This window comes from Tetrao urogallus (assembly GCF_951394365.1).
Source record: "Tetrao urogallus genome assembly, chromosome: 7".
Classification (NCBI taxonomy): domain Eukaryota; kingdom Metazoa; phylum Chordata; class Aves; order Galliformes; family Phasianidae; genus Tetrao; species Tetrao urogallus.
Window position 1 is genome coordinate 16,526,395 of NC_136820.1, and position 288,358 is coordinate 16,814,752.

General features: G+C 35.2%; 1 protein-coding gene across 1 annotated transcript; it reads right to left on the minus strand.

Annotated features, from left to right (window-relative positions):
- Positions 1-50,775: 50,775 nt before the first annotated feature.
- On the minus strand, positions 50,776-204,968 carry KCNH8 (potassium voltage-gated channel subfamily H member 8; the record flags this gene model as incomplete). The annotated part of the gene is made up of 16 exons (XM_079538695.1): positions 50,776-51,486; positions 58,302-58,378; positions 59,439-59,545; positions 63,903-64,258; positions 65,977-66,015; positions 80,292-80,506; positions 85,406-85,655; positions 87,634-87,833; positions 91,894-92,091; positions 108,142-108,349; positions 111,355-111,512; positions 123,365-123,605; positions 126,473-126,600; positions 135,888-136,019; positions 150,495-150,728; positions 204,893-204,968. The coding sequence occupies 16 exons, from the start codon at positions 204,966-204,968 to the stop codon at positions 50,776-50,778; spliced, it is 3,330 nt and encodes a 1,109-aa protein (XP_079394821.1).
- Positions 204,969-288,358: the final 83,390 nt, after the last annotated feature.

Consider the following 288,358-nt stretch of genomic DNA (forward strand, 5'->3'; position numbering starts at 1 on the left):
CACTGGTGATGCAGAGAGCTGCTTTTAAATGGCTTGTCTTGACCAGTTTCATATCTGGACACTGGAGCTCATGGCTATCCAAATACACATGCTCAAATGAATCAGTTCTAATGTGATCGAGATCTGTCTCCCTCTTAAAATGCCTTTGTAATTAAGGAACAGAGTCAAAGACCACAACTCTTCACATTTCTCCAGAAGACTTGGGCCTGTACCTGCCCCTTTTTCGTGGTTATCTGAATCCTGCCACATCTTTTAAACTGCATTTTAATCTCTTTTCTGGCTTCTAAACATAGGCCTCAGCTGTCTCAGTAGAGAGCCAAGCTCTGAAAAGACCGTATGTCCTAAGATCAGTATCCTGGGGAGCCTATTTGCAGTCAAAGGCTTTTCTGCAACAAAGGCAGCTGATCTTTACAAATGTGTGGGATTTTTTCTCTCCTTTTGTAAATGACAGTTCCCTAGGATTAAAGGTGCTGCTTTTCTGTGTGTTTCATAGGGAACCAATTAATATTGATTTGTGTGATTTGTGTTTGTTCCCCCCTGCCCCAGCTCTTTTCTCACATTGGAGAATGGGGTGGTAGATGAGTCATCCTTTTAGCTTTCCAATCCTTATTTTACCTGCTACTTTTGAAGCTCCTGATAAATTGTAGGGATTTTTTGATATTTGTAATAGGGAGACAGGGCACTGCTATGAAAAAGCAAGTACTGTATAGTAAGTTTCATATAGTAAGTTTCAATAATTCTAATCCTGAAATTAAATTAATTCTAATCCTGAAAGCAGCATCAGTAATTTAATTGGTACTAGGCATCAATAACTTTTCTGATATAACTGCTTAACAAATACATCACTATGTGCTCATTATTTTCTATATCATGTCTTGATTTAAACTGCATTATTAGCTGAACAAATTTATGGACATTTCTTTTGGTCAAAATGCAAATTAGAGAGTTCTAGAAAATATCCAAGCAATTTTGTATTTTCATAAGAACAGCACAGCTATGTGAGGAGCAATGCTTTTATTAAAAAATGAACAAACAATCCCAACACCTATCCTATTCAACAATGCACTTTCTAACAGCATTCATTATAATTAATTGGAAATTTATTGAAATTAATGCTGTGTTAATTTGCTCTAAATATTAGAAGGGGATGTGACTCTTGCTTGTGATGATTTAAAAAACTCTATAGGTTCCATTTGAGTGTTTTATCTGAATATCAATGTAAATGAATTTATTATTTTCTGGGAACCATTGGTAGGCAGGGAGAGACCTTATAGAAGCAGTGAAGGAACTGTACGTTAACCTTGTAATGGACATTCTAGAGATAAATGAATAGAGAGTAGAGTAGATAAAATAGTCTCTAAGGCTGTGGATTCATAGCAAAGCCCCTTTAAACAAGTTATGGGACAGTTAGCAGCAAAAATACACTTGGCCAAAATTTGATTTACATACACAGCCTCTATTCTAATCTGGAAAGATGCAGGAGCTTTTTGATGGGTATAAGTAACTTAGTGAAAGTCTGGAACTATCTAAACAACAAAAGAGAACCTATTCTTGTCAAGCGGTGTGGTTTCAAGGCAGGGTACTTTGCTGAATGAAGGAAATTTTGCTTTCTTGAATTAGAGCAGCTCTGTGGTGTTAGGAAAATCACTTTCCTTGCACTTCATTTATCTTTTTGAAAAATTATAATTATATTATCATGAGCTTCATGGGTTAAAGTCAAGACAAAGACTCATATAATCTGTGGAGTACTCACTTTCAGAATGTCATGGAACAAGGGACATCTCGCATTGTCAGTCTGTTCCTTTGAGCACAGATAGACAGGTTCAGCAGCCTGTCTAATTTCTTGGCCTAGAAGAATCAAATGTTCTTATGGTTAAAAGTCAATATTGCTCATATTTGAGCAAAAAAGTTTGATTGATCTAGAACTTACAGATGATATGATATATCTGCAGTTTCTTTTGAATATTTATAGACAGCTTTTTTTTCCTTTTTTCTTCCCTCTATAATAGATCTGGGATTCAGCTTCCTTGACACATGTATCTCCGAAAACCCAGTTCCACTAAGGAATTAGCCTTTTATTTCCTCTCCAAAGCAGCAAATACAAGCAAGGTCCTCTTCCTTTGTGTCTATGCAACCCTCCAAAGGCTCTGCTATGTAAATGCCCTAACGTTGCTTGTTGATCTTCTGGGATCATTTTTTTTTTCCCTCCAGCCAAGCTTGCTGCAGTCACATTACTGCCTTGTCCTATCTTATTATCTAGATTCTTCCCAAGCAGATATGAAGCTAATGAAACTCTCAGACAGCACAACAAAAAAAGGCTACTTAAGTTTCTTAAAAAAAAAAAAATAATTGTACAAACTTCCCTTTTCAAAATTATTTGAAGGAAACTTTTACTGACAATTCTACTATTCTTGTACAAATATTCTGCAGAAAACACTTAACTTCAAATACCCTGTGTCTTTGCTAGGGGTTTCCAGCATGCTTTCTCCAACTGAAAGTTTTTCATTTGTTTGGATATACTAGATGGCCTTTGGAAGATCAGCTGTATCTTTTTCTTATACCATTTTTTTTTCTTCTCAGCCCCTGGACTATAGACAGAAGAGCATGCTATCTGGACTTACCACCTCCCCAAGATTAGGCAGGCTATCAGTCAGCCCTCTAATTGGTCACTTTACACTTTTAATTTCTGAATTCTACCTGCTCTTATGTTTAGGTGAAGTCAGCCTTTGCACTGTTCTTTTTCTGTTGCTTTTCTTGCTTTTCTCCCATCTGTAGTCACACTCAAAGTTTAGAAGTTGTCCTCTCTGACTTCTCTGCTTGTTACTTGAATTTTCTCCCTCATTATGTATTCTTATCTCCATTGGTACTTCTCATCCTTCCTCAACAGCTATACCAAGTCATTCTGCTGCCTCTAGTTCATTAGCACCTGTTCAATGAGCTGCTCACTTGGGAGCTTCAGAGCCATAGGACACAGGTCCATCTAAAAAGAAGTAATGACCTCCCTGAGCCCCTCTTCTTATCTTTGTGTCAGACTCTACACCTGAATCAGTGTATCTGACACAAATTCAGATTTTCTGTGTCAGAGGTGTTCAAAGCCATCATAATTCTTCTCTAATGATTAGATGTAACCAGCCCATATCAGTATTTACATGTTCACCTCTGATCTTTATATAGTTGGCCAAATTTTTGACAGTTTTCCTCTCATTAAATGGATTTTGCAAGGTAGAGGTTGTCAAAATAAGTAGGACAGCAGCTTCTGGCATCACTTGTTAGTGTGCTCTGACTTGAGTGCCATTCTTAGAAGCACTGGCACAGATATTTGTGTTATCTTTGGCTATTGCTCACTCTGAACTGTGCACAGCAAATATTCAGGGGAAAGGAAATGTAATCAGGGAAGAAAATCTGTTACAGCCATTTCTTAACAATTTGTGTGGTTTTTCTGGGGGGTCAATGTTTGCACTTATGTTGTTATTCTAGGTCTTCTATGATCCCTGGATCAAATAAACCTCAGTGTGGGCTGTTGAAGGAGAGTGCTTGATGGAGATCATGTGTTAAAGTGGGCCTGCTCTGAATCTAGAAAAAGGAAAAAAGGAAAGAACACTGATTGTCATAACTTGCTTTATTTCCTTAAAAAATAACAGCTCAGAAGGAGAAACTTTTGCACAGAGAAATACCATGTGTTTCATGGCAAGAATATGTGCCTTAGTTTTCTAGTTTAATTCAGTGAATTTCCATAACACTGAATGAAATTATGAAAGAAGGTATCTCCATAACACTACGTTTCCATTCAACAAACTTATTCTGGAATTTAACTTGATAATTGTTTTTACAGATAACTCTGAATCAATAATCTGTGTTCTTTGGTGAATATGTTGTTTGCCCAAACATTTGGAAATAAACATGTATAAGGATAGACAATCTGAACAGTACTGCTTTCAAGTTCTTCAGTTATGCATACTTTTTCATAGTGATGTTACTGCAAAATTGCTGCTGATCAACAAGGTGATACTATAAATTCCATATTGCTATAATCTTTTTAAGGTTGTGTGTATTTTATTTTTTTAATCTAGTTGACATCTGTTTTCTTTTTTTTTAACTGTCACAAAATATTTTGCAGCTAGAATCAAAGCTAGGTCCGTTTTATGCTATTAATTTTGTATTGCAGAAATCTATTACATTTCAAAAAAGATCTAATTCTAGTATTCACTGAAACATAATCCTACTGTACAATTACACAGATTCACATACTAGCCCTTCCCTATTACAGATTGCTTCAGAGAAATATTGTATAGCTATATAAAACAGCTTAAGATAACAGCACTTTAAATGGGTAGAGAATTACACCTCCCAAAGCACCAAAAGCAAGTTTAGTGTTATCTACTGTTTCCATGTTCTGTTGTCTCTCTTGGTTTACTCATGATTGAAAATAGTACATTAAAAAGCTCTTTGTCTTTCTTAGTGTGCACAAATTGATTCCTTTGAGGCAGAGCTCTCAAGAATTAAAATAAAAATAAGGATTAAAAAAAAAAATCATTTCAGAGAAAGTAAAGACCAAGTCAAGGCTCTGGGAAGTGCTGGTTCAGTAATGATGACAAGATAACTGTAAAGACTGACTATCAGAATCTATTTATAGACAGTATACAGCAAGAGCATAATGTACTGAAGGGAAAAAGAAATTCTTGTGCTGATAGTGTGCACAGTGGCAGCTATAGCATTTCTTCTATACAGAGGATTGTTTGTGAAAGCTGATATATTAAGATCTTTAGAAATAGGAGCCTTTTGTTTGCCTGCAAGCAGGAGAAAGTATGAAACAATATCACAGTCAAGCTTCTGTCAGTACTCTTGAATTGCTTTCTAAGGAAAATATATGGCAGATGAAGCCTTGTGAGAGTTTTGCACACTGACTTTACAGTTCCAGCTTTTTAAGGTTTCCATGGAGAACGGCTCTGTCCTGGAGACATCCCATTTTGTCTGTTAGACCTCATGGCTTTGGAGTAGGAATAATTTCGCAGCATGCATAATTGTGATTGAATAGATCTGTATGTTGAAATGTTGTAATGATGATAGTACCCTGAAGCAGTATATAAACTAACAGAAAAGTTCAGAAAGGGCTGAGTCTTTGTATTTTTAAGGCTATTTCTTGGTTATCTTTAGACTCAGAATCTTCTTTAACTTCATTAAATACCTCCAACCTTATTTTTAAGGTCCTTGTGCAAGCCCCGAGTTTCTTACTTAGCATGTTCCTTAATGCAGTAAATTACTAATCAGTCATCTGTAGAGATTACCTTTATTACCTGAAGAACTAGCAAATTACACAGAAGTTTTTTTCTGCCTAAATCTGTGCTGCGTATCCTGCTACTGCTGTGTACTGAGTAGAGATTTCACATCTTGTGCTCAGCAGTACAGTTGTTTGATTAGATGTCTTTGAAGGTCTTGGAAGATTTAGAGAAGGCTGTACCTAGTATTATGCAGCTTTCCTCTTCCCCCAGAGACCCTAAAAAAAGAAGGAGGCGAGAGGGAGAAGTCTTACTACCCTCTCTCTCTAAGACGACTTCAAGCTTTCATCACTGAAATACTACTTCAAAAGACCTGTTCTTAAAATATTTCATTCCCTTTCAAAACTGGGTGGATCAAACTGAGATTATTTGGAGTGTGGTCAGATATGTTCTGCGAGTCTTACCTATCAGTTCAATTTCTAACCGTGGTCATCTATTATGTACTGAATTATTTCTGAATTGTAGTGCCATGAAAAGCACAAGCAAATTATTAAATTTAGCTGTAACATAAAAATTTACTTTCAGATTCAAAGGATAAATATTCAGCATTATTTCTTCCACAATTTTCTCTTCTTAAATGGCCTACATCATTGTACACTGGTTTGGTTAGGAAATAGAATCAGTATTTTTCCCTCATTCTGCTCAGCCAGGTCATGTTTGTTTGTTTGTTTTTGCTTGTTTTCAGCATTTATTTTAATTACTATAGTGCATGAGATATTCTTAACAACATGATATCTTCCATTAAACCAATTGTAATAAATTAGAATAAAACACAGCAGGTTAGCATTCTACTCCACAATCAATCTTGCAGTCATTGGGTTGTTGACAGAGTAATATATCAGCAATTGAGAGGATGGAGGGAAGCCTATTTTACAACTGTATTGGCCATTGAAGCATGAAAATTACCTGTGAATGCATATGATACTACTTGGATCCAGATATTCGTTTTTCACTTCACACATGCTTACCTTCAAAGATACCAGTAACTATTCTAACTGATGGTCAGCCTTTACATTGTGTGTTTTCTGGAAAGCAGACATGCAAAATTATTGGAGATGCAAAAAGAAAATTTACTAATTATGTTTTCCAATTGGAAGTTTAGACTTAATGGAGGATTATCATCGTAGCATAGATGTTAAGTTTACAGGGTTTCTGAATCCCATAGGTAAATTGCCTGTCAGCATCAACTACCTCAGATTTCTTGTATGTGTTCCTTGTTTTCCATATTATTACCAGATTTCTTTTAAGCATCCTCACTGGGGTTACTGGGGAAGTGCTGTGATTACGATACACCTTACATAAAGCACAGCAAGAAGAGCAAGATGGCTGTATGTTGTGTTGATACAACTAAGCGTAGAGAAAAGGAGAAGACTCAGTACATCTAAACTTTTTCTTTTGTTTTGAAGACAGGCTCTCTAGGTGGTGAAGTAGTGTGGTAGGACAGTGTGAGGAAGCAGATATTGACCCTATGTGATAAGTAAAATAGGAGAACTCTGTTGTCCTGTAATCAGTTTAAAAGTATTATTTACCCAATAATAAATGTTTAATTTATAATTAAACATTAATTATAATTAATTTTATTAATTACATTAATTAATAAAAATTTACCCACTTAAATAAATGTGAACACAAAACACAATCATCATCATGTGAAAAATTTATATTGTTAAATGGCTGGCAATACTTTTTGATTTATCTGGTCTATTTTACTTCCATAAAATTCCTTGCCTACTTTAACTTTCACTGGCACTGAATTGTTTTCTCTCCATTGTTTTGAAGCAAATCTGACTGTTGATCTGTTACAGAGATGAAGATCAAAATTAGGTCAGACTTGTAGGTCTGATACTGCCCACTCATTCTCTTAGAAGGACTGAGATTTATATTTAAAAATTAAACCATTCCTAGGTGGAAGAACATCAAAATATAGTTACAGAGGTGTTTGTTTTTTTTTTTTTTTTTTTTTTTTTTTTTTTTTCTCTCGCATAAAGCAATGAAAAACACAGGTAGTTGCAATAGTGCAATATGTGCAATAGTTGCACATAACACTCACCTGTTCATCTTTGTCTAGATGAGCCATGTGGCTTGCACCAAAATATTCATCTTTGCCCAATAATGAATGATTTCTACAGTGTAGGACATAGCATGAACTATGCAGAGCTGTCTGCTCCTTTGGTCTTTAATGTCTTTTATTTTCTTTCTTGCACATTTTAACATTCCTTATAAGAAAAATACTTCAGATGTTGGATGACAAAATCTCAGGTGCCCTGCACTGATTCTCATTACTAAGAGTCAATTATACTGATGAGTTCACAGGTAAATTTTGAATGTGTATGTGGAAGCATCAAATTAAGTACCTAAACAACTTTTTAGGATGAGTATGTACAATAACGTCAATTTTGATTTTGCATAAAGGATTTCCTAAAATTACCTAAATGACATAAAGCTAGTTTGATGCATTAAATTTGGCCAAACCCTTTTATTTTTTTCCTTCACTCATGCTACTTTTCAATGAATAGTGCATATCTTCTAAGTAATTTTATTTTGGTTTTTAATGGCACAAATAGCATTGTGGAGAGGGAATTTCTTATCAGATATATCAAAGTGATTCTCTCACGCTCAAAATATCTTCAATCTAATTTCCACATAAATAAGCAAAAACTTTTCAGTAAAACTAAAGGCATAGGTAATTTGTCTTAGTTGGTGTGCTATCACTAACTGTGAACTAAATCTTCAGAAGATCCATCATATCACAGATTGTCATCTCACGTGATTTAGTTCTGCTTGTACATTTAAAAAATATAAGAAGTAGTAATATGTATGTAAATTTACTTATATTATGACAGCTTCCATTTCCCAAATGTCATGTTTTCAAGATAGAGTATCTCAGGAAATCAGCTATACAGTTGCGTTGATTTGAAATTTAGATTTTTAGATTTTGCAAGTTTATAGTGGAGGAATAGATAGATACTGTGACTGATCTTCACTTTCTGAAGCTTCACCAATTCTAGACAAGATGGTTTATCAAAGTTTCCATGGCTCTTAATAAAACCACATAATAAGAAAAATACCACACTGTAGCTATCTTTCTAATAAAAAGAGAGCTGTCACTTTTGAGAAAAAGGAACCCATGGGCAAACATTTGAAAAACTCCCATTTTACTTTGCTCATAGAGTTGTCTTTTTAAAATTGTAAAAGGCCTGCTAGCAACAGCTAGATTAGTATGACTCACATCTTTCTTTAATTTTACAATGGCTTTTTTTTTTTTTTTTCTATTACACAGGAAGAAACATTGTTTATTTGACAGGCAAAAGAAATTGTATATTTTTCTCTTGTTGTGAGCTTTAATAACTTTTCTGTTTGAAGGTATAGGAATTTTTTAAAATTAGTTAATCAGTTTTGGAACTAAATTTGGTTGAGAGAAGCAAAATCTGCTATAGTCATGTTTCACTTTCTTTATAACTCAGAAAATCCATCTGCCTTACATCAATGCTATGGGCTTTAAACTCCATTTAACATGAACAGTGGCAAAAGATATGGGTTGTTTTTTTTTTTTTTCCCCTTTGATTTTATTTATTTATTTATTTTAATGGTTAGTACCAGACAAAAGTACTGAATTCTAAGTAGAGACGAGATCACATTCCCCACGGTGGGTCTCACATATATTTTCTTTAGAAGCTAGTAACTAACTGGACAGAGGTCACAGAATCATGGAATTATAGGGGTTGGAAAAGACCTGTAGAGATTATCTAGTCCAACTCCCTGCTAAAGTAGGTTGCCCAGGAAACCATCCAGGCAGGTTTTGAATGTCTCCAGTGAACCAACTCTTTCTGTACATGATTTCCTATGTCTTTACAGTCAAAATACAAGGAAAATATTATTTTGATAGAGATTAAATGGCATTGAAGCAATGGGTTAACCATAACTATTTTGGGTTATGTATAACTGTTTCAGAGCCGCATATCTGTACTTTGGTATTTCATTCAGATTTCATTCAGATACAGTTTCAGAATCCTGGGGTGGATATGTACAATCTCCTCAGTGTACTCAGCTTTGTGATACCATAATATTCTGTGTAGCTTGTTCTATTCCGTTTGTGCTGGATAGAAGTGACATAGAATGGACTGGATAGAAATATATCGATTTTTATTTTGAGGGCTTATCCATCTGGGACACGTGCCTTTACTTTCTCAGCTTTCATAATTCTGCAAAGCTGTTGAACTCTTCTTGGAAAAGATTGCTGAATGCTTGATTTTTAACTTATGGCATGGCAGGCAGGAATAGGCTTTCAATAACCAGGGAGCAATGTGAAGAACCTCTAATGAAATTACATACTGTGGTTTCTTTCAGGGTAGAAGTTGTGTACTCATTATTGACATTTCAGCCACAGTCTAAAATGTCTGCATTTTTTTCTAATAAACAGTACCTGTTATTTTGATATTCTTCAGGCAAAATTTTTTTTTGCTTGTTAATATATTAAAAAAAAAAAACCAAACACCCTTCCAGTTTCAGGCATTTGTTTGTTTATGTTTATTTATTTTACTTTGGAGAACAGAGAACTTAGAATAGAAATTTTTATTGCAAGTACTGTGAAGCAATCCAGCATTTTCTTTAATCAGGTATTTAATACTGTAGGAATCGGGAAAGGATCGTGGTGATTTTTTCACAGCTTTGAAAATAGAAACAGTGGCTTTTGTAGTCTGTCACAATGGTCCTTAACTATCATTTTAATATAGCTAAAAACTTATTAAGAATGAAAAAAAAATATTAAGCATTCTTCCTTTTGAAATATTTCCATCATCCTTTATTACTTGATGATATATTGCACCACAATAATTCACCTGCTTTTACTACTGATGAATGTATCATCTTACTATGGCTCTGAAATCTTTCCTAATTCATAGAGCAAATCTAAAAATGTCCTGAACTCATAAAATCCTTTAATGACTTGGAAACTCATCCTCTGTCTCTTTTTTATAACTGAGTATTGAATGTCCTCTTAAATCTGGCTAGCTGTTTGAATTACAGGTTGCAGTCAGATCTGGAATTTCATTGAGCAAAATTCACTTAAAGTGATTTTAGCCTTCTCTGGTTTATGTAACCTCTTCCTCTATTTGTAATTTAGAAATAACAGAGTAACACAGATCTATTTTTATTTTTATTTTCTTTGCCTTCAGCAAGCATATTACAGAATATCTCCACTGTAGTCATAGACTTTTGTCTGAAGTTCTAGTCTACTATGGCTCTGTGAACAGCCACAGAAAAATAATGCCTGTGGCCATGGAGAACACAATAAGCTCTGTAAGTATGTAACAATTACATAAAAGAGAAAAAAATCAAAACATAATGTTGAGAGGGGTCACCTCAAAATATCTTAATCAAGACAGGAATTTATTCTGAGGACACAAAGTTGTTTTAACTTTTCATCATAAATGAACCAACCCAAATGAAAGTTTAAACTATTGGGAGCTAATATACAAAAAGGCTACAAATCATGAATTTTTCTTTCCAAATTTCCTCCAGCTTTTTTCTTAACTAATACTGTCAGTAAAACTAGTGTTAGTCTCCCAGTAATTTTACCAGAGTATTTCAATGTTTTTCATTTAAGTTAACAAAAATAATCAGCCAAAATTTGCGAAATCCCAACCATTCAAAACTCGCCAATTCTTTCTGGAACTGGAACTGAAAAGATGAATACATTACTCATAAGTAGAGAGCCCAAGAGGTCTTCCAGCAGTAAAACTCGCTAATAGAGCACCAGCAAAATCTGCAAATGATGTGGTGCTAATTTGTTAAAGGAAGAATATGTAACTAGTGGTGTTTAATTACACATAACAGTAAATACTTTTCTTGTAGATGCGAATGTATAGTTGGATATTATTAGTTACACGTGTGCTGTTGTTTTAGTTTCAGCTGGGACACAATTGTTTTCTTCAGAGTGGTATGGTGCCATGTTTTTGATTCTAAGAGAAAAACAATGTTGATAACACACCAATGTTTATAGTTGCTGCTAAGCAGTGTTGTACATGGCCAAGGCCATTCTCAATGAAGGGAACAAGGAGCTGGGAGGACAACTGATTTTAACTTCACTGGCTGTCATGGTTTTATGTTTTTTGGTTTTCAGTATTCCACATCATAACATCACGTAGTGCACTGGGAGTTAAAGTGTCACTGCTCCTATTCCAGGTACCTATTCCCCCATACATTTACGGAAGTCATGGGATCTGGCCATTCCAGGTGGGGTGGTCTCTTACTGCCTTGCAGTGTGTGCTGGAGGGTGCTTTCCTAGCCGTTCCAAGCTTTTCAGGTCTGACTTGGTCTCAGGAACTCTCTCTCTCTCTCCTATCTGATTTATTAGTCTCAATTTCAATTAGATTGTATTATATTGTGTTATCTTGCATTCCGATATCATAGTAAAATAAGTTTTCCTCCATAGATTTGTTGCCGCTGTTTTTTTTTTTTCCTTTCTTGAGCCCAGTTCCCATCTCCCTATCCTTTTTCCCTTTCCATTTTGTGGGACTGGGATGGGCAGGGGGCCCTGTCACAAGCATAGATTGATCTGGTTAACTCCATGACACTGGCCCTTGCTATTTTATTTATAACCACAAATTATACTTTTTTTCCCATTCTCTCCTCCATACTGCTGGGGAGACGGGAAGTAAGTGGATGATTACATGGTGCTCAGCCACCTGCTGAGTTAAACCACAACTGTACACCATACTTATTGATTCTAGAGAGACAGAGTGGACAGAATGACTGTGTACTGATCTTCCTCCATAAAGTAGTGTGGAACCATTGTGCTCAGAATTTACTGTCTGAATCTAAATCTCTGGATCTCTTTACTTTCTATATTTGCACGGGTTCCTGAAAAAGTTCATGCAATACTGCTAAAAGCATTGCTACCCTAAACATTTACATAATAATGACATTTAGTTATTTATGGAACATAAAGTAAAGATACAGTTACTTCAGGTTGGATAGGCTAAGGGAGGATCGCATTTTTTTTCTTTCCTGGGTCATTTTATATAAAATAAGATCTCCTTGAAAATCAAGCTGGCAAACACAGTGTAAGAATGCAGATGGCTGGAGCACAAACAAAAAAGATGTAGCCCCCAGCTTTTTGTGCTTAGGTGGATCTATTTCTATAAACTTTTTTTTTTTTTTTTTTTTTTTTTTTAATAGAGGGAAAAAAGTAGTTTTTCATTACTGGTGCGCATTAGTTCTGTCCTTTCTTTGTGATTTCATTTGATGAGCTGTAATTGTATTCTTGGCATTCACAATGAAGCACATTAATTTTGCTTTTAAGTCTTTTGAAATTCAATAGAGAAATATGCAAATAGTTCAGAAAGTATGTAATTCAGAGGAGGTGTTATATGGGATTCTTTTTCCTAATAGAAAGAATAGAAATTTCATTGTCTTTTCAGAACTACTTTATTCATCATGATAAATCAAGAATCTATTTCCTTCTCAAACTTTGAAATTCCATTTTTTCAGATCTAATGAGATTCTAGCATTCATAATGAGTGGGGGAAGGATTGAGAGAGTTCCTGTTGTTATTGTTATTTAACTGTACATGTAACTCCTTGATAAAATGGATTGTATCCTTATGGATTTACTTTAAAATGAAACCATTCCACTGATATTAACTGAATTAAGTTAGAAACATAGGGAGCAGACTAACTCTGTTCTTACAGCCTCTTTGTGAATAGATCTGCCAATAGACCCTGGCTATGTCAGGGGTCTAGAATATGATCAAGTATATCTGCAGAAAGGAGATTTTTGAACTGACACAGCTTTCCTTATAATACTGGGAGGCAAGTTTGCTTGTTGAGACCTGTAACTTGAACTTTTACCAGGCTGGGAAAAAAATTAGAATATAAAATTATTTTTAATTTACTGCTGATGAACATACAAAAGATTATGTATGCTATATATAAGCTATCTTTCTAAATGCCATCTATTTAAATTTGCAGAAGTGCCTTCATACTCCTTCCTATTGCATATATGAATAAGGAAAACCCATGTAGAATGTCCCACTGATTATTTGATGGGCAAGATCCATATGCATGGCATTTGAAGGCTTATAACTCACACTGGTTTAGATAATTTCTGTCTGTCTGATTTAATAAGGAACAATTGGGTGACAGGGTTTAGATGGAGTCACTTGAGTGAAGCTGACCTGGGGATTAGGGATGGACAAATAGGTTAAATTCTCTCAGTTTTTTGTTGCCCAACCCTCTAGTCAGTTCAAATTTTAATACGAAACCAAATCAGGACTTTTCTTTCACCCTCCCTTTTGAATGAGCTAGCATGTTGATGAGGTGAGGAAAGATGTCTTATCAAACAAACAACCCAGAAAATTTTGTCACTTGTGTGAGTCACCTTTGGAGGTTGGACATGTATTTTTCTCTCTTCAATTTATTTTAGCTTGATAACAATCCACATGTATATTAAAATCTCTTGCTTGCCTTGACCATGTGACTTCTGTGAACAGATGATCAGGCCATGATTAAAGGCATTATCTGTAATTATGAAGCTACTCATGTGAGCTTCTGGAAGTTTATGACAGTATTACACGATCACAAGTGCTGTCCTGACTGTTGCTTTGATTTTTCTATCACACATCTAAGAGGTGTCTTTCCAGCTGCCAGATTATTCTGGTAAAGAAAGAGCCCTCTTTGCACTCAACTGCTGGAGAACATCTCTCTGAAACTTGGGTGCTTCTCTCTTATCAATTCACCTTAGAAAAGAAAATAAAGAAGCAACAACAAGTTGAAGTGGTTATCACTAAGCATCTCTAGTATCTCACTAGTATCTCACAGCTAAAACACTTAGGAGCAAGCTATTACTACTCAGCCCTAATGCAGTAAGTATAAAATAGAAACAACTAAGGAAAGTAACTGTGGAGAAAACACTTTGTGTTACTGCCCTATGGAAGCTTCTGTTCTTAAAGCTTTGAAAAGAATGGAACAATTAAGGCCTGTGAGGTTGAAGCACAGCCATGTCCAACCTGTAACCCACAGGCCATATGCACCCCACTTGCAATGTGGCCCCTCCTATTGCCCCACACTATAAAGGCAGGGGTCCTGCCCCAGGTGTGCACTCATTGCTGAGAAGCAAGTAAATATGAATGTTAATACAGCTATTAATGCTGTCTGGGCTGAAACCCAGGCACAGGGAGGGTGCAGTGTGATGCTAACTCAAGTTATGGCAAATAATTTTATGTATTTTGATACACTGGCTAAACACAGTCCTGTGAACAATATGTGAAAAATATGCATCCACGTATACCACTTTGATAGAGGAATTTGAGAATAGATTTCAAGATTGAAAAAAAATCCAAAACAAAACCCCAAGAACAAAAAAAAATCAATTTATATTTGTGACTCCATTTTCAGTTGATATAAATACATTTCCTACAAATTTCCAAGTGGAACATGTAGAGTTACAATTAGATATTAATCTAAAAAGTTTGATCATTGTGCTTTGCCAGACTTTAAACTTTACCAGACTCTAAAAAACTTCTCCAGAGAGAAATACCCTTTACTTTACAATCGCACATACATGACATTCATATCATCACTTTTTGGTCATACATACATTTGTGAATAATCATTTTGAGGTGATTTTGAGGTATATTTGAGAATGAAGTACATGACAAGTAAAATTTCATCAAAAGTATCTGACAAACGCCTTGAGAACTCACAAAGAATGGCAACCACTGCCATCAAACCAGACCAACACATAGTTTCAAAACAAGGTCAAATATGCACTAATTTTATGTTGTTGTTGCTCCTTTCTAAAAAATGTTTTAATAAAAATATTTCAAATTAGATTTTTTCAACTTAGATATTAATTATATTGTATATTTCACTGCCCACTATGAAAGTTATACCTCATGTTTATTACATTGATACATGACGTCAGAGGTGCTTTCACTGGTATGATGGGTAGAAGCTCAACCTTCCCAAAAATATTCCGTTACAGTTTTACTGCAGTGTGACAGGTGGCAGCAGAGGTGCAATATGAGAAAATGACACCTGACATGGAAGTGTATGTGAAGTTGAAGTGTGGAACTGAATTTCTCCATGTAGAAAAAATGTAACTCATTAACATTCATCACACTTAGTGGATGTTCATGAAAATTAAATAGTGGATGTGAGCACAGTATGTGGTGCATTTCAGCAGCGGTGACAGTGGGTCACCTCTGCTGGCACAGGTTTTGATTAGCATGGTAGGATCTTGTTAATTGCTGGTGAAAATGATAGCCAGTGGTAGTGCCTATATTGAAAACTAGTATTTTGTAGCGGAGAATTTCCTCTATCAAGTAGTGTTATTGTACTGGTGTAGTTTCCATGAAAATAGACAGGATGCATTACAGAGCCACATATGTATAAGCAGCCCAAGATGATTCCTCTTCACTCAGTGCAGCCCAGGCAATTCAAAAATTTGGATACCTATGCTCAAGCAGCTATTTTTCATTAAGTTGCACTTAATATATTTTTCTCATATTTTATCTGTGCCTCACCTTTGCCTCAGTGGGCTAGCTGGAGGATAAAATATTGCTGTTTTAAGCATAGTACAGAGTAATAGCTACTTCAACAGCTACAGTGAGCTTGTAATGCATAGAGAAGGATGACATATAGCAGGGGAAAGGGATGATACCAAAGATGCATCTGCACTATGCTAGCCAAGGAGGGAAGAAGTGGGCCTTTCCACTTGGCAGGTGTGGTTTTTTGTCATATCTTCCAGGCTGTATGGCCTTGAGCCACTTATTTTATCCCTATGTTCTCATTTTGAGTAGCTTTTATTTATGGCAAAAGTAAGTCTGGTGCAGTTGTGCACTCGGGGATAGGTGTACATTTCCAATAAAGCCTGCAAATTAGGTGTGTATGGAAAATACTGAAAAATTACTAATGCTTCTGAAAGGTTTTTAGTCTTAATGTTCTTTTAATCTGTTTCTGCTTGCAGATGAGGTCCTGTAAAAGTTATTTTTGGCAGTAAGAGGGGCCAAAGAGGTTTCTGACCTCAGTTATTCTTTCCCATCCTTACAGTGAAGTTATACAAAAATAACTGATGTGGGGGCTGTATGGTAAACTGAACCAACTCAAATTTAGAAAATATTTAAAAGTATTATTTTCATGCTCTGCATGGAGGGAAAGTGGGCACATTATTCCAATGACTACCTAGTTTCTGTGGTATTTGAGAAGTACATAGTGAGAAATGTAATGCTGAGATTTCTCTTATTTAGCTTTCTAAACATAACATTAATGGAACCATTTGTTGTTTATTTGTGCAATTAATCTCTGCTGTTTGTCCTGGAATTGCTGATTAACAGTGCACCACTACCTTCAGCCTTTCATAAAAACTACAGGAGTACCTTAAGCTTATCGTTTTGCCTCCCCTTGTTTGAAAACGAAAAACAAACAAACAAAAAAAAACCCACCCCAAACTTAAAAGAAGTATATTTATTGGCTTATATTGTTTTGTTTCTTCTTGGTTCCTGTATGTCGTGGCTATTCACATACATACTTTCAGGTACATCAACCTGAAAACTTGCATCCTGTAGTTGTCCCATAGCAAAGACCTAAATTCATTTTGATACACTGAGACTTGATTTTGCAAGAGTGTTGTAATAGTTTGATAAAGGATCTGTGATGGAATTTTGGTGGGCTGGCCAGTCTTCAAAAGAAAATTGAATATTTATTTACTTATTTATTTTAGCAAATGCTAATGGAACACCAGCTGTATGCAACAGCTGCACTGTAGAAGGCTCTTCATAACATGCAGTTAATCTCAGTTTTGCAGATGACATTTTAAAAGTAAAAAGTTTCTGAGAAGACTTGTCTCCAAATGAGAAAGAGATGAACAATGACATCAGGTTTGTTTGTTTCATTTTAATACATGTAGCAATGCCAAATCAATTAAGCCAATCCTCTGTCATCTTCATAGTCATTATCACAAATTTTTGTATTAAAACTATGGATGGAAGTTACAAGATCATATTTGATATAAATTTGAGCAACCTGTTGTAGTGGAAGATGTCCCTGCCCATGGCATACGTGCTGTATCTAGACGATTCTTAAGATTCTTTTCAACCTAAGCCATTTTGGAGTTCTCTGATAAAAGGAGGTCAGTCAATTTTTGTTCTTGTTTGTTTTGTCGCTGTCTGTGAAAGAGAGATGTTTGTGTGCGCCATAACCTTTTAAGAAGCATGATTTTACTTGCCTTTCTGTGTAAGAAAGGCAAAAACTGTGGGCTGAGAACATACTGATTGTTTTAGTGAAGACACAGATACCTTGAGATGAGAATGACAGCTGGAAGTAGGGAAAATGGAAAGGACAGGAAAATATCCTAACTTGGCTCTTTCGTAGAAAAGCAAACAGAGGTTATCAAAACCTTTGGAAATGGAACCAAGGGAAAGGAGTTCATACCTGACCTCAGTGACAGAAAAGCATTTGGCTCTGTCCTTTCTTGCTGTCTTCCCTTTCTTTTTGCTCTCTGCTCAGTCTCACTCATTTCTATTTTCACTAGCCTGTCTCAAAAAGGTATTTCCCTCCGCTGTCCTTTAATCACAGAGAAATCTTTCTATGTTTACATAAATTTTCTGCCAGCTTGTAGGCTTGTGTTACTGCTCATGTAATTCTAAGTGAATTGCAGTATACTATTAGCAGTTTGAGAATTTTTTTTTTTTCCATTTTATTTCTCTCTAATAATCTCTTAGCAGTCTTACCTGGTAACTAAAGTTTGTCTATTCAGTGCGTAATTGTGGAAGGAAGGGAGGATTTATCCTTTCTCCTAACATAGGAGGAAGAAGTACAAAGAAAGTTGGGAGTGGAAAAATTACTTTAACCCCCTGTTTACCCTGAAATTTCATTTCACTGGTAATTGCCTTCAAAATCCTAGAAAAGGCACTGCTGCTGTAGCTAAGGCATTCTGCAATATTGAAGTACCAAAAGTAGATCCTCTTTCACATATACCCTTTCCAAATATATCTCTTGTGTTTAGTCTCTACTTTGTAGATAGTATGGCCGAACTGTGGGTGAGGTCTGCTGTCTACTGCAATTCCTGGAGTTATCAAAATTATCAGTGTGAAATAGTGCCTTTCTTGTCTGGGATTTGGACTAGAAACAACAGGAAATGTTAACTGGGAGAAAAAAAATCTAATGTTTATAGAAGGCAACTGGATAAGATGGCACAGCTATTTCTTCTGTATTTCAATCTGAAAGCAGATTACTTCCCCTCAACCTCCAAGTATTTTGTTAGACAAAATTAATGAATTTAGGTGACTAGGTCTTGATTTTTTGAGCAGGTAAATTTATAATATGATCTGCAGGGAAATATGTACTCTAGTTTAATGATACAAAGCCATGTAAATGGATTTCATGGCTTTTACACAATTCTGCTTTTAAAGGTCAGTAAGGCATTTGTTGGATGCATGACATAGGTGAAAAACTGTCTTCCCTGAAGCAATTTAAATCTGCTTATTGTTCTTACAACTCTAGGTGCTTTTTTTTTTGTCTCTGAGAAGAAAGGCTTATTTATACTGTGTGATTTGAAGCTTCCAACTAAGCCAGCCTTGGCTCTTAGTTTACACACGTACACAATCCCTGCAGGGAGGGAGGCAGGCAGACACTCCTAGTTGCTCTCTGGGGATACTCACCTCCCTCTGTTGACTGAGCTAGGAGAGGTAGAGGGAAGGGTACAGTTCTCTTGTATTTAGCTATAAAGACATTCATTTTTCCCCTTTTTGCCCAGACACCCATGTTGCTGACTGTTTTATTCAAGCAAACTCACCTCCAAACATGAAAGAACAAACAAACAGACAAAAGCCTAGAGAATGTATATGGTGATTTAAAAACAAAGGAAAAGCTGTTTCAGAGAGCAGATAAAATGCTGTGTGCATTTGTTGGAAACAAAAGCTCAAAGAGGAGCAGTAGGGAACTGAATATAACAGCCTTGAAAGCCATTCCATTACTAGTGCATAAGCTGAAAGCTAGAGGAAAGCCAATTTTCTTATCTCAGCAGCATGAGCTTGCAATCTAGGCTGTTCTTGGTTTTAATTGTCACCTGCATTCTCAGATGGCTTAGTGTTCTTGCACAGAAGAGTGTATTTGCTATCACAGCTGCGTTCATAGCTAAGGGTGATGATACACACCCTGCCCAGCCTAAAGGTAATGATGCACACCTGGCATGGTCTCTGCTCTCCCTCTGTGAACAGGTGCCCTTTCACTGCTCAGGATGTGCTTTTGGAGGAGACATCAGGAATGTTTTGTGTTGAGAAAGTGCTTCATTTTTATTCACATCTCTCACCTCACCTCTTTAAGCCTCTCTGATAGTCTGTCTGTGGTCTCTGAATCAAGAGAGACTTGTTAGAGGGATCTTTCCTGGTAAGACTGAAAGAAAGCTGTCTGATTCCAGAAATGGAAATCCAGACCCTGAAGATTTTCATGAAAATGTAAATGTTTGAGTTAACTTCAAGGGGAAGGAAAAAACCAAAAACAAAACACACAGCTTATCTGGGAATAAAATTCCAATGTTTCATTTAGTCTTTGTGAAAGGTGGGTAAAAAATTGACCATCTTAGAAAAACTACAGTTGTCTTTTCCCCCTTTCATATTATTATCCATATGTATATCTTCAATAACACTTTGTTACTGTTTTGCACAATATTCCCATGAACTAGGCTAACACATTTAAATGTAAGTAATATATATTTTTTTCTTTTGAATTCAAGTTTCAGTAGAGTAGAGAAATGATACAAAATAGGATGCTTCCAGATTTTTTCCTGGCAGAAGTACAGTCAGTATTTTCATCAATTACTAATTTGGTAAAATTGTGAGTACTCGTAAAATCTTCAAAGGTCATTGTAATGGGCTGGACTGTAAATGTGATGACTAAAATTAGAATTTGGAAGTGTTGTCAAATTGGAAAAAATACTCTGGAGTTATGCAAGTGAAAGGTGCACAGAAATCTGTTGTGCAAACGTATGTAGTAGTTCAGTAAAAATGTGAGAGGTAGTGTGGAACACAAATTGAATGTGAGTTAATAGGGTAACATGTTTATCAAAATGGCAGAGGTAAATGGAATTAAAGTATGAAAAATGTTAGATAACTTTAAATACTGTATCACTTTAGATGGGATATAGTGGCAATCTTTGGTTAAAAAGACTAGTGTTAAGAAGGAAAAGCAGAAAAACTTATCGCAACATAGGAAACACAATCAAAAAGGAAAGACAGGCATGAGATTGTTCTAAAAACTGAAAAAAGCCCTAGGAAGAGACTTAAGTCTTAAAAAGCGTTAAGAATACCTATAAGGAGAAAGAACAATTTATTTTAATGTTTAAAGGACAAGAAATAATAGGCTTAGGATACAGAAAAGATTATAAGCATAAGGAAAATCCTCATTTTAAGTATAGCAAAGTCTAAATGAATTGTTTGGAAAGTACTAGGTTATCTACACGAGGTTTTGAAGAATAGCCCTGACAAATATCCATCAGGTAGGTATTGGATCATGGAAGAACGAGATATCCTGTTAAGATCTTTTCCATTTCTGTCTTCTGTGTAATACACAATCCACAGTGGAGGAATGGGACTGACTGTGTAATGTGGGTGGCTTAGGGAAACCAGTATGAATTGCAAAAACACTTGCTTATTTTTCTTGTGCTGCTCTTTTTTCTTGGACAAATTCAACTAAAACAGAAAGTTTTCATTGCCCTTTAATTTTTACAAATTGTGGCAGAGAAATATTCTTTAGATGCATGATTTAATTAAATATAAAAAACAACATTAATTTTATATTATTTTCATATATGTTAAATAATTGAGCAATTTTCCTTGGGGAGTTTTTAAACAAAGTTTACGTAACTTGAAAATTTCCGTGTCAAGTGTTTTCTCTGACAAATATCAGGACCACAGTCTTAACACCTCCTGGTGCTTTTTTTTTGCTTTGTTTTGTTTAGTTTTTCTTTGATCCTTTTTTTAAACTGTCTCCCACAAACACAATACACTTGCAAATCTTGATTTTTCATATTTACTTTTTCTGCTGTTTTGAATCTCCATACTGTATTTTTTTGTTTTTGTTTTTTTATTTTATTTTTTATTTTCCTGAGCAGTTGGCTGCAGAAACTGTGAAAAAAGTAATAAATACTTGGGAAAAATTTTGGTAAGATTGGAATGCCCATTTCAGTACAGTGACATGGAAAACTTTTTGTGTTATTTGATCAGAATCAATCTGCTATTGGAGATATTGTATGTAAATATCTTTACTGCAGCTTTTGTTCCCAACTGTTGTTGCTTCTATCATTCCATTTAACATTTACATCTTTGACAGACATATCGTAATGATGATCACTTACCACATGTTAAATATCTCAAGGGCATGCTGTTCTCCAAGGCAGCAAGCTGTTAGACTGGCTCCACTGATTGTCAAACTATACTTTACAGCAAGTAATAATGTGAAATTCTTTTCTCTTTGATTAGTCCTACAAAGCATGAATAATTTTGAAACATCTTTTATCACCGCTCTGGATGCAAGTGCAAACCTTTAAACCTTGTTGGAAGTGAAATCAAAAAGTGTTTGGGAATGTCAAATATCTCACTGAAAGTATGGATTTAAAAAAATATATATATTTTTTGTTTCCGTTGATCTGTGTTTTATTGACTATTTCCTGTTTCTCTTGCTTGTGTTTAGAGTTCAGTTACCCAAAAAATGTCTCACACTATTCAGTATGGAGGCTTCGGGGAAACAGGGGAGTGTGGCAGGCCTTGCCCATGTTGTTCTTTACCTGATAGGTTGCAGAATAATATGGGAAAACTCCTCCAGCTCTCCTGGTAGATGCATGAAAAATAATGCCTTTGTGGAACACCTTGCTTTTAATAATAACATGCAGACAAAACCTCCTGTCAGTTAGAATTCTTTTAGTGTTAAAATTGCCATCTCAACAAGCCAGATGATGACATGACAAACTGGATAGAAATCCAAATGTAAAGCAATTTCCTCGTATCACGGTAGGTCAGATTTGTAGATACAGTGAGACACTAAGGTCCAAAGGTAATAAAGTGAAAACTTCCCTCTGTTGGAATTACTGCATTGCAGAATGTCACCAAACAAGGCACAGCCTGGTAGTAGGTCTTATGTCTTAGATCTGTGAACTGTTTATTTTATCAAGCTGTTGTTGTATTTGTTTCACCAAAACAGCAGCTAAACAAATTATTCAGATATTTACCTGAACACCAGGGCTCACTGAAATCTTTTTCTTCTAATGGTTTGGAAAACAAACCATGTTTCTTTTCTTGTTCAAAACTGCTTTGAATTGCTTGCTTGGTACGAGATAATCTTCACCCTTACTGAACTAACAAAGATTTATAAAAGCAGAGATACCCCAACAGTATAAGTCTTATAACAGCTGTTCTCTTTATTCATTTCACTAAATCTATATTGCTCCTCTGTAACTCGAATCTTTGTTAATTTGGTTTTCATCTTCACTGTTATTGCAAATGTTATTGCACCTGAACATGCCTCTCACAGCTCTGTGACAATCTATTTCATCAATTTTTTAATAATTTTCTTCTTCAAATATTACTGCAAGTCATGAAAATTCCCAAAGTTCTTGCCATTCTGCAGATTACACTATATAATCTGCTTTTTGATGGCTAAAAAATATACTTTCATCCTCAATTAATTTTCTGTTTCCCTATGTAGTGACTCGTTTGCTTAAAAGAAAAAAAATGCATTTATGTACAAAATGTGAGGCCATTTTTTGTTGGCTATTTTTCAATTTAAACTATGTCAGATTGACTCTGAATTGATTTATTGGTCAAAAATAGGAAAAGAATTAATACTCCACTGGTTTCATTTTTTCATTTTGACATGTTTGTTTAAAAAGTTATCAGAAAATATTAGCATAGCTCATGTATGGACTTTTGAAATTGTTTGAAGAAGCAATAGAAATACAGAATAGATGCTTCTGAGGTCAGATATAGATTCTCTAAAGCTTTAAGTATTATTAATTGTTTTGAAGGTGAATGAGTGTATTGGCATCAATAAAGCAGGCAGTTTAAAAATTTTTATTAGTGCCATAATTATTATTATTTTTTTTTTTTAAATAAGCACATACTGTATGTGCAGGAAAACAAAACAAAACAGCATGCCTATGACTCCTATCATAGAATCTTTTGAGTTGGAAGGGACCCTTGAAAGCCATCCAGTCCAACTCTCCAACTATGAAAAACTTTGGTTATAAATTCTGGTTACAATGACTCTGAGTCTTTACCTATTAGGTGAGGAGCATGATTCCCTAATCCAATCTGGTTGGTCCAGTTCAATACGAAGTCAAGGGCAGTTATCTTGTTTTTTCTTAAGACAGAAACATCCAAAAGCTATACACTTTTCGTGGTCTCCCTGGAGTAGACCTTTGAGGTGTTAATTTAAATGTCTGCCATTTCATAAGCTAGAATGTGTAAGCCTTCTGTTGGATTGATTCACAAAACATCAAAGAAACAGAAACCTTATGGAAATTAAAAAAACAAATAAACAAAAAAAAACAACAAGAACTACAGGAAAAACATGCACACAGAAAAATCAAAGCCTTTCTAACCAAAGTACAGTTACTATTACTTGAAAATTAAATCTGATTTATTTTAGAAATGGAAGCAGAAAAATATCCATAAATGATTTATGGTCCTGAGTAATCACTTCTGTTGATTAATTACACAAATATTTTCTGGCTGCTGGAGAAATTTGAAGGTCATAATTTTCCATAGGATGGGATTAATTTTTCTGTGTCAGTACAATTTAATAGTCAGAGTAACTTACAGGATGCTTAAATGTCTATGCAGTTCATAGATGATATTTCGGAAAAATCTTTACTAATAATTTCTCCTGTTCTTCATTTAACATTTTTCTTCATGGAAGTGAAAAATATCACATTACATTTTTCTTATGTTATTTGAATGTAAAACACCAGCATCATTTATTAATATTTTCATACAACTGAATGAACTTACAAAAGACCAACTCATCATGTAGGAGGAAAGCTGTTACTTCGTGGGCTGCATTCAGACTAAAATAAATCCTTTTCCTTGCAAACATAACAATGTTCTTGACTATATATGTGTGTCTGGGAACTCTTGGATACACACTGCATTGCTGTCAGCTGCACAATCCGCTTGAGCACGTATGTGTATGTCTGAATACATGGCTTATTAATGTAGTTTCTGAGGGCTTCTGGTTGCCAGACCTGTTTTTAGGGCGTGGATTTTCCATTTCCACGGTCTGTTCTCTCCTAAGGGTTGTGGCTGTCCTGGAGCAGATTTTTTTTGCCAGCTTCAGGTATAGTGGTGGAATTTCTTGGTGTTGTCTGTTCAAAAAATGATAAAGAAAATATAGATGGAAAAGTAGCTGGTTCATGATTAGTGTGTGTAAATGTTTTACAACATTTTATGGTATTTCTCAGGCCATGTTAATTTTGATAAAGAACTCTGTTCATGAATTTGTGCCTCGGACTGTTTGACTGAAAATCAGATTCTGTAGAAAAAAAAATAAAAATCAAAGCATGAATCACATCTTCTGGAACTCTGAGAAAGTGAGTTTAAAAGTGAAGCTACCGAAGTGGCTGCTTGTACAAGTAACTGCTCAGGAGGAAAGAATTGAACCTTGGAAATATTTTTAGTGGTCTTTCATAATAAGAGGCAAATTTTTTTCCTAAATTGACTTTTATGCTGTATATTCTTCTTCTAACTCTCACTGTGAGTCTCATCTCTCTCTTTCAGAGTATTATAGTCTGTGAATTCACATTAGATAAAAATAAGCTCCAAAAATGGAGCCTCTTGTATGTCAGAAAAAAGGTTTAATACCGCAAATGAATAAAGCTTTCCACTTACAAGGGCATATTGAGAGCTTAATGAATATAGTGTGCTAATGTATCTTTTTGGCTAAATCTCCAAATAATAACAGAAAATTAAGTTGCCATTCCCATACGATGCTAACAAGCTGCACTGTACAGAAAGCTCTAAAAAGAAGTAGTCATATAAAATATAATTTAATACCAAAAAATATTGTTTGTTCCTCATCACCAATTTATCCTGCAGTCTGTTTTAATTGTACTGTGACAATCTTTGAAATTATAGCTGCCGTGATAATGTCAAATGAGCAGAAGTACTTGATATACGAATGCATTGAGGACACTGAGGACATTGACCTTCTTTATATATACTCATGTTCCATTTCAATCAAATGCACTGTCACACCACCCACACATTTAATACAGCTTAATGGAAAATTAACACAAACGTAGAACAGACAGTTAAACCATCCTGCAGAGCCTACTCACACTGGCACAGGAGTAGATGAAAATCATCAAGTGATAATATGATTAATGTGTTCATAATATATTGACTGGGGAAAAGGGAAATTGCAGAAAGTCGGTGTCTGTATACTGTTGTCTCAGCTGGACAAATGCACTTCCGGTCTTATTATAATGACAAAAATAATCTGTTTTGATAGAAAACCATAGATGTTGTCTAAACGGGTACAGAATTTGGAAGAGCAATATCACTTTCCAGCAGCACCACTTTTCCTGCATAAAGGAATCTAAAAAATTACTAGCAGAAAGGCTTTCTGTCCTAGACAAGTGTTTCTGTAGATAAGTTTAACTAATAAAATAATGTAAAGAGCATTAGGAAGTCAGAAGAGAAAATAAAATAACACATAGAGGCAAAATAACATCTGCCAGAACAAGTATATTTCAGTGACATATAATCCTGTTATGTCAAAATTAATTAGCTCTGTTAGAAATATTTCAATTTGAAATTAGAAGACTTCCAATATACCCGAGGTAAACAGAGTTGTTCAAATTGCAAGTAACACTCTTAAAAATAGTATACAAGAACTTGAAGTGGCGAGAACAAAATATGTTATAACTGATGCAGGATGTTGATAAGACTTATATTTCTCAACTTCTAGTGAGCATGCTACAGATATTTTTTTGTGGTGAAATATAAACTGATAGCTTATTTTAAGGCTATTCGTTTTAGAGTGTGATTAGGAAGACTGGTTTTACTGTTAGCTTACATTTATGTTTTTGTGTCAGTGTCAAGAAGAATCTAATGCAAATACTTCTTCAGAATAAGGTGAACCCCATCATCCTTTAAATTTTTTCCTGCCTTTCGTTTTACTTGGATCTCTGTAAGAGGGAGGGCAAAAAACAACCAACCAAACACAGAAGGCTGTGCAACTGTAGTGACACTGTGTATTCTATTCGGGAAAAAAAAGTTAATTAAAAATTTCATCATTAAGAAAAAAGGATTTTACTCTACAAGACATTTTATTCGTGTAGGAAAATACGTAAGTTTTTTTGTTGTTGTTTTTTGTTTTTTAATGTATGTAGTAGGCAGTCATTTCTTATGTAAATGGTGCATGCCAGTCTCCAGTGATGTAGTGGATTGGTTATTGCTAACCAATGACCAACATACATAACAATTTTTTGTACTTTCTTGTCATAGAAATTGAGAGCTGAGATGGATTTCTAACGTGGCTACTGATATAAAGAAAAATTCTGGAAGAGAGAGAACCACAAATTCAAAATCAACAGTGGAATAAGTCTTTGAATCCCTTATGAGGTTCCCTCCAAAAGCACTGAAGTTGTGCATCTGAGACTTATTTTCACATGCTTAGATTTCAGTTTCTGGGAATCCTTGTTTTTGTTGCTTTGGTATCATATCTTAGTCTCTCATGAGTGTTAGTTCATACTACCAAGTCAGCACCTGGTTTGGCACAACTATCATCTACCTTTGAAGAAAAGCAGACTTATTGTTCTCCAAGAGAGTGGGCATAAGGATAGAAATGTATTGATGTGTATGTACTCTACAGACTAGATTGCTGTAACCAGTTCCATATTCACCTTCTTCTGCTCTATCCCTTCTCCCTTTCCAGCTACAATTCTGTGCTCTTCCTATTTCTCAGGACTGGCCAACACAGAAAGCCTGTTTTTCAGTTTGTGTAAATTACTTGGAATCAACTCAAGCAGATAAATAAATATTGGTAAAACAATACGGAGAAGAGAGAAAACTATTAAAAACAGTAAGAGACTGGAAAAAAATAAATACAAAATGAGAAAGGCATCCTCAGTGTTTTCCACTTGAGATTAAAAGCCCAAACGTAGACTTACACAGTTCCTGTGTTTGATGTAGATTACAGCTTTTGACAGTACAGGTGGTGTGAGACCTCTCATCAGCTTTGAATGCTTCTGGGAGTAGAGATAGTGGAAAGCCAGAGTGAGTCTGCCTTTAGGTCCCCATCACATCTCCAGAAGAGGAGAGCTTGTGTGACCTTATCTGCACCCTTGCTCATGCAGATCTGACATAATGTAATTCTCTGGATGCTCATTGGGATGCTTAATGTAGGATCATAACCTGTGCCCTTAGTTCACAAGGATCTGATAAGTTTATGCTTACCCAGCTGTCCACGTGCCAGGTAAATGCAAACCTGTGATAGTAGTACCATGTCAGTTAAAACCTTAACTCAGTTTTTTTAATGGGTCAGTGGTGACTACTGGAGGTGAACAGCCACCTACTCATGGTGTCTTCACAGTAACTGAAAATACATCAAGAGAGTGCCATAGCTAGTTCTTCCAGCTCTCATTCATGTTGATGCAATCTGCATTACCATTCTATTTTCATTATGGCCGGGCTTAAAGTCTGAATCAGAAGCTGAATTTTTTTCAGTCTGCCACGTATATTTGCATTCAAATATAGCCCTTTGTTCTAGTGTCTTAGGTAATTCCAGAATTAAATAAGTAATAATTTGACCTGTATTGGGTAAAATATTTTGGTTGTAGAAACTTTATGGTATGAATCTAAGTAGTTATGGGATTTGGGTACAATTTCATCTGTTGTTTTTTGTTTTTTGTTTTTTTTTTTCTGGGATGAGAAATTATTTAAAAAGCAACAAAAATTGAAGTCTTTGTTGATGTGAGTGTTTGTATATATAAAACTTAAAGCATTTGAGAGCCTATTTTTGCTAAATTGTATGTAGTGTTAACTTTAAAGGTATCACAATGTTACATGGACCAAATACTGCTTATTTTATCTATCTGTCAGGGGTTATTTGGTATTTATAATATTGTTTTCCTTTGCATTTGGTGATGATTAATGTTTTATGAAGAATTTTTTCCTTTCTGTGGTTTTATCATCCAACTTTACTTTCTCTGGCCTTTCTCACTTTACCTGACACGGTCAATATTCCTTCTCCTGCTGGTACAAGCTGTTGTCCCATTCTGCTCCAGACTTTTCATTTCTGAGTATTGCTTTTTAATCCAAGTTTTCTGTTATAATCTTGTGAGTGGCTGTGATTGTGATTGTCTTTTCTGCCCTGTGTATCTTTCATTTCTTTTTCCTTTTATTTCCATTTGCACCCTCCTTTTGTTGCAAAGTGGATTGCATTCCTGATGTTACTAATTCTTGTGAGGGCTTTTATGCTGTTCATTTTCTCAGCAAATCCCAACTTGCTTGCACTTTCCTGGTGGGTTGCCTGTGCTGACGTATCACTCAGCAGCAGTTTCTTTTTCTGCTTCCTGCATTGTTATTTTTGTCTCCTGCCATTCTAATCATTACTGTAATTTGGAAACACCTAGCAGCTCATTCATGTATTTTTCTCCACTTCATCCCTGTCCTACACACCTGCCACATTTGATTTGCTCTGCTGTATATTTGGCTACTCACATGGGAACAAGACTTTACCTACTTTATGTAGGGGCTTCTTTTCTCTTTTTCTCTAATACCTTTTTGTTTTCTATTAATCTAGTGAGGCCTATTTCAGCCACATCTGAGAGAATTATTTATCCAGGAGATTTACATTTCTCACCTTTCTGTGAAAACTAGCAGCAGTGAAAATGAGCACAACTGTAAAGCAGTTTTATGAATATCACTGGGCAATAGAGAATCTGTGTTGCAGAGAATACTTTACAAGTTCTCTAAAGAGAGGTGTTTTTAGTTGAAGCTTGCACTTAACACACATCCATGTGAATGAAGCCATATTAGTTCACACTTGTTTTATTTTCAAGTTATATATCTCTAACAGAAGACACATTTTAAGAAGTTTCACACTTCTGTATTTTTCTCTGTTGCCAGTATATATGAAATTTGCAATTTCAATGGAAGATTCATCAAGTTATAAGCTATTTTAGTTATAATGGAGACTCATTTATTTGACAACCTTGTATTTCTGTCTCTAATTGTACAAAGCGCTCTGGGAGTTGCTTTTGAGAACCTTTTTCTTTCTATATTTTGGGCTTTGCAAGCTACTGTTGGACAATTTCCTGCTATTGTATAAATAAATCATGCCTGTACTTAAGTGTTCTGTATGACTTATTTAGTTTTCGTATTTTGAAAAGCTGTTATTTGAACGGAGTCTCTCTTCTTTGATTCTGTCTTTCTTGCCAGGGGTTATTCTACTGTCAACAAAAATGCATAGCATGAAAAAAGCTACAGCAGCAAGCAAGAATTGCTGTAATCCTTTTAGTTTTGCCATTTCACAGGCAATTAAGGTTTTCAGGGGTAAAATAAGTTCACAGTTCAGTCTCTAATAGTAGCTATATCATGTTTCTTTCCTGGAATATACTAAGGACAGGCTGTCATTTAAATATAGATTTCCCGATGTGGAGGATGAATGTTACGTGGATAACAGAGTCTACTCAGGCTGCTGCGTTTCTGATTTCCAGAGCTGTTTAGAGCAGGCCTGTTACTCCAAGAGCTTCAAATTGGTAATTCTTATTTTTGCTTTGTTCCAGCCAGATGTAATTCCTCATCCATTATTTTCAATAATCATTTTCTACCCAGAAGCACTAATGTCTGAACTGGAGCCAGTTGGATTGAGTTCATCAAAAGTAAACAGCAGGCATCAGAGTAATGCTATGCTATGAATGATGTGTACAAGCCAATGCTCTTGCAAATGATGGAGACGATGGCTGAGGGGCCATAGTACTTATTTCTACAGACTGCTGTTACTGAACATTGATGTTTTTAGATGCTTTTGTTTGTCTATTTTCCTTTTCCTGTGCATTTAATATCAACTGAATAGAGCTTTCTCACTTGACATTTTAGGCAAGAGCTAACAGTTCAATACAGCACCTGTGGTAGCACATTGTTGTCACTCCCTGCCTCTAACGGTCCATACCTCTAGTCATGGCCTAGACACAGAACTTGCTTTGTTAATTGCTTTCCTTAGCATTGCACCAGCAGCAATTAGGCATTTTCTGTTTTGCGAGTTGTCAAAAGAAAAAAAAAAAAAAAGATTTCCTTGCCTCTGATGGTTTCTGAAACCAGAGTACCAATGGAATATATTCTTCAAAATGATCATGCTATGCGAGGGATAAAAATGTACTGCATGTGCCTTATATATACATATATTTCCTGTCACATCCCAGTGTAACCAAAAGAGCTAATTTGCCTTTGCTCCTTCCCCTTTCAGGCACAATCCTGAATAACTGAACATAACTATAGTGGGATTGTCTTTCTTTAGCAAGTGAATTTAAATGGAAATAAAAGAATGGAAATGGATTTCTATTCCCTTTCTAGCACAGTCTGAAGGATCATAGAGGAGGAGATCCAGGTCTGAATTATCTACAGAAAGAGGAGGAACAGTCAGTTAAATACCCAAGAAAAGGACTAAAGTAAGCATAGAATCTGCTGTGAGAAACTTTTAAAGATTTGCATTGAGCCTAGCTGCAATTTTATGAAACAATTCTATCCAGATGAGCTGAATCATCATTGTCATAATCCTGCAAAAAGAGAAAAATATGATAAAGATAGGACTTAGTAGCATAGTGAGAGTTCTTTTTATGGCAGGCTCTGAAAACTGTGTTTCTGTAGCCAGTCGAAATAAAGTTCCAAAGCTAAATTGCTTGAAATACATACACCCACAATAAAACTTTGAGTTGGAGTGGCATAAACATGCAATAGAAACTTTGCTACTGTAGGAGAGAAGCTCTTTTAATTTGTCACACAAATCTCAGAAGCCCTATAATGAACATAAAGGGGAGTATAAAATAATTATATAACTAAAAAAATTACTGTGGAGGAAGTTATTCTAAGAATTATACAAGCAGGAATAATGTAAAATTGCTGTATAGTGCAAAACATAATTGCAAAAGAGCCTTCATCCATAAGAATGAAAATGATAAAGTGTTTACTTCAGAGATTCTAGCAGGAGGCCGGAAAGAAATCTGTGCAGTGAATCTCTGGAGCAAGAATATGTGGCATTTAGCAACTCTCTGTACCCCCACTGAGGATTTGTAGGCTTGAAGACACTGTGATTATTTCAAGTATATCCTAAAACACTAAGTTCAGTTTCAGATTTCCAACAGTAAATGAACAGCTTTCCACTAGATTCACCCTATGACAATTGCTGTTGTCAGTTTTGTAGCATATACTTTGCAGGAAACTTGTGAAAACTTTTCCTAAGAAAGGGAAAAATGTTTATTTGTTTTGTTTTGTTTGTTTTTTCTTGTTTTGGACAGTGACTTACTCTAACCAGCTTTGTTTTTCTATGGTGAATAAAATTAGCATATTCCTATTCTATTCAGTATTTCACATTGTCTCACCAAATGGTGTGCTAAGAGACCTAGTAGATACAATTAGCTCCGTTTGCCTTTTTTTTTCTTTTTTTTTTTTTTCCCTTCCAATCGTTGGTTAGCTGCAACAAAGTTCTCACTTAAGCCCTGAAGCACTATCAGCCCCCATGCGTTGTCAAACCCCAGCAATCTACTTAGCCGCACAGCTCACAAAGCTGCCTCACCAGCAGAACTGCTGAGAAAGGAAGTCATGCTGGGCCAGTCCATCAGATTGAAGGCTGCTTCCATGCAAATTGCCACACATATGTGGTATATCAAGATCTAAGAACACCTGCCCAACTAAATCACAAGCATGAGTTGGTTTGTACTGGGGGTCACAGAGAGAAGAAGTGATTTGGAGTGCTGAGCAGCAATACAGATATGAAGATTCAGTGCAGGAGTTCAGTATCACAGGCACCCTGAACAAATTTGAGGAAATCATTTTTACCCTAAGCTGTGATAAATAATTTCCTTGTTTAGACCCTGATGTGATTTATGCTAATAGTGCTGCAGTAACATTGCCCTAGCTGCAAATAGAAGGAAATCCAAAGCACTGAGGAGCTCAAAGGTAAGGCAATATCTTCCATGCTCTCCCATCAGCTGTACTAGATAGTGAAGTACTCGTGCATTGTCTCTAGGTATTAATCTCCGTGCAGTTTGTATAAGAAAAGTGTAGATAAAATTTAACTGAATCCTAAGCTCTGTAGCACCTGAACAAAATGGATATTAGTGGTTCCACAGCAGAAATGCATGTATGGGATTATTGCTTTGGTAAATGCAATGTCACATGAAGCTATCTATTCTTGCATTAAAGCATAGAACGTAGGTGAGTATACCTATTAGTGTAGTTCAAATATTTGACTTATAACTTAAAACAATTTTAACACATGCTTTAAATTAAGGGGTTGATATGAGTAGTTCATAATGTCTTTCCTTAACACATTTATGATCGGTGTGCATAGCACATTAGTATAGCTGAACCCCTAGTATGAAGTTTGACTTTGCAAAGTTCCTTCTGTTGACCTTTTTGGTCTGAACTTCCATTTAAATACTCAGATATTGTTAGAATAGTATTTGAGCACTGTGAGAAAAAAATGTAGTAGTTTGACAGAATTAAGGATCGCTAGTTCAAACAATGCAGTGCACAAAGACGTACAAATTTCTGAGTATGAAATTGTTTTGGGAATAAAGAAACTTCTCAGTTTGTTCAGAAGCTTTATTTTGACTGTGAAAAGTATTTTCAAGACCATTAAAATCAGCACTGACAGCATTTTTTGTTACAGTCAAGTAATATTTTCTAGCATTTTTCCCCACCTGCCCTCAATATAACAAGAAACCACACCCAATGTATCTTGTCAAAAAAAACTGTGACCAGATCAATCTAACATCATTTAGGTTCAGGAACTGATGAATATAAACAAGTGTTTATACTTGTGTCACTGATCTGTTTGAAAGCTGACTGAACATCTGTTGCTCTTTGGCAGAGGGACAGAGAATGTACAGATTTTTAAAACCTTGTAAAATGTTTTCTTATTTATGTAATGGCTGATATTTCATTGCAGTTACTAACCTGATTAAAATTAGTTGCCAGACGTGGAAGGATCAGAGAAGTTAAGAGACAGGAACATCTGGTAGTTTTTTGGAGATCCAGCAACCTTTTAAACAAGACTTAGACTTTGATTCCTTTCAAGTTTATTTTTGGCCCCAAAACCAGAGAGAATAATAATGGGCTGAAAGGAACACTGTATTGCAGTGAAGCATATCCCAGAGGAGGCTTTGTGATGAGTCTCTAGCCAGTTTCACTGAATCAAGTATTTTCCTCGGAGATACAAAGGAGAGAGAATAAGAAGGTGCTTCTTTTCTTAGTAATAAGCACTATTATGTCCGTAGCACTTCTAAGCTTCTATTATATATAAAATATAATAGAACATAATATGTAACATATAATTATATAATATATATATAATTAAAGAACTCAAAGAAATACTCTTTTTCACAAACAATAATAATTGTGCAGTTGTAACTAGAATGGAGTAAGACTTCTGAGAACACACTAAGTACTGGAGGAGGGACACTCTCCACTCAGAAAAGTATAGTTCACTGTCGGGCAGAAAAGTTTTGGGATGATGGGCAGTAATAGATATTTTTAAATGTTAGAATGTTATCTATCATCTAATTAGATGTTAACAACATCAAAATCTCTATGGGAACATCTACACTGTACAGCATGGTACAAAGTAGACATCCCCAAGCTGATGTCAAAAGAACCATGAACAGAACAGTACAGTCACCTCATTTTCCTCAGCCAATTTGTTGCTTGCCTGGAAGCAAGTGTTGGAGCTTGGGAGTGGAACTTGAATCATTAGCAGTATTTTGCAGTGTTTCATGGATGACAGTGCAGTTTGCTTGAAGGCAAGATATCCTGCAAGATGATCTTCAGTGCCCAGAGCTTCCCTGTGGAGCCCGCAGTAGAGCTTCTTTGCCTTCTCTGGTTAACCATCTCTCTCAACTTTTGCAACACAGCAACACTGGAGCATTTGTTAATGGTGCTATGTTGTTAGACAACTGAAATCTAGGTTGAAACAAACACTAGGGATTGACATTTTCACTGTTACTGGCCCAAATTTTAATAGCTAAATGACTGAAAAGAGGTGTTGGATCTTTTTATTCCAAGCATTTGACTGAAAATATATGCGATTCTATCATCACTTTTGCATCCCTTGAGTATTAGTAAAAATTCAATTAAGCCTGTAATTTTCTTCGACCACCAAGTTATTTATTGGAACAAAAAATGAATGTTTGCTAGATACTGCCAGTCTGTAATGGAAAAAAATAAAATAAGTTTTTTTCTGTGTGTGATTTTTAAATCCTCAAGTTGCTTATGATACAACTAAAAATCATATTTCCCAAACATGTCATGCATCAATTTAAGTTTAATTAACAGTAATGGCATTGAGAACATCTTGATGCTCTTCACAGTATTGAACAGTTGTTGGCAGATGTCTGACAGCACAGCAGTAATTATGAATATTTCCCTGTTGTATCATTTCCATTTAATTCACTTTTTTTTTTTTTTTAATGAAATCACATAGTTTTATAGACTCTCTGGGTATGTTCAAGTCTGAAATCTACAGTGTCACACAGCACAACCAACCTGCTTTCTTAGATAAAATCTCTACTAGTCTAAAAATAACTCTGAGCATATGTGCTAAAGCACTTTATGGTAACCTTTCTTTTCTCTCAACATAATAAATCAAAACTGCAGAGCCAAGCACATGGTATTGCAGCTTCTATTGCACAGTCATACATCACTTCTTGGTGCAAGAAGGAAATTGCTGATGTGCCTATAACATATAATCTGTTGATAAGATTTTAAGAAGAAATATAGTATCTGTGAGAAAGGTATTTTAAAAAAGAGAGATGTTAGGCTATGTAACTTTCTGTAGAAATTTTAATTGCCGTAAGTGTTCTGTGTTTGTAGGTAATCTCCTGCATGATTGATTACTAATGGTTTATTATCCAGTGATTTGCAATAGTTGAAATCAAGGCTTGTTCACCAAAGACTATCTTAGGTCACCTTGAAGGGACCTCCTTTACATTTCTCTGGGCTTTCTCAGGGTCCAACAACTAGTGTCCAGAGCAGTTTTGATCATCTCAAGTATAAAATGTGTCTTCAGCTTAACAGGTATACATTGCTCTGATTTGGCATGCTAGGTGTCCTCTGTTCAATAGGAAAATGTTTGAGAGATTATCTCTTGTATCTATGAAATGGGCTCAAGTATTTAAAATTTGAAACCAAATTTCTCATGAAAAGAAACTAAATTTGTGAATCTTAACAGTTACTCTGCTTAATAGTGAAGAGCAGTAGATGCCAAGAAAAAGTTGCTAATCAACCTGCAAAAAAGAACTGCAGGGAAAGAAGAAGAGAGGGGGAAGTTTGCGATTGTATCAGCAGTATACAGATGCGTCAAAAGGAGAGGTTGTGCATGGAAAGTTAATAAGTACTCAGAGGTCACAAAGGCAGTACCCAGGACTTCAGAAGTCTGCAGCTCCCCGACTAATGAGCATTAACAGACCTCAGAAGAATAACAATGAAGAGTACTGGTGTGATATTTTGTTTCCTTATTGTTGTTGTGTTTTTTTTTTTTTTTTTTTTTTCCCCACATCTAATTTCTTGACAAGATAGAACTGAGTAACAAAGTGGCATCCAGATTCTCAGTTATTTCAGTGAGTTTTTGTCTGTTCGAAATGGCTTTGGGATAATGCAGTGTCTTTTCTGAAAATGCCATGTCTTTATTATTTTATTTTTAAAATCAAAATCTGCAATCTAACATTTTGTGAGAGAGTAAAGGAGCAGACAATTAAACAGGTTAGCTGGTTAGCCAACCAAAGGAGATACTGTTAGAAACAGCAACATGCATTTTTCTCTTTCCTTCCTTCCTTCCTTCTTTTCAGCTTTAAATAAAGTATTTCTGTATTAAATATGTGAAAAATCTGTAACCACACCAGTTATGGGAAGCAAAACTTATGTTAATAAAAAGCAGGTAATGGAAAATCTTTCAATTTATTTTTATTTTATATATACATTACAACATATAGTAAAATTACATAAAGTCAGGATTTTTGTTCTTTTTATAATGCTCTGCTTGTAGATTAAAAGCTTTTGATCATCATGCATGAATTAGAGCACTGATACGAAGATATCTGATAGTGGACTGATTCAATTCCTCATTGTGCATGATGATCTTCAACAAATATTTTGTGGGTTTTATGGCTTGCATTCTGGTAAGCCTCTGATCTTCAAATATTTTTTTTTTTTTTTTTTTTTTTTTTTTTTTTTTAGTAGCCTTAAACATTTGTCTATTGAGACCTTTTCCTTTTTAATAAGCTTGTTTTTTTTTTTTTTTTTTTTCAATTGTAGAGTACAGCATTTCTTTTTCCTATGGTCCTCATAATGTTACGTGAAATTAGAGCTGAACAAGCTGTTTATATCCCTTAGGTTCTTGCACTGTGTCTAGGAATTTAGGAAATCTCTTTTAAGTGAACTACAAGAAATTGTGTTAATGACTGACAATCAACTGCCCACTATTTGGGAACTGTTCTTGCTCATGATCAGGCCCAAACAGTCTTTTCAGTCTGATTTTCTCTCCCTTTGGCTGAATTCTGAGCTAAATGCACTCTCAGCAAGTATAGTTTGTTGTGAGTCTGAACATGGTCAGTGCCATGAGGACAAGACTGAACAGTACCTGCTTATTTGCTTGTAGTGTGGTGCACAAAAAAAGAAGAAATACTGTGGAATGAGACAGACTTTTTACTTTACTTCACCAAAGTAAAACACTCCTTAAGTCTTGGGACTGATTTTTAGTAAGCTCAGGTCGGCAAGCAAATAACTGAGATCATTATAAAGAAGGGGAAGGATTCTTAGCTTTATTGCTCACCTGTTGGAAAAGGAGAGTTACTTGAAGGAAGATGAGAGGGATGGAGCCCTGAAGCATCCTTATTTGACAGCACTAGTGAAGATCAGAGATGAAGAGGAGCCATCTCTATAGGAAGTGTTTAAGCTGGCACATTCTTTCTCCCCTATCAGAAGGTCATAGGAATATATTACATACAACTGCCATATGGCACCACTTGACAATACTGCTGTAATTAAAAATAACCCCTGAACACCATAAGAGTGCTGTGAATTTCAAGAGTATGTGTTTTTCACTCTTTTTTGCAAATTTGCCAATAGACTTCATCTGTTAATTTCTTCCACAGAAAGGAGAACAGCTATGCTTTTTACAACATGTGTTTTATAACAAATCACTGAAACATTCAAATGCCAAATACAGAAGTTAAGTGAACACATTTCTTTAAACTTAGCCAATAATCCCTTTACCCTTAACACTGTCAAGAATAGCAAGAGACAAGGTATTTTACTCAGAGTACTTAATCTCTTTCGAAATAAATTTCTCAGTTTAGATTTCATGCATCAAGTAAGCTGTTAATGCAAGTAAAACGCTCCTTTGGTTGTCAGTTATTCAGATCTGAGTATCTGTGCTGTGTGGTCACTGGCAAATTTTCAACTGAACTTTCTCTAGCTCCTTTGATGGTCAGTCACTAGAAGCTTAAGAAAGTATAATGTGTTCAAGTACTGTAACTCAGCTGCTTATGATAACAAAACACAAAGAGATATATTCGTACTTGTAAGAGATTACATCATTGTCTCAAAGCTTGCTGGGGACACAGATGAACAAGTCCAAGCATGTCCTGGGCAAAGGTAAATTGGTAAATGATGAAGAAGGATGAAAAAACTGACAAAGTCAAGTGTGCACTACAGTGTTACTACAAAAGACTACTACAAATCACTTGCTAGGGGTACATGAGTGAGCTAAAAGTAGTTTTGGACCTGAATTACTTTTCTTGGTAGTATTTATAATTTAAAAAAAAAAAAAAAAAAAGGAGAGTATTTGGAAGTGAAAATTTTTAAATGAAAATTGTAGTAAGGAAGACAGTGACAATGGGATGTGTGGTAAAAAGAGGATACCTCATGGAGAAGACATTATTCTTGTTAATTTATTGAAGTTCATAAAACTTTTAAGGGTCATGACAGAAATATACAGCTTTCTTGAACCTCAGCATCATCCATTTAGTACAAAAGAAGTGAGGGGTTCTTGCGAAAGCAAGAGTTCACCTGTGTAAATAAAGATCACATTGGCAGTGTGATTTAGACTGTAGCTCTCACCAGTAACACACTACCAGATGGACTCTAAGGAGCAGACTGGGGGCTGTGAATAGAACAGAATGCTAAACGCAGCCAGGAAAAAGGCCACAAAATGCTGTCTTCATATATTGTTGTGCTACCTGTTGTGTTGTGTACCTGTTTATGTCAGGACAAAAATTTCTTCCATGATGAGTTTCTATCTTTAATGCAGTCTGCACTTACAAAAGAGCTTGGGGCAGCACAACAAACGTGATGTCAACAGTTTTAGCTCTACAGCTAGTACTTTTTGTAAGTTTCCATATATGCTATTCCAATCCCACTTCATCAAAACCATACACCCCGTTAAAAAGCATGCTGTCATTTTACAAATTGTATGGTATTAAAAAACAATTTGAAGTAGTTATAAGGGACCTTGCTAATCACTCTTTAAAAAAAAAATGCTTCAAAATTTCTTATTGCTGTCTAACTATACAACATATATTTTCATATGCTGTCTTTCAAGGCACGTACTTCTGTTTTTTGATAGTTCTTTTTGTCATGTTGATTTACTTCTTTCTTTGTGGCAGGGATTGGGTTTTACTAGCAATAAAATCACCTCCAGGAAATGTGCAAATTACCTGGAGAGAGTAGGATGCAATGTTGCATCCATTTCTAATTTTAACTGGATGGACATCATAAGATCCACCTGAAACATAGTACTAGGGTTGGTGTGTCGGTGTGTTTTTCACCAGATCACATAATTCCTGATGGACTTGTGCAAAGCCATGGGTTTCAGTGGCTAGATTGTTATTCAACAACATGCATAACATGTACACTAGTACCAAAATGGGGAGAGAGCATGCTGGCTTGTTAAGTGCTCAGAAAAGTTTGAGGGGCAGTGTGGCAGTTGTAGGGGAAGCTGATGTGTGACTCAGGAGAACTCAACTCATTGTGGCCTTCCAGTACTTGAAGGGAATGTATAAACAAGAGGGGGAATGACTGTTTATATGGGTTGATAGTAATAGGACAAGGGGGAATGGTTTTAAGCTAAGACAGGGGAAATTTAGGTTAGATATTAGGAGAAAGTTTTTCACACAAAGGGTGGTGGAGCACTGGAACACGCTGTCCAAGGAGATTGTGGATGTCCCATCCCTGAAAGCATTCAAGGCCAGGCTGGATGTGGCTCTGGACAGTCTGGTCTACTGGTTGGCAACTCTGACCACGGCAGAGGGTTGAAACTAGATGATCATTATGGACCATTCTATGATGCTATGTTTCTGGTTCAACCACTGGTCTGTTGGAAAACTATCATTGGCAAATGGCTTTTCCTGCCTATGCTGCTGCTACTTTGGCAAGCTCTATCCTCTCTTTTAGAAAGGAAGCTTTAGGAGTATGGTCTTGTCACAAACTATGTAAATACACAGCACGTAGTTCATTTGTGTCTTTCTGCCACATTCTGCACTGCTACTAGCTGTCAAAAATCCTAGAGAATTTTTGAGTTTGACTGTCAAAACCTTTCATAGTTTCCTACTAGAGTATTTTGCTGTGGCTGTTTCTGGGCTTCTGCCTGCCTCTTACCATAGCACCGTCTCTTATTTTATATGCTTTTTTATATATAAAATATACTTCATATATATAAAATATACTTTATATATTTTATATATCTTATGCTACTCTTATTTTTTTTTAATACACACAACCCTCCCCCAAAAAACTTTAGCTTTCCTGCTTCTCATTTAGTTTTCCTGGCTCTTTCCTCTTGGAGTGGAAGTATCTTCCACTCTGGAAGTTTATTGCTGGTGCTTTTCTCTCCTGTGACTCTCTTTTGAAGGGTTATCACAGTTGACTAGAAGATTTTTGCCTACAAAGTGAATTACTGTGGTAGTCAAAGACCATCCAGTACAAAGTCCTTTACATCCTGGAGACATGTCTACAGACCACAGTGGCAAATCATGCTATATGGGGAAAAGAGCCATTGAGTCTGTGTTGGGATAATCTAATGGATGTTGATCCAGTTCATAGTGGGATTCTTTAAAGAAACTTAATTTGGGGTCTGATTGTTTCCTTCATTTGTGAAACAGAGAGCAGTGTGAAATGAATTAGACAGAAAATAGGCAAGAAAATAGGAAAAAAAGTAGGAAAGGATTTCACCTGTAGGTAGATAAACCTATTCTGATTTCACTTTGAATTTTCTCTTTCTGTCTTAGGTTGTTTCAACTTCCCAGAAGTAGATTTTAGTCCTACTTTGCAGTATTTGTAATTGAAATATATTTTAGTTATCATCAGCTGCCAAAGTACATAGAAGGAAAAAATAAATAAATGAGTTTTGTTGAATTTGTTGAACTTCACAGATAATGTGAATGCTTTGTTGGGCTGGGGACTGTCCTGTCTCAAACAAGAACAAATTAGTTTTGAAATTTTTGCTGAACTGGAAGTTTGAAAATAATTATCTTTTGAGTACATGTGCAGTTTTCTGCTTTCAGGTTTTTTACATTTGACTTTAAAATGAATGGAAAGGAACTGTTGAAACAGCAAGAAACTTGTCTTAACAGCACAGCTAAATCTTTGATACAGCAGTGGAGTCTTAGTTCTGCCTCTCTTACTGGAAACTGTAACTCAGTGATTTCACCTGAAGTGGACAGTACCTCAGGAAATTTCTGTTTCCAGTTAAAATGGCATTTATTAACTATTCAAGTGACTGCACTCTCCATTTGGTGCTTAATGTTTCCTCAGGTTTTTCAGGGTCAAAGGTAACAGAGGTGAAGTTTTTTATTGCTGTTGTTATGAGTCTGCTCTAGGTGGAGTCTGATTCTTTTCTTAACTAATAAATATTGTTCTGTGATAGTTCAGGTTCCTCAGGGAACTGCTGCTGATGACAAAAGTCCTGTATGAATAGATAAGCAGAAAACAACTTGAAGGTTAGAAATGTGTGCTCCTGTCCTTATAGTGCAATGCTTAAGATGTCAAATGCAAGGAATTATCAAAAGAAAGAGCTGAAAAAAAAGAATAAGAAATTGTTAATAACACTCACACAAAATATCAGAAATCTACCTGAAAATGTTTTGGGGGTACTTTTTTTCTTTTGTTTTGTTTTGAGAATCATGTAAAAAAAGTATGTAAGTATATTCTAGTAGCACACTGACTACATATGGACTGCGTATGTGGAAGAGAGATTAATCATGTAAGGCTTTAATTGTCAGGCATCTGAGTGAACTATTCTGTTTGGAGGTAACAGGTAAATTAATGTCCCCTCATAGCAAACATGTTAGCATAACTTGTGTTCCTTCTTGTCTTCCTCACGGGCTCAGTTGAAAGCACTTGCAGAGAGAAAGAGTCTTGTGACAGCAGGTCAAACAAGGATGGTAAATATTTTCCAGTAATTCTATAGCAGTAATTAATAGAAAAACACTAAGTTATTTTTTTAAATGTTTGGATATAAAAAGCATAATGAAGAAGGGCACGTGTTTATTGAGGTAGTATCCAAAAGTACACATTATTAAGATAGCTAAAGTAGAGTGGGATTTCTGTGCTAACCCTGTGGAGTGGAGCATCATCTGAAGCATTCAGAAGATATTTTAAAACTTTTTTGAAACCTTTTCTTGTTTATTTACTTGAAATTAAAGTATTTATTAATGTGCTTGTGTATTTGAACCTTGAAGGCTGAGTTCTCAAAGTTCTCTATGTAGATTATTAATTAAAGTTTTCTAGGAGATATACTCCAAATTTCCAGTGTCCTCACAGTTTGGATTCACAAAGATTGAAAATCTATGTTATTCTCTTTCTGTACAATAGGTACTGCCTTGGGAAAACAGTATTGGGAAGCTCAGATACTATTAGGTTAATTGTCTGGGAAGTATCTGTTGAACATTTATGGCAACTTAAATATTTATGCAAGGTATTTCAGGATCAATAACTCAAAATTTTCCAGCTCAACCTTTCACCTGAAAGCTACCAGCGAGTTGTAATCGGATGCATCTGTAGAATCTGAGTCTATCTGAACGTGAATTTCGAGTGCCTAAAATAAATTGCTGTATTTGTCTTTGAGTTATGAATGTACCTTTTACCCCACCAGTTTGAGCGCAAATCTAATTTTTCGTTTTAGAAAAGTAGTGTGTGAGACTGATATTGAGTTACATCAATATCACTGATAGTTCGGTTACACACTTTGAACAAACAGAAGTAAAAAGTAGAAGAAAGATACCAATTTTCTCATTATCTGCAGAGGTTATGTTAGGTTTAACAAAGAATCCATAAAGCCTGCTGATGGATAATGAGGTTCCCTCATTGCTGGACTGGAGACTGTATTGTTAAGCAAGTTTTTCTTATGGGCAACAGCAAATGCTGTGAAAAAATATAAACCTTAATATAGGGAACAGGGGAACACATGATTTAAGGAAAAAAAAAAAAAAGGAGAAAAACGTAACTGCTTTTACAAAAAAAGTTCTGCAAGCAAACTGGAACGTAAATTAAGCTTGACAGTAGTCTAATAGACATGGATGTCCCCAATGAGGTCTAAGTGGCCTGCAGGTCTCTCTTATTCTTGTACTACTTTGCAGCAAATGTTCTTACTAAGGGAAGTTGGGCTTTTCACATGTGAATACTGTTGTGTAGAGGTTTCTAAAACACATTTTAATGTAGATTTAATACATGTACTTGGGGCAACATATGCCCTAGTTATTTGAAAACAACCAAATAAAAGAAGAAAAGCAGCCCCATCCCCACTTAAAAAAAAAAAAAAAAAAAAAAAAATTACAGATCAGAACATCACAGATAATTTTTGTTTATGATAACCTAGGTAAGAGAAGTAATCATTATGTATTACTTAAAAATAATTCTGTCATATCTGGAATATTTACACTGTGGTAATTATATTTATATGGTTGGCAGTATTTACGCAGAAAGACAAAACAAGGACTCAAGATCCAGAAAACTATGACCTGGGGAAAGAAATCTCTCTGATGTACTCCAAACTCCTACTGAACCTAAGGTAGGTTCTCATTTTCTATCATTACCTTCCTGTAGGTCACTAGCTGGAAACAAAGTGTTGGAGTTTTTGTCTGTTTGATTTTTATTTTTTTTGTTGCAAATGCTATCAAGAGAAGAATTTATCCTTGAAAAAGTAAGCCCTGAGTTCTGCTTGTATCACAGAGAGCACTTGTATCTATGCCAGCTTCAGGCTAATGCCTCCAGATTGCTATTGTGCCTTATAGTTGGCTCTTCCAGTCTGTCTCTGGCTGAGTTGTTGATTTATATTTTTTTTCTTGTTATTTTTTTTCCCCAGCTGGTAATGAATCATTGCATGCTACTTTGTTCTGCTTTCTAGTGTGTGAGAGCTTGCTTATTTATTAATCAGAACAATAACAAATAAAAATGCATGGCCTTTTCATAGTCATTATTTCAGAGCTCTTTGTTCCAGGCTACCTAGCACCTGTGTCATAAATTAAGTCTGCAACAGCCACGTATAAGATGAATAATAAAATCTGTGTTTGTTTTGCACCAATTTAAAAATAATATACTTACACTCCGTGAATCAGTAGCTTTAACACTTGGTTGAAATTCTGAATATTACAACAAAATCATTTTCTTTTGCGCTGTAGCTATTATGCTGATGTTACTTGTATGACAGAATGTACACTACTAAAACAAAACAAGCTCAGGATCAGAACAGCTGTTACTGTGGAGAGGAAAGGTTATTTCTAAGTTCCCACATTCTGGTTTAAGATACACAGCAGTGGGAAATTAAAAATATAAGAGGATTCACATAAGTATTGAGTTCACTCCTGAAAGTTTGGGCTGCATGAAATTCATAGTGTGATAGGAGAGCTACAATAAATCTGTAGTTGAAGGATTTAACTTGGTTTTGATGCTGATGCTTACAGTTGGGGAAAAAAAAGAAAAAAAAAAAAGTTAAGTGCTCTTTTACTCTGCAGAATGTAGCTTTGACCTGCCATGAAACCCTTGAAATATGGGGTACTTGCTATAAACACTCCAGGCTAGACATGGATCTGGCTGGGAAATTCAGTGCTATTATTAGGGAGAGAGAAAAATGGAAAATGTTTAGTTCTGGGAAACTTATTTCCCAAAAATAATTTGGAGAACAAATGCCACTAACAGTGGTAGGCAAAAAGCAGTCATGAGAGATGACAGCTGGCAGATTTCATTACCAAATGGCCTCTGACAAAACAGGAGGCAGGTCCTGTATTGGGTCTATTTCAGACTTTTAGCAGGAGTACTGCAGAAGGTGATCTTGGACCAAGTGACCACATGTAGAGAGTTTAAACTAACTGGAAAATAAAAGACAGAAAGAATATGCATATAGCAGTTTGAAGTTAGTTGAACACAAGTTACTTAAGGTTATGAATAAAGATGAAGTTTTATCTTCAAAATGAAGATAAAATAAAATCTAGTCTCCATATCCCTGAAAAGATAATAACATTTTTATAGAAAACCTTCAGAATGAAGTATTTCATTCACACAGGAAATTCTGACTATGTTAGGATACTCTGCATAATCTGGCAAAACAGATCAATATTGTTGACCAAGTTTGATATTTAATGTATTCAGATTGTAAACATGAAGCTTGTCTGTAAATAACTATAGAAGATCTCACTGATACTGAGCAATGGGGAAAAGGAATACTATTTGAAACTCAATCTGAAATTGATAAATGTAAATTTGTCCACCTGGAAGAGAAAATAATCAGTCATGGGCTGTCACGTGATTATGACCCCACACACAAGATGTTTGAAGTTATAATGAGCAGCTGTACAAGCTACTCATTTTAGTATCCAGCAATGAGAAGCAAAGAAAGTACTTGGATTAAAATGAAAAGAACACAAAACAATAAAAATCAACACTTTAGTGGGTGATGTATGTATTCAAAACATTGACATGCAAAAGATAAAAGATAGTAGAAAGTATTATTAAAGATGTGAGATTCCTTTGTTATAGGGAATGAGGAAATAGAGTGGGAAGCTTCAACCTGAAATACATATCTACATCATTCCAAGTTATCTTTTAAATCACAAGTGGTCTGGAAAAGGTGAACAGGGAATGATTGCTCATAGTCTCTTTCAATATTAGTAAAACCAAATGCCCAGACTCTAGTTAAAACAAAGAAAAGGAGACATAGTTTCTGACAGAATGCAATTCACATAGCCCTAGATCTCACCCTACTGTAAGATTTCCCAATGCTTTGGCACTCTCACATCCTTTATCTACTCTCTTCCCTGTATTTGTGCCAAACTGATACAGAGGACTTTGTTTCTAAAAGATGTAATATGTTTATGAATGCTGTGGTTTTATTTTTTTCTTTAAAATTTGCTGATCAGTTCAAGCTGCTGGAGATATGCACCTTCTTATTCTTCCTTTCCATATCTGGGCATTTTTCTGTACTTGTAGAAATGCAGACACTGGCCTTCCAGATCCCCTGGGTCTGCTGCTGATTTAGGGAGAAGCCATTCACATTCTCAGTGCTGCCAGTTTTTCTTGTTGTTGTTTTTCCTTTTTTAAGTTCGGGTGAGAGCAGAAGTGTATGCTAACTCATAAGAAAGTTGTACTCAGATTCAGTATTAAATGTATCCTTCCTCCCTTCCCCCATCATTTTAATTAATTTTGATTGTAGTGATTCCTAAGCTCCAGTTTTTTTCTAGTTTCAGACATGGCCTGAGGTCTTTCTGCAACTGCTTGTGGAATGAAAAAATAAAGGAGGGGAGAAGGAGAGGGAGGGGGAAGCATAGAAGAAGGGAAAACACAGGGTCTAAAATGTCCCTCAAGGACCTGAATGTCTGCAGTCAGCTTGGAATGCTGACTGCAGCATCAGTGAGACTTGAGCAGCTGGACATGCATTGTCAGCAGATGTACTACACATTACCTGCCTTCTTGCCACTAAAATGCCTGACCAATGAAAAGTTTATCCTCACTAGCACTAAAAAGAACACATATTGTCCAGATGTGAATTTTACATCCAATGCAGGTTAAGGAAAAGAGCTGCACTGCTGCCTCTGTTAGCCCGGGGTTTGCAGGTGTGGTGTGAAGTTTGCGCAAGTCCTTCAGTGGCTACATTTTCTCCCAGCTTGAACGCTTGAAAAGGTTAATTAATTATCTGACTGTCTGGCATAATTCAAGCACCTGCTTTCAGATATTTAGCAGGCATTGTTTTGGAAACTGCTGTGCAGGATATCTCAGACCAGACATAACCCTCCCCTATGTCTTATGTGTAGGTAGCTAATTTTCATACAAAACAAGGAGTTGGGAATCCAGTATTAATGCTCAGAAGCACTCCAGCTTTGCTAGGGTCCTAGTGCCCAGTGCAGCTGTTCACCCAGCTGTTTTCTGCCTCCCAGCTTCACAGGGCACTGCTTCACTCACAGACTGTTACGGGACATTGAATTAATTTTTCATGCTACTTTTTCTCTTTCTTTTTTTGTGCTTTGTATTATCCCCTTTTGCTGTTGTGAATACAAGGGTACCCTGAGGTCTTTTAGACTCCCAGTTGCTCCTGTGATGTGAATAATTAGTAAACTAGGCTCCTTATGATACCGTTTATTTTCAAACACATTTTTCTTACTCAAGTGAGGAAAGTCCAGTGCTTCAAAAGACTCTGTGAAATGGCTCTAGTGAAGATACTGTCAAACTTCCCTGTGTATCATGATTTTGCAGTTTTCCATTTTTTTTTGTTTGTTTGTTTTGTGGTTTTTTTGTTTTGTTTTGTTTTGTTTTGTTTCTTGTTTTGCTAGCAACTAGTTAGAGTGACTCAATCTCTGTGGTAAAGCCTTGGAAGGTTGCTGAAAGGCTCTGAACATAGGAGTTTTGTCAAAACTGAAATTATCTGTATTCATTGTTCATTGACAGATATTTTGAAACAAAAGCTATTTGGGGGATACTTTTCTTGAGGCTTTCACAATATGATGGTGTCTGGAAGTTTAAAGTTGTACTGATCTTCAGATCTGCATTTCTGCCCTGCTGATGATCCTCATTCCTTGGTTGGTATCAGGCTGGAATGAACTTATTCCATGCTATTCTTGTCCTGTGGCTGTTTTCTTGGATGGCAGTTTGCTCACCTGTTTGTTGCCATCTCACAGTCTCTCTGCACTCCAGCTCATGGCTGGGTATGTTCTTCGATGGCATAGTTTTTGACAACATTTTTCAGGATATATTTGACACTTGCAGAGACAAGGAACTGCTTGGGACCGATATCCTGGTACTATTTCTTCTCAATTTCAGTATGTGCACTTCCTTATTATAGAAAAAAAAATACAGCGGTAAAGCTATGACTATGCATAGTCTTTCATTTTGTTTTGCTTTTCACTGATATTTTAAAACTTTATGCAAAACTAATGCAGAAAGTCCAGAACAAAACACCCAGATTTAATTTCACTACACCAGCCATTATATTTGACAAAAGCAAAACAAAGCAAAACATTTGAAGTACATTTAGTATGATTTATGTATATTTATAAAATAAGAAATCTCAATTTTAAAAATATATATATATGATGGAAATTATTAAATGATATTTGGAATGCAGCATAGTAGAGAAATAGCTTTTTTGTATACCCCCAGTCGACAGCTGGGACATGGTGCACTTATCTTAGACTGTGTATTTCAGTGAGGCAATCACCTGAGGGGGTGCTGTTGTCATGGTTTTGTTATCGGTATTCCACATCATAACATCATGTAATGCACAGGTAATTAAAGAGTTGATACTCCAGTTCTGTGGATTGTCAACTGTCCGGATGCCTGGTTCTCAGAAGAGAACTACATATCCCAAGGGGACTTCACGTTCAGAGAGGAAGATAAGCCATGGGAGGACATCACAGGATCTCTGGCTCTCTCTCACTCACTGCCTGGCAGTGTGTGGCTGCGCTCCCCAGCCGTGCGCCTCCAGTTCAAAGTAGGCTTTTTCAGTTTTGGACACTCTATTTTATTTGATTTATTAGCCTCAATTTCAGTTATATTGTATTATATTGCGTTATTTTGCATTCTGTTATATTTAGTAAAATTAAGTTTTCCTCCTTAGATCGTTGCCACTGTTCTGTTTTTGGCCCAGCTCCTATCTCTCTACCTTTCCCTTCTTCCTTTCCCATTTCTGGGCCAGGGGCTTACAGACCTGCTGCCCCGTCATGGGCACAGATAGATCTAGATAACTGTAACAGCTGTGTTACTATCCAACTCCTGGCTGTTCTGTCCAGACGTCATTGCCCCCACCATGTAATGCGGCTCCCAACTTCTCAGTCACATCCTTCTGCTCTATGTGGCAGTGGGGATGACAGGCAGATTGCTAAAGGTGGGCCAGCATGTTTCCATTCCTTTTGGCTTCTCTGGAAGAAGAGGATCATGTGCGTGCAGAAATACTGCAGATCTGTATTTACCAGTATTTGTTATTCACTTTCTAATTTCTGGGATGTGCACTATTCAGTCATCACTTTTCTGTGTTTCAATTAGAAGCTGGAACAGAGGAGAAAAAAAAACCCTATATATAAACACTCATGTTGATATGTAGACACAGCGACAAAATTCAGCAGCTCAGAATGAAAGATGGCACTCTGTCCTTAATTTGCACCAGAGGGAAAAAGGATGTGAAGGGATGGGATGAAAGTCAGGCACAGTATATCAGCTGAGATTTGTGCTCCTGTGAACATTCAAATGTTAACAATGAAACAAATGTTAGCAACTCTTTGAAGTTTTCAGAACAAAACATAAGTTAAGAATGTTTCAGTTTCAGAATAAAACTTAAGTTAAACATAAGTCTGTGCTCTGTAAGTTTTAATTTCATAGCAATCACCAGTTTGCATTAATTATTAGATGTAATTTAATTAACTTCTCCATTTTAAAACATTTATTTTGAGTTATAAACATGAGTTTTAGAAAGTTTACTAAGGAACATGCAAATAGGATGCATACTGTGGATCTTGAAACATATATAAAATTGAAATCCCAATGCAAAGCAGTTGCTCTGTTTGCACTGTAGCGGTGTATGTTTCTAACACCTTCAATACTGGAAAAATTTTCTTTGCACATGAAAGATTTTGCCAAACCTAAAGTCTATGCATGTAGCTGAAGGTCAAAAATAGGTTCTTAGGTATAGAAATAAAAATAAATTAATGTTTCAAACTTTTTTTCTTTTGCCTTTTACTAAGTCATTGCAAGTTTTCTCCTTTAAAATTCTTCTGGAAGTTTGCTCAATGATTTTCATCTCTCTTAATTTTCTTTACCAAATATAAAATCCCCAACGGGGCTGCATAGTATAATATTAGTCTCAATAATAATACTGCAATATTAAGACAGAAACCAAGGATATTGAATGTTATCAGTTAAACAATTAACAGTTTAAGTATTGATAACTGACTTGGCATACAACATTCCAGCTGTTTTATTTTTTTTAAAATAAAATAATACCTTAATTTATTTGTATTCCACCAGCATGAATATATTCATTGCAAATTGCATGCACATAAATGGGAATCCGTTTGTAAACTACATAATCTTAACAATAAATAGTATTTGATCTAATGTTGGTAGTACATTTCTTGTTAAAAATGCAAGCTTTTACCAAAATGAAAACAAATTATTATTCTCCTTACAAATATTTTAAATATTTTTAATTACATATTTCATACCAAGTATATAAAAATAGTATTTTTTTGATAAATTTTGAGGTTTCATTTACATAACAAATAACGTGCAACAATTGACCACTCTCTACCAGCTCTATCTGGTTGATTGTCTAGATGACATGCAGTGACAATTGTCCCTTCGCTTTCACAGAACTGACAAACAGACCAGCAGGACCCACAATCACTGGAAGCAAGCAGTGCCATGGATATTGTTTAGAAACAACAGTCAGACACTCAGGGAAAACCTTTGCTTCGATGAATAAAAGCTGCCTATGACAGTTCTTTTATCCTAGACTTCCAGCTGCTCTGACCCTCAAGGTCTTTGGACTATCACAACAGTCTGCCAAACAGACCAGAAAGTTTTATTTGTATAGAAAATGCTTTTCAACATGCTTCTAGATTCTAGATTTTTTTTTCCTATAGTATGAACAAGGAATACCTTTTCTTACTTTCTATAAATCTGAATTTTCATGTTTGTAAGTCTCCATGATCACCAGAGAAAAGCTGAAGAATGCAATGAAGTTGTTGTACTCTCTAAATTTAAAAGTGGCAGCTATGGAACATGCTTTGAGTGCCACTTCACTATTTCTCATTATACATCTATGGCTTGGTTGTCTTTCTCTTTAACATCCCTTGTGCTTGTGACAATATCTAGGGGGAAATCTGAGGTCTGTGCAGAAACTGTTCCACCTGCTCCTTCAAGGTCCCATGATCCTGGCAGATTTTCCAGACTTAATGAGCTGATTGCTCCTTGGCTAAAGCTCCCTTCCTCAGACCTGCTGGGCAGCACGAGGTGCAGCGATGTCTCTGATGAAGAGCATACTGAAGAAGAAAGAGTAGCTGAAATAGACTGAAGAGGGGTCAAGGTAGTGTCTGAATGGGGAGAGGTACATCTTAAAAATTGCAAGTTATCTTTCTGAATTACCTGATACTGGGAAGGTGAATTATGAAGGCCTGATGTAGAAAAAAATTCATTGTCTGTAGAATTTTGAATATTATGTTCAGTTCTTTGGGGGCTGCTGCCTACAGAGGATAGATCTGTATTCCAGATGTCACATAATGTGTTACTGCGGCAGGGTTGTGCTTTGGTGCAAGTAATATTCCCAGCTTGCATGTGTGTGCAAGGTTGATGTGTAGTCCAAGCCATCCGAGCCTGCAAGCTTTCCAGGGTAGGACTCCGAGATATGCCATGCACTGTGCAGAATCCTGGCGGCTTCTGGGATGGGAGGAGGTTCTCCAGAAGGTACATCACATTCTTCATATCCTTACTTAATTGTGATACTTCATGAGTTAAAGTTGCGACCTGTTATGTCAGAACAAAATACCCCAATATTAATTTATGCAGCGCACGTTACAGTTATGCCTGAAATATGTTGTATTATTTTATTTTATTTTATTTTATTTTATTTTATTTTTAATTCTAAAAACATAAGATTTAGTCTGCAGTAGATTTATTTTAAGGAGACATGCTTTACTAATATATGTCTGGGATATAGTCCATCCCTTAACTCAGCTGCATGTTATGCTACCTGTGACATGCTGAAGTAATTGAACAACCCAATAAAAAGTTATAATGGAAACATTACAGCCATAATTCACCTGATTTTACACAACTTTGCTGTGAAGAAATACTGTCTTTCAAAGCAAAGTTTAAGAGAACAGGGTTATTAGTTTTGTTGTTGTTTGTTTGCTTTTAAATATGTAAACTTTAATAGTAACACTTTCTGATGCCTTGAGCTTTAGTAGTTGTATTTTTTGCATTTCCAAATTAGTTTGACAGCTTCTGTAGAGTGTTTTTCTTTACTACCAGTATTAAATAGCTTATTAAATAGAAATTCAATTGCATGCTTTGTCTCCTGTAGTTAAATACAAATTGAGGTTATTGTATTCAAACCTTCCCATAAGTGATGAAAAGCTCTTTATAATATCACAATTATTATTATTGCTTTGTTAAAATAGCATTGGATAAACAGTTGTCTTTGTTTTTCAATACATACTCCACCTTTTGTTGCTGCTCTTTTAATGTTAGATTTTCTACCCAAAAGCCTATTGCTTACCAATGTACCTGGAGAGGTCCAGATTACATTAGAAGCCTATTAGAATATATTGCTCTTTTTTCTCTCTGTGGTTTACTTCCCTTTGCAATTCAAACTTTACTGAGACATCTTCCTGCCATCGCTCCTTCTGGACACCCAAAGAGGTGAAGAAGAAAATTTGCTTTTTGGGAAATTAAAGTCGAATTTTGGCAATGCAAAGAAAACTGTCTGCTTGCACTGCAGATGTAGCTTTGCTGTTCTCTTCCTTAGCTTTCCATTGGTTCTTCTATTCTGGAGCTTCATAAAGTCAATGAGACTTCCAGTCAGAATGCATTGCCTTTGAGGCTCAAATTAACAGGCTGCTGATGCTCTGTTTTCCAGTACGTTGAGTGAATGAGAACTGAGCTGAGACAGACTTTTCATAGATCATCTATCAATTTACATCACCATTACTATTTTTGAGACAGACATATCTGATCTAAAGGCACTTTAGGAATTAGGCTAATTGCAGAAGAAAAAAATGCAGGGCAAATAGTCTCAGTTTGGATCGAATATTTACAATTTGTGCAATGATAATTAATTTAAATGAATTAAATCTGGAAGATCTTGAAATTTGCTTTATCATGTCAGTGTATGAAAAATTCTCTGCCAACTGGCTGGCCAGGTCTCACGTAGTTCTGGGGTAACCAATCTGTCTGGATGAATTAGGACACTAAGATGATTGCTAATAGTACTAAATAAGAACAAAACTAATTTTAAATACTAGGTTAAAAGAGAAGAAGCAATACACATTTCTCAAGAATAACTCATGGTGAAACAATCTAATTCCATGGTTTTATAGTTAATTGTATTATATGTCTTGCCAGAAGGGTACTCAGAAGTTACCATCCAAATGACAATCTTCTAAACCAAGAAAATATAACCAAAATGTAACCACTAAGTGTTAGATTAATGCATGACTGAAACAGTTTGTGATCAATAAACACAGTACTGTTCTGGGAGGACATTTCAAGCAACTCATTTTAGGCATCCTTCCTAACCTGCTTTTTTTTTTTTTTTTTTTTTTTTTTACATTTATTTTTAGTTGCTAAATAGATTTCACATTCACTTTTAATTATTAGTAATATGAAATTCGACAAAGATAATTGTTAAGCAACACATCTGAAAGGAAAATATCAGAGGCATGAGTATAAATACAATACTCTATGGGCATAAATATGATACTCTTCCAATGCAGTATATTACAAAACACGATCTGTGGTCTTGAATCACGCACTGTATGTATTAGTCATACTCCCAGGATGTATCAACAGAACTTTTTTCACTGAACAAAGGGAGTTTATCTTTATGAGGAATTACTTTGACTAGCACAGCTTGGGATCATGTACTTTGTAAGGGTTTTAAAAGATCTAATCACAGACAAACCAGAAGAAAATAAGGAGTCTTCCAAAACGGAATGAGTAAAGAGTCTGTAGGAATCAGGTTTGTTAAGCTGTGCTGTAACAATGTTTCGAGTATAAATGGTTTTGAGAAAGAGAATGACAATCAGGCTTTTCTTCTACCTTCTAGAGAAAAGAGAAAAAATTGGTGATAAATGTCAACAGAGGTTTACATTTGGATGATAGGAAAATAGATCTTTTCAATATGTCAATGTTTTGAAATTCGTATTAGAGTTAACAACATTATGGTTATCTCCTATCATAGTAGTAATATTTTTTGTTGTTCAAATCGTCTTCTAGTCCCCAGTTTTAAACTCAATTACTTTCATTCTTGATTCATTTCCATGCCTCAGATGCATTTCCTCTAAGGAAAAGTGAAGAAGGAACACTTCAATGAGTAGGCCCTGTGCCTTACATCCTACTTTAAAACAAACAAACAAACAAAATAAATAAATGCCCAAGCTTTAAAACATCAGTCACTTTAGTTACCATCATCTGTCAAAAACTTTTGAGCTAAAATTAAAAGCTGTAAAGAGTACTTCACATTCATCAATTTACAGAACAAAGAGAATACAAAACAGAAGCAAGACAGGAGTTCTTAGGAAGTATGAATATGAACACTTGAAGGAATATATGTTTGAACAAATATGAATAGACCATAAAAATGTTTATTTTGTGCTTATGGTTTAGAAAACTTTTATTTCTTAAAACACATGATGCTAGGTTTGACATGGTTCTGTGTCTATTTTAATAGTTAAAATACAAAATGGATAGATTGACCACAATCAGTTCTCATTCTAAAAAAATATTATTAGCTCTTTTTTTTTTTTTTTTTTTTTTTTTTTTTTTTTGCCACATTTGTTTCTATTGAAGGATGTTTTGCAGTTAAATGTACTTTTTTTTTCCTCTCCTGATAAGAGGATGATTTTATTTTCAGCAGCAGGATGCAAGATGTTTTGAAATACTCTATTTATAAAATTTCTCTAGGTGATCTGATAAACATATTTACTTAAAACTGTTTCTCTTGTTTGTCTTGTTTGAAAGCTAAATATCCATATGATCCATATTTCACTGATCCAAATATGTGCCAAATGCTTAGAATATTTTAAGCACTTACCAAAAAAAAAAAAAAAAAAAAGAAAAGCAGAAAAAAAAGAGCTGAATTTCCAGTAAGTATGCAGCTAAATAGAATGCAATTTTCTGCTACAAATTTGACATTATTCATATTTCTTTGTTTGTTTTTCAGTTTAATAGGAAAAATGTGAATACTCTGCTCATTATACTGATATAATGCTGTAATTGTCATATCTACCAATGTAGTAAAATATGAAATCAGTTTCCATTTTTCTACTTTAAGCAAGGCCTCTACCTAGCCTTATTCTTTGTATGCGTTGTTTATACATACAAATCCAGATTTCTGCACAATGTTGGATATCTGAAAGCATCTCTGCATGGGGAAATGCGGACCTGCATTTGTGTACTCTGTACTCTGAGCTGACCAGGGAAGATGTGGTACAGTGGCCTAGTAGCCACAGTGGTGTAGGTCTGATCCTGACTGCAGTCTTTAGCACTGCTTTAACCAATGAAGCTGTAGGAGGCTGCACTGGAGCTGAGTTGAACACAGTACGAAAGGGACATGAAAATGAAATCTGGTAGCTATGCTTTGTATGTCCAAATATGAAACCATGTCCTTATGTATTTGAAAGGGGATACCCTCTGCAAATTACGAGAGAAAAATTATGACTAAAATTTGGGGATTTTTTTTATTTTTAACTGCTCATTGTTTTAAATAATTCAGATTTGATTGCTGTATATGCATTTTAAGTTGAAGTATTTGCATATTCTTTCCATATATTTATACTGACATTACAGAGAACTAAACACATGGTAGGACATAGACAATGATATAGTGGTAAGCAAGTGCCTTAGTCTAGATTTATGGTCCCATTCTCCCTTTAGATACATACACACATTGATAAGATTCCCCGAGCCTTCGCTTCTCCAGACTTAACAGGTACAGCTCTCTTACGAGAGATGTTTCAGTCTCTTAGTCAGTTTAGTAGCCCTTCTCTGGGCTCATTTCAGTAGCTCCATGTTTTTCTTTTACTGGAAAGTCCAGAATTGAACACACCACTCAATTGGAGGGCTGAGTAGAGGGAGAAGGAGAGGATAACCTCCCTCCACCTGCTGTCAGTGCCATTTTAAATTCAGCCCAGAGTACCACTGGCATTATTGGCCACAAGGGCACTTTGTTGGCTCATGGTCAGCTTGTTATCTATCAAAACCCTAGATCCTTCTCCAGAGAGCTACTTTCCATGAGATCAGCTCCTAACTTGTACTAGTGCATGGGATTATTCCTCCCCAGGCATAGGACACTTCTCTTGCCTAAATTGAATTTCAGGAAGTGCTTCTCTGCCCTTCTCTCCAGCCCGTCAAGATACTTCCGAATGGCAGCAAAGCAGTCTAGGGTATGAAACCATTCCTCTCAATTTTGTATCATTATTAAACTTGCTGAGAAGGCACTCCATCCCTTCATCCAAGGTGCACTGGATCCAGTACTGACCCCTGGGGGACACCACTGTCTGAAAGCCTCCAACTAGTCTATGTGGAACTGATTACCAATGTAGCTGGGTAACTTGCTGAACAGTTAATCCTTGGAGTTATGCAGTAAAAATTTGAAGCATGTTGAAGTTTTTCTCATGGTGCCTAGCAGCTGGCTTTGTTGCCTGTATTCCTTCACAGAAATCTCTGTGTGTTGATCCTAAATTTAATACGTAACAGGTGAAATCAACAACTCTATCTTCTTTTAGTCTTGTTGTTAGATAAATGATTATATTTTTGGATTATACAGTAAATTTCATAGACTTAAAATGTTGCTGTGAATTCCACTAAATGGCTAAGCTGGGTGTATCTTCTTTTGTAGATTGGTTTGTGGGGTAACTGCTTTGCTTTACTAACAATAGGCAGTACTGAGTGAATGAGATGCCTGCCTTTGTTCTCCCAGGAAATAGCTGAAAAGTTTTTAAGCTAGCTAGTTAACTGTAGTAATACAAATGCCTTTCATGAAATAATTATATTTGAATTTGTTGATTGACTTCTGATTTCTACTATAAAATGTATTAATGATGATATTTGTTGCTTGACTACTTGTGACCTGTTTTCTCAATGTTTTGTTTAGAAGGAGGCTGCACATCTTACAGAGAAGATCAATTTCTAAAATTCCCTGTATTTTGACTACAGATCTCAGCCTGCTGCACCATCAGTCGTAACCTTTCATTAGTGATCAACATCAACTGATGGAAAACAAAAGAGAAATAAGATCTACAAGTGGTATTCAACAGTTATCATAGCAAAAATCAAAGAAGAGCTAGTGTACTCCACCAACACTACTTATAGGCTCATTTGGGTAAGTACCATGTCACTCAATCACTCTGTGTGGGGCATGTTTGAGTAGGTGGATTTGTAGCCATGTAGAATATGCAAGTAAGCAGCCTTCTAGCGAAGAGTCTTTTCAATGTAAATTTTGATCCATGGGATGATTTACAGGATTACCATCTGTCACTTTGGGATTCAATCCCAGGATGTTACCCACCACATCAAAGTCTAGACCACTTTAGTTTAATCGCTCCTTATGCTTTTTGAGTTCTTTGATCATACCTTGTGATAAAAAGTGTTCAGTCAATGGTGCATGGTTCCTTGTTCTGAACTTTACAGTCTGACATATAACCAGATTGATGCATTCATAGTATAAACCAGCCATGCCTGTAATCTTAGTTCAAAACGTGCAAATTATCTTTCCAAGTTAACCTGACCCAGGATGAAAGAGTTATACAAGCCTAGTATTTCAAATATATGGAAATAAAGAATAGTTATATTAAGCCTACACAAAACGGAAGGAAAAAAAATAAAACTTTTCATGTAACCAAATAGATCACGAAAAAGAAGAAAAGTTGTACTATTGGACTTTAAAAAGTGTATATTTAAAATTTCCCCCATGTGGACTCATAAGAAATTATCTCTAGTATCTTCATATTGAACGACAGAGTATGCTGAAAAATAGATTTCAGTCTCAGATTTTAGTGTAGTAGATGTTTAGATAGTAGATGTGTTTAAAATTAGAAGGGCTAAATAGAAAACTGAGTGGAACAATGTAGGCTGCATTGCTATGATACTATTCCTTGAGCAGAAATGGATATACTTCTGTTTCATTCTGAACAGACTCAGATGAAGTTATTTGAAATATTTAGTGTGGATTTGAAACTCACTGGATTTCATTTTTTTCAAGGAAATTTTCCAAAAGCATAGTGTTGTTCTCCAAAAGAAAAGATAGAGTAAGGTGCGTGGGGAAAGATTGAGAAGAAAGAGAAACAGAAGCACATAAAGAAGAAATTCTTAAAAAATTCAATATATCAGCTATGCTAACCTCACTTTATTTTTAGCTCCAGCATGTAACACATGTAGCTTTCATGTAGAAAAATAACCTGTGAGACAGTTAAATAACCCCAAACTGCTCTAGGTTTAAGAATTCCATCCAATTTTTCTAAGTAATTTATTGCACATTTATCATATCCCAACATTTTCTTAGTTTTCTCCAGCATTCCTTGAATCAGTGTTAATACCTAATATCTCCAAAATATAATTACCTCATTATTAAGCCTGCTGATTTGTTGTTTGGTCTCTTCTGCTTTGATAACAAGCACTGCAGCACCGATTTCTGCCTCTGAAAATTCAAATACGTGTAAATGAGAGACATGTAACAACTTGGAATCACAGTGTTAATTTTGTACTTATGCATTATATTAAATTAAAGCCTAGTCTGCACTTGGATGAAATAAAAGTAAAATCTTGTCCTTAATAGTCACTATTTTATTATGTGTAAGAAAATTGTGAATGAAGAAAGCTTCTACTGTTGTCTTCAATCTGGTTTTGAAAGGACCAAAAATGGTAACTCTGAGGCCAATGGTGTAACATGTGAACAGTCTTTAAAAACATAGCTACAAGTAGTTACTGTTATTGCTATTTTGTTTAGTTTCAAGAGCAAAAAGCATTCTTGTGGCCTCCAGGCGAAAGGCACATATCTACCTGAGGAATGTTTACACATAGAAAGAGTATGGTGAAAACAGTCTGAGCTGCGCTACTTTGGTCACTTCAGCATTAGTCCACTGGTCTCTCTCCTAGTCCCTCTTGATTTTTTTTTTTCCTATTTGTGTTCCTCCGTGTAGCTATTTTCACAGTCTTTTGAGAGTATCAGTCATTTAAGATTTCATAAACTCCCTATTCAGATTTTCTATTTTCAAATCTATGCTATTCAGATTTTCACTACTCCTGAAAAACCTGTAGGCTCCTTTGCCTCCATAAGCATCCTCTTAATAAAAATAAACAAATTTATATAATTGGTACTTATTTATTTGTGTATTAAAATATTTTGTTATCAATTTTTGTCTATGTTTAGGACCTTCCATGCCAAAAACTTTGGAAGCGTGAGGCTCCCGACTGATCCTAAAGTGCAGCTGACAAAATATAATGCGTGTGAAAACAGTACTTCTTGCAAGAGGTTATATCATGACTGTCTGTTGGCAGGAAAACAACAAATGGCCTTGGGAATCCTGTTGTATTTTTCCACATTGTTCAATGTGGTACTGAATGGTACTGAAAGGTTACATGTTAGATCAATTTATGCCACTTTTAAGGATTTTCCTTTTGAGAATCAAAGAAATAAAGGGGGACAGAAAGCAGTTGTAAAAACTCTTAGCTCTGAATTGCAATTTCCCAAGTAATACCTCCAATTGTTGGAGATGCCCTGGATTCTTGCTGAAGCTGATCAGAACTGAAGTCAAAGGTTTGACTTTCCTCATTACAATTTCCATCTTCAACCCCATCAACAATTCTGTAAGGAAAATCAGAGAAATTAAGCCGTTTCATAAACAGTTTCACAGGTATCACACTCATAGATATATTGTCAAAATGGCACATACTTAAGCAGTGATGAAATTTGCACAATATTAGTTTTAGTGACATTAGAAACTGTTACATTACATTATATTATGAGGCTCAAAAGTGGTGCTTGAGCTGTTACCTGCAGCCGAAAACCTGAATGATTTCTGTGGAATTTGCTATAACACCTATTTAATGTCATCTGGCCTCAGTGCTTCAAAAGGCAAACTTTAAACACCAATATCCCTTTTGTAGAGATTTCTAATTATATGAAATGCTAACATTTTAACAGCCTTTAAAGCACATGGGGGAAAAACTACTCAGATAGGAACTGGAATTTATAGCTGTTATATTCTTTAAAGTATTTAAAGACTAAAGACTAAAAAGAAAACATATTAACAAAAATAGCTAGTCCTCAAGAGCCATAAGGCAGGCCCCTACAGTAAGTATGCAGTGGGAAAGATGTTTATTTATATACAAGAGAGTGGAATGAGGAGTAATAATTTAGTGAACAGACAACATACAAGCACAAGAGTCTCAGCCCTTTCTGAATTAGCTGCTATGAATTTTCTCCTGAAGATATGCATTTCAATTCCTAGGAATAGAAAGGCAGAAAAGACCATGACCTCTTCTGTCCAGTAGGTCAGCATTGGAGTACTGTTTCCTGTATGGGTTTGAGAAGATTCAAAAGCATAAATACCTCCTCCCAGTCATGACTTTATTATTAATTGTTGGCTTTTCTCCTGATGATGCTCTTCTGTTTCAGATGCAAAATACATAAAGTGATTGGTAAGACTGTGGCTGTATTCTGGAAGTTAGGATGATGAATTTCATTTCTTCTACCAAGGTTTGTTCCAATGTTGTAACTTGTCTTTGCACATCTGCTCTATTGCCTTTACCACAGTGTGCAAGAGACAAACCTGAAGTGAATTCTGGTTGACTTGCTCTAGGGAACGTGCACAGAACAAGTTGCTCGAAACAAAGTACATTCTCTTGAAAAACCAAGGTTATTCATCTCCCCATAGTATTGACTGAACATTTCAGATCAGAAAGCAGGGTATTCCTTTCCCTTTACATCACTGTTCAGCAGCAAATAAAATTAAGAATTCAAACAAAGATCTTATATTCTCTGTCATACCTGCTAAAAATATGTTTTGTTTTGTTTTGTTTTTAAGTGTTTTTAGCTTTTCAGTTAAAATGTTTTAACAATGTATACTGATTTGGGGAAATACGAAAGAATAAAAAAGTCTGCAAAATACATCAAAGGTCATTTTTTCCAGCCTATTAAGAGAATTATTCTGAAGTTACAAAGTTTTGAAAAGAAATCAGAAATAATATGATATGTAAAAGCACTTATATCACATTTAGTGAAATTTAGTCTTACATTTAGTCTTACAGTTATCTGGCTGTATATGTTAAGAACAGTAATGATCAAAATAATGTTTTGGTAGAACACATTGGGGAACTACAGGCCTGTCAGCCTGACCTCGGTGCCAGGGAAGGTTATGGAGCAGATCGTCTTGAGGGAGATCATGCGGCATGTGCAGGGTGACCGGGGGATCAGGCCTAGCCAGCATGGGTTCATGAAGGGCAGGTCCTGTTTGACCAACCTGATCTCCTTCTATGATCTAGTGACCCATCTGGTGGATGAAGGAAAGGCTGTTGATGTGGTCTACCTAGACTTCAGCAAAGCCTTTGACACTGTCTCCCACAGCATTCTCCTGCAGAAGCTGGCAGTCAGAGGCTTGGATGGGTACACTCTTGGCTGGGTAAGGAGCTGGCTGGAGGGCCGGGCACAGAGAGTGGTGGTGAATGGAGTCAAATCCAGCTGGCGACCGGTCGTGAGTGGTGTTCCGCAGGGGTCGGTGCTGGGGCCTGTCCTCTTCAATATCTTTATAGATGACCTCGATGAGGGCATCGAGTGCACCCTCAGTAAATTCGCAGATGACACCAAATTGGCTGGAAGCGTGGATCTGCCTGGGGGTAGCGACGCCCTACAGAGGGATCTGGACAGGCTGGAGAGCTGGGCTGGAGCCAATGGGATGAGTTTCAACAAGGCCAAATGCCGGGTCCTGCACTTCGGCCACAACAACCCCAGGCGACGCTACAGGCTTGGGGCGGTGTGGCTGGAGGACTGCATAGAGGAAATGGACCTGGGGGTATTGATTGATGCTCGGCTGAACATGAGCCGACAGTGTGCCCAGGTGGCCAAGAAGGCCAATGGCATCCTGGCTTGCATCAAAAACAGTGTTGCAAGCAGGAGCAGAGAGGTGATTGTTCCCCTATATTCAGCACTCGTCAGGCCGCACCTCGAGTACTGTGTCCAGTTTTGGGCCCCTCACTGCAAGAAAGATATTGAGGCCCTGGAACGTGTTCAAAGGAGGGCAACGAAGCTGGTGAGGGGTCTGGAACACAGGCCATATGAGGAGAGGCTGAAGGAGCTGGGAATGTTCAGCCTGGAGAAGAGGAGGCTCAGGGGAGACCTTATTGCTCTCTATAACTTCCTGAAGGGAGGTTGTGGTGAGCTGGGGGTCGGCCTCTTCTCTCGTGTCATTAGTGATAGGACCAGGGGGAATGGTTTCAAGCTACGCCAGGGGAAATTCAGGCTGGACATGAGGAAGTATTACTTTTCAGAAAGGGTGGTCAGGCACTGGAATGGACTGCCCAGGGAGGTGGTGGAATCACCGACCCTGGGGGTGTTCAAGGAAAGACTGGATGTTGCGTTGAGGGACATGGTTTAGTAGGAGCTATTGGGAGTAGGTGAACGGTTGGACTGGGTGATCTTTTAGGTCTTTTCCAACCTTAGTGATTCTATGATTCTATGATTCTATGATTCTACATGAAAGGAATCTTTTCCCTGAATTGCCACTTGCTATGCAAATGACAATGACTTTCTGTCATAGCTGATCTGAACAAAACACATATAAGATCCAAAACATAAATGAGAAAATATCTACAATCCTTTTCAGTTTTTCTCATGTAGAAGTTGGTTTTCCATAGGTGTATGGAAACTGTTGATCACAGCCTGAACCTCTGATTGACCACCTGAGGCAAGCACTGAGTCAGCCACGGGAACACAGGTGAAGGCGATTCAGCTGTGTGACCGTAAGGGGGGGAGCCTGGCTGCACCTCTCTTAGGCCCTATTTAAGGGCTGACTGCCACTAAGGAAGGATCACTTTCTGGAGATTGCTCCTTGTGGAGTTTACTGCAAGCCTACGACATCAGTGAGTATTTCTATTTATTTTGATTATCTTTCCATTGCAATAATCTTACTCAGCCTAACTGTTATAAGACTATTGATTGTATAATAGGTTTTGTTCTTTGCATTGACAAAAATGGAATTAGTTTGTATCCTGCTCCTATTTAAAATGCGCTTATGTTGATCAAATATATGATTGGGTGGGAGGATTATTGTATACTATTACAAGTAGAACTTTTATGATTGCAACCATAGAGACTAATGTTTTGACACACCTAACTACATATTGGTCATGCTGTGGTTATTTCTTGTCTGCAGTGGCAAATAGCTGAAACTATCATTCTGCCTATAATGAACAAAGGAAATTCTTGAATATGTAAATACTTAGAATTATAGAAACCAAAACCTGAACTGAAAGATCACCTTTCCTCACTCCTCATATGACCAAAAAAAAAAAAGTGATTGTGATTTTGGTAATGAATTGACCTTGATTTAGTTATTAATTAATGATTATATTCCAAGGATTCAGAAATAAAAAAAGTCAAATTCGAAGTAACATAAAAAGACACCATCTTGAATATTTTAAATTAAATGTTCAATGAAACTTTAAACCATTGCTTAACTTTCCTTTATGTCAAAATTCACATTTACTTTATATATAAACTTGCATTGTCAGGTTTCCTTTATCTAATGTAAAAACCTAAATATTTTCTAATATTACTTGGCAGTATTCTTTCCAGCATAATTCTCTATTACTGTAAATCTTTTTTGCACAGCTCTACTGTATTATCATTGATTTGCTTCCTAAGGTACTGTCTCTATGACAGACTGAGAATGCTTCACAGTGCTACTGTGGGAACACAGATTATTACAGTCTGACTTCATAGTATCATTTTGTCCATCTGTTCAAACACTCATTTTTATAACTGCTCTGTACTTTCTATTATTTCTCACAGAAATTCTTTATCTGTTGTTGAAATCCTAAAGTGTGTAATGGTTTATTCAATGAGATATATTTAAATATATATATATTTTAAAAAAAATTAGCATTACAGTCATAATTTTTTAATAGAAATTATGTGACAGGAAGAGAATAACTTCTTTCATTACCTTGGGCTCAAGTCAGGTGGACCTCCAGCGCTCAATGCTGAAAGATGTATTTTAAGGTTTTTCTCCCTCTTTCTAGAGTAGTAATGAAGCTCTGTTTCATGTTTGGTCCTGGAGGAGTTTGAACTGCAAGCACGGATGGGTGAATGGAAGGGCACCGTTCCTGAGGCCAACTGTTTCAGGTTTCTCCCCAGGTGACTTTTATTGCTTCCTGCCTTCTTCTGCTGAGAGCAAGTTGTGCTTCTTGTATGGATTGGTGAAAGTGTGCTGCTCTCCTCTTCTCCTTCCTCATCATCTTCCTCATCTTCCACAATTGAAGGGAGTTTCTTCTTTATATTTCCATTTCCCTTGAGCTCTGTCTAAAAGAGTAGATAAGTACTAAGGTAAATTCAAAGCCTGATGTAGCAGAAACAGTGTTTCTTCTGGTGCTTGCATTGGAACAAACCCAGCTGTAGGCCGACTTTCATTACACAATAGAACTAGGGTTCTTTTGGAATTCTTCCATGACTTCTTTTCAACTATGTCTACACATGTATACAAGAGAAAGACACATATGCACTAAAAAGGCTCTCTAGTGATCTTGCCAGTGAGCCTAGGACAATATATTTTATTACCAAGAAAAATAACATGACTAGGTCTTAAAAGCCAAGTGGCACATGTATGCTTGAGGAGATTAATCTTTTCTTACTGAGGTGTTATTAATTCTGAATGTTATACTCTCAGACTCCTGGCACATTCAGGGAAAGAACTGAGACTTGTAATTCATATAATTCCACGTTTTTTTAGACTGAGCCATTTGTGATATGCAAATGGCATTAATAACAATTCAGTTGATCCTCTGTGTCATTTATGATTTAAACCTCTGCTACAACACTTGGCAGATTTCTCAGTTTCTACAGATCAGCATTAATGAATGAGTATTGTGACAGTGTCAGTTTCAGAACTGAGTTATTGCAAAGCAGAGTTGTATCTGTTTAAAAAACAAAATGAAACAGAAAAAAACCAACTCTGCTGATGTTTGGTGTTGGACCCAAAGCAAATTAGGAGGCTTACAGACACGGGTTCTATGTTTGATGCACAAAGTGCTTTGTGAGAGAGCACTGTATCTTTCTCTATTTTTTCATGGTAATAAAATACAGTGGTTAAGAATACTGGCATATGACAATGTGGAGCTCACGTCAGGGTCAGCTTGTAAATCAAAAGCAGTCTAATTTATTCTCCTGCTGAAAATCATTGGATTGTTAAGGCAGAATGATCTGAGCCAAATCAACAAGCTACACAGATCTCAGTGAACTGAACAGCCAAGAGTAATCTCAAGGTTTCAGAAAAGATGCCGTTTTTTATTTAATTATTTTTCATGTTACTCTTTTCAATCAAGCTTCATTATGGCATTGTTAACCTTAGCTACAAAAGCTTCTCAGATAAGCTTCTGTAGTTCAGTTTTCTGGTTCAGACTAAGTAAGATTAGCTGGGTGAAAATACGCATTTTGGGGATTTATCTAAATGTTCTAAGCTCCTATCAGGTATCTATCTATCTAAATATTTTGCATCATAGGTTAAATTTTGCTATGAATTACAGCACAATTCCATTGAGTTAATGTTTTTGTCATATTATCCTTTGGCAGATACAGTAAATTAGGCCCTTTCAATCTGAGATTGAAAAGGTAAGAATTATAAAGAAGTCCTTTTGATACTTTTTTTTAAAAGAAGCAGAATAACAGCCTTGCTGTTAACCATAATAGCCACCTGAAGGCTGACATAAGGATAAAAGTGTACAGTATCTGGCTCTGATGCAGTCTACTCTCTACAGAGAATGAATGTTATCCGTATTCAAGAATTTGGCTCGAGGAGCTATTTATTTAAAATGCAAGTGCTCTATCACAATATCCAAACTCAGCACCTGGAAAAAAGATCATAAGCAGTTAGTCATAAAATGGACAGTGCCACAGCTATCGTTAGGGTGCTACTTAAAAATTAATTCTGAACACAGTGAAGTCACTTTAGAGTTTTTCCAACTTTGCTCTGGCTGTGTGCATGTTTCAAAGTGAAACTCTGATTTAAAATACAGGTAACATACCTGAGATAATGTAGACTTGTTTGATAATTTCGATATTACCTGAAACAAAACAAAACAAAGTACCAAATATGTGCATCTGCACAGTACTGGCTTCCAAGAACATGCAAACATATTAACCAAAATATTTATGTTGATACAAAAAAAAAAAGTCTCATTGTAAAACTGCTGTGTTAAATTAAATATAGCACTGGAAAATGACAGTCTTTGGTCATACTGTCAGAAAACAAAAGATTTTTCTTTAATTAAAAAAAAATGTATCCTGCAAAAAAAATCTTTTTTTTTTTTTTTTATTTAATAAAGTGTTGGACCAAATCTCCAAACCTCTAAACGAATGTAGATGGGCAAACATATGTCTCATGAGGCTCAGTGTTCCTTTGATGGAATCTCATGCAGAAAGTGTGCTCTACTTTGCCTCTCTCTTTGTAGTGTTAGCTCCTAAGCTAGTCTAGTGCTTATATCTAGGTAATTAGGTAATCAAACTGTTTCATAAGAACCTGAAGCTGTAATGTAGGGATTTTTTCAGTCAGTGAAAGGGGCAGAAGAGAGTAGGACCAATATAATCCTCAGGGATACACATGCGTAACATCTATTCAAGGCCTTGAAATTTTTCTTACATTGATTGTTCAAAACCAAAATTAAATAAATGACTTGTAGATTTTATTGGAAAGTCTTAATTAAAATCATAAGAACTACTGATTACTGTGTGATATGAATGTTCTGTTCTTTATTTAAATGTCTATACCTTGACCACAGACAAGACACTAAGCGTGCAGGCATGCTCTATTAAGAGGAATATTTTAGTCTGGCAGGCAGAATCTTCAGAAGTGATTTTTCAGCTTTCCTATGCTCTCCATGTTGAGATGAGGATGTTTAACATGGATGTTTAACATCCATGAATTTTATAGGGTCTTTATATTTAATTTTTCTCCTTTCTTATTTTTTTCTTCTTCACAAGTCTTTCATATTAACCTGAAAACTGTTTTGCAACTGGTCGTAAAAGTGAGTGTTAGTAGGTGTTAGTAATGGCAAGATATGAGTGCTCATTATTTAATTTTGTGTAAGCAGAAATCCTTCTCCACAAATGCCAAGCCAGTAGCAGGTGTATCAATAAACTTAGCAATAACATTCTAGGAACTGCCAAATAGAACAACTGCCATAATTAGGCTATGTAAATAAAACAACTGCTGTGTTCTTCCAGAGTCAGAAAAAGTGCTAGATGATATGAACTGATCCTCAGATCTCAAATACTGATGTCTCTCAGTTTGCATTGTAATGTATGCTGGTTTAAGAAGCAGTCAGGAGAACAGTAAACAGGAAATGTATTAACATATTAAAGTTCTTTTAAGGAAGATCAGACCTAGGAAGTATTTTTGCCTATGTCTGCACATAAGTTGGAGCAGACTAATTTACAGTTGTGCCCAGAACTTAAGGGCCTCTGTTTGGCATCTAGGCACAGGTGCAGGATGAATATTAAATAGCAGCCTTGATTAAAAATCCAAGCCAACACCAAAAATTATCACCTAACATTAAGTCTGTAGTATGAATTTGCCTGCTTCAGCCTTTGAGAGGGACTTTTCATTTGTTTGTAGTAATAGATGTGAAGATCTCACTTGATTTAATTTTTCACCTGAGCCTACCTGTTCATTCCCATTTTACATCTTGAAAATAAAAACAAAGAAATCACTATGTGAATGTCTCCCAGATGTCCCACTGTTGTTCCCACATACCCACTGTTTTCTTTTAGCTGGGCTTTCAGCTCTACAACTGTGTTAATGCACTACAATGAGAATTGTTGCTTGTGACTTTTAACATAGCATCTTTTTCATATAAACACAAGCTTCTGGGTTTTATGTCATAGTAGTTGAAAGACCTCAAGAATTCTCTAGTCTAAAAGTTTTTATAACAACTCCCTTCTCTCACTCTTTCTGCAAAAACATTGCTTTTGAAGAGGAAAAATAAAAATAATCACAAGAATGTAGATGAAGACAGCAGGCAGTAACAGGTAGCAAATGTAAAATCATGGGCATACTTTTATCTGAATAAACATATTCTAGAGTAAATAATTAGGAAGAACTGTCTTAATCTTTAGTCTGTTAAAACTTCATGCTTACAGCAATGCACTGATCTTATCTTATTTAAAATCCTTTATTTAATCCCTACATAAGAATGTGAGCTATTTTTCATTCTCTCTCTTGTCTCTTAAAAGAAAGCAAAAATTTTCTTTAGAAAAGGCAGATGAAAGACAAATACAACTCTTTTCCCTGTTTTGTACTAGGGAAAAAAAAAGTCTCATGTAAGCCAATTCATTTTTTAATTTCAGCCCTGGTGTCTTGTAAAACCAGCTATTAAATTTCACTAGTTAAAAATATAACAGATCATGCACTAAAAACAAAATCATCAAGTTCTTCCATGAACATTATGCTTTTGTACTTGTTTAATAAGTTAATATAGAAATCTTAAAAATGTGGCAGTCTTTATCATTTCTTGTCGCAAGCAGGAGAACATTTTCACAGATGAAAACATAGTGGTTTGCTTTCAAAAGCTGGTAATCTAAATCTCTTCCAGGATCAAGGGACAGCAGTCTTTAATGGAGTTTCTATGGAGAGTTGTAGCTAAACCAAGTCCTTAGATGTACAATGACTTAAGATGAATTAAGTTATAAATACCTATAAACAGAAATATACAGTTAAATTTGGTACTAATGCATTAAATGTATAGGTAAGTAAATTTGTATTTTGGTTGCTCAGAAGAATGTTGTCTGCTTCAAGTGGCTTCATTCCTATTGCCATCATGGGAAGAACAGAAACAATTTCACTCAATTGCTGGTAAGATTTGTCTCCTAAAGTATATCAATAAAGCTATGTATCTATAGGGTCAAAAGGATAAAATATATTTTCTGGAAAGGATTTGAAATCAAAGTAGAATACCAATGTTCTTAATCAACATTTGGAAGCAGGAAAACCCCATTTAGAAGCATTGACAATACCGGGGGGGAAAAAAAACCCTCATATTGTATGTTCTATTCTTTCAAAGCTTACTGCGTGGTAATGGAAAAGATACAAATACATAATAAGGGATTAATGTATCACTGAAAAGCTTAATGCCTCACATGTTCGGTTCTCAGTTTTACATGATAGAAAATTTTTCAATGAGCTACTGCAAATGCCTTAAATCATGAGTCACAGACTCTCAAAGAATCTGATATTCTGTTCATATGACTGTTAAATATGACTGTTTCACTGAGCAACTCACTGTTCCTCCTTTATTTTTTTTTTTTTTGAGTTTCTATAACCAGTTCATTAGCTTATCCCTATATTTTTCCCAGATCCCTTTTTATCTATTTTCTTTGCATAATAAGTAAAGATCACCTATTTTGTGGAAGCAGATGCTTTTAGCATTCACAGATCCTACTTATTGCATAAAGCACATTGAATTAACAGCAAAAACCATAGAGATTTGCCACTGGTACTTTATTCTAGGTGACCAAGAATTGAATTGTCATGAGATCTTGAGCTTTCTGTTAAGTCTTTATCATCATCTGCATCTTTTAAAGAAATTATTATAGCCTATGAAATTAGCCCAAGTTTTCAATAACTGATTGGTTGTGGTTAGCTTTGGATAAGTGATAGTAAGTTGTTTTTTTTTTTTTTTTTTTTATTGCATTTGAATTTCTCATGTGAGCTTTTTATATTTAACATTAGGAGTCTAAATATCATACATTTATTTAAAACTTGGAGGTTAATTTCACATAACTAATTATCTCATATCATGAATTGAATAAATCATAATATGGCTGATATAATGTCATTTTTAACTTCTTTATTTTTGTTTCTTTCTCCTCCATCCCCCAAAAAGAAAATGGTGTCTCATTTTATCCTGATACATTTCTTTCATAGCAAATCCAGTGTTAAACAAAACTAATTAAAACTACTCCCTTCCCCCCCCCCCCAAAAAAAAAAATATAAAAAAAAAAATACTACCAGTAAGGTCAAAAGGAGACAGAAGATGGATCTGTTGAAATAGTAGATCTGGCACTAGATCTATATTGCTCTGGCAGACTACACTTCTGAAAAAGTTTAGAGATTACTGCATATAAAAGGAATAGTGGAAAAAAAAAAACAAAAACATTTCAATATTCCTACTGCTAAATAACATTCTGTAAAGGGGATTACTTTGCATAATATCAATGGAAAATACAATGAATTTTTACGTATTTCAGAGTAATTGAATTAAAAATTCTTCCTCTTCTTTGAAATACTCAATTGCATGCCCTACCTAATTCAACTTGAAAAATTCACAGTCTCAGAAATGTTTGTGGTACTGGTCCTATGAATTGTTATCTGATCAGACCCCATCTGAGGCTGTAGAACCTGTGCAAGCATTGCTTCCAAGTTAATATTCTTAAGTAAATCTTCATGCTACTTTCCAAATAAGTAATTGTATCTAATTTCAGGGAAGGTCTTGAAAAGTAAAGACTAAAACAACATAGCAGATCTTGAAAAAAAATACTCTCCCAACAGATTTTATTTTCTACTCACTGCCTATTTTCAAGCACCCAAGCTAAACTGCTAGCACTTAAAGTTCAGGTCAGTGAGACAAATGTTATAAATGGTAAGGGAGTTGAGCCTCAGTCAGCCCCATCAAGACTAGCCTTGTACACCTCCAGTAAGGGGGCATCCACAGTTTCTCTGGACAGCATTTCCCAGTGCCTCATCACCAACTGAGTAAAAATGGCCTCCTAATATCAGGTTTAAATCTCCCCTCTTTTAGTTTAAAGCCATTTGCCCTTGTTCTGTCACCATCAGACTGTGTCACAAGTCAGTCTTCCTCTTGTTTATAAGTTCTCTTTAAGTATACTGGAAGGACAAAATTTAGGTTTCCCTAGAACCTTCTCTTCTCTAGGCTAAATATGCACAGTTCCTCCAGTCTTCTGTCACAGGAGAGATGCTGCAGCCCTCTGACAATGTTTGGGGCCCTCTTCGTGACCTGCTCCAATAGCTTCACATCTGTCCTATCCTGAGACCCCAGGCCTGAATGCAATACTCCAGATGGGCCTCATGAGAGTACAGTAGAGGTGGACATCTCTATCACCCTACTGGACGCCTCTCTTTTGATGCAGCCCTGGAAATAGCTGGCATTGGCTCGTTTCAAGCTTTAAAACCACCAGTACCCCAAAGTCTTCCTCTGCAGATCTCCTCTCAATGAATTCTCCTCCCACTCTGTACCTGGGATTGTCTTGACCCAAGTGCAATAGCCTGCACCTGGCCCTGCTGAATGTCATTAGGTTCTAATTTCTTCTTAATAATGAATATTTTACATTTGGATTGGTGTTTGATGAGTACATTAACCTCTGCTAAAAAAAGCAAGTTTAAACCTGGTTCCTAGTTATATTTGGAGCTAAAACTTTTGGGAAGACAGCACTAATATGCAAACTTTTAAAGCAATTCTCATGATTTTGCCCTGGAGCAAGAACTCATGTCCTGGCATTTGAGGAAATCACCTGAAGTCAAAGTACATAACCTTGTTAAGTAAGAAAGCCACCACAATTTCCTTCCCCTGAGATGCAATTTGTGTTTCTATAAACCCATAATACAGAAAAGCTGTGTGTGAAGGCTCTTAGAGCTCTTGACAGCTTTATTAATCAAGAAGTTCTTAATTTCTAAGCTATTAAGACGATAGAGACATTCAATAAGTGAAAAAAAAAAAAAAAAAAAGCTAGCATCATACCTTCAAGGTAGCATAGCATAAAACCTACATGTTAGAGAAATCCAATATTGTTTGCTAAAAAAGGTGATATTACAATAATTATATAAAAACCCTAATTATTGTACAAGTAACAGTACAGAAAAAATCAGAAGTACTGAGTCACAATACCTGAGTTCAGAAATGTCATTGAACATGACTCACAAAATGTCATAGACTTTCTTGCTGTGTTCTGTATTGAGAGAAGCTCTGAAGAATGACAATGTAAACTCTTTAACTGTTGAAATAACATGATTTAGCATGCTTTTTCACCCTGTAGGATTGCAAAAGTCTCTGATAATAAAAAATTACAATATTAAACCTATTGAAATAATTCAAATCTTCAATCTAGGAAATATTATTTAATTTTTTGGAGCAAAAAGTTTCTTTGATTTCTCTCTATTTGCAAGTGTATTAAGAAGTATAAGGACTTCAGAAAAGCTTTGTGAAAATTTTATCATTCCTGAATCTCACTGCATTCTTGTCCAACAGCAAAAATTTATGCCTATGGCCTTTCATGAGTCCACTGCCTTCCAGACTGCATCTCCATTGGTTGTCTTTATCCTATACACTACTCCAGATGAATTCATATTCTTGCTAACATTAACTTTCTGTCACATAAACTAGTTCTTTTTCCTGTTAATTTCACAAGAAATACAATGGAAACAAGAATAAGAGTCTAGGCTTCAGTCTTAAGCCTATTTTTTTTTTTTTTAAACTGACGGTTGCATAGTAATAACACAGAGGGAAACACGGCTAAGTCAGGGAAACAAAACAAAATCTAACACAAATTGTATTAAAAGTGGGTTTGGCCTTAAAATAACATGCATTCCAGTACTATTTCTGGCACTATCTCTAGAATAGTAGTTTCATAATATAAGACACCGCGGAATGGTTCTAAAGCCAAAGCTTCCCAATAAAAGGATCCAGCAATTTTTTCACCATTTCTAATAGACTGCATAATCTCTGTGAGACATAGTTATATTAATGACAATAATAACACTTTGAGTATTGAAATATGAGAGAATATGTCTACATTAACAGACAAGATTTCAGACAAGGCAGAAGGAACAGAAAATAACTGAAAATAAAGCTGATTAATTTAATGACAGAGTAGTTTCAATCCAAAGAGATTTATTCAGTCCCCTTTACCCTACGAAAGTATTGTCACTCTATAAGTAATAATGCTTAAGGAATCAATGAGCTTTACTATTTAGACCAAAAAGACAACCTGGCAGTAAAAATCTGCATCCATAAAATCTGATTCAGCTTTAGATTGATATTCTGCTGCTTGATTTTATTGGTTAATCCTGGGACAACACCCTTCAATATCTCATAAATGTGCCTTTAATGTATTCTGGAGGTGACCTTAATTTTCTACATACATACAGCAGTATCTTGAAATCTAAGAATCAGAATAAGATGTTAATTAAGTTCTTGCTCAGGTTAACATGCGTAATAAGTTAACGCTTCTTTTAGAAGGATAGATATATCACAAGACAGAGAAGACTACAAAAAACAGTTATTAAATAGTCAGCACTCTGCTATCTACTACATTTTACTCATCAGCCAACAAATATGAGGAAAGTATGTCAATTAGCTCTGTAGCAAACATAAGCCATCTTTCTATCCTCATTCTGTCTCCTGGTAGACTGTATCTGCAGTCTGTATCATGGAGAAAACATTGAGATATTTTCCTTTCCTTCATAAATTAGTCTTACTTTACAACTAATAAAAGGACAGATTACAGTAAGAACACTTCTAAATTTAAGGCCACTTTCTGGTCATTGCTGTATTGGTTGCTAAAGCAACTACGGAAAAAAAAACATCTTTACTTTCATACTGTTGTACAGTATGAGGTACTTAAAGATTATTACTCTCCATTTTTTCCACTGTTGAAACAAATATATAACATAAAAATCGAAGTTACAACATCATTATCGTCCTATGGCACAATGAATTACATTGCAAAAAAAGTTATCATCTAGCACGCCTCTGTAACTAAAATAGGAATATGGTTAACTTCGAAATTAATACTTTCTGAAAGACAGGAGCATTTTATGGCTAAAATATTGTCTGACACTGTTTTATACTCTCCTCATTCCAGTGTCTAAAAACATCAATAAGCTGCTTTTCTAGCCTGGATTTTTTTTTTTCCCCCAACATGTAAACCTCTGGTTAAGCTTTATAATCTGATGCAGAATGCAATAATCCCAGGAAGTGAAATAAATGAGAATGCAGAGTGTTCAAAATGACTCAAAAGCTAAAATCAGAAGTAGATTTTACCCCTTATTTAAAATTTAAATCTAATTACAATGAAAATTGTTTGTATTTATCTGGAAAGTTCTAACATGCAAGTGTGAATATCTCTGTTATATATATGCATTTAACAGTCCTGTTGTACGTGTAAGAAATCATCGTGATTTCTTTCTCTTAACCCATTCTCAGGAGTAACAGAGCACTCACAGGATAAGCATTTTAAGAGAGGTCACATGAATATAGCATAGTTCCAGACAATATAGCATAGTTCCAGACAAAACTGAATGGACTATTTTTCTATCCTCCCTTTCAGCCTCTTCAGCATCTCATGGGATTTATTCTTATGCCCAATACTCTATTTGTTTTAGGCTTAAAATGGAAAAAATTGTAAAGAAAAAAGCATGAATTAATAACAAAAAAAAAAAAAAAAAAAAAAAAAAAGAAACATGACCAATTGCATCAGTAAGTTGCAATAAGATGAATTTTCTAAAAGGAACATCACTACAGGTGAGAGGAATGAATCATCAGAGAGAAATTGAAAATATAGATGGCATGGAACAATGTTATTTTTGAAAATATTAGAATGACTGAAGGCTACAGAACTGATCCTGGAACATACCAACAGTACAAAAAATTCTCCAGGTAGGGATACTAGGAAAGAAAATGAGAAGATCACCAAGCCTGAAAGAAAAATGTTATATCAGTCCATCCTTTTTGAATTATATGTTTCTTTATTACATTATTTCTCAGTGGTCTACCATATTGAAGGATTTATAAGATGTAGACTAGTGAGATTACCATCTCCCTGTCTTGACAGGCACTGAGTGAACTGATGGCTGAAAGGCACCACACATCACGGGCATCAATGACCACAAGTAAACAGGCTTTATAAGTTAGCAGACAAAAAGGAAAGAAACCTGACTTGTGGTATAGGTCCAGGTCAGCCGTGCTCCCACGCTGATTGAAACAGGTAATTGCCAGACAGAGAAAACAGAAGAACTGTAAAACAGCAAAAGGAGGAGGAGCAGACCCAATTGTTGCAAACTAGTATCCACCTGATATAGCCAGAGATTCACTGGAACATGATTAGTGGCATGAATACGGTAGGAGACCTGAGAAATGTCTTTCAAAACACTAGATCATGAAACTAATTCCCAAACTTCTCACTCACATAAAATATGAAAATATGAAATATACAAACCAAGCTGTGTAAGCAAGATTGTATGAGTGCTGTCCAGCTCAGCAACAGGGTAGTTTATTCTTGGAGATGGAGGGGAAAAAAATAAGAGAAACTTGTACAGTGTGAAAAAGTGCTGAGCAATATTTCACAGTAACACTATTGTAGAGCAGTCCATGCATACAGGAGGTAAGAAACCTACACCTGTGAACACATCAGTAGATGTGCCGATGTTCATTATATGGTCATGATTTTTTAGTGATTTTAATTTTTGATAGAGGAAAACCTTCATTCAGACACTGTACCATCTGAGAAGATGTGAGGTTTCCACACCGCACCTCATGAAAAGGAAAATGGGAATTCAGTGCAATAGGCAGCATGCAGCAGATGTGCAGCCACCAGTCATTTAATTTGGTCACACTAACAGAACAACAGGAATTTGTTCTGTGTGGCTGCCAAGTGAGGGTAATGAAGAGCAACCTAAGGCCCTTTATTTTTTGTAATAATGAAGGTAAAGTATTAGTCTTCTTCTGCTTTCTGATTTATTCACTTGTTTATCCCACCTCTTATAACATTACCTTCAGAAAAATACACAAAAAAATGCTGGACTGTTCCCTTCTTTTGCAGCATTTGTACATGCTATACCACAGACATCAGTGAGTTACACCTATATTAATAGCACACGATGTTAAAATGGCAAGCTTTCCTCAAAGTTTTCCCAACTATATTCATAAGTGACAAAGTAGTGCTCATTAACTTTCCCAAAGTAAGCCACTCCTTTCTACAAAGTAATATGTCAAAATCATATTCCATATTGAGAATATGGTTGAAATTATTTAGAAAATATATGAAAAAGTACTCACTTTAGAAAATATTTTGCAGCTTTTTACTATCCTGCAGTGTACTGGATGAACTGTGATTTAGTCTGAGTGAATGAATTATGACTAAATACAGCAGTGTAGAAATAGTTTAGAAGTCAATCTTTTAAGTACGCGGTTTTTATTACAGACAAAAAGTACCTCTGCAAATTACTAATTTTTTTGCTTTAAAAGTCAAACACATGAATAAGTAATCACGTGGCTTAAAGTTGGTCACATTTTCTTACCTCGCCATCTTTGCCAAAATTAGAAACAACTATTTCCATAAAAGAATCCTTATGCTTTTTTCCTTCATATAAATAGAATTGCAAATAGGATAACTTTGATCTGTTTCTTTAAAACAAAACACTATATAACATACGGACAGTAAAAATGTATTAAAAAAATTAGAACTGTTACTGAGATTCTACTACTGGTAAATAATAGACAATCGAATATGTAACAGATGGAACTTCTATTACATTGAAAAACAACATTCATACACTGAAAAGAGCTATAATTCAATATCTAGAAATCCAAAGAGGGAAGAATCAATTTATGTAAAATAAATCATCTACTAGATGAAAACCAGACAGTAGATAGGCAGACTTTCAAATAATTTTTTTGCATGCACTCAAAGTATCTTTGCTCTATCCATTTTTTCTGCTGATAGGAACAATAAGCATAAGATGACAAAACCAAGAAAAGATGGAAATCCAGAAATAAATCAGTCTAGCAATGAGGTGGAATTACACATGTGCTTTTAAAAGATATGGTTAATTCCCTGTTGGAATGAGCTAGAAAGCTCTATTCAATAGAGTAGAATGTGTAGATATTTTTCTTCCCAAACTGTGATCTGTTTTTTGTCAAAGCTTAGATCTGTTTTCACCTTTAAGAACAATTGGTTTAACCAATTATAAGATTTCCCAGTAGAAAAGGAGAGTTATCTCCTGTAATGTGTTTGGTATTGCTAATAGCAACACGAGCTTTATTGTATTAAAACAAACAAACAAACTCAATTCAGTGACTAAAATTTAATAACTTCTAAATATCAACCTCTCTGAAGGACCAGCATCAAGACCCATTTTGTCAGACAATAAGAAAAAAAATAACACTTATTATAAGACACTGTTCCCAGCTGGAGGAAGAATCAACCACTTCTCTAGTGCAATCTTTGTCATGTTGTCTTATTTACACATTCACAGAATGCACTACAGTGAAGTACTTCCACCTCTTCAGAGACTTAGTATTTCATTTTAAACAGAACATCATGTCTTCCATTGAGGGTAGGGAGCAGGAAAGCTCTCTGTAAGAGGTGAAATACTACTTTTAAAATATAAAAGAAAAAGTATAAAGTTATTAATTATAAATCCTGTCTACAAAGAAATATATTTGAATTTTCAGGTGTGCCATCTTTTCTTTTAGAAAATGACATGTACTGAGTCAAAGAGGCATATGCCTGCATGTGTCTTATTTTCCTTTGGGACTTCATTACAGCTTGAGGGTTAGCATAGGCGTCAAGGAAGCCTCTTGAACTTCGCATCAGTCTGGTTCTAATTGGCCTTTGCTGTTTTCTTTTTTGATGAATTGTAACACCTACACTACAGGCACTTCTGTACAGACACAGGGAATAACTACATAGGTTGCTCAGAAAGTAATGTCTCCTATTTATTTGCATGGAAATTACCATAGGTACAGAAAGCACAATAACACTATTTGTTCGAACAAGTTCTCAGCTAGAGATCACTATTTTTCAACATATTCACCACCATTAGGTATGTATTTTTGCTAATGGTGAACAAGAGCCTGCATGCTGTGCTCATAAAAATCTGCACCAATGGAAGTGACCCACTGTTTCATGATGGCATAATTACTAGGAAAATGTTGTCCACACAGTCCATCTGCAGTTCACTCAAGCCTAGTGTGAAAAGCACTTGCCAAGAGGGGAAATTTACACTCTTTCACTTTGTAGCTCAGCTGATCCTAAATACTGTTACTGATACATTTTCAGGCATGAAATTCACATTCAGTTTCAGATTGCATTCATTTAAAACATTAAATGAAGAGAAGTGAGAAACTGACTTATTCAAAAGAATCAATCTATTGTTTAGCTATGGAAAAACTCTCAAACCCTAAAATCTCCTCAAAACTGCAAAAGTAGTAGCGTAATATCTTCCTGTCTTAGAATATTCAAGAGAGTATCACAACTGCCAAATTCTCCCATAGCACAATTCTCAAGTCATAATACCACATTTAAAAGATGTCATATTTTCATACAAGCGAATTTTATATTTTAATTCTGAAAGCTTTCTTAATATTTTGTGAGAGTAAACCATCAGATAATACACAAGTTATCTCTATGTGAAAGTTTTATTCATGAAGATAAGGTATACTCTAGGAATTTCACTCTTGAAGTTTGCAAAGCAAACAAGTTGTTGATCAGGCACCTTTGTTACTGCCACAGGCATCACTCCTTATTTGGAGAGAACACCACTGGTGGAGCAAGCATTTTCACTGGCCTCTTCTCCCAGGCAAATAGGACCTGAGGAAATGGCCAGAAGTTGTACCAGAGGAGGTTTATGTTGAACATTAGGAGAAACTTTTTCTCTCAGAGGGTGGTCAGGCACTGGAATGGCTGCCCAGGGAGGTGGTGGAGTCACCATCCCTGGCAGTGTTCAAGAGGCAGCTGGATGAGGAGCTACAAAATATGGTTTAGTAGCTTGTGGTACTGGGAATGGGAGTGTGGTTGGACTAGATGATCTTGCAGGTCGTTTCCAACCTTGCAATTCTATGATTCTATGATAAGTAAAACTATTGGATAGGAAATCAGATGAGCATGAACAAGATCAGTTCAGCTATGAAAGCAACACTAGTTAATACCAGGTAATACTGGGCCAGATAATAATACCAGAAGGTAGGAGGAAGTAATGCTAACCATCTTCTGTGTTCTATATTTGCCTGTGACATTGGATGCTAATCAGCATCAGGTTCTTTTATTTTCCTTTAATTTTAAAATAAAGGATTATACCATGAAAATACTGTGCATATTCAAAAACTGTAAAAATATTTTCCTCTTTAAAGCAGTAAAAGTTCTGCAGTATTTTCTTCAGTGCTTTAAATCCCATTTGAAGTGAGAGAAAGAAATATCTTACTCTGCACTCTTATGACTCATTCTCAGCTGCAAATCTGTGCACCACTCAACCATCTCCAGTTGGAAGGAGTTGTCCTTGATTTTACAAAGGTTGAATGTCTACACAGCTAGTAGATGAAACCACAAATTTTTTAACATGTAGAAAAGCACTGAGGCAATACCGAGTAGCCAAGAAGCAAACCAGCCTTCATAATAGTGAGTGGCTGCCTATCCTACATGGAGGATAACGGCCCCACAAGATGGAGAATGTCTAAGTCTCGCACTAATTTGTAGTGTCTGCCAAAGCATTTGGCATTACATTCAAATCCTGTCTTGTCCCTAGGCATGTACTTTCAGTGCTGCTTCTCTCCGTAGAATAAAGAGCAGCACAGCACAAAGACTTGAACTAATAAGACTAAACAGAAAATTTGACTGTATTTATTATTAAGATTGGGTTAACCAGGCCCCACAGCTGCTATATATTCACATGATACATTCAGGAAAGGAGAGCTTCAATAAAAGTTTTTGGTATTAAAATCTAAATGCATATTTGATACATAATTTCAGTGAAAATATTTTGCTAAATCTATCCTGAAGTCTTTCTTGTTTCATATTGTTTCTTACTGCAATGCAAAAACACATTCTAGTTAAGTACAACGAGAAACAACTGTTTTCTTTTTCTGAGCTCATATTTTATGTTCTTAACTTTGGGGTGATGAAGGTTCATTAGACTAGCACATGATATTTTGAAAACATAAAGTAAAATATCTTTACTTGGACATGTGCTTTATATAACCACGAATTATTTGTAAACGTAAGAAAAAAGTGACAAAATAATCAAGAAGAACGTTCTCTATCAAATGATGCTTTCTATTGAAAAATGAGAGGCACAGAATGTACTTTCTATTTATGATCTGACTGACAGATCAACAACTAATATAAGGTCAAATTACCAACAAATCGAACAAGTGGTCCTTGTAATGTATTACTGTATATTATATATATATATATATATCATAAATATATGTATATTATTGTATATATTATATATGTATTATTTCTTTACTGTAATAAAATTATAATTACTGAGTAAAGCATGAAAAACACTTTAAAATTAATATCTGCAGAGATGCTTAAAAAAAATACTTACATCGCTTTCGTGGCCTTCTCTTAAATTGTAAGTGAGATCATGCTGTATGTCTTCAACAAACTTGTGAGCATACTCTGGGTAAAGATCGAGGACTTCAAAGAGACCTTTGAGGATAATGCACTGGAGGTCACAGTAAGTTAGAGCTTTAACATCTGCATTTGTTTTAATGACTTGATCCCTAATGGATAGGTTTGCTCCAATTAAATCTCCTTTACCTAAAAGAAAAAAAGGAAAAGAATCAACTTCAAAGCAACGTAGTTCTTCACTACTGTTTTGTTATTAACATAACTCTGTTTAGCAACTGCTAAATTTTAAAACCCATAGATCCTAATGAATTTTTTAATTAATAGCTTTCAAAAGTACTGCTATCTAAGAGCTGCCTCTGTTTTTCTTTGGCTCTCTTTTTTTGTTTCAGGAGCAGTGTTGCATGCAATTAACCAGAGGTACAAAGACTAATTTATGGACACGTAACTACCTCATTTAAGGGAGTTACATTGGAAACATACGTACATAAGAAATAAAATTATATTAAGACTTATTCCAGTACTTAATAGCAGATAGAATTTTGTAAGTTGTTTCTGTTTTGTTATTTTTTTTTTGTTGATTTATTTTTTATTTGAATAAGCAGGTGTTAACATGAGATTTTAACAGTGACATGATTAAATGTAGATACTATTCAAATTAAGATTTTACTCAGAATTTTATTGTAAAACACTTGCAGGTTTTGATGCTTATAGCTCCTGTTTCTACACTTCATGATATATCTTAGCTGTAGTGAGAAACAATAAAGGGGGAAATTCAATACACTTCAGTCAACAAAAAAAGATGGATTTGTAAGCCATTATATTTTGATTTATGGACAACTGGCCATATATTGAAGAACTTAAACAGTTTCTATTGAAGAGCCTACATAAACATTTGATCTGAGGTATTAGATCCAAAGAGCATTCATTGACCAGAGGTCTTTCTCAAAGGTTTACACAGATGGTCTTTATTAAAGACCTGGACAGTGCAATGGAGCACACTCTTAGTGAGTTTATGGAGGGAGGTTTATGAGTACGTCGGAGGGAGTAGCTGATAGGCTGTGGGGAAAAGCATATGTTTTTCTGATGACCTTAACAAGCTGGAGAAAAACGTCTAATGAATTTCAGTAAAAATAAACATCAAGTTTTGCACCTGGAATACCTCCCTGTAATAGAATGGTGTGAGGGATAACTAGCTGGAAAGCAGCTCAGCAAGGAGAATGTGGGTGTTCTCATAGAGAAATTGGACACAAACTAACAACATGCCCTTTCAGCAAAGTATGTCAACAGCATCCTGGGCAGCACTAGCAACACTACAGTAACCAATTCCCAAGGAAGTGACACTTTGCCTTTATATGACGCTTGTCAAATCACATCTGGAATATCATGCCCAGTTTTGGATTAATGAGTCATCAAAATGATCAAGGACTGGAGAATGTAATTTGCAAGAAGACACAATCCCAAGGTAGTGGAGCAAAGCTGACACAAACTGTGGCTTGGACTGATTGACTTCCAGATATCCCTTCTAACATTTCATTATTCTATTATTAATGACTAATAAGCAAAGACTATTGTATAATCAACAAATATACAGAGCAGTGTAGTTAGGCTAGTATCCACAGACCATATAGCTAGAAAGATTATCATGGTGGAAAGGGATAATCAAAAATAAATGAAAATGCTCACCCATATCCTGGGCTTACAGAAAAACTTCACAAGGAGCAATCTCCAGAAAGAGATCCTTCCCCAGCAGCAGTCAGCCCTTAAATGGGGTCTAGGAGAGGTGCAGCCAGACTCCACCTCTTCCAGTCACACAGCTGAATTGCCTTCACCTGTGCTCCCATGGCTGACTCAGTGCTTGCCTCAGGTGATCAATCAGAAGTATAGGCCATGACTCAATAGTTCCCATTCAACAGTAAAATCAGAAAATCCATCTAGTGTGTCATTCCAGCTGGATGTTACAGAGGAAATGGTGTACTTCAAGAGTAAGTCAAGCTGAGCAGCCAACCAATCCTGATGCTATTTAAATAATACAACTTGATTTATACTACTTGCAATTTTTTTTTATTTACTTGGAGGCTGTAAAACGTTCTCAAAAATGCTTATCATAAGCCCTGCATATGCAGAGGTTTTCTTTAATTCTAGCAATAAACACACATTTATGTTCTTTTAAAATTGCAATTAATAAGAATCAGTGCTAGAGAACAGTGGATCTGATAAATCACAAAGTTACATATTTCTGTTTGCTCATCACATGGTGCACTGTTTACATAATTAAATAAACTGTGAAACTAGTAAATAAATTATCTTTACTTTTCTCTGTGAATATAACCAATTTTTTTTTTTTTTTTTTAATTTCTTTGATTACATTAAACAGATGGCTGGTAAGGTTAATCTTCACTAGTCATATATATTCTATATCTATCTATCTATCTATCTATCTATATATATATATCTATATATATATATATAGACAAGGGAAAAATATTTCAAGTTTTACAAAAGGAATTTCCAAGCATCTTAATTAGAACTTTTTAGGTATATAAACATTGTTAAATTCATAAACTCATAAACAATTTGGAAACTGTTTTTGTTAGAGAGAGTCAAGAGGAGAGCACAAAAGGATGGAGCACCTCCTTTACCAAGACAGGCTGAAGGAACTGGACTTGTTCAGCCTGGAGAAGAGAGACTTACTGCAGCCTTTCAGTATTTAAAAGGAGATTTAAAAAATCTGCAGGGAGTGAAGACTCCCTGCAGCCTTTCAGTATTTAAAAGGAGATTTAAAAAAGAAGGGGAATCAACTTTTTACTTGGGTAGATAATGATAGGACAAGGGGGAATGGTTTTAAGTTTAAGAAGGAAAGGTTTAGATTGGATTTCAGAGGGAAGTTCTTTACAGAGAGAGTGGTGAAGTGCTGGAACAGGCTACCCAGAGATGTTGTGGGTGCTCCATCCCTGAGGGTGTTCAAGACTAGGCTGGATGGTGCCCTGGGCCATCTGTTCTAGTACCAGATTTGGAGGTTGGTGGCCCTTCCTGTGGTACTGGGGCTGGAATTTGATGATTCCTGGATTACCTTCCGACCCAATCCATTCTATGATTCTATGAAAGTTGCAGTTATATTTAATCATTGTTACACAATTTGATGACATAGTGTCAGTCTGTACGTCGTTATGATTGATCTGACATATGCTAATTTTCATTAAATTTTGAATAAAAATCATGTAGCAAAGACTGTAGCTAGAAAACTAAGGATTCTTAAGAATTACTGTCGGAGTGAGATGATTGTGTCTTTAATAAGAACAGTTGTTGTGTAAAAAAAAAAAAAAAAAAAAAAAAAGTGAAATATAAAAATATATCTTAATTTTCATTATTAGATAAAAAGTGATAGTCTCAAGAGGAATAAACAGTTGTATTCAATCAGGGCTTCACTTATTGCTGTATTGCTTGTTAGTGAGAGCCATTCAGCAATCAAAATATATTCCACTAGAATTAGAATAGTGACAGTTATAAAAACATAGTCTGGGAACTGTTAGTAATGCAGTATTTTCATGAAAAAAACCCTGCTCTCTGAGATTTACATCACATTAGTAGCATAATTTCTCATATGGACCTACCAATTTGATTCACTCACCTTATGCTGATGTTAATTAGGTTTAAATGCTGAAGCTCCCATTCACTGGACTGAAACATTATCTCACTGTATTATGTTTATGTTTCTGCATTACGATTTCATTATTTTCTCTCAGAAATCCACTAATCTTTCTTACTGTTGTCATTGTGACCATTACAAAATGATGCTTTCTTTAAATTATCAGAATTGCCTGAAAATGGAGTTATTAATGAAATCATAATCCCAGAGGAGGTGGTTCTTAATCTTTTGATATTCTTAAGATTATGTTTTTTTCTAAGACATATTTCGTTGCTTTGATTTATGTGATCCAATAAGATAGGAAATCTTAAACTTCCTTATTTAAAATGAGAGACAGAGTAATGCGGACTGTCAAGCTAATGGAATTAAATAGTTATGAAAGAAATAGAACATGTATCACATTTATATTCTAAAATAATTTTTAAAAAAGGCCAATGAAATGCATATTGGTAAAGAAAATTCAATTACAGAAGATCAGAAGCTTGCATTATCAACCATCTAGTGCATTCCCCCTCTAAAGCAGGAGAGAAAGTAAAAAGGAAATGTTCTTTTTAACTCTGATTTATGAGAATATTAAAAGTTATTAGAAAGAAGAATGTGTAAAATAAAAATTATACATTTTACTTTATTAGAACACTTTATAAACTTTGACAAGTCTAACGGTCTTTTAGCTGAAGAAAAAATGAATCTCTTTAATTGGCATTAACTGAGGTTGTCACTGAAATTTACAAATACAGATGTTTTACTTTAGATATGCCAAAGCACTCATCTAGCAAACTAAACTGAATTTATCAGAACAGTATTTCTGGCCTTTTTCTGTTCTAATATACTCAGGTGAATGCTGGCAGAATGAATTAGATTGAAGAAGTAACTCTTGGTAGAGCAGAAGCAACAATGCAAAGGCTTTTCTAAAATTGGTGTTCATATGCAATCATCAAAGAGAGACTGGGCTTACACTGGTTGCTTTAATTTGGGAGCATTAGTGGGAACAATGCCTGGCCACTAATTTTTGTAAAGTTTTAATAAACTTATATACAGCATCCTCTGAGATGTCAATGCTGCTATCAAATTTGGTTGAAAGTAGCAAATTGTACCAAAAAGCTTGAAAGTACCTCCTTATATACAAAGGAGAGAGAGAATAAGTGTATGCTAATCAGATTACAAGTGAGATAACATATAGCTAATAGTCTAGAAATTTAAGATCTGCAGGGCAAAAAAGAAATAATTAAATGATTCAGGGAAGATCATAGCAAATTAACAGATGAATAGTGGATTACAATTGAAACAAATTATAATTCTCCTTCTCATCAGACTACTAGGACACACTAAGCCAACAGTTTTGCAGTGAATTCACATTCTGGAGGTGTGTCTCTTCTTTCACTAACATTAGTCTTAACATAGCTGCTTTCCTTGGAAATTTGAAGCTATCATCATAAGCATACCAAGAATTGCCAGCACTGTGCTGTCCTTTAGGACTTCCATGGAACCTGAGCACACAAAGTATATCGCTTGCAGGGCGTCTCCCTGCCGGAGGAGGTATTCCCCAGGAGCACAGAAGGAGGTTTTGATATGCAGAGACAGAGACCTGAGGCAACCACGGCTGGCACACTCGAAAAGGGAGAGCTGCAAAATCTCTTTGTTTAAGTGCATGGTGATGTCCGAACGCAGCTCGTCTGGGAAATCTTTTAAAAGCTGCCAAAAAAAAGAAAAAAAGAAAAAAAAGAAAAAGAGGTGAAAAGGAGAAAAAAGTGCAAAATAATTTGTATTTTTTCTTTGCAGGATTGATCTGATTTAGTATTACTGCACACATCACATTGAGGTATTTGATATTTTTCTTATCTTGTTTGATAAGATACATGTGCTATGTCTTAATAAATCTTTATGCAGACAAACACTCATAAATTCCTGGAAAAACATGAATAAAAGTATGGCTTTATGAAAAAAAATATAATGCATAATTTAATCTTGTCTGAGTACTTCTCATTTCTCAGAACATAGTATTCTATTCAGGCACATACGTTAATGAGCACTAGGCAATGTGAACTTAGTTTAGGTTTTCTTTAAAAAGATTGCACAAAAGTCATGAGCAGGCTATATTGTCTGCTGTATGGTAAAACCACTGGAAGAAGAAAACTCAGAAAAAAAACTCTATATAGAGCTTTCAATGCTTCCAAGCTTTTTTTTTTCTTCTTCTTTTTTTTTTTTTAAATATTCTGTTACTTTTTATGATGCTATAATTGTATTCCAAAAAAGAGAGAAAGAATATTGACAAAGTGCTTATTCCGTATATTCTATGGAAAAACTAAAAGTAATACCACGTGGTGTTACTTAGTCTTACTTCTTTGCATATTCCCATTGGAACTTGGCCAAAAGTTAACGATTTCTATCTATATATGTTTTCTTAAAAGATCTGTTTGAAGATGAGAAGATGACAAAATTAAGAAAACCACCTTCTTAACAAAATTCTGCTACATTCTGTTGCCATGCAACAGATGGCAATAGAAAGGCAGTCTGACAGGATGGTGTCTGACATGGAAGTGCAGATGAAGCAAAGGTGTGGCACTGAATTTCTCCACGTGGAAAAAATGGCATCCACAGACATTCACTGACACCTGCTGAATGTTTATAGAGACCAATTGATGGGTGTAACTGTGACAGTGGGTCACCTCCACTGGTGCAAATGATTATAAGCAGAGCACGTAGGCTCTTGTTCATCACTGGCAAAAATGCATAGGAATGGTGGTGCATATGCTGAAAAATGGTGTTCAGTAGCTGATAGTTTGCTCTGTAAAATAGTGTTTTGTGTTCTTTGTGTCTTTTGTAGTTTCCAGGAAAACAGATAGGAGATGTTATTTTTGGAGTGACATATTAGTATCTTTGAAAATCTCGCTATGCTCCTCTTGCTAAGATGGTGTTGAAAATCTCATCCATTGTGCTGTGCACATGAAAAGAATATTCTCAATTTTTACCTGTGTCCACGTTATCTTTAGAGGCCACTGAGATTTTATAATGACAAATATCACAATGGCTCGGAAAGGAATGCTTCATTCAAATCACACTCCAGCAAAAGAACAAAGACATAACTGGAAATATGTCCTGTGTTTTAATCTCATGTCATTTTCTGCAAATTTATCAGTATTTAAGAACAGGGAAATTAATAACCTCAGCATTCCAATAATATCTTCCAGGACAAACCTGGAATTTATTAATTATTTATTTATATCCAATTTATAAATAATTAACAAATTATTTACAGTAATACATAGAAAAAAATGAATAAATAAAAGAAAATGAAGGAAGGAAGAATGACGAGTAAAAAAATAAAAGCAAACAAACAAGCAGGAAAAAAACAGTAGATTTTTTCTGTGTGTTTGGTGAAAGCAAAGTGTTCAGTGTGGTGTTGCTGGCATCATCCAAAAGTTTTCTGATGAGGATATCTTCAACAGTTCTGAATTATGAAGGACTCTGAGTCTTTGATATGTATGTTCCAAAACAGATTCTTTGACAGCATATCCCTCCTGGAACAGCACAGCTTTAAGTTTAGGAATGTTGTTGTCTTTCATATATAATATCACACAAAACACAATATCTCAAACAGAAGATTACTCCCTTCCCTAACTCTAAATAAGCAGACAAAACTATCAAACACACAACATTCTCATTTGGTTACCTCATTGGAATCAATTCCATTGTTGACAGACCACGTGGTTTGGAAATATTCAAGCATCCTTTGCTTTAGCTGCTGTGGCAGGTGGTGGACCCGTATAAAGTCCTTCAGATCCTTGGTTCTTGTGTGATAAAGGGACCACCTGGAGTACATCCTCTGAATTATGGCAGTCACATTACCAAACACCAAGGCATGCATCAGAGCTAGGGAGACAGAAATTACGTGCAGTATGGAGAGACTTGTTGAGCATTAACATATAACATAAAAAGTAAATATAGTTTTCTGGAAAGTTTCCTGATTAATAGATAAAAATTCTTTTCCATGAGAAATATGCAGTAGTGTTCATATTATTATTCTTTTCCTTTTTTTTTTTGCGTCACTAATAGTCATAGTCATGAGGCAGGATAGAGTCACATCTGCTGCTATCTAGTCAGATTTTAATACAGAAGAATGTTCGGGCCAAATAAAGCCTATTGCCTAAGAAAAAAGAAAATATATGAATATATGCAAGCAGGCATATTTAGGAAATAATAAGGAACTAATAAGACGAAGACTGGAGTAAAAAAATCTGTTAAATAGATTGTAATAGATTTTGGAAAATCCATGCAAAAATATAGAACTAAAGAGTTGTATCGAGAACAGAGTGGAATCAAGATAGAAGGTCATATATACTGTGAAAATAATTATCAGAAAGTTTGTACATCCAGGTTTTTGTCTACACTTGGAGACTAGTTTGGGAATAAAAATACCAGAAGCAAAACTGAAGAAATGCCTGCAGACACAGATCACCTGAGTTTGTCTGTTCACAAATACATTTGCGGATTATCAAGGGGAAAACTTACTGCTGCATTGTCAGTCATGTAGTGTTGATCTGAGGTATATAATACACAGATTTACAAATTGTTTATTGAAAAAAACTGTTCAAGAGCTTGATTTTAATTTTTAAGATGCCCCTTAAGAGGCATCTGTCTTTATAGTACTTGAAAGGAAGCAGACTCCTCAGAGTAGCAAAAGAATTGGTTTATAAATTAGACAAACAAGATGTTGACGTTGTATGGCAATTTAGAGAAGTTCAGGGTAAACAGGCAGAGACAAGATTACTCGTACAAAGAAAAGATGTGTTTTGATGATTAACCATTCTTTCTTGTGGTAGAAAAGGGCAGAAAATTCTTTGCTTTGGAGTGCAGCAAATTTACAGAGTCTAACAAAAAGGATCTAGCAACAATACTTATGTCTTTACTGTGAAGGGAGTGCAAAAAAATGGAGAAAGCACTACTCATGTGGTTTCATAACTGTAGAGTGCGTATTCACATATGACACATTGTCCAGTAGTAAAAGAAGATAAACGAAAGAGGAGAAAGGAAAGGATCAGATTTGATTAGAAAGAAAATGTATAATTCAAAGTTTATTTTTAAGAAGAGTCAGTTGGATTAGCCAAGTGTTGTTGCTGATATTGAAGTGAATTACTAAATCAGAATCTTGTTCAACAAAACACAGGAGGCTTGTGTAATGTTTGATAACAGTGTATTATGATAGAAGTATTCAGTAGGGTTGAAATAACTCATCAAGGCTGAAGATAGCGTAGCGCTGTGTTTTGAGTATATGATATTCACTTTAAAAAGGTGGAGAGGTATAAAGCACTCTGTAGATTATGGATGCATATGCAAAAATCACATCAATCCCCATAGGCTTCAAGGTTAGGAGCTGAATAGTGTACAAAATTTTGCAATGTTATTAGCATAAGTATCATCAAGGATTGTGTTATTATTGGAGAATCTATCTTTGCATATGTACATTGGACGACAACTTATACTAATGATAATTTATTCCTGGCTGTGATAGTAATTAGATCTCTTTAGCAAATAATCACAGATCTACTTTATTTTCTGTACGAAGTCATTCATTCTCTAAAAGGAAGCAAGACAATTTAAAACTTAAAGAAATCACATTTCATAAAATGTATTTGGTTTAAATGTTAATCTAAAATAGTTTTTTCTTGCTTATGGATCGGAGGAACACCTCTGATCCCAGAAACGACTAGAGCTATTAGGCTGGGCCTCCAGTATCTCTAATTACAAAAGCATAAATTCTTGGCTCAAAGAACATGTAGAAAATTTAGAACACGTACAAAACAATACAAAACAATTAGATCTGTAGGAAGACGAACCTGATTAATATTATATAGATGCTGGGTATCGTAGGAATTTTGGCTAAATTTTAATAAGTAAATTTTGTCACCAACTTGAAGAAACTGAACAAAGATGTTTTATCCTCATAATAATGTTTGTCTTATTGTAAGGTGATGTGAGCAACTGAGAATTTATTCCAAAAGACAGTAATGCATATTAAAAACTATTACTAAACCAAGTCATACTACCCATTCTACATGAAATTTCATAAAGTAATGGTTTGGTATGATTACTGTAAAAAAAATTCTATTTTTCTCGAGACATTGCTTTCTACCAGGGAATCTTAACATTAAATATAAGACAAAATCTCACATCAAAGCAAGCCTTAAGAAATGAAAATACATTATACTCTAAAGCATACAGAGCAGCATTTTACTCCTAATAGATTTCAGAGCAGTCTGTGCTGCATGGTGCCAACTCCTTCATGTGTCCCTGCTAGGCTGATTTACTCAAATGTAATCTAAAATAAATTTTTGGGGAAAACATCTGCAAAACAGACTACCCTGCTTTCTTACCTGGATGTATCAAGTTTCCTGTGCCCTCCCAGGTGTCAAGCCACTCTTCTGCTGCCCTTGAATATTTTTGCCTTAGACTTCTCATTTCACTCTTACTACATTTAGTTGACTTTATTCAGTTCACAAGCATATTAGATCTAACACTCAGTAATATAAGAAATGGAAAAGAAATTTCTATGCCTTGGCTAAATAGAATTGTTGGATACTTTTATATTATGTTCTATTAGGCTTGTGAAAACTCTGCCATATCAAAGTGAATGAAATATTCATCATTGCCTTACTCAGAATATCTCTTGATTTCTTGATATAAATGAATATTTCTTCCATCATTCCAAAAGATTTTATGTAGTAAAAGCCACAATGCATTGTATTTTAAAGCAGCATAACATTATGCCACCAGCAAAAATAATTAATGAGTTGTCCAGTTTTTGTGACATTGTCAAAATTGTTGAATGTTTCATTTTATCATTGCCGCTCAGTTTCAGAATAGAGAAAAATGGAAATAATTGACTGAGTATTTTTAACACCACTGAATGCAATAAATATATCTTTTGCAGGTTATTCATCATGTTTCCTGTCTTCCAAGTTTAAAAGTGTCAATTTAATTTCGGCCAAGAAAATTTATGCTGCAAAAATGACAACCAATGCCTTGCAAACAAACCTTCTAGAAATGTTGGGTGGTAGAAATAACTTATAGTATTGAAAAAATAATTAGAAAAAACATGAAGGGTTCATTTGTCCTTCATAGCCACCATGATACCTTAGAGATATGTGATGTATGTACTATAAAACAGAAAAGTTAACTTTTTTGGTAAAGTAAATACTAAAATAAAGTAAATAGCCCGGCTTGGGCTTATGAAGCTCTGCAGGTGTCTCTAGCCCATGAGTGTGCCCAGGTTCCTGAGCAGGAAGGTGACCCCAACAATAGCACTAAGTAATTAACATTAATTTACAAATCCAACTAAGAGCTCCAAATATAACAAAAATACTGCAATTTTGAAGCAAATCTGAAGTAGGGATGTGGAAAAATTTATTTAATGATAATTGAACAGCTTTTTCCTTATATTAGAGTCACTTATGGCTCACCCAACATTTCATCCATCTCTATTTTGTCTCTGCTGCCTTTCCTCTGGGCTGACCCTTTACATATAGATACATCACAGCTCATAATCAGATGCAGGTTTGGACTATCATCCTCCCTTTGCCATTCTTCCCAGGGCTGTTGTGGGAACTGAATTGGAGTTCAACACGCACTTATTATTTGACTGACTGGGATTGTATCAGACACATAATCAAAAGACAGATGCTCCCTTGTGCATTGTTGGCACCCACTCACAATACGATGAGTTTTTATTTTATTGGATGATGACTTCTCTTACTATTAAAAGCTTGGAGATAAACCTGCATGAGAGAGTTTATCCAGTTTAAAAACAATAACATTTTTTTCCTTATTTTTGTTATTTAGAATTAATGATTGTTTGCTCTTAAATCAAAACCTGCTCTTGTTTTACTTCCTCTATCCCCAAAACAATTCATCTGATGCTTAGCATTGTACCTACCTCCTATGAGCATTGTGCAAATGGAGAAGATCTTTTCAGCATCAGTATTGGCTGAAACATTTCCAAACCCAACACTTGTGAGGCTGCTGAGGGTGAAATACAACGCAGCTATATAGGCACTTCTGATTGATGGGCCTCCTAGTGTATTATTGTCGTAGTAAGGAGACTCTATTCGTTTTCCTAGCTCATGAAGCCAACCTGGAAAACATAAAAGGAATAGTTAAGGAATACTGAAATCATGAATACTACACACTTTTTAAAATAACATGACACTATAAAATGCTTATTCAGAAGACGCTGTATTCTACACAGGATTCCAAGAATAAAAATAAATGAAACTGCAAGAATTTATACAGCATGTAAAAGATCATTTCCCTCGATAAACGGATTTCTCCATAATATCTTTGAATTGTACATTACAAGTCTAGTTAGATAATTCACAAAATCCACTAAGGGACAGAAAAGGAAAAATCATCACATAGTGACACTGCAACAAGAATGCAACATTGATTGATTTGATTCTTTACATTAATAAATGCTTGGAAAGATTTCTGGGATTCTAAGATTAAAATCTTAAAGTAATAATTATGTATTGTGACCTACTGCACGTTTATATTCACTACAGAAAAGATTCAGACGACTAAGCAGAACAGACAAAACCATTATTAATTTTCTGAAGATGAGATTCTGAATTTTTTGTAAGTATTTAATAAATTACTAATTTAATGCTTCTTTTCATTTCGCTGAATGAGTGTATGGATATTACAGAAAATAACACTAGATACTGCTTCGAAGATATTTACAAAAAAAAAAGATAAAAGAAAGTACAAGTAGTGAAAAATACGTTATTCTCTTTTTCACGAGGAAAAGAAACAACTTCAAAGAATTTCATAAATGTAATGCTTTGCAAAAATGAGGACTAAAATGAGACTAAAATCAATTTGTGTGCTCACTTTTGTGTGTTAAGCTGATGGCTTGGATGGTCAGGTATAAACATCACAATGAAATGTTCTTAGTACTTAGGGTACTTTCAGAAGTAGTAGGGCTCTCCTTGTTCTGTGCTGGGAGCTTCAGTAATTATGTCCAGTCATGTATGCACGGAAAGACTGAATCACTTTCTGAAGCTTACTTTCTTCTCCCACTCCACTCAGCATACATTTATTTATTTGGCTGTGATGGAGCAGGTGCCAGGGAGCCTCTCCTGTACAGACTATTTGCAAAAGTAGGAGATACATTTTAATTGTCTGACTCAATGTTTCCAATTATACTCCGGAAAAGTTTGTAAATATTTACCCCTCTAAGGTGAGCTGTTTGAGTTTCTACTGCTACCACACAGTGCAGTCCTCAACACTAGACTCCTGCACACATGCTTGCAGAGAAAGCTAAGCCAGAAAGGCTGGATAATAACAGCATAAGATCTAGCCATAGCTGGTAGCATTAATCACATTTTATATTTGTGGCTCCTAATTGCCTAAAATGAAAGAAGAGCAAAAGTTGTAACTTAACTGTTGCTGGCATTCCAGCTACAAGATAAGTAGTGTCAGCACGCACCAGCAGTAATTGCATGGGGAAGGCACAATATAAGGCTTGCATCCCATCCTCAGCCATAGCAAATAATTAGAAGTGTCTGTGCAGCACTATCTGCTGAATGCTGTGAACAGCTTATGCGTGCATACAAATAATCAATACTTTAAGGATGAATGCTGCAGAAACTTGAAGCAATTAATCAGTTTTGCAATTATTGTGGTTATATTATCAGGGTTGCATTGATGCCCTACTTTTCTGCTGGTTTATGTCTTGCTGCTTCCTCCTGCAGTGTTATCTCACAAAAACACCATTTCTTCAACAATGATATGGTCCTTAATATAGCTGATTTCATTTCTATGCCTGCATTAAAGAATGTAAACCCATACATTAAAGAACAAAAGCTTAATACAACTCCTGATAGAGAGAAGATGGAGTTAATAAGTCTGTCTAAACTTGATATACAAAACTCCCATTGTACATTTCAGCAGTAGGTTTGAAAGCCTAAAATACAATTCCTCAGGAAAACATCTGCAAACCAGCCTTTTTTGCTTTCCTACCTGGATATATCTTATCAGACATATAGTGCATATGAACAATCACAAAATTTCAAAAATTAAATAAATTATTTAAAATAACTGTGGCTGATGTGTGGATACTAAAATAATGTCCCTTCGGAGAAAATCTCTCTTCTGGGAATGTTGTAAAAGCTCGCAGTTCTTGGCCTCTGTACTCCTATCCTTCTGTCCTTTGCTATCACTTTCACTGAAGATTCATACTGCAGCTAATTTAAAGTTTCTTCACCTCATTTTTAGCAATCAAAAAATAAACAAGCCCCAAACAGAAAAAAATAAGCTGAAAAAATATCCTTTGAACTGGAGCACATTCAGCTGTTTGATATAAAGAGATCATAAATTTTAACACAGAAGTCTGTATATTTTATGCCTGCAAATCTAAGTTTAAGCAAATGGTTTGGAGTCATTAAAGAAAGTGTAGATGAAAAATTAGGTTCTTTTTCACTGGAATACATTTTATAATGAAAGTCAACATATGCCCTGAGAACTATGTTAACTCCCACTGCAACAGTCCCAGTTCACTATTGGCAGCTTCTCACTTCAGACCCACAGTCAGGCAACAAGTTGATGCAGGTGTGTATGGGAAATGATACCAGCTCTTCAATAGGAAGCAGTACACTCAGATCTACAAAAGATCTTCTCATATTTCAATTGGGAAAGAATGGGCAAAGCCTGTTGCAAGGATCCGACTGATGCCAAAGTTTTAGCATATATATCTACTCTTCCATGAAATACTAACCTGCTCAAAACGGATCTTAGGACAGAGCACTTGTGAAAATAGAACAAGTAAGTAAATTCCCTATTTGTTAAAGCTCTTGTGGTATCAATATCTGATATTTTTTTTTTTGTCCCAATCACCTTCATCAGCTATCTATGTTACTTCTTCAGAATACATTTCTTCGTGCCATAGTTGAAGACAATTTAAAAAGAGGAAAACAGAACTAATATTGTATTTGAAATAAGACAATACTGTTGTTTTATATTTTTATATAACACTATCATTTTTACTATCATTTTTATGAGTTAATGTATTCCTACCTCCTTGAACCCTACTTGTCATTTGACATTAAAACATTAGCTTTGCTATTTAAATTGCTTTCAATGAAATTTCCATAGTTGATCTGTCTCTTACTAACTAGTACAATGCATTGAAAATAAAAAGTTGTATAAACCCAAATTATTTTACTTCTTGAGTGTCCATGACTCTGAATTATTAAAAAAACACTGCCTCTGCTCTTATAACTCATTTAAAGTATTCTTCTAAATGTCCTTAAAGCTTTTTTTAATTCTGCCTAGCCAAAATATTTTTGACAACAGCACCATTCACATTTTTTTCTAGACTATTAATACATTATACAGTAGCAATCAAACTACTTAATCCCACGGAACACAGCTGTTATCCTTTCATTGTCACAAAACCTATAATTTCTTTGCAGGTTTGATCTATTATGAAATTTTACTTGTCATATTAAGAGAGACACACAAGTACTGGAGCAGATGGTTTTAGGATTAAAGACCCAAAGAGATGACAGGAGTAATCATACTTCCAACCACGCTTTTCTTCACATTTGAAATAGAAAAGCCCACCATCCAGAAAGTGTCATACATGCAGCTTCTAGACCGTGAAACATCTACGATATATAGTTGCACAGTAGGGGACAAGCATGGGACATGAGTTCTTACTTTTTTCAAAATAAATACCTTGATGTGCACCTACATGGTATTTCAGCTGCCTCAGGCTACAAAAGACCAAATCTAGCCCAGAGGTTGTGTTTGAAGAAAGGATCTAGCTGGCTTTCAAAAACAAATAAAAGTTTAGTGGCAGTACATGAGAGAGAGACTTGGAAGACTTCTATGTCAATACAATACACATAACCATAACAATTCCATGACAATGAGGAACTGTTAGGAATAATCTACTACCTTTGGTCTTTGTTAACACACTTTCCTACATAAAACAGAAATTTAAAATAAGAAAGAAAACAAATTTGATAAACCAAATACATTGACAATTTTCTCAAGAACCTCTGCCTAGAATTATTAAAGTAATTCCAAAAGGAATTTCATAATTTCTTTTCTTATTTTTATTTCATTATAAAATACGAACCTTGGAGTCATATTCCTTATTACAATATGTTTGATTATTTTTTCTTACATTAGAAAAATATATGACACGTGTATGAGGAACTTATAATGTGAATTGCCAGAGGAACACCAGTTGCAGCCAAATCCTCACTACAGTCAATCCTCATACAGTCAAATTTGGTGGAGGGATATCCTTGACATGAAATAGGAAGAAATTAGATTTAACCTGGACAGTATAAAACAGTTTTATCTCAACTGCTTATGGCTGGATTACTTGTGGTAGGAGCATGCAGGACAACTCAAGGCTGCTCTCTTCGATTCTGGGATGAGAGCCCAAGTACATGACGTGCTGCCTTGCATGTGCCATCCCTGGAAGAATTATGGAGATTAATGCTTCAGATCAAAGCAAGGCAAATATATCTGCCCTCCACAGTCTGTAGTATCACCTTTATCTTTCCTCTGTGAAACTTTAACAATATAGTTTTAAAATCTAATTTATGCCTGTTTAAACCTTTTCCACAGTATTGCTTTGTCTGAGTCATAATACCAATCTGGTGCATTCATTGTACATATTTCTCCAGATAATGAAGTGTTAACTATGTTAAGTTTGTACAAGCAGATTATACTTAGCCTCTGAGCTCAGTGGACATTTAACTGCCAACAGAAAAAGGTACATGGATATTATGGAATCTGTAGAATATTTGTATACAAAAGTTTTGCTTGATGAATGCTGACATTACAGATGGTAAAAAAACACACCAAAAATACTTCTAATGTATAATCAAAGAGGAAAAAATTGTTCCCCTTTCTATCAAGTGTGCTATTAAATAGATAAAATCCTTGGAGGGGAGTGATAAAAAGAAATTTATAAGAAGATTTTATGCTTCTGATCTGAGATTTTCATCTCTTTAAATCCTAGTGCATAAATCAAAATAAAGCCTACATTCATGTTAGTGCTGCATATTTATGTCACTATGTGAAATTATTAACAGCATATTCTGGGGATTTCTCAAATGATGGCAATGAAAACAAATGTAACATTTTGAAAAGAATAACAGTTGAGTTTCAAAACCATGCCTTTCTTAGAAACAAAACTTGAGATATTTTCTCTCTAAAATTATTTGTGAGCATTAATGAGCAGTAAATTTTGAGATTATTGTCATATACTAGAAGTTAAGTGGACAGTAGGAGTGGATAGATTCAATAAAAATGCCATTTGTTCTGAGTTGCAGAGACACTGGACAGAATTTTTATTGCATCTTTACTCAATTAACAAATGAAGGAAGATTTCCACAAGCCAAATCCAAGACACAAAGATGATCCTAACAATGCTGCTATATGGATATATCTTTGCCTCTCTCTTGCTTCTTTATTAAGGACCAAAAATTTGAAGATGTAGCTAAAATCATAATACTCTCTTGGACTTTGGGAATTCTATCATTGATCTCTGGGGAAATCTGATAACAGCCTTTCAGTATATAAAAGGGAGCTATAGGAAGGAAGGGAACAGACTCTATAACAGGGTCTGTTGTGATAAGAAAAGGGGAAACGGTTTCAAACTAAAAGAGGAATCTAGGATATAAGGAAGAAGTTTTTTACAATAAGGGTGGTGAGGCAGTGGAGCAGGTTGCCGAAGAGGTGGTGGAAGCCCCATCTTTGGAGACATTCAAGGTCAGGTTGGACAGGGCTTTGAGCAATCTGATCTAGCTGTAGGTCCCCTGTTCATTGCAGGGGAGGTAGACTAGATGACCTCTATGGATCCTTTCCAATTCAAATGATTCTATGACTCTATGATTCAATCATCTGCAACGTCATCAAGAGCAAATTTTGAATTTGGACATCAGGCAATCAGAATAGAAAAACAAAGATAAAATTTGAGGATTCATGCAAGCCCTATTGCTTCATAAGGCTTTGGCAATAGTGATATACCAACTTCTGTACTCAAAATCGTGTAAGCAGAGGTTGTCTTCCTTGGAATGCCTGCCTCAAATGATGAAATAATCTTTGTAGATTCACTGACCGATGTTCTTGGACTCTGACCTAGAGGAAAATGTCTCTTTCCCTAGAACTTAACAGAAAGTTTTTAAGCTAACTATCTGGATATGTACAATGAGATGCTTTAGATTTATAATAACCATGGAGTTTTCCAAACTAAATGCATAATTCCTCTGATAACAGCATTTTTAGACATAGCTTTAAGCTTTTTCAGTTATTGAAAATAAATTTAATTTGAAGAGTGGCATCCTATGTAATGCTTCTGTAAGGCTAATACCCTTTGTAAATAAACAGGTTGTATTTCTAATTGAATATATACTTAGAAGCTATTGTACAAATAATTACATACTGTAAAACTTTAACTCATGCAACTTGAAAAAGTCCTAACAAGATATTGACCCACTGTACTCAGAGAAAATGAAGTTTTCATGGCACAATAAATATTTAATGAACTCAGTAGTTTTAGACAGAAGAGCTGCTCAATCAAGGGATAAATAGAGGAAAGAAACCTCTAAAATCTAATTGTAACATTGTTAATAGCAACAAAAACACAGCTGAGCCCACAGAAGCGCCAAAAAGCCGACAATTAAGTTTTAATTATTTGACAAACTCCTGCTCTAAATTGACTGTGAGACGACTGCAAATATCATTGCTTATAATAAGAAAGCAAAATTTCTATATTCTCATGTTAAAATTGATGTACCTTTGGGGATACTGAAAACATTCCTTGGTGGGAAGCATTAAATCTTCTGTCATCAGCAACGTATGGTTCATTAAATAATTTATATTTTCATTTAGGAAGGTCAGAAGTGCAAGGACAGATACTTTTCATCCTAGAGGGAGCTTATAATTCATCCTAGTTAGTGAAAGTATCAAATTTATGGATTACACAGTCATTTCCAAAGTCTCTCTAGTTGTCTTCAGGACATGTCTGTGGCTTGTGGCTTGTGGCTTAGGCACTGGAATGGACTGCCAAGGGAGGTGGTGGAGTCACTGACCCTGGGGGTGTTCAAGGAAAGGCTGAATGTTGTGTTGCGGGACATGGTTTAGTGGGAGCTATTGGGAATAGGTGAACGGCTGGACTGGATGTTCTTTTAGATCTTTTCCAACCTTGGTGATTCTATGATTCTATGATTGTCATCGACAGCGAACGTGCCTGATGTGAAATATTTGTAATAGTAGCATTTTATTAGAAAGCAATTAGAAAGATATCTTTTAAACAATATTTGGTTAGTTACAAGCAAGAAGGGTAGAGTTCTGTAGCACTTCCACCTAATGTAAACACTACACAAAGCACAGTGTACCTGGTTTACCAACAACACATTTCAAGACTTAGATTCTTCCCAGAATCTAATCACATTCATGCATTAAATATTTGCATTACGAGATGTAATCATAACTTATTTTTTCTGTGAAATAATGCTTAGTTCTTTCACTGTTTCTGGACTTCTTGACTTGACAAACCCCCTGAGGATGAGTCCAGACACAGTTCAACAGACAGAGAACCAGATATTTCTTACTGTGCTAGTTAGTTGGATGAATTAGCTACTTCCATTTCTCCTTCAATATGAGGCTAAAAGCTCTCTTGCTAAAGAATTAATTTCATATCAACTACTGTAGTATATTCTGGTGAAAGAAGAAAGAAGAAATGGAAGTGGGATGGGAGGAGTCATGTTCCTTTGAGTGGAGCTCTGAGACAGCCTCTAGAAAGTTAGCTCTGCATGAGGTTAAAAAGGTTAAAATTGGAGTTTTCCTCCAGGATCATTTATGAAGTGGGACAGAAAATAAATGGCTGAATTACCCTTGTTTGCTGGGCTGGCCTGAAGCTAGCTGTGCAGGATTTGGATAACTTGACCCTCTTAAATCCCAACCTTGCTACCATTGTGCTGGAGATTGTGTTTCTGAGGTATGAAGCTGATGTTCTGTAGCTGACTAAACAATTCAGAGCTCTTTTTTTCGTACTGATGGGGAAGTCTCCAATGCAAGTTTACTACAGTCTCCTATTTTAACACAGTAATTATTTCAATTAAAATAGAGATGTATTTATTCCCAGATTGAAAGCTAACTCTAGTGGTTCTGCTTTAGGAGCTAACTCAGCAAATTTACAAGGAATACGTTTGCCATGATATTTTATGATAATTATCTAAACATGCTTACTGTTGCATACAAGTTCCAGTATAAATGATGTGTGCACCTGCATTACTGTAGAACTAGGTCATAAGTTGTTCAGTTTCATATATCAAGTAGATAAATGTTGAAAAGAAACATCCCTGAAACTCTTTTTCTCTAAGTATGCACAGATCTTCTCAACAGTAATTTGTCAGATGGCTATTTGTGGATACATGGGAGATTTAGTCCTTCTTGCTTCTGCAAGCAGGCAGTTTTTTTCTGTTCCACACTTAATTGAAAAGACTAGGCAGGGATATTTACAATATCCACTTTTATGACTGTGTCAGTTAATACATAAAAACTACTGTATGAAATTAAATATTTTAATGATTTTCTTCCTTTATTTATTTATTTTTTTTACCAGCAGAGAATTTATGAACAGCTCTAATGCCATGTAATTATTACCATTATTGTTGTTTACCAAGGACAAAAAAAGTTTTTTTTTTTTTTAGAAAAAAAAACTAAAATAAATCAACAATGTAAATAAATTAATTGCTTTTTGACATCTCATATAATGTTAATTGTTTTTTAAAGTACAGGTAAAATATGCAAGGATAAATACATAGCTAGTTTAAGAAATAAAAGTACAAATGTATTGTTGGAAATATAAAAATCATTTGCAAATCTTCTGCTTTAGGGAGATGCCACTTATCAGAGTCTCAACGCTTAATATTGCTGCTCCTTAGGCAAACTAGCTGTTACTGTCCTTTTCTAGGCTATCAAATGCCTTGCAGCTAAACTTGGAATTAGAAATGTTAGCGCTTCTAGTCCACTCAGTGAAAAGAGCATGTCTATCTATGTCCTCTTTGCTTCTCTGTGCTCCATCAGTCTGTACCCATCTGTTAGAGCTTTTCTTATCTCAAATTTGGAATTTAATAACCTTTTGGGCAAGAACAGCCTTATTATTCTGTGTTAATTGAGCAATGGAGACAAGAGGGTCCTGACCCATAACTAGTATCCCAGCTGCAGTAATGGCTTTTTTTTTTTAAAGCTGTCAGCTAACATGTTAGAGACCTGCTTTCAGTACAATTGCCTCAATAGAGATCAATAGAGCATTATAATTCATTTTCCTAAATTGAAGATGTCTGTATTTATTCTAGATACAGCTATATATATTTTCCCTTTCTTAGAGCCATTTCTTCAAATTTAGAAAGGACCACAGATCCAAAATCACAGATTCTGTTAACACTGACAACAAAATATCAAAATAACAATAATCAAAAACATAATTAAGCAGACCTAAAAAGAGTTTAACATCAAACATTCAGGTTCAGAGGTGACAGATTGAAATGAACAGTTGATTGGAGCTGGTGAATGATGCCCTGTGCAATTTAGTCAGAAGTTCATTCCTCCCCTGCAAGGATTCATAAATCTTCACATCCATTTCTAACCCGATGAATGTGTGCTGAGGACCCAGGCTGAATCTTGCTGCCTGCCTGCCAGTGCAACTGTAGCTGCCAGCTGCAGTTGTTCCTAGGACTACAGCTGTAGCTCAGTCTTAGCCCTTAATGAGTAAAATACTCATCACAATGACTAGATGTTGTTTTGTCATAGCTCCAGACTCAAATAGATAAATCAAGAAACCAGAAGCATGTACACTCATCAGCATGCATGGGCTACTTGCATTACCTGGGTATGAAAAACAAGAATTCCTTAGCAATATAAATTCTTCCTGTGTCTTTCCTGTGCTAGCTGACACATCTCACAGCCTCAGTACACAGTGATTTGTCATCACACGGAATCTCAGCTTTCATAGATTTTTAGGATTGAGCTGCTCTGAACCACCTATCTGCACTCTGTGGGCATTCTTCAAACACCTTACCCTGCACCAACATCTCCTACAGGACTTGCTGGGGAGGGTAAGTAGGAATTTATCTTCTTTCTCTCTCATCCACCACTGTACAGCTCTAGCCAATTTTATGGCAAAAGACAGAGTATGTAGACTATCATTTCACCTAATACCTCAATGGTAAAAAGAATCATAAAAGACTTAAGATTTCTGCTCTCAGCATAGGAGAGTACAACCTTCATCTTTATCTTCATCTGAGTCCTGGAGACCCTTGACAGAGACTCCAGGTGTTGGAATCCTCTGCTGAAATCATATCAGTTTGTAAAGAAAATAACAAGAAGTATCAAGAAAGAGAGCTGCCTAGGAAGAACAAAAAGTGGAGAAAACTGTATACCAGGATATGGAGCTCTCTTTAAAAGATTTGCTTTGTATCTGCATCTTCTATACCCTAGACACATGTTCCAGTGTCTGAACTCCATGCTAAAGAAAAGTACAATTCAGTAACTGTCTCTCTTCCTCCTGTGGCTAAAAGTAATCAGTGTATTCTGCTTTGCTTTTCACCAGAAATACCTGCTTCAGGTCTGTGTACTAGATCAAGACAATCCCAAGTTGCTAGTGTAGAGTGAGAGGATTGCATGAAGTGCTGCAAACAGCAGCAATCCTCACTACTACAGGTGCAACACTGAACAAACACAAGTAAACTATCAGGATGCTCAACACTTCCATATTTACCAGTTTGGATCAATGCTATTTGAGGAATTTATACAATAAATTCCATTATGTGGTACATACAGTTCCTCAGTACCTACAAAACTATCTTATAAATTCCCTGTAGATGAAGTAAGGCATACAAATCCTCAGGGAAAGGGACTGAAATTACAACTCTATTTTCCACATTTCCTTCTGGTTCTACTTGGATGCTATGCACCTCATTCTGTACCAGAATCTTCCATTCACTGTGCTGAGAGATGATTCAGGGCATAAATCATTCACTGGGAGTCAGGCACCCAAGTCCCTTTAAGTTGTGATTGGAACTGTGTGATAGAAAAAGTAGGTGGGGACAGTGTTCTGTTGCAGAGCAGGTGAACTACACTGGTTCGGATATGGTTGAGCTCTTATTTTCAGAAATGCAATAAATTACAAGACCTATATTAAGAGAGCAAAAACCTGAAAGGTGAATGGATGTGTTCTATGGTGATGAAAGCTATTTACTGACCTGCTTAAAACTTCTCCCAAAGTAAAAACACTTGATTTTCTATAAAATCATTGGTTAGTTATTCACTTATTTTGTTTATTTATTTTTACTTTAATAACAACTCCTCCACAGTCTGAATGTTATAAGTTGTATAAGTTGTACTGTAGGTGCACTATTAAAAATTTGCAGCTGAATTTCTGGTGGTCAACAAAGAATTTTCTCAAGACAGTTGCAGAAATTATACCTGACTCCTTTGACTACCTTCGGCAAGAAGCTTACTGACCCTTGCTCTTCTCCTAATCTCCTCACTACATTCACGACAGCTGAGTTTCAAGAGCTCCTATGGTTCTCACCAGATGAATGCCTTTAGCAACAGGAAACACTTTCAGTATTATCTTCTGGTTGTAGAGAGAGGTTTAAAAGCAATTTCTTGATAAAAATTTGAAGAGGAATAGTTCAACATATGCAATTCAAAACAGCATAGAGCCAATCAAGACCCTATAACGTAGTCTGATATCAGCTAAGCCTATAGAAATGAGAGACAACGTATTGGAGCAAAAGGAATTACAGTGGTGGGATCAGTCAGGTACCTCCACACAATTACACCTCTATTTTGTGTTCATTAACTGAAAATTGATCTTATTTCTTCATCCTGTGTCTTACTGAAACATCTTTTTCACCCATGAGAATGAATGAGGGGAACAACATGAAATTTAATAACAAAAGATTTTAAAAAGCTGGAGGAGAAAAGCAGGAAAAGAACATAACTGTCTCAGGAGAGTCAAGCTGCTGCACACAGAATTACAGTTTTCTGAGGTGAGAAAACTAAAACTTGCTGAGATAAATATTTCTAGAGCCTTAAAGCTGTGCCCACACTGTGTATCTTCCAAATACTCTACATAGTCAGTTAAAATATCAGTATTAGAGCTATAGAATGGAGCAAGATTTTAACATTAGCACTTTTCTCAATGCCATCACATTCTGACAATATTAGTAATATTTCTACACAACATCTTTCTTATTTAGCCACATATTTGAATTTGTAAATGTAACCATGATTTTAAATTGATTCCAATGATATTATTTTCTGAATAAAGATGAGAAGAAAAAAAAAAAAAAAAGAATGAATGAAAAGAAAGAAAAACAGAATGAGAAGCAAAGAAAATGAGAGAAAAAAGCAAGGAAGAAAACAAAGTTTAAAATTGCAGTCAATGAGAACAAAGCAAATACATTTTTTTTTGTTCTGTGTATTTTCACAGGGAGAACTTTTCATTACTCCCATTGGTCCAATGCAAATCCAAATCCAAATGAAGGACCTCATCTTTTTAAATTAGCTAGAGAAAGTGTTATACACAACAAACTGTTTTTCCCATTAAAGTCAATGTTGTGAGATCTGTGCTGTGGTGCGTATTGGATAGCACAGCAAGATCCAAAGTACTATGTTACAGTATTACAGTTTAAATGTCAGGTTTCAGCATTGGCAAGACCTCAGTTTTGAATCTTTGCCATAAGATTTATGAGGAAAAAGTAAAAGGAGGTTGCTAAGAGCTTTAATTCCTCTCCTCAAGAATAGATTCACATATAACAAGCAAAGAATTCTTATCATTCCTGGAGTGGGTTTTCTTTCTTTGAACAAACCTATATTTCTCTATATTTTAGCTGTTGTATGTTTTGCAGCATCCATGACCAAGATACCACTTCTTCATGTAAACACTGGCTGAGACACTCCAGAGAAGACTAAGAAGCATACTTTCCAAGGGAGACACATATTAAGTTTAAAGGAAAAGTTAGTTTTTTGTGCTGTATTTTTTTAGTGCTGACAATTACAATGCCTCCTAATGCCTGGAATAAACTTTATATACTGATGGAAAATTGAACCTCTATCTTTGGTGTTAATGTAATAAAATCAGAAGTTTAAAAATGAGAACATATCAATACAGAACTAAGAATAACATTCCACTGCCTTGTCTGCATGAAGAAATGTGTTATACACATAATCCAAAAATGCACAAAAAGTGTCCTTTGTACAAAAGAACAGAGTACTTTCTATGTCTTGAAGTATCATTACCTTTATTATATCCCAAAGCAAGCCTTCTTCTGCTTGCATTATTTTGTTTCCCTTAAAAAAAAAAAACAAAACAATCATAAAATATTTATTTGCTATGAGAGAGAACTATAGAAACAACCTTTCTGACGGATATGGAAACTGGTATAATGCTGATTTGCTACACAATAACTGCATAAGTTTTGCAGCAGTCACTGTAATGTAGCTTTTGTTATTCATACATAGCAGCTAATTTTTTCAGACTATCCACGAAGGTGGTAGAACAGCTTTCCAGGTAAAAATCCACAAACACACTTTTAGAAACAACGGAAATAAAATCAGACTGTAAGTTCAACATTAATGCATTTTCACCAGGTGGGAGGCTAAGGTTTAAGACTGTACTAGGCTTAGAATTTCCCCAGCCATTTCAGCAGGAAGGTGTGTTACATGCAGTCAAGCATGGAAAATCCCTGAATCTCATGGCAAAACAAGCCATTGGTGGGAGGCTGTTAAGGAGCAGCTCCTGCCTAGGAACCTCACTAGAGATGACTGATGTGTGATAACCCACATACAGCATTCTTCACTGAGACACAAATGAGACTTCAGCAAAATGATTCTGTTCTGAATAAACTGCTTTGTTCTAAAGAAGGTATCTGGGACATTTGCTTTTATTGCCATTGCCCAAGAGAGAACCAAAGCAAAGGATGAAAGTTAATATTTTTATTGCAATAAATGCCAAGAGTCCCAGGTGAGATGAGGAGATTTTCCTAAAATGAAGAGTTCAGGGAACAGAAAGCAACTACATGGAGAGTGCTGCCAGCAGCCCACCTGGGGAGTGAGGATGAAGCCCTTACTCAACATTGGGACTGCAACAAGTGCTTTGAAATGGTCTATCATTTATGGCCTACATAAACTGTTAATGTTTTTTGGTTGTTTTTTTTTTTTCCTTCACTATTCTCACCAAAAACACTTTCATTTTTGTTACTATTATTTCTAGATTTGTTTTCTTCTTTTATCAGCATTTGCCCAATTTCTGCACAGTGGGATTTCTTTGTGCATCCTCCCCTACAGTTGCAGTCTTTTCTTTGAAAGGTTTGCACTGTGTGAGGAGTTCAGCAGTTCACAGACCTGGTTTATAAAGGCAAGGTGGAATAAACAACCAACTAGAAGAATAAAAGGATTTCACAAACTTTTAAGTAATGTATGGGCAAACTGGAGAGGTGTATTTATTGGATCTTCTTTCTTCTTTTCTTCCTCCTGACACCGCATCCTCACCTCATCTGAGTTCAGGTTTTTTAACATATTTATCATTTTCCCTTCAGACTTATCTTTATCAGATGATATTTAATAGGTTTAAGAGAAAAGAAAGAAGGAAATTAAAGGAGAAGAATAAGTGATACTGTAGTCAAATGCATCTTACTGAGCCTTTGGTCAGAGGTGTTTGCATCATTCTACCAAATATTTTTCCCACTAGCAAACTCTGACTCACCATCAGACACTGTTTATGCACTCTTTTCCTCTCATAGATATATCATTTAAATTATTTATATATTATTTAATTGTGTCTTTAGTATTTAACAGCACAAAGAAAACTAGCAAGACTTTCTTCATCTAATTTTTTCTTCATTTAATTTTATCGCTGGTCTTGGTTCCCCTCCTGATTCTGTTATCACATTATGGATTTTAAGTGAAAGGTAAACGTAAGTAAAATCAAAAAGATAAAGCACAAGGAACCAGAAAGTAAAAAGAGATGCCTATTATTGATATGCCATCTGAGAAAGACAGTAAAAGATATGCACCTCTACAGTAAAGCCAAGTTACCCACATGGAAACATGTGGAGCATTATCATCTGCTCTAGCAGGCAACACAGCTTTAGAAGCATGTCAGAACTCGTGACATCAGGATCCTATACACAGTTTATTGTTTTCTCACTGTACCAACACACCTGGATACAACCTTTAGAAATAACAACAACCTTTATAAATAATCTGAAAAGTTTAAAATCTAAACAGTAAAGCTAGAATATTCAAAGAAACCAGAAGGAATAGTGGATCATACTTCATACATACAATATAATGGTTCAATTCCATCTCTGCATTGTTAGACATCTTCCATTCTATGTAAAAATAGCAAAGATTGAAAATAAGCTAAAAAATATTTCTGGAGGGAGTTTTTAATGGAATGGCTTTTCAAGATCTGTCTGTTTCACTGCACAGTAAAGAATAAGGGGAACAAGGGAATCACTCTGCTCAGAAATTGCATAACATGCAAAAAGATGAACTTTCTTGTCTATTCTTTGTACAGCTTGTCCAGCCCTTTTCTATCCAGGTTCTGGATTTTTCAAACATGGAAATTTCACTGTTTTCAGTATTTTGAATGGGGGGAGGGGAAGGGGTGAAGGGAAAGGGGTGGAAGATGAGGGAGATCTCCTACTCCCATTATTCCTCCACACTTAAAATCAATTAATTGAAACTATGCCAAAGAAAGACAGTGTTTAAACACACAATATTTACAGATTGAGGAAGAATTGTTCTTTCTTATCTAAGTAGAGAGAAATTTGTTTCTCAGTTGAAAATTTAAAGAAGATTTCTTAGAAATCAAATTTTCAAAATCCTCAGAAACAAAAATTGCACTGTATTTATACATGAAACCAAGTCCATATTTTTTAGTGCAATCTTTTGTCCTTTACTTGATTGGTAATCAAAATTATAGGATTAAAGCAATTCATTTTCTCTGCAATCAACATTAAGTAATAGTATATGGTTAAACAAAACCAGGCTTATACATATATTTTTATATGTTTACACACACATATATATGTATACGTGCACACATATACACTTACTTATGCATATGGTAGAAAAAACTTACCTATGTCCCAGGTAAGGGGGTTATTCTGTTCCATCTCCCTTTTCCCAATGACATACCAAATGCAGGCCATCCAGTGAGCAAGCAAGGCAAACATGGACATGAGAAGCGTGAGAACAATTGTGCTGTGCTGGGAGTAACGATCCAACTTCTGAAGGAGACGCAAGAGGCGTAACAATCGCACTGTCTTTAAGAGATGAACAAGGGAAACCTAGGAGAACCAAAAGAAAAACAACTTGTCAGCTCTTGCCATCTATTGCATACTTCTCTTGTTGCAGTGAAAGGAAATTACCCTCTAAATCTGAGTTTTTACTTTTGTTGTGCACGTAGATATTTACTACTTCTGATTTAACCATGGAGACTTGAAATATCGGGAGATTTTTCCTTCTGACTTTTTAATGTAATGTCTTTTTTTTTGTTTTCTTAAAAAAAATAATAATACTTGTACTAAAACAGATCTTTCACTGCTCTAGAAAAAAAAGAATATCAAAATTATCAGATTGACGAAGGTTCAACTTCAATACAAAGCTACAACATAAACATATTCAAACTCACAATTTTCAGTTTTTGCTAGTAGCCAAATAGTAAGCAGAACTCAACTATCTGTGAGATAAAACCATCTTAATAATTAAACTTGGAAGAGGCAAGAAGATAAACCAGATGTTTTGCAGAGAAAGGAAGCAAAGAGAGAAGCAAAGACTCAGAAGCTTTGCATGAGCTTTACTTGGCTTACATTTCAGCTGTTTGCAAGTGTTAGCAAAAAATATGCAGATGAGGATCCAAAATTTTTTTACTTTTCAAAAATTAAATAAGCATAGTTGCCATTAATAATAAGGGTTTTTTTTTTACTTCATTCATGAGATATTAGTATTAATGCCTACTAGATACCTGACTGATATACACACCAACAAACAGAAAGAAAAATAACATCAAACTTGACATTTATTCTCATTGTACTCCCTGAGAACCTCAATCAGCTCTCTGAAAATAGTGTAAAGACCCATACAGATCAATATCTTTTTCTTGTACTAATCTAGAGTAATCTGAAGCTAAACTTTCCTAGTGCTACCAACAAAACTAATAATTTGAAATCTTAATTTCACAGGTGTGTGTTTGCTAACAACTAGGTGCAATCTGACTGCTAAATTTTGTAACACAGATTATTTTATACTTATTCAGGAAGATCTAATGTATCATTGATTTCATTCTGCTCTCAAGAATTAAGAGTACATTTTTTAAATCTTTTTTTACTTACACAGTTTTGTTAGTGCAGGAGTAATCCTCTCCCAATCATCATGCACTACCCATTTTTTTCACTACCATTTTTCTGTTTGTTGTACTCTCAGTAGAAAGGGCCCTTCTTCATGAGCAACACTCACAGGTGTTGCAGTAACATACAGATAAATATATAGATGGTATATACATGCTGTGACTTTCACATTAGAGCCCTCATCTTTGCATATGAGCCTACATTCTGTTGCAGCACAAACAAATAATGATATCTGAGGTGAGATTAACTAGTTTCCTACAAATAAGAAGTATCAAAAGAACTGTTAAAAAAGTAAGTGCACTCAACAAGTTATTACCCATAACTAAATTATAACCATTTTTATTAAGTTAAAAAAAAACATTCCTAGGTATACAAACAGCAAATCAGATATATTTTTTAAATTGTAGACACTTTACTTTAATGTCTAAAGTCTGCCTCATTCCAAAATAATTTGCTCATAAATTTGAACACAGATGTAATTAATCATACATAATTGTAATGAATTTCCTCATTAGTCATGTCAAAAACTCGGCTTCTATTGTGCCTAATCTGTCATTGGAAGACCTCAAATACCATCAGCCAGCTTTCCTTTCTATGTCATAAATTTAGACAGACAAAATGAGGAGTCAGCACTCATACTTGTGTCTGTGTAGATTTTGCTCTGTCCACAGACATAAAGCCATGTAAATTTTCCAGTTGCTTAATCCTTTTAGACTAGGTAGGTTAACCTTTTTCTGTCAAAATGACAGAGTCAGAATTTTATCTAAAATCAACAAAAAATTCAATCGTGGCATTCTTTGATACTAAGAAGTGTTGAGAAATAAAGTTGATATCTAGTAAGGGAGTTGTTTACTTTAAAGCATCATCTCCTATGTAAAAAAAAAAAAAAAAAAAAAAAGGAAAAAAGGAAATAATAAAAAATGTGATACATTTAAGTACTAGTGGCAGTCTTTCATCCTTTTTTGTCTGCTTGGTTGTCTGGTTTTCCTAAACAAACGGTTTTTTTGTTTTATACCACCACTAATCACTCAGAGAGAAGCAAATTAAATCAGGAATACAGGCTTCCCAGGGGAGAGGTCAGCAAGCCTACCAGAGATGAAATACACATTTGGATAATGTTCTTAGAATTATGGTTTGAATTTTGGGTGCTCCCATGTGGAAACACAAGTAGGAATCTATGACCCTTGTGGGTACTTTCCAGCTCAGAATGTTATATGATTCTATTATTTTATTATTAACACTAAAAACCATTTTATTTCAGCAGCATTGTACATATTTCCATGGTTCCCTTCTATCCAATGAACACAGGGATGGGAGGAGCAAGAATCTGATCAGTCACTGAGGCTAGGAATGAACATGACTGAAGCCTCTGAAGGTTCACCAATTAGTGATAGTGCAGGATTCCTGTGGGGCGTAAAGGCAGTAGGGACAATTCTTATGGTTTCACTTCTATGTCCAACATTGTTAATACACTTCACCACTTTGAACACGCTCTGACTACACAAATCTTCAAGGAAAGGGTGATACATATGTGGTATATATACATAGGCATTTACAGAATTCTATGTAGCTTGGAGAATATAAAGCGCCCCTAAAGAGCAGGCCTTTTTGCTGGGCCTGAATAGCAAAAGAGTGAGAAGCTCCCTGATGCCTCTTCTCACTGCTCTTTCAAGGCAACATCTGAGAGTCAATGGAATGAAAATCTGAGAACAAACATGAGGAAATGGTTTGTTAAATCAATAAAGTCTAAAAACAAGGAAAAGTGATTAACAACTTTTGTTAACTTTTGTTAACAATTAACAAAAGACACAAATGTAATTCAGTTCATTAAGTTTTAGCCTCCAGATTTGAAAAACAAAGGAAAACAAACAATAAGAAGAAGAAACAACAACAACAAAAAACACATACACAGTCTCCTCTGAAAAAAGATTATAGTTTGTACTTACCACAGTGACGTTGAAAGCATAAAGAAGATCAAAGGGAAGTGCAGCAATTAAATCAATTATAAACCAGGTAGTCACGTAATGGATACAAATAGATCTTGCTTCAAATATAACTTGGCCAGATTTGCTGACATATGTTGTTCGGAAATTTAGAATAATATCTGCTTGACAAAGAAGGAACAGAGTCAGAGACAGTGGTTTCTTTGCTCCTGGGGATAGTAATCTCCAATATTTATTGTTTTCTTTATGCATACCTAAGAAGCCCATACAATATTCTGGTAAGAGGTCCAAATACATAGAGCTAATACAATTGTTTCACAGATTTATTCTTTGCAAAAGAATATTTAAAACATTTAAATCTCACTGATTTCAAAGGAAGTTGGAATTAAAAAATGCATTGCTCTTTAAATAGCACCAAGTACAGTACATACAGTATCCAACTGTATTTTTATGAAAAATGAAGTTATATTTGTTGTGCGTAGAACCTATTTTTTTTTTTTAAGAAAATATTGAATTACTTTATTTAAAATGTGCAACTGAAACTTTCTTTTCGTCGTAGCTGTCTAGCACAGATGACAAATAATGTCAAGAGTAAACAATTTTTGTTGAAATGCTGAATGTTGAAATTTTTGTTTGAATGCTGAATTCATTTGAAAGAATGTTTTTTTGATTATGACAGTGATTGTAAAAGAGATATGAATTGCTTCATGGTTTGTGCATTTTGCATGTTCTTATCTAATGTTGCAAGATGAGCGTCTCTCAATATAAGATATAGTTTTGAAGTCTTGCCAAAACATATTAACAATTAAAGAAAAGTTCAGCTTTTGACAACAAAGTCTCATTTATTTTCACATCCTACAAGATGAAGACTGTAATCTGTCCTCAAGCTATGCACCCAGTTTCTACCAATATTAGTGTGAACTACTTTTAAAACTTTTACAATGTCAGAAAAGAGCGCAGCCAACCATTAAGGCTGGTGTTTTAAGCAAGATAATTAGCCAACTGCCTTGCAAAATCTAATATCTTGCCTTGAAGACCATGTAATAAAAGAAAAGGATGTGATCCCATGTGTCAGGAAGACATTCAGAGTGTAACTGTTTTTCTCACAATAATATAAAAGCTTCAAGGTGATGTTCTTGGCAGCCTGAAAACCAGTGGACTTTCTTTACTGTTGAATTCATGGGACATATTTATCCGGCACGTAATAGGCTTGTCAGCTGTGTTATCTGTAATCCATGTAACCTATTATTAAGTGTTACAAGGAGGAAACTGCATTCTTTGTGCCCTCTGCCTCTGTTCATGGCGGCAGTGACAGCACTGACTTCTTTCTGTCTGCAGGATGATTCACAAGAAGGCATGTTTTCAGCTGCTGCTTCTACACATCACTCTTATATAGAGGTGGCAGCAGCTGCTGAGAGCTGGCTCCTCACCATGAACAAGGAACAAGGACTGTGCAGGTGACTGGGGAGTGTTTGTTGCACCAAGCAGATGTTTCCTATAGCCTCTGAGAAAGGGAAAACAGAAATGCCAAACAGAAAAACCTACAAGCCAAATCCAGTTTCTTGCCCACCAGTGGAGATGAAGGTATAGGAATAAAATGCATGCCTTGTAAACAGAAACAAAGACAGAATGAAAGTATTTCATAGGTTTACGAGGTATTATTGTTCTCTTTGGATGTAGATATTTCCTTTCCTCATAGCTGATTTCTGTCTGCTGGTTAAAGCTGCACCAGTTCAGCACATTCCTGAAAAAGGTTAATGAAGTCCTAAACTCAAACATATCTTAAATTTTGTCCCTTCAGAGATAAACATGACCAACAGTAACAGTACTAATATTGCTTTCTAAAAAAATTATTATTATTTTTAACTATAATCCAAATTTTGGCAGAACTAAGAAATATGTAGCATTAGGATTATTGTGTCTTGTACTCTTTGATCTCTAGGTTGTTTTGCAAGTCTAAAAATATTACTTCCTGCTCTGTACATGAGAATGAATACTCAGTTACTGTTATACCGTTTATTCTGCAATTGTCATTCAATGCAATGGCAAAAACCAGTATGCATGAATTAACATACTCTGCTCAGACAGCAAAATGAAAACAAAAAATGAGCATTATTATTTTTTTCCCTGTTGTATTTTAAAAAACAAAGCTTTAAAAATAAAAAATACACTTGTATAGAAAATATACACTGAAAATGAACTAATAAAATATGCAGCTAAAATTAAATGAGCCACAATTTTTTTAATTAGGATTATTCAAAAACTAATTTTTCATCCTTAAAGAAAGGATGTTTCTGACATGTATTTTGCAATTTTGTAAACAATCAAAAAAAAAAAAAACAAAAAAAAAAAAACCCAGTAGTTCCAGTTCTAAAATAATTTGGTAGTTTATGTATTGCTTTTATGCTTTTCAGTGTGGATGGAGAAATTATTTTTCAGCTGTATTTCATCCTGTCTTCCACATTCAGGTGTTTTCTTCCACTTTGGCAAAAAGATATGTATATATATATACTTGTATATATATATAAAAGTATTTATAAGATATGTACACAAACAACATATATCCATTTCTTTTTAAGGACAATTTTGTCTACAAAAAGAGATGCAATTTCTGAAAAATAAAATCTATTTGTACAGTGTAGTATGAAAAACAAGCATTGCAAGTACCTTTAAATGCAGATATATACTCACTTTTCTGCATGCCTAATAAAAAATCTTATATGTCTTTAAAAAATAATTGGCTAACATGGAGTTATAAATGTTATGCTAATATGTGATAAATTATTTTGCAACATTTTATAATGTGGTGAAAAAACTCTTTTTATCTGAAGATCAGTTACTGTTTGGATCTTGAAAATATGACCTTACCATAAATTTACACTTTGAAATTGTAACGTAATGTATGATACACACTTGGAAGTATTAAAAATTTTAGATATTGATATTCAGATCTTTAAAGAAAAAAAAATCCTGTAAGTTTTAGAAACAAAACTATAAAGCTTCCACAAAACTGTAAGATACAAAGTAATTTAGCAAATGTACATTAAAGGTAGAATAGTTCAGTGACAGTCAAGATTACAAGTATGAAATTGAAACTCCAGTATTATCTTCTGATACAACTTTAAGAAATTTGAGAAATGTCAACAGTATAGCAATTTACCAGGATAATAATGCAAAGGGAGACACAAAAAAAAACAAAAATAAAAGTGAACCCTAAAAATGTTACTCTAGAAATCATAAGCTTTCTTAACCACAGGAAAATGGTAGAACAGATCATTCTGGCATATATTCTAAACATGTAGTAATAAAAATAAATGTTAAATTGATGCCATGAATGAGTGAAAATGTGAATGATGTGAAATAAAAATGCTGTCTTTTGCTATAAAAATTATGTCTGCTGGATATAGCTATCAAACTAGCTGATTTCTACAGAATACTTTCTCGTTGTTTTGTTAGTTTATTGGACACCCACATTTTTCAAAGTGTAGTGCAGAGTCTTAACACAAAATGACTTAGACACAAATATGAGACTATTTGGTTTCGTAGATTGAGTTCTTACATGCTAAAACCGGATACATTTTAAGATACATTCTTGAAGCTACAAAAATATTTTGTAATTATTTTTATGGTATTAAAATGTGAAATTGGAATGATTTCATATGGTTCAAAATGAGCAAAAATGTCCATTCAGCTCCACATGGGTGCAGTATAGTCAGCTGCCTGCTGTTCACATTTACGCATCAGCATGGTAGCACCAACCACGTGCGTAACTAATTAATGTATACGTAGTTGTATATGGAAGAAAGAAATATAGGGATATTTTTTCACAAGTTAAAGTATTTCTCAGTAGTTCGAGTTACAGAGCTTTGAAAAAATAAGACAGAAATGTTACATTTTCTGGCAACTGGCGACATGAGCTCTATAAAAAAAAAAAGTGAAACTTCCCATTCTCATTACTCAGAAACATACATTTTGTAGTTACCAGGGTTAAAAAATGGATTTGCTTAGTTATCGCACATGAGTATTTTTGAGAAAACTAAAGCTTTAACAGAAAAGGAGATAAACGCTTGCTTTAAATTCCTGTACCAAAGGCTTATCAATGTACGTATGCAATTCACTGTTCAAGACTGAAGAGATTAGAGTATTTTCTGTATAGCATTTCTGCCTTCTTTTCAAAGCAATTTAGGAAAGCAGTCCCATATAACTTTTATAGATACACAAAATCAAATAGAAAATGGCAAGTGCTTCTTTCTGCATTCAATTCATTAAATAAAAGTCCAGAGGGAAGTAGCTAAGTATGATCTGTCTTTTATTTCTTGACAGCTTTGCAAGCTGTACTTGGGTATGAAGAGTTTCTTTGGGCAACTTTATTGACAACCTAACTGCTCTGTGAAAGGAGTAAATGAGGAAGCTGAAGAGGGGGAAGTGGATGGAAGAACTCTTAGGCTAAACTACTTCTAAAAGCACAAAAAATCTTTAACAGAAATTTAAAAATGAGCTTTTAGCCCAGAAGATTTTAGTTTTAGGAATGATATATTCCTCAGTCTTTTGGGAATTGCTTTTAAGAAGTGGAACATCAACATTTTTTTTTACTTCTTTATTGTTTTCTCATGATTAAAACTTTAAGCAACAAGGATAGTGAGCAAATTGAGACAACAAGGATTAAACGTCAGCAAACTGCGCAGTAGCCTACTCTGAAAATACCCATTTAATATTTAATATATATATAACATTTATTGAAGAATTTTATGATATTTATATAACATGTATATAACATTTATATTCAATAAGTTATAGCTTACTGTGCACTAGCTTCCACCTACAGATGACATTAATCTATGAAAGTACAGTTTGAAATTCAATGTGAGTATCAATAATATAACACCTCAGAGGTTCCAGACAGCTCCACAGCATCAGAACTATCAGTTTTCCTTAGTAATGTAAGTGTTGAAGTTTTGTTATGGATGCCCTGAGATGAACTGAGCATAAATGAAGTGAATGTAATAACTTTGGAGATTAACTAGTTCAAAAATTTTCTATAAGATATATGTCAAAATATTATTTATACATATGCTGTAACAATCAACTTCATCCTGTGCAAGCTTCATACTTAAAGCTGTATTTGATACATTTGTTTCAGATTTGTATGAGAACTAGTCTCCCTTCTTGAAGCCAGAAGAGTATTGAACAAACCATTTATTAGTAAGTGTTATTACTGTATAAAAATATTTCTAAAGCAAAGTCATCTCATTGAATTTTTCCATTTACTTTAGAAAAACATCATTTTAAATGATATTGCAAGATACGTGGATCATGTCATGTGCTCAGAAAAGCAGAACAAGAGACATAAATAATATCTCTGATATGAGCAAAACCATTAAAAAAGTTACCTAAAACTAAAGCAAGAGTAACATCTAATAATACCATAATTAGTTGACTCATTTCTTTACAACTTTTAAAATATTACCTTTACATTAAAATATTTGATGTAAAGAGGGAGGGGAGGACAAAGCCTCTCTTTTTCTCATAAGGGCAAAAGCCAGGTTCTTATTTTAAGCTGAATAATTCAAAATTAATTACAATTACACAGCAAAAAATAGACTTCACACAAATTGAAGATCAAGATAATGTCTAGGCTATGCTAGTCTCTATAAGAACGACCTTTAATTCATACGTAAAACAAGATAACTTTTTATTCCACAGACTTCTGTCTTGTTTTAGCATAGATACACATATTTTGTTAAACAAAACCTACACTTTCGGCCAGTTCTAACCTGTGCTGCATGCTTTGGCTCCTGCCCAAATTTGCTGCTGTGTGGACGAGTTGATGAGCACAGCAGAAACAAAATACTCCAGTCCAAAAAGCAGCAAGTCAGTATAGAGTGACACTGTACAAAGGTGAACCTGTGCTGGCAGCACTCCACAGAGACAACTCAAAATTGCCCGTGTCAACAGGTTTCAAACACATCACCCCACTATTTCCCCTGAATATTTAAATAGATATTTCTCAGCTATTTGAGCTCCAATTTCCATCATCATATTATGCAGAATCGCTTCATAGTAAGAAAAAATTAATGGCAAATCAGTGACCAATCACCCTTATAAAAGCTGTTCTTGCTCAGGCTCCTTAGCCAAATTTCTTACCTCCCAATCTTCTCAGTCTCCTGACTTATGCCTGCTGCTTTCTCTGTTTAACCTCCATTGCTGCTCAGGTCTTGTGCCCAACAAAAGTTCTGCTCTTCACACCCACTGACCACATATGTCAGTTGATTCAGCTCCTTTTTTCTTTTCCAATCCTACTTCTGCTACCCTCTAGCCCAGAGACTGGTCAACTTCTTTGACCAACCCCATGCAATGTAAGTGAGAAGTCCTGTTGTGTACTAAGTCCATAACATGCATGCAGAGAAGATAACCACTGACTTGTAAATCTTACAAAACTTTTTGGTTTTGGCATGATCAACCTCGAACTTAAATCCTGACCCTGATTTATCTTCTGATTGGATCTCATGGTTAACTAGCCATGAGCCTACTGTTTCCGTTACTGGCAAAATGTGGGCACATATTCTTTTTTTTAAAAAAATCCTACAAAATGAAATGTGGTATCTCTAAAACTTGTGTGACATCACAGTGAAATACTGAAGAAAATCAGCTCCTACAAAAACAAAAAACAGGGCGGTTATTTTTTTTCTTCAAAAATTTTAGTCTGCATAAAGGTGATATTCCTAATTTATTTTACTCAAATTAAACTCTCATACTGCATCCACAGGAGTAAACTTCAGAAGGATGGAGAAGAATCATCATACTGTCTTTCAAATTTGCTGTCATTGTGGCTGCATGTTTTCGTAATGCTTTCAAAATTTCTGACGTTAATATAGTGATTTATCTAAAAATACTTATTCCTTTCCTTATTTGAGAATTCTAATGATTTTACTCTCCTTTTTGTGATCATATTATTTTATGCACAGAATTTCCATTTCCCCTCATAAAAATCCATGTTCTAGCACCCCAGCAGTGCTCAGTTCACACTAAAAGACAACGTATTTCATAGCTGGGTATAAATTTGCTGGGAACTTAGGGTGGATCAGTAGGTCTACTGAACTATTTTGTGACTCTTGAATTAAAGTTCAGTAGGAAATCACATTCTTTGCCAAACCATTCTCTTATACATTTCTGTCATGACAAAATTCATACACATGCACACTTAGTCAGTAGTATGAAAGTACTAGTTTATACTGCTGCTCAAGGAAGAGAAGAAAGACTGTGTAAAAAGCCAGAGGTTCTACTTAATGTGTAATGCAGGTTGCAATCTTAGATGATATTAAAAAAGTGAAAACTGTAAAATAATATTCAAACTATAAGTCCTTAAGATGTTTTTAAGAATTTTCCAATTTCAGAAGCAAAGTTCTAAAATATGTTTTGTATAATCTCAGTTTTCAATCCCTATTATAAAATTAAATTAAAAAAAAGAGGTAATCCAATGATAAAACTATTTGCAGGGCAGCTGAACCACTTTACCAATAAACAGGATTACATTACCTGAAACAGTTGATTTTCATCTGCCAACATTCTATTTTTCTCCTTAGGTTTGATATTTTTTTTTTAAACAAAGCCTACTGGTATTAAACGTATCATCAAGCTACAGCAAAATAGCAATTTAGGATTAGTCAGCTGATTCAGTAACTTCTCATGGCAATCTTTTTGATTACAGAAAATGCTAGGTAATATAATTTTTTCACCTCTCTTTTACTGTAAGCTAAATAAAGTTGAAAATTCTGCTTTGCAACACTCACAACTGAGTTTGGAATAAGGTGTATAACCAGTCAAGTTTCTCCTACGAGTTTATTCATTATTGGACACTAATATGCTGATCACTGAACAGCGTATGAGGAATGGTGTGGTCTCTGCTCAATGGCAGCACCCTGATTTATGTTCTCAGCCTTGCTCTAGTACAGCCTGACATATTGACAAAATGTTCAGAGATTTTAATGGAGCAAGATCTGTTTTCTGGCATGATGGTCCATAGCAGAACTAGTTTTCAAAACCTTTCTGTAGCTGAGACACCAATTTGCTCTTCCTTGTTATTTGTTCCTACAGTAGATGATAATGGGATACTGAAGACAGAACTGTTTTACTTGGGTAAATTATCCATTAACATCAAAGTCTGAAAGCATTAGTGATTTGAATGGATATGGCAGAAAGAAAAGACATTCCTTCCAGGAGTACAATACAGTCAGTGTTAATGTGCTGGCATGGAGTGTTCAAGCCAATATCACAATTACAAGTTGCTGTACCCACGACTGCAGCCATGCTGAGACACACAGAATGACAAGCATGCCAAAAAGTAAAATTGAGGTTTTACTGGCAATGCTATGTGTACTGAGAGCCCAGGAACTCAAATCCCAGTATCATAAAGCAGACCAAAAGACCATAAGCTTAAAAAGTAAAGAGTTGTTATGCTCCTTAATCCACTTCCTTGATTTTCATCCCTGTGATTTTATGTTTTCAGTATGGTCTCTTTATCCATGAGGATGTTCAACAGAGATTTTCTAATCTCCTGTAATCTCATTTCTAGAGTAGCTGATAATTCACAAAAGCTGTGTGTGTGTGGTAGGGAAGAGAGGTGGAATAGATAGTTAGGTTGTCTTTTATTTTCTTCTATTCTGATTCTTAGAAATATGGTTAATTTTGTTGTTCAGGCCCCATAAATAACTACCTGTAAATGAAGGACCCACCTACCCACCTATGTCAGGTGAGAGAAAGAAACTTCAAAGTAAATATTATCATAAAGCTGGTAATCTCACTCATCAAATGAAACAAAAAGATAATTATTTTAAGCATTTGATTAAATATACTAATGTTAAAAAGGCTTTCTCTCCTCCTCTTTATGATTTTAAGATGCATGAATCCATCAAAGAGTTCTAATCACAGGATAGCAGCATCAAATTATACACGTACAAGAAAATGTTAAATATATATATTACATAGGGAATATATTCCATGCACATATTCCAAAGGGAAAGAGATCCAAGCGTGTGTTCAAACAATGCATCACACAATTTATCAAAGCACTAGCACATACAGGAAACATCAAGTGAAAAATACTTTAAGCTGTAATTCAACTTAATAATTGTAACTTTTTTTGAAAAGCTTTAATTACATTCTATCTCCAACACCTTCCCCAAAGACATCATATACTAGGTTTTAATTATTATTAATCTTCTGTTTATTCTTTAGAGGTCTTTAAGACAGTCAAACCTCTAGCTAGGTATATTCCTTTTTCATAAATAATTTAATTCAGATCAATACTACTACTGATAAGTACCCTAAATCAGATGAACACTTTCATACGTGTTTTTATCATGCTTATGCATATGCTGAATTGCATATTGGATAAGCCTAAAATATATATTTTTAGCCACTATATTTATTCAAATTCTTCTGCACAAACGCCTCTATCTTGTTCCTTCCCTTAAACTGATGTGCAGACAACATCTCTCCTTTTTATTGTCATGGCTCTGCTTCCTTTGATAACATAGGTAAAAAGTAGGGCCTTCCAAATCCAAAGCCAAAGAGTTTAAGCAAGTTGCATGAGTAAAAAGAATATTATCCCATGTTCTGAGAAATCTGAATGAAATCTGAGAAGATAGACTCCTGCTGCTCAGTCCATGATTACAACGCTGTTATGCCTCAAGCCATGATTACAGGGCTGTAAAGTAGCTGAAGACCCCACCTCAGGCATTTTCCCATTGACCAACTCAAATGGAAGTGTCATAGTTTTACTGAACACTTCTCATTAACTTTTCGAAGAGCTGCAGTGCAGCAATGCCCTGAAACTTATGTTTAAAATTATGCATACTGTTAATCTTACCACTTTTAATACGGTTCCTCTGGTTCTTAGACATTCATTCAATATTTTAATGGAAGGGACCACTGAGATATGACTATAAATATACAATTTTCTTTAAATTTAATGCAGAGATTTAAATGCAGTATGATCTTTTACTGAATGCTCCATAATCCTTTTCCACAATTAATTTGGGAAAAATCAAGGCATTAGTATAACTGGAGGAGAAAAATTATTACGTTATAGTGCAGTGTTGGCTTACAAATAATATTAGCTATTCAAATAAATATTTTCTCACATTTTCAACATTTTTTTTTAATTTATTTAGTTATAAGCACAGTTTGGTTTCCTGGATGATGGAGCTAACAGTCTAACCAGAAAATATCAAGTAAAACTGATAAAATAACTTACTTTCATTTTTCATACCCAACTATTTTATTGATCACAGAGATACTATGGATTTTGACTTACTAAAATTCTGTTTACTGCAAAGGATATAACAAAAAAAAGTTGCACTGAGCAATACACCATCTGTGTTGCTACAAATGAACACTAAAGTACATAAATTAGATAGGCCCATATTAAATTCTCATACTCAGATTCTAGCAGTCACATTCATAGCACAGACTTGTAATCTACACCTGTGTGTTTAAGAGTACAACTACTAGCAAAATATCTTAGCCTTGAGTCTATGATTTTAATAAACATAAAAAGACTCCCAGGTAGATCAAGTAGAATAATTTCATATTGAATTCTTTAAAATGTAACATGGAGTCATTTATGGCTCACTGGACTCATAAATATGGTCTTTGTGCACAGCACAAAAACTGATCCTCTGTGATCTGTGTTGCAGAACACAGATTTCTTACTGCAATACTGTTGTGTAATTCAATATGGATCACTTGCGTTAACTTGGGAGTCAGCCGAGATGTAATAGGGAGCACAAAGAGGAAAACTGCACAATAAGTATAACAGCAAATCAATAAAAAGGAGAAAATACAAATGTTTATCCATCCTGACATCTGATTGTTCCATCAGCAAAGTATCTGTGGGTTTTTCTGTCTATATTAAACAGAGAGATTAAATAAACTCTTCAAAATTTTCATAAGAAAGGCTTCTGTTAAACTAAAGACAATCGGAGTTGTTGCTTAATATTTAATATTTAACTTTCAGTCTTCAGTTTTCTTAGGGAAGATTGTAACATTGTTGTCACATTTTTTCAGGAAAAAAAAAAAAGAAAAAAGTAAAATAGGAAACAATGTTAAACATTAGGGAGATTTTATTATTTTATTCATTTTCTTTATCTATTAGAATCTTTCCCAATTCTTTTCACTTTCAAGAAAGACATGTTCAGCTTTGCTTTTTTTTTTTTTTTTTTTTCTTTCAAATGACTTCTTCACCTGCATATTTTCAAAAGATTTGATTGTCAGTGTGACAGCAAACAGTGATTTAGTGGTAAAAGAATAACAGAAAATACAACATCTATGTGACCCTAGCCAGGGGTTCTTTTCTAGATTCATAAAGAAATGAATAAAAGATAATAAAAAATTCCTCTGCCAAACTTTCTTTGCTATTAGGCATCACTTTATTTTCCTTTTAATTCATTGGAGGCATAAATATTAAACAAGGTCACTGAAACAAAAGTTTAGAGAAAGGATCAGATGCCAAGATGCAACATCTTAAATGTTATTCCAGTTGTCAGTATAGAATATCAACACTGCACATTAGCATCACTGTAATAACAGTTTTAATCTTACAATATTAATGATTTTCAACTTGTAGTCTGTGTTTGTATAAGTGCTTGCAAAACTAAATAAGAAAAAGATGTGTTATAAATAACTTCATTGTAATTCATGGGCAAACTGTGATTGGTGTTTCAGAAAACTCTTAGGCATCCACAAGGTAAGAGAAGGATTGTGAACCTTAAGTTCAAACTACTTTTTGAGAAATAGCAAGACTACCTGAACCAATTTAATGTACATAAACAGTTAATCAAAAATTCAAATAAATTCTCAAACTATACAACTAAAATTCATTTATTTTCAAATCATGAAAGTATATTTCCTCTATTGCATTAAAACTTAGAAGTAAAACAAGCAACAACAACAACAATAAAACAACAGAAAAGCAACTCAACTCAACCCCCCAAAAGCTCCAAATATATCTTACCAATGATAAAAAGAATTTCCACTGCAATGTCACTGACAGTTGTGCTTCGAGTTGTAGACAGCTCATCATGGCCAATAAAGCAAACATTGTAAGGTACAGTCACAGCAACATAAAACGTTGCCAGTAAAATAAGCCAGTCCCAGCCAGCTTTGAAAGTGCTAAAATGCAACAGTATGAATTTGGATTTTTTTGCATCTGATACTTTGTATTCTGGAAATGCTGGTTTATCTACAAAAACATTCTGAAAAGAGAAAAAAAAGGTGATATGAGACAAAGCAATAATTTGATCACGCCAATATTTCTTCAAATGTAGCTTTTTTTTTTTTTTTTTTTTTTTTTTTCTACATAGGGCAAAGAAATATGATGGTCAAATGCATACAAGAATTAAAGATGTAAAATAACTTTCAAAACCACTAACATATGTGCAATATGTGAATCTTAGGCACATTCTTTGAGTTTTTCCTATTTCCTGGGAGAAGTATTTTCTGTGTACCAAATGCTGAAATATTTTATCATCTAGTAAATCAGTGATTTGTAGTAAAATTGAATGGATATAACTGCGTCAGCTAGACCTAAATTTTAAGTAGGTAGTGATTATTAAGTACAGATTTATGAACAAGTGAGACAAAATCAGGCCTGCACTTCAAATAACATTAAACATATCTCGTTTTCAGAATGAAAGCAGCATTATTTTCAAATGTGAAAAGTGGCTGTAAGACATGGCATAAAGCACTATCATAAAAAATGGAGAAGTAATTATGGAAGTAATATTACATTTTAGTTGCACATTTCATTTAACTCTTCAAGCAAATGTTGCTTGCATTTACTTCCAACTCACATTTGACATGCGTGATTTATACACTTGGGGCTGCCTTCAGGTTGTATGAGAAAGGTCATACTAAATATTTTAAAGCATCAGATTATCATCACAGCTGCTTCTATAAATGTGATTGATTACAAATTTTTTAACTATAGGAACCTCATATACATTCAAGGCAAATTGAGAGAGTGGGGCATGTGAAAAATATTTTTTCTGTTCTGAGCTGAAATTAGGGCTGCCTTTACTAGCTGGACAATATATGAAGATGCATAACAGCTTCACAGATACATGAGTTAGCTTTCCAACAGAGTTTGACACAGCAACTTATTTTAGGAACCTCAAGGATCCATTGAACTAATCACAAAAACTCAGCTTCTGAGGTTCATTGAAATGAGGCTCTGGTCCTAGAGAAAAAGTACATAAAGAAATAAAACATTACTGAAAATTTACAGTCTCCCTAAAGAAGTGCATTTGACACAGACACAGGGACTGAATCTAGCAAAGTATTTCTTCTTCTCTTGGGTGAACTGTCGCTAAATGGCAACAGTTTTCTGCCAGACAGGCTAAAGCTTTGTGTACATGAGGACAAAATAAGAATGAAGGTATAGAAAGGAATAGATGGTACTGAAGGCAAAATATCCTTTCTACACATACTTCTAGATCTGTCAGAAAGTATTTTCAGATTAGCTCTAGCCTGGTCCAGTGGATTATACAGCTGCTAGCAGTTGTAGAAGATCTCTTGGTTTTGTTTCCTCTGAATCAGTACAGTTCATGAGCACTGAGACATTTATAAATCAAAGCAAAATTAGTAGAAGTAACTATCTAATTTTCTTGAAAATTACACTCTTGACCTAAAACAAAATACTGATGTAGACTCATTATAATAGGACTTAAAATCTGTCTGCCTTCACTGTGAGATAATGCCTCATTTCATCCTGAGTCCTGAGGCCTTATTGTGAAAGTAGCAAAGGTCTCTGTTAAAGACTTCAGTTCTCTTCACAAATTTTATAAATGTTTATCTTTCATTTTCTAGGGTTTTAACAGAACCTCTTACTCTGATGAAAAGCAGCATATGCTTCATCAACAGTCTGGTGTTATTCACTAATAAATTTTTTTCCTGTCATTATGCTTGTTTAATGCTGTTCCAGTTACGAAGACTTACAAGACAAGTGTCACTTATTCAGTGAGTTAAGATTACTTCTGATCATAATGGTACTCACAACGAACATAACAACAACTGCATGGCTGCACACTTGACTGCATTTGCCTCGTCTATCATATCTTTTTTCTTTGAGAGATTCTTTTGAAACACTGACATCCTTACCTTCTTCATTCATGAATCAGAGGGACTGAATTCTCATTGCTGTTAGTGTCAGTCCGTTCCTAATCACAGAGCTATGGTCATATTTTCCAAAGTTTGTATTTTTTTTTCTTAAATTCTTCTAGTTATTTAACACTTAAATTTTTAAAACATTTGTAAGATTATTTTTTTAACATTTAATCTTTTTTAGCATATTTCTTTATTACAACAGCTTTTAACATTTAACATTTACACTCAGTTGAAGTGTATGCTGTTGTATGTTGTGTTGTCTTCTGTGTATTCTCATATTCTCAGTCTAACCAAGACTTTTCTGCTATTAATTTCTAATCTGGTAATGTATCTGCACTGTTCCTTAATTTTGGTGACCAACAGCTTTTCAGGGTGATCACATTACATATACTTGGTCTGCTTTTTCCTCAAGATAAAAAGGGACTATCAAAGATTTTTAAACACATTTAACAAGTATTTTTCTCCGCAGTTAGGAGATCATGCCAGCAAATGGAGCCAGGACACTGTTTTTCTTTGATCTACTTTGAAACTGTATGTATCTCATTATCTCAGTTCCCTTAACTTAGAATTCTTCCCCACGTTTTGTTTTTTTACTTACATTTTAAACTTTTATGTCGAAGTGAAAAATATAGGAACTGATTTGAAGTAGACCATTTTGATACTAGTGAAATACAAACAAGAAACTAAATACTGTTCTGAGATTTTAAGACAGACTGTTTTTGAGAAACAGTTTGATTAAATTATTATTGAGATGCTCCTGAGGTAAAATAAATAAAAGCATTATTGACACATAAAGTGTACTGAAGTAAACAGAAATGAACTTCAGTATGCTTTACTCATCTTGTCAAAGTTATGATTAAGGCAATCTTCAGGTATCTACTGACCTCTAGTAGTCTGTTTTTTAAAAAAGAAATGACAGTACAAAGCACGTTTGAAAAAAAAGAAGAATCACACCTACGTTATTAATTTTTAATTTGTTCTTCTCTCTTCTTTGTAGGTGTCCAGAGATATGATAAAGGACAGCTCTACTTCGTCTTCGTGCTGAATCAATATGTGACCCTGCTCGTCCTCTTCCTTTCCATTTGTCTGTAGAACAGAAGCAAGAGTCCATGAAACATCAGGAAACTGCACTTCAACCTTTGCGAACTGAGCTACTTTCATTTTATTTATTTTTTTCTATTTTTTTTTTTTTTTTGAGGGGGAGGGGAGCAGCTGGATTTATTTTTTAAAACAAAACAAAAAATGCAGAATCAAAACAAAATCTTAACAAACAAGTAAAATTCTGTATTGCTTTGCATTTTAAAGCAAACCACGATATCAGAATGTGTTAACTTGAAAAGCTGCTTATTAGTAGTAATATGCAATTTTTAATTTGAGGCTTCTGGATTTCTAATTTTCTTTTCACATGATCACAGGCATAATCACTTGACATGTTTTTTGATGACATGAAATCCATTAAAGAATGAGCACTGCTTTGGAAGCTTTGTGGTTTTTCTCTCGACTCAGATATCTGTAATTGTAAATCATGAAATCATGTTTTATCTTCTTGCTTAGACAGCAGTAAATTCAAAGCAACTCCTGTGACTCTGCAATACATCATTATTCTGAAAAAAAGAAATTATGAGAATAAAGAAATAAGCTATCTGTCAAACAGGTTTAATTAAAGTCAGTTCAATGCATATTAATTAGGTAGGGAAGAAAAAACAGTACAGCCAGAAATAAATAACAAGCAAAATAGCTAAATCTTGAAACCTGTCTATGAAAGATCTGAATTCTAGAAAATCGATGTGTTTTTTGTCTCTTCAGAGTAGAAGCATAAATAGGGAAAAAGTTAGAATACCAAACTTTCCAAACTTCTCCATGAAGAAAGCTTCAATTAATCCATACAAAAACCCTATCCATATGAGGATTTTTTATGTCAGTAAAGAAGAGAAAGGGTAAAAAAAAAAAAAAAAAAAAAAAAAAAAATACACTGCAAAACAAAAAATTAAAACTCAAAAGAAAACTATCAAAAGTGGAAGGAGAAGCTTCATACTTCCTACTGCAGATTTCCCATTTCTATTTTGTGCCTCCAAAGAATGAAAGTGAAACAAAGAAGGGTAAAAAAGGTTGGAAAATACTTATAGAATTTTTTAAAAACTTTATATCTTAATGATCAAACTGTATAAAATATGAACTAAATTAAAAAAAAAAAGTGTAATTTTACAGTTTATCTCTGAACAAAACAGCTGAGTCTGTTGAATTAGGTCTCCACTATAGGTTTGGATAGCTGTAGTATAGTTTTGCTGTTTCAATTTAAAATTCTTTTTGAAACTTTCTGCAGGCCTCTCTTTCTTTTGTTTCTTGACCTAGACAGCCATTCCGGATAAAGCCATTCAGTTCAATCTGCTGCCTCCTGAAGTAATCAATAAAACATGCTTCAGAAATGATACAAACAGGCTGAGAAAGCAAAAAATTATCCTTGCCTAGTTTGTGGCTGACAACATTTTCCAGACTCTTCCACCAAAGGCTTCGTCCTCACAGTGTCTCATACTGAATGCCTTTTAGGTCTTTAACCTACAAAGCACAAGGTAGACTTTGCTGGTAGGTGATAGATACAACAGCCTCGGTGATATGGAATGAGAACCACGTTGAGTTGCATTGCATACAGCAGGCACAGTGCCTTCAGTTTGTGTTTTTTCAAATATTTTCAGCAGTCTCAGTAATACAGGGCTATGCTGCTATGGCAGTTATTTCAGTAGTTTCTTCTTCCAGAATAACATACAACATTCAAGCCATGGACAAACAATTGGTTTATGCTGTCAGCTTTGTTCTTACTAGTACCTAAATTCAGAGTTGCATTTTATACGCCATTGGATTGATAATATTTTGGTTTAGACAGATCTAATTTCTCCTACATAGGTTTAACATTCCAGTTGCTAGACCTTTTATTCATTAACATACCTGGATTGTGGAGCATAAGGCACTTAGAATCAAAATATCTACATTTTTTTGCACAGCAAGTGACTTTCATCACAGTGATTCCACCGTATGTAAGATATTAATGCTATCTTTTCTCTAACAAAATCCACTCTACTCCTAGAAACAGCAAAGCAACGATAGAAAAGGAAAGTGTAAAATTCATTACAAACTGCTATCGTTTTTCCCTTTAAGCTGAAAAAGATTTTTATGGTATTAACAGTCAAAGAATACAAATTGTCTTTGTAGGTATTATATCATTAGACAATTCCATTACTAGAGCACGTCAATAACTCATAACATAAATCAGTTAATGAAGTTTGTGATTTCTCCTACTTTCTGATCTTCCTAGTGCCTTTAGGAAAAGAGGTAATGTTAATACTAAACTATTTTGTTCATTGCCTGCATCTTTGATATGTGTGTGATTGTTATCAATAACCTTCACTCTGTTCCATATCTGTTTACTGATCACTATTCTGAAGAAGACAGTTTATTTATTTTTATGAATATAAAGCTGTTTCTTCTTAATACTTAAAAATTATTAGATGTCTGACAGATTTATTTGTCTTTTCATTGCTGTTTTTAGGAAAAACAAACAAACACCCAGTGAATACAACCATCAGCAGGAAGGTACTTTAAATGCTTTTATTTGAGCATGAGATAAACATAAAATCAAAAGGATTTCTCATCTCCTCAACTGCTGTAAGAAATTAGCGTTCTAAAAAAAAGCTTGTTAGGGGCTCCATTGCCTGGCACTTCTATACATTATCCCTGTGTGATTATAGTCCCTACTTTAAAATAGGAAGCAGCTTTGCAAATTATCATTAACCCCCCCTTTCTTTGATGAGAAAAGTGGCAATATGTTTTTTCACACCTTGTGATGCCTTTCTCTGTTATGCTTTTTTGTATGTTTGTTGTTTTTTTTTTTTTTAATGAGATTAACTATAGCAACATACTCACCACTGTGACAATCTCAGAAGTCTTTTCTAAGAAAAGCAGCTAACTCCTCCTCCTCTCTGTCAGTCTTAACTGTACTCTCATAAGACCTTGAGAATTCTTATGAACTTGTCAGGCCCACAGAAAACACAAGAAAATGCAAATGCTTTTTTAATGGTTGGTATTTTTTGTTTTATGAGGTATAGAGGGGGAAAGTCAAACAGTCTGGGGATTTGCTCTGGAAATACATGCACACCTGAGTCCACATAAAATAATTCTACTGCAAACAGTGGAACACACATAACAGGCTGTGAGGCTACAGATTTGGGTCTCTCAGCAGTAGCTATTGAAACAATAGACTTAACCACCCTGGGCAAGACCATACTTGCTTTATTATTTTATTTTTAAATCTATACAATTATTTATATCCAACCTTAACCACCTGCTTGCCACAGCTGTTCTGTTTGCTTGTGTAGCTGACAGGTGAGGGTAAGATACATTGACTTTCCTTCATGCATTGTAAATATGTCCATATAAGCACACTACAGGCAGCAAACCTGACCATCCACCAGATGGATTTAGGGAGGATAGTATAGATGTCAGTATCTCAGAACAACTTGCAAGGAAGATTTCTGCAGAAAAGCAGTGTGTTACAATGTGATGATTCTACTTTTACATGGACAATCAATCCTAAAGTGCCTACTAGCTGGGAAAAGTCAACTTCTTAGGTTTATTAAAAAATGTATTTTATAGTTCTGTAAGTAGTTTTGCATAAAGGTGCAGCACAATGATAATAAGAAAACTTTTTATCTTTGGATGTCCGAGGGAAGTACGTGGGACAAACAAAAATTTTGCTAACATACACACAGAAATGGATAAGTTAGCAGATGAGCTAAACACATTTTTATATTTATTTCCTTATTTAAAACTGTATGTTACTGATGAACTGAAACAGCATGAAATGCCAGCTCTCAGAAAGAAAATTTTGTCACGAAAGTTATATACTTTCTAAATATATGAATGAGATTCTAATTTGAACAACAACAACAAGGTAGAACAGGACAAACAGATACTCTTCTTTTCTTAAAAGCTTCCAGGTATAGAAAGACTTGAAGAGGTCCATGATAATGCTCCATGTACATGCTGAAGCACTGTGGAAAAGAATGGTAATGTCAGGACTTCAAACTACCTCCATCTGGGCCCTCCCCTTCTCAAATCACAGAAGTGGCACGATCTCTGCTGCTGCTGTATTCTCCACACACTACACAAAATTTTCCTTTGTATTTCTCTAAGGGTAGAATAACCAAGAGACTTGGCATGATTGCAGTGAGTGAGATAATGTTAGCTGGGATATTGTTTGTTTTCAAAACTGGATTCAACAAAACATTCATTAACGGGTTTCTCAGTCACTTTCTAATCTTATAGCCATGCAAGGCTTCCTGTAAGAAGTGCAGTATTTACTTTTTCCTTTTAAAAAAAGTATTGAGAAACTCCCATCATAAGATAAGGAAAACCATAGCAGAAAGAGTGGTCTTTGCACGGATACCCATGAGCAGTCTACAACATGCCACAGAATAAATCTAATGATATCTACAGGAAACACAATAGTATTTAATCATACGCAGTATCGTGAACTCAAAATTCATTTCATAGACAGTTTCCCCCCCCTCTAAATAAAGACAATATTGGAGTCAAATGGTATAAATAGATTTTGGAACAATATAAAAAAGCTTCAAAAGAGAGACTTTGTGGAAAGGTGGTATGACTGTTTCCAAGATTTTTAAAACCTTTTTGCTAACTTTGGCGCATTATTCTCTGGGATAGAGCACACCAGCAGTAAAGAACAGATACAAACCTCTTTAGTATTAAAGACAGAATAAAAGCAGTAAGGACAATACACATTCTTTCTGTCAAAACCAGCCAAATATTCACAGAACTATTAGCTAAGTTATTAAGCTCCAGGATAACCTCTAGCCACTTCTCCGTTAACTGATTAACTGATTTAATAAGATATACTGAAAGCACATACTAGCTGAAGAGCTATTACAGACCAATTTTTTTACACAGGAAGAATAGTATGATTTTTATCATTTTAATACTATGACTTCAGGTAAAATTCAACAGTCATATTATACTTGTCAGATAAGCTGCTGACTACTCCAACATTAAAAAAAGAAAAGGTGTGGGGGGTCAGAGTCAGGGGAAAGTAACCCAAATATTTCTGTCCACTTTCACTTTGATCATTGAAGAGTGTACACTTTTAAATAAGAAAATAAGTGCTCCTTTTCGGAAGCTGGTATTTGTATCTATCACATAAAATTTAGAACAGAAAGAAAAATAAAAATTCAAGTAGACATTTATCAGCTTCTTCAACGACAGACTGAAGTCCAGCAGAACTCTAAAGATAAGCTGATTTTAAACTATTTCACTGCTACAACCTTCTCCCAGGTTTCTCCTGAAAAGGTACAGAGTCTGTTATAGTGAAGTAACAGATTCAAACTCCAACATAACTACTGTGTTACTGCATTAAAAAAGTTAACTTGCCATCTCATTACTGAGGCTGGTAAATTATAGTTTTCTCACTAGGATTCTAAAGCCAGATCTGTCACCTGTAAAAACATAGTATGCTCAGGACAACTTGCCTAAAGGTAAACTCTAGGAGATTTCCTTTTTTTCTTTTCTTTTCTTTTCTTTTTTTAAGAAGTAGCTTAAAGAGCTAACTTGAAAAAACTATATTTTTGGCTTCATATAGTCGCTGGAATACCAAGTAACTCTCTCTCAAGGAATGAGATTTTCAGAACAGGAAAGTGAAAGGTGATAAAACAGTTTTACAATTTTAATTATACAAGGTACAGTGAACAGCTAGCAGCTGTAAAACTGTCTTACCTACAGCCATACCAAACTTGCTTTTGACAGACATTTTTACTGAGTCTTCACAGGACTTCAAAGTTGCTCTGAGGAGAACTTCATTTGTGCATGAATTACATTTAGTATAGCTGCAACTACAGGTGAATTCTTCAAATGTCCCAAATCCCTTCAACTGTATTTCTGAGGACAGAGTACATGTGCAATATGAATTCTAATCCTCATGATATTCTAATTCATAAAATCTAAGACATTAGGCTATGTCTAGACTCGAGAAATGACTTGAAAGGCATTTCTTACTTTTCCAAATATTCCAACAGAAATAAGACATTATAAAGATTTGAAAGCTAACTCCCTCAGCCCCAAAACACAACATACTACATACAAAACTGTGAAGAGCTTTTCTAATTGGCAATGCACATACTAAACACAGTGACTGTTTCTTTCATGATGTCTGCTGTTAGTCTGAAATCCTTGAATAGCAAAGTCTAAAAAGAAACACTGCAGACATTTTACACTGTTTATCATCAGCCAAGTCTAACAAACGTGAAACCAAGAAACTGAATAACAAAATATTTAAAACAAGCCAAAAAAAAAAAAAAAAAAAAAAAAAAAGAAGAAAAAAAAAAAAAAAAGAAAACAAATCAACAACAACAAAAAAACCCTACAGAGCTCATAATTTGCAAACACAGTTCCATGTAAATATGAAATAACTTTACTGTGATGGTAAAGAACTGGGACAAGCTTTCCAGAGAGGCTGTGGACTCTCCTCTGAAGATATTCAAGAACCTCCTGAACATTTTCCTGCTCAATTTACTCTGGTGAACCTGTTTTAGCATGGGAGTTGGACTCGATAATCTCCGGAGGCCTCTTCCAACACCTATGATTGTATGATTCTGTAACTCGACTTAAAAGAGAAATCAAGGAATACTTGCATTAGTTTACTAGGATGCAGTAAGTCAAATGAGCTATTTGGTTGCTAATGCATATATCTTATCGTTATTACAATATATTTCAGAGAACATATTGCCTTCTTAATGTTTTCCAAAGAATCACAGTTTGCTTTTTTGTTGTTGTTGTTTTTTTTGTTTCCACATATGGCACAAAGGATGCCCCTTGCTCATGTTCAAAACGTATCCTGTGCTGCTCTGAGAGCTGCCACTCATTTAACACTTGGTATAAAGCTAAACTAATAGCCACAAAGATCAACACTTCTAAAGATTCTGATACAACATATTTGCTTGCATAGAGAAGGCAGAAAAGGGAGAGAGAAAGCATCTATATGCTCATTTGCATGTTCAGGAATAAAGACTTAGGTGTCCCCTAGGTGTTTCCACTCTTATGCACTAACCAGGATGAAAGCAGTTTCTCTTTACTGAAGGTAAGAGATGCAAATCCTTCCTACTCTGATGGTCAGCCAAGAGCAAAGTCATCCCAGAGAAGATGTAATAGAGTCATTAAAGGACAAAGGTTTCCACAGCATGCAGTTCCTTTGAGCAGAGGAGTCAAACTGTTCTATCCTACTCCTTGCATCAACAGAACTGCATGGTGCATCCTGAAACAATTCTACCAGCTTTAAATAATGTACATCTAGGTGAGTGCTTCCTGAGAAGCATAAGGTGTTCTGAAACTAAAGTTTGTGCTCTGAATACTCACTGCTGTAGCTTAAGCAGTCAGGAAGTAGCTGAAAGTAATTAGACAGAATAATCAATCTATATATTACAGATTTTGTTATAAGAACCTATCCCTGCCTACAACAGGCATTTTTTTAACATAAAAATATGAAATGCAAAATGGTTGACATGGGGTTTTTCACTTCTGGCATGCCCCCTCCTTCCAATAAATGATGCATAATCCAAATAAAGCTGATTTCTATGAAATTCATACAGGCCTAAGATTTAATTGCAAGTGAGAAAAGGCCAGCCTGTTAACCCATAACACTGTAACTGAGTTTAATCCATCAAGTAGCCCAACTTTTCATTCATATTTACTGCTGAGATAAGAGCATTTTTGCCAGGAGGCAGGCTACCTTGATAAGGGAGCCGTTAAAACAGAAGTTACAAGGGAGAACAAGATGGTGTAATCCCTAGGGAGAAAAAAAAACATATGGTAAGACAGCATAGGGGTCAAATAACAGGCAAACAGCTTGCCAATCAAAACTTGTATGTTCTGGTAGCCATCTACCTGCCTGCAATGTGCCCTCGTGGTATGGAAGGGTAACAGCATCATGAGCTGCATCAGAAGGAGCACTGCCAGTAGGCTGAGGGCTAGTGAGATATATCCTAAATGCTTGGGGCAGGCATGGGCTTCTCTGTATAATATTGAATGTTGCAGTATTGAAAGCAAAATGACATTATTGAAAAACTGAGACCTCTAAGAACACTGCCATGATAAATGGTGAATCAGGTAGGGGAAGGAAGAAGAATAGTTAATTAGGTTTAGGGAAAAGAAAAAAAAAAGAGGCATATGAGAATTGTTTGTAACAACACTTCTTAAAGACCGTTGTACACATTTTTCCCTTTTTCTCATCTGAAAGCCTCAGAACAAATTTAATGGTTCGATCCACTGGTTGAAAAGGCTGATTTTACTAGAAGTAAAATATCTGTTAAGTTTGTATGAAAAACGAATATTATATGAGTATTTTATTTTATCATAATACTTTGTATTCAAATGAAAACGTCATTGACAACTTCTGGCATTTGGGCTGGGTAAAGGGAAATATGCGGACTTTTGCAGATATATTGGCAGAAAGGAGCAACTGAAGTTGTGTGAACAGATGAGATAAAAGAGACAAAAGTTCTGCAGATCATTGAAGAGGATATGAACTCTTGTGGTCTGTAAAATAAAAAGACAATTCACAAGTAAAAAGAAAGCAATAAAACAGCTTCCATTAAGCCAGGAGATAAATCTCAGGAAGATGTTATCATGAAAGTACAAAGAGAACAAGATATTGCATAAGAGACGAACGGTATCGAAGATGAGAAAGAGTGAGCCTGGAAAAGACTATTGGAGATACAACCTGAGAATGCCTCAACAAAAAATATTGGTGAAATGCCAGTGGTTCTACAAAAGACTTAGGAAACAATGAATATGAAGGAATTTTTTTAGGTAAGCCTTCTAAGAAACTTAGAAATTAAAGGAACTTGGAATAACTTCCCATTCATAAAATCTAAGTGTAAAAGATACACCAAAAATACCATAAAAAACTGTATCTCATGGAAATTCCCTTTTTGGTTCCTTAACCTTTGAAAAATTATAAGTATTATTTAGCCATAAAAACTGTGAAAATAAAATCCAATAATATAATTGATCATTGTGCAATGGATTTCACTCACTGAATATTAAAAATATTTTTAAATACATTTAAACAGACCACACACCCACTTTTATGTTAATATGAGGTACATGCTACATGCCTGTTAGTAGCTATGGATTATATTAATCTATGGATTATATCTAATATATCTATTATATCTAATATATCTATGGATATATATTAATCTATTATTTGGAGCTCTAGCAAATCTTTGTATTGGACAATGAATGAAAGAGAGCAGTGTAACTATGACACTCAAAAAACTGCATTATCAATGTTTGTTTCAATTCACACAAACCTTCCTTTTTGTCTTCTGCAACAATCTTCACTTTTGTGTCTGTTATATCTTTGAAAGAGGCCAGAAATAGTACTACATCTCCTTTTTCATTCTTTATAGGAACAATATCCAATAGGCACCAGAATGAAGACCCTGTAAGGATAAAGAATGAATTTAATTCAAACAGCTGTCATTTAACAGAGATGGGGGAAAAAGTGAATGACTAAATCTGCAACTAATGTAATTCTAAAAAAAACCCACAACCCTTGTTTAGGAGGTCAGTCATCAGAAAATCACAGATGTTCAGCTCATGCAAATCTCTTAGCATCACTGGTTGAAGCTCAGTAATACTGCTTTCTCTGGCAGTAAGGCATTAATTTAAATGCAAAATTTATCTACAAGGATCATTAATAGAGTTTAATGAAGCTGCTTATTCCTCTGAAACCATACTTTCCTTTGAACTCTCAACTGATGTTACTTATTTTACTGGAAGAGTTTTCACTTTGTTAACTTGACATCTGAAGCTTTCATGTTTACTATAGAATTATTTTACCTTAATCATCTGACTTGATACTCATTAAAATCTCTTGACAGGGACCTGATATTTAGAGCATCATTCCACTAATTCAAAGATATTTAAACTAATCAGACATCAGACTTAGAATAGAAATTGTAAATGCTTTATTCAGACTAATATAGTCTAAGAAATAACTAACTCTTTGCATATCATAGGTGAGATTTATAATGCCATATACCATATGTAAAATTAATATCAGTTTTCCTTACTATCTATAGTGGTCAACTTGCTAAAACATAATTCAGGAAACAATAATTTTGGCAATAATTTTAATTTTTGTTAACCTTTAATTTTCCAGACTCGCTAAATAATTATACCACTTAAAATAAATTATTATTATTTTCCCTGATTGTATCACAGCACCTATTTGCAAATTATATTGTTCAGTTGCATTGACATTATTCATAGGTTAGCCACAAATGCAGACCGCTCAGAAGAGAAGGCAGTGAAAGAGTAGGTCCTGCTCTGTGCTTCAAGGGTAATGGGGATCTCAGCAAACATCCTGAATTTCGGTCCCATCCATTCCAGGATAACTCAATCCAGTGCCAAGATTTTGGGCTTTTCACTACCTCCAACCACAAACATCCTACTAATATTATTTATAAGATGCATAACTAATGGTAAGTATGTCTTTTTTGATTTAAAATTCATATTTGGAGATGTGTCTACACTTCCTTCCCAAATACTGCTATCAGCATTTATTTACTAAAAAAATGTATGCAGAAAAGAAAAAATGTAAAGTATCCTGAACCAGTGCTACCACTACCGTCTACTGCCAAAAGATCAACTGTGAAGATCAACTGAAAAAAAAGAAGGAGGCATTCTTAGGTTTTTTGCTCCAAACTCTATCCTCCTTCTTTCAAACTCTGAATGTTGAAAATGAACTGGACACACGAAGATCACAATTCATCTTTCTAACTTAAATTTTCAAGTAGAATTTCACTGTCTATTGAAGACTGTAGGTAAGCATGGGAGGTGAAAGAGTAGCATTCCTTTTGAAAGACTTCCAGAACTGAAGATCTAGAAGTGTGCATCAAAGAATATACATTTGGTCCTCTAAAACCTGGTTAAACTTCCCAAGAAGTAGTTTTTGAGGGTGACATTATTGTTTAAGTCATCAAATATTGTTTGAATGTAGGAGGAACTTTCCACTAAGTTTCCACTTTATACTAGAGACAGGGAGAATTTGGTACAGGAGAAAAGAAGATTGGGTAAAAAAAAAAAAAAAGGGGGGGAAAAACAGACTGGCTTTATATTGGGTTTAAGGATATTCATTAGTAGATATTAAAGACAGAGCAGTCAAAGAAGCTCTTTTAAATGACGCTGGACATCAGAAACAAGGTATTTCCACACTTTCCTTCTAATTTGCTATATTTAATCAATTTTTGTGTAGACACTGTTTCTATATCAAAACTCCACTTAGTTCTTTTCCTTTCAGAAATGTATAGAGCAAGCACCCTATCAATCTGGGTGGTATATACAAAAAGCATTAAGCAAATTTACTTTCTTGCTTAAAAACAGAATAGTAAGTATCTACAGAATGTTGTTATAGCTCCTAGAGTGGTTAAGTCCTTTCTTGTAAAATTACATTCTGCACTTATTCTAGCAGTACTTTCAGTTGAGCAAGAAGCCACTCTCAAGTCTTGCTTCTAAGCAATACTGATAATAGCAATGTTCTTTTAAATATCTGTTACACTCTCAAAGAGTAGAAGCATATCTTATTCTTTTCTGTCTTTTCAACACATACACATAGATTAATCATTAATCATTAATGCAGAAAGTTAGAGACATCAGCTACATCCATACAAACCTTACTCAGTTATGCTAAAAAGCACATCTGGTAACGCTATCTGAAAACATAGATTTGCATATTTAAGGAATTATTTATAACTGTAAGTTAGCAATGAATAGAAATAAAGACAAATACTTGCCGTTTTATATACTATAATGTATGTGCTTTTTTTTCACTGTAATTAATGTGTCTTAGAATACTTTGTTAGTGAACTATGGTCACTGAAATTGGTCCATATCATGTCTTCGATTAACATCATTTTTTAATCTCTTCAATCATATCTCATTATCTGCCATCATTCCCCTCCTCTGTAAATGCTCTAGAAAACATTTTGATTAAGCAAAACAAATATGCTTAAGAAATGGTGTGCACAAGTAAAGAAAACACGTATCTGTTGTGTGCACATACTTACCGACTCGCAAATAGTTCCAGGTAAGTACATAGTATGGTAAAGCTGCCTGTCTTGACAATACCTTCAGAATTTCAAAGATGAACTTTTTAGGCTTTCTTCCAGTACTCTGAAGAAAGCAAATTAGTGTGAAATATTCTTCCAGACTAGAGGAGATGACCTAGTTTAGGTCAGGACTAGATCAGTATGTACTTACACTCTGTCAAGAACCGAAATGTGCCACCTTTCACTATAGATGAGCATTCTTAGAAAAATGTACAGATCCAATGCAATCCATTATACAGCTTTTACTGAAAGTCAACATCGTATAATGCTATAAGACAAAAGATCTACTCAGTGAAAAAATAGGGCCCTATTTTATTACTGTCCTTTTGATCGCATTCATCTGTGAGAAAGAAATTCCTTTCCTGCTTCTGATTGTGCACACAAAGGTTTTCTGTATTACCAAGAGTAGTCTGCCAAAGACATTTCTTTTGGATGTTTATTTATATACAGACTTTTATTGCTCCAAGTCACCACTCTGTGAAGAAGAGTCTAATCTTTCTCTTGCATTATGAACTGATGGTTTAAAATATATTTTAATATCCTCTAAGCTTATATAAATACATCACAGGAAAGGAGAAAAGGGACCAAATGAAGCATAATCTTATCACAAAGCAATTTAGCTATACTCCACCTTTTACATATACATAAAAATGGAGTGCTTTATGGTCACTCTCTCTCTCTCCTTTTCTACCTTTCCTCACTCTGACAGCTAGAAGTCTCCTCAGACTGAAATAAAAAACAAAGTTCAACAGTGCAAGGAATTTAAGAGGGAGATTTCATACTAAACCTTGCCATTAGTGTGCTAACAATCTTTAAATCCGAGCATTCCTCTCACTAGAAAATGAGGACTGCCTAAACCAAGCAACCAACTCAGGCAGTTAGCCTTATTCATGAGCTATGTGTGCTCAGCATGCAACAATAATCACATAATCTTAAGCCATACCCATCTCAGACAAAGCCCGTTGCAAAACTCAGATTAAAATGCTTCGATGAGGATTGCATTGGTAATGTAGTGCAGAAATATTTAAGTTATTAGAAATATTAGTGCTATTATTAATCGTCAGTTTATTAAAGTCTTTAATGGAATAATTAACTTCTGCACCCATCTCCTCAGCTTTATCAATTTTAACTGTTTTTCTGCAGTAAGGACCTTCTCAGACACACATGAATATGAATTACTTAGAACAAGTGATACTGATATGAAACTATCTTCTCCTTACACTTCAGAGAGCCTGGCAGTAATATGGTACAGGAAAAGTAGCTTAAGGATTTTTTTTAATTTTAATTCTTATTTATTTATTAATTTATTTATTGCAGTGCATCAAACATCAGTGGTTAAGTCAAATTCCAGATTTTATCTTTGATAGGATTTTGCTTGCTTTGCTTTGCTCTCCAGACAGACACTGGTCCAGGTTGTGCTGCCTGCCTATCAGTGAAGGGCAGAAAATAACAAATGAACAAGTTTCTGTGACAGAACTCCATCCGTGGTGAGATAACAAACCAAGATGCAGAGCCCTTTTATGAAGCTGTACACCTATATGTAATGTACTAGAACAGTAAAATCAATGTTTTACAGAAATCAAATACTTGAAGAAAAAAGAAGGTGCAAATATCTTGCATACAGGATACAAATGTCTCGTGGCAGAAAGCAATCACTCTTCATTTAAAAAATATTGTAATTACATATGCCTAAGAGGGCAGAAGTGAACTGCAATACAATGCATTGCAGAACTTGACTTCAAATACATGTGAATCTAGACCTTAGGAGAATGCTAAAGAAAACAAAAAGAAAACAAAACAAGAGAAAAAAAAAAAAAAAAAGAAAACAAAAATAACCAAAACCGTCATGTCCCCTTTTCCAGGGTTGGCTGTTTAAAAGACAAAAATAAAATTGTTTTCACTTATATAACTGCAATACCTTGACAATAGGATTGGTGCTAAATATTCAGCTTTACAGTAGTCTCATTTCCAGAATTACTAATTATTACCAAAATAAAGCTGATGCTTAATTTTATTTTATCAGAGAAGTTTTTAGCAGGATCATTTTCCCTTTTCCACCACAGAAGGTGGCTGTCACTCCACAACTGACAGCAGAATGCCAAAGACTTTGTATGGGGAAACTAAGGTGGCTCTTTGGTTAGTTCATCCAAATATTCCAGCATCACTGACAACATTTTGTTTTGAATGTTTTGTCGTTTTGACAAGGTGTCAGAATTTTGTTGAAGAGAGAAAAGGAAACAATTCTTTTAAAAAAGGTGATTGAACTAAAAAGGAAGGAAATGTAGATGAAAGAGAAAGCAGAGCTGTAATTAGAGCACTTTTTCTCTTTTAAGTACCAAAACTTTGACGCTAATCAATTAAAACAGTTAATACAAGGTTTTGCTACTTTAAGCAAATAAGCATTTCATTATTCTCCATATGTTTTTTTCTGAAATGGCATGCAAGTACTAAAAAAAAAATCAATTAATTTTTCCTTAGATTACGCTACTGTTGATGGCAGCTTATGTACGATATCCTGGTGACAGACTTTGGTCTGACAATGTTGCAAGAAAACTAACAAGAAGACATATGGGATATCAGGTAATTGACACATATAGTCACTGATGGTTTTTACTAACACTTGAATGGCAGTAGAAAAAAGTTCAAGAACACAAGGCCAAGAAGCTCTCCTTGAAACTTTTAAGAGTCAATTTAATCTATTTCAAAAAATCTCAAACCAGAATGCTGAGAAATCCCAAGACCTTCGTAGATTGAATGTAATTGGTAAAATAGTTTAAAAACAAAGTAAAAAAAATACGGTTCCCTATGAATAAATATATAACAATTAATTGTGTAGAGCCACTTAGTGATTTAGAAACTTCCATTAAAGATATCCCTGCACAACTGTGTACAGGTGATAGAATACATATGAAGTCTCTTAAATTTATCAATCTCACGAGAAAATATGAAAGACTTTTCCCCATGTTTTCTCCTCCCTCCTTAAGTGCCCGTTCCCAGGGAACTGGGTTATTCATGTGATATTTCTCAGCATCTCCAACTCTTCTGCCATTATTCCCATGAGGAGGAAAGGGAAAGAATGTTCATTTTCCAAGTAAACACTCCACAAGAGAGAAACCTCCAATCTTTGTGTTGCTGCAAACTTACTGTTTTAGGCAGAGAAAGACTTACTTCACCATGTCAAAGTCTGAATTTATTTATATGGAGAGCATCTTTGTCTTGTCTGCTCCTAGTCTGAGTACATGACTTTTCCAGTCTTGATGTTCTCTAAATTTTATTTACTTGTTTATTTATATGCAGCCCCCAGTACAGTATGCTGTACAGATTTTATGCCAATTTATGAACTACATTTGGCTTTGTTTACTCAGCTTTCCTATCTCTCCTTTTATATCTACCTTCTACAACATTTCCTACTTAAAGAAATTCTTTGTTTCAAAATCCTCTAGTTACATTTGCAATTTCATTGAGCAAAAGCAGAGAAACTAAGCAGTGCCCATTAAACCCGTGTGACATTCATTATCCTTATGTGTGCTACTTACTTTTTGTCTGCTCTAATTTCCTTTCCCTATCTCTATCCAGATTAGAAAAGAAAAATGCATTTAAGAAGATAAGTACTTTTTTGATGTAATACATTTACCAGATTACATTTATAAAAATTAGCAAAATACACAGGATTATCTAAAAATTCAATGAAGCCAAGGAAACCAGTTGTTTAAATGTAAAAGGCATCAGTAATACTAGCATTAATACTAGCAGTCTGCAACTTATTTTCCTGCCGCTGATCGTTACGCTGTTGTACTTGTAATACTACAAGGTATTTTACTTTTGTCAGCTAACTCCTAGGAAAAGCAGTTTATACAATTGTATAAAGGAAATGCAGTTATATAATTAATTTTCCAATAGATAAAGTGCTAAAATCTTGCCTTAAAACATTCTTGCTACCTTATTTGGTAATAGTTATAGAATCATAGAATCACCAAGGTTGGAAAAGACTTAAAAGATCATCCAGTCCAACCGTTCACCTATTCCCAATAGCTCCCACTAAACCATGTCCCTCAACACAACATCCAGCCTTTCCTTGAACACCCCCAGGGTCGGTGACTTCACCACCTGCCTTGGCAGTCCATTCCAGTGTCTGACCACCCTTTTTGAAAAGTAATACTTCCTTGTTAGACTTGTTATAAGTCTAATCATACAATATATTTAGCCAGCATACTCTGAAAGAAAAAAATCCAAACAAAATATGTTTTCTTCCATTTCTTTCAGTGAACTGTTTCAGAAAATGTCATGCTCAATCCTCCCTGAGGAGTCTAGTCTTTACTCTCTTCAGATAATATCTGGTTTTTTTTTTCATTGTTTTGAGTTGCACAATCCCTAAATGAGGAAAGTCTACTTTCCCTTGATTATTGTTTTTTTGAAATCTACTGTTAGAACTGTGTTTATGACCCACAGTGCTAAGATCCAAAAGGAATAAAGAGTTCACTGTTCAAAATGTGGATTCAAGTACAGTAGTAAATATGATTTCTTTTAGCCTACTGAGGAGTGTATGTTTATGGACTCCAGTATCACAGAATTATAGAATGGCCTGGGTTGAAAAGGACCTCAAAGATCTTCTAGTTTCAATCCTCCTGCTATGCTCAGGGTTGCCAACCACCAGACCAGGCTGCCAGAACCACATCCAGCTTGGCCTTTAATGCATCTAGGAACAGGGCATCCACAACCTCCTTTCAAACCTCCTTTCGCAACCTGTTCCAGTGGATACCTTTGGCTTTCTTGACCATGGGGGCACACTGATAGGTTGTTTATTTTTGTTCTGTAAATATTCATCGACAGTTTAAATCATGTCTGAGGATTTTCTGCTGAGACTATAATTCAAGAATTTTAACTTACTCTTGACTTTGTTCTCACAAGTACCTATCTAGAAGGAGGGGGACAAGACTGGGATCTGCTAAAGAGTTGAGTCACAGGTCTGGATTAATATCACCCTTCTGCCAGTTTCAGGGGTTTGTGCAGAAGGGCTTTGAAACACACATTGTAGAATTATGTAATGCTGTAGAGAGGATTAATCTTCCCTGTACACTATTTGAATCCATGTGAGCACATGCTGTAAACAGAATCTACGCTTGCACATTGAGAAGAATTACAGCAGCCCTGCAATTTGGAAAGCGTAGACTATAACCTTTTCTTAACTGCTCTATAAAATCATACTGCTTCTGCAATTCCCCTAGCCAAAGCAGTAATGGGGTTCAATAGACAGTGCTAACCATGAGACACTTGCCATTATTCAAAAACAAACAAACAAAAAACAACAACAAAAAAAAAAACCTGTAAAGCTGCTGCAAGAATTCAATGAAATTCTAAACAGAAGAGGTAGCAATTACATTCTGCAGCACGATCCAATAAAAGCTTTTGAAGATCGTGAAAAAAAATTAGAAAAATGTCAGCACATGGGAGGCAGGAGACATCAGGAAGGATGGTACTTTTTTCTTTAATCAAACAACAACCTAATTCATTTCAAAGCTCGGGAACAGAAGCCAAGTTTTGCTGAATCTGATTTAAAATACGAGAAAATTTGAAGAGCAAGTTGTTTGAATCCAGGATCTTGCAACAAGATAAATACTTAAATTTCTTCTTAAAATGAATGTGTAAAAGGTGGCATAAAGAACTATATCCTAACAGAATAAAAATAAGAAGTGCATACAGCATAACCATTCAAATCTGGAAGCCCAGAGTGCCTATGTGGAAACACTAATCTGTAAGCATCTATAAGCAATAAGAGGCCTATCACTTTGTAACAATGCAATAAGCAGCAGGAAACTCTTACATAGATTTATTTACTTATCAACATGCTTCTGGGAGAACAAATCTTTTCTTGGAGCATAAGTATGCTTTTAATAAATCATACTGCTATTGAAAAAAAGCTATTAGCCAATGTCATGACAAGTGCCACTGAAACAGTCTCAGCACTGTCAGTAAACAGCAGCGGTTTTGTTGAAGTCTCTTTAAATTACAGCAAAATGTCTCAGATGTTCCAGATAACACGTGGGATTTTTCTGCCCCTCCCTCCTTTTTTTTTTTTTCCTTCTAACTGAAGCTCATTCCTTGTTTTTATCTCCTCACAGACTTTCAATGATGGTGTCACCCAATTTTCTGCAGTATGTGCCAGAGTACTGACACCTGCCTCATCCTCCCCTTCTGTTGCTCTCACAGCAAAGCTGAAATTCTCTGTAAAGTCCACATACTTCAAGGCTATATGAAATGTTAGCAGAGAAAAGGAGCTAAAATTCTGTTCTTTTGAAAACAGAGGAAAATAAGCACGTGGTTTCTATGCACAAGTACACTTCTTTTTAAAAGAAAGGCTTCCCTAAAATCACTGATATTTCCTACCACCTTATTATTGAGTTACATAGAAAGGAGAAAGAAAAAAAAGAAAAAAGATGCTTATATAAATGTACCAGCTATTGATTAAGAGTCATGCAATTGCTATTAGATACTACCATCAGATTCATTTCTCAGTGTTGCTTGCCTTTTACGTTTTCCCCCATCTGTCCTGTACTTTGTATTATATTTTAGATAATGTGAGCAAATCAACCACAAACGATTTCAACTGGCTTATTTTTAGGCCACATTCTAAAGTAGAGCAGTGCTGAGGTCACTTTGCTAGGAACTGTCCTACAAACAACTTTCTTGGGACTTCCTGCACATTAGCAACAAGACATCAGTAAAAAATTGATGTTTCTACACAGAAAGTTTTAATTTTCTTCAACCAAAGAAGACTAATAAATGCCTCTTCTCTATCTGCCAGGCTTTATGTTTCCCAAAAGCAATTCAAGAGACCGCTAAAGCAGAAAGTTAGTTCATATTAAAAACATACTGTTCAACTCTTATGTTTCAGAGTGATAAAGTATTCTGTCTGAAAACAGGTTATTTTCAGACACTAATTAAATTTAGATCTTTAAACTTCATGATGAAAAAAAAAGATACAATTTCTGCAAAGACCACAATAGTTTTTGTACAAAATAAAAGCATTAAAAAAAAATAATTTCAAGGAAAACTCACTTTCCTTACATTTCTTTAAAATTTATTAATTTTCTTTATTTTTAAATAAAATTATGCTTATACTACCCCCAAAAAATCTTTCTTTGGTTAATGTAGATCATGTAACAAATACAATTACTGTGTGCAGTCTTTGACCTCCATAACCATCTTATTCAAGTACACTCAAGTATAGCAGAGGCTACAGATGATGTCTTGTATTAAGGCTTGTTTCATTTGCCTGTGAATATGATTGCTGCTCATCTGAGAACACTGTTACTCCCTTGACTTCAAACGACTTTTTGCCCAATGGTATCCAGTAACTTAGTGTGGCTTTTGCTCTTTCTACATTCCTATTCCACTCATGAGAGTGGAATCAGAGCTGTCTTTTAGACAAGAGCACAGAATTTTTGAAACACTAATAAGAAAATATCCTGGTTTAATTGCACTGAGTCTTGGAATAAATAATTGAGAATAGTTTTGCATCTTTTTGATTTTATGACTGATTTACCACACCCTTAGAAGACAGAAGCTACAAAGCCTGACACATCTCAGGAAGTGCTTAAATGAATTTACAGGCAGGAGACAACACCATGTCCTGAGTCTCTGTGATGAAGACAACTCATCATGCTGTCATGTCCTAAGGCAACTTGTAATGGTGATTCCAGCAACACCTACTTGCTCCATTCCTATTACAGCAGGGATTTTCAATTATCCAGAAACACCAGCCCTGTTGCTGGCTAGCAGGGCACAGACACAACTGACACCACACTGCAATCTCTCAGAAGTCCATAAATCAAAAGTAGACATTGCTGATTACATAGTGCTTCACACAAATTACATATTCACAAGACCAAATTTCTTTTCTATGAAAGAAGATTGTAGGATTACAAGAGTCACAAGAGAGCACCTGTAAGAACAGACACCTTTTAAAAGGCTATAGACTGATTCTGAGGTAGGAAATTAGGTTGATGTGTTGAAATGGAACCAAGATATAACCTTCTCAGCAGCTGAGGAAGGACAGCTTAAAGTGGACTAAGCCAGTGATTATAAGGCTTGTTGTAGCATCCTCTTAGGCTGTAACAGAAATTGAAAGAATCCAATTTGCTTCTTGTTCGTACTTCAGTTTGGGGAATCATGAAGACCTTATTTAACTATACGTACTTGCTGTTGATAAATTTTTCAGTGGTCTGTCAGGGAGAAAAAGAAGGGGTTGTTTAAATGTAGTTCTTTAGTGAAGTGTCCATCTGCTTTCAGATTTAGAATGGAGACACAAGGAGAGAGATTTTTTCTCACAAGCTACTGGAATTTAAAGAAGTTATTTTGCATTTCTGTTGTAATAATTGGCAATTTGTTGCAGATGTTTTGAAGAAAATATAGAAATAGTAAGAGTTAATTATATTTAAAAAATGACTCAAAATATATACCATTTAAAATTTTCAGAAGAAGGCAACAATCAGAATTTCTTGTCTTTAAAACGTACTTTTCCTGTTTGCTGCTGAAAGCACTGCAACTAAAATGTAAAAATTTGAAACTGAATAAAAAACTGAAATGTATTTTAAAATTACAATGAAAGTTATGTGTTGAGTGGAATTTCCAAAAGACATCTCTGTCTGAAGCTGTTGTCAACAATTCTATCACTGCTCTTTTCTAATAGGCAGAAACTAGTCAGCATGGGAAGGCACAACCATTTTATGCTATTATGAAGATTTGCCAGAATGACAAAAGAGGAATATACAGAGAAAAGTCACAGTTCAAGGAGGATTGTTTTCTAGTTAGGTGAGAGTAAAATGAGTAAAGATCACCTTCCTGTTATGAACCCAAACCAAATGATCAAGACAATAAAAAGTTGTATTTTTTTCCCCACCTTACTCAGCTCCCTACCCAACTTCTTGCAGGCTTGTTTTACTCACCACAGTCTGGAACTCCTATGAAACTGCACGTGGAATGCTAGAGTTGCTATAGGTATAAGCACTCATTTTCCTAACAATTTCTGAGCAGAAGTGCTATTGCAGTTCCTAGAGATAAGTAACTGTTAAAGGCTCTATACTTAAACTTATTAAATTCAGTTGAAAACTAGTTAGATCTTTAAGTCCCAAACTTGAGTCACTACGTGTTCAGAATGAAAAACCTAATTTAATGATAAAAACTAAATCAGTTTTAAATTGAGTTGAAATCAAACTGAAAATGTTGAAAAGTGTGGTTATTAAAAAAAAAATCAACACATATTCAACTTTGAAAATTTTCATTTGTTTTCCATGCAATGACATGCACACATAATTAAAAAAAATCTGTTTTTATTTACAAAGTTCTAGTGTCTACATTTTAGACCAAATCCAGAAGGAAAACAGGAATAAGCTCTTTTGTACATACATGCTAGTCTCTCATAATACTTTCTTATCCTCCTATTGTGCTCATTATTAAGTTTAAAAGGCATACGCTCAGGGATGTTTCAGTCAATTCAGTAAGCTCAGAATTGTCTCCAAATCTGTTGTTATCCCTGACAGTTTTTATTTGATCTTGTAGCTAGGCCTATAGAGTAGGGTTGTACCTGAACGGTGGACTAAAGTCAGACACCTGGCTTCAAAATGACACCCTAAGGTCATAACAGAACACTGACATGTTACACTATGCCACTCAGACATTACTATTTTCTTGCCTCCCATTGATATTTGCTCCTAGTATTACACTGGGCACTACCCCTTTTAAAAATTATTTTCAGTATGTGGTAAGACTAAAGAATATCCATTCATCGTGGGGCCTTTAGTCTCAAAGTACTTATGCCTTAAAACATTGTTTAGACATGTATGTAAGTATTATTTTTTTTCCTCCCTATCAATATCAAATAAATCTAACTGCTTCAGAGTTTCAATTTCTACTGTGAAAAAACTTAAATCATTCAGCTAAAATGTATGATTTACCAAATTCAATGTCTGCACTATGAAGATCTGTTGAAAAAAAAAAAAAAGGAATATTTTTTGAGATATATTTTGCTTTTATTCAAGAATAGTCTCATGTTACATTAATACCTACTAATTTCTTCTTCCGATAGCATAGAAATTCATGAGAAAAAAAATACAATAGGAGCTCAGATAAATTTATTCATAATCAGAATAAGTCTCAGAATGGCTTCCAGACAAATTATACACAAGGATGTAACTAGAATGGATTGTGGGATTTATTTTATCCTATTTATCTATGTTTCAGAAGCTTAATTGCTAAGCAAATTGACCTGAAATTTCTTTGTACCTGTATTAATCATACCTACTAAATGTTTTAAGCATCTCTTGCAGTGCAAAGGAATCACAATTTTCCTGCAGAAACAAGCCAGTGAAATGAATACGTTAGCTATGCTTCTTTTGTGTACATTCATTGAAATATCTTCTCAATGTGCCCAGCCATCATTACAAAACAAGAGCCACCCTTATGTTTCTGGAATAAGATCTTCTTTTCCTAAATTCAGACATGATGTACAGATTAGAAAATATTTTTTATAATCATCTTCCTGAAAAACATAAGCTAATGAGTTCTAGGAGCTATGAATCTCTCCCTCTATTGAACAAAACAAACAAAAAACAAAGAAAGCATCTTCAAAATAACTTTCACACTGTGAAAAATACATGAACATGGACATGAACACAAACCAAGTAAGCAACAGTTACATCTTTTGTATTAGTCAGAGTAAGAGGCTGCTTTCACCTAACACTCTAAATCACTGCCTACTTTCTTGATACTATATACCTATTAGTTTTAGAAAAGAACCATTAAAAATATTTAATGTTATAATATTATATACTGTAACGTTATAATAACATTTGAGGGGGTAATGTATCATTAGCAAAGACATAAACAGGATCTAAGAGGAAAATACAAGGCCTTAACATATCTCTAGAAATTCTAGCCTCATAATAGAACATAAGGTAATACTCAGTGAGGACCAGCGAATCTACTAAGCTTTGGATCATCAAGTATACTGGAAAACTACTCCATTGGGGTGGTTACAATCCTATCAGCATCTCACGCTTAAAGTCATCGTTGGCCAGCAGCACAGTTCAAAGATCATATGAATAATGACACTTTCAACACTTACAGAACAGGTACATTGAAAGAAATGATGATGAAGCAAACTAATGAGTGTACACCATGAGGTGCTTTCTTCTAAGGCTCACTCTGCCCATTATATGCAAAGCATTCTAATAAATGCCCTATTATAGGAGCGAAAGCTTCGGCACTGCATCTCAAAATTTACTGAAGTCTGTGGAGTTGCTCAAGGCTCAAAATCTTTTATGTGGCAATACGTACATAAATATAACTCTACATTATAGTACTTACCTGCTTTTTATAAAAGCTGTTATTGTATTCATCATTTGGATCAGTCAAAATTCTGAGCATTTTACTTATTGAACTGAAATATTTACATACTGCTTACATTGTGGTGAATGTTAATTTTTGAATTAGGGTTTCAGCAGTAAGGTATCAGGATTTCAATGTAAGAAAACACAGGGTCTGAGCACTGATATGCAGTGTCTCACAATACAGTACAGGGCCCTGAATTTATTCTTCTGCACATCTTAATTACTTGTCAGACAGCTGACATATCAGTTGATATACTGGTACATAAAATCAGTAATATTAGAAATATAATGACATGTGTACCCAAATGCATTCAAATCTGTTCCTGTAGGTCTGATTACAGACATACAAAATATCTAAATAGAAATGTGTAATATATATTTATACAAGTTAATGCCAAGACAGGAAAGAAAAACTTACCATTCTTTTTATAGAACATGATTTCTCCTTTGAATTCTACTTTTTCTTCCAAGGATTTCTCAATCTGAAGGATCATCTGCTCATTTGTTTCAGCACCAAGTAAAAATTTACAGCTGCAGCTCTTCTGCATGACTTCAGTTCGTGCAAATCCAGCAAGATCACAGAAGCCATCTGAGCAGTAAACAATAGGGAATCCCTTAGCCACCTGAGCATTTGCAAGGATGAAGTTACTATCTGTAGAAGAATATAAAAGTAAAACATGAATTACTGTCTGAAGTCAGTGTCTATTGGCATAATACCTCTTTCAGCTTTGTAGGAAGACACAAATAGATGTACATATTAAAAAAAGTCCCATCTGTCTGAAAACATGATGTTTTCTCATGTACTATCAAGCCTCACTAGATCCTTAAGCAATAATTAATTAACACCATGATGGGTATTAGCACATCCAAACAACACTTGAGCAGAACGATGATGAAGTTTTGAAGGTGCTACATTATGCTTCCTCTCCGATTCTTCCCCAGGCTGAGCAGATACAGGTAGATTAACTTAAAAAAAGCTAAATATGTTCAAAATGTATTTCAGCAACACTCAAATTAATTTCATTCATGTAATTTTGCAAGGGAATCCTTAAAATTAGGGCAAGATATGTTATGGGGCTACATGAAATCTTTTTAGACTTTTGTTTAGACTTTTTTTGAGGAGGAAGGGGAAAGATTTTATTCAAAAGCCCCATCTTCCCAGAGCTTCATTATTCTTTTCTCATATGGCACAAGGGAGTCACAGTTCTGTCAAACCTTAATGCATTTTATACTGTTCAAGGGCGCATTTAAAATGCAACTAACTTACTATAAATTCAAGAATGATATTTTGACATGGATATCAGTCACCAAAAAAGGAATTTTTAATTTCAGTTCAAATCTTTACACAAAGTTTGCAGAATAATGATTCATTTCCATACCCTGTGGAAGTGTCTTTGTTGTGCCATAAACACTCTTCCTCAACTTACATCTAAAGCTGTAGCACTGTACATTATTTTTCAATTAGCACAGAGCCATTTTCTAGAGAAGTTCTTAGAAGAAAGAAGGAATCTGTCTACACTTCACAATGAGGACAGAAAGAATATTTTTTGTCTATTGTTTATTCAGGAATATTTACCTTAGAGCTTGCTACCAAGAACAGCCTAGTCCCAAGACAGATATTGCTCATACTTTCAAATTATATGCATATGATTTGCACGTGTATTAAGGGAAAATACTAGTAACTAACTGAGTGTAAATTGATAAATATGCATAAATTTGAACAGAAAAAATAAAAGGTACATTTTCATGAAATAAATCAGATTGCTATGCCCTATCTCCATAGAGGGATATTATTCACGAATGGGGAGGGAACATACAGGGTGCATAAATAAAATAGCACAAAAATTAATCTTTTGCAGACTTGCAGAACAAGTGTTCTACATCCATCAGATTCAGCTCTGTTACTCTTTAATTCCTCAGGGAATTAAATATTAAGGCTGATGTTGTTCAGTGTTTTTAAGACAATACTTAAGTTTATGAAGTGATTTATTTGCTCATTAGACAATGTCTGTTACTCACTTTTTGCTCAAATATAATTAAAGTCTTTCAATAAATGACTGTTAAAATAAAATAGATGTTGCTCCTTTACCAAATACATATTTTAAAAACACATTCTAGTTCAGTACAGTACTTGACTTTACCTGTCATTTTTATTTACCTAACTAGGGAGGAAATATCATTACCAGCCATGCACTGACATACTGCTTCCCCCATCAACACAAAATTAAATCCCCACACTGCCAGAATAAATAAAATCATATGCTTGCACTGCAATTTAATGATAGCGTTACAGTGTAAGACCTGCAGATCCTACACCCCAAGCACATTTGTAGCTAAATTAATTTACTCATCAATTTCTTATTGTCTAAAATGTACTTATGTAATGGAAAGGATTGTTTTTTTGTTTTGTTTTGTTCTTTAATTGCTATCATCATTTAAAGTTTGAAATACAAGAAACACAGCATGGAACACTGAAAGGACAGAAAGTATAGAAATGATGCTCTGTGTGTGTAAAAGTGAATATCATTATGAAGTATATTATTTTATGAAAAACTTAAGATGGCCAAACTTCTGCGATTTACATCTAGAAAACCAAAAAAAGTTTTGGCAAGTTTAACTTTTGCAACAGAAAACAATTTACTTTTTAAAGACCAAAGCTGGCTAGAATAAGAAATAATATCTGGATAGTATCTGGTAAGGCTTGGGAGACTAATTTTGTTCCACATTTTGATAACAGATAACAGAAAATAATTACTTTTAGGAAAACACAGATAACTTCCTGTTCTGTTTTTCTTTTTGTTGTTGTTTGGTTTTTGGTTTTGTTTTGTTTTGAAGTTGAATTTAAAATCTGGTAACTAATGATGCCTGACTAATAAACTAGTAAACTGAAAGAAATATTTAAATCATTTATTGAAGCAATTCCTTATCATATTTAATAATCAAGCAACACGTTTTTGTCCAATAGTCATCTTCATTTTACTGAATTCTTAAGTAATATTTTTAAGAGATTATTATCGTTTGTTTAATACAGAAAGTAAAATTTCTCATACTTACCTTAAAATGTTCTTGTGTGTAATTTATTTGCTTTTCATAATTGGAATCTTTAATATCACTTGCTATTGATAATGCAAATAAAGCACCATAACACATTGAAAAAAAAAACAACACCAAAAACACTCAAGAATCAAGGGTAAAATATGTATCAATCAAGCTTCAGTTTCACGCAAATAACAAACAAAGCATTTAGTTCAATGTTCTGCAGTGCTTGCTAGATCTTAAGTTTCAGAGTAGGAAGAATGAAATTTTATTTAGACTAGAATTTATCAGAAATGTATAGACTAGAAGCCAGCACTTTTGCTTATCTTTAAACAGTAAGAGAGCTGCAGTGGGTGATACAAACATAGCAGTTTTCCTGTTTTCATATATATTCATATGTTGCTTGCAACACTTCTGTAATAGCAACAAGAAATTCAATTCCATACTGTTCTTTCTTAGAATTATCATAACGTAATGAATATTAAGTTATTTAAGTTGGTTGGATTTGATGATCAGGTGACAGTATTATACTACCATAAGGACTTCCTAATTATTATTATTTTTTTTAGATAAGTAAATATCAAAGTTAAATTCCATACCTCTCCAGAAAAAATGAATTGTGAGTCTTATGGACCCTTTCAGAATAGACTGACAAAACCACGAATAGCTCAACTCAAGTGTTGTCAAGCGCTCTATATTTGTGCAAAGTAGATAAAATTATTCAAAATACTTACGTATTAGCTTCAGATAAAAATATATGGTTGCAGATTCAAGTCTGCGTATGACATATAAAGACTGCTTTTAAAAATGTTAAAGAAGAACATTTTCCATAGACACTACAAATTAAAGTTTTCCTTTAATAAAAAGACTGCAGAGATGGATGAATACCAAAGAGATGTTCCACAAGTATTCAGAACAATTTTAAAACAGATTTGTTTCAGCTACAATTCATTTACATTAATTTTCTATAAAGATGAAATGACTTTCTCACATGACAGTTTGAAAGGAGAATGAATATTAGGAGCTTGCATGCACGTATTGTCTTTGGAAATAGGACAGACTGAAGTAGATAGGACATTGATCAACGGAAGACTCATATGGTTCCCAGAAATCTCTGCCAGATACACAGCATAAATTCAAGGACAATTAAACAAGCTGAACAAGAACTGTGTTAGCTTCACTTTCAATCATATGCTGGCACAGAGTTGCCCTGTTTCAATGACTATTCAGATGCTCAAAAATTGTAATCTAAGAAACACCAATTTTTTTATCATGTGCTATACAAACCAGAGGGACAGGTTTGTTAAAAATCCCATGACAGTGTTTTAGAATTGAGATAATTAAAGGAAAAGGTTATTATGTAATTCTCTGCTCATAATTAATGCACACAATTTACGTGACTGTTTGTAATGACACCGTGTAACATTTAAACTCAGCACTCCCTTAATAAATCTTACTGTCATCTTACTTAGAAGAAAAAAGACAAAAAGGTTTTCTGCTTTAATAGCATAGCTGTGTCTGCTACGAATCTCATTGTTGTGCTTTCCCTGTTCCTGTAACTGCTCTTTTCCATCAAACTCCAGATGGTTTCTGCATGTCATCCTCTCTTGGAGTGAGGATAACATCTATCTGACTACTTGTGCAACCAAGCACAGCCAACTAGCATTCTAATTTTACATATTATATTATTTATGAAACATAAAGGGAAAATAACAAAAGAAAGTAAGTCCCTAGCAATGCAGAAAGTTACATTCACAAACCAGAGGCTAACACAGACACTATAGAATTGGAAAAAGTCCACTGTTATTCCAGGTGAAAGAAGTTATTACACATCAATTTGATTCCATAGTTTCTCCACAGGGAACTTAACAAGAGAACTCTCATTTCAGGTTCAAACTGCTGCTAAAGAGAACATGATCTCATTAACAGTTGTTAAATATACCTGAGTGAATAAAATAGGATATGAAAGCATTTAGTTTTATGTCAGCACATTTAGATACAAGTGAGGTTTAATTAGAGTTCAAGCAGGTTTACAAACTACTATACTTTGAATATGACTGAGATAAAAACTGATATATTTCCAATTACTAAAATCCCTCATGAAAATCTCAGCAAAGTTAACTGGATCACTATTGTGAGTTAAGATTTATCAGATCTAGGTGAATCAAAATGAAATAAAGGTGTTTATTCTGTTACATCTCACAGTTTTCACTTAAAAGAAAAAATAGTACATACAAATATATGCATATATACATCTCAGTGAATTTTCATGTCACTCTGAAAGTAATGTCTCATTTCCATGGAAACTACATCAGATACAAAGAGAACAATAACACTATTTGATAGAGCACATTCTCAGCTACAAAATATATATATTTTTAACCTAGTCACATGTATTAGACATGCATTTTCACCAGTGATGAGCAAGAGCCTGCATTATGCAATTGTACAAGAGCTGCTCTGAAAGTAATATTTCTATTTTATTATGTTAGCTCATTATTTCAGTGGTGGATGGTATAGCGGTAGAGGTTGAACCTTCCCAACATTTTGTAGCTCTGTGAAAAATGGCAGCAGAGGGACAGTCTGACAGAACAGTGTCTGACATTGAGTGCACACAAAGCAAAGGCCTGTCATTAAATTCCTCCATGTGAAAAATATATTACACCCATTGATATTCATCAGTGTGTGGTGACTGCTTCTGTCACTATCACACATGCATCTATCTGGCCTTGCACATACAACACACAGTTCTTACACAATTTTCATTTCCACATACAGAATACCCAAATAACAGTATCCGTATCTGTATGGGAACTGTTGAGTCATGGCCTGAACCACTGATTGAGCACCTGGGGAAAGGACTTTGCCAGCACTGGGATCTCTGGTGAAGATAATTCACCCATGCAACCAGAAGGGGTAGAGCCTGGCTCCACATCTCTTAGACCTCACTTCCCAGAGATCCCTCCTTAGTGAAGCTTCCCTGCACCTCTCTTTCTTGCTGGTCCTTCTGTCACCTCACCTCTGTTATAAAACTTTTCCTATCATATTGATCTGTCCAATTGCTACAGTATCTTTTTCTTGTCAAAAATGAGGGGTGTTCAATTACCACCTGTTTTATGTGTTATTGTTATATTTTCTGAATAAGCAGCATGAATAAATTCATATATATTCTAAACTGAAGTTGTTATTCACAGCAAATTTGAATTGCCTTTTCATGCATGTTAGCTTATTCAAGTTCTGGTGTGTTCATGATCGCTTTAACAATTCCCTACAACTCTCATAACAATTCCATGCTAGCTTATGATTAATGCTGCTGCACTGAATTTTCTCTATAATCATTATACTAATATTAAGAAACCAATGCAGCACCAAGGCTCCTTGGATAAAAGTGACTAGTTAGAGCCTATATACAGCTCATACACTCCTTTCTCATTCCCTAAAATTAAAGGAAAACCTTGAGTTAATTTTAAAGAAATGAGAAAGCAAACACCTATGTTCCTGTTCCAGTGAAATGAGTTTTCGTAAACTGCAAGAATTTGTGCATTCAGTTTTCTTAGAGAAGCAATGCTAATAGAAAATGATGCTGTGGGAAATGAAGTTCCAAGAATGTTCTTCTGCAAATTCATACAGGTTATGTTATGAGATGGTTCAGAAACTGATGAACAGTGTCCAGAGAACGTCTTTTCCAGAAAATCTAGAATTTTAAACTGAGTTACTGACTGTAAGGAAGAATGACACTTACACTTTCTCAAATGTGGTTTCCTCCTAAATCAAAATAATTCCAATAAACTCAAAATGGGGCTCACTAATGATGTATTCTTGAGCAAAGCTTGAGAGAAAATCTTTTTTTTTTTTTTTTTTTTTTTGCACTGGAAGGGAATGTTGAAGTTACAGTTGGAGATGCAATTAGATTATCACCTTAAAAAGAAACCAGATTTGTAATGGGTTTCCCAAATGAGAATGATCTCCATAAAAAAAAAAAATGCAGAGGAAAAAAAACTCTGAAAACTGAAGAAAAAAAACTTTTTGAATAAACAAGCAGAGTAGCCTTAAAGGAAAAGTAAAGTACATGCCTTAAGTAGACATAAGCAACTACTTATAATGAAGATACCTCTCAGTTAAAAATTGTTATAAATTAAGCTGAGCTAGATCTACTGATTTAAGAGAACATTCTAATAAGCAAAGAAGCTGTCTGGGTAACCTGAAAGGCTTGAGGAGAATATTGGCATAAAATGGTCATAAGTTGGACCATCAATGGTACAGATTTTAGGTAGAGAAGGAGTGCAGTCAGTGAAGTCCAGACATCTGTGACTTACTTGCAGTGAGTAATACAGATATAAATAGGTAGGTTTCAGTGTTTTAAAGGCTGGTTTAGCCTGGTTCCGTGGCTTGTGGTGTGGGGGTACACATGGACCCATGCCCCAGGAAAGGGAAAAGGGTAAGGACACGGGCCTAACAACAAAACTGCAGCAACAATCTGATGAGAAAATAAGATATAGCGTGTTTATCTTTATAGATAAAATGATCTATCTCATAGATAAAATGAGAGAGAACGTCTGAGAAACCAAAGGCCATACTCTAATGCTCACATCTAAGGTGAGATGTCTAACTGGGAAAAACAGAAGGAAAAGGAGGGCACATCACATTTTCAGTAATTGATCCAAAACCTAAATCTCCTAAATCCTAGAAAAATATAATCTATCAAGTGTTCTGCAGCTCATCAGTGATGATAAATAACCGAGTAATTTTTCTGTCAGTTTTCTTGGTCAGAACATACAAATAATAATTGTGCTCAACCAAAAAGCTTTACATTTAAAAAAAAACAACTTTAAAAACAACAACAAAAAAAAAACCAAACAGTTGCTATAGTACTTGCAAGACAACATCAATACTGCCTTAGGTTGACAGGAATTAAATGTAAAGATGCTGCAATCAAATGCCAGGACTATTATGGGAAGTAGGTGGAGGTCTTGGCTTGTCTTGCCAAAGCCCAAACTAAAGCAAATTGAGAATGCCTTAATCAAACATCAGCGGATACTTGTTAATGATTACAGTGCTGTGTGAGAAAGAAAGTCCTTGTATATTCAGGGAATGACAAAACTGTTTGTAGAAAAATTGAAAGTTCTCTACTGTTCTAGATATTGCTTTGAGTGTAAAAATTTACAGAGATATTAAATTGGTTGGACAATTTAACTAGCAGCACCCTAGACATCAGCAGAAACATCTTCATGTGCTTCTCAAACTCCTGTAACTTTGGTGACCATAATACCACACCTTAAATTGTTTTAAACTGAAGGAGGTGAGATTTACATTAGATGTCAAGAGGATGTTTTTTGCTGAGAAGGTGAAGAGGTGCCAGAATAGGCTGTCCAGAGAAGTTGTGGATGCCTCCATCCTTGGCCATGTTCAGGGCTGGGCTGGATGGGTCCCTGGGCAGTCTGATCTGGCAAGTGGCAACCCTGCCCATAGCTTGAAGATTAGAAATGTGTGATCCCTGAGATCCCTTCCAACTCAAGCCATTCTACAATTATGCGATTTTATGATTTTACTAAAGTGATATTTATGAACTTCCCATTAGCCAAGGAAATCTCTGTATTGGGTCAGGAGTCATCCACAGGAATTGTGAGAAGTGATTTTCCCCAAGGGGTTTATAAGAAGAAGCACCTACATTGATCATATTGAAAACTTATGGAAACTTCATTCATTTATGTTTAAACTAGACTAAACACTCTCTTAAAGGAATAGCAACTGATTAATATCAGTAAATACTCCATGAAAGGAATCAGAAGAATGCTTCAGTACTATGTGCACATACATAGGTAGTCTCTATACATTGTGTAAGTACATCTGTCCCTGCCAATGTCATTCATTCTTGCAAATAAACGGCAAAGAGCACTTTTATGTGAGGTACTTAAGAACTAATTCTTTATTTGGAAATTCTTAGGAGTTAAGAGAAAAGAAGGTTGCTTCTTGTTGTTTTTATTCTAATAAAAAGATGTCTATGAAATGGGAGTCAGACCTCTCCTGGACTATGCTGCAATATAGGAAAAAATCACTTGATTTTGAAGTTTCTCATATCTGTCAATATTCAAAAATAGGGTTTTTATAGATATCGTGTATAATAGTATAAAGCAACTTTCTGAAGTTACTGTAGAAATAATAACTCTGACAGTCTTGGATGAAAACTTCACAAAATCTAGAGTTGCTAGGTAAAAATACGACAGCAGTGACAGCGATATGAAGTAGAAGCCATTTTTTTGAATGGTCATGAAGATTTTTAAAAGCACAGTGTGTAAGCTCTTGCTCATCACTGTCCAAAGTGCATAGGGTAACGGTGGTAACTGTGTTGAAATATAGCTGAGAATTTGTTCTATCACATGGTGTTACTGTTCTCTTCACATCTCTTTTATTTTCCGTGAAAATAAATAGGAGGCATTACTTTTAGGGTGACTTACATGTTAACCAGAAATATATGTATGTACATACTTAACAAGCAAAAAATACACATCACTGCAACCTAATTCACATATCCCAACCAATCCTACTAGTACCATAAATGGGAGCAACCAATGGGAGGTTTAGAGCAGGTCCTGATGACAAGTGTACAGCACAATAAGAAAATAAGTTTTAAAAACTTCTTATTCGTTGCCAACCACTGCAATGGAGAAACCCCCAGAACTTTTCTGGGAATCCCATGCCTGTTATTTCCAGATTATCAGTGGGGAGAGTTCTCTTTTTTGCTTCTCATTCCCTCTCTTTCTTGTCTTACTTTCTCTCTGAATCAGCTTCTATCATTAAAATAAATGCGTGTGATTAAATATGGGTTCCAATATGAAACCTCTGTGCATACCAGGCAGTCTTAATATCTTTTAAGTCTTCAACGCAATCACAAACTTCCTACTCTTTCCTTTATTTCCATCTTCTGATCTTCTCTATGCAAGTTTTTCCACTTTCACATATTTTGTGCCACTCAGTTGACTAATCCAAGTAAAGACATGCTTTTTAAAAAAATAAAAATCAACAAACAGTTTGGGTTGAAGTCCTGCTGGATCAGCAGACTGCAACCTGCAGTAAATGAGAGCAGAATATCAGTGCAAAACAGAGATGGAGATGGAATCTCTTCCCTTAAATGTCAGCAATTGGTAGATCTACTTGGTTGATTCTTTGTATCTTCCATCAACCTGGGGATTTGATGGAGGACACTATTACAGAAAAGGAGCATCTTTTAACAAACATGTCAGAATCTGAATTCTACTGTACGGTTTTCTATATTAAAATGGACTCGCATGGGAGTCATTTTATGAAGCCACAGCAGGATCCAAAAAGGAAGTATGTCTCTGGAAAAAAATGAATTATCTCATCAATGCATTCATCCAAGCACTAAATATCAGGCCAGTATCTGACACAGTAATAAACTGGAACTCATTCAGAAGAGAAATAAGAGTTTCCCATTGATTTTAGAAGAGTTCTAGGATGTATTTCCTTTATCTTTTTACTTTCACAAGACTTCCAAATAGTTTTCAGCCTCAGCTTAGGTAGATAGATCTTCCAGAGGGTTACTCAAGAACCTCTCATTTCAGGAAAACTTGATCTTAGAAAGGATGGAAAGGATGATCTTAGGAAGGATGGATAGTCCAAAGCCTTAATTTTGCATCCTTTAAAGCCCTGAACACTAAAGTATACAAGACCCACTGCTTCTCGTACCAGCAGAAAGAAGAAATAGAGAGGCATATTTCTGAAACATGGTTCACGTTCCCTTTTTAGTTACTATTTGTTTCATTCCTCATTATCAGTTGGTGGAGTTGGCATCTTCTGTCAGTAACATCAGTTCTTTGCATTTTGTTAGACTCCGTGTATTAGAGCATTTAACAAGCATCTTAAAAAATAGTCAAACTGCCTACATTATGACAAAACTATAATTTAAAAGCAGCAAAAATTAAAAAAAGACTTTATGCGTGCTTTAGAAGTGCATGAGTTCAAAACAGTTAGTCAAATACAACATACATGAAATGTAGCAGTTTAAAATGACACATCAAATATTCAAGGAAAAGGATTTTTAAGTATATTTTGTGGCTTTATGAAAAAAGAAACAACTATTAATAAAAATAAGGTATTTCATTTTACCATTTCATATAATGTAGTAATGGAAATGTAAAACAGCATACAGGGAAAAGTCAATTAAGGAAATGAAAAAAAAATTTCCCAAGCTGTTATTCTTCTCAGGATACATCTTCAATAATGGATTAACAAATATATTATTTTTTGCAGCATGAGAAAGTAGTATGATACACTGATGTTATTTCAGGAAAGGGTTTTCATATTTCCCCCCTCCCACACACATACATTTTTTGTAAATAAATAGATAAGGAAAGTATGAATGTCATTTAGGGGTGCAAAATGTATTTTGTATGCCCTACATTTCCTTCTTCAGAGGCACTCTATGCAACTTCTTTCAATTACACAAGTCCTCTGCTTTAAACAACTGGGAAAGTTATTGTTTATCCATTTACTCATTGTATCGTAGCCTCATTGTATCACTACTGTTTAAGTAATCTGAGTTCCCAGAAAAGGATGGTTTTTTTTTTTTTGGTTTTTTTTTTGTTTTTGTTTTTTTTTTTGAGGTAGTCCCATCTGGGATGGACTGGACTTGGTAAATTAAAGTAGAACAAATACTAATTTTACTCAAACTTGAATTAAATAGTGATCTGAAATTAACATATTCTCAATTTTCAGTTTACTACACAAAGCATGAAATGATCACATCAACCTCTGCTTTCAAATAATTTAGCAATGCTTCTTGTTCCTGAAATATTTTGTCTCGCACTTAGATTTTCTTATAGAATGATTAGCTTTGTCCAGAGTTTGAACTCTTTGATCTTATCTCAGTCTTCAAGAGACATGACAAAAACAATCTTCTATCAGCTTTACGCCTACAGTAAAAAACTGAGTAAGGTAGCAATCCGGACAAATTTCAGCATCAGTAAAGGTTGAAAGAAACAATATATTTTAATAATTTCATTTTTAAAGAGAGGCAATGATTTCAGTTTAAAAACATACTCTTATACAATTAGTAAATGTGTCTAGATTAAACCCAACAATGCTCCTATTCCCATCTATTTTGTATGCAATAATTCAGATTTTTAAATTCTGTTAATTAGTTTTTGCTCCATTTTTCTTACCAGCATCCCAACATTTTTCATACACTCTTCTCAGTTATGTTATTCCACACTTGAGGAAGTGGGAGCTGATGTTAATTGAGCAAATCTTAATCAGATAGTAAAATTAAGGACTAAATCTCATTTAATTTTCTTAACTGAAAGCAGAGTAGGAAAATATCTATTTTTTCTTCATGTCCAAATACAACATAGTTGGTTTGCTGTTTCTTAAAATTCAGTGTCTAGCCAAACATTCTTCATGGGTATGCACATGAGATTTGTATTGATTTTGACAACACTTTTTTTTTTTTTTTTTTTTTATAATTAAGATGTTTTGTTACCTAAAAGATTTTCTCTCTCTGAAATAAGTGGACAGAGTACATTCATAAAAATATTAATATACAATTTATAAAACATTTGTATGCACTGTATTGACAAAAAAATGTGTTCCACATGAGATAAATGCGTCCCTTCTTCATTCAGCACCTCATCCCTTGGAACACAGAATTACTAAGAGGTGGCTGATCTTGCCAAAGATATTTGCCTGACGCTTTCACCCAAACAACACCCAAGCCAATCCTGTATTGAAAGCAAGATGATGTGCCTGAATACCTGCTGCTTTGGGTTTGCATTTTGTTTCATTTTAAAATTTGAAAATATTCACAAAGAAAAAGAATTACAGTGAGTCTCCCATAGAAGCTATTTAAATATTATTGTTTCTGAGAATTAACACCTGATTTTATGGGATTTATAGTTGCTAGTCACTGATGTCTTGACTGCACTCCACTGTGATGAACGTATCAATAATCCCTTTCCTTAAACCAAAGTACTTCAGTTTTCTTCCTGCTTCACTACAGCACTTCCTGTCACACACAACTGTGAGTTCCACCTTTTCTTCTTCAGGTCTCCTACCTGCATTAATATGCTTTGTATTCTTATAGAAAGAGGAAAAACACATTCTCCCAGCCTGCAGAGGCATGCACTTGGATTGGGGAACAGAAGAGCATCTTTCCCTGAGAGGAATGCGTATAGCAAGTAGACCTGCTGCTCTTGTGATTGGAGCCAAGCTAATGGCTTCAGTGGTTTTATACAGCTTCAGATTGAATATTGCACAGGCCTGCAGCACAAACTTACTACTTAAATCACCCAGCAAGTTCCCAAGTTTATTTCTGGGGGAAGGGAAACAGATTATTACATAGCAAAATCTTGTTTTCCTGGAAGAAGGTGAAAAAAAAAAAAGTTATGCCCCAATTATTAGTTTTACTCCCTATCCCAGAGCTGCAGTATATGTTTATATAATGAATATAGTGAAAATAAACGTCTCTGAACCAACTTAGTTCTCTTGATAGTTTTTAATCTGTAGAGAATCAGAATGAACAGCATTTTAGCTCAGAGTATGCATACATGAATTTTGATGAAGTTGTTAAAATGCACTTTTTGCTAATCTAAAGGGTTTTAGTTTACCACTGTGCAGTACCTTTGCCTAGTACAGGTGTGCAGTGTGCACAGTTTAGTCATTTTACTGGCCAGAAAAGCCCAGATCAGATGTTAATTTTTTTTTTTTTTTTTTTTTTTTAAAGTTTAAAAAACTGCATTTTCTGAACCTAATTCACCATTAAGGATTTTAATCTGCTCAAAATGAAATACTGCTGTCCATGATTCAAAGATAGCATAACTAAAATGTAATAGCTAAAATAGAAACTCTAAAGCTATCTATTTACTGGAGATGTAAAGCCTAGTTGCACTCCTTCATAGGATTCCTGCAGGAGTAGGGAGAACTGGTACTGAACCACCCTGTGTTACTATTATCTCCTTTGTTTTGTTTTGTTGTTGTTTTAAACCTTTGATTGAATACTGCTGCAATTTGAAAGTTGGCTCTACTTATACTGCCTGTAATAATGCACACTAAAAAAGTTATTTTCGTGACAGCATTAGCAACTTATGGTTAACTGCATGCTTTCCTTACCCACAATACCTCAGTGTGACAGGTGTTGAGTCTGTCTGAAAAGTTTCAGTGCAGTTGCCCTAATAAAATTTTGTTTAGTGAAACCTCCTTGGCCTTTCGTGAAGTTTCTCTGCAGTCACAAGCATGAACACCAAAGACATGGTATTAAAATAAAAGGGAAAAATTTTGGTTCTACTACTCAAACTTAGAACTAAAAGAGAAAACCATACTAAAGAAAATAAAGCAAAGCCATTACTTGATATGCATCAACAATTCCTGTCCTTGATTCCTTGAGGAAACAAGAGTGTAATGAGAAGGAATGGATGTTATTTTAATCATTATATATGTTTTTCTACTTTCAAAAATAAGTTAATCTTCTTCATCTTTAAATATATGCACTTTAAATCTCATTTGCCATGCTCTCAGTTACTCTGGTATATCTTCAGGGCAGCTCATTTGACAGTAATATATATATCTTACTCTAGGAGAGATGAAAATCTGAGAACTTAGATTAATCTTCTGTACTTTTAAACAAGTATTTCCACTGAGTTAAGCACTTCTTTCCTCAGCAGCTGGCAAACTAGATTCTGATTTGAATAATAATAACTTGCACCACATAGAAAATATTTTCTGTGCAGACACAAGGAGAAACAATAATTTTAAAATTAAAATCTAACAATGAGCTGATTTTATTGAAGTATAATACTGTTAACAAAGAGAAAAACTAAAATGTTAACTAAGGTGATTATCAGGTTGCAGTTAGTTTTACTGCCAACAAATGCAGTTTCTAAGCTTCGACGTTCTCTCTTTTGTAAATTGGCTGATTCAATTTTTGAACAGAAGTTACACTACTAATTTTCCTACTACTTTCAGTTTGATTTTGCTTCCTTTTTAAAATTCCTCTTCCTACAAAATAATGGTGACAAACAACATTCAGCTGTCAATCTGCAATTATATGACAAGATTAAAAACACGCATTTTTATTTCTTGACACCTGTGTCTATTTAAGGGAGAAAATACAGTAGTATCAAACGCACAAATTTGTAAATTAATACGCTTTTACAGTTTATAAAGACTAAGTGAACAGAAGCACTAGTGGCATTTCTAAAACAGAGCATTAATAGACAGATTTTTCACTGTTAAAAGTTAATTCAAGTAGATAAGAGATTTCTACGACTGGCTTATGAAATGACATTTCCAGTCATTAAGCAGCAAAGCATTACATGAAGTTTACCTTGGAATTCTTCTGTCTTCTGAGATCCCCTATGCAACCACACAATTAATAAACTCTTGGTTCCTTTCTTAAGAATTCCAATTATTTGTCCTAAACAACAGTAACTAAATCAACATTTTCCCTGACACCAGGACTGAGTTTGTCAGATTGTCCACTTCTGTGGGTATCCAACTATTCTAATACTGTAAAACACTAACAGATGAAAAAATTAAGGAGACTTTGGACAGCAAGGCCACATCTTTCCTTACCACAAATGCAGCCTATTTACAAGAAAGGACGTAATGCAAATTTTGATGGATTCTGTAGAGATCTGTGTCTAGATGAAACTGCCGCTGCCAGACCTGAATGTATACCAACATAAAAGGCATTTTGAATGAGTCTGGCTGTTTAATACTCAGTTCACAGGCCTGATTATTAAAGATTTTGCAATTTTAGCAGCTGTTCTTTCACCAGAAATTCAGAAAAATAGAATTGAAGTAAATAGAAAATTCAAAGCTAATCAAAACACAGAAACAATTATAGTTGATATGTTCTTGAGAATCAGTGCTCAGAGTAAATTACATACAAATGGAATTCAGCCTTCCTAAATAATCATAAATCACTGGATTCCTCTGGATTATTACATTTGAGGAGGAGGTTTTTGTTCAGATGTTTTCTGTTTTATGTGCTTTTTTTGTTTGTTTGTTGTTATTCCACATAGGATAGAATGATACTTCTTTCCTCTTTGGTTTATTTTTCTTTTCTATTTTCCAGTATCTCCTTTCTATTCCTTCCTTCCTCCCTAATTTTGCTCATTTAATTTTCCCATTTACTTTCTTCAGCTGCATTCTACTACATGAAGAGATTTTCCATTCCCATTTTCCATTAGAGTGCCTACAATTGATTTGAACTAAAGAACTTAACATTTGTGGACTGTATAGCATCTTGAAAACAAATTGTTTGTGACCTACCTCTGCAGTTAACTACACTGGAAATCACAGTAATTTAAGAGAGCAGTAGGCAGATAAACCTCCTGACAGATAAATGTCTTATCCACAAACAACTATTCAGTGTTATGCATACACCACATGAGGCAGCTTTCCTTACCAATATTTACTCAATCCTTTGTCTTTCAAGTAGATTGTCATCTTGAAGAAATTCATCAAGACAGTGAAAAGTTAATAGTTTTCTTCAAGTTGCAGGAAATGAAACACGGTGCTCAATTGCAAGATTACAAAGAAGAAAAAACCTTACCAGAATTGGATCAAAATTCCTCCTCTCATTTCATTAAGCATATAGAAAGAAATAAGTGCTAATTTAATAAAAAAAAAAAAAAAAAAAAAACAAAAAACACAACCATTTTTGTTAACAACTACTTCCTAATTATTTTAAAGATTTATTAAGTAAGCTAATAGAAACTTACAGGAATGCAAATGTTATCTGCAGCAAGAGCAGTGACTTCAACTAAGATATTAATCAAGTGGCTAAGTCCCAAGAGCAGCCCATTTCTGAGTGCTCAGACTGCCCATTATGAAGTGGAGAAGAAGCAGGCAAGAACACAGTACGCCATCTAAAACTGCCATCAATTTATTCTGGATTTAATACTGTGAATACATGCCATTAAAGTGAGTTGCTCAATCAATTAAGCATGAATTTATTACATATCGTACCTTGTCAGTTCATACTTAAAAACATAATAGTTGACAAAAGCAAACCAGTCAAGCGTAGTTTGAAAATGATCTCTGGCTGTAGTACATAATTCAAGTTTATACACCATAGAAGCAAAAATTTGAGTGGTATCAAGAGGCATATTTAAGAGTTTGAAGCAATAATTGTCACTTATAATTCTGAGAGCTTAAAACAAGACTGGAAAGTTGTGGTTGCTTTGAAACCCTTTGGGAACAGACAGACAATTTTGTAAGAAATCCTGGAGTCTAGAAATACAGATTTTTGTCCTCCCCCCAGAAATGCCAAAACAAAAATGAAAAAGAGATAGGAAAGGGCATGAATCTTTTCCCAGCTTTTCCCACTAAACTAGACAGGAAGAATTACACATCTTTGCCACAATAGACTTCTCCACCCTAGCAATCAGAAGCTGAGACACTTACCAAGCATGCGGGATTCAACTCTAAATGGGTTGTATCAATAAGTGCTGGAATTATCAGAGTATGTTGTAAATTTCTGTCTTTCAGTCTTTTTTTGTTTTTCATGAAAGATAATATTCACTCAGTCAGAGAGAGTTTCAGTCAGTCACAGTCACAAGTATTCCAGGCTGCTGCACATTCTGGATGTGAATCACTACTGATTCTTGATATCTCTAGGAATTCTATGTAGGGGCTAATGGACTGAGTAAATTGGCTCTGTGAGTTTCCAAAGCCCAGTATTCTTAAAGTCACTCAATAGAACTTTCCTTTTCAACTGGATTTTATTGTGAAGACTGTGTCAGTAGCAGCACAGTAATTCTCAATGGTTGGCATGGGCACTTTTCTTTCCTGAGGTCTCAAAGCAATAACTATTCCCTCAGCTTCAACTTCTTTCCTATATTCAGACTTTCCATAGAATGCTAGCTACTTTTAAAAGAAAAAATAAAAACACAATTCTCTTATATCTGCATCTTTCATCTAATATTACCTACTTCCTCCTCTCGTTTTTGGCTGAATATTTTAATTGGAATCGAAGAGACATCTCATTTATTTTTAATACTTTTTTTATTCAAAGACTACACAAGAGGAACCTGATTTTTACATACAATATTCTCCCTGGTAATAAAGGCAATATCAAAGTTCTGGGTGTTTTAATAATGAGAATAAAAGACCATGTTGTCTTGTAAATGATATCTCCCATTGGCATATCTGCTACAGAAGGCTCCTTCTTGCTCTGCAGAAGTCTCACTCTCCAAATTCTGGAGTACAATGGAATATTTATTAGTAAATTCCAAAATTAATTCAACCAATCCAAAAATTCCCTACCAACCCCTGCAATTCTGTAATTTTGGGTAAGTTAGGCACTGGCAGATGTACTACTTTTTCTCCACTGGGTGAAACTCTGGCTGGATGGCCAGGCCCAAAGATTTGTAGTCAGTTCATTTAAATCCAGTTGGCAGCTGGTCACAAGCAGCATCCCCCAGGGCTTGGTACTGGGGCTACTTCTATTTAACATCTTTATTAATGATCTTGACAAGGGGATTGAGGGCACTCTCAGTAAGTTTGCAAACAACACCAAGCTGGGAGGAAGCGTTGATCTGCCAGAGGGGAGAAAGACATCACAGATGGACCTGGATAGATTGAATTGATGGGCCAAGGTAAACTGTATGAGTTTCAGTAGGGCCAAGTGTCAGGTCCTGCATTTTGGTCACAACTCCAGGCAACTCTACAGGCTTGGGGAGGAATGGCTGATGGAAAGGGACCTTGGTGCACTAATGGACAATTGACTGAATACGAGCCAGCAGTGTGCCCACGTAGCCAAGAAGGCCAATGGCATCCTGGCTTGGATCAGGAATGGTGTGGTGAGCAGGAGTAGGGAAGTAATTCTGTCCCCATACTTGGCACCGGTGAGGCCTCACCTCAAGTACTGTATTCAGTTTTGGGACCTCAGTACAGAAAGGACATTGAGGTGCTGGAGCAGGTCCAAAGAAGGGCAACTAGGCTTGTTGAAGGGCTTGCAGAATATGCCCTATGAGGTGCAACTGAAGGAACTGAGAATGTTCAGTCTGGAGAAAAGGAGGCTGAGGAGAGACCTTATTGCTCTCTTTCAGTATCTGAAAGGTGCTTACAGCAAGGGTGGGGCTGGTCTCTTCTCCTGGTGACAGGCCTTAAGTTGTGCCAGGGTAAGTTTAGGTTGGATATCAGGAAAAACTTATTTACTGAAAGGGATGTTAAGCCCTGGAATAGGCTCCCCAGGGAGGTGATCCACCATTCCTGGATGCATTTAAAAACCGCTTGGATGTGGTACTCAGGGACATGATTTAATGGAGGATTGTTGGTTAGGGTTGTATGGTTAGGTTATGTTTGGACTCGACCTTTAGAGTCTTTTCCAACCTGAGCAATTCTATGATTCAAACAAACAAATACATACAACTAAAAATAACAAAGCACAAGCATGGTCTGGCCCAAAAAATTATAATGAAAAGGTGTAGAGATGAATGGAAAAGGGGATAAAATAAAACCCAATTTTATGCAAGTGAGGCTATTTTAACAATTCCATCAGATTTCTCTGACAAGCTATATTAGGCAAGTCATACTGAATGTATTTGCCTATTTCCAAAAATGGTCCTAGAAAAGATAGGGCAGGAAATGAGAAGTTTTCACTGTGACTTAAAGACAGTTGCTGGCCTTAAAACATTAGGGATTACTATCAAAACTAAAGGAAGATTGGAATTTCTGGTAGGAAGTTGAAAACTCTACATTTTAGAAGACAATATATTTTGAGTAATGTAGTCATGCAGTTTCATGTGGACTTCTCCTCAGCACAGGCATTTATTATTTGGAGATAACAGAATTGAAAAAGAGTCAAGTATGCTAGTTGGTTACAGGGGGACTGGTCCAAGAAGTCCATAAGGTCATGAAAAGGAATGTGTGAGCCCAGGATATACTAATACATGCCACAACTAGAGTAAAAATAAGATATACCAACATAAAAAAAGACAAAAACTAGGATCTGTGAAACCTGTTACTCAATATTTTTTTTTCCCCTAGAACATTTTCAAGTAATTATTTTCAATATCTGTAAAGACTCCCACATTTTTAAAAACACATGGGGAGTATTTTTTCCATTTCAAATTTCTTAAAAATAGCAAAAACATTTTTATTGTCCCCAGTTGCCATCAAGACTGTCAAACATCAAAAACACTTTCTTCATAGTATTTTGTATTAGTATTATGTGTTCCATTAGTACCTGGGTCTAACATCACTAGTAACAACTTTTATCTACTTCACTGCTGAGTTATCAATAGTCTTAGCTTTTAAGACCATTAATATTTAATTCCTATTGCTAAATTTCCTTATGTGTAAAGTTGTACCATGTGTACATTCTCATTAACAATGTTGTTCAAAGGCAATATAGCTCCCTGTTACTTTAGTCACAAGATGAGAAATCAAATAATTTCCCTTCATCTAGACATAAAAATGTACTTCCCAACTTAGTATTCAAAAGCAACATTGATAGAACATGATAGGTTGCCTTGCATTTTTATAAATTATTATGCCAGACTGACAGATAAATTGCAAAGTACACTCCTGCATAAAATTTCTGGTTTCTTTATGGAGAAAAAAGTAATCTCTAAAAATTACTAGTAGTTTATGCATGATTTTACCACTAAGACACACATATGCACAGAGAAAACAAGTCTCAAGAAGTCACTAGAAATCTGGAGGGAAGCAAGAACTCACAGTAACAGTTTTAGTTATGGAACAGAAATATAAAATGCAATCTGCAGAAGTACTTGTGGAGTTAAAGCCATCAAAAGTAAAATAAGCACACAATGGAAACTTCCACTTATATAAAATTTTGATAGGAATATTTCTGGCTATTTACATTAGAGGATCTTTCTCCTTTTTAACTACTCTTAAAGAAATGTATTTGTACTGCATTTTCAAGCAAAGGTTTAATAATGCATAATGAAATTCACTCCACTGATAGGACAGTAACAGCAAGCATTTAACAGTTCATTAGTTTCCACCCACATCATGGTATGTTCTGACAACTTCGTACAGCAGTCTTTTAAGCTATTTTTCCCCAAAGTGCTCAAGACAACCTGATAGTGGGCCATATACCAGCAAGAAAAGGCAGACTATTTATATTTATATATATAAATATATAAATATAATATATTATATATATATATATATGAATATATATATGAATATATATAAATATTCACTATAGTTTTTAAAACACCCATTCCTCAGACCTTAAGTCTCATCTGACTAAGCATACTTAGTATCTGAAGTGGATGTCTGGATTCTCCTTGCACTCAGAGAAATGGGTATTTGCTGGACATGATTGATCTCCTATAATGTTCATTTCAAAAACGGGTCAGATGAATCATGCTCTGAAGGTGTCTCTTCCTATACACTAAGAAGAGAGATGGCTCAAATGTAGGTGGATAAAACTAGCAGAAAGGAACAGCATTTGTCATATATTTCACAGTCATGGAAAATTAGAGCTCAGGTGCCACTTATAATACATTCCAATTTTAAGCAGCTAAATCAAGTCCCATGGAAATTTGAAGTATTAATTAAACAGGGGTTGAAGTGGCAGAAGTGTTTGTTTTTATTTTCCATTATTCCAGCTATTTTACTCTGGGAGGAGCTCACAACACTTGCCAGGCTAAAAATAAGCTATCACCAAATATTATAAAACTGCATCAATGCTGACACCATGTAAATACATTATCCAGGATGGTCTTACTCTTTTATGCTGCTGAAAAACATGTTATTTTCAAGTCTATGTAAAACTAAGGTCCATTTTGTGTTTGTTACCAATAATTGTTTGCTTAGAGAGCATGTCTCCACATTTACGTAGTTCTCTATTCCAAGATAAACTCAAAAGGCAATTCAAACACTTCAGCACTTGCAGTCACCTGTGGCCCTGTTACCCCAGACATTCAATACAGCCAGAAACAAAATTCATGCTTCCAGCATGATCAGACTTGCTGATAGACAGTGGTTGCCCAAGGTATTTAACTGAAAAAAAAACAAACAAACAAACAAAAAACCCTCTGTCTCCCCCAGACATTCAATTCCACTCCTAACTTGGATTCCACTTAGGTAGATTCCATAGCACTACACTAGAAAGAGGCACTAGAGTAGTTTGTAAGTTAGCTCTTATTGTCAAGCAAGAACCAGTGGTGTAACTTAACACACTTCTTCTAGTTACAGTTATTTTTAATGAGTTATTTTGCATGAGCCTTGAAGTTTATAGATAAGGGCAGAAATTTTGGATGTACTTTTGTGAAAACCTATTTGCAGAGCAGGTCCTAAATAAAACATTTTCTTTCAGACAGTGTTAGAGTTGACAAGATAAGACACTCAACAATAGCTATATATGACCTTGTTGACAGTATACTGTGAGCTATCTAGAAAAAGTATTCTGAAAAGAAATTGATTTAAGTTGCATGAGTCTGGGGCTTTTATTATGCAAATAAAGGCACTTTTGTAGTGTATGTACATACAAAACATATAAGTAGGTTTCAGGAAGGTAAACTGGTAGACAGACAACACGGCAAGAAGGACAAGAAGCAAAAATCTTTTACTCTGTTAGCATCACATATTCTGCTAGTAACTCAAGATCAGGTTTCCACCCTGCAGAATGAAGCAAACTGTATTTTGTACTGACCTGACAGCATCTTGGTTTTTCCAACAGTCTAGGAGATGAACTGGCTAATGGAAACACACTGATAACTGTTTATGTCCTCAGACACTTTTAACACCTAAGAATATTCATGAGGTACACCAACAGACTGAATTCTGGCTAAATAATGTTAAGTAAGTAATGACTTCAGTTTTATTAAAAGAATGTGTATGTATTCAACATTTCTTATGAAATAATCAAAATATCAGGCAATTTGAAATATTTTATTGGTTTCCTCTGAAATACAACCTTTGCTTTAAAAATTCTGGTACTTTACCCTGTAACCAACATTGCAGGTCCCCAACTTAACTAGAGTCTGACAGTTGCAGTTCTCCTTGCTATGGTCACAAAATACACTTTCAGTTTCTTCAGAGCTATTTTCTGACTTACAGTAACAGAATAAATAACGACAACTACATCATACACTGAAGCCAACTGTAGAGCTATGGTTAACATGCTAAGGCATCTCTGGTCTTTAAGAGATGACGTAGAGGTAACAAATAAAATAAACTGTTGCCTACAGTTGGCACAAGGAGCACTTGAATAAAAAAAAATTAAAAAAAAAAAAAAGGAAAATTGCTGATAATTGTTGTCTGACAGGAGAATTTATATAGGAAGATGTTTACAATTTGTTAGCTGGTAATACAAAAATCTGAATAATTTAAAAGCTATTTGGATCTGTGTGAGAGAAAAAAGCCAGCAACTCAAAATTAACTACAAATTTGTAATGAAGTGAACTTTTATTCTTTCAGTCTTGTTTAATACATCTGAAAAGTAGTTGGCTATCTACAAATCTTTTCACTTAATATCATATGTACATTTGGTATAATGTATATGCATTGTGGAAAATTATATATGGAATACCTACTCACAAACAACCTCTGAGCCAATTTTGCCTTTCAGTCCATTTTGTTTCAAAATTATCTTCTTATTAGCCCTTCCACACATCAAACAAACAAACAAAAAGTACTCAGTAGTCACACTCAGTAATCCTATGCAAGTAAAAAAAAAAAAAAAAAAAAAAAAAAAAAAAAGTAAGTATGAGAACTACAGGGTGGTACTACAGGGTGAGAGGGCACTGTAAAAAAAAAAAAAAAAAAAAAAAATCTCGAGTTTTGCTTATTAAATAGCCTTGTTCTGATGCCACCATGAGCCTAGATTTATAAAGAGGAAATTACTGCAAGATTGCACACACTGAATGCTTTGTTCGAAACATAAGTACAATGGTAGTAATGGAAAGCTTTAAAACATCCTCTACAATGAAATGAAATGACAGTGTAAAATATATTACTTCTTGAAAATACAAGGAAATTAAAGAAAATAAAATCCATGTAGAAGTTACCATTAAGATTCACAGGAGTATGCCTATAAAATCCATCCTTATTTTTCTGATTACGTATCACAAAACACAGATTTACTGTGATCTTAAGGAACATCCACCAATAATCTGAGCAAGTACTCCATACCTCATCCCTCCAATCGGGAGATTCACCTTTGCATGCTTGTATACCACGTGCCTGATACAATCTGTATGTTGTACACTATGAGAAAGAATTCCTATCCTCATTCTCAAGTTCCTAATTGGGTTGATAATGGCAGCTCACAGGCTTCCATTCTAAACTGATAAGGTACCCAGAAGGAGCATGAAGAGGTAGAATTACAACTGTGTGATATTAATATTCAGTGGGTCTTAACAGCTAACATAAACATACTTAAAGCTGCTTGAGTTTACAAGGCCACAACAGTATTTTAGGAATCAGGAGACTGTCAGTGGATGTTAAACGGCAGTCTATCCATCTCCAGGTCTAAATAACTCCCTGTGAAATAGAAATAAAGGCAATAATTTATCTTCCTTGATTCACTCTGAGAAGTTCTGCAATTCTGAATTTGGTACTTTCAACCATGCTTTTAGCATATGTTTACTTTGAATATAAGCTTACGGTGATGCAATCATCCTATGTAATTTTTGCTGATACGAAGCATCAGTGTATTAGTTTTGAGAAAGGCAGATCTATACAGATCATTGTTTACCTTCCAAGAGTATATCACAAATACACACACCCCAGGAAACAGATCAAGATGTTCAGTAAGAAGCATTTTATATGTTTTAAATCCAAAAATAATCAGTCCAAAAACCTGAAGAACCTAATCTGCTCTTGTTAGACATGATCAAAGTCACTCAGGAGAAGCTGGACAGGACTTCAGTAAAGCAGAGGAAGAGACAACAATCACGAAAGTATCGTGCTGTAACTTTCTGATTAGTGGGTCATGCCTACCTTGAGCTACAGCTTATTCCTCTTACAATATACTTGTAAGTGGAAGAGTTTAAGCTACGATCTACTTTGGTAACTGTGTCTGCAGACACATCATTTCATTAGCACAAACAGTTCAAAAATAAAATCTCACTATAATAAATACACTTCAAATTACTTATAGAAATGTAAGTTATCTTGGAAATTCAATAGTATCCTGTAAAGTTTTCTTGTTTACAGCAACAGTTACATACACGTGAAAAACAAATATTTCACATAAGAAAATAAATAGCATTAACAAAGTACAGGAAAGTTTACAACAACATCAGCATTATTTTCAGTTCTTTGCCTGGTGCACAAATTGAAGTATGTTTGCTATTACAGCATATACAGAGACGCCAGTGGAAACTGTCACCAGCTTCAACGGGAATAATATCACACTTCATCCTTTTAAATTACTTCCTATATAAATGAGCTTGATCAGGAGAAGAGACTGCATGCAGCTTTTCTTAAAGTAGTTTTCCTACTCCAGTTACACTTGTTATTTAAAACTCAGGTAGTAATCATAAGAAATGCAGACATGGTTCAGGAAAGAGACAGTATCTATGTGGCATGATAAAGCAATCCATAATGATACAGAAACTTGATCTTAAAGAGAAAAATATTCAGAAAATAATGAAAGAAAAACTTAGAAAAAAAACACTAACACAGTCAAATGGATATTCCCAGACATATTGCTTTTTCCTGCTTTAATGACCAAAGGGTTTTGTTCAATGAACGTTAAATACACAAAATTGTCAAAGCAAGGCAAGAAGCCTCTCCTCTATATTGCTGGTATTTCTGTCCTGGAAACATAGCCACATTATTACTCTACAAGACTCCTATTTCAGAAAAGCATAGTTTTATCTCCCTAGAGAGATGGGAAAAACACTCACAATTATCATCCCTTCAGAAACACCTCTCCAGTCACATTAGTTATCTACTAACAAGCATAGCAGCAGTGCTACAATGGCACAGAATGTACTGTGATAATAGTGGGATAGCAAAATCTCCAGCTACAGCAAAAGAGAACAAATCCAAATGCAACAGCTGCACACTCAGAAATAAAGGGGAAAAAAAGCTCCTTACCTTTACAAGGTCTCAGATAGACAGGAATCTCCAGCAAAACACACCTTTGCCTCCACTGTCAAACCTTAAATGAGGTCTGGGAAGGTGTGGATCCTGGCTGCACCCCTTCTGGTCACTCAGGTGCATTGCTTTCACCTGAGCTCCCCTGCATTGGCCCTAACTTCTCACTAGGTGATCAATCACTGGTTCAGGCCATGACTTAGCATTTCTGCTACATATAGCTATATAAAAACATGAATAAAAAGAATGATTCATTGAAATGTGATGAATATATATGTGAATGTGATGTCATATATATATATATATATATATATATGCACTGTTAATAAACAACTTGTGATCACGTGGCTGCTGTTTATATTCACATACCTCGGTTCTGTATAATGTTCTTTGCCTCCAATATACCCTACCTTCCTACTAAAGATTTGTGAGCATAAAAGTTCACTGAACACTAAACTGAAAAATCTCAGTTTGAAGATTTTTAATTTAAAAAAAAAGAAAGTGCCAACCTCAAACTCTATGTTTTTTGATAAAATACACTCAAATACTTTAAAGAGAAATTAACAAATTTTAAGTATTTATAGATAATGAGAAAAATAGTTGAACAAATTAATAAACAACAACTAATAGACATAAAGGGTGAGCATCAATACTTTAAAACAAATGCCAACTCAATACTTTTTTTGAAGCAACTCTATGGTTCAAAGTGGGACAGGTTCTGTAATTCTGAATGTATTTGATACTTTTTATTGATACTGTTTACTTCAAATATACACTTACACTGATGTAACATCCTATACAATTTCTGCTAATGTGAAGGGTCAGTGTATTAACTTTGGGAAAGTTGATAGACACTAGAATAAGCTCCAGTAGATTAAACTAGATGCTTTCATTAAAAGGGTATTGTTTTATTGAATTTTATATATGAGACGGGTCAATTCAGAAATTCAGAAAAAAATATTTTTTTATTTGTTTTACTTTGCCTTTGTAGACAAGAACTTCAAAGAAATTGCTTGAAACTTCTACCTCAAGTTTATGCCTAAACCCAGACCATATTCTACTGCATACAACATAGAAAAAAATCCATTTCCAGTAAGTAAAACAGAGTGAAGAATTTTGCTTTGAATTAATACATTAATTAAAGATTTAATTATGCATCAATTTCCTACAGTGCTTTTCACATCTGAGCTGGGAGGTTCTGCCTGATGCATAAAAGACAGTTAGCCCGATTCAATCTTTTTCTCATGCTTGTCAAACAAATATTTCAGGACTCACTCATTTATTTCCCGCATATCTCCTCACAGGTGCAGAGAAATAAAAACCATATCCTTATATCAAGCTGTATATTTAGCTATCTATAGAATTTTATTCATAGTCTACACCAGGAAGAGGTGAAGGAGTATTTGACCCTCTAGTCCATCACAAGAGTTATCAGAAATGTTCTGGCCTTAGACAAATCCAACCTATGTCTTCTATTTTAAAAAGTCAATGCCTCTTTTCTAGCAAGTTATATTACTCTAATAGAAAGACATTAGGAAAGGATAATACAGTTACTGAGACCTAGATAATTTGTTATAGGGCTTTGAGACTTCTTGCTCAGAGCACGCTAAGATCACTTACAAATTTTAACCGCAGTCATCAACCAGTTCCTATACCTACATTTTAAATGTATCTTTTTCCAATCAACAGCTAAAACTGACAAATCAGTGAGTATTTTAGATTTCTTAAAGAATATCTCTCATCAGAACTTTCATTAAAAATGTTGTTACACAGCTACTTTGCTAATTACAGCAACAAATGAAACTCCGTAGCCAAGAGGCAAAGCATAACAATCATAACAGCACTTATGAACTTTTCCAGGGTGGGGAAAGCAATTCATGAGCCAACTGAATGTCTTCAAGGACCAATATAAGCAAAACCCATCAAATCTATGCTTATAGCTTTGCTTGGAACACAAGGTCTCCTAGTGGCACATCTTAGGTGTGATTCAATTACTGTGATGAAAACAATTCAGCACACTTATTCACCATCTCTGGTATCTCTGCTTAAAAAGTGTACCAGTTGTGTCATTTCTGCCTTCTCAGCTGCTAGGACAGAAAAGCATTTCTTCTACACTGAAGCTCAGCATTTCCAAAATTCCTGACTTCTCAAAAAAACAAAAACAAAACAAAACAAAACTCTTTTTCTCAAATTTCTTTTTTCTCTTTCTCTCTTATTTATTTATTTATTTATTTATTTATTTATTTCTGCCTGGCTTTACAAGTGTATTTGGAGATATAGAATCTCAAGTCCATCTACACAGTGTTCCTTGTACCATCATGGCTCATATACATCAAACTGTATAAGCAATATTTTTGTGAGTCATAAGTTCAAAGAACTGGCTGATGGTGTTGTTTGTTGAGGGATGTGGTATATAGATTTATATTTGTCTTGTTTAATCTTGCATGCTTCAAGAAGATGACAGAAATAAATGACGTTAGTAAATTCTACTAAAAAGCAACAAAAACACTAATATAGCTAACTATGAAATTCCCTAAATTCTATCTAAATCATAAGCCTGATAATTTTCACAATACTCAATGTATGAGAACTTCTAATTATTATTTAGGAAGTCAATGAATCCAGTGATTATGCTCTATCTCAAACTTCTGGTATTACATGAGGCTCCACACGATACTGCTGTTCTGCTCTATATTTTATATCTTTCAGTCACTGCTACCACCGCACACCAGCCTGTGCAAGATCATTCCAGTTGCTGCTCATTTCCTTTACTTACACTAGGATGCAGGAACAGAGACCTTAACATCTGGAGAATACCAGAGACTAATTCCACAGACAGCAAGAAATTAAAAGAAATCTGGGCAGGCTAATGCTGTCTACCAGTGCCTGATAAAGTTCCTTTTTTTTTTTTTTTTTCAATGGAACTGTGAATATCTGTACATCTTCTAGTATTTGTGTTTGTTATACTTGCATTTTTAACTGCACATTATAAATCTAAATGTAGGGATAGCAACCAAAAACTTAGAGCTGCAAAATCTTGTTTGTGTGAGTATACGTGACTACTTGGCAAATTGCAGATTTAAGTATTTTACTCAGTACTCAAAGAATTTTAAAATAAATTATATTTCAACACTGTGTAAAGTTTCACTGAAAACAATTAAGTTGTATCAGCAGAAAACAAACATGAAAGCTTAATCAAAAGAGAAAAATTTCTAATGTTTTCCCATTGCTATCTTATCTTTTCCATCTACATCATTGTTGACTGCTCACTATTCAGTGTAATAGATGTGTTAGTGTCCTTATTTCCATCTTTTTTCAAAATAATATTTGACAACAGGCAACTCTAGAAGACTCTGGGCCTTCAAATTACCTTGTGTGCTTCTCCAAAAAAAAAAAAAAAAAGAAAGAAAGAAAAAAAAGAAAAACCCAAGACCCAAGAAAATGTTTGGTATGAAATGGAGAAGCAGTGAAAGGAAGAAATGAAAGAATGGGAAAAAAAGCATAGTTGCAAAATGGCTATGTTTAGAAAATACTTGAAGTATTTTAAAAATACAAAAGTTTACTGTCCTGAAAGTGACATAGCTTGCTTTGTTTTGTCCACCAAAATATTAAGAATTGAAATAATATTGCTGTAAATTAAATTGTAATGTTTAAAAAGAATGTTTAAAAAGTTAAGCTTTTTAAAATGTAATATAGAATCTAAATAGGAAAAGTTTAGACAGATGTATGTTTTTTTCCATGAATTTCTAGTCAGATTCTCCAGTGTGATCATATATCCTAGTAGTTGAAGGGAAAATTAGTTATTCCCTCACTTAATCTTTTAAGATGTAATTTGTTGTTACTGTTTTTCATTTCACATTTTCAGTCTCTCTTAAAGCAAACGCTTACAAGTTAAGCTCAGATTTCTTAACAATACTTCTTTTGAGCTCAGGTTTCTTAACAACACTCTTCAGATATTAATGATCATAGTTAACAGGTCACATATTTATAGCCTGACTACTCAAAACTAATGAAGCCAGAATTATCCTGTGACTTACAAGCTTGGTGTGTAAATGTAAAATCACATTCATAGATTAATATTTATTCATATTTCACTCCTGCAACCATGATATTTCAGTTTAGGCAACATTTTAAAATAGGAAAATGAATATTGTATTCCATCTATTTTATGATCACTTTACTTGTATCTTGACAGATAATCAGGATGATTATTTTAATTTACACTGAATATGCAAATAGATCTAGCAATAGATACATTTGAAGTGTTCTGTGTTGTAATTAGAGCAGGCTAAAAACCACAACAAATTTACTTTAATTATTTCCTTCAACTTAAAAATAAATGAACCATCTTCTGCATTCCTCGTTCATGCTGAATTGGATTGACACCTTGCAATTCACAATTCTCCCTAGGTAACAGTCAGCAATAATTACACCAAGCAGGTCAAAGTACTGAATATATATTTTCTCCAGAATATAAATTCTGATTTCCAACACCTTTATCTTTGTGATTTAGGGAAGGAAAAAAGGATGTGGCAGCCCCTCTTCTTTTGTCCTCAGTTATGGATGATAGAGAATGGAGTTGTCAAGGCTTAAGTTGCTTCTTACTATTTTTGTACAACTACCTACCTTCCTCTAGAGAAGAAAATCAGCACAGCAGAAACAGCTCTTCTGCCATGCTACTACTGTAAGGAATGGAAGATACCTTAGTGGAGACAAGTAGAGCTCAGAATAGTTGACTACCTTAGCCCATCATTCTCATTTCTGACAGCATATATCTTCATTACATATAATGTCACTGAAGTTAACAGAATTTTTAATAGCATAAGCTAACACAGAATGTCATTATAAGATGATCAATGGTAAGTTTCTACCTTCCCCCTGAATCTGTCTTCACTCAGTGAAAACAGACTCTTGTTTCAAACAGCACCTGAACAGTTGTCCCCACTTCACTACAAAGTTCACAGAAGATGGGTGAAGACCCATTAGCTGATTCTGCACATAAGTATATCAAGAACACTAATAAGATCCACTATTTTGACTGCTCTTTGAATGTATTAACAATTCTTGAGAGGGTACAAACATAGTAAATCTCCATGGCTGCTTCTGCAGTGATCACTAGACCATGGCTTAAAGGAATGGTTGCAGACTCTGGCGCAGTTGTTATTTTTGAAACGGAAATTAATTTAAAATCATTCTCTAGCAGAGTTGGTTTGCTACAGTTACATATGAAATACAGCCTCAATTGAGCTGAAAAAAAAAAGATTTTGCGTCCTACAGAAACGTTATTCATGCTTCAAAAAGTCATTCTCTTCTCACTTTATGCAGCTGGAATCATGAACATAATAACTGAGAGACTGTGAACTCCCTAATCACACTGATTAACAGCTACTTGGGCTCTGCACTGGGACAGGGATTTGAAGTTACAGGTGAATTTGGTGTGATCTTGCTAACCATAATGCCCATAAGCAGCCTAAAATCCCAATCAAGCTAAAGAGGATGAACAACAAAATAGGTCTCAACATGAAATCCTTCTAACAAAGAATGTGGGTACAGGAAAAAAAAAACAAAAAACTTTGTGTTACTTGTGTTGTTCTTATAATAACCATTGAAATAAAACATCAGTTCACCAAACTGAAGTTGAACTATCAGCAGGCCATGTCCTGAGATAGCACCCTGTGTGGGCATATTGTCCATCAGATAGCATTTAAGAGTTGTCTTGAATGCTGAGTAATTAACTATTGTGGTATCTAGTCTGTGACTCAAAATCTAGATCATATTGAAAGAAAAAAAATTGAACATGAAGTCCCTTAATATCTGTTACGGTCTTTAAAAAAAAAAGGAGGAAATATTTACTTTATCTGCACTAGTGAATATGTTCTTATTTTGCATTTGTTAGGCATTGCACCATCCTTGGAAAAAGTTCAACAGTATTTTGAACATTCAAAAATCATAGCAACATTAAGACAGAAAATAAAAAGTAAAAAGCTAGTCATCAGTTTTGATCCTGGTAGAAAAAAATATGATAATTGAGTAACTCAGGGACAGCAAAAATTGCTATAACAAATAATATAGAAAAATCAAAAATGTTCAGCTAGCAGTAGTAGGATGATCATTATTTTTGTAAAGTATGACGTATTTATTTGCCACAGCAGTTATTTCTAATATTTTCTTTGTAAAATAATGGGAAAAAAATACCTGTACTAGAAAGATCAACATTAATAAAATAAAATAAAATAAAATAAACTGAGCAAGCAAAAACCATGAAAAGAAAAGCAAATATGTTGAGTAGACGTAATCTAGTAAATCAAAATCTTGGCCTGCAGTCTGAAGAGGAAAAAAATAAATAAATTCATCCTCCAATGGGATATCTTTTCCACCTCAGAAGTAATTAAAGCATAAAAAATTCAATTAATACACAAGATTTTGACATATGCACAACTTTGACAGGTTTATAAGTCTTTTCCTAAATCAGGGCTTTTTAAAGCTATTTAAGCACAAGAGATATGATTTGTCATCCCTAAGATGTCCTCTTTCCCTTAGGGTATGAGCCACATACAGAAACCTTTCTAAATGTCTCTATAGACAGATGAGAGGGAAGATGCTTGGTGCAGTGATTAACCAGATTGCTGAACAGAATTCGAAGATCAGCAACTGGGACAAAGAGTCTAGGCAAGAAATGTGTTCTCTGACAAAATAATCAGACAGCTACTTTGTTTTCTAAAAATGCAAGAATTTACTATGTTTTTCAATGCAATCAGTCTCAAATGATCTTCCTCCCTACTTACTATACTTAGCAATGTCTGGTAGAGCAATATTGCCATATTCAAGAACCATGTGTACATTTATATATATTTTTAATTGCCCTTTTTTGAAATTGTAAAAGTATGAGTAAAATATGTAAAAGTAAAATTTGAAATTGTAAAAGTTGTAAAGTAGTTTCACTTTATTGCGGTTTTTGTTACTCAATGTTACATCATTGAAAAACTCTTAGAAATAGAGTATCTTAGCAATTTTTTTCTTCAAGATAATTAAACTATCAATTTGACTGCACAAGAAAGAAGTAGAAGAAAATGATGTTGCTTTAATTTTCAAAAGCATGTCTTATCTACAGCATTCAAACAGGAATGATCGTGCAGTGATAAACAATTGGAATGTTTGGAGACCTGTGTGTCATTAAAGTTAAAGATATGAGATGATTCTGGTTCTCAGCAGTAGCGTACCATAAGTTTCACATGGCATCATTAGGTGGTAACTGCTGTTGATTGAATATCAGCATAACACATGACTCCTTAAGGACAGGAATGCTGCAAGGTGTTTAAACATTTGTTCATTCTCTACTAAAATAAATTATTTCCATGTCATTTGACAAGCCTGGAGGGCTCAAAAACAATCATATGTGATGTATAGTAAGACTGGCCCCAAGTTTTGTGTGAGATTTTCAGCTGTATTTTCTGGGATCTTGTATTGACTATATAAGATATTTTTCCAATGTCATTATTCTTGAAATATAACAAAAGAAAACAAAATAATAAAAGACATGCAATGGGTGTTCATAAGGAGAAAATTGCAAAGTATGGTTGTGAAGATATATGTGGATTTAACCATAGTAAGTGTTAGACTCAAATACCAATATATACTAAAAATAGGCATATGAACATGATAATTCACATGCTTCATTATCTATCTTTTCTTCCATCTTTATTTTCATCTGTTTTAAACACCTTACACTATTTCTGTGCTTTTTACAAGTGATTATTTGCAAAGACATTTGTGTCCCTCCCTCTACTTTACATTGTTTCAAAGTATGCATTGTTTAAGATAAAAATGTAAAGAGGATGATAAACAGCTGAAACCATAAACATGTTTTCAGGAAGAAAAATTATAGTCTAAGCAACTTCAGAAGAGAACGGAACATAGTATCACTGAAAGAGATAATAGTCAAAGAGATTTTTTTTCATTAAAAGTTCTTCACATAAAATATACTTAAGAAATTCAAATAGATTTTACTCAGGATTTGTACTCGTGAAATGAAAATCATGTTCTACAATAAGTCAAGAACAGCAGGAAATAATTATGTTGAGCTTTTAATCAATATTTGATTAGAAAGGTTCCTTTTAAATGCTACTCTGCATTTTGGTCTGTGTCATCTGGCAAGTATACTTTAACAAAACATTGCACAAAATACTGCAAGTCAACAGTGCTATCTTCAGAAGTGAATTATATTTCACATATGTCAGTTTTCTCCTCATTTTACTAACACTGTGGTTATACTTTGACCTAGCAACCCAATGGATCACAGGAATGACTGTAATCATGGTCTGTCTTTACAGCTAACAATGCCTAAAGATACTCTTTTGCTTCTGTGCTTTAAACAAGCTACCATTTTGTCTCCTAAACATATCAAAGTTGCAAAGCTGGGAATCATTTTTGTTGTATGCGCTTATCAATGTTTTGAAAGGTTACATTCCAAGTTATGTTTGCTCCCTTATGTCACAGACATGCATTATTTATGAAATGTTTGTATAATAACAGATTATTTATACTCTGATATTTTATGGGCCTTCCTGATCTGAAAGTCTGTATGAAATAGTACAAGAAACAGAAGAAATAGCAACACTTAGCAAAAAAAAAAAACCACTATTGTTAAATATGAATGGAAAACAGCACTTATAGTATGAAGTATTAAAAAAAAAAACACACAAAAGCAAACAAACAAACAAAACAAACAAACAAAAAAAAAAAAACAGCACTGTTTTCTCCTACTGCCTTGCAAATAGAAATTTGACTTTCTGACTTTAAGGTTCTCTATTAAGGATTTGATACTTATTTTTATATTCTGAAACATTTATATCTGAACAATAAACCATTGCTTTTCTGTGGATATTCATGCTTCCTCAGAAGTTTTAAAGGTTAACATTTAAATAAATGTGAACTTCTGAAGTTTTCCCCAGTAAGTAATTATTTCATTTGCATTACAAAAGATATTTTTTTGCTGGAAAATTATGTAAAATCTTAATTTTATGTGTTATAAAGATCTTTATTTTTGTGAAATGTTAAAGGATATATTAAGACACTGTTCCAGTGCTTCCATTCACATGATTTACACACAAAGACTTACAGAAGTTCTCATTCTTTCATTCAGCTTAATTTGAGTATCAAGAAAGAAAAAAATAATAAACTCTTCCTTAGCAAATAGATGAATAGAGTAGCTGAATCACAGCTGGATTGAGAACTAGCTGTGCAAGCAGAAAGCACATGGGTAATGGAAGAAGGCATTTGTAAACCTACTTGTCGTTGACCATTTAAACCCAGCCTCCAAGCAGAAGCAAACAAGGCATCACACATATGAAAGGACAGATTGAATAATTAGAAATACATGTAAAAAGAAAATACTTTCAGAAGTCAAAGAAAAGAAGAAAAAGAAAAATTGGTTCTGCAAGGACAAATCTGCTAATAATTCCATCATAATTGCTCTACATAGGGTTTCTGCAAAAACAGAGTGTATGCATTTTCATCTTAAACCCTGACAGTCTTTAAGAAATAAAAAACTCTAGTCTTTCATCTAAGTGTTTGGTTAACCATTTTATCCCAACTATCCATCTCTCTGACTCTGACAGAAAAAAAGATGGAGCATTTACACAGAAAAAAGTTGTAATTGGACATATTAAATCTAATTTAGTCTTGCAACTTTATAAAGGAAGTAATTATGAAACAAACAAAACCCAAAGTACAAAAACAAACAAACAAAAAAATCAAACCAATAACAAAAACAAACAAAAAGAAAACAAGACCACAACAATTAGGATCTCCCATATATTTGTTACAGGGAATCTTGAGTCTTTATATGATGATCTTAAAAATAATTTTTTTACCAAAAAAATGGACAAATACAATTGGGAAAAGTATAAGCAGACAATAAGAGCATTTGAGGCATAAAATGGTAAGAAGTGAAAGTGCCATCAGAGAAAAAACTGAAAAGAAAATGGAAATAAATACTTTTCTTTAAACCAGTTATATTTCAACTAATTTGGCTTTGACAGCTACAGAACATGTGATTACAGTAGAAACTGTGAAGTTTTTCAAAAGACAACTGAAACCGTAACTGTGAAAGTCAAAATTTTTGTTCAGCTGAGGTTTACACGAGCAATAACTTTAGTGCTGCTCCACAGATGACTGGTGCAATCTCTCTGCTTAGCAGCCAGTGCTATTTCAGAAGTCATTGGATTTAGCACAGTGCTGATGAATAGGGATGGGACTTGAGGGCAATTGATAATTTTATAATATTATGTTGGTGATCATAGAATCATAGAATCTTTTGAGTTAAAAGCCATCTGGACGAAATTTCAATATTTCACATACTAGTAAGCAATATATGTCTCATGGAGTATCAATGCAACATGTGAATGAACCTTAGGAAATCATGAATTCTCTTGAGCATGTTAGTTTGGTCTCACTGGACTTGATATGTTGCTACAGGGCATGCACAATACCACTGATAGTTCCTGCCATCCTGAGCCTGAAGAGAACATGCTGCACCAGTCACCCTCATGTCCAGTCTGTCCTCCCTTTAGATCTTATGGACATGGCGTGTCATCTTATTTGGTTCAATGCATCCAGAGCAAACACACTACAGATGCTCTTAATGAGTAGCACTCTTAAACACATAGGTTTTGTTTAATTTAGAGGATATATAGGACTGTTATTGAGACATACCTCAGCCTTTAATGCAAACTCATTAATAATTTACATCATGTAAGCTAGTTTGAATTAAAATAATAACAATACTACAAAACACATACACAGAATACTTCTCATAAACCCGTTGGCTGTGTATTTTTAAAATATAAAATGAAGCAACTTGCACAGCTGCAAACAACATCAGGGGAGACGAGAACATATTTCCCAACTGGTCTACTTATCTGTGGACCTGTTTTCACCTCTTTTGCAAGTTGCTGGGGAACAGTGATGAAAAGTGACTAACAGGTGATGTACCAAACCTTACTCTGGAAAGGCATATGCTTTTGTTGGTGCTCAGTGTTCTTTGTGATTGTTTTAGATTTAGTTAGCTTGTTTGTTTCCTGGGGAAAAAAAAAAGGTTTATTTCCTCACATGTTCTGTAAGGTTTTGTTACAGGACTGCCCTGTTCCACTGTAGTCTCCCAGTGGCCCATAGCAAAAGCAATAAACAAGAACCCAACTACTCCTAATCTGCTTATGTTTCCTGTTGTGCAGTTTTTGATGTTCATCAATTCTACTTAACTCCCTCTTAATTGAATGACAGGTGAAATAGTGAACCTTTAATTTTCAATTTAGCCTCGTTAAGAACTGAGTTAAGTTTACACCTCATGTAAAATTAGCACAACACTGAAATGCTGTCCCCAGTTTGAATTTGGCTAACAATTTTGTGTAGGTAAACATTTGGTGACTATAAATGCAACCAGTAGATTTAAGTACCAATACTAACTCGGTTTGTCTGAAGCAACACATTATATCTGAGCTATCTTTAAGTTGTACTGCTGTAGCTGTTAGAACTTGCTGTAATATTTTTCATATACGAAGATGAAAAATTCTTTTTTAAGCTGATGACATTCTTCAATGGTTTAATTCTACAAGTATCCCATTGTATATCTTATGCTGCCAGTTAATCATAAGAGAGAAAAGACCACTCATACTCCCATTTATCAAACTTCAGACACTTATTTCTTTGTTTCCTTAGAGAGAGATAGACACTTTTCGAACATCAAAAGCACCATCTGGAGCTGCCTGTCCCTTTGCCATGTCTGGCAATCTATTATGAATGTAATTCCTAAATGAAGATGCTAAAACATTTGGTCCCCCAGAAGTTTCAAATTTTAGTAAAGTCCAAGCCATGAAGTCAACTTCAAACTGAAAGTTAAAGGTCAATAGCCACAAGAATCAGGTCATTTATAAATAATAATGTGCTACAAATGATAAACTGTATGCTTACTCATCAGTGATTGATGAGTATGTATAAACTAATTTTGTACTTGTATTTTGAGAAATTTCAGGAGGGTTTGTTTATTATTTATAACCATTTTCCACGCATGGAAGTATAAATGCAGACTAAGTAAAAAAAAAAAAAAAATCTATTTATTTGTTTATTTATTTATTTATTTTAAGTCTCTATTCTGATAATTTACAGTCAATATTTCTGAAGGAAAAATTTGAACCCACATACTCTAATTTTAACAAGTGTCTTGACACTGTATACCAGATAATGTTGCTATTGTAGAAAGAAATGCTTTTCATGGAGAAAACTCACCAAAGACTGCATGATTAGTTAGAAGTATCTTGTAACGTTTACCAAACCAACAGTTATTTTAGTATTTTAAAATAAATTTAAGAATGAACCAGACTATGATCTCCTGATTCAGGAGATCATGCTCCTCAAATCCTTACTCAAATAGGTATGTAGACAAAAGGAAAATACTATTCAGCAATACTAAAGGCATTATCTAACTGAATATGTAGTTCAATCATAGTTTAATTAATGGAAAATATATTACATTTATATTAAAATGGCTACCTATAGTCACATATATCTGAAAAATTTCTCCTTGTACACAGATGAATTAAATTTCTGAATTGAAATGTAGCTTCTCTCTCAAAAGTGCAAAGGATATCTCTATCTGTTTTATTTTGTATATTAATAGATGATTAAGCTGAAATTGTGTAAAAATTAACATTTCTAGATAACTCTTTTTAACTGTCATTTATTCCTAAACTGTTTAAAGCACAGAAATTATTTCAGCTAACTTATGCAGCAAATTCTATTGATGAAATTAGCTCAACTTTCATATTTTTTATGCAGATGCAAGAAAAAAAAAAAGACAAAAGACAAAGTAACCTTACTTATAAAATCCTATTTCACTCCTTATTCCATCCACTTTAGAAAAAGAGACAGCTCTGAGGGTGTATTATAAGATTCTTCCATAAAAACAGAAAAAAATATATAGTCTATTTTAGACTGCTAAGTTTGTTTTAGACTCCTAATAAAAATGCATTAAAGGAACATTAAAGATTTGGAATGCAAGGTTCCCTCTGCAGTCAGAAGAGAGAACAGCATTTTCTCCTTCTACATTTGTAAAAAACTTAACCAGTTAATGAAAAAAAAAAAAAAAAAAAAAAAGTACCAAATTCAATGTAACTTTCAGAGTTTCTTTAATCAGGTCAAATGAATCGCTCAAAGCCCACTTCCAAATATCCTGATAAATATCCTCTCTTCAGTCCTTCTATTCAAACTTATGTAAGAGAGACTGAGAAATTTGTTAGCTAAAAATGGAGGATGACTGTTCTAAGGTTCATATCTACAGTATCAGAAAGGATGCCTACCACATATGGCTGTTATCCATCCCACCATTTGAATTAATTCATTTCTTCTCTCAGCAACAGTTTGAAAATTAGAGTACCAAATATTCCTGTTAGGTTACTACAGCTTAATGTGCCTGATAGGGTGATACTAAACTAATAGAGATTGCTCATGCTTGCTGAATGTCTCAAAAAAGTTTTGATCTGTTGCTGTTCTTTTTTTCAGTAAGTAAGCAAATGGAACAAACGTGAATGTATTCCCTATGTATGCCTAACCCAACCTTCTCCCTTCCCCCCCCACCCCTTCAAAACCCATTTTTTTCCTTTTTGACACTGAATCCTCTGCTTGTCTTCAGCAGTATTTAGTAGGGAAGAGGAGGGTGGTCTGAAGGGTGCTGAGGTGGTACAAGTATCTTCATAAACGAGCCAGGAGAGAAATTATTCATGCCTGGTTCTCACAGATCTTCAATGTCACCTTGACTTTATTAGATTTCAGAAAATGCATGCAGGAGCCCAGATGTAAGAGGAAAAAAGACTTCATTGGTTCTTTGGCACACAAAATTACTTTACATCCTGGTTATGGAAAAGAACTCAGACTAGCATCATAATTCCTAAAAGACACATATGAAACCCATGTATTATTTATGGAAATAAGACAAGTTAGTCTGGTGAATAACACAACAACAGAACGTCCCCACACTTAGGGGACTCTCCCATACCTAGCAAGAGGCATATCTGGCAGATGAATCAAGAACTATGCTAAGACAATGGCATTATAGAAGACATGACAGTAGACTGAAAACAAATCTGTCTGTGCCTCAGAAAGCTGAGTCAGTATCAGTAAAAAGCACTGCTGACTCCTCATACATTCCTGAAGATTATCAGAGTGTGCCATAATACAGGATAGCAATCCTGAAATCAGGAAACACCAACATTTAAATGTGATAAAATATGGAAATCTATTATTATCCTGTTTTAATTATTTTAAGCTCATTAACAGTCATTTCATTGTGTTCTCTTTCTCTACCTCTTTTTTATTTATTTATTTATTTTGTTTAATAAAGGCATATATGTCTTTTTCTTTTCTCTTTTTGTCTGAAGGCTAAAACATTCTTAAAAGTACTAAGAACATTTTTACATGAACTTTTTAAATCCTGGACCTTTAAAAAACACTTATGAGACAAGGTTTTGCCATGCTGACTGAGCGTTAATGTAATAGAAGATATGCATTGTAAGTAAAGACAGAATTCCTTTTTACAGTTGCTGTTCCACCATAATGTACACTGTTAGAAATAACTCGTCATGAAAAATCCATTTCTTTGCATGTCTGTGATTGAGAACGTTCCAACATTAGAAAAATAGAGCAATTTCCTATTTCTAGTGCAAGATATATTTCTGTCACCTATACCTAAGTGTTTGCTTTCTTCTTTCAGATATCATCAACGTAGTTTAGCTGAAATATTTTCTGCTAGTCTGTCTTCTTAGAATATTTTTACAAGGATAAATTTGCAAATACAAAGTAAGGATGGAAACATGCTTCTTATGTACAATTAGTTATTCATATGAAGTAACTATCCCGTAAAAAGAACTAAGAGTGTAAAATGTATCCCTTTCCTAAGGCAAGACTGGGATAGATACAGTATAAGGGTGACTTTTGGTAGTGGCATTCTCATAACTGTAATTCAGATAATATTTTACACTTACGGAAGTAAGATTCATTCCTCTTTCTTTTAAGATTTCAATTTGTCTTTGGTTACACTTATCAAGCCGTTTACCACAATATTTGAGCAACTGGACTATTTAGATGCCTCTGGAGACCCTGAAATTATTTTGATCATGATGACCATGAGCAAGAAAACAAAAAACAACTTATGAGATTTATTTTAAGCATTATAAGTATTAATAGTATATAAAACATTATTAGTATTGTATAACTGAGCCACAATTTTTAATTATTAAAAAGCAAAAAGAAGCGTGTTAGTTCAGAAAAAGGTTTTTGTTGTTGTTGTTCCTCTTTGTTTTCCCATAGTAACATCATAAGCTTGATTCTAATAGTGAGTATGAACTTATTCAGGAACAACAAGCCTATTCCTTAGTGTAGAGTAGCAGCACTGACAGAAAAAATCTGAATTAGTATGGATATAATGCATTTCATTCCTGAGGGTGATTTTACCTTCTTGATAATACCGAAAAGAGTTTTTAGGTTGTACACATTAATCCCAGTAGGTAGGTCAGAATCTCATGCAGTAAAGTACTTCTGCCCTTTATTGTCAGATGTCTACCCTGTAAGTGTACCTAGTAACCCTGATATTTGATCTACTAATCATAGGCTAATCTGGCACATGAGTTTATTAGACAATAGATGCCATGAAATCAGCATGATATGCAGTTGGATTGAGTCTGTTTGGAGAACATTTGCAACTTAACATCCTCAGTTCAAGAGATATTTCTGTTGTGTAGTCAAAGATGATATTGTTTTATGTATCAGAGAAGATAGATTTAATTTTTTCACAGCCAAGCTACCTGTACATTCACTGTGGTGATTTATTGACACAAGCCTTGCTTCTCAAATCTGAGAAGATAGCAAGCCCCTGCTATTCTATATTTAGTTTATGTTGCTCTCCCTGAAAACTGGAAATTAGCCATGATAAATTAACACCAAAACATTAAAGGCTACGCAAACTGCACTAGTACACTCAGCAATAAAACCGACAAAATGAAATCCTTGTGCTCTGCATAGCAAGACATTAAATTTTAATAGCTGCAAATATAGCAACTAGCAAACTAAGAAACAACATCACAAAGATTCACTCTTGTTAAATTCACTTTAGAGAAACGCTTTTGTTAGAACAATTACCACATACATTGTGATTAAATATGAGCAATATGTTTTCTGTAATTCTGAGCGTTAAAATGTTGGGAGACAATACCTTTGTACTTTAAATACAAAAATCTGTTTCTCTACCTTCATTGTAACTCATTTCGTAAAGTTGGCCCAAAATAAAACAGGTTTGTAAAGGTGGCAAAATATGTCTTATAAACTTTAATTGTACACCTGGAAGTAATTTTTTTTTTTTATGACAGTCCATAGAAAATGACATGTCAGACATGTTAGTCAGGGGAAAAAAAAATCCGACTGTAATTTGCCCAATTAATTCTAACCTCTTTGCTTTACTTGCAATTATTTCACACATCTCCCAAAACTTAGCTTATTAAGATCTATCCATCATCGTGTGGGTCATATAGTATTTCTGTCATTGGGTTTTTTGGCCTTTGTCTTTCTTCCTTTCAGATCCTACCTACAGAGAATTCATAAAAGGAAGAAGTGTTCTAAAAACCCTGAATGAGGGTTAAAGGTGACAAATTACTATAGCTCCAGATAATTTATTTATTTCTCTGGCTAATAATTCCATGAACTTGGTCTCCTGCTTTCCTGGAAAAGACATTCATACTATTCACTTGTCAGTTGTGAGACAGCTAGTTGGACAATTCATTTATAATTTTCACCTACCCTTATGGTGCATATAACAGCTGTTTTTCTCTTTCTTTTCTTTTTTTTTCCCCACTCATTTGTGCTCTTTGGTAGAGATCTTCAGGCCTCATGATTACTGTGAGTGATCATACCTCTCTGCATAAAGTGCTTATCTCAGTGTTCAGCTATATTGCAGATGAGGTGAATACATCAGGTTATGATTATGTTAAAAAAAAAAAAAAAAAAAAAAGATAGTGGAAGTGAGTAATGATAAAATTATTCACAAAAAAGGTCCAAACAGAAGGCCTGCAGTTAACCTGTCACTCATTCCCTTAAGACTTGATTCAGTAGAATGATGAATATTTGAACTATCTCTCCTAAAGTGTACTTTCTTTAATTAAAAAAAAAATATATATATATATATATATATATATATATATATATATCACCAGCATATATCTGTAAATATATGTGAAATAAAAGGATTTCAAAGTTTCAGATAGATTATTGCTGTTCTGAAGACACTGTTGGGGTCAAGAGGATCACATTTCCAATACATAATTACTCTGTTTAGTTAGGATAAAAGGGAAATAAATAAATAAATAAATCCCAACAAAACTATTCAGATAGGTTCAACTAAAGCTAGGCAACAAAATCTCTATCCATGTCTCCAGAAGTTACTGTTCCATTATCTGCTTCAGTTATTAGCACCGAGTTGCAACTGGAACCAAAACTCCAGGCCACCATCTGGATTCTGCTCATATCAAACATCTCAACAGCTGCCTGTCTTATTATCATAAGAATTTTCACTAATGAGTTGAAACATCTGCACTAATTTCCACCTGTCCATCCTCACTGCTCTTGCTGATTGCTGCCTCTGCCTCAGGAAGAGATCAGTTGCTTGGGAAGCAGTACTGAGCCACTGTCATTAACTGCAGCGTGACTGGAATTAAGCTGGAACTGTTCACCACTAGGATGAAATCTGGAGCTGTTTGGTCAGATCCACCAACCACCACCCCAGTGAAACTTTTGGGAGAGGGGCAGGATGGATGACAAACATGAGAACCAAAAACAAACAACAAAAAACACTAATCAATGTAACATGCATGAATTCTAGAAATGGTTAACAGTAGTTAATATCATTAATGGTACTTCAAGTGCTTTGAAAATGTAGGATGCTTGTTTTTTCCTCAAAGTTCTCTTATTTTCTATAAAATACATCAGTTAAATTATTGTCCATAGATTTCAAAGCACATAGATTTTCTATTTCCAAATAGAAAAACCCTACAATCAGCAGTTCCTGGCATACTTAAAATATACATTTGCCTGTCTTCATTGCCTTCCATAACTTATTCCAAGAAAATGGGTGAGTCACTGATATCATTTCTCTGGACTTCACTAAGGCCTTAGACAAGTGTGGATTTGATGGATGGACTGCTCAATGGACAAGGAACTTGTTGAGAGATTGTATTTATATATGGGGGTGGTTAATGTCTGGATGGAGACGGGTGACAAGTGGTGTCCCTCAGGGGTCAGTACTGGGACCAATGTCTTTAACATCTTCATCAATGACAGCCACAGTGGGATCAAGTATACCCTCTCCAAGCCTGTGAATGACATCAAACTGTGTCGACATGCCTGACACATGGGATGTCATTGAGAGAGACCTAGACAAGTCCAGGTGAACCTTATGAGCTTCAGCAGAGCCAAGAACAAGGTCTTGCACATGGGTCGAGGCAACCCCAGCTACCATTACAAGCTGGGGGTAGTAAGGGTGGAGCACAGCCCCACTGGAACAGACCTGGGGGTACTGGAGGATGGAAAGCTGGATACTAGCCAGCAGTGTACCCTTGCAGACCAGAAAGCTGTATCAATAGCAGTTTGGTCAGAAGGCAAGGGAGGTGAGCTGGTGAGGCTTCACCTGGAATACTGAGTCCAGAAGTGGAGTCCTCAGTACAGGAGAGATGGGGACCTGTTGGAGCACAACCAAAGGAGGGCCACAAAAATGATGCAAGGAATGGAACACTCCCCTATGAGGACAAGCTGAAAGAGGTGGAGATATCTTAAGGGTGGCTGTAAGAAGGAAGGAGGCAGATTCTTTAGCAGGATCTGTTGTGATAGGACAAGGGGAAAATTTTTTTCAGACTAGAAGAGAGGAGATTTAGACTGGATATAAGGAAGGAGATTTTTACAATGAGGATAGTGGGGCACTGGAACAGGTAGCCCAGAGTGGTGGTGGAAGCCCTATTGCTGGAAGCATTCAATGTCAGCCTAGACAGGACTCCAAGCAACTTGATCTATCTGTAGACGTCCCTGTTCATTGAAAGAGGGTTGGACTACATGACCTTTAAAGGTCCCTTCCAACTCAGAAGATTCTAATTCCATAAGAATTATGAGTGTTGGAATTGATGAACTTCATAGGAGGTGGTTGGGAGAAAATTAACTATTTATTCCAGATTCAAGTTTATTATGAAATAAGGTCATGTGTTATCCAGTCACCCACATACTCACAAACAAATATATTTTTTAAAACATCATAAAAGAAGAAATAGTAATAATAAAAAAGCAAATGCCATGGTCAATTTTTATTGCATTTTTTCAGCAGGATCATCCTATCTACGTTGCTTCCTCATCCCACATCCATCAGATAGCAGAAACATGACAAAATAGACTTTAACTCTTTGGTTTTAGTAGCTAGACGATAATCAATAAGGCAATGAAGATCCATTGGCCTATGACAACCAAAATTGCCAAACAGCTTTTTACCAACTGCACTGTTAGAGCACAGGTCCTGGGAAGAGAGAAGATAACGCTTTTAGTCCTCTCATGACCATGCTCATTCACAGTAGCATTTCTCCAGATATATTCTATACAGAAGTCAAGCTTCCTGCAGTGCTACTGCCATTTAGTTCATTTCAAAGCTCTATCCCACTGCTCACTCAGCAATCCCATCAGTCAATCATAGCTTTTTCACAGCTGCTTCATCCTTTTCTCTTTCTTGGCTAAAGATGACTTGCACACTTTACCACATGAGATTGCACCCTCCCTCCTCTGCAAATCAATTGTAGCTCCATTTCATACTGTAGGTAAAACTGACTAAATCAATTTTTTACTTAAAGTCACTTATTATCTACTTTTCTTACACTTCTTAATGTGTTCTAAAGGAGAATGACCCAAAGTTACTGCCTGTCATGTTGGCACTGATTGTAGATACAAAAATGAATTAACAAATAACTATTTGCAATTGCTAATGAACTCACAAATTAAAATGACATTAAAAAAAAGGAAAATACCAAATTCTTATTAGGTATTCAAAATGTAACAAAAACACATGAATGTATAATGCTAACAGAAAAATTGGAAAAGCTTTTAACAAGCACAACCCATAAGTGTGGAGAGGATGAGTCTGGCAGGTTTTTCCCATCCTGAATAGCAGTGAAGGCACATAGCTCGTGTCAGACTACAGTCTTACTTACAGAAAGATTTAATGTAGTACAATTTAAGGGCTACTTTCTGACTAGTTCAAGGCAATAAAATTGTTGGTAATAGATGTACAGCTCTAACCACTGTCATATCCGTACTCTTTGAGGCAGTAGCAGCAGAGCCAAAATTTCCAGCTGAATTCAAAAATTCTCAAACAAGACTACTACAAGAAAAAAAAGAAAAGAAAAAAAAAAAAAAAAAAAAAAAAAAGATTAATATTCCTGTAAAAATAAATGAAGATAATAAAGAGAATCAAAACATCTAATGCAACTTGTTTTCCATTTCCAATGCAGAAGCACATTTTAAGCTTAAGACAACTTTATGATATATCCCTCCTTAAAACAGGACCAGTAAGGACAAAATATGTTTTAAGGTCACAATTATTTACAATAAAACTTTGAATATAACATAAATCCTACTAAGCCACAGTAAAGTCTTTCTATAATCAAAGTATTGTATGCAATCAAACTGTTTTCTCACAATTTTCCTTCCACAATGCCAAATTATTTCAATGCTCACAACCTATGTTTTCTTCTGAGCATCAGTGATCATGTTAAGTTTTTATTATTACTGGAAAATGTATAGCTCAATCTTTATCAGTATTTCTTAGGTATACTTTTCCACAATGAATTTTTAATTACTGAAACACTTTTCCATAACATCAGATTTCATAGGGTATGTCCTTCTTCCCACTATTCTTGAAGTGAAAACAAGAATGTCCAAACTCCAATCCTTAATATTGTCAACAGACTGTCTAGTGTCCCAATCCTTCATCTTAATAATGAACCAAACCATTGGGTAAATGAAGTGACTGTCCAATCATCTCACAAACTTAATCACTATATTCAAAACAAAGTCATAAATTAAAATACTGTGTATTTTCATCTGGAGCTTTTTAAAAATAGATCAACTTATTGTTTATGCAGTGCTTATATTGTTTATACAGTGCTTATTATTATCTTATTGTAGTTCTTCTACACAGCAAAGAACTTGCTCAATCTTCCAAAAAGAATTTTTTCCTTCAAAATTATTTTCCCATAAAATAATATTCCCATTACATTTCTACATTTGTTAATTCCAGAATGTAAGGAAAGGGAGAATTTAGGCAAATACATACTCTTATCATCACATGGGATATCTTCTGTTAGGGAAACCAGAAAAAAAAACGTAAGCAAAAAAACAATGAACAAGCTATTAGGACAATTTTGACATTCAAAAATAAAATAAGTGTAAAAAAGACTAGATCAGAACTCTCCTTCATACATTTGGAATAAGAAAGTATGTTTTTTCATGTACCATAGCTAAAGAAAGAGATAGACTTTATCTGCAAACATGTTAAATGCAATTAAGAGGAATTTGCAAAATTCTATAACACCACAGTAAAGTTTGTACCAAAACACACCTGTTCTCACTGAAATCAAAACTTTGGTCTTCACAGGAATAAAATTTTTGTTGGCTTCACTGAGAACAGACTTAGGTCAAGGATTATTCAAATTCTGTTTTATTATTTTATTATTATTTTGAACAAAAATATGACTTTGCACTCTGTCACTTAGCCATTCAAAATTCTATGAAAAAACAGAATGCCAATTGCTTTACTTACATATGTAATACTATTCTATACTATTCTTAATTTCTCAAAGATGGACAGTCTCAGTTATCTCCTTCATCCCATGTGAGAAGGAACACTTTGAAAGTATTTCAGAATTACCTTAGCTATTCCCATTGCTGTTTATTTGCTTCCTTCTTTATGCAGAATAGTTTATGCTCCTATCAGATGCCACTGATGATCATAAAGAGGCAGTACTGCTTTTATAAAGGATAAAATAAAACAGAATTCTAAATGATTTCACATTATCTGATAAAAAACAGTAATGGGAAAATGTTAAACTGGTCACGAACTCCCAAAAATATGTTCTGCTGAAAAGCATCTCTTGAAGGTGTAGGGACAATTGACTCAACCTAGGTGTCTCTGAGGAGGTCTAGTCTCAAGAAGCCACTAGAGTCAGAACAGACAACTTGAGAGGAGGGGAAAAAAGACAAAAGAAAAAAATAAGAAGAAAAATGGTAGCACCAATACATCCCCTTACCTTGAAAAAGGAGCAAATCATTTCAACACGGTAAGATGTTGTAGCACATTTGTTAAAACATTCTACTTCTCAATATTTTTCCATAATGCAATTGTTTTCAGCTTTCCTACAAGTGATTGACAGCTCAGCATTGAATCTTGGGGATACTCAGAAGATATTTAATGTTATGCTTAATGTGGAATATGCTAGTATTTTAAAAACAACACATGTTCTAAAAAACTTCGAATATTATTGTCAGTCCTGGGAAATTGAATAGGGCAAAAGAATTTGGAAAGAGAAACTCCAAAAGAAGAATGTTCTTACTGCCAAGAAAGTCTCTCATATCTGCAACTGAGAACGCTTTTGTTTCTTTATCTCTTCTCCCATACTTTTTTTCTTTCCTACTTATTTAGTTATTTTTGCAGTAATTCGGCAGGAAACCACATCATTTCAGGTGTACAACGTTCCTCAGTTGCTCTTTTCTTGTGATCATTTTAGCAAAGCATGATAAGGTAAGCTTGTGAAAATGTGGAACTACTGTAGTAATTGCCTGTATTCACCTTTTTCAAGACACAGCTAATGCAGTACAAGCAATTTTTCTTTTTTTTTCTTCTTTTTTTTCTTTTTTTTTTAAAAAAAGCACTACATCAGAATTAAGAGCATCATAGCATACCAACAGGAGTAAATACTCCGTAGACTTCCACTTTTCCAGATCTACTGTCATATGTTCATGCATACAATATCTTCCTTGCTAACAGGCATACATATGCTTGAGGCAGTATTTCTGGTGTATTTCTATCATTTCAATGCTCTAGTACATATGCTTCACATTAAAAAAAGAAAAAGAAAAAGAAAAAAGAAGAATATAAAATTGATAGCTGCAAAAAGAAAATGTAAACAGGATAAAAAAATTGTTGAACATATAAACGCACTGCTAAAATAATAAGGCAATTCAATTTAAGCATTTAACATAGAAGAATCTGGTATCACGTCTATAGAGCAGGAAAAAAAATGTAGATTTGCAGAATAGCATCAGGAATCATGAAAATCACTTAAGACTTTGAAACTCTCATATGTTGCAGTGAGAATGAGACTGTCAGGTTTCTTAGACTCACATACAAAATCCCAAGCAGAAGTAATACTGAAAATAACATTTTTGCATTATTCAGAAAAAAAAAAAATAAATCCCTTCTTTAATGACTTTTATACTTCTAAATTTCAAATGCTACCCTTGAATTCAAATACAGATTGTATTTCTGGAATAACAATGTACGTTATTAATCTAATTTTGTTTTTTTATAAGCATTAACCTAGAACTTGAGATGTAAGTGGTGTGTACTTCATGAGTTATGTATTCTTCTGAATGCATGTCCAGTAGGATTATCGTTCTATTTTATCTTTAGTTACAGAAGAGAACACCAGCTGCTAATTCCAATGCGTTAATATTTTCTCTGCTAATAATATGCTCACCAAACAAAATATGTTCTTTAAAATCATAAATCAGTGTAACTTGAACTTTTAAAATGGCTCTTGAAAACAATTTTTAAACCAGGTCCTTAAGACAAAAAAAAAAAAAAAAAAAAAAAATTTAAAATGTGATGTTAAGATTCCTCTTACTCTCATAAATTCAGTATCTTTCTGATTCAACCTAAGCTCAAGTTAGAACCTGAATTTATTAGAGCTGCTGAAAGCAGATCATCCAAATAAAGTCTTAAGTCATGAGGTTATTTATACTCAGTACTTTTGCAGAAGGAAGAGGAAAATACATTTCTAGTGTTTGCTTAATCTAACTTCTCTGTTATTTTCAGTGAAAAGCAACATCACAACACAGATTCTAATATCTGATGCAATTCTCAGTTTATATTCAAAATCACGTTTTCCTTTTTTTACTAAAAGAGGTACAGTAGGCTGCAACAAATCAGAGGCCAAGTCTTACAGACATAAGCACAGAAAGAAAAGTATTTATAAGCCGAGATAATTTTTCCTCTACTGATGGCATATTTTTGTTATGACAGATCCATGATTCATACAAAACAGAACATTATGTACCTATCCAAGGTATAAAAATGAAAAGAGATTTAAAAACAAAAGAGATTAGTCTTCTTAACAAAAGACCAAACAAATATGTAACTGGAAATTTCCATCATGCCAACTAACTTCATCTCTGTTAGATAGATCACTTTCACTACATCTACACTCTTTCGAGGGTGAGCTGACAACCTACCAACTTTTCTACTGTCACTTTTTGGAAGCCTTTGTCATTAATCTGTGTGTGCTTTCACACTTTTACCTTGAGGAGGTGAACCACTCTAATCATAGAGTCTGATCATCAACAATCTATGTCCTTCCCCGGGGAAGTTCAGCTGTTACTTCCATACATCTAATAATAATTACTTGTGCACATTCTTGAGAAAACTGCTGAGTAGCACCAATAGCCATGAATTGGCCTTTGAATTTCTTGAGCTAATGATATTATGATTAAGCAGCATATTATCATGTCTAGAGGATTCAACCTGAATGAGATAAAATTTGATTACAAAGTAGAGAAAAATGCTAGTGCCTTGGCTCAGCCTAGCAAACATTACCTTCTTGCTCTTCATTCCTTCTTTTATTTATCTATTTGGAACACAAAATCTTGAGGTAACTTGCTGAATCTCTTAACTTTTCTCCCTAAGAAAGTATCACAAGTTTGCCAAAACAGGCACCTCTGGTGTAAATTCATCAATTTAAATATTACATCTAAAATCTATCTATCTATCTATGCATATATATAAAAAAGACATACACACACATTCAAATACAACAGCACACAATCTTATACCACAAAACCACAAAACCGTTTCTGAATGTTTTTCATAGCCCAAACTCAGATGAGAAACAAAAACATGTAAATTTTCCATTCAATAGTTTGGATTATTCATTTCGGACATTTCCTTCCATAATGTTTGGAGGGGGTTAATTATAGGATTACATTTCAAATTTTTTAACACTTGAAAGTGGTATTTTGTCTTTAAAATCTGGTGGGCTTTTTCTTTTATTAGGCTGCATATTTTACAAAAGCTATTCATTTGAAAGTGTGGTTTGATGGTTTGTTTGTTTTCTTTTCCTGAGAGAGCAATTACCACATCAACGTCTTGCTAACTGAGCGGGTAAAAAGCATTTTGATGATCTGGTGCTTAGTTCTCTGGGAGGGGAGGGGAGGGGACCTTTGAGAACGCATTTACTTCAGCTACAAGCAGGGACACAAGAGATAGTTCAGAGTTGCAAGAATGGTAAAGTATAATAGCACTTAAGCAGATCCAAGTGCTCTGTCATGGAAATCTCCATATCCTTAATGCTGTTCTACCAGATACGAAAAGCAAATGGCAACTTTACAGAGGGAGCTCTCTCTAATATCTTGAACATTCAGGACTCATCCCAAGATCAACTGAATTAGTCATTTAGCACATATTGCCTGGTTAAATATGTAAAGAACGTGCATTTTTAACATACATATAACAATACAAATTAACTACTGTGAGAACTATCGTGTAATTCTGATATCTAGGTTTTCTGAGATTTGCATTTTTTTTACAATGTGATTTTTAATTGCAAACTAGATATAAATCATTACAATAGTGAAATCAAAATATTTGTTTGAATGAATTTTTAAAAAGTTCTATACAAAGCAAAACATATTTTCTATTATTATCTAGAATCCTTTCTTGCACTGTTGCCCAGAAACAGAATTATCCCTCTTCTGGATTAAAGATGCACTGATGGATTAGTCTATCACTGATGACAACATAATATATCCTTCCCAGAGGCTTAAAATGAAAGGAGGTCTGTTAACTACAGAGTGTGATAAAACAACAAGAAAAAAGCCCTTTGACCCAAAACTATGTTTTAACACTAAATATCATTGCATATGGAGTCAAAGTAGTTTGTGAAAAAAAGCCCCAGGTTCAGTACCATTTATCTGTTATATTCCTTTCATAGTCTATATTACTTATAAAACTAGAATAACACGGGACTGATTCCTATGAGGATTAGCCATCATTATTATTCCTAGCTTTAGCTACCTGAACCTAAACACTACCACCTGGACAGTTTAAATGAAAACAAAATTTGCTTTAATATTTATATATTTCTACCTGATGCTTAGGTAAGCATATGTTTTTTTGCAAACTGCAATTCTTTATTAAAAAAAAAAAAAAAAAAAAAAAAAAAAAAAAAGTCTGTTAAAGAAGAAATATTTTTAATATTTAAATCAAGTCTTTTTAAGGAAAAAGAACATTTTTCAAAGTAACAAAAGAGATGATCCATTTCTGAAGATTTAAAATGTAACTGTGATTTGAATTGATACATATAACTTTGTTTCAAAATGAGTTTTAAAGTATCTTTTCACTCTAATCCTCTAAAAGAGACACCGTTCCATAAATTGAGAGTCGCACCAGTTTTCCATAGAAACTGTACCACTCTCCACCACTTCTATTAGCTGTATTAGTTGTCAGACAGTTTGGTTCATAAAAAAATCTTCCCTTGTGAACTTTTGTGAATATCTCCTGTGCTGATAAATATACAGTGACAAATTCTAGATTAGGCCTGTTTAATATTTAAGCCAAATTCTTACATTCTACTTGCAAAGCAGCACCTAATTTGCCCATAATAAAAAATAATGCATTGCTTTTTTTCCTCGAAGTACATAGAAAAATAGTTAGGTAATTACGTATTAAAAACACTGCATGAAAATGTAGACCAGTTGTTAGCATTACAGATTTCTAAAACAGACACCTATGTCTGTTTCTTCTTGCTTGAGACTGGCCCAGCTGACACTGTGAAGATTACTAGAACTGTTCCTTAAAGAACGCAGCTATATTTGCTCATAGAAGTCTGTTAGGCAAAAACTTTCAACCACACTTGTCTGTTTCTGTCCCTGAAAACAGAAGGATTAGACATTTTTGTAGTGTGTTTTTGTTGTTGTTGTTTTGTTTTAAACAAGGTACCTTCGTATCACCACTAACATTGTTTGTTAATTTTGATCTTATAAATAAAATAAAATAAATTGCAACATATTTGTGTGTAGAGCTCTAAGCTGTGTGCTCTATATTCTGAAATGAAGCCATTGTAAAGGGGGATGGTCGTATGCACGAGGCAGGGAGTAAATGCTTTTCTGGCAAATAAAAGTATCAACAACAAAACCCCTATTAGAGCGTCATTCTTCAATACACAGTAAATAATACTCATGTGCTTTATAGAAATAAGAAGAGTAGAGGTGTGAGAGGAACAGACTTTGAGTAGTATTCAAAGGAATTTAAAGGTTGTAACTAAGTAGTCCTAAGGGGGATTTCTTTATAATCAAGCATCAATTACATACAGACCTGAATAATAATTACCTGTGTATGTTCAGACTAGCAGAGCAGTTATAAAGCAGTTCTACGTTTCTCTGCAAATGATCTCAGGGAATATATGATTTTCCTGACACTACTTACCAATACAGTAATTAGAGTTCAGTTGTCTTATTCACATGCTACCTGGACCACTGAGAAAATGCCAACAGACACATAACCAAGGAAGTAGCAAGCCAGTTAGACTGCAACATTTTCACTTAAGTTGATAGCAACTCAATAGAAGAGTTTTTATTCTACTTTGGATTTTTGGATTATTATTTTTTTTTTTTTAAGGAAAAAGGATATTTTCCAAAGTCCACATTTTACTTTTAATTTTAAAATGTGCGTGAGCCCTATTAACGAAGAAGCAAAACACAAAGCAGGGGCATCCCTTAACCTACAGCTGTACAGGAGCGAGTCAGCTCCCCGGCGGTGGAGCAAGCACCTGGCCGCAGAGCAGCACCAAGGAGAGCGCCAGGGGCAGAGCTCTGCGTAGGGCTCTGCCCCCCGGCTGGCTCTGTCAATGGTGGTGCAGTCGGACGCACCCTCTGCAGGGTCCTTCCATTCTTCATTCGCCACCAAAGGTTTCTACGGGAATTAAACTTTTTTAGAGATTGGAGGATAAGGGAGAAAAAAAACATCTCCTGAACTCCCTGTCTGGGGAAGCCTCAACCCAGTACACAACTTTCCTGTAGCAAGCTCTGCGCCAGTAACAGCTCGGCTACCGGCACCAGCCCTCCCAGAGCCCCCGCACCAGGAACTGGGAAGAGAAGGGAAGCATACTGAAGCATCTTCTATCCTCTTCATCTGAAAAACTGAGGACAAGCCAGGCAGAAGACTGAGAAGGGTGGGAGTCGCCTCGCCTCCTCCTTCTTCTAAGCGGCTGCTGGTACCAAGGAAACCCCTCAACGGAGGAGGAGGGAGCCAGGAGACTCCCATTGTAAGCACAGTGCTCCCCGTTCAGTTCCTTTCCTGGACACCCGGAGCTGAAGCCCACTACCCCTGTTCGAACTCACGTGTGCCGTCAAACCGGGTGGCGATGGTGTCGAGAAAGGTGTTCTGGGGTGCCAGTAATCCCTTCATAACCGGCATTTTTCCAGCGCGGTGCAAGGTTCCCCATCAAAGTTTGCCTACGAGGGTGGTTCGAGAAGAAAGTGCAGAGGGCGCCCGGGGGAAAGGAAGGAGGAGGCAGAGGGAGGGAGAAAAGGATGGGAACGGGGGAGGGGAGGAGGAGGATGGGGATGCCGCCGCGCCGCCCCCGGCGCCGGGAGTCCCCCGCTCGGAGCTCCCGGCCCGCCGCCACCCGCTGCTGGCTGCCGGGCGGGGCGACTGCACAGCGCCGCGCACAGGTGCGGAGCACCACCCAGGGGCACGGTGCCCCCGGGCAGCAGCGCCCGGTCCAATCCCCTCGCCTCCTGAGGGGAAGAGCAGCCTCTCTCCACTTGCGTCTGGAGCGCTACCGCAAGAGCAGCCAAGGCACTGGCAAACCTCCTCCAGCTCCTGCCAGCCTGAGTCTCAGAGGTTCTTAACTCTAGAATGTAGCAGATGCCCTAAGCTTGAAACAAACTCACCTCGCTTTGTGAGTAACATCACAGCGTAAAGCTTTGGACATCATTTGCTTAAAGAATCACTGTATTGACACATATAGTAACTGCCTCTGTAGATGTTAATTGGAGAGACTAGGACATGTAGAATGCTCTATTACCTGGTTGGGTAGTCTCACAAGCTTTCTTTCTCTTCTTCTTTAAATCTGGGGGGATAGACATTTTCAACAATCAGTGTAATTATTTCCTCAACGATGGTTTAGAAAATCTTCCCTTGAAAATTCCCAGAATAAATATATTCTCTTAGGTAACCAAAGAGAAAAGATACAGACACTAACCCAGGAGGTCTGATGTGTAAATTTGGGAAGGAAGGGAAGAAGAAAAAAGGAAAAAGCATCTCAACTCATCAGGATGAGTGATTTGTTCAGTCTTGACACCATGGTTCTTTGAACTCTGGCAGATAACAACCCAATGTACAGTCATTCCTGCTACAGTAAGTGAAAGGGCAAGACTTCCTCCTTGTTCTTTCACAACCCCAAGAGACTGGAGAGAACTGAAAGTATACTTCCTAACCTACAAACTTACTGTACATTATGGAGGGGATGCCTGTTCCTCTCTTGCTGTTTCTTAACACTTGTTTTTATTTCTTTCTATTCCAGATTTATTTGGAATTCTCCTAATGGGTAGAAGACTGATTCCCATAGCTCAGGATAAGCAGGGCAGGGAGATGCTACTGAAGGGACAAAATGGACCTTCCTTTACAACAGATTACTATTAGGGAAAAAACAAAAAAAAACAAAAAAACAACAAAAAAAACCCACAAAACCCAAAAACAAACAAACAAACAAAAAGAAAAAAAGACTAAAACTTAGAAAATACTACAACATCTATGCATCAACTTTAAGTGTACACATGGTAACCACACACTGGCTTTGAAGAACACCATAGTTTTTACTGAAATCACGAATCTCTCTAATTATCCTTGTACTGGAAGCCTGATGATCTAAAGCTGCCAGTTCCATTTTCAGACATAGCATGTGAAAATGGAGGCTGCCTTACAGTCACTACTACTTTGTAACTCTCTCATAACAGAACTAGCAGTTTCTCAATCAACTAAATTCATACTCACGGGAGAATTTTGCCTTCCTTGAGAATTACAAATCTTCTCTTTAAAAATGTGTGATTTTTAATATGGAGAGCCAGCATTTAAAATTTTATTTTTCAAAGTTATTTTCATGTTCTGTAATTCACTATAACCAGAACTCCCAAATTAATTTATTCTTTAGCACATTATTTAGTCTCACTGATGGTACCACACTAGTAACTACTAGCAGCAGGTTTCATAGAAGGTACAGCAGAAAAGACTGATTGTATTTTTACTTCTGTAATTGCTCAGCAACGGAGGTCTTCAAGGCAAATCTGAACCATTGAAATCTGCAAATGGGTTTGCATGTGTGCTGTAACTGTGTTCAAGTTTTCATTTTTTTCCTATGACCTGCTCTAAATGTCATTTCAGTAGGGAGGTGAAATATTTCCTCAATCCTACTACAGACAGTGAGAAGATAGTAACCTGTATACTCATAAATAGGTATATTTCTTGATTTCGACCCATCAAAAATATCATAAAAGGAGGAAACACTATCATTTTCTAGTGGAGTCATACTAGTCCCTAATAACTCTGCCATCTCACACGCGGCTAATGTTTATCATGCTAACACACATCACAGTCTAAGCAGTAAGCATCATACTATACTTTGAGAGCTCTATGATAGGCTTCGGTAAGTTTGGAGCTTTAAAAAGAAATTCCTTAACAACCACAGGAATAGAAACATTAAAAAGAAAAGTGAAAAGAAGTAGGCCTTATGGCTTAACATGGAGAGTGGAGGAAAGGGTGTATGTGTTTGTTTGAAACTAAAAATTATCACACAAATACGCACACCAAGAAGAATGGATAGTTACCAGAGAAGTTATCTGATATGCTTTATGATAATAATTGTAAACACAAATTACAGTTGTTGAAATACATGTGCTGCAGGAGTAAGTGATATCAAGTGAAAAGCAGGCGAAAACAATGAAAGCTATACTAACAAAGAAGAGATAGTAATGCACAAGAGAGAGGAACAATGCCAAATTCTTTGCAAGGAGCATGTGCTGGAGGCCTTGTTAACTAAGATCTTCAGAAAAGAGGAAGAAAATTTCCAGTGTTTAACAAATATATGCACTCATTGCATTCTGTAACAAATAGATTATTACAATAGCAATGCACTATGAACAAACAGTAACAGCTAAGCATTTAAAAAATTATATTTGTGTTCCACATATCACAAAATCATCGCCAGGTTTTTCTGCAGTAAAAACTGATGGACTACCTTCCAAAAACAATATACGCAGTGAAAAACATTAAGCTAGAGAAGAAGAGAGACTCAACTGTAGCATCCTGTTCTGCATATTCTACATTTTACTCGGAAAAGCAATCCTTCTTGGTACAGCTTGGTACTTGACTTCAGAGTTAGCTGTAAAACACTGAAGTATTAAGTCTGAGATAGTTCAAAGCAGGCAAATTCAGCAGGTTGAAATTTCAGAGAGCTGAGAACAAGTTGTTCAGGAAAACTAGGAAAGAACAGCTGAGACTATTTAAGAGGGAAGTGAATGAGCAGCTGAAAGTTTGTAGTTGAGTACTGGAAAATTATTTCATAAGATTTTGATGGAACAAGGACTAAGGACTCTGAATAGTCACATATGGCTTTTGTTTGTTTGATTAAATATCTAAGACAAGACAAAGCGTAAACTAAGATGATTTTAGCTTTGTTTCAGGAAGTTAACTTTCAGTTCCGCTATTTAATTTTGTGTATCTAAGACACCTAGACACTGCCCCCAAAATATAAGATGTTTATTTTATATATATATTTTTATTTGCAGCCAAAGACATTACACATTGAGGTTTTTTTCATATAAGTCTATTTCAACTCTAGGTAAAAAGTCCACATCATGTACACTTCTCTTTCTTTGATGTTTTGCTGAATGTGATATATTTCTTAAAAGAAAACTAAGCAAAAAAACTAGCAAAAACTAGCAGCAACTAACAGCACTGCTGCTACACTTCAGGTTGTAGCCAGCAGACAGTAATTCTCTAAGTGACATTTAGCGAGGGTCTTCTAGTTTAGGCCAGAAGTACTATTAAAAAAAATTGTTCCTTCAAATAACAGTACATAAAATACTGTCTCATCCATATTCATCCTCCCACTTATCCACATATTTAGGTATTCCACATAAGAGAATATATTTTGAGACAATGTATGACAGATATAGTCAGCCACCCAGGAATCAGGCCATGGGCTGAGAGTTTTACACAGAACATTTACAAGCAGCAGCATATTGTAGCATTTTTAGTCATAATTGCACTCCTTTTCTTCATTTATAATTTAACTGGAAGCACATTTTCCAAGTTTCTTATTAATATTCCACAGTACCACGAATTATCTCATAATATTAGGAGTTAGGAACTGATTCTCTGGCACAAGCGCTTGACCTCAACTTACCTTCTACAATTATGCAAACGAAAACAGTTAGTGAAAATCAAATTAACCATCAGAAAAGACAGCCTGCAGCTTACTTTTGTGCTTGAAATTGCCACCCACTTATTTGTTTATTAACATGGAGATCCAGTTGTGGAAAAAATAAAAAAGGAACTATGAAGGAATCTCAAAGTACTAGTCAAGGGCAGAGACTGGCAACCTGCTGTTCATCTGCCATGCAGAGGCTAATTTAGTCTGAAGTAGCGTGAGTTAAGAGTATTATCCTAATAAATGACCGCAGTGCTTAAAGAAATGCTGGCCTTTTGTTTTCCACTGTGCATAAGCCAGTAGCAGAACCTTACAATAAAGCTTTATAACTGAAGACCTACCAAGTAGGGCAATCTGGGTCGAGGTTTAAGTACAAAGACATCACTTCTGATCCAGGAAGTGGCTGAATTGCTAGATACCGGGAGATTGCCAGAAAAGGAGCTGCAATGCTCTTTCATTAGTATGCTCTTCCCTCACTATATGCTGTTAGTCACACGGAAGAAACGATATTGAGATAGACAGACCCTTGGTCTGACCCAGTAATGGCTGCTCATGTACTACTTAGGCTAAAGAGACCTACTTGCAATTACACATCTGCCAACAATTTCAACTGTAGGATCATGCTTTCTGTTACATACGATTTTGCCAAATATGGCTATCTGCTTCAGACTGAGCATTTTTTCCTGAAACTTTTCAGCTAAATTAATAAATAACTTCCAGCAGTTTTCAAGATTCAAATGAGGCAAAATAAAACACTGAGAAATCTCAGCAAATGAAGCTGCAACTCACTAGAACATTATGTAAAGGAGCCATACTAGAGAATGGGACTGGGATGCAATTAGTAATTGAGAGGAAATGGATGAGCACAAATGAGAATTAAGTGGAGCAAAAAAAAACTGGATCTCTGTTGGAACCTGGTAGTCCTTGAGGCATAGCTGAATTAGATTCATTGGAAACGGGATATAAGATGAACAGAAGGGAATGGATTCTGAAACAATGGGATGAAACACCAAGAGAGCAAAAGGTGAAGATGAAAAGATCTTTCTAGTAAAGCAGAATGATTTGAGGAAATACAATCCTCATCTCTAGGGTTTGTATGCACATATTTAATGCTTGTGTAATATCTAAGTTTTACAAGAAATATCAAATATATGATGAAGATAAGGAAAATACAGCAGCTGTCATTCAAAACTGTCTAGATAGTTCTAAAAAAGTTATGGAACCACATTTTAGATAAGGAGTTAACTAGATACCAAACTGTTCTATTATTATTTGGATACCATCACTTAAAAGAGAGTTGTTTTTCTATGTTCAAAATCAGCATTTAAAGATGAAACAGTAAAAGAAAAGTCACTTCTGAAAATGAAGTTTATGGTTAACTAAATGCGAACAGAAGTCTTCCTCTTTCTTAAGAAAATAAGGACAGAGAGAAAATTTGGTTTAGAAGACTGCAGTAAAACTATTTATTTGCATATTTCTTCACTATAAAAAGACACATAAACCTATTTACCTCACTATGACACTGAGGGAAATATTAATAATGGAGAATATCATAACTTACTCCACAGCATAAAAAAATGCAGTGCCAGTTCTTCTGCTAATGTGAAATGCTATCATTCTCAAGTCTCTCCTTGTAATACTAAGTCAATAAAAACGTAGTTGTTGGGAGTATTGAATCTACCATTTCACTAGACATCACTTCAATATTGTTTTCAGTGCTTTTGCTTTGAAAATTTTTAATAGAAAGCCAAAATGATTACTGATTTTTTTTTTAGTTCTTATTCTCTCTTGGATTTATTTCATTTTTAAAAGTAACAAAAGCAAAAGTAAAAATTAAAATATACATTTGTATGGGACCTGTTGAATCACAGCCTGAACCTCTGATTGATCACCTGAGGCAAGCAATGAATCAGCCATGGGAGCACAGGTGAAGGCAATACACCTGTGTGATTGGAAGGGGTGGAGCCTGGCTGCACCTCTCCTAGACCTCATTTAAGGGCTGACTGCTACTGAGGAAAGGTTTCTCTCTAGAGATCACTTCTCTTAGAATTTTTTTTCTGTAAGCCCAGGACACAGGTAAGATTTTCCATTCATTTCCAATTATGCCTTTCCAATGTGGTAATCTTTCCAGTTATATGCTCTTTAAAGACCAGCCTAACTTCTCTGTATATTTGCCAATTATGCATCTGTATACTCATTGATTATACAAAGTTTAATAGTTAAAATCTGTTAGCATTCAGGAGTCTTATGCTTCTAACAAGTATTTTTGTCTTTTCATACCATGAAGATGCAAAAATTAGCATTATGATGAATGTATATATTACTAGACATCTAAGATGAAATTAAGCCTGCCATATAGTTCTTATACAAAAGCATCTTAGAAACATGTTTTGTTTGTTTTTTTTCAACATATATCAATTATATAATTGTGCATGTGTGAATTGAACTGTAAGAATATATTTTCTCAAAGCTGTAATTAACAAGCTTCACAGAAGTCAGAGAGGTATTTGAATCCAGATAATAAATTTTACATAAAGAGGTTCCCAACAGGTAAAATAGAGGACTTTTCTCCCCCTGTTCTGTGTTTGTAATCAATGCATTTTATAGCACGTGTCATAATTAGACTATGTTTATGAAACTTCAATTCTGTTATTGTTTTCCATGAGAAAAAAATCAGTGTTTATAATAATGGCAGGTCAAACATAACTTCTACCTCAATGTACACGTACATTAGAGTATCCTGAAGTCTTTTATGATGAAAATTAAAAATCACGTACACAATGACCACTGAGATAAAAAAGTACTCTTGATGTAGAATTAAAGTAACACGAGAAAAATGTTTAAGAATTAAATGCCTTAAGAAATAATTTAAAAACAGGAGGAAGATGTGTTTCTCTAGGATTATTTCAGCTCCAGAATAACTCTCAATGAAGCTTAAATACGCCTAGAAAATGACAGTTTCTTAGCAGAAAGGCATCCTCCTTAAGATCAAATATTTCGTCAATACTTACTTGTGAATTATCTGTAGAATGGGACCTACATTTGTCTCTTTCCCATTTTCAAATAGTTTAGAATGTTTTCTATCTTTTTGACAGAGGTATAAACATTATAATTGACATTCTTAATTCAGAGGATTGAGTATGAGTAGAGAAGTATGCCTGTGGTAAAGAGAAAACCCACAAGAAGCAGTAATCTAAATTAACATCTGCATACGTAAAATTGAATAATATGAGTTTACTAAAACGCACAAGATAGAGGATTAATTACATGTGTTAAAGCCATATAAACCAGAGCCAATTGCATCACATAGTAGTGTTCTTTAGACTTTCTAAGTTAGGTAATACTATGGTAATACGTAAGTAATACTATGAATTTTTATTTTACATTTCATCATCATCTTTACTTTCAAGATTCAAGTATTTACACATACAACAAATATTTGTGGTATTAAAGACTTAGGAATATATACATACATTCTTGTATGTTCATAAAACGTGTGCATACTCATATATAAACCAAATAACAACCAACTATCAATTTATTTTTGATTAAGCGATCAAGCAGAAAACCTTGATGACAAAGCAGAGTGGCCAACAACAATCTTTCATGTATTTCATTTAGCTAACTGGTACAATTTTCAATTTATCAACATGAGGACTATAATAACACCTTGTCCCTAATTAGAAAAGTAGAATATAGAGATGAGGGTGAGGAAAAGAAAAAACATTGATTTTTAAAATATTTGAAAAGAGTTACATCTCTTGAAAGAGAGATCTTTCAAGAATCATAGCATCAGCTAGAATAAAGACACTACAATATGCATGTCCTTTCTGAAAGACAGGAAAAAGTAAAAGAAAGTTTCCCCACAGATTTTGGACAACATTTTAGTTCTGATTATATCACTTCTATTATACCTGTTATACATTTCTCCCCATTTTATGGCAGTTGAACAAAACTACTGATGTATAGTATATTCTGTTTCTTTATTAGAGTTACATCAGAATACAATAGATGAAACACTAAGAAACAAAATAACTTCTTTCACCAAGAACATAAGAATTGGCCTTGATACTGACTGATATGCTTCTTAATTTTCTCCATTTTATCTACTTCCCTTTTAAAATTTGATTTTATTTATTTTATTTATATTTTAATTTGATTTGTTTTTAATTTGAATTTCACTAGTTCTCATGAGATCATAAGTAAAGAATTTGCAAAGATGCTTAAGCAGTTGTGTTGCATATAATTTTTTGAACTAGAATATATTCAGTATAGCATCAAGCAAGGGATTCATAGAAAAACTAGATAGGAATAGAAATATCTGAGTTGGAAAGGACCTTTACAGGTCTAGTTTAACTCCCCTGTAGAGAATAGAGGATACCCACAGCTAGGTCAGGTTACTTCAACCCAGGTGTATGAACTTGCATTTGGTTATGTTGAACTTTTCATGAGGTTCACCTGGGCCCAAGCCAAGACTACTAAATCCTTCTGGATGGCATCTCATCACCTGGGTGTGTTGTCCATGCCCCACAAGTTAGTGTCATCAGCGAACTTGCTGAGGATACTCAACCCTATTACCAATGTCATTGAGGAAGATATTAAAGAGTGTCATCCCCAGCACTGACCTCCTGAGACACCACTCATCACTAATCTCCATTCAGATATTGAGCCATTGCCCATCACTCTCTGGACTTCATCCTGTAGCTAGTTCTTCATCCATTGAACAGTCCACCCATTGAATCCACATCTATCCAATTTGGAGAGAAGGATGCTGCGGGGTACTATGTCAAAGGTGTACTGAGGTCCAGATAGATGGTTCAATAGGTAGAACAATGGCTCTTCCTTTGTCCATTGATGCAGTTAAACCACCATAAAAGGCCACTAGGTTGGTCAAACAGGATTTGCCCTTGGTAAGGCCATACTAGTTTCCCCATATTACCTCCATATTCCATGTGCCCTAGTACAGCTTTGAGGAGGATCTGCTCCACGATCTTTCCTGGCATAGAGGTGAGACTAGCAGGTCAGTAGTTTCCAGGGTCAACTTTTTAACCCTTCTTAAGAATGTGTGTGATGTTGCCATTTTTCCAGTTGCCACTAGCCAAATAACCTTTGGTTTCTGCCCTGTTGGGTGTTACATGGGACAAGAGCGCACAAAAACTCCCTTGAAATCCAATCAGCTTCAAAAAGATTGCTGTAATGGATTTCCGTAAGTTTGATCTGTTCTATATATATGCTTTTGTTTAAATTTTGACTTTTTCATTTTATTTTCAATATTTAGAAGAACCTAGGAGATAGCCACATCCGAACTCCCGTTATCATACTTTCTCCATAAAATTATTTACATAGACCTGCATATTTCATCTAAAAATAATCCCCTGTTGTGATTCTGTAACGTGTCCAAATAAGGAAAGCCTTATGTTTGCAGAGAGCATGCACAGAACCGGCATAGCATCATAGTTAGGTGTAAATCTTAAACATTAAAAGGATTAGGGCAAGTGTATATGCTATGGATTTTGAAGGAAACAACCAGCCTTGCTGTAAGTGCAGTCTCATAGCACTATTTATAGTATAATCTACTCCCTAGTCAGGTTAGATAAGTCTTCTCATCCTTTTTGTGTGCAACTTAGCATATCCTTGAAATTTTCAAGAGGAATTTTTTTTTTTTTCAGGATGGCTTTTGCTTTTACAGTAGTTTGAGGCTCACTACACAGATTGCATATCAGCATTTTCTGTCCCATAGATAGCTGAAATTAAAGTATTAAAACATGCATAATACAGGCACTGTCCCAAGAAGACTAACAATTTTTTAATATATATTCTCATGACAAATGAGGGCACAGAAACCCGCAAGTATTTTCATAAGCATATTTGGGAGATTTTATAAGCCATTAAAAAGTTTTTACTAAGTTCTTCTAAAATTTACTTTCCAACAGCTATCATGTTACTTTCCTTCTTGAACCGAAAACCTGTTAGAGTTATTTCAATGTGAAATAAATATAGGTTGTGACCAACAAACCTCTTAGCACCTTCATACTAGTGATTGAATAGCACAAGTGAAAACATTCAATCTCTAGCATGATGTTGCGATCAAATAACATGGAATCAAATCCACAGTTAGCCAAAATCTGCAGCGTGAAATTCCAGATTTGAAGATTTAAGTTTCTCACATTTCAGTATCTATTTTCTAGTGAAGATATCCTATGAGGTTAAATGTAGAAAACAAAAAGCTTGCAAAAGTAGGGATCAGAATCTTGTGCAAGTAAACCAACATGTATATACACACATTCAAGTAAATCAACTTTATATGTATACACACTGAGTTACAAGCATGTGTTTTATATATCTCCAGTATCTGATCACCTACCAGAAGAGAAAGAACATTCACTGGTAAGAGCTAGATATTGGGAACTTCAGCACCTACCATATATTTCTTCTGAAGGCAAATACACATTTGGACATGTAAATACAATTTACAGTATGTAGGTTTATCTGGAAATGATGTCTCCTACTTATTTTCATGGAAACTACAACAGATTACTACTACAAAGAGCACAATAATGCTATTTGATAGAGCATATTCTCAACTACAAAACAATTTTTCACCATCATTAACTGTGCATTTTCACCAGCAGTGAACAAGAGCCTGCATGCCATGCTCATAGAAATCTGAACCAGTAGAGGTGACCCCCAGTTCAGCTGCTATGATGTCATCATAGTTAGGAAATGGCCAGTTTGGTCTTTTGTTTTCCCAAACAGATGGAAATCAGAAATCACCAGATCCAGACTATACTGTGATGTGGTATTACAGTAAAGCCAAGATAGGCTAAGTGCTTCATGGTCTTTAAACCGATATGGGGCATTATCATGTTGCAAGAGAACTCTGATCTGATGCTGGAAAAGAGACTATCATGACATATAGATAAAATGTTACATCTTTGTTTTCAATGAAGGAGATGTGCTACAATATCTGTAACTTTTATTTAATGCTGTCCTTTATAGTATTTATATATTTTTGAAGAACTTCATGACTAATAGGATAGAATTAATAGAAGGATTTAGATTTTTTCCTTTTCCCTTTTTCACTGTTTATTGACTAAAGTAAATTGAAAAGGTGAGCTTCAGTCCAAACTTCAATTAAGTTTAGCTAAATATTCAGTTCAAGGTAATAGCAGTTAAAATAAAAATAGTACTATACTTAAGTCTACAAAGAATCCCAGGTGCTTAAAGATAATGACATGAAAGCTACAGGTTTTCCAAAAATATTTAACTAATTTGCGTAATCTTTACTTCTCCAGCCCATTTAAAGAATCTGAAATTCAGCAGACAGTAGGAATGAGTCAAGGTAATAACCTATTCAGTTATTCAGTGGCAACAACTGGAAGAGGATGCAATCAGACTCCCAAATACTTTGGAAGCCTAAGTCTCACGTGACTGCAAGACTTTCATTGTACTAATACACTATTTTCATTACAATAATATCACTAAAATTCTAATCATCATAAGTAGCGCATGAAGCATTTTTAATGAGAATTAGAGAGGAACATTAAATAAATTCCTGAAATAATTTAACAAATCAAATTCTGTGAATTATTAATTCTGTCAATCTACCTCCTTAAGTGAAAATACAACCTAACAACTGGCTGATTGATATCAACTGCATCTTTCATATACTTAAACATTATGAAAACTTAGTACAATAATTTGTAAATATGTTCCACAGCAGGCTGCTCCATTTTCCTTATCTTAATTGAACAATGTGTTACTATGAATCTTACAGCTAGCAGAAATTTATTCAAATTAAAACTTTCACTGATTGCAATTTTGAACTGCAGAAATGCTTGCATGTTCATGTTTTGGCCTCAACGCTTCCTAACACTGATATACATGACTGTTGAAAATATCTCAGTACAATTCAAAGCAAGCATACACTATTTTTTTTTTAAAAAAATAGCAACCTTAATATTTAAAAAATAATTAAATTGAAATCAGTTCTCTAGTCCTACAAGCATGAACTTATATTTACCAGAGCTGATTCAGCAAAACTCTGAAAACATACACTAATGCAAGACTGCTAATAGGCTTAGCATTAAGCTCTGATTTAGTGAAACTCTTACAGCACTTCCTCGAATGTATTTTGTTAGACAAGCATAATGAAGTATTAAATTCTCAGTGTACGTTTTTCCAGGACTGTGGTCAACGTTTGCCTCCAGCCATAGCATGACCTGGTTACTTATGTGTTTGAGAGCTCCTGAATAGACAAAATGTCTTGCTCTTTATTGATGTAATTCTGCTGGCTGTGCTGGACTTACAGCTGAACTTCCAGCCCCTGCCTTTAAGCATCGTGCAACATATACATTTGGTAAGTTCTCACTGATTATGTGCACTTTTAATGCTACTGTAGGAGTTTGTCTGCTCTGAGTCTGCAACAAACCTTTAAGATATGTTTTTCTCCCCCCCCATATGATTTGTATTTTGTCTCATGATTATCTATTTTATATTTTCTTTCTTATTCCTACCATATTATCACCTAGGTATGTTGAAACTCCCATGTCCCAGTTCTAACTGTACTTTCTCTTATTTCCTAATTATATTGCCTACTGTAATTGAGTAAGGACTAAACATAAACAGGAAGGTATTATTTCATTTGAGGAGTGTTGTTCCAATTCACCAAACACTGCTTATAACATTAGCAAAGTTTCATCTACAATACAGAACAGTATGTAACTTAACGTTCATTATTGTAATGATACTATAGTGTTCACTACTGAATGTAAAAGTGATGTATTTCTCTAAGGTGCAAGTAACAAAACAGAATGGAAAGATAAAGGTACCCAAGATTCCCAGCTCAAAGACCTATAAACTTACAATAATACTTCCTTATAGAAACATAAACACTACAATAAACACTTCATAAATTCTTTCATAATGTTCTCTCTCCATAGTCCAAATTCAGCTCATTACATTAGTACATACATCACACTGAGTGATTTATAAATAGTGTGCTTAAAACCATTTTAATATCACATGTTTAAACACCGTCTCCACATTTTCATCTAATGTTCAACAAAATTTGAATCTTTAGCCACCTCTTCAATCAGAACGGCTCTCCCACGCCAAATCTATACAATCAGCTGAAAGAAAAGTGATTAGACAACAAATGATTTAATTTAAAATGGTTAAGGGCCTATGTGATTTTGAATATTTTAATAGCTGCCTATTAGCACCACAAGGGTCAGCTACACAAAGAATTTAAGCAGAGTACTTCCTTTTCAGAATGATATAATTATTGCGTTAGACAGAGAATGAGCAGCCGTTAAATCCTGGCACAAATCTATGCAAATAGATACTAAAATAGATGAAAGTAACACCTCAACAGATTCACTTCATTGAGTTTCACATGTTACCAACTCTCAGACCCCCACTCAAATCTGAGTGAACAGTTGTATTTCAAAGAAAGCTTTCTGAGCAATCTGAGCCAGAATTCTACTGACAATGCATTATTATTATTATTGTTATTATATAGTTTTGACCCTTTCCCTCTTAACTGTGAAAGAATGAGAAGATTAAAAAAACAACTGATAAAAGGCAAAAAAAAAAAAAAAAAAAGGCAGTTAAGCAAGCTCTTTGAAGGATGCTCTTAAAAAAAACCTTGAGGACCTTTGAATCTAAAACAGATTGCTTATCTAAGTCAGTGAGATTCTGATAAAATACATTAAGATCTTGCAAGATCATCTTCAATTACTGATCTAATTTGTCCCAAAGCCTTGCACTATTCACACTTTCCTTCTCCATTATCATTGTGGACCATCATCAGTCTTATGTTTTCAAAAAATTCTTTTATTTTCTTTCCATTAAGCACTTCGGTTAAAGGCTGCCTAAGCAGGTAATGTTACACGTTGTTATAACAAATGATATGACTTAAGGACAGTGTATCAATATTAGCATTAAAAGTAGTAAAAGGAAATAAATTTGAAAACAACTTGAACAGCTTCTCAATCTAATTCACAGGATTAATTATTTTTGCTTCTCATTGAAACTGTAGACAGAACACAATTAGTATCACAGATCTTCAACTAATTCAGCTCCTAAAAGAAAAAAAATCCTTAATCTGATTTCTCTCGGTGCTCTTTGCTTACAAAGGTCTATTCCTAGACTTTCAGGACAAACTCTAAACTCATTTCAATTAAGTTAAATTTCAATTAAGACTTTTTGTGCTTATCAAGCTTTCTGTATGTAATACATCAAATCTTGCACACGTTCCTGTGTAAATTAAGAAAAAACCAACACAACCAACAAAAAATTAAGAAAAACCAACATCACCACCACCAGAAGCATCTTCCCCCTCAACAAACAAGTACAATCTAAGTAAGCAAACAAGTACTTGCTCAATGATACTGCATGTGTAAAAGTAGAAAATAAATGCTGAGAACTTTCTAGAAGAGTGATATAACACTAGCAGGACTACAGTTCAGAATACTGTTATGTTAGGGTGCCATCTGCTGTTTAATACTTCAAATTAAAAACAAGAAAAAAATTTCTAACAAAATGGCTGAAAGGGCTTATGACAGCTACCTTATTTTCTTTTTAATTTTAAGCAGAAGATACATTTTATCAATTCAACCTTGGAAGTCTACTCTAAGCTTCAAAAGCTTGCTAGAAAAATGTTCCTTAGTAGAAGCCTTTACAGTATTTATAACTGCACAGTATACAACTCTTTACTTTTCTCTCACTTACAAGCCGAGCAAAAAAAGCGTGCAAAGGCACCCTAAGTAGTTTCTGTCTTAGAGGTCCATCTCACCTCCCTGGAAAGAGGTCAGCCTTCCTAGTTTTTCCAATAGAATCTGTTGAATGTCTGCTCTGGAAATCAGATCAGCAAATATATCTTGGTTCAGATACATTCAGAGAGTTCTTCCACAAGCATATTTATTGTCCCACCTGCTCCATGTTAGACTGTAGTCCTGCAAATATCCATGTCAATACAGAACAGAGGACAAAAAAAATCAGCAAGTAAATCAGGCTTCATTTTGTTCTAAATGGGTTTATGCTACATATGCAAGTCAGACCGCTTGTCTTATTTGAATCAGAAAGTCAACAAACAATGCACGCTGAAAAAACTGTATACATCTAGGCCTGCCACTGCATAAATCAATTCCTTTAAAAGCTGCAGCAGATTAGAATTTTATGAAACCTCACAGCTGGATTATAACATTTGTTTTAAATTATTAACCAAGATTTCAACAAGATGAGGGCAAAGCCTCTCTTCTTTGAGGGAAGCAAGACACTATATTACAATCCTATTGTAATACCAGGTGTATCCTAGCTGTTTGATACCTGAATTCATGAAAATCCAAGCAATGACTGTTCTTCCTACTTAACGTGTACTCAGTTTGAGTATATCACTATAATGCTATAATGTGATGGAAAACATAGCGATGACAGTAGGGTAGCAGAGTCCCAGACTGCAGCAAGTGAGCAGCAGCCATGGATGGAGAAACAAAGGAAAAACCTGCTTACCTTCAAAAGGTCTCAAGTGGGCAGGAATCTCCAGTGAAATACCCTCACCTGCACTGCCAACCCTTACATGAGGTGTGTGAAGAGGTAGATCCTGGCTCAACCCTTCCTGACGCTCAGGTTCATTGTTTGCACCTGAGTTCCTTTGGGTTGGTCCTGCCTTCCACCAGGTGCCCAATCACTGTTTTAGGCCATGATTTAGCATTTCTGCTACAATCATGATGACCTTCCATCTCTCATACTGTTTAATTGTGAAGCTTCACTCATACAAATTACAGATGTGTGCATCTAAATGTGTGAAGTACAACATGTAATGCAATACATAAATTAAAAAAAAAACATATTATAGCTTCTAAACTCTCCAATAGCAAACACCATGACTTTCACAAATTATTAGTACACTAGTGAACAAAGTTGCCCTCGTTATAATCTGGTATCTGTTCACCTACTACACCAAATCCTCAATTCTTCAGCTCATTCAGAGACCAGATTACTTTTTGCTTCACTCACGTAACTGAAATAGTTAAATTTTGTATTCTAGAGCTTTGGCCTGAGGTGGTTATCTTCAGGAATGAAGTAGAAATACTTAAATAGTTGCATTGCTTAGTCTGGACTGCTCAGAGTTGTGTGTATGGGGCTGTTAATACAAGTTTCCCCAGAATCTACTCAAAATGGCACTTTTGATGATGATCCTGTAAGCACATCCACAGAAATCCATATGTGATATATAGGAGAGCAATATGTGAAGCTAGTCAGTGAACTAGCCTTACTGCTCATTCATATAAAAGCAAGGGTAGTCTCAGCAAACAGTTTTATGAATAGTCTGAGAGTTCAAAAACAAGGTAATCCTTCTGTACATTTATTTCATCCAATTTTATGGGTTGTTACATTAAGCCAAGGAGTAAACTTTAGAGATAACTAGTGGAAGAATTTTGGAGCATTAATTGTCAGATTTAACAGGACAGGGTTGGTACTTATCAAAGGGCTTAATAACGTAATTACTGAAATTAATAGAAAAGTACGCACAATGAACTCAAGTGTTTACTTACAGTAAGCATGAATTACAAAAGCATCCATCAAAGCCTTTTATTTATTGTTCTGGAATGTTGTCTTCTGAAAGGGATAAAAAAAAAAAAACCTAACAATTCTTAGTCTCTACCTCCTTACCTTGAAAACAATTTTGCTTGTTCCTTAAAATCTATTCTATTTCAGAAGTGATTTTTTTTTTCCTCTATGGCTGAATGGTTTCCCTTTTGAAAATGGTCAGTTTGAACACAAAAAGCATTCTACGAAAAAACTTTCTCAGGCTTAAAATGAGGGTTTTCAACATTATTGATTTTCAGAGACCAACTATTTCACTGGCATGTATACTTTGAAGGCTTCACTCTTAATCTCTTGAAGGAGATTGAAGGAGAGTTCACAGGGAAGTTCTTTCCAGATGGCCATTATTCTCTTCTACATCCACCATGCTCTTTATTCAGTAAAGACTTTCATTTGCACTGAAGACAGAAAGGATGACCCCAAAGCGAAAACTCACATCTAGACTTAACTAACTGAAAAGCATCCAAACACTCTAAAAATTATTTGGAATAGGTTGAAGTAAGTAAGATAGTGCTGAGTTAAACTTTTTCAAAAGTGCGGCAGCATTTGATCATAGATCACAAGAAATGTTTATTTTTTTTTTGTCTCACATATCCTTTATGAGCCATTTGATCAAGTGTAAGCCTTATTTAAGAAACAAAGATCACAAAATAACTCTTATTTTGCACTCAAAAGGCAGAAACAAGTCAGTAAAATAAACAAGCTGTTCAGCAGAGAATCAACAAGTGTAATGTATATGGAAGTCTTAGGAAACTTGCATTATGTATCAGAATGCCAAAGTGATAAGCTTGCTATCATGCTGTCTAAAATTTTCTGAAAGACAACAAAGGCAGTGAAAGATAAATTGTTGCAACACTTAGGAATTACAAAGAGTTAACGAAGATGAAGCAACTACTTCCAGATTATCATTTATAACCCAGTTCTGAGTCTTCTTTGAGCCCAAACGAAGACTTCCTGTATCTTTTTTATACCGCTCAAATCTCTTTCTTGAATGAAATTTAAAGACTCCAAAGGTTTTCACCTGCTACGTCAGGGAAAGTCTTTCCCTCTGCCATGTCACCGGTGGGGCAAGATCCCCACCTAGCGGAGAATATGCCGCACTGCAGGCTTCGTTAAAAAAAAAAAAAAAAAAAAAAAAAAAAAAGCGCTGCAAAATCAGAGTAAAATTTTTCCTTGAAAACAATTTCTTGTAGCTCTGTTTCACTCTTAGACATGAAAATGAAGGAGTTCCATAAAAGGAAAAGGACTGATTTCAAGGTACGTTTAACAGCGTTAATGAATCTCATCTTTTTCCAAAGCCCTGGATTTTCAGAATAACAACAAAGACTCGTGCACAAGTCACCAGTTAAAAATGACAGGAATGATGATGCAAATGTATTAAAACAGTGAAGTGTGATAGTTCACACTAGCAAGTGCAGTCTGACTATACAGTACAACTACAGCTGAAGTATTTGTATGAATCATTATCGTCACGGGCTTTCTTCTGTTCTCTAGGTGAGAAAACGTGTAAAATGTGTGGTCCATGTTTCAGACAGATAAACACAGGAAACAAAGCAGAAAAAAAGACATGGAAATAACCAAACAATGGTCTTTCCTTTTTATAGGAGGCTTATAAAATATGAGAAGAAAAAAATATATATTGTGAATGTTGACAATTGGCATGTGCATCTGTGTGAATTTCAGATTCAGACATGAAATTCAACTTTTAAACATTCAGAAATAACAGAATCACACAGAATAACCCTACTTCTTAGGATTGTAATGAACATTGGATACCAACTGAGGACCAGTCACTGACGGCGTACTCTAGAAACAAATAATGTGGCAAACACTCATCAGCTCCTTCATTAATGACATGGATAATAGGATACGACACACTATCAAAAGGTTTGTACATTATAAAAAGCTTGGAGGAGTGGCTGATACACCAGATATTTGTGCTACGATTCAGGAGGACTTCAACACAGTGGAGAAAAAAAATATCTGACAGCAACATAATGAAATTCAACAAGGGAAATGCCAAGATAGACATGTGAGGAGGAATAAACCCTAGGCACTGTCTATGCTGGGTGTGGGCTCCAGCTGGAAGGCAGCTTTTGAGAGGATATTGCTGGGGTCCTGGTGGACAACAAGCTGAACAGGAGCCAGCAATGTATCTTTGCAAAGTTGGCCAACAGTATCCAGGGCTATATTAGGAGCAGCACTGACAATGTAGCAAAGAAGAATGATTTTTACCACCTTTTCAGCATTCGTAGAGTCGAGTCGTATCTACAGTACTGGGTCCAGATCTGGACTCATCATTACAAGAAAAAGATGGAACAATTTCAGTAAAGAGCTACAAATGTGATTAAAACTGAAGTAACATGAAATGAGAGCAGAAGCTGAAACTATTCAGCACAGAGAAGGCTTAATAAGGGATCTTATTAATGACTTCAAATACTTGATCCTGGCTAAGCCTGTGGTTTGGAATAAATGATCTCAAGAGATCCCCTCCAACTTAAATGATTCCAGGATACTTGCTAGTTGCAAATGGCACTGGTCACTTCTAAACTCTAAAAACATCTATATATGAAGGGGGAAAATGTGGCACATCCCATATCCCCCAGTTAAGAAAAAGATACAGAGCAGAAGCACCCATTAGAAGGCTGATCATAAATTCTACTTGTGCGCATAGATTATTTAGATTGAGAAAAAAAAACCATGAACTTGAGATCCCCAAGAAAAGGTAAGGAAGGTTTTTATTGCAGGACAGATCCTGGAGAATGATGATTGGTTAGAGAATACCCTCTGTAATCTTGCCTGATAGCAACCAAATTGCCAGCAAACAACTGCACAGCACAAATCAACATGACTTCCTACCTGATCCACCTAAACCTGCAGCTATCTCACCAATAGAAAGATGAAATCAAGATCTAACATGGGTTTGGGTAAAGTGAGTGAGTGTCTGAAATACTAAATAGAGTAACAACTTTAGTCTCATTGGTTTTTAAATCAACCAATATCCATATCCCATAGGGGGTTGTCATTTATCCTGTATTGTCCAAGACAAAGACCTAGTAAAATGAACACCTTAAAAGAATCTAACTTGCTCAAAAAAAGATACTATGCTCTTTCACAATTACACATATGAAGATCAAAAGTGAAGAAAGATATAAAAATGCAAGCTGTTTTCATATCTCTGCACCACTTAGAATCATGCAATGGTTTGGGTTGGAAGGGATTTTAAGATCATCTAGTTCCAAACGCCCTGCTACAGGCAGGGAAGTCTCCCTCTAGACCAGGTTTCTCAAAGCTCCATCCAGCCTGGCCTTAAACGCTTCCAGGGTGGGAGCATCCACAACCTTGTTGGGCAACCTGTTCCAGTTTCTCACCACCCTCACAGTAAAGAATTTCTTCCTGACATCTACTCTCTTCCAGTTTAGAACCATTTCCCCTCATCCTGTCACTACATGCCCTTATAAAACATCCCTTTCCAGCTTTCCTGCAGATCCCCTTCAGGTACAGGAAGGCTGCTATAAGGTTTCCTCAGAGCTTGCTCTTCTCCACACTGAAGAACTCCAACTATCTCAGCATGCCCTCATAGGGGAGGTGCTCCAGCCCTCTGATCATCTTTGTGGCCTTCCTCTGGACCTGTTCCAGCAATTCCATATCCTTCTTGCACTGGGAGCTCCAGAACTGGATGCAGTACTCCACATAGGGTCTCATGAGAGCAGAGTACAGGGCAGAATCCCTGACCTTGACCTGCTGGTCTCACTTCTCTTGATGCAACGCATGTAGGACTCCTGGCCTGCAAGTGCATATTGCCAGTTTATGTTGAATCTTTCATCAGCCAGCATTCCCAAATCATTATCCTCAGGGCTGCTCTCAAGCCACTAAGATACTTGAGAAAGTTCAAGACTTAAAAAATGGCAGCATTATCTTGAAACAGCAATAGCATATCTAACAAAAAAAGACAGCATAGAAATTCTAATATTTCCTCTCCTGATTTGTCTAGATGCAGGACAGTTCTGTATTTCAACCTATGACATCTGCTTGATAACCCTAATTAAGTCAAATTTGGCCACATCTTCTTCATCCCATACGAGCTAGTATAACAAAGCTTTTGAAACATCCCCTGTCTCTGCATAGGACCTAACCAAGTCTATTTAATGCACAGTACTGGCTATAGTGTCATATGTGGGTGAGGAGTGGCTTATAACTACCTATCTCAGCTGCTACTATATGGCAGGCAGTGTCTGCCTGGGACCTAGACAGGCCTCTGGCACCTTGTGGTCATGTTTACAATCTGATGCCTTCACTAAAATAGCAGAAGGATGCCTAGCACCTCCATGCCAGCACAGAACGGAGTTCCTTGTGCAAGAAGAGCACAAACATTTGCCCTCAGAATAATATAATTATCACAGGATTGGCTTCAACTAACCAGTCTCCCACAGACAGATTATGATTTTCGCTACGAGTCTACCTTAGAATTAGCATGCACAGAATGGGAAGCAAAGCATGTCGGATTTTTCCTCATATTTCTCATAGTCAAGTGGGGCCCAATACATTACTAAAGCCTTCATCTACTGCTTCTGCTTCCATTTTGAATTTAAATAAATTCTTCCTTCTATATCTCTCCTTTGCAACTTATTTCTTTTAAGTTTCTTAATCAGCCACAAAATTACTCCTTTGGAAATTCACTTGCTATTAAGAAGTATGGCAAAGCTAAGCCCAAAAGGCAAGACCAGTCAACTACAATTAACTTGTAGTACACATTCAGAAGTAACACATTTTATTTAACAATAAGTATCTGACAGTTTCAGAAATAAGCAATAATATGGTAGTAACACAGATAGCAGCAGGATCCCATATCTTTTATCTGAAGTTTCCTTTCTGTTCTCTTTTTTGTTCCTTTTAATTACTTGTGCTTTGTTCCAAATTAGACTGCTTTTCTTGGAGTGAGAGTCTTATTTATCTAAGTACTTACGAAACACTTGGACACTCAGATTAGAATCTTTATGTGTACATATAAAACAAACAGCAGATTATAATGAAAACAAGAGTTAACAAGTTCCTGACTTCCAGTGAATGAAAATTTGTGGTTCATATCGACAGTTTCTCATTAATGAATCTTGTGAGGAGGAGGAGATACACATGCTTCTAATTAGGACTTTTTATTTGTTGGTTTGTTTGTTTTCCAGATTTCAAAGATACTTTTAAATGCTGATTCTCACTATTTCACTTGTGGATTTTTGTCTCCTATAAAATTAATAGTTCATCTTAAAGTGTAAAACTTCTCAGAAAAATCTACCTCAGGATGTGTACACACAAGTCTTACTAAAAGAAGGTAATACCAAATGGTGCTTGGGGCATGTTGGGGCACACACTACTTCTTGCAAACAGGGCCATACTTGTTGAGTGGTTACCATGGCTGCTTCTGTATTGATTTTAAGCAGGAATCCAATCTTATGTCTAAGCTCACACTCCTCTCATATGAGTTACTTGGATAGAAGCCCAGACTGCAGTGAGGAACACATCCTGTTTCCATGGTACCCTGTAGAACAGGTACAAACATACTTTTATCTAAAGAGTGGCACGGGAACAGTAGTACTTTCTCAGTTCATGCCTCCTATGCTTCCTCCAAAAAAAGTCCAGTGGAAACAGCATGTGACTGAGGTAGTGGAAACAAGCTTGCCTTGTCTTCTTGCAAGACATGTGTGCCATCATATCTCTCCAAAATGACAGTGTACGGTACATGTGCCACCAAGATCTGAATGCCTGTGGATTGCAGATCCCAGAGAACAGCACATTTCCCCTGTCACTGTGCTTTAGGAAACGGGCATACCGAGTTACCAAAATGGAGTTACACAATGGCTGCCTGAAAAGACCGTGAAGAAAATACTGAAGTATTTCTGGGATGTGTATGCACAAAAAGGGATGAAGTAAGAAAATATATTCAAATCCAAGGAAAATTCATTACATTTATGCAATACAAGTACTTATCAATAGACAAGTGGCAACTGCACACAACAGGATTTAGTGTTGGGAAGGGCAAGGAGAAAACTGTACATTTGCTGGAATGAATTCAAGATCGTGAAATGAGTTTATACAGGTCTAAAGAGCTCTGCTCTTATGTCTTCCTGTTTAAGGTTCACCATTCTTCTCCTATTAAATACAAGCAAGATAGTATTGGCATACTTAAGACTTTTTTTTTCCGGCATCTATGTATGATTTTCATTCTACCAAGAATATTAATGACAAGTGGCCTGATAAGAATCATATTGTTCATTACTGGAAGATACTCAGAAACAGGTGCAGTGTGAAAATAAACAAGCTATTTCCTCATTTCACAACTAACATAGAAGTTGTTTTTTTTTTTCTTTTTAATTTCATCAGACAAAAATATTTTGTCAACTCCCACCTCTGCCAAACTTTCACATGAGAGAAATTCAAAATAAAAATTAACGTTACATGAAATGTATCTGAATAGCACCCTGTAAAACTACAGAGAAAAATTCACCTATTTAGATCCTTCAGGAAAACCCCTGCCCTCCCAGATCTTAATCCTTCGGTACCTTGATGAGTTTCCAGTGACTTCTTTCAGTCATAGAATGCTTAATACATAGCACATAGATATGCAAAGATTTTGTTCCTGAGACTGTAAGCTTTCTTACTAAAACATCATAATAGTGTTACATTAACTGAAAAGTTATTTCAGGACTAATATTCCTAAATATTCATACATTAATAAGATTTACCAAAAGAGCTTTCAGTGACTTAGAATTACACCATGCCAGTTTGCTATGTCACCTGCTTCTTCCCAACAGCTAGCTCAAGGAACTTAAAAGAACTGTTCTGATAATATTGGTATAATATAGGAGGAAGAGCACCACAGAGATGAATATGAATTGCACTAAACAAAAATTACTTTACAATCTGAATTCAATACTTTGTTCAAAGTGTTTCAGCCTAGCTTCTAGGTATGAAGGGGGAAGGGGTTAAAAATGAGACTCACTAGAGATGATCTTGGGGAATGGTAACAGGGTTGGAGATGATGCAATTGGCTTAGCTGAAGTGCATCTACACCAAAGCCCACAGAAAGGGTAACAACAAAGAGGAGCTAGAAGCCATCCTGTGCTAGGCAAACTATGACTTGCCCTTGTTGAAATAGGATGGAATTGCTCCCACAAGAGCACTGCAATGGAGGACTGTAAGATCTTCAGAAGGGATAGACAATGCAGGAGGGGCTGTGGTGTGGCTCTCTATATTAGAGTTTTGATGTTGTGCTCAGGGCTAGGAATGATAAGGTGCATTTCTCTATGAGCAAGGATCGGGGGAGCTGACATCCTGGTGGGGTTCTTTTGGAGACTGCCTAACAAGGAGGAAGAGACAGACCAGGCACTATTAAGAGCAGTTGGCAGAAGTTGCACAATCACCAGCCTTTGTTCTCATGAGTGTCTTCAACAGCATAGGTTCACCAGACAGATCCTGTCTGACCAACCTGATATCCTTACAATCAAGTGACCTGCTTGGTGAATGAGGGAAAAGCTGTGCCTAGACTTCAGCAAAAGTTTTGACACTATCTCCCAGGTGCTGTCCTGGAGAAGCTATCAGTCTGTGGCTTGGATAGCTACACTTTTTGCTGGGAAAAAAAGTAGATAGAGAACTGGGCACAGAATGTCAGTGAATGGAGTTAAATCCAGCTGGCAACCAGTCATGAACAGTGTTCCCTAGGGATCAGTATAAACAGTCTATCCATTTAATATTTTTATTGATGACTTGGACAAGGGTATTCAGTGCACCCTCAATAAGTTTGCAGATGACACCAAGCTGGGAGGAATATCAATCTGCCTGGAGCAGTAAAGCCGTACAGAGGGATCTGGACAAGCTGGATTGTTGAACTGAAACCAATGGAATGAAGTTAACAAGACCAAGTGCCAGGTACAACACTTGAGCCACGACAACCCCAGGCAATACTACAGGCTTGGGCAGAGTGGCTGTAAGTCTATGTGGAAGAAGCAGACCTGGGGGTGTTGGTTAACACCTTGCTGAGCATGAGTCAGCATTGTGCCCAGTTAGCCAAGAAGGCCAACAGCATTCTAGCTTGTGTAAGACATTGTTTCCAGCAGGAGCAGGGAGATAATCATACCCTTGTATTCAGCACTGGTGTGGTCACACCTTGAGTACCGTGTACAGTTTAGGGCTTCTCAACACAAGAGAGACTTCAAGGCCCAGGATTGCATTCAGAGAAGGGCAACAGAGCTGGCAAGGGGTCTGAAACACAAATCTTATGAGGAGCAGCTGAGAGAACCAGAATTGTTTAGTCTGAAGTAGAGGGTGCTCAGGGGAGACCCTATTGACAACTGTTTGAAACGAGGTTGTGGCAAGGTAATGGCTGGCCTCCTAGCCCACATGGCTAGCAATAGGACTAGAAGAAATGGCCTCAACTTGTACATGGGGAGGTTCAAGCTGGATATTAGGAAACATTTCTTCTCACGAAGAGTGGTCAGGCACTGGAACAGGCTGTCCAGGGAGGTGGTTGAATCACAATAATACAGTGATATTTTTGCTTTCTCTGAAATTAAGTATTAAAAAAAAAAAAATAGACCTTCAATATTTCAAATCTTTTCAAAATTGGCTTTTTCTTTACTCCTAAGACCTTTCCCAGAACAAGTGCAGCAATATCATTTAGGGTGAAGAAGCATAAAGAGTATATTAAAAATTGCTATTAACAAGTATACATCTTGAATAACTTTCCATCTAGAACACTGATTTTAAATATATTTTATATTACTTAATACATTTTTGAATGTCTCAACACAAACTATGTATGCAATCTTTAAATCTTGGGAAAAAAATTAGTGTTTTCCACATAGAAGAAATTGCTACTGCATGACTGAGAGACAGTCAATTTAAATGTCTGTCTGTATTTTTTTCTTTCATTAAGTGGTAATTCAGCTCTTCATCTCTTCAGATATTCTTTACTCACTTTCAGGCAATTACTGTTGGGGGCTCTGATGTTAATGAGTTATACATAGCATACTTAGAAATGAAATACGCTTTTAGAGCATGAAGTTAAGTTAATGGAAGCATCAACCTGAATAGATGCAAAAGCCAGACATCTTTGATATCAGAGCTTGATTGATTTTATGTCAGGTGTTCATATGAATAAGTAACCCTTACTTAGCTCAAGGAGCATTTTGACAAGAAATTTGCACTGATGAGCTGTAGAGGCAACCTTTTTATGTAAGACTGTTTTGCATTGTCCTTTTTATCTTTAGTAATCGAAGTCTTTTTAGTAATCAAAATCCTTAGCAGCATGGTAGATCCACAGATTATCATAGAAGAATACAAAGGTACTTATAATGTCTTTACAAATTAAGAAAGATGAGGAACTCTGTGGAACTACTATTGAAAATTATGACCCTACTTGGTCAAAAAGTTTAAGAGTTTACATTTAAAGTCATCTCATTTCCAGATGTTAGTCAGTCCCATATTTATTTAAATAGACTAATACATTAGAAAATACTATTTCAATAATAAATGTATTATGAGTAACATAACGCTTAAAAGCGTAAAGTTTTGACCTATCTTACTAAACATACAAGTTGTCTGACTTTTAACTACATCAAGAATAAATCAAGAATTTGCAAACTAATTCTGTTTTTGAGCTTTATTATTAAGATAAAGCCTTGATTGGAAGTGAATATTTTAGTTAAAAAAAGACCAAGAATAAAGTGGAATTTTTTTTTTATTTTTTATTTTTTACTCTATTTCCAATTAATATCTATTTAGTACATGGAAGAGACACAAGAATATAGCTTAGTTATACAACCACAGAAGTAACATGAACACAGAAGAGAGCTAGAATTCTTATTGTGAAGTCTTTGGTCCTTTTGCAAACAGGAGAAATTCTGGTGTTTGAAAGCAAGCAAATTTTCCCCTCTCTTTCTCTTCCCTATCTCCAATGGTCCTCTTAGTGAAGTACTGTTATTTAGAAACAGAAACTGAATAGATAACATACATACACATGTTTACAACTAAAATATATAAACACAAGAGCAACTCGGGAATTGGTGGACACTTTAGCCCTTAAGGTCTGTCATCCAAGCCTATCTCTAACTAAAAGGGAAAAAATGTAGAAAATCAAATAGCCAAACAGACAACATTATTTAAGCTTATATACTTTCAGAGAAAGTCTTTAACTTGCCAAATACTTCAGTGACTTTCCAGGTAATTACTGCCATTATTACACTAGAGGCATATTAGATAAGAATCACCTGATGAAATGCTAAGGCCTCTGTTAATGCACAGGTGGTTTGGATTAACAGAAGAGTCCCTCTTGTTTTGCCACTATGTATCTATCGTTGTGTTATCGAGACAATTTACAAAGCAGCCAACAGATGTCACTCTACGTAATCAAAGAAAATAAGTTTACATGAAATCTATTTCTCAGTCTTCAGCTTACTGAAGCTAAGGAGATTCCTAAACCATATATACATATTCTAGCTGTTCATGTTAAAAAACTGTGAAATTTAGTCTGCCAGACAGACTTGATCTCTAGACTAACTAGCACCAATCTACAGTGCTCCTATGTTATACTGAGTATGACTTTCCTGCTTCCTCACAACCAAAATTAACATTGGTTTACATAATCTAAGTGACATGGTCCTTTTTTTTTCCTAGCTCAAGTATATACTGTGAGGTTACCCCACATTTCACAGACCCAAACTTGTTACTGTGCAACTACAGCTGTAAGACAAAGAGAAACAAAGTAAGGCAAAGAGAAAAACAATATTTAGTATAATTCAATAGCAGATCATCCAAGATTTTGCAGATAAACACCTGGGATTTCAGTTCTGTCTGCAGCTGTATCATAAAAGCAGACAATTGGCTTTAAATACTCATGCTATTTCAGTCCATTCAAGCTCCAGCTCATGAAACTAGCAGAGATTCAACTGCAAGGCACAAGTTGAAAATACTTTGGCTGTTACGCATTTGTAGCTTTTCAGGATGAAAAAGAGTTGTCCTCAGTGCTAGCTGTTGTCAACTCTCTGTCCAATAACAGCCGCATTATACTTGTGTCCCTTTGATGCACATTCCAATAATTAACAACTTTAAAGACTATATTTTTTGGCAGAAAAAAGGGCTTCAGGAAGGAGCAGGCATTCAGTTGCTATGCATAGGGAAGCCTGGATTCATACATAGCCCCTTACACAGCAAAGTCTATCCAGTGTCTGTTCTGTAACCCCAACATGGGAGAACAAAAGGGTAGCTGAGCATTAGAAAATTACTTCTCCATCTGCACTGCCTAGCAGCAGCACCTGATGTAGTCTCCGGAGAAGCAACATCACCACAATTCACCACAATAAACCAGGGTGAGATGTTGGCATCTAAGTCTAGCGGAGCTCTGACTCCAGCAAGTCAAGAATTCAGCCTAGGTTCTTGTTGCCTCAAGAGATATGAAAGTGTGCTCACAGATATGAAGTACAGACATTTATACTACCACAAGCTGTAGTCTGTATTTTTATTTTGAAGATAGGGTCTTATGGAAACCTATTGGATGCTCATGCATTATTAATTTTCTTCAGCTATAAAAATATAAAATGGAATGTACAATAACATGTTGTTTATTGCTTATGCCTGTGTGATGCTCAGAAACTCGGATCTCCTGCCAGACACTTATAAGCAGAACTGTTCCACTTCATGCTGATGACACAGCTCCATCAAACAGCACTAATCAAATTGCCCAGGGCCTTCCAAACAAAACGTTAAACTGCATCATCAAAAAAATAGTCAAATGGTACTGCCCATCTTAGTCTTATACTGACAGCATGAACTGGAAAGCCTCCAAATATATTATAAAAATATAATAGGTTCTGCAGATTTGCTTCTGAAATTCCAGCCATGTTACATCACTGTTCTTAAATGAACAGCAGCTGATAGCTATCACAATATTTAGATGTTTATAAGAAAAACATTTTACTTTAAAAGGTAGCCATGTGTTAGCATTGGATTGTAACATGCTGAATGACAAAGACTGCTGCTGATACTAGCCTGTTGGTTACTCCAAACATTTTACAGTAGTCAAAAAGAAAAAAACTAATTCCAAAGAAAAAAAAGATTCTAATTTTTGTTGTTCACTACAAGACAAATATCAGGACTTGAACTGACAGAAAATGACTTTGTAATTTTTTTAGCTTTCCCCCCCCCCCCCCCCATAGAAGTGATTCAATCAGTACCACTAATATGGAGAAGTACGGTTGCTCATAAGCATTTGTTTCTTTCATTAATGAAAAAGACAAGGTTTTTTTTTTAGTTAGTTGAACTAACTAAAGTAAATTCCTCTCAGTAATTGCTAGTCTTTTGCTCTGCTCCACAGCTTTAACAGTGTTTTTGAGTGGATGAAAAAGCAGCTGGAAGGATGATGTCTTCAGAGACAAATATCATTCAGACAGAAGGAAGGCTCTGAAATTACAAGCAGTATTTCAGAAAACTGGGAAATGCCCAGATACAGTGTCCTTTCTCAAGGACATCCTGATTAACAGGAGATGATTGAGTGCCTTTCTGTAACGCAGATTTTCCATTTGGATTAAGTTACAAGGTTTTGTGTGAAAAGTATTCTTATTGTGCACAGTGCACATACACAGTTTTTGGCAGATTCTCTGTGTTATAATGTCGGCCAAACTGATAGCACTGAACAATGTATATTAGGAGTGGATTCATGGAATAAAACACTCGGTGCTGAACGTCAATGCTTTATGTTAATGAGGGATTACTTGGACTAGGTTTGGACTGCACTGTGCCTGAAGACCTACCGAGATGTATGAGATTACATACAATTAACAAATGTACAGTTAGAAGAGCAGCATGGTTAGGATGGTATTTTACAGATTTAGAAAGATTATCAGGGTAGAAAGAGACAATCAAAAATGAAATGCTCACCCATGCACCAGGCTCATAGTAGAAAACTCCAAAAGAAGGGAACTCCAGAAAGAGATCTTTCCCCAGTGGCAGTCAGCCCTTAAATGGGGTCACACAGCTGAATTGCTTTCACCTGTGCTCCCATGGCTGACTCAGTGCTTGCCTCAGGTGGTCAATCAGTGGTTCAGACCACGACTCCACGGTTTCCATAAAGTTGAGCATGAGGAAATACAGCTTTCGGTTTAGTTCCATCTGAAGGGTGAAACACTCTGAAATACAATCAAAAACTTGTTTTGTTTGAGTGTATCACTGCAATAGCATGCTTCCTATCTGAACAAAAATGTAGCATAGATGTATTCTGAAAGTCACTTCATGTTTTAACCTTCCCAGATCTGTAATCAATCAACAAAAGCAAAATTGATGTCTCAAAATTGAGATAAATGTATTTTGTCTTTCACATCCATCAACTGATAGTTGCCTTCAGACTCAGTGCCAGAAAGGACTTCCCAAGTCTGGACATAGTCCTACTTAACACAGAGTTCAGAGTTTTGTTTGAAAGTAATTAGTAAAGCAAATATACATACTAATATTTAGATAAAGGTATTTTTCAGTGCTGCAAAATAGTAGCAAATGCATCCATATTTTCACCACTGTCACTGTATTTTCTTCTCTGAAGTTGATGAATGAAACATCAGTAGCAGCAGCGGCAGAAAGCTTAAGTTAGATTCAGTCATACTGTGGGTATTTGTGTACTTTTTTGTAGACTGTTTTGCCAGTGTAGCTTGACCATTTTTAAAACTTCAGTTCTTCTAGGTTTGAACACTTCTTACCAAAGGCTGCCATCTTATCTAATGCACTGTCACAGTGCGTATACGTACGGAATGATGAGAATCATGTTTCAGAAGCAGATACAGAGATGTTTTAACATATGCAGACTAGTCTTTTATCTATCTATTTATCTATCTATCTATCTGTCTGTCTGTCTGTCTGTCTATCTTTCTTTCTTTCTATCTATCTATCTATCTACTTTAGGCACACTGGAAATAGATGCAATCATAAAAAAGGTGTATGTAGCAGCATGGTAGCCCATTGATAGGCACTTGCCTTCTGAATCACAAAAGATTGCACCTGGGCTAAGCTATAATGTGGAAACTCCCTCACACATTTTTAGTACTTTAGGCATCTTCAGTAAAGCATACATGATCATTGTATCATTGTATCATTGTATGCTAACTGTCATTTTTTAAACTGCATTTAGAACTATGCTTTTAGAAAGACTTTTATTTGAATATAGAAATGTCAGACTCAGAGTTCTAAAAGGTTAAATAGAAAAGCTGTATTTTCCTTCAGTATCAATATATCAGCATTTCAGCAGAATTGTTGGAAAGTGAGGAAGAAAAAAGTCTTAATAGCAGTATATTTTAGAACGCATCACATTCTGAATTGCCTCCTTAAGTCTCCCTCAAGTTTTTTTTAGTATATCTGCAAATGCCATAGTATGACCAAACTCCCATAGAATGTGATGAGATTCCATGACTTTTAAGTGTGCAGGACAACAAGCTAGTATTAGTGCCTACAGATGTTCTTTTTTTTCACTATCCTTAGTTATGAACTATGAAAATAAATAATAAGTACTTTTCTATTATGATGAAATAAATTTATTTAAAATAAATTTACCTAAAAGTTTTGAAAAATGAAGTTGTTTCCTCTATTCATTTGATAGACATAGGCAAGGCTGGGTAAAAATGTCCCACAGTTCTGTAAAGCTCTTCTGTTTAATATTCACATGAATATGCTGTGTTACAGCCAAAGAACAAAGGTTTGTTACTGGACCACCATGATTCCCCAATACCATAGAATTACTGTGGAATTCCCACAGAATATTGTTGCAAAGATTTTACAATTTTAATGTCAGAGTTAGTATTACTTTTCTTGTTTTTTCAATCACAGCCATTTTCTTCAGCAGCTGTACCACCGGGCAAAGTGAATTAGCTGATGTTAAGAAACCCAAATGATCAGAAAATAAATAACTCAAAAATCCCAAATACTCTCAAATCTGTTTAATATCTGTATTATATTTAATTATATTTACTAAACACTTATTTACTGATTATAGAATCATAGAATCACCAAGGTTGGGAAACATCTCTAAGATCATCCAGTCCAACCTTCTGCCTATCCCCAGTATTTCCCATTAAACCATGTCCCTCAGTACAACATCTAAACATTTCTTGAACACACTCTATGTAATGTACGTATGTATAATACAGATATATAAACTACTAGGAAGCAGAAGAAAAGTATAATTAACAATTGATATAATTTTCAATTAATAATTAAACATCCAATTTAATAGTATAAGTAATGATATGTAATAAGCATTATTTCAGAACAGTCAAACATAAATAATCCAAAAAGCCCCCTGTATTCATAGTGACAATTCTCTTACGACAACATCATGGGGAAAAGGTTGTAATTAATGCAAAAATAAAGCAGACCATCTATTAACATAATCTGAATAAAATCCTTCTGCAGTTAAATGCAGACACTAAGTGCTGGTATAATACTTTATTAATTAGCAAAGTATTTATCCACTGGGAAATGAGGATAAAAGACTGTACACTTTGTCAGGCTGCAGAAAAATGTGTTATCTCTTCATAAGAAATGCATAAAACTCAAACAAAAGAATGATTATCTCTTTAAATGAATTACATTTAATCTCAGAAGAAAGAATGAATAAATTGGTTCCTTCATGTTACTGTGATACACCAGCAAAATTACTAAGATCACAGTCCTTTATAAATTTCAATGCTCATATCAAACTATTCTCTTGAACTGTTAAAAGTATTAGCATAGTAAGGATCTTTAAGTTGCAGAATTTTTTTAAGATGAGGAATAAGTAATGCATTTTCTAAATGCATTAATGGAAATGTAGCCATTTTCTAGGAAAACAAAACAAAACAAAACAAAAACCACAAAAAAACCAACACCAAAAAACAAACAAAAAAAACCAAAACAAGCTGCTTTCTAACAGTTTTCATAATGTAGCATAGACTCCCTGGCCAAATGCCTTTATCCAGAATGTCCTTATCCTAACCATGCTCTCAGAATTGTTTACTTTTGCCATTTGGTCTTAAAATCTTGCTTCTACATTTAAATTTTTTACAAGTTACATTTTTATATTTTATTGTCATATTTTAAATATTTGCAAATAATTTCTCATCCATTGTCTATGAAAAAATAACCAACAAAAACAGAAAACAAAACCAACAAAGATTAAAAAAAAAAAAACAACAAATCTTTCAAACTATTAAGATTCATCGATGCTTGCTGAAATTTTATGGAGACCAACCATAGATGTGAGAACAGTAAGGCAATGAATGATGCATTTAAGCAATGGTTACAGCAATGTGATAGACTAGCTACATTCGGAATGACTGTGAACAGCTGTCACACCATGAAATAAAGAGCACCTTGATCAATTCATCTGTGCAAATTGGCTAATGGTGGTGCCTATGTTGAGAAATAGTGTTTTGTAGCTAAGAATTCGCTTTATCAAACTGTGTTATTGTTTTCTTTGTGCCTGTTGTAATTTCCATGGAAAAAAAACAGGAGGCATTACTTTTGGAGCCACCTGCATAGTTTTAATCCTTCACTCTTCCAGAACATTTGTGGGATGCATCTCTCTTAATGTAATGAAACATCACAGGATTGCTATGTAAACTGCAAAGTCTGCTCACAGCACAAGTTCTTCAGGGCAAAATTTATCACAGATTTATGAACTTCACGGTATGAAATGAGTCTTGGTATGTAGACATTCTACCCTGAATATTTTCTGTGAGAAGTCTCATTCCTCTTGAAGACATTTTCTCCTACTTGGTGAGGCACTCTGAATACCACCTACTGTGATAAGATACAAAGTGTTGATAGTCAGTTGAAGTGAAGTGTTAAGTGAGAACTAAACTAAAAAAGAAAAAAAAAATAATGGTGTAACCATCCACTGCCCAGAGTGCAGTAAGTGACACAGTGATCTGACCTCATAAACCTGTAAAACTAATTTACACTTTTCTATGAGAAGGAAGAGGAGACATTCATACAATTGAGGATGATAATAATAATAATTAAAAAAAAAAAAAAGATGAGAGTAGTTACTCTGTTGTCCTAAGACTTATATGAGGAGGAAGGTGCTGTTATGGTTGGAAAACTGTGAAGAGAATTGGAATTGGAATTTGAAGAGGATCTCGTCTGAAAAACAGGGTGTTCAAAGTACAAGGTCAGTGGTACAAATCTGACTTTTAGCCAACAATCAACAAGCAACTAGGATTTTCCTTTTTACATCAGATTTTAATTCTGTTTTTGAACAATTCTAAAGTCTCTGATAAAGCATTTCTTCAAATGTGGTTAAAATGAATCACAGGCAGAGTTCACACGGCATCTTGCTAACATAAGTCCCATTTGCCTCCCTAAGAGACTTATAGAGATTGTTCCCACTCACTTTGAACATAATTGGAAAATCAAGTTTTTCCCTCATTGCATATTCCCAAGAAAACTATGCAGCTGGGACAATCAGAAAAGTTTTCAGAGCTTCTAGACTCCCAGCTCACCACCAGTGCACTAGAGAACTACATACTGGAAGATTAATCTCATTCTGAATTTTTCTCAAGTAAAAACTCAGATATTAAAATGCAATTTTGATTATCTGTTATGAAATGAGGTAATTTTCCAAAACAATGCTTGGATTCTTCTTGAATTGGAATATTTAACTTGTTTATTATCTATGAGTAAGTATTGTTTCCATTTTATTATCTTTTCACTTTATGGCATAACTTCCCAGAAATAAAAGCAGGGAGATAAGAGACATTAAAGCAAGAAAGATAAAAATTTCATTGCAATGAACAAATGCTGATTTTTTCACTAATTTTCAAATAAACTGATGAGAATTATTTCCACGTGGAATTATTGAAAATCCAACCTGTAATGCAGAGAATAATTCAAGTAACTTCAGTTTTCTCAGAAAGGATGTCTTTATGAAATTCAACATTGATTATTCCACTTGCATTCACAAAAAATGCATATACTTGACATGATCAACTGAGAAAACAATTTGAATTCTTTACTTTTTGTTCAGCTCATGTTACTAATATTGTTTCATTTTACAGAATAAGGAATAGAGGCTTTCCCAAAGTTGCAGAACATCTCTTGCTCAGAACCAGAGCTGAAAGCCAAAAGGCCATAATAAGTTTCAGTATTTCACTTGCTAATATTTCTGTAACAGCATTAACATATTACAAAAGTGGTTCTTGGAAGTTCAGATCTTTATGAAAGGTATGAAAAGAGTGGCTTTCTTAGCATGAAGGCTTAATACCAAATGAAAAGCTCTGCCCATCACTGCCTGTTTTGTATCAAGCACTGCTACAGGAATCTACTACTATATTTCTCCTAACATCTTTGCATTTTCAGTATCCTTCTGATGCACTTTTATTACATACTTAATGTTGCTACAGGTGCAAAACTGTAATTTCAATTTTGAATGCAGTTGCACATGTGCCTCAAAAACACTGAAGGCCAAAACTCTGTGCTGCTAACACAGATTGTATGTCAACAACATTTTCCTTTGCTTGCTAATGCTTTATTGTTTCTTAGTATACATTGAAATAATAATGGTAATTTATGCAGATATTTTGTATGCATAGCAAATAATGAGAAACACCTGCAGAATTTTCCCTCCTTCTCTGAGTTCAGCAACTAATTATATTTTTAAATAATGGCTACCATTGAACACAATTATCCAAATCACTTTAAGTAATGGAATCTTTTAAAGGTGTTTTTGAAATTTTTTCACAGTTTCTAAACAGTCTTTTTATGTGCCGGATAGGAGACAAAGAATGTAGTAAGCAGCTTAGTAACCCAAAAATGTTTTGGCAGCTACAAATCATGCTGTGATTTCTTTCAGTCTTCTGCAGCTAATGCTTCTTTGCTGATTTAAAAAGAGGCCAGGATTTCCCCAATACTTTCTCATTCTGATTAGTATTCATGGCTGGTATATATTTAAAATAAAAAGCAGGAAAGTAAAACACCCAACCACTCCTAATTCAAGTGCTTGACTCAGCAAATCTTGCCTTTCCAAAGAAGAGATTTGAAAGCAAAAGTGATGATGGAAAATAGTAGTCTCATGAATAAGGAACGAGGGTCTAATTTAAGGAGCAGAGTAGACCAAAGGTCTCTGAAGACTAAAATAACTGCCATTCAACAAGGAGATACTCATATCTTCATAGCTTGTATTTTTCCCTGGGTTTTAAGTAAATGGAACAGAAGTAATGGATGTTCTTTGCTACACTCTCCAAATAAATAACTGAAAAAGACCAAACAAAATCACACAACTGCAGCAATTAACTGAGGTCCTGGGTTTGACTTTTTGCATCTGCTTGTAAACTAGAGAAATGGGGCACTTTCAATTCAGTACATCTTTCTCATTCCAAGATTTCAAGAATGATATAACAAAACAAAAACAGTTTTGAATATATTATAAACCAACAAAGCAACCCAACAAAACAAGTAAAATAAACACAAATCACAATAAATCAAACAAACGATCATCCAAAATCTCTGTAGTGTTTTCTGACAGTCTTTCTGAAGTTTAACCAGAAGTTTCCTTTATTTCTCAGCATTTGGATAAGCTTACAACTGTAACTGTCAAATTACTCATACCAGGCCATCCCCCTTTTTCCCCCCATTAGTCATCTTGGCAGTGAGTTTTGCAACCCCAAAGATCATAGATCGAGGTTAAATCAAGGCAGGATACTCTGCTGCATAAATAAGGACTATGGGGTAGAGGATATTATTGCCTGTAGGGAAGTCCATTCTACTATGCTGTACTCAACATCTCATACATCCTAATCTAATTCACAGTGGTAGCAGAAATCCAGTTCTGTTTTCTAGGGCTCTGACACATATTACAGCTACTGCTTTGGCTAATACTCTCGATCTGCTCTGCTTCACAGAGTAGCAGGGTGGTTTTTTTTGTTTGTTTTTTTGTTTGTTTGCTTGTTTGTTTTTGTTTGTTTTGTTTTGTTTTCTTTCTGACTGTATCACACAGTTTACTCTTTTGTTTTGTTTGAGATTTATGGATTTATATTTTTCTGCTGTAAATATAGCTTATGCTTCAATAATATTGTAATGCCATAAGAAATCTCATGGAATACCCACATTTCTGACATACAACATGCAAAACTTTTGGAACACAGAAGCACCCTAACATTGGGACATACCAGACGGGTTCTGAATTTTAAATCTCACCAGGGACTCCCCATCTTGATCACAGACCAAGTCTACATAAAATATGGCTGACCCAGGTTTGCAATTCATTTCACCCATTTTCTCCTGCTAGTGGAATCAGACGCAGTATTCCTGTAAGTGGATGTGATTGACAAAAATTACTCGTGCAGGCTTAAAGAAAACTATTTTCTCTAGTAATGTGATTGAGAAATGTGACAATGTTAAAAAGGAGGGAAATTAGGATTAACAATATTTATGATACATATACGTGAAATGAATTGTTATTCTAACTCATTTCCTTGAAGCTAGACACCCACATCATATAAATGAGGAAACTGATACTTCTAATTCACTCGCTGAAAAGAACAAACTTCTATGTGGGTCAGTTAAAAAGTAATGCCTCCTATTTTTTCCACAGAAACTACAACATATAGAATAGAGTACAATAACACTATTTGTCAGAGCAAATTCTCCGCAAATTTCAACATAGTCACCATCATTAGCTGATTTGCACAGATCAAGACACTGTTCATTTTGTGATGTGACAGCTGTGTACGGCTATCCAGAATGTAGCTTCTCTTTCATGTTTTTGTCACCTCCATTGTACTGATATCTACTGTTTGATCTCCATAAACATTCAGCAATGAATGTCAGTGGGTGCCATTTTTCCACATGGAAGAATTCAGTGACACACCTTTGCTTCATCTGCACTTCCATGTCAGCTGCCATTCTGTCTGACTGCCCGCTGCTGCCATCTGTCACACGGCAACAAAATGGATCCAAATATTGTTGGGAAGGTTCAACATCTACTGCCGTATCACCAACATCTGCCTCTGATGTCATGAGCCAACATAGTAAAATAGGTCACATTACTTACGGAGCATATTCCATAGTTTAGAGTTAATAAGAACAAAGATAAGGCAGTTTAAAGATGCACTCACACACCTTCTTCCACTCGTTGCATACAAATATTAAAAGTAATTTTTCAAGCCTTTTAATTGGTAATTCATACCTGTACATATCTTCAAGGGATGATGTTTTGAAACATGGCAATAATATTATTTTTATATTCTTGGATGCAACATATTTTTACAAGAATTAAGTTAATTCAATTATCAGGCATATTAAATAAATAATTATAAGACATACTAAAAATTTGAAAAGCATCAATAGTGACTAGTTTTAAAATTATGCCCATTATCTGAATTATATCACTCATGATTTTTTTTTTTTGCAACTTTCTTACAGTTAACAACATATTTCATAATATGCCAATCAAATTCCTCCTTTAAAACATTTTAACATAAATTTTAATAGCTATTTTAGATCTTAATCTGCTTGAAACTTTGAGAAATTGGGAGTTCTTCATTTCTGGAATTTTACTCATTTTTCTTTCATTAACTTTTAAAGCCTGGTTGTTGTACATCAGACTGAAAGAATATTTAGGATTTTGTTTCTAAAACAAGGAATCAGAAAACAAGGATATCTGAAAGGGTAGAAAAGAAAACTACTGTAGCAGATAATTCATTTTTCTAGGAATATTTGTTCTGTTTTCTATTTCTTAATTTTTTAAAATTATTTTTATTTAGTATAGATATTTCATTAACATTTCCCTAGTTTTCTATTCACAGGATCTCTACAAAATATTTAAAGATACCAAGACAATGCAAAAATCATTAAATATTTTATGTATCAAACACAGTTCTAAAAATTATGTCCTGTGTTCTTCTGAAATCAAGATTGATTTTTGGTTGAAATATGAGCAAGAAGGATTCCACTATAAATAAAAAATGCAAGGAATAACATATCCTGATTGTCTTGATGTACATTCAAATCCTGGAAATCATATCCAGAAAAAACAGATATCGTCTTCTGGGTCTCAGCCTTTTATATATGCTCTTACTGACTAGCTGATTAAACCTACAGTTTATAAAACAAAGCTTTTGAAAAACATCCGTTCAAAAGTGCAATTCCAGCCTAGTCTTGATTTCCAAAACAAAGCAGGAGAATACTAACACAGAAGATCCAAATAGATTTGTCAAAAATTAAAAGGAATTTACTTACAGCAAGCAGGTGCAGAAAATATACTGACAAGTTCACTTCTAAATTGCACAGAATTTGATGTGCCATTGTTCTGGCTGGAAAGAGAGGAAGTAACAGTTTTACAGACATAAGCAGCTTAAGAAATAAAGAACTTCACATTAAGTAGTAGATGGTAGTAGAAGATTAAAAGTAGATGGACTTCTTCCTGAAATACAGCAGTCGGCATTCAAAGGAGAATGAAGATGCTGAGGGAATAGAATTCCCACATCTAGTACAGGGAATGGGAATTAATTTTCAAAAACTATATATTACTGCACAATTCCAAAACTGGAGCGAGGGTTTTCTATCTTGCAGGACCAAGCACAATCTTAAGATGACAGAGGCCAATGCTAAATTTAACTGCAAAAGATAAGATCGATCATAACACCATTTGACCAAGAAACTTACACTAACTTCTACTTCACTGTGATGAAATGATAGATTTTTCAGTTGGGATCAGGGCTGAATATTTCATACCATGCATAATATCAAAATCTTCCTGATAAGTAGACAATCACGTAGTTTAAATACTACAGAAAAATTGTGTCTTCTTGCCAAGTTTGGGAGAAAAATTCTTGTACTCTCGGTTACACTTGCAGCAGATTTTGCTAAGGGTGAGTTCTGTAAGGATCATTATTTCTCCCTCCTACAAACAAATATATTGCACTTGACACGTGAAATGACTATCACGTATTTTGTAAAAAGTGCTCCGACTCTCACGATGCATTACAAAGCTGCTGTAGCTCACGATGCCCATGAGAGGGAACTATTGTTTAACTGTTGGAGATGGGGTTCTGCACTTCAGTTCCTTTAGTGCAGTTTCCCTCTGCTTATCTGAACACTGCCAAATGGGATGTTCAGAAAGTAAAAGGACAATCTCTATCCTCATTAGAATTCTATTTCTGAAAGCTAAACTGTTCTAAATTTTAACAAGAAGATACTCAGGTTAGTGCTACTAATGGGATTTGGTGTGCTGTACAGATGGAACCAAGTGACAGGTGCCTGATACCAAACCAGAGGCATGATATCAGGGACATCACAGCAAGAGCACACTTTCTGTGTTTGGTGCTTTCTAAGGGGAAATAAGCTTTTCTCAGGGATATACCAGTTTTAAAATCTCACTGTAAAATAAATAAAGAAGTAGAGTATATAAATATTCATAAGATCAGATTGCTGTCTCACAAGTAAAAATAATGATCTGCAACTAGTACCAGGGCAAACATACGCTGTGAAAGATTGTTTTACACAATCTCCCAGACCACTGCAACTGGTAAAACAGATACACAGAATGGACTTTTGATGTTGCATGGTCTTCTGCTGGATTCTGTCCAGTCCTTACAGTGACAGAAGTACAAAACAAACTGGAAAAAATATACGCCTCTCTAGGGTTGCTGTTTGTTTGTTTGTTTTTTGTTTTGATTTTTTTTTTTGAGTGAAAATGAATAAATTCATTCCTCTTGACAGTCTCCTGATTTTATTAGAGTGTTGACATCCCTTCCTTTTGTACAATTTGGCAAGTGATCAATAGAATTATCCTTCATGCAGGCAGTCTCAGATTGACCGTGGCAGCAGGTATAAAAGGCACAATACTAGATTAGGGTTTGGGATATATTAATAGCATAAAGGGACTTCAAATTTCACAAACAGGATTGAAAAGCAAAAATTGGTGGCTAATATGAATGCAATTCATGGAAGAAAAAATATTTTAATAGGAAATTAGAACTGATGATAATTTTTTTCTCATTAAATAAACTACGTAGACGCTTTTAAAGTATAAATACGATTTTTTAACTAACATCTGCAAGAAAATCAGTAGGCAAAAATGGTTATACAGACTGTTCTTTCCAATCTGTATAACTTTACAAATGAGAGAACTTCAGTGAGGGTAACACATAGTATTACACTGACAGTAAAATTGAATCTCTAAAGCTTTTCTGAAGTTAAAGTTTTGTGTATTTTGATTTTAAAGCTATTTTGCTGGTTTTATAAAATGACTCTGAAATAGACACAATACCACTAGAATAATTCAAATATATGTTGATTTAGAATGCCACACATTTCCTGGCCTTAATTTTGCCCTTTGTCTGAAATTAATAGTCATCAAAATTGCAGTTGCTTAACCACTGTCTCTAAACAAGAAAACATTCCGCATTTGATTAACAGAGAAACCTCCTCATCAAGATTTTTTTCTTTTTGTATTCTATTTTTTATTCCTTCATTAAGATACATAATGTTTTACTTATAAGTAAAAAAAAACTACTACATTTGAGCAAATTCTGAAATTAATTAAATAGCACTGTCCTCCAAACATTTTGTTCAAAAATGTAAAATCTCTGAACTTAAAATGCTGTGAATTAACATTTATCTTTTTGTATTAAAAAGGAGCAGCTTCTCTCTGTGCTTCAAAACTGACATATTGTGCAATAAACAGCAATCAGCCTAAAGATGCTATATTAAACAAACCAAGTTTTGTTTTGCTAAACTAAGCAAAATTAGTTGAATGCCCTAAGTAATAGTTGCTGGTATTTTTTTGTAAATTATTTCTCCACTTGTTTTTGTGTCTATGCATAAATTAAAAATCTGCTGAAATTTATTATTCATCTGAGATGTAATTAATATGCAAAATTATGCAAATTAAGATGCAATTAGGCTTCAATTCTCTAGTGGAATTTTCCATTATAATTTAATACAAAGTAATAGAGTAATTGGTGTCACGTGTAATTACGGTTACTCACGTGTACTTGCAGACGTGAAAATGGTGTGGTATATATTAGTTATCCTATGCAAATGTATGATACAGGCCCTTAACACTTGGGAACTAGGTAAACAAAGATTGTCTTAAAAAAGAAGTGAGCAATAGTGACCCTTCTTTCTTGTCATGTACCATCATTTTCAAGAGCATGAATAATTGTAATTTTTGCTGTATTTTTTCTTTAGAACTTATGAATAGGTAACATGATGCAGTAGGAGGCTTTTCTTTAATATCTTCTTTAGGAAACTGTCTCCAGTTAAAATGAAAATGATAATCGAAATGACAGTGGTTTGGACTATGGTTTGTTTATTATACACATAAGACTAGTTTGACAAATTTTTAATACAAAACGTATTTCCTGTCTTAATGTGATATTCAATGACTTTCAGAAGCTTTATGATTCGCTAGTTCTTAGAACACAGTCTTGCAATACAACCTATAATACAAAATCAGATAAATATATTTTAGCTGGTGCTAGAACATGCAAAAAGTTGTAGATTGAGTATGTACAGTGGGTGAACGAATCACACTGAATTCAAGTTTTCTGAAGTGTTAACATCTGCAGGATCAGGCTCTAAGCTTGAATGAATTGTCAATATAATTGTCTATCTGTGTTATTGCAAAATAATTTACAATGTTTTTAAGTCATTTTCTTCTCCTGAAGTTTAATATTTGCCTTGCACTTAATTTCAGATATATCAATAAAGTGCTCAAATCACCCAAGTAGTCCAAATTTCATAATTTGTTTGAAAACTACATATCCAGCTGTATCAAATGGACAGATTACCATGCACTCGAATTCACAAAAATGATAAAGAGATAAGGGGGGTGGGGGAGGGTGGGATGGTAGTGATATTTTTGAATGTATGGTAACAAAAGAAGAAAGCAAACAAATACAACATGAAATTGTTTTTAGCTCTGAGTCCTAACTCATCATTTCCTCATGGGAGCAATCACACTTTGCAACATCCTAACTGCATCACATATAAACCAGTAACCTGTGTGCAAAATAAAAAGAATGTTTTTTTTTTTTTCTTTCTGAGTGCTAAAACATTTTGGTTTTGTTTCAGTGTTCTCATATTCTCTAAACGTTCCCCCACTCCCATACCCCCTCAGGCTGGAACTTCTGTTATAAGTTTAATGGGGGTGGATCGATAGGTAGATACACCTATAGGGTGTATAGATAGGGTGAAAAGAGCAAAATTGGAATGATTTAATATAATGAGTATAGAGCTTCATTGTGCCAAACTGGTCTCCTTCTCCTTCTTTTCATTTGCTTCTACTGCTGCTGGCTAATTATTTAAAGGGAAAGGTATCTATGTGAGAAAATAAAACCTACCATTAGTCTCTTGTGCTGCACCCTTCCCTAGCCCCACCCATTCATCCATATGTAGCTTTTCCATTCACTCCCATAATACCACCAATTACTGTGCAGTCAGGACCATTCATATTCATATTCACATCTCACTGTGGACATTTAAGCTACACTCTGAGCAACACTCATACCTTAAACTACACCTATTATACAGCTGTTGTACAATTACTGTAAATGAAGTATACAATATGGGGCTCAGCTTGTATAATAATTTGTAATCAGTGATAGGGGAAGAGGGTTTTGAGTACTTCTGCCATGTGTATCTTCTGGTCTCCTTATTTCCATCATTCTTCTCTCCTTTCCATCCCTTGGGCTTGGTTCTATAAAGGCTTATTCTGAGAGACACAATAAAGAGATTCTCATCTGGAGTAAAATGACTTTACTCTCCTACAACTGAACCAGTTTATGCCAGCTGAGGCATTGAGCTTGTCTGTTTCAGCACATAACACTGTTTTCCTTTGTATTGTTCTTTTCTGAAATGGACTTCAGTTTACACCAGACTTCAGAATAAAATGTGTAACCTATGTATGATAAGAGGTGATGATCAGAGCAAAGTTCAGAACAGAATTACTACAGGGATCACTGCTAACTAGATTAATGGCGTATTTTTTTTGTCTAGTTTTAACTATTTGTCAGGTATTAGCTGCTCCCAGAAGTGAAACATTATAGATTTGATGGACCAAAGTACTATCCTGTGGAAAATCTCTAGTTCAAAACAAAGGAGAGGAAATGTAATATCAGATATGCATATCAGCTATCTCACTGGTGGGGTAAAGTTTACAGAATCTTTTCTTTACACTATTTCCATACACGTTATTTCTGTCACTTGAACTTACAGTGGATTTATAACTTAAAAAAAATAACGAAGCAAAGCCACGTGCAGAATATATTAAAACAGCTGTCCACTTCTATTTGGAGTGTGGTCAACATCAAGAATATTTGACAAAGAGCATAATGCAAGAATCATTATGAATATCCTAACGATTTACTCTGGCTACTTTCTGTGCCTATGTAAAAATATGCTATCGTAAGACCAAACAAGTTCCACAGTTTTGAACTCTGGACCAATTCCAGAAATGTTCTTCAACATAGCAAATCATTTTAATAGATAATTTAAATGCTTTTAGAGTTATTTGTTCATTGTCTTACATACAGTGTAACCATCAGAACCTATGAAATATGTTCTCTAATACCATATTCTTTATGTGTACTCCTTCTACATTTACCATTATATTTTTGTGTCCTTCTATCTTGTTTTTCTGACCTACTAATCTTATGCCTATGCATATGTTACTCTTGTGATTGACTTTACAATTCTGAGTTGACTGCACGTAGACTAGTCAGATATATTCTTAGTAACTGTTATGTACTGCAATACTGTAGCATTAGCAGAGTATGTGTTACTTTTCATGCAACTGCTTCTCTTATAAGCAGATTTAACGATGGACATGTCCTGCATGTCCTTCCAATTTCATGTGCAAATATTTCATGGAGAAGCTGAATCATTGTTCCTTCATCAGCATTTTGTTTATGCAAAACTTCATTTCCTCTCCTTTTCCTCGAAATACTCTTTCCTATTCTTCTGTGTTATAGGACAGACCAACTGCTTTCCATCAGAAATTAGCAAAAAGCTCAGCTTTCTATTTGTTTCTCTCACTTAAGATTTTTATTGTATTTCTTCAGGAAGGTGGTTTCCAACATAAGATAAAGGACAAAGTAGAGACTGTTTGTTGTTATGATACTTCTTCCCTTATGCGCTTGCATGTAGCGACTCTCATTCTTGTATTCACACACAGACACCATCCACTCTGCACATTTCTTACAAGCTTGCATGTTTCTGCACACAAGCACATAGGAAAGAAAAAGGTGGTGGGTTAATTGTCAGCAAGAGAGAATACATTGTCACTTGTGGGAAACAAGTACACAAACCATTCAAGCTGCTGATGATATAGAGTTGTTGCATCTGTCAGATATATCAAAAGATACAGTATGAAAAAGGAAAAAAAAGCTCATTCTTATATGACCTTGTAGATGACAGGTGTTCCAAACGTGGTGTGTGCCATCACATCTGCTTCAATTCAGCCATCTCGGGTAATCAGAACCTCAAATGTGGGTAGACAACAAACTACCTTCTCTGTGTCAAGTAGGGTCTCTCTAGCTCAGGTTCAAGGTAAAGTTATTTAGAAGCATTTCTTGTTCTTCAGATTATGAAATGGGTTCAGATAAAATCAGTGCTATTAAAGATGTCTCCTTTCACAAGAACCAAGAAAATTACTGAAATATTCTCTGTATTAAGAGATTTTCATGAGGTTTCAAAGACTTATGGTTAACCATTTAAAAAGTGTTGGTACTTGGAGATACATTTTGAATCCAGAGTTCTCACTTAGATGATTTATCCACTTTAAATTGATCCTCGGTCTCTCTGTGTAGGTATGGGGAAGGAATTATTTTTAGCCGTTTGATCACAGACAGACATGTGGACCACATCATGGCACTTATAAAAGCCATAGTCTTATTAACAATTCCCTTGATAGCAGCACCATTTTAAACAGATTGACCCTTTTCTCTTATCCTTCTGGTCCTTGGATCCTGCAATATTTGTACCCTTCAGTGGTCTACCTGGTAGAAAAGTGTTGAGATGAACTGACAAGGATTGAAAATAGACAGTTATAAAATGTTTTCTCTAACCTGACCTTGTTAGTAACACCGATGATAAAAAGAATATCTCAAATGTTATTCTTGCTTCTCCTTGCTCTGTTCCTTTATAACTGTGTTCCCTACAGAAACTCGACAGTTAGTCATTTCCATGTAATCGAGAAAATAATCCAGATGACAATTGTTTCCTTTCACTTTTCTCAGCAGCACCTCATTTTGCTGCTCCTGTCTTCCATTCACATTAACCAAGAGAAGATAATGAACGTTAAAACGTGTCATCTGGAACATTTAATCTTTTTCTTTAATGATCTACTATACTACTCTTATTTCTGTCTAAGGAAGTACTGTTTATTTGGTTAATCTTTCACTGATATAAAATCCCACTTTCACTCCTTTTTGCACTTTACTACAGAAGGCTGTAGTAGTCTACAATAGTCATAACCCCGCTTCAAAAAACTATGGAGTTTTGTGTTATCACTTCACTGTTTTGCTCTATGTTGCCTCATTTTTTAAATTGCTCTGATCTCCTATGAATTGCCTGAAGTTTAGAACTAGGGTTCAGTGGGACTCCAATTCTGTAAGATCACAAATTAAAATTTCCTGGAAATTTGTGTGCATTTCTAGTGTGGGAAATACAGCAAGAGAGAGAAAGAGAAACTCAAGCTACCACTGGAAGGATGAGTGACTTGTGTTTGTAGTGCTGAAAAAGAATGTGAGGAACTGAAACTTCAAGTACAGCTGCAGTCAATATTTCACTACTGATATACTGATACACAATAGAATATGATTCAATGGAAAATGCAAACAACAACAACAACAAAAGCTGCCATTTAGATTGACTGGAATGGTGGAACTGGCATGGAGATGGGAAGACAGAAGTTCAAGCTTAGGTAGTCAGCCCTTGGCAGACTTGACTCTTATTGACTGGATGACTTGCCTGTTATATTTTGCTATATTAAGTTGCAGAGGGGAGATGTGCAGCAAAATCTTTTGCTATGAGAAATGTCCATCCATCCCCAAACTGAAATTTCCATTTCAAATAAAGAAGGAAAACTTAGTAAGCAAAAGGCAAACACGCAAAAAATCAAGACCAAAAAAAAAAAAAAAAAAAAAAAAAAAGACACAAAACACTTTCCATTTCCAGAACTAAATATGCAACTTCCGTCCAAGTCCCTTTTTTCTCATTTAGTCTGCTGAAAATCTTTAGTTTACCATAAGCTCAAGACTATCTCCTCCTCCCCAACTGCTGATCACCACTACAACTCTAACAAAGATGCCATGTAACAATTAATTGCCTTGCTTTGTATTATAGCTCATCAACTTGTTGGGAACTAGGAAAAATGAAATAATGGGGGTCACTTCTGGAAAAATGAGTTTATTTTCATGCCAGCTGCAGAAAATGATCAAGGCTGGCTTCATGCCAGTTAAAGGGATGCTGTAAGAGATTTCCTTCTGTTTCCTTGCAGCAAAACTGTCCATCTAAAGAGTAACACATGCACAAACACACGTCTGTATATGCAATCTAAATAACTTATTATTTGGTAAAATAGGAAAGATTTAATACATCTTGCTCTCTTTTGCCCTCACTTTCCCTCTATTATTTTTTTTCACATTATGCTAAAGCCTCCTTTTCTCATACATCCATGTTTTTGAAAATGGCTTATTAATTTAACATAAATTGCCTTACAAAGTACAAAACAGCCAAAGTGGATTTTAGAGCTACAAGAAATGGAAACAGATTAGTTTAGAGGTAGTTTAGAGCTTACTTAAAGTTTTTAGTCTCTTGAAATCAAAGCTTACCACCTGCTTTGTCTATTTGTGAAACATTAAATGATTAAAAGTTTCTCTGAAATGGAAGGAGCAGCATAAATATTTTCAAGCACTCAGCACCTATATACTGGTATTTTCACTATGTGCCTTAAATTCTCGAGGAAGCTGAGCTCTATAGTCTTAGCAGACTATTTAATGGCACTATGTGATAAGGCACTGCTGTAAATCAGTTTCAAAGTAACTGATGACTGGACTCATTGCTTTCTTGCAACAATACTAACTTGAAAATAATTTCTTCTTCGAGAAACAAATATCAGTGCAGCACTTCCTCAGACACTGCATATGGCAGTGCCCTCCACTTACAGATTTCTGCCAAACATGAAATGCCTATTTCATATTGTAATCTTAGGAAATTAAAATCAAAACTATAAGAAAAGAAGGAAAATCTTTATCACATTGTAATTTGTGAGCTTCAATAACAAAAACAAACAAACAAACAAAACCAATAATAATAATAATAGAAAAGAAAAAACACAAAAAATGAAGGGCAACTGATAAATAAATGAAACAAGGTGTAAAGAAGTATTAATGTTTTCATTATTTCATACTATTTCTATTCTTTTGAAACTGATTTCCATAGTAATACAGTTAGCTCAAAATCTGTCTTTGCATATAAGGTCTCCATAGAAAAAGCAAATGTGAAAATGGCAATATTTTCAACACTTCTTTTCTTTAATAAAAATAGCATGTTCAAATCTGCTTTTATTAAAACATAATAAATACCATCAATTTTTGACATGAAATCTCATTATACACTGTAAATATTTATCACTTTGCAGAAAGAAGATTATACATTAGTTCTATTCATTCAATTCAAATGTGTGTAAGAATGAATTCATGTTTTATTTTACTTCATCTATTTTAAAAGGCCCCATTGCTAGAAGAAAATGAAAGAAATACTTTTGTTGCTGCTAACAGATAGGCATGGAGAAATATCTCAGAGGTAAGTGCTTTGACATACTATTACTTGACCCTGCAATTACTCCCTGCAAGTACAGTTTATGATTCTCATGAAGTCCCATTGATTTCAAAGGGAGTTAGTCCATGAAGATCTCCTGGGCAGACAAAGATACTAACATTTCAGTATCTGGAATTTGACTTCAAACACGGACTGTGGTTACAAGAGAAAAAGAAAATCATATGATTTTATTCTCCTTTTACTTTTGTAGCAGAATCACTGTTAAATTATCTGGTGGAGTTCAGAGCACAGAAAAGGTTCTGTTCAAGAAACTCAAAATTGGAATAGCAGTAGTATAAGACAACAGGATGAGGTGAACAGATGTAAAAATTGTGTAACCATACTGTCCGTCTGTACTAACCTACACTAGGACTTTTTATTACTTCTTCCATAAAACCTAGCCACAAACATTTAAATCAATGCTTGAGCTTCAAATTTTTAACTCATGTGAATAGTATGTTTTCTGAAAAATCCATTTTTTCAGGTTGCTGCTCTCTGAGTTTAAGGTTTTATGTAATAACAATATAGACCATATCCTGTTCCACAGCCTCTGATTCTGCAAGTATCATAATTTAGTTGCACATGTCCCACTAGTCTCACTCATATCCTTTGAAGAATGCTTTTGCTAACCTACACGCATTGAAGAACAAAGCAAGTGGGCTTCCTCTCGTTTTCAGGGGCACAGTCATTGCAGAGCAAAATGATTTAATTGTATACGTGGAACACTTGAAACAGCACAAACAATTTGAATTTCTGCAAAAGCCATTCAATCATTCTAATATTAAACAAACAAGTGAAACAAACAAAGGAAATTGAGGATCTTTCAATTGCTTGCTAGTCTGATAACAAGTTGCCTATTATCAAAAGACAAATGTCAAAAATGAATACAATTCTGAATGAAGTCTTGAAATAAAACAAAACAGTACTAAGTAAAATTTATTTACTTGAGAATTATGTGAAAATAAAAAAGAACTGTGCATGAATTCAGTCAGGAAAATACCAAAATCTTTTAGCCCATGGCTTCATGACTATGGATTTTCTCTAGTGAAATGATGCACTCCTTCAACAGGGATAAGGAGAGAAAAGAACTTTTTTTTTTAGTAATCAACTTCAGTTCTCTGCCTGGCTATTTAATCTTATAACTCTGTCTGGGTCTGTCTCTAATTTGTTTAGGTTTTTTTTTTTTGTTTGTTTGTTTTTTCCATTGACAAAAGTTGCCGTTGGAAGACATACAAACATGAGATCTATTCTTTTCTTTCAAGAATAAGTTACAATGAGAAAAGGAAGAGTAAAGGATAATTCAAAGCTTAATGGAGTGAGGACTGCAATACTCCCAAACTCCACTTTCAGGTTAATGAGAAAGTGAAAAAATATCATCACAGTTTCACCTCCATTGTCCTTTATTGTAGTAACTTTATGCCAGCCATACAAAAATTTACTGTAGTTTCCCACACCCCACAAAATTTTAAGAATTTGTATGTTGCCTTTTGTCAAATAAGAAATAAATGCTAAATTCTTAATTTATGATTTAACTACACAAAAATTTCCCTTAAGCATTTTCCTTTTGTAGTTCTGCCATTGATCCAACAAGATATGCAGGGTCTTACTACTTCTGTGACTTCTGATGTCTTCAGTGAAGTTGTGAATGCACTTTATGAAAGGATGAATTTTACAACATACCTATTAAACAGCATGTTCTCTGAGATAATATCTTTGAAAGATACATAAAGTATGTAAATTCAAGAGAATTTTTATCTTATGATGGGAATTCCAATGTCTAAAGATAATTTTACTGAATAAATAACCTATTGGAATATTGTGGTCTACTTAAAAAAAATAATATCTAATGTTTTAGGATGCTTAAAAAGTATACTTACCTAGATAAACCAAATTTGCCATTAGCCTTTGAATATTTATTTAAAGAAGTAATTATTTTCATGGAATCATGACTTCCATTTACAATCAAATCTTAGCAATTCAGGAATAATTTTTTTATTATTATTTTTAAAAAGAACCAAGGTTGGAATACTAGAAACTTGCAAACTAAGTGCAATTTTTTAAAAAATGGATGAATATTTAGATAGCTTTACTTTTATCTGAAGCAGTATGTCTATACCTAATTCTTACAAGCTCAGAGAAAACTCACCTTCATTATTCATATACCTAAACAACTCTGTTAACAAGTACTTGTAATTGCCATATGGAACGAAAGCTTTGAGAGAGATATTTATGTGAAAGAGAAACTGTAGAAAAGGATATTCTCTTCTTTATTAATCTGATGCCAACATTTTGCTAATTAAACCACTACATTTCTCATGTCACTTCCTACGTAGGTCACTGGAAGAAGAGATACATTTGGGCAACCTTAAGGATGAATCCCAGGGGAGCATCCCACAAACGCATGGTATTTAAGCTTGCAAGTTTATTAAACAAATCACAGAATATATTCCAGTCTAAATCACAGACGTGGCATGACACAATTAGAAGATTTATTGATTCTTTGGTCTACAGATCTCACAGCTCGCTCTGGGGGCTCTACACCCACCAGAACCAACAGATTTGCTTCATCACAACTAATCTTTCTAAACTAGAGCAATGAAGTTTATAAAGTTGAAAATGCCTGACTTCAACTTTGCTTGCTTTCAACTTTGCTTCTATTTTAACCTAACTATAAACTGAACACATTTTGTATTAGTCCCATGTGTCACCACCCTGAATTATTGGCACCCAGCCTCCAATAGCAGAATCACTGTATTAAGCAAAGAAAAAAAAATGAAATAAACAGTATTTTCTTTAGACTATCTACCATCTGCCTGCATAAGCAGTTCTTACCTCTTTATGTAGTCTTTCTCTTCTGGCTGGGTAAGTGATGAGAATTATAGGATCTGGCTACAGATACAAGGTTATAGAAAAGTTTGGCTTTGTACTTCACTTTATATTTCCAACACAATATGGTTATGAATGAATTATAGATTCCTTAGATTCTACCTTTGGGTAAAGAGGTGTCTGACAGTTGTTTATATGAAAATGTTATAATTAATTTGTCAATTGAATTACATAGATCTCTTCAAAAGTAATGTGTCTTACTTATTTCCATGGAAACTGAAACAAATACAAAAAGCACAATAACACTCTTTGATAGAGCAAATTCTCAGCTACAAAACACTATTTTTTTTAACAAAGTCACCACCATTAGCTATGCATTTTTGCCAGCAATAAAGAGCTTACATGCAGCAATCATAAAAATTTGCATCACTGGAGATGACCCCCAGTCACTGTTGACACAGCTGAAATGCACCTTCTACTCCTTCACTGTGCTCACACCCACATCTCCATAAGCATTCAGCAAGTGCCAATGAATGTCAATTTTTTCCACATGGAGGAATTCAATTCCACACCTTTTCTTCATCCACATTTCCGTGTCAGATATCTTTTGTCAGTCTGTCCCTCTGCTGCCATCTGTTTCAAGTCAACAAAATGTAATGGAATATTGGTTGAAAGGTTCAATCTCTACAGATTTGTTCATCTTCCTTCTCTGAGGCAAAGAATGTTTAGGCAGTTCACCACAAAAAACTAAGTGAACTGATTCACTCAAATGATAGATCTTTGTGGCTTAATACTGATTCCTGCCAAATAGCTTTGTGATGGTAACTGACATCACATATGTCTGGATTGTTTGTGTTGTGATCCTATTCTTTTTCTATGGAGTTTTGTGTTGTGAAAAATGTTCCTAGCAAAGACAAATCAGAAATTCAAAGGAAATTAAGAGCAAAGGAGAAACATCTTTACTTGTGCTTTCATAGAATCATAGAATCATGTAATCACAGTATGGCTTGGGTTGGAAGAGACTTCAAAGATCATCTAATTCCAAATCCCCTGTTGTGGACATTGTTGCCATCCACTACATCAGACTGCTCAGGAACCCATCAAGCCTGCCCTTCAATGCCTCCAGGGATGGGGCATCCACAGTTTCTCTGGGCAGCTTGTTCCAGTGTTTCATTACCCTCTGAGTGAATAATTTATTCCTAACATCTAACCTAAACGTCCCCTCTTTCAGTTAAAATCAATTTCCCCTTGTCCTATTACTATTTACCTGAATAAAAAGTTGGCCCTCCTCCTGCTTATAAGCTCCTTTCAAGTTTTGGAAGATCACAGAGAGGTATCCCCTGAGCCTTCTCTTCTCCAAGCTAAACAATCCTAGCTCCCTCAACCTTTAATCATAGGCTTCAGTCCTCTGATCATCTTTGTTGTCCTGGAGTATGGACCTGCCCCAACAGCTCCACAACCTTCTTGTACTAGGAACCCCAGGCCTGGACACAATACCCTGAATGGTGACTCACAAGGGCTGAGTAGAGGGGGAGAATCAAATATCTCTCCCTCTTTTGATGAAGCCCAGGATACTATTGGTCTTTTGGGCTGCAAGAGCGCACTGCTGACTTGTATTCAGCTTTTTGCCCTTCAGGACCCCAAGTGTTCTCCACAGGGCTGCTCTCAATGAGATCTTCTCCCAGTCTGTATTTCTATCTAGGATTGCAAGACTGAAATATCTTGCACTTGGCCTTACAGGATCCCACTACGTTCTCAGAGGCACCTTTCAACCCTGACCAGGTTCTTCTGGATGGCATCCCTTCCCTCTACTGTACTGACTGCACCATTCAACTTAATGTCATCAGCTAACTTGCTGAGGGTACTGAATCCCATAGTCTAAGTCACTGATAAAGGTGATAGAGTGCCAGCCCCAAGGCAGACCTCTGCAGGACTCCATTCGTGGCCTCCATCTGGATGTAGAGTCATTGACAACAACTCTCTGACTACAACCATCCAGCCAATTCTTTATTCACTGTACAGTCCAAACTTCGAAACCATATCTATCCAATTTAGAGATACGGATATGTTTCAAGACCATGTCAAAGGCCTTACACAAATCCAGGCAGATGACATCAGTCACCTTTCCTTCATCCACTGATGCCATCACTTCATCATAGAAGGCCACTGGATTGGTGACGCAAGAACTGCCCTTGGTGAAGCCATGCTGACTGTCTCAGATCACCCCCTCATCTTGTAAGTGCTTTAGCATCCTTTCCAGGAGAATCTGTCTGCCTTAAAAACAGGAATGATCTTTCCCTTTATCCATTGAGTGGGAAACCTCATCTGATAGTCATGACTTTTCAAATATGATGGAGAGCATCTGGGCAACCATATCAACCAGATCCTTCAGGACCATAGGGTGCATATCGTCCAGCTCTGTAGAACTGAACACATTCAGTTTCATTAGGTAGTCTTGGACTATCTCTGCTCTTTCACTGTGAGGGATTTTGCTCCTTTGACCCCTGCTTGGAAGTTCAGGGGCATGAGATACTTGGGAAGCCTGAGTGACAGTGGAGACCGAGGCAAAGATCTCATTAAGTACCTCAGCCTTTTACACATCTAAGGAGGCTAGTTTTCCCTTTTCATTCATATATCAGAGAGGGTACACTCTCCTTTGCCTGTCTCTTGTGATCAATGTACCTAAATAAACTCTTCCTGTTGTTTTTTACGTTCCTTCCCAAGCTTTATTTCATATGCTTTCATATGTTAATTTCATGTTTTCCTGTTCTCATCCCTACATATCCTGACAGCATCCCCATATTCCTCCCAGGCTACCCATCCCTGCCTCCACTGCTTATACATTTCCTTCTTTTCCCTCAGCTTCACCATCAGGTCCTTGCTCAGCCATCCTAGTTTCTTGTCTCCTCTGCTTGACACTGGAATCAGGGGTAGCTCTAGGAAATTTGGAGTATCTGACTGTCAGATGCATTTGCATCAGTTTCTGACCTCATCCTCTACAAGATATAAACACAAGGAAAAAGCAGCTTCTTTTTAGGCAAAAGACACTCTTGAATTCCTAAGGAATTAAGAGATGCTGCTCTGGATGAAGTAAGTATTTAACTTTAAACATACAAGTAATTCCATTGCTTTGTTGGTGTTCAAAATCAAGAATTTCTTTGATCACTTTAATAAACTGGATATCAACAGAGAATATACAGCAATTCCCCAAAGCCATAATAAATGGAAATTCTCAAAGGATAAGGATAAGGACAGAAGATTATCAGTTTTATTATTGTTTAACTTGATCTTTACTTTGCTTAAATTACTCTCTGAAATAGTTGTTGAACTAGGTTTCTTCTGTTGTTGTTTTCTATTTTGTTTTGTTTTGTTTTCTTTTTAAATTTTATGTGCTTTGGGGGGAAATTATTTTGCTTTGCTTTTGTTATAAGAAATACAGAACATCTGCAACTGAGCAGATGTGTTTATTTACAACATCAAACCAAAAATTTTACATATGTTTGGAAGGAAAGCCTTAAAGGCTTTCTTAAAATCTTCTTTTTTTTTTTCATTGCATTTCTTCTTTTGATAGCACCAATCTTCTGAAAATGTGAAATGACCATCTTCTCAAAATTCATTTGAGCCGCTCGCTTTCAAACTGTTCAATCTATGCAACAAATATCTTGCTTTCTCCTGGGAAGCTTTTCCTTTTAAGATGTCAAATTACATGTGAAGGGCTAATTTCCATCTGGAGACCTTATCAGCGAGGATCTTTCTTCTTCACAACCTTGGGAGTGAGATGTTTTTCTCTTGTATAACTTTTTTTTTCTTTTTTCTAGGACTGTAAGGAACTGTCTGATACAAGCTGCAATAGCATTTGCACTCATCCTAAGTTCAGCTTTAAAACAAATCTGCAGAAGTTGTTTGTTCATGTTCTCTGTATATTTGAGAATGACAACAAGGCTTTTTTAGAGTTTTCACAACACACTATTATGTGGGAAAATTATCCCATTTTTTATGGTACATTTTATACGTAGTATATGGCATATATGTGTCCCAAAACATTAGTTGAGCCTTTTGGCAGAAGTTATGCAGTATTTCTTCTTTGCTCTCCAATACTTATAAGAATATGATGCATCAGCCTGTCTATTTTTTTTTTTTTTTTTTTTAAGGTTCATCATAAACAGAAACTGTCCTTTACTGTCATTCTCTAGTTTGAGCTTGTATAAATCACAAAGCATAACTAATTTTAGCCCCTATACCAAGCTCATTGCACCAAGTTTTTTGTTGTTAATATGCATCCCAGAATAATAGTTAAGTATCTTAACTAGTGATATTGCTGATTCGATTGACAACTGTGATATGTTCTCTTTTAGAACATGTTCTCTCCTCTCCTCTCCTCTCGTCTCCTCTCCTCTCGTCTCCTCTCCTCTCGTCTCCTCTCCTCTCGTCTCCTCTCCTCTCCTCTCCTCTCCTCTCCTCTCCTCTCCTCTCCTCTCCTCTCCTCTCCTCTCCTCTCCTCTCCTCTCCTCTCCTCTCCTCTCCTCTCCTCTCCTCTCCTCTCCTCTCCTCTCCTCTCCTCTCCTCTCCTCTCCTCTCCTCTCCTCTCCTCTCTTTTCCTTTTCTTTTCTTTTCTTTTCTTTTCTTTTCTTTTCTTTTCTTTTCTTTTCTTTTCTTTTCTTTTCTTTTCTTTTCTTTTCTTTTCTTTTCTTTTCTTTTCTTTTCTTTTCTTTTCTTTTCTTTTCTTTTCTTTTCTTTTCTTTTCTTTTCTTTTCTTTTCTTTTCTTTTCTTTTCTTTTCTTTTCTTTTCTTTTCTTTTCTTTTCTTTTCTTTTCTTTTCTTTTCTTTTCTTTTCTTTTCTTTTCTTTTTTTCTTTTCTTTTCCCTCTTTCACATCATTTGCAGTACCAGCTATTCACTCTTACTGCATTCTTTCACTCTTTATATTCCTCAATTATATAGAAGCAATACCCAGCTTGGTTCCCTGCTCTACAACCAAATTAAGTCAAATTCATTCACTGCAAATGTCTTTCTAGTTCCCTAATAACATGAATATTCTATATTCAGGAGTAAACACAACACACACCACTTTTTCAAATCTAAATATTTGTTGGAGTCTAAATTATTACCCTTCTTTCATACCACGGAAGTCATAATTTTTGACAACTAAACTATCCTCTCTGTGCAAATGCTGCTGAATTAGCAAATTAACAGACAAGCAAACAAACAAGCAAACAACAAAACACAAAAAAATTTGATTCACCTAGTTGTTGTCACTCGCAGTATGATGATCTAATTTGCACTTTCTCACATTTGGTTCACATTTGTATTTCCTATTAACTTTGTACAAGTTAAACTTTTCCATTTTCAACTGATTTTTGTGTCCTTTCAAATAAATTATTTGAGAGAAGAAACTGTATGGTGGCACTTCTTAGCTTCTGTCAGTATAGGATTCACAGATCAAATCTAAAAAATGACAAATATGTGCATACATATTTCATATTGGTAGTACAAAGCCAGAAAGTTTTGAGGTTGTTTTGTAACGGCCATGTTTTATGACATAGTTTTATTTTTTTCTTACTTAGGTCTTTTACTGAATTGCAAAATATCTTAAACGAGGAAGTAAACAATCAAAGGATTTGCTGTAATACAGTTCCAGCTTTGAGCTTCTAAAACTAGTTAATCGAAAAATGACCTTATTTTTGAATAGAGGGGGCAATTGAAAATCATTGAACAGACCTACCCCCTAATGATTTTTTTCTCAGACATAATTATAATAATTAGCATTATAAAGTGCTAATTATCTTTGGACACAGAGGATTTACACACCAGAGACAGAGGTCCACATTAAGTAAAGAGGATTTTGCTTTTTTCTGTAACCGTTTTTTTTTTAATAAAGAGGTATAAGGACACTTAGCCCATCTGGCCTCCATTCTGAATGTTCACATTTTATTACTAGATGATTGTATCCAATAAAGAAAGAGATTTGTTCTTAAAATCAATGTGGATTGGTCCAGCAATACATGTCTACTCTGTAGATCTGAACTATCCCATGATTCTCTCTTCAGCTTATTGGGCCTCACATTTCTAGAAGCATGGCAAAGACCTTGGATGCATGTCTTTACAGCAAAGGGTTTCTTCAGTCCTACAGAGCCCTAAAGGGACTGGATTAATTTTGTCAGCAATCAGTATCTTTTTTCATATGTTCTTCCTTATTGATGTAGCAGAAGGAAGGTTTCAGTCCCCTCAAGAAATATCAGACTAACTTTTTAAAGAAGTGCTGTGTTGCCAGCTGCAAAGGTTTGAAAATCAGGAATGAGAACATCGTAACACTGACATAACAAATAAAAAATTGGGAGTTATTTTTCTTTACTTCTTGTAACGATCCTTACATCTGTCCCTGGCTAAATAATATTTCTCCTATCCCTCATTGTAAATCACTGCCTAAAACATGAAACATTTATCTCTTGCCAAAATTCTCACTGTCCTTTGCTCCAAATAGGCTATAAATACTGTTTTATCTGGATTTTCTCCTGCATATTGTCAGTCTTCCTGTAGTAAGCACAGCTTTTTTATTCAGGCGTTTTGCCTAGTCCTTCATCTGTCTTCCCTATACTTCTTTCCAGTCCCTGTAGAGAGATTTTGAGAAGTACTTTGGTCTTTCTCATCCTCTCTCATAATTCTGAGTCTCACAAGTATTGCACTAGAATATCTCTAGAAGGTGATATTCATATATGTGTATTTCCTACACATATCTCAGTGTCTTGCTTAGTCATCATAGACTTCTTTAAAAGGTTATTCTTGTTATATATACATCTGAGCTCTTATTAATGATGACTTTCTACATTACATAAGTGCAGAACTTGCTTTCTTTAAACAGAAGCAGACTATGTGTTCCCAAGAAACCTGGCAATTGCTTACAGCATGTGAGGTACTGATAGATTGATTTGGATATTGAAGGCAGTAAACAGAAAGTCTATAAGAGTTAGATTTTGAGAAATGCATTCTGTTTCTGTTACAGAACACCTGTGTAAGAGACAAATCTTTTGCACGATTGTTGCAAAGCTTGCTGAGGACACAGATGGTCAAGTCCTGGTAAATCTTTTGTCTGAAGATTTTTGCAGGCCAGGTGCAACGAAAGAGAGATAAACTGCAGCTTAATGGCAGGAAAGCAGTCTTTTGTGTGGGTTTATGTCGAGGGAGATGGCCATCTCAGGGGGTACTGCACGACTCTTACTCAAGCGCCCAGGAATGCCACGCTGGCAGAACAAGAAGGATAAAAATGCAACCAACAACCATGCAGATAGTTTTTTTTCTGACAACTGATTCCTCATGAGGTGATGCCTGCATGCTGAAGAAGAAGAGGTCTCTGACATCAGAAGCCTCACGAGCTGATGCCTGCAGGCTGGCGAACTGTCCTGGGCTTGCTACCTGAGACCTGCTGCTTCCTCCTGGACTTGCTGCTTCCTCCTGTCTCTGTACCTGCTTGCTGCCCAAGGCTGGCCATGCTGCTGCTGTTCTCCCCCTGTGCTTTTGCCTTCGGGCCCATGCAATGGGACACTGCTGGATCCTGGTGGTGACTATCCCTGCTTCATGTAATTCTTGCTTCTTTCCTATCGCCTGCTTTCCCTTCTCCATCACCCTAATTCATAATAGTCACTGGCCTCCCCTTCCCAATCTCCCTGATTAAGATTTGTAATAAACTGGTTGGACCAAAATTTGAACCATGGTTTCTTAATCTCGCATTGGGTATACATATCAAAGAACCTATAAATTGGAGCGAGACAGCCTGCTACCCTCCTCTCATAATATTAGGTAGGCTACCAGAAAGGAGTTAATCTTCTTAGATGATATTGAACCCGCTCTTAGAACATTAGTTAAAATATTCTCCAACAGAATTCCTGTGTCAATTTTGGTTGTATTTCCTCTGAAAAGATTCTTTGTTCTTCAGATTGTTAGGTTTTGTTTTTGTGTTTGCTTTTCTCTCTGTCTGAGTCAATAAATTCAAATTTCGTTTGAATGTCAATTCTCAAGTCTGTACTCACATGAGGACATCTGTCTGTGATGCTCTGGCTTTTCCTCCATTTCACCTCATAGTACAAGTAATTGGTCAACTATGATCACTTTTGAAGTTTGAGCTGATGAAAAGTCTAATTAAGAGTTCTTACAAAATGTGTACTAAAAAAAAAAAAATTGCATACTTTCCCACAGTAAGATTGGCAAAAGAGTTTCGAATGCTGTTTCATAGTTCTTCTGGTTGCATTACTTAGGAGTATTTTCAGCCAATCAGTTACTAGTATAATAGTACTTAATAAACCATTTATATACTTTTGGAGTATGTATTTTTATTGTGACATTAAAAAATTCACTTTTGTCAATAGCTACATCTTCTCTAACACAGAATCTTCATGTTCTTCTGATGTGTAAGAATCAGCTTTCAGGTGAATGAATGGAACAGTAAATGGAGTAGGACCCAACTAAATTTTTTTAAAAACATCTACTGAATCTTAAATTGTGTAGCAGTATGCCCAGATTCTCTTTAACATATGCATTCATGTTTGAGTACTGTATTCTGATTGTCTGCTGCATTTCCAAAAGAACTTCATTGAAGTTAATAGGAATTTTGGGTACTTATTTCATGTTGGATCAAGGCAGAATATCACTCACTAAAACAGAAAACACTCCTTCTAAGACTCCCTTCTTATCTTTGTCATTATTTTTTTCCTATTACATTGTTGTTTTTTGTTTGTTTGTTTGTTTTGGGGGAGATGGTTTCTGCATTTTAATAAAATGTATGGGTATAAACTTATGAACAAGAGAGAATTAAAATAATATCATATGAACAGACTACATCATACCAAGCATCTCAGACTGCACACACTCTCAAGAATTAGTGAAAATTAAATATAATGTCATTGTCTCCTTCCCATATAAACAATCAAGGGAGTCAAAACTTAGCTAAACCAGCAAGAGTAAGTAGTTTAGCAATGAAAAACTGTTATAAAAAGTTCGCAGAAAATATAAATATCCTTTAGGATGTCAAAACCAATCAGTTCAGCTCAATCTGTTAAATCTACTTTTAATGATAATGGCAACAACTTTTCTTTTTTATTACACTTTACATAAATTTATGAGCTTTATCCCTTCAAATCAAATAGAATATATTTGTCTCTGCATCAAAACTTAACATGAGCATGTATCTTGGAAACTTACCTAGTTTACCTTGTATTACCTAGAATACAAGAATACAGTGGTTACTGTAACCCCTGTCTGTTAGACTGGGAGTCAGATAAAGAGTATCATAAAACTGGTCCTAATTAAAAGAAAATAATTGGCTAAATAAAGACTACACCACTTGTGATGTTTTTTTTTTTTCTTAAATTAAAAATACTCAATCATTGTAACTTTTAAGTATGGAATATTTGAAGCTTACAACTGTTAACTTCTCTATTAAGGCCTTTTATACTGTTAGATATTTATAAATTCAACTATTAAGCCAGAGAAGACAATCTCCAGGCCCCACACCAGTTTGTAGGCCATGGAAAGCATTGCTAATCTTGTCTGTACTGTCCTACCACACTCACCATATAATTCGGGTTTTGGAACCTTCTAACTTCCATCTGTTTAGACCAATGAAAGATGAAGTGCATGGACAACATTTTCCTAGCAACAACACTGTCACAGCAGATGTGAAACAAGGTAACCTCTGTTGGTGCAGATTTTTATGATCATGGAATTCAGGCTCTTATTCATTGCTTGTGCAAACACATAACTAGTGGTCATGACTATGTTGAAGAATAATGTTTTGTGACTGAGAATTTGTTCTATCAAAGAGTCTTATTGTGCTTTTTGTATCAGTTGCAGTTTCCAAGGAAATAATAACAAAAAAAGACATTATTTTCAGAGCAAATACTGCTAATGACACTTGGATCTTATAAAACAAAAATAAAAATGGTGAATGCTATTTACAAATAAAAAGACAGTGTTATTTAATTATTAAGTGTGGTACCAAATTGAAGCAATTTAACATCATTTTGTCAGTAGTTTTTCACCTTTTACCAATGGTGTTTTATCAGAACTTGAATTAAAACTCAAACTCCACAAACACATTGATTATTTTACCAGTATATTATAGGAAGCACCACATACATCTAAGGCTGCAGATATATCTGTACCCTTTGCATCAAGCCCAGTTTGAAAATTTACCCCAAATTCCTTTTCATATTACTTTTGGCCTCCCAAACTTTACAGACTGGTGTCTTAAGAGTTACTTTTATTTTTATTTTATTTTATTTTATATTATTTTATTTTATTTTATTTTTTATTTTTTGGACATTATAGCGTTTCCACTTACAAAGCATTATTAGTCTGGTTCAATTATCAGAAACAGTAAAAATGCTCCTACAATATTTTTTGTAACTATTTCTGAAAATTAAAGGTATAGCACACAGTCTAACCTGCATTATATTTCACAGAAGCCTAGTTTATTAGAACTAGCTTACATAATGCTTTTCTGTTTGTGCTTTGTTTTCAGCCATTGATTCAAATCCAAATGGACTTATCCAGAAAGCTCTCTTGCAAGACAGTCCAAAATCCATTATCTCCATTATTTTTTCACAATTTTCCAACTTTACAAGTTCATAGGTTTTCCTTTGCTGATTCGATTTTTATCCAGAAACATATTTTGTAATCAAAGGAAGTCTTCTAGTCAGCTGCATATTATACTACTCTCTGAACAGAGTTCTGACTTTCCTTCTTATTCAGAATATTTACAACTAATTTCCACTCTTGAGTTGGGAACCTGTCTTGCTTAACTGTCAATTGTAAAATCTTTGGTTTTGTTATAGAATCCTGAAATTAATTACTATTATACAAGGATGTTGGTATTCTTTGGCTTTCATTGTTATGATTTATGAATACCTCCAACTTCAAAAAGCTTTAAACAAAAGTCTCTGCTCAGACAACAGAATACCTCACAATGATTCAGTTATGACACAACATAAGAGGACACACTCAATGGTAGTTCAAGCAAACAGTAGAATTTATTGTATGAGGTTTTCTTTTTTAAGCAAGGAAGAAGTTGAAACCTAAGACTACTTAGGAGCAATAACTGTAACTTCACAGAAGTCAAAACCAACCAAACAAAGAAATCAAAGAACAAACAAATAAACAACACTTCCCATACACAAAAACAAAACAATCAAAAAAGTAAAAAAAAAAAAAAACCACACAAAAAAACCCAAAACCAAACAAGAAAAAAAACAGTGTGGAAGAACTTCCCTAAACATTATCAGGATGCAACAATTTCCTGGGACCAAAAAACCATGAAAACTTGAATAAGAATCTTGGTAAAAGACACCAAAGTTTGCCATCAAACATCAGAATTTTATATAATAACTATATTTCAACATACTGCAGTCTTGAGTCTGTAGTGTTTTTGTTCTTTTTTTTTTTTTTTTAATTTTACAAACAAATGTTAACCTTTTTTTCTGCATAAGTTTAAATTAATAAAAGAGACTCCAAGAGACTATATCGTTCTCAAAGAGAAGTATGATAATACATTTCTGGTCCATGCAGAATCCCTTAGAAAAGTTTTTTGTATTTAGAAAATACAAAACATCCTACATAAAATTTGCCAATTTCAGCGCTATGTATAACACAGAACACAGAATCTTGCAGACTTTCAGTACACTAAATCAATATTATTTCTCTCACTGTTTTCTTTAACATCTTTATACTGGGATTACAAAGAGCACTGTAACTATATTGAAGATAGGTCATTTTGATTTTTTTTTTTTTTCTGTATTTGCTGTTGAGTGGAAGAGTAGAGAACTGGAAAATAGCAGTTCACTATTTTAATGGAATTGGTATTATTTTGGCTACAGCTATTTTCCTAGTGGAGTGAAAATAGATTTTCTTGTTATAATTCTCATTTGTACAAAGGCAGTTCAAATACATATTTCAATACAGCATGGCAAAATGCCTCAAACGCCCATATAACTTAGCTGTTATATTTTCCAGGTAACTATTTAGGAAGTAAAATCCAAGCAAGAAGTCCAAAAGAAATTATTCTACAGTACAGAAACTACTGCAATATGGTCAGTCTAGCATTGCTCATGGTTCTTTGCAAGAGAAGGAGGTTGTTGTCTAAACATAGCTAAAAATGTGCTGCACTTAGACAATAACTCATGACAGAGAGGTAACATATGCTACCATAATATAGTGGGAGTTGCATGACAAAGAAAAGATGAGCAATACCATCTTCCAGAGTCATAGCACCTTATTGCTATTATAAAGCATATTTATTGGAAGAGAAAATGCAATATTTTGGTAGAAAGAGGAGATGAAGGACTGAGACAAGTGAAATTGTTCATGGAGAACGCTCAAATTTACAGTTGAGCAGTATCTTTCTACGCGTCTATAGTCCATCCATCAGTAGATAGCTGTCTGAAGATATGCTGCTTGATGTACAAGGAAATGATGGAGCATCATTTTTAACCTCAAAATGGAGCAAGGGTTTTAAATAATAAAATATCACATTGCACAATAAGTACACAAATTCTTGTGCTCATTCGGTCTCCCCTATCTCTCAAAAGCATTTTATTTTAGAAGTGTTTCCTCCAGGAGGGTAATTTTATTGTCTGTCACATTTCGTTCAAATACATAATATAAACTATTAAACTAGACTGTAGGGTACAAACTCCCATCGACTTACAAGGAGAAAGGAATTAGGCCCAGGCTGCTATTGTATTGTTTGTTGAGCAAGGAGCTGAAAATTCATGCCTGGCAATGTTCTTTTGAAATAACGCATGCTTTCACTTTTAAGCTCTTTGGTTATTATCTGGCTTAAGGCAACTATACTCTTTCCCAACTCCAGTAAAGCCCATGATAAAAATCAGTGAGAACCTGGGTACAGCACATGTATTCATTGGTATTCAAGATCAGTCTCAGGGAATAGCACTGAAGTGTGCTGGATTTTTACTTTTAACTAACACACTTGAAAGAATACTAGCTGGAAAGTTTTCAATTCTGTCAGTGGCTGGTGGGATATCTTGGTTGTTTCTTTCTTTCTTTTTTTTTTTTTTTAGGAAGGCTCTGAAAAACTTTAAATGATGTTTCTGCTGAACAAGATATATATATATCTATATGATTGCTGTTAGGTAATCTGTATGTTCAATATGTTCTCTATATATATCTATATATATAATCTATGTGTTCTATCATTTGAACTTGTCTCACATGCTAAATGCATATACATATAAAATATACATGTATTATATATTATCATATATTATATATATTTATTATATATTATATATTTATCATATATATATATGTATGCATTTAGCATGTGAGATATAGATTACCTAACAGCAGACATTGTGAGGCTAGCCTGGATAAAAAATAAAAGTAATGGAACAATGTAATAGTACCTCCTACATATTTCTCAAGCATCTTTAGATGCTCCTCATGCTTAGCTCCGCATGCTTTTTCTTTAATTTCAAAACAACCTGCAACACAAATGCTTCTCCCATCAAATATTTAGTGATTACATCCAAATCCCCTTAAAGTTCTTCAATAGCACAGTCCAGCCACACAAGTTGAAGACAGAATTAGTGTCAACACTTGCACAAGCTCTAAAGAATCTTACTGAATACAGAGATATATTTAAATATTTAAAGCAGCAAATTTAACGCGTATAATTTTAGCAATGAACTATACAAAAAATCCTTTAAAAACCAAGCAAACATCAACAACAAATACAAACAGAAGATTAAGTTTTGATCTAGAATAATTAATGCAACAACTCCAGCACTGAGCTTCTAAGCTCTGCACTTTAAATTGTGGAAGAAGTATTACAGAAATAATTTTAGTACCAACAACCCCCAATTTTCCTTAAAATAATGAAGGAATTACACTATAATGGAACAGTATATTCTCAATACCTATTAAAACTGTGGGTCACAAAACCTTTGTTTCTGAAGATCATACAGATCTGTTTCTTTTTTCATCAAGCTTTCTAATCTGAAAGAAACAGGAAAACAGCAAGTTTTGTTGAAGGAAAAAGCAACTTTTATTGACTAGTGCAGAAACACCTGCAGCTTGACACATATAATTTAAAGTAACTTTTGTGAGAATTTATGTAGGTCACTGCTGGTTATGTAGATGTGTGTGGGAGATACTGGCCCTGATGTAAACAATAAGCACATTCCTTGCATACAGTGCATAAATTGGTCAGCCAATGCTTAAAGCGCAAAAAATAAAATAAAAGAAAAGAAACTGTATAAGAACTAAGTTAAAAAGTCATGAGAAAATGTGCAAAACCCAGGTGCTACATTTTTAGGTTACCAAGCCATCTATTTAGGTTTCTCTGATCTCTCTAAGTATGGGTAAGTGGTAGGTGTGCGTAGGCTGCAGTCTTCGTAAATCACGGGTATGACACCAAGCCTCCTCACAGACTTGGTGTGAACCAGCATTCCGTGCTCTGCAACATAGAATTTCAGAAAGCAAGCACTGAATTCTCTACAAAACTCCTGTTACCACATATGAGCTGTGCGATAAATGCATGTTGTACCACAGATCTGAGATAATGCCATAGCGCAGTCAGTAGAGAAAGTATATATAGAAAGCAATGCAGGATGGAGGGTAGGGTGGAGATGGGTTATTCACTGTAACATTTAAGACAAGGTGGTGTGCCATCTTACCTTTACCACTGAACAAACTCAATCAACATTTTGCATTGTCCTCTGTGTCTGCAACATGAAGCAGATACTCGAGGAAAGCTTTCCTTTTTAGGAACAGCCCATAGTATATATTAACACTGTCAACTTCAGCTCATCACAGAAACATGGGCTACCTTTCATTAATCAAAGTTTTAGCATTTCTACTCATCTTTAGTAACCAATCTTTTGGTAGATTTTTTTTGGCACAGCTTCAGTATTCTAGCATTCAGAATTTGCTATTTCCCTGCAGAATTGTTCACAAATACTTCAGCAAGAACATCATAGAAGGAAAAACTCAAAGATTCATTCCTGGAAAAACTGGCTAACATAGATTTTGCTTCTTTAATAAATATTGCTGCTATTATTACACAGCATGAATAAAATAAAGCAGACTTTAACAGGTTTTATTTTTTATTCCTTGAGGATGGTAGAGGAAGAAAGTTACTACAGTTAGTGCAGTTGAGAGTATATATTTTTACTAATAAGAGTTTTGGTCAAATAATAATATTTTATTCAGATGTACACTAAAAATATTTTATTTGTATTTTTACATGTTTTATAAAGGGATTGCTTTATCTTATACTGGATTTAGTTTTGCTCAGTGTAAAATGTCTCTGTGTAATCTAGATGAAATTGTTGACTATACTAAATCCAAGAGTCCTTATCTCCTATTCCTTATTTAGAAACTCTGTGGATGCCGGTCAACAAATTCAAAACAAATATAATATCTTATAGCAAGCAACAGATGAAGAATCACTTCATTTCTGAAGGGAAAAAAAAGCACATTCATGGTCCAAAAAATTTCTTATCTTCTCAAGCCTTGGAACAAAGAAATAATAAACCTGTAGGCTTTCTTAACAGCAGGGAAGGACAAAGACATAATAAATGCAGTGGTTATGGAACTTACATATACCATCCATCATAATGGCATAATGATTATCAGCAGAAAATGTCAAATGTGGTTCTTAAATTGTAATTCGTTTATGAACACAGATGTCTGCAAAGAACTAACAGATCAGTTCTTAAATGTTGCTACAGTGACCTTATTAATTTTCTTAAACTGCAGTGATTTTATAGTTAGCACACCAATTTACTGACACCAAATATAAAAATACTCTGCAGTCGCTTAGTCTAATATAACAAAGCATTAGGCTAATATAAAAAAGCAACTGTGTACAGTTCTAGGTTCCCCAGTTCAAGAAAGGCAGAGAGTTACTGGAGAGAGTCCAGCAGAGGGCTACAAAGATGATAAGATGCCTGGAGCATCTCCCTTGTGAGGTAAGATTGAGAGACCTGGGACTGTTCAGCCTGGAGAAGATACGATTGAGATGGGATACTAACAATGCTTGTAAATATCTAAAGTGTCAAGTAGATGAGCTTTCCAGTAGAATCCAGCAAGAGGACAAGGGGCAACAGGCACAAACTGAAACATGGGGAGTTCTGTATGATCATGTGAAAAACATTCTAGAAGTTCTAGCATCTTCTACATTCTAGAAGGTTATTTGTAGTATCTAATATTTTCTCACAAGAAAACTGCTGAATTCAGCTATACATGAGAGCTACACTAAATGTAATGCATCCTATTTTATTATATTGGCCCACAAAATTAGGGGGTTGGTGGTATGGCAGCGTTGCATTCGTGTTTGGGCAATCCCAGTTATGCGTACATTCTGCAAGAAGAATTCCTTGAGCACAGCCCTGCCGAGGACTTTAGAGGTCCTGGCAGATGAAAAACTTAACGTGAGACAGTGTGCACTTGCAGCCCAGAAGACAACCGTATCAAGTAGGCATCAAAAGAGGGTTGGCCAGGAGGGTGAAAGAAGTAATTGCACTCTTCTGCTCTGCCCTTGTGAGGCTCTACCTGCAGTACTTTATCCAGGCCTATGGAGTTTTTGGAGCAGGTACAGAGGAAAGCCACAAGGATGATCAAAAGTACCACATTCACACATCTTTTAAATATGTCCAGGAAAGGCATCTCCACTACTTCTCTAGGCAGATCTTTCCAATGCTTGACAGCCCTCTCTGTGAAGGAATTCTTTCTAAGATACAGTCTAAACCTCCCTTGGTACAACTTGAAACTGTCCCTACATGTCCTAACATGTGTCACCTGAGAAAAGAGACCAACTTTACACCACCTTTTCAGGTATTTGTAGAATAAACTGTATCTTTGCTAAATGCTCAGGAAACTAGAAGCAAGTGACAAAATACATGTATATTAGGAAGGAAAAGACTGTCTTATGTCAAAGATGGAAGAAATTATGTTTAACGGTTCATGGTGTCTCAAGATTTACTGTCTGTATTTTTGCACAGTCAGATAGAATTTAAACGGTACGTCAAAACTGCTGTGCTTTTATTTATTCTTCTATTACTGTAAGGAAACAAGAAATAGAGATCGATGTTGAACAAACCTGATCATTTTCTTTTCTTTATACCTTGACATATTTTGCTACAAAAGGGTTTCAGTAGTGGACACTGTCATATGCATACACATTTTGAAATATGTAATATTAATTTAACAAAAATTAAGGTTGAACACAAAGAGCATAGAGTTCATTCATTTTTAAATCAAAATTTACTGACAATTCTACTGAAATAGATAAGATGATCCTTTTAAACTAGGGCTAATTCATTAGGAAAAAAATAATGAAACAGTTAAACACCAAATGAAAGGGTCAGCTGCTTGCAAGATTAAACACTAACTGATTTTTATTTTCCTTCTGGGCCTCCACAAAGGAAATTTACAGCAATGCTTTAGAATTAGGTGCCTTTAAAACTCTGGGCCAAACTCATTTCACATGGAACTCCTCTGACTTAATGAGGCTATATTGGGAATAGATTTGGCCCAAAGGGTTTCTGAACATCCAACCACAAATAACATAGTGCTACTTTGTGCTGAGGAAAAACTTTTCAATAGATGAGAGAAACTTGTTCAGGGATATAGATGATTTTTTTTGGTGCTATTTGTACTTGAAATTTTGATACAACCTCATGTGACAGCTTCCAGTTACATTAAGCTCATTATTGCCACAATATTATATGCATCTTTTCATATAAAAATACAAAAATGTCTCCAAAAAATGAAATGAAAGAGAGCCTTTGTAATTAATGTAGCATTAAGAACACTCCCTTCACATTATATCTTCAAATTATAGCCATTTTCTAAAAAGATTAGAATGCCTGTAAAAGGCATAAATATCTCACAGCTATTTATATTTCCTATGCTTGAGTAATGTATGTGTCACCTTACTGAAAAATCATCCTGCAAAAAGGCCCATGGTATTTACTTTATTTAAGTACATATAGAATTATAGCTATAAGACAGACACCTGTACTTAATAGCATTTTAAATGGTGGTAGGTAACTTGTGATCTAATGTAATTATATTCTATTCCAGGAAAGAATGAAGTAAATACTAAATGGCATTTCAGTAGACATCATAAATAGCAAGTCCATAAGGATCCGCGCACGTCCATGTGGTCAGTCACCTAGTTACAAACACAATGATTCTTATATTACTAAAGGAAGAACCATCACAAAGAACTCTACATTCAGACAGTATATCTAAAGCAAAAGATGAAATTCACTGATGTTAACCAAACCCCCCCCCCAAAAAAAAACCAAAAAAACCCCAAAAACAACAGCAAAAAAAACTACTGTGTGCAGAGTGGGAAAAAAAACGGTCTGTTCTGTCTTCAGAATACAATAAAAAGCTGAATAAGAATTTTTGTGACTAATATTGGGTTGTTTATAACCACTTTTTCAACCACCATGGCCTTACCTCTGATTAGGTTAAACATTTTTTAAGCAGACATTTAGCTGCCATTCATGCTTTAATCCTTCCTTTTATACAACCACTGAAATTTATTTTTGGAGGATTTCTGTAATAATTCTGAAGTTATATCACTGATGAGGTTTACACTTTTAATTGGTATATATTTCAAATATACCTAGCTACAAACTGCTTTGGAATATTTAAAGTGAAGAGGCATGGGGTTTGCTATCCAGAAGTCTTCTATTCAGCATTGTTAAAATGTACAGGGAAGTGCCCTTTATCTCTCAGTAATACCTTCAGTCTAGTTCCGGGTATCCACATGGCTACCTACAATTCTTAGTGAGGAGGAGAGGCAAATTAAGTATTTTAAGTGAAAAGATAAATCTCTGGAACCTCCTTGGTGAGGAATGTACAAGACTGTAAGGAAGATGTATTTGGAGAGATAGGGATATATATGCAGTTTGTAGAAGACTGGGAAGGATTTTCATTGAATGCTGCAGTGGTTATGATGGCATTTAAATATCTTTACTTTGACATGTTCATACCTGAAAGAGCTCTCCAGAGTTCAGACAGCAGTGTCAGCTGTAATTCTTCGCACCCCAATGCTTTCTATCAGAGTTCAGCATCCTTATCCTGTCAATTTATTCATTCTGTTGAAGTTCCTCTGAATAGCAGTTCTACTTCTTGGCTCATAATCTGCTTCCTCTGTTTGGTAACTTCCAGAGACTCACTGAGTTTACCTGCTCTATAGTGCAAGTTATTCATAAAGGAGCATTGACCCTAGCACTTATCCTGAAGGGGCACCATTAATTTGACTAGTTAGACTTTCTCCTTTTGATCACTACTGTTTAAGCTCAGCAGTCCAAACTATTATCTGATTACTTAATTGTTCAAACATCCAGCCCTTATCTCACCAGTCTGTCTACAATGATAGATCATATGAAAGACCTGGCTGAAGTGAGAACATAACATTTGTGGTTAACATCAATGCACTTCATCTTCTGCTTTAGATATATTGTCAAAATGTAGATTTCTTTGTGATGGTTCACCATTCATGTAACCCAGATCTTCAAACATTACCTCCCCACTGTATAGAAACCTTTTCAGCCTTCAGTCATTTTCAATATTTACAGGCCGTACTACTCTAAGCACGTAAGTTTTTTCCTCTGTATTTCCCCAACACACTTCAAAATTCTGAATAGTTATATCCATTAGTTCTTTAAATGTTATAAGAGTCAATAAACGCATCATCTAGGCAAACTTATCAAAGAAATTAATGGGCACTGATGGGATGCACCCATGAGTGTTGAGGAAGCTGGCAGAAGTGACTGCCAAATCATTCTCTATGATCTAAGAAAGGTCATGGAGAATGGAAGTGGTTTCCGAAGACTGGAGGAAAGCCAATGTCAATCCAATCTTCATATAGGGGCAGGAGGAAGGAGGAGCCAGGAAACTATACACCAGTCAGCCTCATCTCTGTCCCCAGGAAGGTGATGGAACAGCTTTTTCTGGATGCCACCTCCAAGCAACTGGAAGAACAGAAGGTTGTCAGGAGAAGTCAACATGGATTCACCAATGGGAAATCATGCTTGACCAATCTAGAAGCCTTGTATGATATCATGACTGGCTGAGTAGATGAGGGGAGAGCAGAAGGTCTTGTCTTCTTTGACTTCAGAAAGGCTTTAGATAACATTTCATTCTCGTAGGTAAGGAAGTGGACAATGAGGTGGATTGATAAATGGCTGACTCCCAGTACTCAGAGGATTGTGATCAACAGCACAGAGTCTAGTTGAAGATTTGTAGCTAGCAGCGTTCCTCAGGAATTAATACTGGGTCTGGTCTTGCTCAAGATCTTAATCAGTGACAAGGATAAAGGTATAGAGTGCAGTCTCAGCAAGTTTTCTGATCATACAAAGCTGGGAGAAGTGACTGGGATGCCAGAATGCTGTGCTACCGTTCAGTGAGACCTGGACAGTCTTGAGAGTTGGGCAAAGAGGAACCCTGTGAAGTTCAGCAGGGGCAAGTGTAAAGTCCTAAACCTGGGGAGGAATAACCACATGTGCCAGTATAAGTCATGGGATGACTTGCTTGAAAGAATGTGAAGCTCCGCAGAGAAGGATGTAGGTGTCCTGTTGGACAGCAGACTGACCGTAAGACAGCAGTGTGCCCCTATGGCCAAGAAGGCTAGGGGTATCTCCCCTGGTGCATTAAGAAGAGTGTAGCCAGCAGATCAAGGGAAGTTTATCCTCCCCCTCTACTCTGCCTTAGTGAGGGGTTCCCCAGTTCAAGAGAGCAGGGAACTACTGGGGAGATTCCAGTGGAGGGCTACAAAGATGATGAGAAGCCTGGAGAATCTCCCTTATGAGGAAAGGCTGAGAGACCTGGGATTGTTCAGTCTAGAGAATTCTGATTCTGGGAATCGTATCAACACTTAAATATCTAAAGGACAGACGTTAAGTGAATGGTTCAAGCTCTGCTGGTCAAGTAGTGTCCAGCAGCAGCACACAATGAAATGATAAAAAACAGGAAAAGAGTCATTTCCATATCAACATGAGGAAGATTTTCTTTATGTTTAGAATAACAGACAACAGGAAGAAACTGCCCAGAGACATTGTAGAATCTCTTCTGGAGATATTCAAAACCCTCCTGGATACTTTCCTATGCAATCTGCTCTAGGAAACCTGCTTTGACAGCAGGGTTGGATTAAATGATCTCCAGAGGTCCCTTTCAACTCCTATGATTCTATAATTCTGTGAAAGACAGTAAGACGGTATTTCCATCTCAGAAAAGATTACAGTGCTTAAAAGCACCTCAGAAGTTTTGATGTCATAAATAAACACAATCAAAATTAAGATAAAAATTAGAACACATACCAAGTAGAAATTCATTCAGAACATCCCTTTCCTAATAGAAAGGCATACCAATGATAGTTGGATAGTCAGATATCCTAGACACAAGATAGTCAGAAAACCCTAGAACTAGTTTAAATCAGCTGTAAATAAAGCCATTCATTACCATGTAATTGAAGCAGAGCTCTGCTTCCTAGAGAAACCTGATTCCTAAATGTGTTGTTATCTCATCTTAATATGGTGTACGTATAGTACTCTATTCTGACTTCATGAGGCCTCAGCTGGAGTACTGCATCCACGTTTTGGGCTCCTGACACAAGAAAGATGTAGAGCTTTTGGAGAAGGACCAGAGGAGGGCCATGAAGATGATCCAAGGGCTGGTGCACCTCTCCTATGAAGACAGGCTGAAGGAATTAGGTCTTTTCAGAGTGGAAAAGAGAAAGCTACAGGGAGACCTCATTGTGGCTTTCCAGTATTTGAAGAGTGTTTATAAACATGAGGGAAATCAGCTTTTAATATGGGCAGGTAGAGAGAGGACAAGAAAGAATGGTTTTAAACTAAAGGAATGGAGATTTAGATTAGATGTTGGGAGATTTTTACTGAGAGGGTGATGAGGTGCTGGAATAGGTTGCCTGGAGAGTCTGTGGATGCCCCATCCCTGGGGGTGCTTAAAGCCAGACTGGATCAGGTCCTGGGCAATCTGACCTAGTAACCAATCCAGCAGCTGGTAACCCTGCCAGTGTTAGGGCGTTGGAACTCGATAATCCTTGAGGTCCAAGCCTGTCTATGATTCTGTGATTTCCTGATTCTATGACACTGGTAAACAGAGGGGGTAGGGGTTCTGCCACACCTCAGTCAGAAGACCTGAATCACGTGTAGCCTTTAAATTAGACGGAAAAAAAAATAAGATTCTTAGCCCTCCTATCAGTAAACAAAATGTTTAATTTTAGCTGCATAATTATGGAGAAGCTAAAAAGTTGTCATGATACCAGGCCAGGTCATCTTAAGTACTTTTTAAGTATATAAGTATTTTAAGAGATATCTTTAAATACTATCACAAAGCAAAGCAGATAGAAGATCAAGGCTTAGCTTTCAAGTTACAATTACAAACACAAAATTAGTTCTTCTTAATTTTGTAGATACCAGGTCTGCATACAGCATTAGCCATTTTCCAGTACATTTCCATTAGTAATGTCTTTGCTGATTAGTTTTTTTCTAAATTAGCATGTTTATCCATTAGCATATCAATATTGCTGCCAACCATCCTTTTAATTTTTAGTTTTCTTGTTGCAACAAAAAAAATTGCCAATAAAAGCAAGCTTTACTTGAAGCCTTAATTAACTCTAGTACAATTCTTTTTTCTTTCTTTTTTAAGCTTTCTTAATGATGATGTATAATATTGACTCAGATTACAGATTTGTTTTTCTTACTAACACCACTCACTTGAATAATAAGAAACTCATATCTTTTTGGTTTGGCATAGACACAAACTATAGTATTTTGCACAGTTTGGAGATGTTCTGATGAAAGGTTTTCTTAAAAAGGAGCAAGCCAGTGTCATAACAGTCAAAAAATTCTTTTACATTATTTATGAAGTTCCTCCTAAGAGGCTAAAGAAGATGCCGTTATGCATAGAATCATAGAATCATAGAATGACTTGGGTTTGAAGGGACCTCAAGGATCATCAAGCTCCAATCCCCCCGCCACAGACAGGACCGCCAACCTCCATATCTAATACTAACCAGGCTGCCCAGGGCCCCATCCAATCAGGCCTTGCACATCTCCAGGGACAGGGCATCCACAACCTCTCTGGGCAGCCTGTTCCAGCACCTCACCAATTTCTGGTAAAGAACTTTCCCCTGATATCCAACCTAAATAAACACAGTGTGACCTATTCTGATCTCCTTTACACTTTTTTTTACAATTCTGCTTCCACATTTATCTGCAGTGATATGTGTCTTGTATGTGAGAGAACAGCCTGTCCTGATTCTTCCAAAATATTTTCATTTATATTCCCCATTTTCTTTATTACAAATAATTCTGTTCATTGTTTTGATGTGTTCAATTTTACTCATTTGAAGTCAGTCACAACAGAATAACTAACACTGTTCAACCAAAATATACAGAGAGCTGTATCGAATATACAGCATAGCCAGCTTCTACTGCCTACACTGTTTTTCAGGACAGATACTCTTGTTTGACATAATTAAATCTTAATAGGAATTATTTCTACTGATTCCTGGTAGACTTCTGTTAAAGATATGCTTATTCACTTCCAAACACATATCTTATTAAAGGAAATGCATGTCAGTAACTACAAAGCTGCATTTTTTAAATTTGGAGTTTTCTAAAAGTCGTTAAAAATGAGAGATAAAACTTTCTCTCAAATGATCCCCTGTGTCTGTAAACCAGGAGGGCACAGACAGTGTCTGAAATTCTAACACCTGATGAAAGAGAGAAAGGATGTTTGAGCGTCGTATAGCGGGTTGAGAACTTCTTAATTATTTTAACTCAGTAGGTCAATCTGTATTAACTTATATGAAAATGCTAATTCTTTCTCTTCACTGTTGTCTTCTTCAAATAACAAGGTCCCTGAGCCATTTTGTTGAAGCATTTCATATGAAATGAGTACTTTCTATTTTATTCTAACTAGGGAGATGAGGAAACTTCTGATAACAGTCAAGCTGAATCATTATCCGGGGAACTACAGGCCTGTCAGCCTGACCTCGGTGCCAGGGAAGGTTATGGAGCAGATTGTCTTGAGGGAGATCATGCAGCATGTGCGGGATGAGTGGGGGATCAGGCCTAGCCAGCATGGGTTCATGAAGGGCAGGTCCTGCTTGACCAACCTGATCTCCTTCTATGATCTAGTGACCCATCTGGTGGATGAGGGAAAGGCTGTTGATGTGGTCTACCTAGACTTCAGCAAAGCCTTTGACACTGTCTCCCACAGCGTTCTCCTGCAGAAGCTGGCAGCCCGAGGCTTGGATGGGTACACTCTTGGCTGGGTGAAGAGGTGGCTGGAGGGCCGGGCTCAGAGAGTGGTGGTGAATGGAGTCAAATCCAGCTGGCAACCGGTCGTGAGTGGTGTTCCCCAGGGGTCGGTGCTGGGGCCTGTCCTCTTCAATATCTTTATTGATGACCTCGATGAGGGCATCGAGTGCACCCTCAGTAAATTCGCAGATGACACCAAATTGGCTGGACGCGTGGATCTGCCTGGGGGTAGCGAAGCCCTACAGAGGGATCTGGACAGGCTGGAGAGCTGGGCTGAAGCCAATAGGATGAGTTTCAACAAGGCCAAATGCCGGGTCCTGCACTTCGGCTACAACAACCCCAGGCGACGCTACAGGCTTGGGGCGGTGTGGCTGGAGGACTGCGTAGAGGAAACGGACCTGGGGGTATTGATTGATGCTCGGCTGAACATGAGCCGACAGTGTGCCCAGGTGGCCAAGAAGGCCAATGGCATCCTGGCTTGCATCAGAAACAGTGTTGCAAGCAGGAGCAGAGAGGTGATTGTTCCCCTATATTCAGCACTAGTGAGGCCGCACCTCGAGTACTGTGTCCAGTTTTGGGCCCCTCACTGCAAGAAAGATATTGAGGCCCTGGAACGTGTTCAGAGGAGGGCAACAAAGCTGGTGAGGGGTCTGGAACACAGGCCATATGAGGAGAGGCTGAAGGAGCTGGGAATGTTCAGCCTGGAGAAGAGGAGGCTCAGGGGAGACCTCATTGCTCTCTATAACTTCCTGAAGGGAGGTTGTAGTGAGCTGGGGGTCGGCCTCTTCTCTCATGTCATTAGTGATAGGACCAGAGGGAATGGCTTCAAGCTACGGCAGGGGAGATTCAGGCTGGACATTAGGAAGTATTACTTTTCAGAAAGGGTGGTCAGGCACTGGAATGGACTGCCCAGGGAGGTGGTGGAGTCACCGACCCTGGGGGTGTTCAAGGAAAGACTGGATGTTGTGTTGAGGGACATGGTTTAGTGGGAGCTATTGGGAATAGGTGAACGGTTGGACTGGATGATCTCTTAGGTCTTTTCCAACCTTGGTGATTCTATGATTCTATGATTAATATTTCTTTCTGCTCAGTAAAGTCATCAAAATGAGACAAAAATAAATATGAAATAAAGTTCAGAAGAAACATAGAAACCAAATACTTTCTGAGTTATTTCCAATACTCTTAAGTTGCATGACAACAGTGAGAGCAGATCTGCCTAAAATAACTGAATATTATCAAAGACTACCTTTAAACTTTTCCAGTATTCATATCTAGGATCATAAAATATTTTCACAATACAAGTACATTTACCATGAGCAAATGTTTAAACAAAAGAACTAGGAATCTTAATGAAACACCCTCAGGAAAATGTTTAAACTTTGCCCTTAAGTTTACTTTGTTCACTAATAGGCTTCTATTTCTAGTAGTGAGTAGGAAGGATAGGTTCAATGTGTTAATAAGAAAAAAGTAATAATATTTAATTAATTCTGGCTGAACACACATGGTTTAATATACTTGGCAATATCATTCTATCACATGATATGATAATTTAATGGAACTTTTTTATTTAAATTGCTGGCAAGTTTATGAAATTATAAAGCAAATAGGCCATGCACTTGGGTGTAATTGACTGTATAAATGTGTCTTATACTATACTGTTGGCAAATTAGCCAGTCCCTGTCACAGAATCAATTATTATCTAGCTATATTCTGCAAACACAATAGCAGAAATATAGCATTTATAGAAAAAAATCTCTACAATTGTTTATCATACACTGTGCATCTTAAAGTCAGGCAATAAACATTCATACACTGTATAATCATCTTATGATAATGCTGCTGCCAAATGAGTGCACATTTAAAGATTCCTTGATGTTGAAGGAATTCCATAAGTGGAATCACTGGTTTTGTTTTTATTTATTTTTTCCTTCTCAGATCAGCGAAGTGAATAATACATATGTCAATGACTTGAAAGATATAAGGTTTGACTACGTGTCAATTTTCCAAAGCTGCTTAAGGGACTTGGAAACTCAATTTCTCTTGTTAGTGCATCCACTTTAACCCGTACCTAATGATGTCTTCAATAATCTGAGAATAGTAGCAAAAATTACAGGATGCATTATCCATGTTTTTAATACATGCAGTTGTTACAGAGAACGATGGGGGATTCTGAATGAAGTGGACATTCAAAATATTATTTTTCTAATTCTCATAACAACGTGGCCAAAGTTATCCATATCTTTTATATATCACCCTACAGTAAGGCCATATCTAAATTATGAGCAGTACTTAACAGCATCTTGATGATGTAAAAATAGAAGTAAATATAAAAAAACACTTCACTAAGGAACTCAAAATCTGCAGTTCTTAAAGGATATGTAAAAAGTGTAGTTGTTCTGAGCAAATGAGTGAAGAAGTCTCTACTACCACAACACAAACATTCTCCTCTATTTCCTCATCCCAGCTGTGCAAGGTCTGGGATCAGTAGGTGTATGGACTGTATGAACTGTGCACATACAATCAGTTTCACAGTGTAGATGTAATGGTACTTCTTTTCTCTGGAGAGAAACTGAGTGCAAACGTGTATGCAGATGGTATAGATCTACTTATGATTGTTTTCATGTACACATATGCGAGTTTTTACCCTATGATCTTCACTGTAGGTACAAAGAGAAGGATGTTCACTGCCATCCAGGTGCGCAGTACTACAGCTTGTGTAAACATCCCTCAACTATCTCACATACCAAAACACTTCACATATTATAGCAGACCGCATAAGCCCAACAGAACACTGACAGGTTCTTGGCAGCTGAAGCCCACACTGCTATGACTTCAAGGCTGCTGAATCCCAAGCTATATGATTTAAAGCTTGCTTAGGGATGCCTGCACATACCTATGAACAGATGCATTGTAGATATCCCCAGCACCCTTAATGACATGCAGAAAGCAAGTTGTTGCTGTGCAATTCTTTGAAGTATCTTTACAGCACTTATGTGGGAAAACACCACCATCCAGCTGAGAGTCATCAGAAATATTCTGTTGTTCTAGGGCTCCAAAATCAACATTCTTGGTCTCAGCTCCATTATTTACCTAGACATTATTCTTTCCATGGATCCAAATTACCAATACCAATTTGAAAACAAATCTTACAAAAGGGAAAGTATCAACCATGTGCTTCTGTCTTAGAATGAGCCCCACTGAGGACACTCGCAAATATATTGTATACATTTCTTATGAAAACCAACTGTCATCCAGCTAGAAGTACTCTTAGAATAGTACTGTTTCCTGTAGCTTGAATTTAAGGTGTATCCCTGCATCTTTGATAAGCTTTTATCAAGGTCTTCCCTAACTTTGACTCTTCTTGCATGTGTTCTTCTCAGTCAATCAGTTCTGAGTTCTACGTTTCAGATTCTCATTTAAATTCAGATCTGAAATTTGGATAGAGAACTTATTCTGGATCATATATTGCCATAAACATTTAAGTTAAAAGTCTGAGGTGAATTCTGTACTGAGCTTCTCAAACAATGGCTGCTGAAAAATAAAAGTAGGTTTTGTTTTATTGAACCTAGTTAAAAAGGAAACAAAAGTGGAAGGTTTCTATTAAAAACAGAATTTTTCAAGTCTTTTCTCAGTCATGTTCTAGTTACATCTTCTTCTTAGCTCTTTTGGATTCTTCATGGTGGAAATTTCTCATTTCTTTCTATTTTAATGCATTTTAGTCCTTTCACATGTTGGTAATGTAATATTGAACTCTCGTGAAAAAAAACAAACAAACAAAAAAAAAAAAACCAAACAAACACCCATCAACTATAATTGTATGAAAAAGAATAAATATGTCAAAACTGTGGAGCAGTCAGTTCACAGCTTAAGTTTTAGAAAGAATAAGTAAATCACAATTACTGAATTTAGACCATGTGATTCTACAGTAGGAATCATAGCAAGATCCTGCATTTTAATTTTTAAACTGTCTTGTTTTATTTGATAGTGAGGATCAAAAACAGTTTACCGTAGTCAATTCTGCTACAGTATGGCTTGGACTTCATACTGAATAACTTGAAAGTATGGAGTTGAAAAAAATACTGTGTGTTTATTGTCAGGAAATACAAATGAATGAGATTGGAGCAGAATAGATATATGCAAATGTAGGATCAATATTTCAGAATTTTCTTCTGGGACACAGAAATGAGTATTGTTTGAATGAATGATTGAGTCAAAAATTCTATTTTCCAATGCCACAGCACACAAAACAAGTTAAAAACAACAACAAAAAACAACCAAACAAGCAGAGATGTTATCAAACACTGAGATATAAAAACTTGTCTTCCTTTGAAAACTGGAAAAGAAAAAATGGAAGTCAGTGTGAACACACTATATATGGGAGCATTCAAATTCACTTAGACCATGTTGTATTTATGTTTCAACGCTTAAGCAACCATCTATGAAGTTCTGCTTTACTTTTTCTTGTATTTCTTGTATTTACTTAATAGTATTATAAATAAAATATTGTTCAAGGAGGTGTATAATTAAATTGGTATAATTAGATGTTGTGTTTAAGGTACCCTTTAGAACTTTTGTTCTAAAGACATTTACATAATTGGCAGGGCTAAAATAATTGTAATTCTTTGTCAAGATTTCTTCTGTTAAGGTTGATAGTTCCTTACTTTGTATAGCTTGCTCTAAGTATTTGCTTAGAAAATACTCTAAATTCTGTGCATAAATTGACTATATACAGCCCAAAGTTTTCTTAAGAAAACTAGCAGACAAAATTTACCACCCTAGGATTCCAATCCAATATTTGTCCAGTATTCTGAAATAATCCTTCCACACAGCATTCAAACTCTGTACACTTCCAGTTTCTTCTAAAAACCTGTGCATGACATGCAAATAACTTCTTTGTGAACTGGAAAGTCTAAGCATTTCTCCTTTAATGAAGAATATATAATTAAAGAAAAATTCCTTCAGACTGGATCGTTCTTTTTTTTTACTAGCAGTTCTTGTGAGTTGAATTGTGATGTACAGGAGTACTATAATACACTTACACAAGTATAAAAAAGCAGAGCATTAAGTCTTGTGGAAGCTCAGAGAATATAAGTTTTAGACTTCTGGCTTAGAAATGCAACTCAGATTTAGGTTCAGACGCTGTACAACAGTAAGAATGTGAATGCTTACACTTGTGCTTATCAGTTAAGAACCTATCTGGATATCTTCAGTGTAAATGTTTTATGCCAAAGACGAAAACTGCATTATTTTTAAAAATATTTCAAAGAATTAATATAAAACATTATTGATGCACGGTTGCAATAAAGTTAGATACTGGAAGACATTCACATGAATAAAAGATTTTATAAACTTTCTAAGATTCTTTAAAATCAATGGGAGAAATTCTTCATTCACTATTTATGACCTTTATTGACCTTATGCTGTCTTCATTTCCCCTACACTTAAGCCTCAAAATTTCACTTTTCCTTAAATTAAAAGATAAAATTCTCAAGTGACCTCCCCTGGCATACTAGCAGCCTCTTCTTGGCAAGGCCTCTGCTCAGCTGCTTGTCTTCTTCAGCCCATCTCCCTGGCCTTCAGGGACCAAGAGGTCCTTGCAACTCCTTGACACTCCATGTGCATAGAAAAGCTTCAGGATTTCTACACAGGATTAAAACAGTTCTTAAAAGTCTTTCATAAAGTCCTACCATGAATCTGTATGCTTTTTCCCAGATAATAAACTTTTTGCTGTGGAAAATGAAAAGTCATATGTTGCTATTGCTCTAAAGTCTCTTTTTTCCGTCTGTAATATACTTTGAAATAACCTTCTTAAACTGGGAGCCATTGTCAATGGGAAACATGAAAAAAATAGACACAGTATAGATTTCTACAAAAATGAAGTTTCAACTTCCTTGTCCTTGTTTACCAGAAAAAAAACGCGATGATTTCCATACTTTCAATTCTTCCTAAACACGTAATCATAAAACTGTTAAGCTCCCTGGGGCAGAAAAACTCTTTCATTATATTTCGTGGAGTACCTTGTAAAATGGCACCAAGCTCTCATTTGGTCTTCAGGGAGTAGTGCGGTAAAATGAATAAGTAATGCTTTCAGAAAGCACATCAACTATAGAGCAAGATACATCACCTACTTCACAGAACAAAATTGATAAAAATGTCAACAGAATAAACTTCCACTGGCAACCAGCAGAAGCAAGAAGGATGGTCTCCATTGGTGGAAATGTATACTCTAAAGACTTGAAAATTGCTTGTATTTTTATGTGTTATAAAGTAAGTACAGCTTGTAGGTGGTTGATTATTAAAAGTCAATATTAAAAAGAGACATTTCTATTTGTGTGTAATTATTACTAGTATAGATTAAATTATAAGCACTGTAAATGTATATTTATCAAAATAAAATTTGAATAAATAGATTGTGAGCATCTAAAATTGTTCTATGCATTTTATCATTATTTTTAAAATTATATTTAAGAAGGAATTTAATATAAAAAAGTGGTTTGCAATATCAAGTAGTTCATCTTTGTCAATTTTTCCCATGTGAGTAATAAATCCTTCCTATTTGCCAACTCAGCCAACAGATATGCTTGACTGAGTCAGGAGAATTGATAGCCTTTTTGTAAAAATCTATTACAGAGTAGATCAGCATGTCCATAGTTTCAGGGTTCTGCATCAACTCTTTATCTTCTGAAATGACCTCACTTGTAAATGAATCTGGAATTTTATCAGATTGGTAAGCAGAACTTATATTTGCTTTACATTTTTTTCTCTAAATTATGAAGAAATATCTTGCATTAAGAAATAGTGGAACTCCACCCCCCTCAAAAGACCAAATTATGATGATTTTTAAATTGGCCTCAATCTCTTTTATGTAAGTACTAAACAGTAGTAACTCAAACCTAGCCTATCTAGAACAGAAATACATCAATGAAGCCCAAGTAATAAACAATATGTTGTCTGAAACACAGAATAGTATCACAGATTAAGCATGACACATTCATTGCCAACCAAAACCCTTTACTAGGTTAGAGTTTCAACTTAATTTCTCTTAGCTTTAGCATTGTCTTCCCCAACTCCTTTACGTATAGATAAGATTGCTCCCTAAACAAAGCATTATTGAGCATCATGAGAAAGGAGACCTGATTTTTTAGAATAAGTAAGCCAGGATACCAAAAAACAAATGCAAAGGTATACAATAAGTAGAATCTACCATTAATAACATCCTTTAATGAGGAAAGCATAAAGTTCTGCGCTACCCTGAAAGGGCAACCTCTGATGACAGGAAGTCATTGGCATTTTCAGCTGCGTTGGCTTTATCACATGTACTCTACTTAGTAAGTGTGACGGACACTTCATGTCAGGGATTTTGATGCCACTCAGGCTGATGGGGTTTAGAGATATGATACATCTTTCTTGCTTCAATTGGGAGTAAAGTGTGCAAAGAAACTGCATGGTCACACTGTTCAAAGTTAAATGTAGACCAGAAGAGAAAAAAAGTTAATGTGCCTCACTGCAGTATTTGCTCTTAGCATGCAGTTGCAAGCTTTGAAAGTCCTGTTTAAGTATCTCTTTTTTAAGATAAATACCTATTAAGTAATGTATATGCACAAGCTGAAGTGTTAAATGGTTTGTTGAAACCTATTAGAGTACACAAGATGATAAACATAAATTATAGCTAATATACTGCACCAGTGATTTTTAAACATAAAAATTACTGACACTGTAAAAACACACTTGAGTCATCGTAGCAGCATAATAGCACTAATCCATGTTTATCCAACCGTGCACTTTTCAAAA